Genomic DNA, 266,104 nt, shown 5'->3' on the forward strand with positions numbered 1-266,104 from the left:
ACAGTATCCAGTTCCCCAACCAGGGATCAAACCTGGGCCCCCCTCCATTGGGAGTGTGGAGACCTACTCACTGGACTACCAGGGAAGTCCTTGGGTGACTTTTTAAAAACTGAGTAGTCAGGGAGGCCTTCCTGGAGGAGGTGACATTTATGCTGATATCTTAATGAGCTGGTTGAGCAACCATCTCAAGGAACAGCATTCCGGGCAGAGGGGATTAAGTTTTTGAAATGAGGATGAGCATTTGTGTTTGAGGGACAGAGAAAGCATGCCTGTAACAAGCAGGATGGGGAGCAGGGAGGGAGATAAGAGATGTGGGGCCAAGTCAGCAGAGTCAGATCACTAGAGGCTGAATTCAGGGAAAGGGATTTGATTTTACGCTGTGTGTGGGAGAAAACCTTTGGAAAGTAGTTCCCCCACTCCCAGTGGTTTACTCAAGCAGGGGAGTTACCTAATCTGATATCCACTTTACAAAGATCACTCGGGGGTTGTATAGCTTGTGGGCCGGTGAGGCAGTGGTGGAAACAGAGGGGCCAGTTCACATCCCACTGTGGGGGTCCAGGTGAGGGCTGGTGGAGATGAGGGGAAAAAGGATAGATTCAAAATGTGTTTTAGAGGGGGCAGGATTCGCTGAAGGACTGAGTATGGGAGATGAAGGAAGAAAAAGGCTCATCTGGGTTTTTACTTGAGCGTCTGGTGGATGATGGCGCTTTAATGGTGTGAGAAGACGGAGGAAGGAGGAACTTGGGAGCAGGAACCAAGAATTCCATTTTTAAAAAATGTTTATATTTATTGATTTGGCTGCGTATGGTCTTAGTTGCAGCACCTGGGATCTTTAGTTGCTCCCTGTGGGATCTAGTTCCCTGACCAGGGATCGAGCCTGGGCCCCCTGCATAGGGAACACTCCGCTGCTTGATTGTCCTGACTACTACTTCCGCTAAAATGTTGAGTACAAGAGGGGAGAGCAGACATTCTAGTCTTATTCCTGATCTTGGTGGGAGGGAACATCCAGTCTTTTGTGGTGTCAGTTGTGGATTTTTTTCATAGATGTACTTTTTCAGAATGGGCAAGTTCCTCTCCTCAGTTGGAGTGTTTTAATCAGGAAATGGTGTGGGATTTACTAAACGCTTTTTATTTTGCACTCATTGAGATGATCATGTGAGTTTTGCTTATTGATGGGATACATTACATCAGTGGATTTTTCAGATATTAAACCAATCTCGGATAAATCCTGCTTGGTCATGGTGCATAATCCTTATAATTAAAAATATTATTATTGTTTTAAGCCGCTAAATTTGGGGGTAATTTGCTAAGCAGCAAAAGATAATTAGTTCAGGCTGCCTAGTGTGGGGCCATGGGCTCCTTGGCACCTTAGCTGCCAGGTGACTGAGGTCAGGAGTCGGGCAGTTAGGTTCTCCAGTGTCTTCTCTCTCGGGTAGCTGTGAAGGCCTTGTCTCTCCAATGTCTGGGTGGTGGGGTAGTCTCACGTGGAGCCAAGAGCCAAGGACACGTTCTTCTCTTTGGTGGCACGAGTGTTACCTGGACACAGGATACCTAGAAGCAGAGCTGGAACTAGAACCTAAGCCACAAGCCCCTGCCTCTCCAAATCCTTTCAGTGAAAGGCATGACTCAGCTTGAGTTTCATCTGTGTCCTCCTGTCGCTTTCGGTTACACTTGAATACTTGAGGAAGACAGGTGGTGTCTATTTGCATGAGGGCCCAGGTGGTCCCTGGAAAATACTGGAGTGTGTGGCCATTCCCTTCTCCAGGGGATTTTCCTGCCTCATCGAACTCGGGTCTCTTGCATTGCAGGCAGACTGTTTACCATCTGGGCCACCAAGGAAGAGCCCCACCGCCTGGAAAATAATTTGCCTTGATTAACCAAAGAGTCAGGGCCTCCAGCGTAATTTTTAAAAAATTTTTGACAGTCGTGTGTGGTGTGTGGGATCTTAGTTTCCTGACCTAGGATCGAACCTGTGCCCCTTGCAGTGGAAATGCAGAGCCCTAACCACTGGGCCACCAGGGAAGTCACAGGGCCTCGAGCTTGATGAGGGCAAACCTCCAGTGCTGGAGGGCAGAGTGATGCCACATAGGGCTCCTGCCCACCACTTGGGTTGTGCTGTGCGCCTGACACCCCGGCCACACCCGAGGGGGAGGGAGCTGTGAACACTGCTACAGCGATGTCTTCCCCAGGCCCCAGAGAGGTGCCCTTGTGTGCAGAGAGCTCCTGAGTGCTCTATGTTTGGGAGAAACATTTTACGCACAAGCAAGCCTCCCTCTGTATGATCCCCACAGAAGTGTTTGGGGTCATGTTTTCAAAAAGGAAGAGTTCTAGCTATTTGCTGGTAAAGGCTAGAGCGACAGAAAAGCCGCTGCTGAGAACGATTACTCCCAGGCCGGTGCAGCTGGTAGCCTGAGAAGCAAGTTTCATTCACTCACTCACAATATCCATTTTGTGTTTCCCCTCTGGTCAAGGCCAGGGTCAGACTCTGGAGAAGGCAGGCAGAGGGCCTTTCCTTTGAGGGGCTTGGTGACCCACAGGGAAGACAGAAAATGTCAATAATGAACAGTAAGTTTCATGATAGAGATAAGCCAAGCCTGCAGGCTTCCTGAAGGAGGTGACCTCTGAGTGGAGTTTGGAAACACTGGTAGGAGGTAGGTAGCATCATGAGGCTGATGGGTGGATATTGAAAGCCAGGGATGGGGGAAGTTGAGAAAATTATCTTCGGTTTTTTTATCCGTCTTCTTCCACTTCCTCTTTCCCTTTCTTTCTTTCCTTCTCTTTTCCCATCGTTCCTTCAGTTTGGCAGCCTCCTTCAGCCTCACCCCACCCCCAGTGCAGGCCCACCACTCACCAGGGCTGGGTCCCTATTAATTGCTAGTCCTTGCATTCGTAGACTCTGAGGGAAAGGAGGAATTTTCAAAACTGCTCCCAAATCAAGAGAGCCCTGCTGGTCCAGTGGTTAGGACTTGGGGCTTAGGACTTGGTGCTTTCACTACCAGGGCCCAAGTTTGATCTCTGGTCAGGGAACTAACATCCTGCAAGCCAAGTGGTATGGTCCAAAAAAAAAAAAAATCAGGATAGCCCACATGAAGAGGGGATGTGGGCCTGTGCAGGCACAAAATCCTGACTTTCTGGTGTAGCTGTACCCACGTGACACCAGCAACCCTGACCCCTGCCACACACACCCTCCCATCCCGGCCAGAAGCACAGTTCATGGCCAGCCACGTTTTTCTTGCTTTATTGCGTGCGTTATTTTTTGGTGTGATCATAAAAACTATCCATGCCACTGCTTTTTTTTTTTTTTTTTTTATTACATAAGTGGGATACTGCAGAAAATTTAGTATAAACAAATAAGATAGTAAGATAGTATAAGGATTTCGCTGGCAATCCAGTGTGGTTAGGACTCAGCATTTTCACTGCTGGGGCAGATTCAAACCCTGGTCAGGGAAATTGAGATCCTTCAAGCTCGGCCAAAAAAAAAGAAAAGAAAAGAAAAAGTAAAGCATAAAGGAGAGGAGCACAGAGTTCAGAGCCAGAGGGGCAGTTGTTTAGCCTTTTGGGGGCTGTTTCTGTGTCTAAAAGATAACTATAATTATCATACCCACTTCAGGTAGCTGGCAGGACCCATCACATGGAAAGTACTATGTTAATATTTGTTATTATTACGGGTGGCTAGGAGTCGGACATGACTGAGCGACTTCACTTTCACTTTTCACTTTCATGCATTGGAGAAGGAAATGGCAACCCACTCCAGTGTTCTTGCCTGGAGAATCCCAGGGACGGGGGAGCCTGGTGGGCTGCCATCTCTGGGGTCGCACAGAGTCGGATACGACTGAAGCGACTTAGCAGCAGCAGCAGCCACCATTAGCAAGTAAGGAAAAAAGAAAAGAAAGGAAAGATAGTACCTATGATTTTAGGCGCCTGAGGTAAGTACTGTTAACCCTTTGGGATATATGTGTCTATGCTTTTGCCCTGGGTTCGTGGTCGGTTCCATAATGTGGGATACAATATGATCACAGCTCTTATTTTCCCAGTTGATCACTCACACTTGCACGTGTCTCATTCGCAAGCAATCCAGGATCTTGAGCCCACCCTGAAGTTTCCATAACTAACTTGGTTGCTTACACAATGCCTGAAATAGCTCTGACCGCTGTTGCTTCTTACGGCCACAGGGTGTCGCTATGGGAGCCTGGTCCCAACCGGTCCCTAGGACTTGCTGGTGAAGGATGCCCTTGCTTTTTGAAAATGGGCTGAACTCAGCTAGGGCCTCCTCAGGCTTGACATCTCAAGACTGGCACTCAGTGTGCAGCAGCTCTCTTTCCCGCACACTTTCCTGGAAGAGGGAATGGCTGCCCGCTCCAGTATTCTGGCCTGGAGAATTCCACGGACAGAGGAGCCTGGTGGGCTACAGTTCATGGGGTTGCAAAGAGTCGGGCCCAACAGAGCGACTAACATTTTCACTTTTTTCCCACTAGTTAGGGTGACCACTAGCTTCAGGAGCCCCAGGTTAGGACAGTATTTCCTTTTCTCCTTGGGAGCCCACACCGGAGGCTTGTTTCAACCCTCCAAACGTCAAGGGTTATGTGACACCCCCTTTTCCTGGGAGCACGGTTGCTCAGTCCCTCTTGGAGGGCGCCGAGGTGGTTAGCCATCTGCGAAAGGCGTTGTTGGCTCATCCAACGGCTACTTTCCTTCCTCTTCTTCATGAACAGAGGCAGTCTCACCCCGTGCCCACTTTCCCAGCTTCTCATGCAGCTGGGTCACGGACATTGGCTCAAACCTTGCTGAGGGGTCCAGAGGAGCTGCTGGCTGGGGATTTCTAGGGAAGACTTCTCTCCCTGATAAATACACATGACCATCTTTCAGGAAACATCTCCTCTCTTCTTATATGTGAAAGGCCAAGCCTACAGATGAAGGCTGAGGTCGCCAGCCTCCAAGAGGATCTCCAGGTAGCTTTGCCTCCTGGTTATCCGTGCCCTTGAGGAGTCCTGTCCTGCAATGAATCAGGGCTGGCCTGTGTGACAGATGAGAACGCAGCAGAATGCAGACTCAGAAAGTGAAAGGTTTTGAAGTTTCTGCCCCGGTTCCTATCGGATTGCTTCCTCTGAAGGAAACAAGCCGCCACGTTGTAAGGACACACAAGGGCACATACCCCACTGTGAAGACACTCAGACAGTTCCGCAGAGAGGAGCCAACAGCCAGCACCAAACTGCCGGCCATGCGGGTGAACCTCAGGGGTCCTGGGAGATGGACCCTCCCAGCCCCAGTCTGGCCTTCAAATGAGCGCAGCCCTGGGTGGCATCTCTCTTCACCACACAAGAGACTGACTCAGAACACCTGATAAGCTGCTCTCGAATTCCTGACCCACTGAAACCATGAGGGATAATAAATAACTACAGTTACTTAAGGGCTTCCCTGGTGGCTCAGTGGTAAAGGATCTGCCCACAATGCAGGAGACATGGGTTTGATCCTTGCATTGGCAAGATCCCCTGGAGAAAGAAATGGTAACCCACTCTAGTATTCTTGCCTGGAGAATTCTATGGGCAGAGGAGCTTTGTGGGCTACAGTCTATGGGGTTGCAAAGAGTCGGTCATGTCTTAGTGATTAAACCACCACCAACCATAGTTGCTTAAAGCCATGTTTGTGGGGATGTTATACAGTAAGAGTGTGTGTGTGTGTGTGTGTGTGTGTGTGTGTGTGTTAGTTGCTCAGTCGTGTCCGACTCTTTGTGACCCTATGAACTATAGCTCCTTAGGCTCATCTGTCCATGGGATTTTCCAGGCAAGAATACTGGAGTGGGTTGCCATTCCCTTCTCCAGGGGATCTTCCTGACCCAGGGATTGAACCCGGGTCTCCTGCACTGGGTTTCTCTGGTACCTCAGTCAGTAAAGAATCTGCCTGCAGTGCAGGAGACTTGGGTTCAATTCCTAGGTCAGGAAGATCCCCTGGAGAAGGGAATGGCTAGGGTCTTTTCCAGTGAATGGCCTCTTAGCAAAGAACTGGAGGTTCAGTTTCAGCACCCGTCCTTTCAGTGAATATTCAGGGTTGATTTCTTTTAAGACTGACTGGTTTGATCTCCTTGCTGTCCTAGGGACTCTCAAGAGTCTTTTCTCCAGCACCACAATTCGAAAACATCAGTTCTTCAGTGCTTAGCCTTCTTTATGGTCCTCCTCTCAATCCACAATGACTGAACCATCTTCAGTCCTACCAGCTATGTATGAAGGTTTCAATTTCTCTATATCTTCGCCAACACTTATTTTTGGTTTTTTAATTGATAAAGCTTAAACTTCTAGTCCATACTAGTGGACATGAAGAATAATATATCATTGTGGTTTCTTTAAGACACTTAAAACTTATGTATTTATTTATGGGTGTGCTGGGTCTTCATTGCACCACACAGGCTCTGCTTGTTCACGTGGGCTTCCTTGCTGTGGAGCAAGGCCTCTAGTTAAAAGCCTGTGTGCGTGCTCAGTTGCTCGGTCATGTCCGACTCTTTGTGACCCGGTGGACTGTAACCCGCCAGGCTCTTCTGTTCATGGGATTTCCCAGGCAAGAATACTGGAGTGGTTTGCCATTTCCTGCTCCAGGGGATCTCCCTGACCCAGGGATTGAACCCACAACTCCTGCATTGGCAGCTGGGTTCTTTACCACTAGCACCACCTGGGAAGCCCAGTTAAAAGCTTATGTCCACACAAAAGCTTGCACATGGATGTTTTTTTTTATCACCTTTATTTCTTTATTTAGTCAGCTCAAGTTTTTTAAATTTTTGATTGCGGTATAGTTGATTTACAACGTTGTGTTAGTTTCAGATGGATAGCAAAGTGAATCACTTACACATATATCCACTCTTTTCTTTTTAGATTCTTTTCCCATAAGCCATTATGGAGTACTGAGCCAAGTTCCTGTGCTATGCAACAGGTTCTCATTAGTTGTCTGTTTTGTGTATGTAGTGTGTATATGTCAATCCCAGTCTCCCTATTTAGTCCTCCCTTCCCCATCTCCCCGTAACCATGTTTGTTTTCTGTATCTGTGCATCTGTGACTCTCCTTCTGTTTTGTAAGTAAGTTCATTTGTACCCTTTTTTTTAGGTTCCACATGTAATTGATATCATATGATATTTGTTTTTTTGTGTCTGACTTGCCTCACTCGGTGTGATAATCTCTGGGTCCATCTGTGTTGCTGCAGATAGCATTTTTATTCGTTTTTATGGCTGAGTAATATTCCACTCTATATATGTATGACATCTTTTTTTATCCATTCCTCTGTTGATGGAAATTTAGGTTGTTTCCTTGTCCTGGCTAATGTAAATAGTACTGAAATGAACACGGAAGTGCATGTGTCTTTTCCAGTTATGTTTTTCTCTGGATATATGCCCAGGAGTGGGATTGCTGGGCCATATGACAGTTCTATTTTTAGCTTTTTGAGGAACCTCCAAACTGTTCTCCATGGAGACTGTATGAATTTAAATTCCCACCAAGAGTATAGGATGATTCCCTTTTCTGTACATCTCCAATATTTCTTGTTGTAGATATTTATTTATTTTTAATGGAAGGATAATTGATTTATAGTATTGTATTGATTTCTACCAAACATCAACAGGAATCAGCCACAGGTTTACCCATGTCCCCTCCCACTTGAACATCCTTCCCCCCTCCCTCCCCATTCCCCCCCTCGCAGTTGTTATGGAGCCCCGGTTTAAGTTCCCTGAGTCATACAGCAAACTCCCATTGGCTATCATCTGTTTCACGTATGGTACTGTATGTTTCTATGGCACTTTCTCCATGCCTCCCAGCTTCTCCTCCTCCTGCCCATAAGTCTGCTCTCAGTGTCTGTGTCTTCACTGCCACTCTGCAAATAGTTTATCAGCTTTTTACATTCCATATATATGCGTTAGTATAAGATAATTGTTTTTCTCTTTCTGACTTACTTCACTCTGTATAATAGGCTCTAGGTTCATCCACCTCGTTAGGACTGACTCAAATACTTTCCTTTTTATGGCTGAGTAATACCAGACCATCTGACCTGCCTCTTGAGAAATCTGTATGCAGGTCAGGAAGCAACAGTTAGAACTGGGCATGGAACAACAGACTGGTTCCAAATAGGAAAAGGAGTATGTCAAGGCTGTATATTGTCACCCTGCTTATTTAACTTATATGCAGAGTACATCATGAGAAACGCTGGACTGGAAGAAGCACAAGCTGGAATCAAGATTGCCGGGAGAAATATCAATAACCTCAGATATGCAGATGACACCACCCTTATGGCAGAAAATGAAGAGGAACTAAAAAGCCTCTTGATGAAAGTGAAAGAGGAGAGTGAAAAAGTTGGCTTAAAGCTCAACATTCAGAAAATGAAGATCATAGCAGCCGGTCCCATCACTTCATGGGAAATCGATGGGGAAACAGTGGAAACAGTTTCAGACTTTATTTTTTGGGGTTCCAAAATCACTGCAGATGGTGACTGCAGCCATGAAATTAAAAGACGCTTACTCCTTGGAAGAAAAGTTATGACCAACCTAGATAGTATATTCAAAAGCAGAGACATTACTTTGCCAACTAAGGTCCATCTAGTCAAGGCTATGGTTTTTCCTGTGGTCATGTATGGATGTGAGAGTTGGACTGTGAAGAAGGCTGAGCACTGAAGAATTGATGCTTTTGAACTGTGGTGTTGCAGAAGACTCTTGAGAGTCCCTTGGACTGCAAGGAGATCCAACCAGTCCATTCTGAGGGAGATCAGCCCTGGGATTTCTTTGGAAGGAATGATGCTGAAGCTGAAACTCCAATACTTTGGCCACCTCATGCGAAGAGCTGACTCACTGGAAAAGACTCTGATGCTGGGAGGGATTGGGGGCAGGAGGAAAAGGGGACGACCGAGGATGAGATGGCTGGATGGTATCACGGACTCGATGAACATGAGTCTGAGTGAACTCCGGGAGTTGGTGATGGACAGGGAGGCTTGGCGTGCTGTGATTCATGGGGTCGCAAAGAGTCGGACATGACTGAGCGACTGAACTGAACTGAATATTCCATTGTATATATATACCACAGCTTCTTTATCCATTCATCTGTTAGTGGACATCAAGGTTGCTTCCATGTCCTAGCTATTGTAACTAGAGCTGCAATGAATATTGGGTTACATGTATCTTTTTCAATTTTGGTTTCCTCAGGGTATATGCCTAGTAGTGGGATTGCTGGGTCATATGGTGGTTTTATTTCTAGTTTTTAAGGAATCTGCATAGTGTTCTCCATAGTGGCTGTATCGGTTTGCGTTCCCACCAACAATGCAAGAGGATTCCCTTTTCTCCACACCGTCTCCAGTATTCATTGTTTGTAGATTTTTTTATGATGGCCATTCTGATTGGTGTGAGGTGATACCTCATTAGTTTTGATTTGCATTTCTCTAATAATTAGTGATGTTTAGAATCTTTTCATGTACTTTTTAGCCATCTGTATATCTTCTTTGGAGAAATGTCTGCTTAGATCTTCCTCCCATTTTTTGGTTGGGTTTGCTTGTGTTTTTGTTATTGAGCTGCACAAGCTGTTTATATCTTTTGGAAATTAATGCCTTGCCAATTGCTTTGTTTGCAAATATTTTCTCCCGTTCTGAGGGCTGTCATTTTGTTTTGCTTATGGTTTCCTTTGCTGTGCAAAAGCTTTTTTGGTTTCATAAGGTCCCATTTGTTTATTTTTGTTTTTATTTATAATTGTCCAAACTTGTGAGCCTCCAAGATGCCCTTCAGAGGTGAATGGATAAATTGCAGTCCATCCAGACAGAGGAATACTATTCAGCACTAAGCAAAAATGAAGCTCTCAAGCCATAAAGCAACATGGAAGAAACTTCAATGCAAATGACTAAGAGAAAGAAGCCAGTCCGCAAGGGCTCCATGCTGTACAGTTTCAACTGTATGACATTCCAGAAAAGGAAGACTATGGAGACAGTAAAAATTTCAGTGGTTGCCAGAGGATGAGGGGAGGGAGGGATGATCAGGCAGAGTACAGAGGATTTTAGGGCAATAAAATTGTTCTGTAAGACACTATAATGATGTGTATGCGTGCTTAGTGGCTCAGTCGTGTCCGAATCTCTGCAACCCCATGGACTGATAGCTGGCCAGGCTCCTCTGTCCATAGGGATTCTCCAGTCAAGAATACTGGAGTGGGTAGCCCTTCTCCAGGGGATCCTCCTGACCCAGGGATCGAACCCTTGTCTCTTAGTCTCCTGCAGTGACAGGCGGATTCTCTACCACTAGCACCATGGACTCCAGTTCATAATGATAGGTACAGGTGGTACTCACTTGTCCAAACCCATAAAAGGGACAATACCGAGAGTGAACCCTAACGTGAATGATGGACTCCGAGTGATGAGGACGTTTCAGTGTAAGTCCATCAACTGTGACAAGTGTCCTGCTCTGGGCAGGGGTGTCGATAATGGGGGAGGCCAAGCATGTGTGAGAGCAGAGGGGTAAGTGGGAAATCTAAACATTTTGCTCAATTTTCTGTGAACCTATGACTGCTCTTAAGAAATAAAGTCTATTGAAAAAAAATAGTGTCCCTCGTTTGGGTTTGTCTGAGATTCTGTCGTGATTAGACTGGGGCCATGCAATCCTGGTGGGAATTCTGCCCCTCATTAGTGATGCTATATTTTATTTATTTGACTGTGCTGGGTCTTAGCTGTGGCACGTGGGATCTTTTAGTCGCAGCATGAAGGGGTCTAGTTCCCTGACTAGGGTTTGAACCTGGGTCTCCTGCATTAGGAGCATGGAGTCTTAGCCACTGGACTGCCAGGGAAGTCCCTAGAGAGACACTTTAAGAGCATGCCAATGTTTTGCCCTTCATCAAAAATCTCCCCTTAAATTTCACATCCACTGGTGAACTTTGCCCTCGGGCTGCCTTCCTGTCGGCAGCCCCTCATCGTCTTTGTCTCTCTCCAGGTAGGACTTTACGCAGGAGCAGGGGTTAACCTCCACTTACTGTCTAGTCCGGTGTCGCTCTCCTGGCCAACACCTAGGACCCAGATTCGAATCCCTCGTTCAAGTCCTTCTCGTGTGTGGCAGCCAGACCCTCCCCTAGCACACGGGACTCTAGGAAACTCCTCTCACTTCCTGTCCTGCAAAGCTTCTTTCTCAGGGCAGCTACCGGATCGCAGGCTGGGTCAAAAGGACCAGTTACTCTGGGTGGTGGGCCAGGAGCTCTCTTCCCCCACCTCGAGCCTCAGGGGCTGTGGATGGTGAAATCTCACCAGTGAGGCTGCAGTGGGCTCAGCAGAGACCTGTGATAAGATCCTGAGCGGTTAGGGCAGCTGCTTTGAGGTTGGGCGACTGGGAGCCCACAGGAAGTGACTCTGTGCAGAGCTGATGTGTCTTTCATCCCGGCATCCATCCTGGGACGGGAGCTGTAGGCTGGAGAGGCTGGGGGCATGTCTGTGGAGGTCAGGCAGTCAGAAGGGCTTCACAGTCAGTCCCCGGGGCCAGGTGGACCTTCAAGGGCCGCGGACACAGACTCTCCATCCATGCCCGCGCCGTGGAGCCTGCCCCGTTGGAGAGCTTATGTGGCTGCTGCCGTGCTCTGCTACATCAACCTCCTGAACTACATGAACTGGTTCATCATTGCAGGTGAGGCAGGGGCCGGGCAAGCTGGGCAGCACCTGCCACCAGCTGGTGCTGTGTGTCCACAGTGACCCTCCACCCAGCAAACTTCCTCCTTGTGCGCCGCATCTCTGCTATTCTCACCTCTGCGCCCCCGCCCCCCGCAATGGTTTCAGGCCAGCCTGAATGGGGAGAGGACCAAACGAGTTCCCAATGTATCCCCCGACTGAGTGTGCCTACAGGTGTGGGTGCTTGATGGCAGTGGGTAGGTGAGGACTCCAGGGAGGGCTGGGCCTCGGACAAAGCTCTGGAAGTTCTGGGTGGAACATTGAGGTGAGGTCCTGGCGTAGGACAGGGTGGCCTGGCTCTGCTTCCAAGCAAGGACCAGCTGGCTGCTTGTTTCTGGGGCAGCAGGCGGCGTGCAAACCTTGCACATTCTGCCTTCCTTCCTGTAGGCCCCAGGGCTCAACTCGCTCTGTCTGCATGTCACCACTTCTTTGTTCATTCGTTCAAAGTTCAACCTTCTTTTCTGCCTTGATCATGCGCTCGTTCAAGATGAACTGAGTGCTATGGGCCTTGGGGACCCAGTGGGGGGGGGATTCAACCTTGTAGCTCCTGAACACAGGAATGACCATCTCATGTGGCAGAAAGAGAAACTTGTTAATAGGACTCCTGCAAGACAGAGAGATGCAGCCAGATGAGGAAACATGGGTTGCTGGGAGGGTACCTGGGGAGCTCAGAGGAGGTGTCTGCAGCAGCTGGGCTCCTTGAGGCCAGGATGTGGATTAATCAGTTACCAGCTCGCAAATGCAGAATGAAGGTGACTTGGGGATTGCAGACAGCACCAGACCCTGTGGGTGACTGCCTTTGAAGAGCTCAGAGGGACACAGAACACATGTTTAAGTGTCTCTAATCCAGGACAGAGCTGAGTGACTATTAACTGGACAGCCCCAGGATGAAAAAAAAGGGGGCTTTCCTGGTGGCTCAGATAGTAAAGAATCTGCCTGCAATGCGGGAGACCAAGGTTGGATCCCTGAGTCAGGAAGATCCCCTGGAGGATGAAACAGCAATCCACTCCAGTATTCTTGCCTGGAAAATCCCATGGACAGAGGAGCCTGGTGGGCTACAGTCTGTGGGGTCACAAAGAGTTGGAGACAACTGAGCAAATAACTTTCCCAGGATGAAACACTGAGGGTTCAGATAGAATTCACGGATGAGGGGCAGAAGGTTTGGGTCTTGAAGGCTGAGAAAATCGGTAAGGCAGGGAATGGGGCAAAAGAGCAGGGTCTGATCAGAGGTGGAGAGATATGGAGAAAGCAGGAAATTATTCTGAAAGAGTATTTGGGGCTGTATCATAGGTTTCTTGGGGACCAGGCTGGGAGCTTGCACTTTCTGCTGAAGCAATGGAGAGCCACGGAAAATTTTTAAGTGGGGAGACTGTAACTGGGGTTGAGGCTCTGATGGAGGCCACAGGAGACACAGAGGTCAGTCAGAGGCTACTGCGATAGATCAGGCTGAAGCTGAGGAGCCCTGCATTGGAGTTGGGGTGGAGGGCTTGAAGAGGAGGGGAAGGGGCAACTGGGGGTATGGAGGTCTTTCAGCCCCCGAGGACTGAAAGGACTTCCTCTGGCTGTGTGAGTAGCAGGGCCATGGTTATTGGGTTGAGGGAGGCCTGGGGAAGTGAAACCTTGCCCGGTGCCTGGGGACTGTTGAGGCAGGTGGTTCTCACGCACCAAGAATTCTCTTGCGTGAAGCAGGTCTCTGGGAGGGCAGAGTGATAGCAGAAAGATGAAAACAAGGCTGGACCCACACTTGGTCTCCCGGCTGCCTCCAGAGCAGCATGGGGCTTGGAGGAGCCCAGGAGTGGTCAAAACAAGGGACTGAGTCCCAGCCCCTAAAATGAATGTGATTATAGAGAATTTTTTACTTAGCCATTGACTTAAAATAATTTTATTTATTTATTTAGGTTTGGCTGTGCTGAGTCTTTGCTTTTCTCTAGTTGCGGCAAGCAGGGGCTACTCTCTAGTTGTGATGCACTGGTTTCTCATTGCCGTGGCTTCTCTTGTTGTGGAGCACAGGCTCTAGGGCATGTGGGCTCTAGTAGTTGCCGTTCCCAGGCCCTAGAGCGCAGGCTCAGTAGTTGCGGTGCCCAGGCTTAGTTGCTCTGCGTCATGTGGGATCTTCCTGGACCAGGGATCGAACCCATGTCTCCTGCATTGGCAGGTAGATTCTTTACCACTGAGCTACCAGGGAAGCCCACCATTGACTTTGCTTATCTGTGTTGTCTCTTTCTTGACAATGAATATATCTAATTCATGTAATTAAAAGTATTAAGAGAGAAGGAAAGACATAGAAGCTAGTATCTGGATTTTGTGGCAATTGGGTCCAAAGTAAATATCAGAACAAAAATCTCTTATTTGACTTCTCTGTTTCTTCCATCTTTTTCACCCGCTGGCAGGTCTTCGAGGTGTGAATGGCAGGTTTTCTTCTTCATTGTGGGGGCGTTTCTGCAGAGCCCCATTTGTGACACTGGGCGGGAGGGTAGGCTCCCAACTGTACAGCCATAGGTGCCTGAGACCTCTGTTTCTCAGTCTGTATAATGGGGACAGTGATACTGATGGCCCTCAGCCATCTCATAATTCAAAGTGATGACAGGGTCAGAACCTCACAGCTCAGATAAGTAGGTGCCTTGGACCTTGACTGGCTTTGATATACTACTAGGGACTGATGGGATATTAGGCTAGCAAGATCTTAGAGCAAGAACCTGCAACCTTCAGGGAGGTGGGGCCAAGGTCAGACCTAAATGGGACCTATCTCTGAAGCTCTCACAGGCACTCCATGTCGGTATGTTCATGCCTCTGGAAGAACGTGCTGTGTGTGCACCTGGGCCAGGCCAGGGCACACATATCTTTGCGTGTACATGCTCATGCATGTATATGTGTATCTATGAATATCTGGAGTTTGTATACAAGTAAGGCTGCTGCGCTGCGCAGTTTCAGGGACTTTCATTACACCGTAGTCTAAGTGGATGGCTGCCAGTCATTCCGGGGCTTCCCAGGTGGCGCAGTGGTAAAGAATCCGCCTGTCAGTTCAGGAGACTCAGCTTCGATCCCTGGGTCAGGAAGATCCCCTGGAGAAAGGAATGAAACACTCCAGTATTCTTGCGTGGAGAAGCCCAGGGACAGAAGAGCCTTGTGGGCCACGGTCCATGGGATCGCAAAGAGTCAGACACAACTGAGTGAGCACACCAGTCACTCTGACTATGGTGTGAATGGCAGGCTTGCATATGTGCAAATGCACATGGGCCTGTGGGTGTGTCTTTATGTGTACCTCTCAGTGTACCTGTGTGTGGGTGTACAAGACTGGACTTACACGGCTGTGAGTGCTGGCTCCTGTGTGTGAGTGCCTCTGCTTCTGGGAGTATGTATCTCCGGGTGTGCCTGTTTGTATGTGCCTATGTGGATCTGCATGTCTGTGATGTGTGAGCCTGTGTGTGTAGTCCAGGCATGCAGCCTCGTGCGTGAATTGGTATGTCTGTGCCTTTGGGATATGCTGGATCCTGTGTGTGTGTATGTGTCGTTGTGCGCATGTGTGGGAGAGAGGGATGAGAAGAGTGGGCCCAGGTGCCATGTCTGTGCTGAGCTGGTCAGCTGTGAGCCTGTCCCAAATGCAGAGGCAGCTGCCTTTGGAGGCCTGGCAGGCAACTTCCCGTTTCCTGAGTGCTGTCCATCTGTCCACAGGAGTGCTGCTGGACGTACAGAAGTTTTTCCATATCAGTGACAGCAATGCTGGTTTGCTTCAGACAGGTAAGGAGGGAGTCCCCAGGCTGGGGTCGTCAGCTCACGCTGGGCGGGGGTCTTTTGGCAGGTCCTGTTCTCTGTGCAGCTCCAGCTGCTGGTGAGGGGGCCAGCCTGAGCCCCACTGAGTCCCCTGGCGTAGAGGATGGGTGGTGTTTGGGTGGAAGGGACAGTCTGTGTCAGAGAAGGAGGCAGCAGAGGCTGGGATCTGGTGCCTGAACAGCCTCTTAGGGTTTGAGGGTGAGAGCTGGGGCAAGGAGGCTTCCTTGGTGGCTCAGCGGTAATGAATCTGCCTGCAATGCAGGAGCCACAGGAGACACGGGTTCTGTCCCCAAGCTGGGAAGATACCCTGGAGGAGGTCTTGGCAGCCACTCTAGTATTCTTGCCTGCGCAGAGTTGGACACAACTGAAGCAACTTAGCATGCACACAGGCTGGGGAAAGAAGGGAGGCATCTGGGGATTGAAAAGGCTCCCAGGCTTCAGATCCTGGCTGGGGAGTTGGTCATTCGTCCTTCATGTCTATTAAGCTCAGCTGTGTAGCTGGGGTTAGAATTTCTAATATGTGCTCTCTTCTCAGGGATCTGAAAACCCTGGTCACTAGGACCCAGACAGACAGACAGTGGACTTCCCTTGTGGTCTAGTGGTTAAGATCTGTGCTTCCAATCTGTGCTTCCACTGTAGGTGTGGGTTTGATCCCTGGTCAAGGAACTAAGATCCTGCGCGGTGCAGCCAAAAATAAAAAAATAAAAGTAGATTGACAGACAGCGACACATATCCACAGGGGCTCAGATGGGGTCTGGGCCCACTGGGGCCTACAGTCCAGCAGAGGGGAGCAGCCACAGCTTCCATTTCAAGGTGGGGGCGGTTGGGGTCATGAGGTGCTAACTCTTTCTCTATGGGTTTCTGGATGGTGACACCCAGATGCACACACACGTACCCACATGTGTGCACACACTGTCACAACATAGGATACACTTGTGTGCTCTTTACAGTTTTGAGAATCCCTGTACGGATCCTCAAGCCCATATATTTCTTTCCTAAGATAGATCTGCCTGAGAACAAGCATCTGGGTCTTTTTTCCCACCTCCCCTTTAATACTCACCTGCCCACCATTTTGGGGAGGAAAATACAGCGCTCCTCATTGTGAGTTTTACTAGGTGTGAAAAACCTCCAGGGGAGACTTCCCTGGTGGTCCAGCAGCTAAGACTCTACCCTCCCACTCCAGGGGGCCCAGGTTCAGTCCCTGATCAGGGAACTAGGTTCCACATGCTGCAAGGAGGAGCCTGAGTAGTGAAACTAAGACCTGGTGCACCCATATAAATAAATAGAATATTTAACGCCCCCCCCCCCACCGCCCGCCTCCGTATCAGACAGAGGGACCCTTCATGGCTGCTGGCTTCTGCTGATGAGGCCCTGTGGGCAGGACAGATGTTTGCTCCAGGCCACAAACCCGGGATGGCAAGGCGCCAAGCCTTATCTTGCTGGCCTGTGCGCGTGTGTGACAGTCTTCTCTTTATCTACAGCTGAGAATTCAGAAGTGAGATGGTTGTCTCAGGGATAGGTATCAACACATTCATTTCAATTAAAAAAAAATGAAGCTGTACAGTGGAAACCAAGATAACCATTGTAAATCAACAAAACCCCAGTAAAAATTAATTAAAAAAACTAAGCTGACATTTTCATATCTTTCTCATAATCAGTCTGATTTGCCCTATCGATTTACCAGATGAGGACCGACTTTGCCCATAAGGCTCTGTGATGCGTGTTTTCCATGAACTTGATCTGCAGCCCTAAGGACTGATGACAATCTAGTTTAAAAAATACAATCACGGCTGGAAATCACATCCTTTGCAGCTAGTTAAACTTACGATAAAAAATGCCTTAGATGTTAGCTGAAAACATGCAAAGGGGTACACAGTTCTACAAATGGAGGCACCGAACCAAAGAGTTAGATCATTGCATTAGATGGCCGTCTTTCCCAGCTGCTCTTATCTCAGGGCTAAGGTGGGCAGATGGTGCTCATCTTCCAGTCATACTGTAGCCAGAGGGAGGTTTTCTAGGCTCAATACCCAGAACCTTCTAGATTAAACAGATAATGGAAGTTGAGTCAGTATTTCCCTTCCCTGGTTCTTACCATGGCGACCAGGATTACTACTGCAAGGCCCCTGATAAATGAGTTGTGCGGGGGGAGAAGTCTGTGTGTGAGAGAGACAGGACAGGAGAGAGGGAGAGAGGGAAAGCCTGTGAACACAGAGATGTGCTTGTTAGTGTGTAGTGGGGATGTGCATGTGCATATATGTGTTTGAGACTGGATGAAGGGAAGGGTCTTTTCTGCAGAAGTAGCCCAAACAGGTGTGTGGGAAGGGCAGTGAGCTTGGAGGCCTGACAACCAGGCTTGTCCCCGGTGGCTTCGGTGAGTCTTCTTACTTTTCTGAGTCACCACAGGGGTGCAGACTGGAGGAAACTGATGGCTCAGAGGGCTCAGTGTAGCTGTAAGAATGGGGTGGGAGGTGGGGCGAAGCAGTGGTCAGACACCCCCCACCCCCTCTGCCCCACTGCAATGGGACAGAGAAGCTGCTGGAGTTGGTTAACTGATTTACAATATTTAAAACAAACACTGATGTGGCTTTTACCATGTGCCAGGTGCTGTTCTAAGGGCTTAATAACATGTAGCCATTTAATCTTCACAACAATCCCACAAGGCAGGGGTTATTATTATTATGCCCATTTTACAGATGGCAAACCTGAGGCACAGAAAGCCAATGGGGCTTCTGAAGGCCACACAGCTTGCAAGTGAGAGAGCTGGGATTCAAATCCAGATGGTTGCTTATAGAGTCCTTCTCTGAACCTTGTGCTCCTTAATGACTTCCACCTTGTCACAGGAATGATTTGAATCTGGAGGTGCTGGGAGTGAAGGTGTGCTTGCCTTCCACTTAGGGATGGGCTTCTCCATTCCAGGAGATCTGCTGGTTTAAAGTGTTTACATCCTGCGGGTGGCTCAGTTGTAAAGAATCTGCCTGCCAATGCAGGAGATGCAGGAGACTTGTGTTCCATCTCTGGGTCGGAAAGATTCCCTGGAAAAGGAAATGGCAACCCACACCGGTATTCTTGCCTGGGAAATCCCATGGACAGAGGAGCCTGGTGGGTTGTAGTCCATGGGATAGCAAAGAGTCCAACAGAATTTAGCGACTGAGCATGCACACACACGTACTGTGAGGGATCCCTACCCCTAATCTCATAAAGTATTAGAACATTTGGGGAAATAGAAACTTTAGGTGACAAAGATATGTGTTAACAAGACACAAAACAACCTCCCCAGAGAAAGATTGATACATCTGATTACATCAAAGCTAAATTTTTCTGTATGATGGTGATTGAAACTATAAATGCAATTAGCAATAATAATAGATAACATCTGTTGGGTATTTACAGAAAGCCTATCTTTTATATGCTTTATTTTATTTAATCTTCTTCATAAGCTTAGGGGGGAAGTACTATTACTTTTGTACTCTGATAAAAGGGGAATCAGAGAGTAAAGGATTTTGTCCAAAGTCACACAACCAGGAAGCGGTGGGGTCAGAATGTCAGCCCAGGAATTCAGTTTCAGAATTTGATTTTAAATCCTTAAAACAAATGTAAGGGACTGGAGAAATTATCAACAGAGAGCCAACAGAAAAAAATAGGCTGAGGATGTGAACACAGGGGCTGATACTCAGCCTCACTGGGGAAAAGGATGATGCTGATTAAAACGTCGGGGAGACACCATTTGTGTTTTAACCATTAAATGAACAAAAATAAATCGATTGATCCTATCAAGTGTCAGCAAACAATATGTAATGAACAAAAATAAATCGATTCATCCTATCAAGTGTCAGCAAACAATATGTAATACTTCTATTCCAGCGTAAACTGATAGAGCCTTTTTGGAGGCCAATTTTCGCATTTCATTTTGGCAGTAGTTATTAAATTTTTAAATGCCGTTGACATCAAAGACCATTCTCTGCGGAGTATTAGGTCAAACCACATTCAATTGCCGTTTTTGTAGGTCAAAACTGGCTTAATTTCCGCCAATTGCTTATGGCGTAACCCAATACGAGAACGGGTCAGGGCAAAGTGGGAGGGGCTGGAGCCTGAGTTGGGACGCCTCTGGGCATTCATTGGATTCAGAAAACGTCAATCATCTGTGCTTAGTGAATGAAGACGCAGACGCTGGGCGGGGCCCCGAAGAGCCCAAGGCCCTTGGGTGGGGGGGACCGGGTGGCGAAGGGTTAGACCTTACGCTGGCCACCTGCCGGCTCTCGGAGGCAGCGGACTCCGCGAGAAGGATGGAGGCGATTTTATCTGAGGAACAGAGGCAGTGAAGGTATGCCTATCCACGTGGTGTAGTTAAGCAAAAACGTGGCAATTTCTTTGTCTTCGCAGAATAGTAAACGCATTCATTAATCCAGTCACCAATTCATAAGTGTTAGGTACTTTGGAAAAATGGTATAAATACAAGTGCAGCGTCAGGGGAATGTTTTACTTAGGAAAACCAAGTCTCTTCCAGCCTCCAGGGGCCGCTGGTTTATAATCAGTGTGCTCATTCTTCACCGTGCTCATCTGCTCAAAGCAGGCATCTGGCCCACACCCCGCCCACCTGGCCTTCCACCCGCTACCTCCAGCAGGGGCCTGAGAGCAAAATTTCACCAGGCCCAAAGTCAGGTTCACAGGGGTGGGAGTTCTCCTAAAGACAGGGCCCTGGCATCTCCGTGCCAGACCCTGTGCTCACTCCTGTCTCACCTTTACACAGCCTGGGAGGGGGGAATGTTGACCTCCACTGTTGGGCTGGTGCTCAGAGAGCACTCCTTAGTCACCCAAGGCTGCACAGTGAGCTAGCCGCAGAGCTGAGATTTGAGTCCGGGCCCAGCCCCCCCCACCCTTTCCTCCCACTCCCCCTGACTCTGGGCTGTGGCGGGGATTGGGGGATTCAGCTTAGGTTTTTCTCTCGTCGGTTTCTACTCACTTTAAAGCGAGCTGAGTCAGTTTCCTTTTCTGGGCCTACTGGAGCCTTCTGCTGCATGCTGCCCCTTGTGTGTCTCCTCCAGTCTTCATCAGCTTCCTGCTGCTGTCTGCACCTGTGTTTGGCTACCTGGGCGACCGACACAGCCGCAAGGCCACGCTGAGCTTCGGTATCCTGCTCTGGTCCGGAGCCGGTCTCTCCAGCTCCTTCATCTCCCCCCGGGTAGGTGCCCTCACTCCTTCCCAGGCCCCTGGGGTGAGCCTCCCCCATCTTCTTCCTCTGTGATCCAGCTCCAGCAGAGCTGTTTCTGCTCTGTTCCGGGCTCCAGGCTGGCTGTGGGGGACTGCCTTCCAAGGGCTGAGGGAGGGGTCTCCTCAACAGGCCGTTGGACTTTCTTAACAGGGGCCTTCCTCTTTGGCATCTTCCTCTGGACTGAGCTAGGGGTGGGGGTGGGGGTTGGGGTGAGGGTAGCTACTACTGTCTGCGGAAGTGGCCTGGTGAGCAAAGGCCAGTTTGCTAACCAGGATGCCCAGGAAGAAGGCTCCTCAGGGCAGTGGCTGTGGGCGCCAGCAGGGGGCGCCTGTGCGATTTGGGGGAATAGTGAGGTGTCTGGAGTCCTGGGTTGTGGAGATCCTCTAGAGAACGGAACGGCAACCCACTCCAGTATTCTTGCTTGGAGAATCCCATGGACAGCGGAGCCTGATGGGCTACAGTCTATGGGGTGGCAAAGAGTCGGACACGACTGAGCGACTAACACTTTCACTTTTCACTTAGAGCCCTGATCTCCGAGTCACAAGATGCCCTTGGTCCCTCTGACAGATCTTTAAGTCCCCTTTGCCCCGAGGGTGATTTCTGGAACTCACTGTGGTCTTGTGCCCATTTTCCCAGTACTCCTGGCTCTTCTTCTTGTCCCGGGGGCTGGTGGGGACTGGCACAGCCAGTTACTCCACCATCGCACCCACTGTCCTGGGAGACCTCTTCGTGAGGGACCAGCGGACCCGTGTGCTGGCCATATTCTACATCTTTATTCCTGTTGGAAGGTCGGTATTACCCTGGATCTACTTCTCTGGATGTTAAACTGAGGCCGAGGTGTCAGATCAGGGGCTGGGCTGGATGTAGGAGACATCGAGCAGAAGGGGCTGCATTTGAAACCCAACTCTACCCTTCCTCTCTGTGTCACTTTATCTCTCTGAGCCTCAGTTTTCTCATCCGTAAATGGGGCCAATAACACCTAGCTGCAGGCTACGATGGGGGTTAGAGATATGTAATGGAGATGCTCCCTACATACTAATACACTCCAGGAGGAGGGAGAAAGAGCAGCTCAGCAGTGTGGGCTACACAGGGAGGGGCTGACTCTGGGAGGTGAGGCAGGGAACTGTGTTAGGGTTGGGCCACACACCCCACAATGGGATAGGACAGGGCTTTGCAGTTGGACCCCTGAACTCTGACTTATGTTTCCTGAAATCACCTGACTTGGGCTGGGCTGAGACTTGGAGAGGTGGGGTGAGTGGTCCTTATATAGGGAGACAGTGGGTGGTTGGGATGGGCCTGGAGCCAGAGGTCACTGGTGACTTACCAAGGGCAGGGGACATCTGGGCCTCATGTGGCTCACTTTTCCCAGTTGTGAGCTGCTGAGAGCTGGCTCCCTGGGGTAGGGGCACCCTGGCTCAGTCTGGTCTTGGGGCCGCCTGCCTCCTCTCACAGCCCATTCCCCCCACTTCTCTGTTGCAGTGGTCTGGGCTATGTGCTGGGGTCGGCTGTGACAAAGCTGACTGGGAACTGGCGTTGGGCCCTCCGAGTGAGTCCAGCTTCCTTTTCTTCCCTCTGCTTTCCCCCCTGGGCCAGTGGGGACTTTCCAGTCTCCAGTGGCCTTTGCCCCTTGGCACAGTGTCTGGCGCCATGGCGGGTGTTCAGACATCGGCAGCTTCAGGGCTGCATATGGACCATGGCCTCTGGAAGTTGTGCCCCTGGTTCATATCCCAGCTGTTCAGTTTGCTAGCTGTGTGATCGCAAGGAAGTCACCTCCCTCTTTGGGGCCTCACTTTACCTATCTGTAGAGTGGGGAAGTAAAGCTACCTTATGGAATCTTAAGGATCAGTGAGACAAGGGAGGGGAAGACCCTTGGACAGGGCTGGCGTGGCAGATGGAGGTGTGGGCCAGGAAAAGAAACGCTTACTGGAGCAGTAAGTACTCAACAGTCAGGGTCAGTGTAGTCCAGCCTCCAGTTCTCAGCCGTGTCAGTCTCACTGATTCCAACAGAGTAGTGTCTGTACAGGACAGACAGGTATTAAGTCAAATCCCAAGGGGACCATGCTCCCCAGGGAGCCTGTCCTCTCAGGGGTGAGGGGATGAGAAGCAGTGGTATGTCAAGCTCTGTATAACCAGCTCCCCCAATATGAGCCCATTTCCCCTATCCCCTGGGGCACAGAGCAACCAAAGAACCTGGTCCACAAAGTTCAGTCACAGCTGGGATCTCCTGGCTTCCAGGAATGTGGCCCTGAGCTTCCTGGGCCCTCCTGTCCCCAGATCATGCCCTGCCTGGAAGCTGTGGCCTTGATCCTGCTTATCATGCTGGTTCCAGACCCACCCCGGGGAGCTGCTGAGAAGCAGGGGGTCGCAACCACGGGGGACCCACGGAGCAGCTGGTGTGAGGACGTCCGTTACTTGTGGAGAAAGTGAGTGTCTCTGCTCCTCCCTGCGTGTCATTGAAAACCCCTTTGCCCGCACCAGCATCACCACCCTCCCTCCCTCCGCCTCCAGGGAGCCCTCCCTGCCCGCCCCAGCATCACCGCCCCCCACCTCCGCCTCCAGGGAGCCCTCCCTGCCCGCCCCAGCAGCGTTCACAGCCCTCTTCTTCCTTTGAGTTCTTTGTCACCAGCTGAGATGTCACTCCCCCACTCAGAGGCCTCCCTCTGCCTGCCATGAGACAGAATTTGGGCTGGAAGGGAGGGAGCTCCGGCCTTGGCTCTGCCACTGCCTTATCCTTGAGTGACCTGAGACTTGGAGCCTCACTCCCCTCATTTATTCAGCAGACATGGTTCTGTAGCTTTGCCGGCTTCTCAGGTTGTTGGGAAGATGCCCGAGTGTATAACGCTCACCTCTCTGAGCCTCATGGGAGAGTACCCCTCCTCTGTTCCAGGCATGGCTGGGGAGGTAGGTGGGGGTCACCTACCCAGGTCTCATAATTTACCATAATGTGGGGCATGGACCGGACGCCACTTCTTTGTTACAGAGCCATGAGCCGAGTGGAGGGCAGGGGAGAGGGACAGATTGCTGGAGAATGTGATGTTGGATTTGGGTCGCTCTGGTCGGGGAGACTTGGTCCTCAGAGAAAAGGGAGGAAGGCAGAGCGGGAGCGAAGGTGTGGAGGTGGGACGGGCAGGCAGGCTGCTTAGAGGGTGTTGGTGGAGGATCAGGGATCACCTGAGTGCCCAGGAGATGGAGGAAGGGAGCAGACAGGCTCCGAGAGCCCCAGCCCTCTGCCAGCTCCATCCAGAGCACTTTTCCTTGTTGTTCAGTCGCTCAGTCATGTCCAACTCTGCGACCGCATGGCCTGCAGCATGTCAGGCTGCCCTGTCCTTCACTGTCTCCCCAGAGCTTGCTCAAACTCATGTCCATTGAGTCGGTGATGCCATTCAACCATCTTGTCCTCTGTCTCATCCACTTTCTCTTTCAGCTGGAGTTTTGTGTGGTCGACGCTTGGGGTGACAGCCATGGCCTTTGTGACTGGAGCTCTGGGCTTCTGGGCCCCCAAGTTTCTGTTCGAGGCCCGTGTGGTGCACGGGCTGCTCCTTCCCTGCTTTCGGGAGCCGTGCAACAGCCAGGACAGGTGAGGGACATGTCTGCTCTTTTTTGGCCACACAGCCAGCATGCAGAACCTTAGTTCCCTGACCAGGGATCGAACTCGTGCCCCTTGCAATGGAAGTGTGGAGTCTCGGCCATGGGACTGCCAGGGACGTCCCCAACATCTGGGCTCTTGATGGGGAAGTTCTTGGTGTTCTGAGTCCCAAGACTCAGTCTCTGGGTGGACACCAGCACTTGGGGGCCCACTGGCCTGGTTCTAGCTCAGGCAGAGCTCTTGCTGCTGAGTGGCCACAGGCCGTTCCCTTGTCCTCTCCGGGCCCTACTCCCTGTCTTCTCGCTCTTGGGCCACTGTGAGGGTCCAGAAGGCACTTGGGGGTGAGTGAGTCTTCTGTGGGACCTAGGGAATGGTGGGATTTCTAGGCAGCCTTGCTTCAGAGGGACCTGAAGCATGAGGTTGTCCCATTTTACAGATGGCAAACTGAGGCACCAAAGGAGGTTGTGATTTTTTTTTTGGCTGCACTGTATGGCATGTGGGGATTTAGTTCCCCAACCAGGGAACTGAACCCGTGCCCCTGCAGTGAAAGTGCAGAATTTTAACCACTGGACCGCCTGGGAAGTCCCAGGATATTATGATGTTTATCCTGGCTCTACAGCTAGATTCTTATCTCCCCAGAGGCAAAGACTGAGTCCAAAAGTCACCCCAGCAGCTTGAAAAAGTGGAAAAATAAGCCAGGACTCCATCCCCCTTCGGGCGTTCACTGGCTGTGCACTCCTGGGCCAGTGATTTCCCCTTTCTCTGCTTCAGCCTCTTCCTCTAACTTGGCTCCTTCCCAGAACCTGAGTGAGAAACTGACATGGGAGTTAGTGTTTGGGTCCCAGAGCTGATGGACCAAATGTCTACACACTCAGTAGCTTCGAACAACAGAAATGTTTCCCATAGTCCTGGAGGCCAGAAGTCCAGAATGGTCTCACTGGGTCAAAACCAAGTTCAGCAGGGCCACGCTCCCGCGAGAGGCTCTCGGAAAGCCTCCTCCGGCGCCGCTTCTGGTGCCTGCGGGCGGCCTCTGGTTGAGGCTGCATCACTGCATTCCTGGTCACATTGCCTTGTCCCCTTCAGTCTCATATCTCCCTCTGCTTCCCTCTTATAAGGACATTTGTAGCTGCACTAAGAGACCCACCTAAAAAGTGGAGGAAAATTTCTGTAGCTCAAGAACATTAATATAGTCACATCCACAAAGGTTATTTTGCCCATACAAGGGAACAGTCACAGGTTCCAAAAGTTAGGACATAGATGTCTTGGGTGGGGGCATTGTTTAGTCTACCCCAGGATGGGTAGAAAGCCCTGGTTTTGCATAGATCTTAGCTTTTTTTTTTCTTAAATATTATTTATTTGGCTGTGCCGGGTCTTAGTTGTGGCATATGGGATCTAGTTCCCTGACCAGGGATTGAACTTGGGCCTGCTGCATTGGGAGCGTGGAGTCTTAGCCACAGGACCACTGGGGAAGTCCCCAGAACTTACCTGTTCATACACCCTCCTTAGGCTAAGCCCTCGGGTAACGGTTGGATGGGAGCAGGAAGCCACAGTACGCAGGATTCTAGCTCAGCCAGAGGGAAAACTTCCAACATCCAGAGCCCAGACGGAAGGGGCAGCAAGGGGCTACTGAGTTTCACACCCCTGGGGTCATGTAAGTAGGCATTGGATAGCTGCTTGCCTGGGCCACTGTACAGGGGATCAGCACAGAACTTGCAGGCCTTGAGGACCCTCTTGGCTCTGAGAGTCTGATTCTGGGGCTGCGATGTGGGGGTGGAGACACTTCGTGGTAGGTGTATCCTCTGTCCACCCCTCTGATCAGGGGCTCTGGGGGGCCCCCATATAAATCATTTGTCCGAATAATCAATCCTGAGTCTTGGAAAGGTCTTGAGAACCTGCCAAGTTCGGCTCAGACCAAGACTCAGAGGCAGATAGCATTCGTCTGGATTCGGGGTCACTTGACTGGGCTGAGCTGGAGCCTGGTACAGCTTGGAAGCCTAGGAAGGTTTGGTTAAGCACCTTTAAGCTGCCTAAGGACACACATGCTTTGTTCAGTAGGAAGAGAGCCAGGAGACCCTGGTTTTGCTGGTGTGGGTCTGTGTGGCCTCAGGCAGGTCCCTGTCTTCTCTGGAGATTTTTTTTTGGTGACATTCAGTTTGTCAGTAACCATGGTCTTGCATCTGTTATGTTCTTACACCTTGGTGGGACCCAGGGAGGTCATGGCAGGCAGCTGGCACTTTTGGAGAGGTGTGGCTCTGGGAGAGGACCCTGGCCAGGTGGAGAATGGTTGGTGGGGTGGGGGGGGGGTGGTACTCAACAGTCAGGGTCAGTGTAGTCCAGCCTCCAGTTCTCAACCATGTCCCAGGAAGAGGGAAGAGTGTGGGCCAAGACAGGGAAGCTGGAAAATGTAGGGTAAGTTTAGAGAATTCTCAATCATTTGTGCAGAGGGAGGGAGGGAGAAAAGAAGGGAGGTCACACAGGTCATCAGAGGCCAGTGCTGCAGTGCTGGCCGGGAGCTTTGAGGATAACAGGAAGCCAGTTAAGGGCTGGAAAAGTCTTAGTTACATTTGTTGTTTTCAAGAGTTCATGCTAGTCAGTCTCAGCATCCCTTTGCCCTTCAAAGGAGGCTTGGGTCCATCCTTTGGGCTAAGATGGACCAGCAGGATGAAGATGTATATTCAGATCCTGGTTCTGTCACTTACTAGCTGGGTATTCTTGGCCTTGACCTTTTTTAACCTCACCTTCCTCACCTGTTCACTTGGGAACTTCTGGGAGAGATTAGTGAGCCATTTGCTTAACATATATCGCTTGTTCCAGACTCTACGCTCCCAGCCTAGAGTCAAGAAAGTAAACCAAGCCTGGTTCTGTTCTCCAGGAATTCACAGTCTAGTGAGTGATCTTGATGATAGAGACGCAGAAGGTGCTATAGTAACTGAAAGAGTGAATGAATCAGCAAACGGACAGGAGAAAGCATCCCCAAAGAGGAGACATTTGTGATGGGTCTTGAAGGATATATAGGAGTTTGGTAAATAGAAAAATCAGTGAAGGGTGTTCTGGATGAAGGAATAAAGATATGAAGTGGGGACAGAAACAAGTCTAGGGGTTGAGGAGGATGGAATTGGGGTTTGGGGTTGAGGTCACTGAGGGTCAGATCAGGAAGGGTCATGTACACCACAATGAACTGGAATCAAATCTGTTGGGTATTTAAGAGCTGGTGGAGAATTTTAGACAGGAGCTGGGCAGGTACATGGTCAGATTGGTGTCCTAGAAAGCATCCTCTGGAGACCTGTATGGAGGTTGTCTTGGAATGACGTTTCTACAGAAAGAAGCTGCAAGAGGGACCAAGTGGAGTGGAAGTGGGCCCAAGAGTAGGTGGGAAAGGTAGTGAAGTAAGGAAGGGCTACTTGAGGGATGTTCAGAGACAGAGAGTGAAGGATGGAATCAAGAAGTGTAAAATTCCCAGGTGAGTGCCAGTATCATCAGTTCAGTTCAGTTCAGTCGCTCAGTCGTGTCCGACTCTTTGCAACCCCATGAATCGTAGCACGCCAGGCCTCCCTGTTCATCACCAACTCCCGGAGTTCACTCAGACTCATGTCCATCGAGTCCGTGATGCCATCTAGCCATCTCATCCTCGGTCGTCCCCTTCTCCTCCTGCCCCCAATCCCTCCCAGCATCAGAGTCTTTTCCAATGAGTCAACTCTTCCCATGAGGTGGCCAAAGTACTGGAGTTTCAGCTTCAGCATCATTCCTTCCAAAGAAATCCCAGGGTTGATCTCCTTCAGAATGGACTGGTTGGATCTCCTTGCAGTCCAAGGGACTCTCAAGAGTCTCCTCCAACACCACAGTTCAAAAGCATCAATTCTTCGGCGCTCAGCCTTCTTCACACTCCAACTCTCACATCCAGCCAGTATCATAGGAGCTCTATAAGTAAATGTTCACTTATCTCCATCCCATTAGTATTTGGGGCTGGAAGGCAAGGAGGTTGGGGCTAGAGTGGAGTGGGGCAGTTTTCAGTGCTGAGACAGTGCAGGAGGTTGCTGGTGATGAGACAGGCTGGGTGCTGGAGTGATGAAAATGTCTCCCACACAGCCAGTGAAGTCCCAAGGATGAGGCAGGAAAGGGGATGGGAAGGGTAGGGGAGTACCTGGATCCCTGAGCAGGGTCCCAAGGACCCAGGTTAGGAGGGAGGGGAAGAAGCCCACAGCCACATGCCCTGCAGGTACCAGATCATGTGGCTCAGCTGTAAAAAATCTGCCTGCAATGCAGGAGACGCAGGAGACATGGGTTCAATCCCTGGTTCGGGAAGATCCTCTGGAGGAGGGCATGGCAACCCACTCCAGTATTCTTGCCTGGGGAAATCCATGGACAGAGGAGCCTGGCTACAGTCCATGGGGTCATAAAGAGTTGGACATGACTGAACACACACACATACCAGGTCAGGCACTGGAGGGCAGGTGGCTGGACCCCTATCCTGATCCCACCGCTGACCAAGCCCTCTCTGCTCTTTTCCATCAGCCTGATTTTCGGGGTACTGACTGTTGTGACTGGCATTATTGGGGTCATCCTAGGAGCAGAGACTTCAAGGAGGTACAAGAAAATCAACCCTCAGGCTGAGCCCCTCATCTGTGCTGCCAGCTTGCTTGCTGCAGCCCCCTGCCTCTACCTGGCTCTCATCCTGGCGCCGACCACCCTCCTGGCCTCCTATGTAAGTGAGGGCCCTTTCAGAGGTGGGAGTGGGCTGCGGTGGGTAGGGAACTCCTGTTTCGCATAGGCTGACACTGTGCCAGGTCTTCCCAAATATTATATTTATCACTACTTCCAGGTGAAGCTCTGATATTCCCATTTAACAGATAAGTAAACTAAGGCATACCAAGAGCCTCAGCTAGGAAGGGGTAGAAAACTAGGATTTGAGCCTAAGCTTTTCTGACTCTAAAGTGTGCCCTTTGAGCTCTTGGTTAATGCTTAAAAAAAAATTGTTCACTACACTGGATTTTCACTGTAGCACATGGGATCTCAGTTTTGGCATGCAGGATCTAGTTCCCTGACCAACAATTGAACCCCGGCAGTCTGCAGTGGGAGCGTGGAATCTCAGCCACTGGACCACCAGGGAAGTCCCTCCTAGTTAATGCTTTGATTGGAGATAATGGGACCCCATTTCTTCTAAAAATGATTCTTCTACTGTATTATTCTAGTTTAGAAGTATGCAGGGAAAGTCTCAGTCTTTTATCTTCTTCTCTATTTAAAATTAAATGTAGAATATTTGCCTGGAGGAGTGTCATAAGCTAGACCAAACTGGGTAGATATAATGCCCTGTACTGTCCTTGGTAGGTGGCACCTCCTTTAAGGTATGAGTGTTTCTCACCAGCATCCTCAGCTTTGGTTGGGTTTCCACTGAAATTCCTGGGAAATAGACAAGTTCTGTTAGCATTCCCACCTGCATGTGCTCTTATTTGGTCCTTATCATGCCCTTGTCCCTGGAGAAGGAAATGGCAGCCCACTCCAATATTCTTGCCTGAGAATCCCATGGGCAGAGGAGCCTGGCAGGCTATAGACCATAGTGTCGCAAGAGTCGGACACGATTTAGCAACGAACCCACCACCACCATATGCCCTTGTCGGAAAGGGTTTTTCTTATCCCCACTCAACAGATGGGAAAACTGAGGCCCAGAGACAGCCGCACCAACAATGAGACAGATAAGCCTCTAACTCCGCCCCCGCAGGCTCCAAAGTCTATGTCCTTCATGCCACATTGACCCTTGTCACCCCCGTGGGAGAGAAACAGAGGCTGGCATACACCAAGCCAGCCTAATAAATGCCTTAGTGCTTATTGGCCGAGAGCGTGACTGGGATCATCATCTCCAGCTGGTGGGGACTGAATGAGCCTGACCTTGCAGGGAGGCGGCGGCCCTGGGCAGATGGAGGCCCTGTTGAAGGCCTGTCTCTGCATTGGCTGGGCCCACGGAGCCCCTGCCAGCTCTGCTTCTGCCACTGTCTTGCTTGGCTCTGGGAAGTGGCTCCTTGGCTGTGTTGCGGGGACACAGCTGTCCCCCCTCCGTAGCCTGGCGCATCTCCAGAGCTGGATGGCTCATCTAGAAATGACACTGCATCTTGGCTGACAAAGCCAGCTGGAGAATCTCTTCTCTGGGCCTGCCCTGGGGCGTGAGGGGCTGAGGGGCAGGAAGGTGGGCGGGTCTGGGACATGTCCACCCTCCTGTGTTAGGAACCTGCTCCTCCCTGTGGCTCCTGCAGGGGCTGGACGGGATCCCCAGAACTCTCAGCCTTCCAGAAGTGGTGTGGTTCCCTCTGGACGCCCTGACCAGGCCCCCCTCGGCCGCGTCCATGGCTCTGTGCTCCTGAGGTCCCGAGATTCAGGCTCCAGCTCTCCCCAACGTCCCCACGCCCCACCCCTGCCCACTAATACCAGTCACAAACCCTAACACCTCCAAACCGCCCCTCTTCTCTTTTTTCTTTTTGTAAATTTATCTCCTTAATGGACTTAAAAAATAAATTTCTATTGATTTATCTCTTTGTGGCTGTGCTGGGTCTTCGTTGCTGTGCGGGCTTCTCTCTAGTGGTGAGCGGGGGCTACGCTCTGGTTGCCGTGCGCGGGCTTCTCATCACGGTGGCTTCTCTTGGTGTGGAGCGCAGGCTCAGTAGTTGTGGCCTGTGGGCTGAGTTGCTCCGCGGCACCTGGAATCTTCCTGGATCAGGGACTGAATCCGTGTGTCTCTTGCACTGGCAGGTGGAGTCTTTACCACTGGGGCAGCCTCTGCCCCTGTTCTCTTGGTCCACTCCGTCCCGTCTTGGCTCACATCTTGCTGTCTTTCTCTGGGACTGTCCCAAGAAGCCAGCTTCCTGGTCTCCTTGTCTTCCTGCTCCCCCACCACAACCTGTTCTTCTTGCACTGCCAGAGTGACACCACGGACCTTTCCTGCTCAGAAGCCTTGCATGGCTCCTTGGCGCCTCCGGGAAAACTAAGTCTGACTCCTCATCCTGGCATTCCAGGCTCCTCATGGATGGCCCTGATACCCTTAGTAGCCTTATTCCTATGTGGTCCTGCCATGCAGTTCCCCGCCTGGTTCCCAGGACATGCCCCCTGCTCCCTACATCTGGGCTCTCCATCTGCTCTCTCTACTCCTCCCCTTCTCCGTGTGCCTGAATCATTCTGGGCCCTCACGGATTGGCTGGAGCACCATCTCTCCATGGAGCCATCGCTCACGGCTAGGTCCTGCCCTCTCTCTCCATCCTCACCGCTCTTCAGCACTGTCTTCCTCAGGTTCTGGTTACATATGCTCTGATCGCCCCTCCCAGCTGGGCCCAGGTTGGTTCTGATCTTTCTCAGCCCTCCTAGCTCAAAGCATGGTGTCAGGCGGGTGGGGGGGGGTGGGGGTGGGGGTGATCATTGCTCACGGTGTGAATGGTTGAGTGACCAGCTATTGTTGTCCATTCATTCTTTTTAAACAACTATTTATTGAGTGTCTACCAAGTGGCATGCTGATTTAAATACTGCAGATATATCAGTGAATAAAACAGCCAAAAACAGCTCTGTTCTTAAGGAGTTCACATTCTAGTTGGCGGAGATAGCTAACAGGTAAGATATATAAGTAAAATTCACAATATGGTGAATTATGGGTATTTCGGGAAACAGTGTGCCAGGCAAAGGGAATGGCAACTGTAAGTGCCCTGAGGCAGGAGTGTATCTGGTAGGTTTAGGGACCAGCAAAAAGGGCACCGTGGCTAGTGTGGAGTGAAGAAAGGAGAATAGGACAGAGAGGTGATGGGGACAAAGTTTGTTGGGCCATGTGGGCATTGGGTCGAGGTGGCTTTTACTGAGAGTGAGTTTTGTGTTAAGGAGCAGGTGGTCTGGCTCATGTTTATTGCATCTGTTGAGATGGTCATGTCATTTGTCCTTTATTTTATTAGTATGGTATATTACATTGATTGTGTGTTTAACCAACCTTGCATTCCTGGGATAAATCCTCTCTTGGTTATGGTGTAAAATCATATTTATATGTTGCTGAATTTGGCTTGCTAGTATTTGCTGAGGATTTTTGCATCTCCATTCATAAGAAGTATTGGTTTGTAGTTTTCTTGTGATATCTTTGTTTGGTCTCATAGAATGAGTTGACAAGCGCTTCTTCCCCTTCTATTTTTTGGAAGGGTTTGTGAAGGATTTGTGTTAATTCATCTTTAGACATTTGTTCAGATTCCCCAGTGAAGCCATCTGGTTCTGGGCTTTTGTTTGTGGCACGTTTTTTTGATTACTGACTCAATATTTACTTGTTATTGGTCAATTAAGGCTTTTTATTTCTTTTTAAGCCAGTCTTGGTAGTTTGATCTTTCTAGGAATTTCGTTCATTGTATTCTCTTATAATCTTTTTAATTTCTGTAAGGTTGGTAGTAATGTTCATTTGTGATCTTTGTAGCTTGAGTCTCCTTTCCTTTTTCCTTGGTCAGTGTAACTAAAGGTTGGTCAGTTTGGTGGCCAACAGTGGTTGTATTGACTTTCTTTATTGTTCTTCTGCCATTGACTTCTGTCAGTGAAATCACTCTGACTTCAGTGCTGAGAATGGACTTCCCATGAGGGTGGAGAGTGCAAGAGCAGAAGTGTCAGGGTGGTCAGAAACGGTTGGGTTACAGATACACTTTGAAGGTAGAGCCGTCGTAATTTCCTGATGGATTCAGTATGGGGTGTGAGAGAAAGAAGACTCAAAGGCGAGTGCTAGGATGTTAGCCTGTGTAGCTGGAAGGAGAAAGAGGCCATTAACTGAGATAGGAAAGTAGGCAGGAACAGTGGAATCTAGGGGGAGAGGAGCAGCTTGGTTTGGTACCTTCTGAGTTTGTGGCAGGAGGTTGACATCCAAGTAGAGGTGTTAGTGGAGTTGGATACACAAGTCTGAAGTCCCTGGATATGACACCACCCCTGAAACTTCAGAGGGTGGGAACTGGCTGCAGTTCACCGTGAAGGATTGTTAGTAGGTTTTGGAGACCTATGTGGGTCAGTATCAGAAAGGGTGGCCAAAGGGGGCTGAGGAATTGGCTTCTGTTCAAATTAGCTTCAAAATAGGAAGTCACTTGAGTGTCTTCCATACACCCATCCATCCATCCACCCCGCCATCCATCCTTCACCTTCTCAGACTGAAGGAACCACAGTTCTTCCTGTACTGTCTCTGCCAGTCCTGGGGAAATTGATAGGCTCCAGGGGAAATTGATGGGGCTTCCTGGGGAGGCCCACAGGAATGTGGGCGTGTGTGCCGGTGTGTGCATGCGTCTAAGTGTGACTATGTGCAGGTCTGTGAATATGAATGCAGATATATGTACGTTCACGTGTGTCCATTTCTGTGAACCCGTACAGTCAGGCTCTGTGTATACTGCATGTACATGTATGTTCCATGTATGTATGAACAGTGTGTATGAGTGTGTCTAAGGCTGCTGTTTTGCATACATGTCTGTGTGTGACCGTGCGCATTCATGTGTATCCAGGCAAGCAGATAGTCGTGTGGGATGTGTGTACACATGTGTCTGCAGCTGCATATAGCTTTTCTCCCACTGCTTTTGTGGCTGCATCGCATTGGAAGGAAGGGTTTGGGGAAGCATCGTGGGCGTGCTCGTCCCCAGTTTGCTGAAATAGGGCCAAGTCGTGCTGTATGTTTCACGGTGATGAGGTTTCCTGAGCATCTAAAGTCTGGTCTGGGGCCTTCTGTGGGGGAGCCTGTGCCCTGCGGCCCACCTGCAGGAGCAGAGGGTTCCTTCTCTTCCCTCCTTCCAGTCCCCTTGGCAGGGAAACTTGACTTCTCGGCTGTTAATTGGGATCCAGACGCGCACAGCAGGTCTTGGCTCACACCCTCTTCCTTGGCCTTCTTCCCAGAGCCGCTGCCCTTCAGAGGAGAAGGGGTTTGTATTCAGTGGAGGGACTGAGCTCAGGGTAGGAACTCCATCATCGCTGGTTTGGTAGCTGGTTGAACATTGGCAGTGCCCCCTTAGGTGGGCTTTGTGGTCCAGAGGGAGGAGCTGGAATTGGGGGATGGCAACAAGCATGCATCAAGGCATCTGAAAGACCTGAACCTCTTCCTGCTTCTTCACCACCTAGCTGTGTGAGTTAGGGCAAGATCTCGACCTTGCTGAGCCTCGATTTTCCCGGCTATAAAATGGGAGTGCTAGTACTTTCCCCTTGGCTTAACTGAAGAGATAAATGAACCTTGGGGCCAGTTCTAGTTACTATAGATACGTAATGGAATTTAGTGGTTTAAAAAAATAAGAACGCTTATTTTGCTCTTGACTTTGTAGTTTGGACAAGGTTGGGGCAGAGGGTAACATATCTGTTACCACTTGGGGTTAGCTAGGCTGAAGGGGTGGGAGCTGGATGTCAAAGGCTAAGGGCTGATGCTTGATGCTGGCTGTTGGCTGAGGCCTTAGCTGGAGCTACTGGCTAGAGCAGCTGCCCATGACCTCCCCATGTGGCTGGGGCCTGCTTACAACATGGTGGCTGGCTTCCAAGGACTAGAGTTTTGAGAGAGCCAGGTGAAGCCGTATAGTCTTTGATGACACACCCTGGAAAGTTACAGAGCATCACTTTCATTGCGTTCTGTTCTTCATTGGAGCCGCAACTTCTTGCTCAGATTCAAAGGGAGAGAGAATGGATTTACTCTTTTTGGTGGAGACTAGTAGTGATCTGAGAGAGCGTGTGGAAATACTGCAGTGGCTGTTTTGGGAAAATAGTCTGCTCTGTGGCCCAGAGGCTCATCCTTCACTGAGCCCCGGGTCCCGTTGCTATCCAGCATTATGGTGAGCTATATCTGGGCACGCGCAGCCACGAAGCCCCATGGGTGTACCCCCACCCCTGCCCAGGTCGTCTCTGGTTCTGTGCTGCCCTTCTCGTCTCACAGGTGAGAAGCCTGGGAGTGGGCGGTCTTTACCCTCACATCCTGCTGGGCTTCACGGGCTGAGGGAGCAGAGCTGGGGGCATGGAGAGGTGGCTGCAAGGCAGGTCCTAGCCAGGATGAGCAGAAATGATGCTCACTCACTTACCCAGTGTTTCCCAAGCATATCTTGTGTGCCAGGCACTGTTCTAGGCTCTGAGGGTGCATCATTGAACAAAGCAGGCAAAAATATGTGTGCAACAAAATAGATGTAAAATAGGGGATTCCCTGGTGGTCCAGTGGTTAAGACTCCATGTTTCCAGTGCAGGGGGCGTGAGTTCAATCCCTAGGTGGGGAACTAAGATCTCACATGCTGTGCATGTGGCCAAAAAAAAAATTTAAAAAGATGTAAAATAAATGGTGAGTTAGATGGGGCTGAGTTCTGTGGAAAAGAACAGAGTGCAGAGAGTGGACAAGAAGAGGGACTGGGCTGTGCCAGGAGGTCAGGGAGGCCTCACTGAGATGGTGATGCTTCAGCGGGAACCTGAAGCCAGTGAGGGAAGGAGCCATGTGGATACGGGGGTAGAGGTGGGGAGAGCCCTCCATGCAGAGGGAACAGCAAGTGCAACGGCCCTGGGCGGGGGAAGCATACTGGTGTCTTCTAGGAAACGCAGTTGGAAAGGGTCCAACCAGGGTAGAGCAGAGATGAGGTCAGAGGGAATGGTAGGGGTGCCGAGGGGGAGCTGCTGATTGTATGGAGCCCTGTACATCGAATGACTTTGGCTTCCAATTTAAGTGAAATGGGAAGCCATTAGAAGATTTCTAGCTCAGAGGTGATGCTCTGACTGATGGTTTGTATCAGTTGGCTATTGCCGAGTAACAAATCACCATAACACTTAGTGGCTTCAGTTAATGATTTATTCTCATGATTCTGTGAGTTGGCTGGATGGGTTCATGGCTGGGAACCAGCCCATAGCTCACTCCGTAGTTGCCTCTAACTGGAAGACTGGGTTGAACCTCCAAGCTGATCTCATTCGTGTCTGGTGGTTGGCTGGGGCTCCTCCATTCAGTCTCTCATCCTCCACTGGCCCAAACCCGTTGCTTCCATTGTGGTCTCAGGGCCGCGTTCTCAGAAAGCAGGCACGGAAGCCGTGAAGTCTCTTAAGGCTTATGCCGGGAAGAGCAGAGCATCGCTGCTGCCTTACTGCACTGGTTGAAGCAAAGGGTAAAGCTGGCCCAGTTTTCCCCTTGGGAGAGGACTGTACAAGGATGTGAATACCAAGAAGCATGATTCACTGGGAAGTGTTTTGTTAATTTTTAAAATTTATTTATGGCATGCAGGCTCTGAGTTTCTTGACCAAGGATTGAACTCATGCACCCTGAAGTGGAAGCATGGAGTTTTAACCACTGGACCACCAGGGAAGGCCTAGCTGGGGACTTTTTCTAACTACCTGGGCTTCCCTGGTGGCTCAGACAGTAAAGAATCTGCTTCGATCTCTGGGTTGGGAATATCCCCCCTGGAAAAGGAAATGGCAACCCACCCCAGTATTCTTGCCTGGAGAATTCCTTGGACAGAGAAGCCTGGTAGGCTGAAGCCCATGGGGTCGCAAGGAGTAGGACACGACTGAGCAACCAGCACTTTCATTTTCACTTGTAACTGCCTCGCATGTGGCTTAACAAGGTCTTCCTGGCTGTTGTGATGATAACAAAATGAAACAGATAAGAGATAGGAAAATCCATTATCAGACTTTCCAATAATACAGGCAAGAGATGCCTATGGCTTGGATTGGGCTGGTTGTAGCGGAAGTGTGAAGAAGTGGTCGGATTCGTGGTGTGTTTTGGAAGTAGAATCAACAGAATTTCCTGATGGGTTCGGTGTGGGGTGTGAGAGAAAAGGATGAGAGAAAGGTCGACTCCAGGGTTTTTGGCCTGAGCCGTTGGAAACACAGAGCTGCCATTTACTGAGATGGAGGTGCTGAGTTGTTTTTTTGGTTTTTGCTTTTGAAAAGAGTGGGATTAGGAGTTCAATTTTAGACATTTTGAATTTGAGGTGCCTTTTGGGACATTCACCTGCAGATGTTAAGGGGCAGTTGGAAATATATGAGTCTGGAGTTCGGGAGAGAGGTCTAGGCTGGTTATTTAAAGCCATGAGGCTGAATGAAATCAGCACAGGCCTGAGCTTGAATAGAGAAGAGGAGAGGACTGAGGATGATACTCTGGGGCCCTTGACACGTCAGGGATGTGGCAGCCACATGCTACCACAGTAAACTCAAAACGTTGAGACCAGCAGTTCAATCCAGCACACTCTATCAGTGACCTTTCTATTTTTATTTGGGGGAAAATTTTAAAAAAAGGCAAAACCAGAAAAGCCTGAAGAAGAAAATAACAACTTTCCATTTTCTCATCCTCCAGAATCAGCTACTCTTAACTTCTTGGCCTGTTTGTTTCCACTTTTATGTGACCATCCTTCTATATGTGTCTCTCGGTGTATAAACATAGGTTTATGTTTTTAGAAACACTTTTATTAAACTGGGGTTATATGGCAATTTTTCTCGTTTCTTTTTAAAAAATTGTTTGACTGTGCCTTGTGATACGTGGGATCTTAGTTCCCCAGCCAGGAATCGAACCCTTGCCTCCCACATTGAAAGTCTTTAACCGCTGGACCACTGGGGAAGTCCCTATACAGTAATTTTAAAAACAGATTTATTGAGATGAAATTCATGTGCCATGCAATTCACCCATTTAAAGTGCAAAATTTAATGGTTTTTAGTATATTTGCAGAGTTTTACAATCGTCACCACATCAACTATAGAACATTTCATCACCTCAAAAAGAAACTTCCTAAGGGACAGCAGAGTAAATGCATTTCTTGGACTTTCTATTAAAAAAAGAAATTCCATAGTCCTACAAATCATTCACCATTTCCCCCAGCCATTGTCTATTCCAGCTCTACGTAACTGCTAATCTACTCTCTGTCTTTATAGATTTCCTATTCTGGATATTTCATATAAATAGAATCATGTAATGTTTCATTCATTTGTATGAACTTCCCTGAAGAAATTGAACTGAAATTGAAGGAACTGTTTAACTTCAAATTAATTTGAAAGCTTTGGACTTATTGATGAATCCTGACCAGCTTTTTTCCCTTTTTAAAAAAATATTTATTTATTTATTAATTTGGCTGCACCAGATCTTAGTTGCAGCATGTGGGATCTTCTGTCTGCATTGTAGCATGCAGGATCTTTAGTTGTGGCATGTAGGGTCTAGTTCCCTGACGAGGGATGAAACCCGGGGCCCCTGCGTTGGGAGCACAGAGTCTTAGCCACTGGACCACCAGGGAAGTCCTTTGAGTTCTTTCTTTATTGAATTAATATTCAATATAGTTTGCAAGTGCTTCCCCAGTGGCTCAGTGGTAAAGAATCCACCTGCAATGAGGGAGACCCGGGTTCGATCCTTGGCTTGGGAAGATCTCCTGGAGGAGGGCCTGGCAACGCACTCCATAGAGGAGCCTGGCGTGCTACGGTCCATGGGGTCGCAGAACTGGACACGACTGAAGCGACGGAGCACACAGCTGGCTTGGAACCATTATCAGCGATTTCCTCCTGCTCCTTTTCCTGGCGGTTGTCGTCCAGGTCGGGTTCTTTTTCCTTCCTCTTTCTTCTTCCTTCTCCACCTTTCTGTTCCCTCTCTTTCTCTCTCTCCTTCCTTCTCCTTCCCTCCTCCTTTCTTTCCTCCCCTCCTTTCTCTCCCCCTTCCTTTTGCCTCTCATCCTTTTTTCCTTTATTTTCCCTGCTTTCTCTTTCTTCCCTCCCTCCCTGCTCTCTGCCTTGCTCCCTTCGTTCCTCTTCCCCCTTCCCTCCCCACTTGCCTTCCCCCTTCCCTCCCCCCCTCTCTCTTTTTCTGTGTGTCTGCAGAGTTCACGTGCTGCTTGCTCTCCCCAGCCTGGGTGTGGGCAGCTCTGCTCTGATGTCAAAGTGCTGTGACGTAGTGTGGGGAACTTTCTGTTTTCTTCGACCCTCTTCCTGCCTTCTCTGTGACTCTTCTCTTCCCCAAAGGGGCTGCAGCTTGAGAGTTGAGTGTTAGGTTTTCTGTCACTGGAGGGAATTGCAGGGCTCAGGTAAGGTGGGGGTGGCTTTGTTAGAACACCTGGACGCTGCTCTTTCATTTGGGATTTGGGTAAATGCTCGATCACAGGGTTCATTCTACTTAATGACTGGGTGTATCCCCTCTTCTGGGATGGGAGCTGATTTTGGGCCTCACGTGAAGTCAGTAACTGGTGTCATTCATTCACTTTCTCCACTTCTACCCATTTCTCCCCAGCAGCTTTTGCCACTGGGTCTCAGTTAAGAGTGGAAACAAAGGACCCCTGCTCAGTTTATTTCCCTCCAGATATGGGGGTTTTGGAGAATAGCTTTGGGGAGGGATAGCTAGGAAGGACTATATTTTCTACCCTAGAATCATCTGGGGTTTTTTTTGCCTTGGTTGCCAGTATTTAATACTTATCTCATTAGGCTTTGTTCTTTTCTTTGGTGAAAAACATTTTTTTCCCCTGGTGTTTTTTTTTTTTTTAAATACTTCTGGGGGATGGGAGGTCTATGATGCAATTGCAACCTTTCATTTTTACAAAGGACTTCTCAGCCTTTAGCTAAGATCAAGTGTAGTATAAGATCAAGTGTAGTGTAAGATCAAGTGTAGTGTAAGATCAAGTGTAGTGTGGGGACTTTCCAGGTGGCAGAGTGGTAAAGAATCCGCCTGCCAATGCAGGAGACCCTGGAAACTCAGGTTTGATCCCTGGGTTGGGGAGATCCCTTAGAGTGGGAAATGGCAACCCATTCCAGTATTCTTGCCTGAAAAATTCCATGGACAGAGGAGCCTGGCGGGCTACAGTCCGTGGGATGGCAAAGAGTTGGACACCTGAACGCGCTTTTACCCAGGAGTTGTTCCAGATGAGCTTTAGGCTCCTTCCAGCCCAAACTGGGTTATAACTCTGAGTTCTCTAGTGGCCCAAGGAGAGCTGCAGCTACCACGACAAAGCAGAGTCAGCATGGTGGTCACTGAGGCCTTCACATCCGGGAGGGGATGCTGCCTTCCCCAGCCTTGGAGATTCCTGAGCAAGGACCAGGGATGAAGGCCCCACATCTGCCAGTCTGGTGCCAACAAGGGAACCTTGTGTGGTGCTTGGCAGGGAGCAGCCAGGATGTGTGTCCACCCTGTAGCTGTGGTCAGGGTCAGCTGAGTGTTCCAGAGTTGGTTTTGGGATCTGCTGTCACCCTTGGCGGAGAACCAAGCACAGTTTACTGACTCAGCCTTGCTCACCTCTCTGTGATGCTCCAGGGGTCTGGGATGGGGAAGGCCTGGGAGGGGCTGTGGACGGGATGCCTGGTCTTGGCAGTCTGGTTGGCATGCAGGAGGCGCCTCCTCAGTGTACACGACCAAGACTGGTAGGCTGTGCAGATAGCCCAGGTTGGGCGGGGGACTCTCCTACCACTTGGCCCTTGGGGGCTTCTTGGATAATTTTATTTTGCATCTTGAGCTGGAGTAACTGAGACTTGCCAGGGGCTGCCTCAGAGGGGCTCAGAGAGGCCCATCTACCCTTCTTCTGAGGACCCAGTCCCTGCGGGAAGCTAGCAGGTGTCTCTTCTTGGATGCGCAGCAGAGCCCGCCGTGTCAGCTGAGTTCTCCAGGAGGACTGGAGCCCGTTCCCCACCTGCTTGCCTCCCAGGCTGCTGGCCCCTGGGAGCCGGACGGTACCCTTGTGCCTTGAGCCAGTTCCTGTGGTTACAGGCTGGCAGGCCCAGGGGCAAAGTGTGCCAGCCGGCCCAGCAGCTTGCTGACGACCAGTCTGTGCTGGGGACCTGCATCCTGACTGGCTCAGCCACACTGGGTGAAGAGTTGACCCATGCAAGGGGAGGATCGGCCTTAGCTCTCCCCAAGTCTCCATAAGCCTTTGGGAGACCTTTGCTTTCCCCCTTCCTGGGGGCACCTAGAACCCATTCTTTGCAGTTCAGAGGTCAGTGGCTATCCAGTTGGAAGAGTGAGATGGACCAAGGTGGAGACACTGTCCTTTCTGCCCCACAGGGACTGAGTCTTCTCTGGAGTAGGTGTTCCAGCTCCCCTCCTGCTCCCTGCCCATGCCTACATGTGCCTGCAGGTGTACACAAGGAGGGGTGATGACGTGTGTGAAGGTATGAGTGTGTGCACGTCTATGTGTATATAGGTGCCTGAGTGCAAAACCAAGAGTATATTTATGTATCTGTATATGCGTATGTGGGCTTCCCAGATGGAGTCAATGGTAGAGAACCTGCCTGGCAATGCAGGGGACATTTAGAGACACAAGTTTGATCCCTGGACCAGGAAGATCTCCTGGAGGAGGGCATGGCAACCCACTCCAGTATTCTTGCCTGGAGAATCCTATGGAGAGAGGAGCCTGACGGGCTACAGTCCATAGGGTTGCGAAGAGTCAGACACAACTGAAGTGACTTATCACACACATATGTGTGTGCCTGTGTGATTGTGTGTGCGTGACTTCTTGTCCACATCATGAGACCACAAGCAGGCATGTGTACATGCTAGGCTGTTTTCCAATAGGTTCACCCCAGCAAGCCTGCCTCAATGTTGTCAGCCACTATCTGGTTGGTTGGTAATCTTGCTATACATGTGTTTATACTTGGAACATCATCCCTGTTACCTGCTTATGTGTTTCCTTGTGGTGTGTGAGTTTTGCACGTGCATCTCAGGTTTTGGGTCTAGGTATGTGTGCATGGGTGTTGGAGCTCTTGTGTGTGTGTGTGTGTGTGGTCTTGAGGATGCTTGTGTCTGTGCGTGCTTGTGTGATTTTGTGTGAGTGCATATGTGTGTGTGCGCATGCCTCTCTGGCTGGGGGTGACTCAGGCTAGAAATATTCACCATCACTGCCCCAACTCGAGGGGGAAATCCTCTTGAGCCTGAGATGGAGAAGGCCAGGGACTGCGGGGCCCCATGCTTCTCAGGCTCCCAGCGGCATTCCCAGGCCCTGTGGCCTGGGGGATGGAGTCAGGGTGCAGGGGAAGCATGTGCCGGTCCTAAGGGGACGAGGGCAGAGTCAGATTTCCCTTTCGGAAGTCCCCTCTGGGGCTGCTGTTGTGGGGGGATCCTGGGGCCTGGGAAACCGGTGAGGAGGAGGGACTGGCCCAGGCCAGACAGTGGATGGGAGGAGGGGGCAGAAGGGAGGGACATCTAGGATCAGCATGGACAGGAATCTGTCTGGAGGGGTGTGAGGGCAAGCAAGGCGTGGAGGAGCAACCCCCACCCCTGCCTCCCCCTGTCTGTGTCTGACCAGAATGATGGGAGGACAGGGGCCATCCAGGAGCAAAGCCACCTGGGCAGCTTGCTGGTGATTTGCCTGATTTGCACACAGCCTGTGGAGAACACAAACAGCACCCACTGAGGTTATCTCCTAGGTTATTTCTTATTCTCATTTAAAAAAATTTATTTGGCTGTACTGGTTTTAGTTGCAGCATGTGGGATCTAGTTCCCTGACCAGGAATCGAACCCAGGAGTATGGAGTCTCAGCCACTGGAGCACCAGGGAAGTCTCTCTCCCAGCTTTAGAAGCACAAGCTCTTGGCACTGTGGAGGCACCTGGTGGGGTGTGGGGCTGGAGAAATCAAGGCCCAGTGGGTGGTGATCTCCTCGGAGTGGCCCCGTGTGGCAGGGTGGGGCCGAGCTGTCTACTCTTAGGGGGTCACACTTCTTTGAAGGAGTGACCCTCCCTGAGCCCATGCGGCGCCTCAGGAGGCTCTGTAATTATGGGATGAGGAGGTGGCCTCTCCCTAGCCGGGCCTCTCTTTGCCCCTCAGAGCTGCGGCGTGGAGACAAGGGTTTGGTGGCTTGGGGTGGGTTTCCAGGTGTGTCTGAGGAAACCTGGCCTCCTCTGGCGGTTTGTTCAGCCTGAAAAGCTCCATTGTGGCTGCAGCCTCCCTCTGATCAGCTCTATTTTGGGACAGGATCCACCCTGCTCCAGCTGGAGGAAGGAAAAGGTGTATTTCAGTGTGTCCTGTGGGTGTGGGGGGCAGACAGGGGGTAGAACACAGCCCTAGCAGAGAAAGCAGCTCAGGGTGGCTGGTGCAGGAGGTGTGGAGGGTAGGACCCCGGCCTGTGAGCTAGAGGGGGAGGGGGACAGTGGCCTGGCCGGCCCTGGAGGTGGGAGTCGAGGGGAGGATGGGTGTGAGCGGTCCCCGCTTTCATGTGGCCCCAGGAGGCTGGCTTGGCAGATCCTGTCTAGGTGGAATGCGGGTCTGCGGCCTGCCTGGGCCCCACCTAGGGCTTGCCCACCAGCCACTTCCTGATTCCTAACCCTGTGGATGCCCAGCCCAGGCCCAGAGGAGGCCTGCCCTGCCCTCAAGAGTTCCCCAGTTTGTGGAGGGCCAAGGCCTGGTGAGACTGGGAGAAGACCCCTGCTGCATCCCCTCCGCAGAGGGTCCCGCCCTCTCTCTGCAGCCCTGGCCACACTCCTGCCCGCCCAGCCTGGCAGGTACCTTCTGGCCTCCTCGCCTCTGCTCACCGGGTTCTCTGCCTGGCATGGGCTTGGGACTCTTCTAGACCCATCCCGATCCTGCCCATCCTTCAGGGCTCTGCTCAGTGCCACCTCCACCTGGAAGCCCTCCGCATCCTGAGCTTTCCTCTGACTTCCCTTGTACCAGCCTCGCCCTGCACTGCAACTTCTTGGGCCTTTCAGAGTCTCCCCCAGCCCCCTGACAGCTTCCTGTCCCTCATCTTGTCACTGGGGTGAGGGACTCACCAGAAAGTGATATGTGACCTGGGCCTGATCCTTCTCATATGTCAAGTGGGAGTCATGGTACGGGTCTTACGAGGTGGCTGAGAGTCGGGTAGATGACAAAAGGAGACAGGCCCAGTGTGTTGTCAGTGGGCAGGCAGTAACCCTTCGGTTCCTCTGTCCTGGGTGCTTGTAGGCCTTTGGGTGCCAGAGCCTGGGCTGCCCTGGGCAGAGCCCCGTGACTCCAGGAATGACTAATTCCACTCCAGCAATAAGCTCTCAGGAGCTCTAAGAAATGAGACTTTTCCCCCTCCTTCTTCCTGCCTCATTAAACTCTTCTTGAGTGAGTGGAATGAAGATTGTCCTAATCCTTTGGCACGAGGTGGGGGGTTCAGGGAGCTGGAGGAGACAGGCCCACAGCGGCCTCCAGTCACCCGCAGACAGGCAAACAGGTTTTCCGAGCCCCATAGGTGCCCAGGGCAGGGGTGGGCACCGGACAGGGGCTGGAAGCCTCGTCTTTCAGTCTGGCTTTGTCCTTGGCCAGCTGATGACCTCAGACAAGCCCTGATCCGGGCACAGTTTACTGCTTCAGCCTTGCTCACCTCCCTGTGATGCTCCAGGGAACTGGGAAGGGGAAGGCCTGGGAGGGGCTGTGGATGGGATGCCTGGTTTGGGTGGTGTGGCTGGCATGCTGTAGGTGCCTCCTTAGTGTATATAGGCCTTAGGGGAACAAAGTGGGAGGGGTGGGCAAGGCCAGAGCAGCCTCTGTACCTTTCTCTGTTTCCCCACCTTTAAAAGTGGCCTGGGAGGGACTTTCCTGGTGGTCCGATGGCTAAAACTCTGTGCTCCCAATGCAGGGGTCTGGGTTTGATCCCTGGTCAGGGAGCTAGATCCCACATGCTGCACCTAAGAGTTGGCATGCTGCAACTAAAGATCCCACGTGCTGCAACTAAGACCCAGTGCAGTCAAATGAAAATAAGTAAATAAATAAATATAAAGTGGCCTGGGAGTGAGCTGGGCCTTGGGTCGCGTCCATCAAGGGATGTGCTCTTCCCAGGCCTGGGCCCTAACTCCTCTCTGGGTCATGGCTGCCCATGTGCCCAGATGGGAATGTCTACCCACTCTGGGAGCTTCTCTGGTGGCTCAGTGATAAAGAATCCACCTGTCAGTGCAGGAGATGCAGGTTTGATCCCTGGGTCAGGAAGATCTCCTGCAGAAGGAAATGGCAACCCACTCCAGTATTCTTGCCTGGAAAATCCTATGAACAGAGGAGCCTGGTGGGCTACAGTCTGTGGGGTTGCAGGCGTCTGACATGACTTAGGGACTAAACATGACTGGAGGCTGCTGCCACCGGGATAGCAGTCGCAGACCTCACCCACCCCAGGAAGTCTCGGTGGGGCTTCCTTTGTGCAGACTAGTCTCCCCCTGCACAGATGGGAAGACACCACGGGGAGGGGCTGGTGACTGAAACCCAGGGAGCCTCCTCCTGACCCCCTGTGTCCACAGGTGTTCCTGGCCCTTGGGGAGCTGCTCCTGTCCTGCAACTGGGCGGTGGTTGCCGACATCCTGCTGGTAGGCATGGGGGTCAGGGCAGAGGGCTGGTCCTGGGGCACTGAACGGGGGCAGCTGGGGTCTGTCCTGCTCAGGGCCAGACTTCTGCTGTTGAGTGGCCCAGAGATCAGGTGGGGCTTCAGAGACCATGGGGTCAGGGACTGAGGTCAGCAAGCAGTTACCTTGGATCAGGAGCCTCCCTGACACTCTCAATCGTATCCTCTGACCATCAGTCCTGTGTTGTAGGTAAGCACATGGAGGCTCAGAGAGGGCAGGGGCCTGGACCAAGGTCACACAGCCTACAGAGGCGCTGAGCCAGGGCTGGGACCTAGTCTTTTTGACTCTAGGCCTCTTTCTTTGCCCCTGTTTCTTGACTGCTATCCTTCTCAGCAAGTGGTCTCCTTGGCCTCTACACTGGGTATGCAGTCAGGGATGCTGGACTTCAGGGCCACCAAACCCAGGTGGTTCTGGGCCGCCCCAGCTCCCATATCATGGGCTACAAGGCTCAGGCTACAGTGAGTCCTGATGCTGTCCTGACCACATGCTGCTAGGTCCAGAGTCTAGCACGACCCTCCCTGAGCCTCACACTCTCCATCCAGCCTCCCTGCCTCCTTCTTGGAGACCACAGGGAAGTTGTTAAACACTGAAGGGCTGTGCTCTTGTGGATTACACAGGGTCCCCAACCTAGCAACACCCCGAGAACCCTCTTCCTACCTCCTGGCAGCCCAGCATGGTCCAGCACTGGGCGCGAGGGAACCCAGAACTGTCCTGAGGGTGGTCCAGTGCAGGGGCACGAAGTCGGGCTCACGAACCTGGGTGTCAGCCCTGCTTCTGCCGCTTACTAACTCTGTGCGACCTAGGCAAGTCACTTTGTGTCTCTGAGCCTCAGTTTCCCTGTGTAGAAAATGGGGATGAAAAGACCTCCTGGATTATGGTGAGGGTGAAACAAGATGATCCCTGTGAAGCTTGTGCCCTGTGCCTGGGGTTCTGGTAATAAATCAGCAGTTCCTACTCTCTCATCTTCCATCTCCTAAAGAAACCCTGGCATCCTGGAATCTGAGTTTGACAGGGCTGTGGGGAAGTGTAGTCATGTAATTAGCCAACAAAAGCTGCTTGAATACCGCTGTGGACAGGAGGCTCACTCTCTGTCTAGATGCTCTGGCCCTTCCTTTGACCCAGGCTAGCGGGTGTAGACAGCGCTGTCCTGTCTGTGACTCCCGGGTGAGTGTATCAGCTGCAAGGCTGTCGGCTCTTCTCTTTTCCTCCCTCCAGACAGGAGACTTGGGCTCCAGCCCAGATTCTGCCACAGACCTGCTGAACGGCCTTGGGCCTCGGTTTCCTTGCCTATAAAAAGGGGCAGTCATAACTGCCCTGACGGGATGAGCAAGACGGCCTGAGGGAAAGCCCTCGGTGTATGGGATTATGCTGGCAAAGCTTGCCCCGAGTGCGGCTGCCCACTTGTAGGCACAGGGCGATGACCTGCCCCCACCCCCAACACAGCTTGTCCTCTGAAACCTGGCCCCCCTCAGCTTCCTCTGCCACCCCCTCATCCCTGTTCCCGCTCCACATGACAGCCCCACAGATATGTGAAGACTGCGCCCGCCCATGGTCTGTGTTTGCAGGAATGATTAACCTGGCGGAGCTGGCCTCTTTGTAACGCCACATGTGGGTTGGGGGCAGGGGTCGGGGAGGGGGTGGCGGGGAGAGGAGAGGTGAGGGGCCAGTCAACCATAGTCTGACCCATCTGGCGGTGCTGGGGAGTGGGCGGGTACAGCCCAGGGGGCCAGACTGGACCCAGCCCACCTGGTGCTCCTCCTCCTCCCCTGGCTTAGAGGCGTCTAGCCCCCAAAGCTCAGTGGGGCCTGTCAACCCAGGGAGGCTTCTAGCCCCCCTTCCCCTGCCTCCCCACCTTCCCAAAGCCTCACAGGAGGGACAGCTTTGTGACACGTTATTGGCTGGAGCTGGACCACGTCTCTTGGAGCTCAGTCTCCAGGCAGAGAGAGGGGGAGGGGCTCCAGAGGGGAGGGGTCTCAAGCCAAATGCTGGTGAGGGGACCGCTGTGGGGACCTGAGCTGTGGAGTGGAGGGACAGACTGGAAGCAGGGTGGGGAAGGGTGAGGTGATGAGGCTGGAGTGTAGACCAGTGAGTAGACGGTGCCTGTGAGAAGCTGCACAGGGGAGAGAGGGAAAGAGAGGAAGGTCACTGGAGTTGGGGGGTCATAGGTGGCAAGTGCTGCTTTTCTAGAGATAAGGCCGGAGGGGAGATGGGTAGAGAGAGACTGGCAGGGGTTAGAGTGGGGCTGGGGCAGGAAGTATGGGGACACTGGTGTGGCATGAAGTACAGGGAGGTCCTTGCTGGCTGCCCTTTCTTCTGAGGCCCGGAAGGTGAGAGGACAGCGGAGCCCAGGAGCCAGGATTCTGGAATGGTCCACCTGCTTCCACTCCCAGCTCTGCCCCTCTCTCTGGCTGGCCTTGGGGTGCTCAAATGTGCAATAGGTATTTAACAGAAAGGCTGCTGCTGCTGCTAAGTCACTTCAGTCGTGTCTGACTCTGCGCGACCACATAGATGGCCTCCTAACAGGCTCCTCTGTCCCTGGGATTCTCCAGGCAAGAACACTGGAGTGGGTTGCCATTTCCTTCTCCAGTGCATGAAAGTGAAAATTAAAAGTGAAGTCGCTCAGTCGTGTCCGACTCTTAGCGACCTCATGGACTGCAGTCTACCAGGCTCCTCCATCTATGGGATTTTCCAGGCAAGAGTACTGGAGTGGGGTGCCATTGCCTTCTCCTAACATAAAGGCAGTACCTACCAGTTATACCCGGGCTACAAGGGCTGAGAGAGCTAAGCCTGCATCCCTGAGGGGTCGCTGTGGGCTCCATAGGCCCCACGGTGGTCCTGCCTCAGAGACACAGCTCTCTTTGATCTGCTTATCCGCAGGGAGGAGAATCCAGATTCTCTCTGGGGAAGAGACTTCAGGGACTCTTCAGTGGTTCTCAAACTTCACTGAGCATAAGAATCAGGTTTAGAGGAGCTTATTACAAATTTCACTCCCTGGGTCGGGAAGATTCCCCGGAGAAGGGAATGGCTACTCACTCCAGTATTCTTGCCTGAAGAATTCCATGGACAGAGGAGACTGGTGGGCTACAGTCCATGGGGTCACAAAGAGTCGGACTTGACTGAGTGACTGACACTTTCACTTCACTTTCATTACAAATTCATTTTCCCGGCCCCGTGTCCTCAGAGTCTGATTCAGTTGTGTCTGTGTTGGGGGCCCAGGGATCTGCATTGCTCTTGAACTGTCCTGCATGATCCTGGCGGAGCTGCTTCTCAGAAAGCACTGGAGGACACTATTCTAGTGCAGCCAGCTCTCCAACTCATGAACCTTCTGCAAAATTCTGACCAGTCCCGTCCACCCCCTGTTTACATACCCCTCTGATGGGCAGCTCACTCCTTGCATCCTGGGAAACCCCTGCCTCCTGGTGGCTTGGTTAATAAAAAGGATCTTGGTGCATCACAGCCAAGACCCACTTCAGACTCTCGTCCGCAGCCTCCCCACTAGCCTGGCTGGGCCTCGGATGGCCTTGCTCCCTAGAAGACTGGAGACTGTGTATCCCCAAATGAGCTCCCTATCTCCCCTGGTCCACTGATGGTGTCTCCGGCTCCCTTCCCACCCTCCTCTCTCTGGGGCCCCCTCTAGTTTGCCCATCCCCAGCTGTGGGGAGTCGGGTAGAAGGGGAACTTGCTCCCTCTCCCAGGTCTGTATTCTGGGATGCTGGAATCCTGCCACCGGGATCACCTCCCACCTCTTCAGCAGAGCCCCCTTCCCTGGGGGATCATCACCCTCCACGTCTCCCTTCATCCGCGCGTCTCCATGCTTCCCTGCTCTGCCTTCTGCCCCTGGGTAGCCGTCTGCTCACTTGTCTGTCTCACCCTCCCAGGGGTGTCTGGGTGTGAGGGCTGAGTTGGGGCACGTGAGGCAGGCTGCCAGGAAGTTTGCACCTGGTGACTGCCACTCCAACTTTCTGTGGGCCCTTGATTGGTGCTGGTTATGCCCCGGGCTATAAAGGGAACAGCTCTTCTAAGAAGGGCAAGTCAAAAACAGAGGTGTTTTTGTCTCCGAATAGAGTGAGCCTGGAGTTTTGGGAACCCAAAAGCCTCCAAGCTTCTAAAATTACCTGCCTGGCTCTCCAGCTGCTGGCGAGGCCCAACCTTGGCCCCTGGTTATGTGGAGACCCTGGGGACCCAGAACAGGTAGGGGGAGACCTACCTCCCTGCCACTGGCAGCAGGAGCCGGTCTGGGTCCTGCAGGTCAGAGTTCCTGGGAGGGGAGGAAGGGAACTTTCTCTCTCCAAGCAACCCTGGCCCCTGCATGGACTTTTTTGGACATTCAGAGCCTATGTTCTAGGACTGGGGTCCCCAGCTTCTGGGATCTAATGCCTGATGATCTGAGGTGGAGCTGATGTAATAAAATAGAAATAGAGTGCACAGTAAATATAATGTGCTTGAATCATCCTGAAGCCATCCCGTACCCTATTCGTGGAAAAATTGTCTTCCATGAAACAGGTCCCTGGTGCCAAAAAGGTTGGGGACTGCTGTCTCTGGGAGGCCCTGCCCTTCTGCCCAAAACCACCAGTGAGTAATCACATAATTATGGAGTGAGAAGGAAGCACTTGGGGAAGGTGCAAAGCTGTGGTCAGTTCCTCCTCAGGCCTGTTGGCAGGTCCTGGTGATGGGTGGGAGGCCCAGCTTCTCTCACCACCTGGACAGAGTGGCTAAGTGCCAGTGACTCCAGGACCAGCCGGTCACCCTTAAGAGTGACTCCTGCTGCTCTGCGCTGCCCACCCACAAGCCCCTCTCTCCAGTTCTGAGGCTCCAGCCTTCACACCTTGGCTCACCCTGTCTGGAGTCCCTTTCTCTGCCCTCCTTTGCCAGTTCCCCATTTGCAGAGCTTGAGGTGAGCTTGTCCTCTTGGTTCTTCTCACTGTTTTCCAAACATTCTGTTACAAACGTGTAAATATTGCTAGAAAGGCTCCTTTTTGCTTTTAACAGCAGGATGGTCAAGCATCAGACCCTGAGAAGAAGGCCTGGGGTCAAATCTTAGTCCCACTGTTTGCTGGCTGGGTGACCCTGGGCAAGTTACTCACCCTCTCTGTGGAGAGTTTCATCAATTGTAGTAGTGGATAGGAATTGTGTCTCCCTCATGGGTTGCTTGAGTGGTTATATAAAAAAATATATATATATGAGATATGTAAAATGCATACAGGAAGCACTTAATGAATGTTAGTAATTATTATAATAATAATAATTATTATGTTGTTATTATTCTCTGATGGGCTGAGATTATGGCCAACTAGGCCTTGGGAATAAGGCGTTGGTGTGGGAAGCTCCCCCGTGGATGTCCTGTTGGGACCGTGTGACCTGTGGCTTCTAGTTGAACCTCCTGCCTCCCTCCCTGCCTCCCTCCTATCCTCTTGCTGCAGCTCTGGGTTCTAGCAGGGTTTCTCCTGGGATCAGTCTCCAAGATGATTCTACTTGACTTGTTCAGTTGGCAAGCTGTCAGCTAGTCCCTGCCATGCCTGGTGCCTTGCTGAACTCCCAGGGACTCCAAGAGAAATTAGGCAGGAGCTTTGCTGCCAGACCATGTAAGGGTAAGGGGAGGAGGGCGATGAACCCTTCCAGCTGTGGGGGATGTGCCTTCAATTCGGGGTGCACACAGGGGCTGTGGGAGCTCAAGGCAGGCACCTGAACTCTGGGAAGGCTTCAAGAGGAGGTGACCTTCTTGAAGGTCAGTCCTGAAGGACGAATGGGGATGCTCCAGTTGGACCAGAGAAGGGAAGGCTTGCCAAGCAGGAGGCACAGCAGGTCCAATTTATTTCAGCCTAATGTCCTCAGGTACCGGGTGAGGAATGATCATGAAAGTAACCCTTTATGTAGGTCCCGTGATTATGCCCATATAGGGATGAGGAGGCTAAGGCACAGAAATGTGAAGTGACTTGCCCAGAGTCAGACAGCTAGTGAGTGGGGGGTGTGGGATTGGAACCCAGACAGTCTGACTGCAGAATTCATATCTTTAACCTCCCCACCCCCTTCCAGGTGGGCCTTTTCAGCAAGACTGCCTTTGGTCTCTGCCCAGACGGGCTTCCTGAGAGAGAGACTGAGCCCTCCACACCACCCCACCTGGGTGCCCACATGGGCACCTGGCTGTGCACCCTGTCTTCACTCCCCAGCCCACTGCTGCCTTCCGCGCCCCTGACCTGGGACTTGTCCACCCCTTCACTGTTGTCACAGCCCTGCCTGGGCCCCTTAGTTCAAGAGCAAACCCTTAAGAGGGGTGGCCCTCATTAGGGGCTTGGCAGCTGCATCCTGGGGGACTGGGGAGCCTTCCTGAGACTCTGAGAGGCTAATGTCTCTGTGGTGGGGCTTCAGGCATTGGGGTCAGTGACCCCCTGCCACCCTACTCTCTTGGCCAGCCTGTTGCCCCACCAGGCAGGTCCTTGGCAGCGGGGGGACAGGAGAGGGTCTGAGGGGCCACCTACTCCCTGTCCTCGCTCAGGGACATCCCCTGGTGTTCCTGTGTTTTGCAGTCGGTGGTGGTGCCCAGGTGCCGGGCGACAGCTGAGGCGCTTCAGATCACAGTGGGCCACATCCTGGGAGACGCCGGCAGCCCCTACCTCACGGGACTTGTAAGGCCGGGTGGATGGTGGGGCTCCAGGGAAGGGCTGCACTTGGAGGCCCAGTGGCTTCCTGGTGGGCCTGGCAGACCCCACCTCTCTCCTCTGCAGATCTCCAGCGCCCTGCGGGCGGGGCGCCCCGACACTTACCTGCAGCGCTTCCTCAGCCTCCAACAGAGCTTCCTGTGCTGTGCCTTCGTCGTTGCCCTGGGCGGCGGCTGCTTCCTGCTGACTGCGCTGTACCTAGAGAGAGACCAGGCCCAAGCCCAGAAGCCTGGCACAGGTACCCTGCTCCTTTGCACCCATGCCGGGCTCAGGGCTGACCCTATAGGAGCAAAGAGCACTGGCCACCCCCTGAATTTATTAATTTATCCGTTCATTCATTTGTTGATTCATGCACACGTAATTGTTACGCCCCTGCTATGTGCCGGGCAAGATTGCAGATCCTGGGGAGTGAACATCAAGTCCAAGCCCATGTGAAGAGAAACAAACAAGAAACAAACAGAAGCAGTAAAAGACAGAGTGTGTTTGAGGTCCTAAGTGCTATGAGAGGCATAAGGCAGGAAAGTGGGGAGAGAGGAACGGGGGGGGGGGGGGGGGGGCGGGGCAGGTTGCAGTCTTTGAAAGGGTGGCCAGAGAGGTCCTCACTGCACAGGTGACCTTGGAGCAAAGATTTGGAGGAGGGAATGAGTTGTGCAGCTGTCTGGGGGAAGGTGCTCCTCGTGGAGGGAAGAGCTCGTGCAAAGGCCCTGGGGTGGGAATGTACCAGCTTGTGTTTGAGGACCTGCAAGAAGGCCGCTATGGCTGAAGCAGGAGCAAGGGGGGCCAGCGGCAGAGACGAGAGCAACAGTAAAAGGACCAGAGCATGGGGGGGCTGAAGGCTTTTGTAGGGACTGAGGCCTTAACCCTGAGTGAGATAGGAGCTGCTATGGGGTTCCCAGGGCACAGGCCCCAGGGTGTTTGATTGACATCATAAAAGCACCACTGTGGTGCTGCTGTGTTGAGAGCAGACTGTGGCAGGGTGGGGTTGGGTCAGTGTTGAAGCAGGGAGGCCAAAGGGAGGTTCTGTAGCCATCAGGGGAAAGCAGAGGGGCTGGGACCATGGTGGTAGCATTGAAGGTGGGGAGAACAGGTTGGATCTGGAATTTACTTTGAAAATGGAAGCTGGAGGATTTTGTAGCAGACTGTGCCCAGGCATGGTCCCCAAACACCTCTGCCTCCTTTGGGGCTGGCTGAGTGATTTCCGCCCACAGGGATCCTTGAGAGCGAGAACCAACGCCTGATTTCTGGCAGGGGTGCCTCCCCAGAAGACCCCTGAGGCCCTGCCTGGCAGCAAGGAGGTCCCACCTGCCCTATCCGTACCCCTCTGGGTGATCTCCACTGGATCAGTGCCTCTACCCACCTTTGACTGTGGCTCCAGGACCCTGGCCGAGCTGCACCTGCCGTTTCTTTGCTCCCAGCTGGAGAGCTGGCAGCGCCTGTGGCTGGGCTGGGAATTGAGCTGTCAGCAACCCCCGTGGGAAGCCTGAGCCTATGCCTGCACCCAGCATGAAGCCACTCACTCCAGCCCGGAGTCCTCAGCCTGGCTGCCAGCAGGCCCGATTAAAGTGTGGCCGGTACAAAGCCCATGGATATAGGCCTTTAGACAATCATGTTATTTATAGCCTCAAGGTGTCTCTGCTGGGATCAGGAGCTGGAGAGGGGGAGGTGGGCAGTCTGGGCGGAGGATGCACGGCTGCTCAATGTGGGTCTCTAGGCGTGCCCACCCTAGACTGTCCGCTCTGACCCTGCTTCCCCACTCTGCAGGGTCGGGAGGGCACGGGACACAGCTCTGTGTGCATCAGCCTTTGAACTCAAGCTGGGGGCTGAATCAGTATTCTAGAAGATAGGTCTCTACTCGGGTGCTGGTGTCGGGGTGTGGCCACAAGATCCATGGAGATCCTCTGCCTGCGCTGACCCAGCTGCCTCAGACCCACGCTGGGGGGCTCGCATGGCTGTGCATGAGTGCCTTGCTCTGCATCCCTCCCTCCCTCCCCCATGGGGAGGGCCGGCTCGGTGGGACTCACCGGGTTCACAGCAGCTGGGCGCAGCAGGCCCTGCAGGAGATCAACAGCTTCCAGGCGGGTAGCAGTGAGGAGGCATGTTCTTTCCACCATGAGCATAAGCATCTTGCCCTCTCCCCTGGTGCCTAGCCAGGCAATCACTGTTCACTTTCTGATTGCTGCCGCTGGGTCTGCCTCTCAGCGGCTGTGGGCAGAGTAGTGACCCAGACTCACGCTCACCTCCTGACCCTTGTTTGCTCCGTCCCTGCCCTCTATGGGTGTCCTCCCTGCCCCTTAGGTTGGAGGGGACAAGCTCCAGGAGCTGGACTCTCCAGCTCAACCCGCATCTGCCACTCCCAACTTCCCCAAGTCTCAGCCCTCCCTCTGGAGCAGCCATCATCAGGCTGACTGCCTGCCCCCGCCCCCCCACCGTCTGATGCTTGGAGCTCATGAAATGGGCTGGCTCTGAGGTTACAAGAAAAACGATTCCTGAGGGTCCTCGTTTAGGGTTCTGCTCCCAAGTACAACATGGGCATGGGAGGGAGAGGGTCATTCCCACACCCCTAAGCAATCCTCTCGTCTCAGCTGGGTATCCTGCAATTCAGTTCAACTCTGGCACTGTCTACCCAGTGAGTGAGTGAAAGTCGCTCAGTCATGTCTGACTCTTTGCAACCCCATGGACTATACAGTCCATGGAATTCTCCAGGTCAGAATACTGGAGTGGGTCGCCTTTCCCTTCTCCAGGGGATCTTCCCAACCCAGGGATCAAACCCAGGTCTCCCACATTGCAGGAGGATTGTTTTTACCAGCTGAGCCACGAGGGAAGCCCAAGAATACTGGAGTGGGTAGCCTATCTCTTCTCCAGCAGATCTTCCTGACACAGGAATCGAACCAGGGTCTCCTGCATTGCAGGTGATTCTTTAGCATCTGAGCTATCAGGGAAGCCCTATATACCCAGAGAACATCACATTCCACAGGTTAAGGGTTCAGTCCTACAAGACCCTACCAGGCCCGTCCCACACTACAGATGCCAACCACAAGTCCAGGTGGTAAGTGGCTGTAAACCCAAGGTTCTCACAACCCCTTCCTGGGGTTCCATTAATGTGCTAGAGAACTTAGTAAACCCATTTACTTGCCGGTTTATTACAAAGGATTTATTAAAAGAGATGTGTAGGGCATCTGAGCATCTGGCATCTGCTCCTTCGGTCCCAGCCAGCGTATGGTATGGGAGAAGGGCATGGAGCCTCCATGCTCCCCGGAGGTCCATGTGTTCACCAGCCTGGAAGCTCTCTCGACACCTCCCTTTTGGATTTTTATGGAAGCTTCATTACTCAGGCATGATTGATTATACCATTGGCCATTGGAATGTGATCTTAATTTCTAGCCTCCCTCCCCTCCCTGGAGGTGGTTTTGGGGCAGGGTTGGGACCAAAAGTTCCAACCTTCTAATTGCAGGGTTTGCTGTTAGCCTTGTCTTTAGGTGAGTTCCAAAAGTCACCTAACAGGAGACACTTTTAGGATCTCATCACCTAGCAAACTCCAAGGGTTTTAGGAGCTCAATGCCAGAAACAGGATGAGCAGCCAAACATATATTTCTTGTTATAAATGACAGTATCATACTTGATTTCTCCTGAGAAGGAGGCAGTCAGTGTGGGATTCACTGGCTGTGTGACCCGGGCCACTCTCTGTCCTCTCTCAGCTTCAGACTCTGGCTCTATTTAAGAGGTGTATTGCAAAAAAAAAAAAAAAAAAAAAAAGAGGTGTATTGCATGTGGCTTTTCTAGCCTGTTAATCACTCAGTTGTGTCCGACTCTGTGACCCCATGGACTGTAGCCTGCCAGGCTCCCCTTGTCCATGGGATTCTCCAGGCAAGGATACTAGGGTGGGTAGCCATTCCCTTCTCCAGGGTATCTTCCTGACCCAGAGATATACCTCGTGATTTCTCATGAACTGGGTCCACAGAAGCCTAGCTCCAGGGTCTGAACCTTCTCCCTACAGTCCTGGGGAGGACCCCTGTGAGACTCAGCTCCCAGGAAATGGGCGAAGGCTTCCCGAGGGTCCTCGGCTGCCACCTCCCCAGCTTGAGTCCAGGGGCTGGGGAAAAGATCAGAAATCTCATTTATGCCAGTTCCAGAAACACATTGGTACCAATGGGTGCCCATCTAGGTGGTGGGCAGTGACTCCAACCCTGCCCTTGGACCTCATAGCCCCAGAAGGAACCAGAAAACACTTAGCTGGGCCAAGTGAGGACCACTTACAGGCAGAAGAAGTGGTTCCATCACTCAGAAGTTGTGAGAAGTTGACCTAGAAGCTGGGAAATAGCCAGAGAAGGTACGGGGAAGGGAATCCCTGGTGGAGGAACAGGCAGAGACACAGGGGCTGAGACAGAAGGTATGTGGTGAGTCATGGAGAGGTGTGGTGTGGTCAGAAAGGAGGGGGGTGTGTGTGTTTTGAAGCGGAGGAGAGGAGGCAGGAGAGACTGGCTGGGACCAGAGGGCTCACGTGCCCAGTTAAGGAGCTGGGGCTTAGAGCCTTTAATCAGGGTAGTCCCTTCTGACTCAAGCACTTTCTGGAGTTTAGGTTGCCAGGCAGGGCAGGGTGGTGCTTTCTGGGACTGAGCTAGACAGAATGCCCTGCTAGGAGTTTATAGGATGTTATCATCCTAAGTGTTTTGAGGCAGGGCAGGAGCGCCGGGGTGGTGGACTCTGGGCGGGGGAGACAGTATCTGTTCTGTAAGCAACCCAACCCTAGCAGTATTCAACTCCCAGCCCCTGCCCCAGCGGGGCTGGTTGCTCAGACCTTGCTGTGCTGAGGTCCTAGCTTATAAATCTTTGAGAGCCCAGCCACTCAGGCTCAGCAGGAGGAATGGTCAGTAGAACACACCTTTCTGGCCGAAAGGGCACTTGCTGGGCGACCCTAGTCTCTGATACTCTGGACTCACTCGTTGGGAATGTTGATGGGGGACCTCGCTGCTGAGCAGGATGAGGCCCTCAGACCTGACCTGCTCACGCTATGTGTTACTTGTGCTGCCTGGACACACATCGCATTCCAGCTCCCAGGTGTCTTGCCAGGTATGCAGGTGTGCCTGTCCTTGTGCATGCACCCGAATCTGCTCATTTGTGTGTCTGGGCATGAAAGCAGGTGTTGATAGGGTCTGGATGATTAACCTCTTCTTCCACCTTGACCTCAGGCTTGGAGGGTTGAGCACACATGTTGAGATGATCACCCCAATCCTGGCTTGTTTCCCTGCAACACCAGACATCAGTCTGTTTCATTCTCTGAAGACTCTTATCTCTCCTGCATGCCTAGATGAGCCTGTGAGCTTGTTGGTTTAATGCACTCTCTAACAGAGCTGGCAGGAGGCAGGGAGAGGCTGCTGGAGCCAAGCTTTATCCTGTACAGGGAGGTATGGGACTACATCAGTTAAGGTTGTAGGTTGGTATGCAACAGAAACTGACTGATAGCTTAAGCAAGAAGGGGATTTGTTGAAGCACATCAGGAGCTCACAGCATCTATGTGTAGATTCAGGAGCCAGGGCTCTTGGGCTATCTTACTGGGGGACCTTCACGAGAGCTCCAGACAATTTTTCCCTATCCTTTTCCCACCCTACTCAAGATTTCAAGCCCTGAATGGGAGAGTCCGATTGGATCATTAGCCCATGCCTTGATTTATATATAGCTCCATTAAGACCAGGAAACCAGGATGCATTTAAGAGCATCAAAATAAAACAGCAATGAAAGAAAAAAAAGAGACCATATATATATATGTATACACACACACACACACACACACACACACACACACACACACACAAATACCAATGACTGTGTCCATTACAGTGATCTTGGGCAGACCACTGGCCCTCTCTCAGATGCAACCTCTTGTGGGACAGGGAAGAGGCCAGACTCAGTGTCCTTCAAGGGATTCTTCATTTCTGAGAGTCCGAGTCCATGATCAAAGGAGATGGAAGCTTCTATAATTCAGAAAGTGTTTAAAATGTTCAAATAACAGAACAGGAACTTCTCTGTTAGTGGGGACTCAGAGCCATCTGTTCTGAGCAGGGGAGAGGCAGAGACGAAGCGTTCTGAGCTGGGAGGTGGAGGGGCTCCAAGTCCCCTGCTTGGCAACAGCAGGAGCAGAGAGGAGCTATCCTCTCCCTACCCTTGGGTGGTGACCTGTAGAGAAGGTAGTCAAAGGGTGGATGTAAATGGCACATGGAAGCTGATGGAGGGTGGAGTCAAAGAGGGAGAAAATGCCTTTCTCAGGCCAGGAGAGGAATCTGGCTGGTTTCTGAATCACGAAGAACAACAGATACATGATGCAAATCACCACGCACTTCCTGAGTTGCACCTGCTAAATGTCATTTACTCATTCACTCAACAAACATTCTCTGAGCCACCTCCTCTGCCCTGGACTATGGAGATGAATCAGGTAGTGTTTGAACCCTCAAGGCTCACGATCTGTTGTTGGGCTGGTGAGGGGGAGCGGGGGACTGATGTACAACATAATCAGCACAATGAGTTTGGTGCGATGGAGGGGTACACAGGGTACTCAAGTAGCCTAGAGGAAATGACAATTTCAATAAGTAGGTCAGGGAGGGCTTCCTGGAGGAAGTCATGTCTGTGCTGGGTTTCTGAAGGACAAGGGGGAGGAGTGAGCTAGGCAGAACCAGACCAAAAAGCCAGGGGAGGGGGTTACCTAGGTGGCGCTCTCCGTGGTCCTGAACCATCATTGTGTTACCAGGACAAGACTTCTGTGTTGAGGGTAGGGGGCAACTAGAGATGATTGCTCCCAGTTCCTGCCACTCCTCTGGGCTCCAGAAAGTATCATAACTATGAGTGAGTCTAGGGAGCTCCATTTTCAGTATGGATGAGTGTAATTTTGAGAGATGGGCAGTAGGATCTGAGGCTGGAGATTGGCATGGGTCATGAAGTGTTATTGGAGATCATGTTAAGGAACTTTGATATTTTTTAAAAAATTTATTGAAGTATAGTTGATTTACGGTATCATGTTAATTTCTGCTGTACAGAAAAGTGATTCAGTTATACATACATACATACATACATACATATATATATTCTTTATGTTCTTTTCCATTATGGTTTAGTATAAGATATAGAGTAGGACCTTGTTGTGCATCCATTCTATATATGATAGTTTGCATCTGCTAATCCCAAACTCCCACTCTATCCCTCTCTCACCCCCTCAGCCCCTTGGCAACCACAAGCCTTTTCTCTATATCTGTGCATCTGTTTCTGTTTCATAGATAAGAACTTAGATATTTTTAGTCTTATAGTAGTGGAGAGCCATGGAAAGGTTTTATGCAAGGTAATGATAGGGTTTGTATGTGTGACTTAGAAAATTATGGCAAGAAATATGAAGAAAAGACTGGAGGGGAATGTTGGAACAGGTGTTGTTGAGTTTTAAAAGGGTCCAAGTGAGACATGAAAGGTTAGAGCTAAGTCTGTGAGCAATGAAGACATTTGAAGATATTAAGAAAAAAGGGAACGGGCCCTAGAAGTGGGAGTTGAAGGAGGAGCCCCAAATGGCCTCTAGGTTTCCCACTTGGTAACAATGTGGATGCTGCTGCTATTTGTCAGAGATAAACGATACTGGGTGGGAGCAGGTTGAGGGGAAAGATGACGAGTTCAGTCTTGGATGTGCTGAGTTTAAGGTGCTGAGGGTGTCTTGAGGGGAATGTGCAGGAAACTGTATATAGACCTACTGTTTGGAGATGAGGTCACATCTAAAGATGGAGGATTGGATGTCCTAGGGATGTGGATAATTGTTGAAAACCCAAGCACGAGTGAGAGGCTGCTGAGGGAGGGTGTGCCACATGAGCAGGGAGGAGACTGAGGCTGAGCACTGGAGACATTCCTGTGTAGGGAGACGAGCAGAGACAGGTGAACTGAGCTCCCAGCTAGCAGACGTGGGGGAGCCAGTATTTCTCTGAGTGTGTTCTGCAAAGCCGTGTTCATCTTCCAAGATGTTCTGTGGCCTCATACACATGGGCAGATGGCAGCCTATACCTCCCCATGGGAGACTCCCAATGTACACTCTCAGATTAAAGGCTCTGAAAAGTTCCTCAGTGAGGGAACCTAATGCTCTATGTTTACTTCACCATTTCCCAAATATATTCACCCTTGGGACATGGACCACTAATGTCCTGTGCCCTATTTGTTTTGAAATTATGATCTAAACTTAATGAATGAATATTAGAAGGCCCTTTAGCCATCATTGACTTCAGCCTCCCATTATGATGAGGAAGCTCTGTCCTGGAGAAGCTAAGAGAAGCTACTGCCCCCATTCCCATGGGGCAGTAGAAGAAACACTGGATTAGAGGGTAGACACACCCTACCCTCAAGGTTTAATGCAAGCCTCATCATTTACTGGGCTTCCTTGGTGGCTCAGATAGTAAAAAATCTGCCTGCAATGCAGGAGACCCAGAGTTCACCCCTGGGTTGGGAAGATCCTCTGGAGAAGGGAATGGCTACCACTCCAGTATTATTGCCTGGAGAATCCAATGGACAGAGGAGTCTGGTGGGCTACAGTTCATAGGGTCACAAAGTCAGACACGACTGTGCAACTTAACACTTTTACTTCATCATTTACTAGGTATGTGACCTTAGGTATATTACTTTTCTTCCTTGGGTGTCTCTTTCGGGTTAAGAGCTAAAACTGCTCTCTGGGCAGGGCTGTGGCTGAAAGGATGAGGAATTTGGGGGAGTGGGAAGGGGATGATGGTGTTGGGCTTAGAGCCATGGTTCTGCCTCTGCCGACAGTCCCACAGCTGGCCACATCCTCCGGATGGGCTCTGTCCTCTACCTGGCATCATCACATCATTATGAAGGTCAGTGCCAGGGCTCAGTCCCAACCCCACAGAGCTCCTAGGTCTGTCCTTTCCTGTTTGATCACCTGCCATTCTGGGCCACCCAGTGGAACTTCCCACATCCAGCTTTGCAGGCCTGCACTCAGCAAGCTGGAAAGAGGCAGCACAAGAACTTTCAGAATGAAATGTTTTCCTAACCCTCTAGTCACAGTCATTCATACCCAACACGACGATGCATATTTTTAGTCACTTCGCAGAATTTAAAACACACCTCGAAGGCGCCAAGAAACACCAGCTTGGGGATTAACTCTGCTCACAAGAGACAATGGGGCGGACGTGGGGAGGGCTGCCTCATGCTGCATCACCCGTTGCCTATGCCATGACTCACTGTGGCCGACACCTTCACGAGATGCACCTGCCCATGGATGTGGGATCTGGAGCAGCCTGTGGTGGGAACTGAGCTCCCAGCCCAGGTATTGCACCAACCCCAGGTCAGTGCCAACTCTGGCACCTGCTAGCTGCACGTCCATGTTGGGGTCATCTCTGGGCCCTGGAACCTGTATGTGGAGCACAGGACATAATTCTGGTTCCCCAGGCTCTGTCTCATCCTAGCATTCTGCCCTCAGCCCTTTGTACAGGATTTTCTTTTCAGTCAAAGCTGCAAACTCATGAACGGGGGACGGAGCTTACCAGAACCACAGCACCTCTGAGATGCGTGGCAGTGGAGAATGTAATCCCAAATACAGAAGCTACCCTGCCACTCTCCACAGGGGATGGGGCTCCCTGCTCCCCCAAGAGAGAACCTGGGGGACTTCCAGACCATCTAAAGCCTATCCTCCTATCTACTCCCAGAGAGAGAAACTGACACCAGTTAGGTTTCTTGTCTAGGGTCATGCCACACACCAGGGCAGAACTGAGTTAGGGCCCAGCTTCCTGTCTCCCATTCAGGGCTTTGTCATGCGCTGCTGAAGCCTGATGATTGCGGTTACTGGGCCCTCAGGGGACAAGGCCCCCTTTTAATGCCCTGTTTCCAAGGTGTCCCAGTTGGAGTCCTGTCTCTCCCTGCCAGGGGCTGCCTCTCTGTGGGGCATGGGTAGGGTCTCGGTGTGCACACAGGAATGGGTCCAGGGGGAGGCTGGGGGCTGGATCTGAGTTTCCATGGGGAGGTGGGTGACATAACCTTCTGTGTCTGGTGAAGCCCTGGACCAAAACCCCCACTGATCATGCTTCTCGGTTCTTACAGTAGCCCTCCCTGAACTGATTAAATCATGGCGGGTGCGTAGCTGCTGGAGCGGTCACGGGCTCTCCCACCCGCGCTCCTGACTTAACCATCTGAGACCCTCTCTCCAAGATGTCCACATGCCCTGAGCTCCAGCACCCGCAACTATCGCCCAGACTCTCCCCTGCGGTAGGGGGTGGAGAGGGAGGGCACTGAATGGGTGCCAGGGAGTTCTACTTCCCGCACGCGGCCCCTAGCTCCGTGGTTCCCTACAAACCCCCTCCGGGTCCTTGCCAGCCTCGGCGGCCGCGCGGCTCCGGCGTGACTGCGCCCCCGTCGGGCGGGAGGGGCTCTGCGGCCCTGCCCCCTCTCCGCCCCCCGGGGGCAGCACGTGTGGGGCGGGGCTGTGGTCCGAGCCCGGGGCTGATTGGGCGAGGGCCTGGTGGGCGGGGCCGGGCCGCAGCTGTCAGAGCGGCGGCGGCGGCGACCGCGGCGCATCGGGCTGAAACGGTGGCAGCGCTGCAGCCGGGGCCGGAGCGCAGGAGCCAACGGGGCCCGGCCGGGATGGTGCAGCGGCGGCTCCTTGGCGCACACACGCACTGAGTGGGCCCAAGCTGGGCCCCGCGCCCCCCGCGCCCCCCGCCGCCCCGATCCCGGCCGGCATGATGTGCCTGGAATGCGCCTCGGCGGCGGCGGGCGGCGCGGAGGAGGAGGAGGCGGACGCGGAGCGGCGGCGCCGGCGCCGGGGGGCGCAGCGAGGGGCCGGCGGTGGCGGTTGCTGCGGGGCGGGGGCAGCGGGCGCCGCTGGAGTCGCGACCGCCGACGATGAGGTGCAGACGCTGTCGGGCAGCGTGAGACGGGCCCCTTCCGGACCCCCCAGCACTCCCAGCACTCCCGGCTGCGCAGCGGCTGTCAAGGGCCCGGGCGCACAGCAGCCCAAACCAGCCAGCTTGGGCCGCGGGCGGGGGGCAGCCGCCGCCATCCTCAGCTTGGGCAACGTGCTCAACTACCTGGACAGGTACACCGTAGCAGGTGAGCGAGTGCCCCACCCAGTCCGAGAACCAGGACCCTCTGCCTGGAGGTACCCCGGGGCAGACCCCTATATCCAAGCCTTTCGTGGGGTCCCAAAGGCCTTCGCCTCAGGTACCACTGGGCAAGTGATGCCCCCAAGACCTACTAGTCCAATCCTGGGACCGCCTCCGCACCCCCCGGGCCAGGGGCAGGGTGAGTCCCCACCCCTGGAGTAGCCCGCGCATCCTCGCCAGCCCTTGACGTCCCATCCGTTGTCCTCTTCTCCGAGAGTCTCCTTTGCGTCTCTCTGCGTTCTGGCCTTCGCGACCCCTCCCGCCCCAGCCTCAGATTCCTGGGCCTCTCCTCCCCTTCCCCCAGCCCAGGCTGTCTGTCCGTCGATAGCCGGTCAGTTCCTTCCTTCCTCCGCCGCCTCCACTCCCCTACGTGCGTGCCGCGAGTGCGCGCGCCCCTTGCGGGTGTGCGCCAGAGGAGACCAAGTGTGTGCTCGCGGGCGGCGCGGATGTGTGTGTGAGCGTGTGAGCGCGTGGCTGACAAAGGCTTGGGGCTGCGGGGAGTGGAGGGAGGGGCGGGGCGGGTCCGCGGCGCCTGGGGACCCAGGATGCGGTTTGCAGCTGGCCCTGGCTAGAGGCCTGAAGACTCTTCCCCCTCTTCTCTGTCGCTTGGGGCCTGGGGTAGGGCGCAGGCCACTGGGGCAGGAGAGGGACTGCCTAGTCCTCTGTGAGCGTCTCCGCGAGCCAGCCTCCTCAGGGAGGGGGTAGGGGTCGATAGAACAACTGAGTTCTCGCCGGGAATCTGCTCCTCTGTGCTTGGTGTGTGACCTTGGGCCGGTCTTAGCTGGTGTTTAGGTCTCTTCCCCGTTCTGAGGTGGTTGATCCTCAGACCCTCGGGATGAAACAGCCTTCTGGAAATTCTAGTCTGCTGGCTCCCCTCCCCCAGTTCTCAGGGGTCTGTGAGCAGGGACTTTTCCCTAAATTGAGCTGCTCCTGGGTGGGAATGGTGCAGCCTTAAGAGAAAAGGACTTGGGCCAGACTTGCATGTGGGGGCTCTCTGCCATAGGAGACTAGTGACTGAATCCCTGACATCCTGGCCCACTGGCCCCAGAATCACAGCTTAGTAAAATCTGCAACTACAAAAATGAAAAAAAAAAAAAAAAAAAAAAAAGGGAGAAATTTTGGACAGACTCTACAGAGAACTTTGTGCCCATGACGAGGGGCACTTCCTGGCCTAAACCATTAAGCATGACGCCACCTGGGCCCCCCTTTCCGGGACTCAGTCTCCCTGTCTGTTGAATGGGGTTTTGTGTCAAGTGGAAGGGAGAACTCTGCTGGGAGAGCAGAGGCTTCTGCTTTCCCCGACTCCCACTTTCAAAATCTTTTCTCTCTCTGTTGCTCTCTGGGGGAAGTTGCAAGGGGGTACCCCTGGCACAAGTTTCTGGGGCGAGCTGTCCCCAGGGGACTCTTACTTTGGTCTGGTGAGCTGGAGTAGTCAGCACCATCCAAGCACACCAGCCCATCTCATGCATGTGCCATCCTGTCTGGGACCTGGGAGCTTAGGTGCCACCCAAAAGAGGGGAGAAGTCAGAGAACACGGGTGGGGGGCGGGGGGCGGACCTGCGGGTAGTGCAACATCAACTTCTGTCCACAGATGAGCCAACCAAGGCCTTTGTCCACAATGGCTCAGAGAGGGCACGACAAAACTGGCGTTCTATCTAAATCTATCTACTTGGTTCCCACCCTCTCAGCTGGGCAATGAATGGCCTGCTTCTGGCTCTGTCATACCAACTTGTCTTTTCAGGCCCCAGACCACCTCCCCAACCCCTGGCCCCACCGACCCACACTCTGACATTCTTAGGGAAACCAACTCTGCTTAGTGGCTGAGGTGGGAGGGTGGAATCAAGGAGGGCTGGAACTTATCTTCCCCCACCCCGACGGGGGTCCCAGAGTCAGAATGGGAGAATAAGATAGGAAATTTTTGGTAAATTGGTAACAGGGGGTGGAGCAGTAGGGAGGAAGGTCCTGAAAGCTCTGTGCAAACACTGCCTGAGCTGTGTATTCCCCTTCTGTCCCGCCAGGGAGGGCTGGGAGCTCCTGCTCCACCCCGCCCCCAGCACACAGCACACAGATTTCCTCTCCGGATAAGCCTGGCTCCCTCCCTCTCTCTTTACCGTGGATTCTCCTACCACCAGCCCCTTGTTGCCAAGTTCAGTTTTCAGGAAGATTTACTGTCTCTATGGCAACTACTATGGCTTGATGTGTCTTGGGAGGCAGGGGGCGGTTTGGGGGGATCGCAGGGGAGTGGTCATCTCAGGCTTCAGTCCACCTGTTGCTGACTGTCCAGCGGGGACAGATGAGGCGATGCTGACAGTCCATGGCTCAGTCATCTTGGATATTTGCACTCACCTGATCCCTGAGAACCTCACCATCTGGCCCTGGCTCCCCCATCAAAAAAAAAAAAAAAATGGGGAGAGTTCCCACACTCTTCCTTTCAATCCATCCTGTGCATTTCTGTTTTCATGGTATAGACCATTGGTCCAAAAGAAATATAAGGCAAACCACGAATATAATTTAACATGTTCTAGGAGCCACATTTACAAAAGTAAAAAGAATAGATGAAATGAATGAACAACATTTTATTCCACTCACTGTATCCAACATCATCAACACAGAAGCTCTTGATGGGATGGTTTGCCTACTTTTCATACTGAGTTTCAAAACTCAGTGTATTTTGCATTTATAGCACATGTCAGTTTAGACTAGCTGTATTTCAGGTCCCTAATAGTCATGGTAGCTTGGGGCCACCACGATGGATAATGAGGGTCTAGAGTCTTTGATGCCAGAGTTCATGTCCAGGCTCTTCAAATTCCCAGCTGTGTGACCTTGAGGATGTCGCCTGGGCCTTCCGGGTGATTACTTCCTCCCCTCTACCTCCCAGGGTTCTGGTGTAACTGAGAATGTCTCTTATGCCAGGGACAAGGCCAGACTCCTAGGAGATCTTCCCTTTTCCTTGCTCTGCCCAAGCTGTGGCCCGATCATTGTGCCCTCCTATTTCTCACTTTCTCACAGCTCCTTTTAGGATTCCTTGGCAAATCCCCCCCCCTCTTCTTCACCAGGGCTGTTCTCCATCCTGGGAACTCCGGTAGGTTCTGCCTCCATCCTAGCATTCCCAGCGCCACCGCCACAGGGTGATCTAGCTAATTATGGCTTCTCTTTCTCCTCCTCCCCATGAGAACCCCCTGAGGGCAGCAGGCCTCAGAAGCAGGTGAGAAGGGCCAGGCTCCCACTCTGGCTTTTCTTACTGAGCGTTGCTTCAGCTGGATGGAACTGAAATAGCCCAGAAACCACCTCTTAACCCTGCTTTCCAACTCCCTGGGTGGATGGGGACGCAGATGCTGGGAGAGAGCTGGCATTTATCCAAGGTCACATGGTAGGGCGGAGCAGGATCAGAACCCTCCAGTGTGGTCTTCTCTCCAGGGCAGGACAGAGCATGTCCCCCTGCTTCTGACCTGGAAAACTGGAGATTCTGCTGGCCAGATCGGAAGCCCTCTGGGCAGATGAATTTCAGCTTAGTTTAACAGCAGCAGTTTGAGCTCCCCTAGGGCACACGGCTCCCACTCCCAAGGCCCCTGTCAGCCTAGCAGCCACTCACTCTCCATTCTGAGCCCACCTGTGGCTGCCAGGTCAGGAGAAGGGCTGGAGCCTCTCATTTGAGGGTCCTGAGTCTCACCTTACCAGCGCAGCACCATGGTGCCTGAGAAGCCTGTGCCCCTGGGCTTCCATTCTTCCATCTGTAGAAGAGAAGCAGAGCTGAGGGTGTAGGAGGCACCATTCTTTCCCTGGAATCAGGCCCAGCAAGAAGGAGTTGGCATGGCCCTGTTCATGGTTGCTGAATGACTATTTGAGAGCTGAGATTCTCCCCTAACTTCTCTGGGGGCACCTGTTCCCTTCCTGAGACCCAGTTTCCTTCCCTTTGATCCAGCCCCTTGGCAGACCAGGCACATGAAATCGGGTGGAGCAGCGGCTGGTAAGGAGGAGAGGCAGAGCCCTGCCCTGGGGGAGTCTTTTCTGCCAAAGAAGCTGAGACTGGTATCCATGGCAACTGCTCACTAACAAACCCAGAAGGAGAGAGGAGTACAGGGACCCAGCCTGGAATGCAGGCCTGGCAGGGACTAGGGGCTTCCCCAAACACCTGAGCTGGTGCAGGAAGGGCCGCCAAGCATGGGCTCTTGGCTCTTTTTCTTTTATTTTTGTCTGCTTGGTTGAATCTACCCAGAGCTAACACTTAGGGGAACGGAGGCTCCAGGCCTTCTGCAGTTGTCACCTGAGTGTGTAGAAGCCAGGTCAGCCCCCATGCTCCGTGGCTATCTTTGTGGATAAGGATTATCAACGCCACTCCCGCCCTGCCCCCTCAGGTGGCTTTGTTTGACCCCTTGAGTGGGCCCTGCCTTGATCACCACCAAGTCAGCACTACGTCAGGTCTGCAGGGCGGGGTGTCCCAGGGCCACATTCCAGAATGGCTGTCTAATAGGTCAGTGTCCAGGTGCACTGCTGGGCCGGCCTGGAAGGCCAGCACCCCAGTGACTAACCACTAGCAGCCCATTTTCAAGCTCCTTTTTCCTCCTTAGGCACCTTCCGGTTGGATCTGTTGGCACCTCCTTTGTGCCATTGTCCTGTCCGAGAAGTGCCTTGAAGCTTACTACCTTGGTTTGGAACTCAGGGCCAGTGACCGGCTCAGCCTGTGCCTTTGTTTCCCCTTTGTGAATGGGGCAGGAAGGCTGCAGAGTATAGCCTGGGCTGAGAGGGAGGTTGCAGGGCCAGAGCTGCTCAGAGAGGAGTTTCGTGTCCCTTCCCTGACAGGAAGTGGCTTTTGTTTCTGCCTGGGTGTGAAGTGAAGCTGCTCGGTCATGTTCGACCCTTTGCAATCCCATGGACTGTAGTCTACCAGGCTCCTCTGTCCATGGAATTTTCCAGGCAAGAGTACAGGAGTGGGTTGCCATTTCCTTCTCCAGGGGATCTTCCTGACCCAGGGATTGAACACAAATCTCCTGCATTGCAGGCAGGCACTTTACCGTCTGGGCCACCAGGGAAGCCCTGGGTGTGGGGACCTGAAATCCTGAGGGTGGATGGGGGTTGAGAGCACAGGAGGCAAAGAAGACACTGTCTTGATCCCCAGGCCCGTGGTACTGGGCTCCCCATGGGCCCTGACGATCTCCTGGGCTGCTCCTGGCTTTGTCAGAGTTGCTGTGTGACATGAGGCAGATCCTGACCCTCTCTGAGCCTTGAATCCACAGTAGAAGATTTTGTTCCTCTTTTTCTGTGGTCAGGGTCTTGCTCCCAAGGGTAGTATGGGGCGCGTGACTTGGTCTCAGGGACTCTCGCCTGCTAGACTTCAACTCTGCCTATATCTCCCTTTCCCAAGATAGCCAGGTCTGTTTCCCTGTTGCTGCAGGGGCCAAACATAGTTTTTGCTTATGGGCCTCAGTGGTGCCTCTGCCCTCCTTCCTGGAAGTCTTCCCTATGTCCCCTCCACTCTGTCCCACATCCACCATGGCCCCTACCCCTGTTATAGGCTAGCTGTTTCCCTCCAGCCTCAAGGATTGCTGAGCCTGGTCACCTCTGTGACCCCAGTACATGTGAGGGATGGGCATAGGCTTGGCGCTTGTTGGCCGACTATGTGACAGAATTGAGTTGCCCTAGCCTGGCCTGACCCCAAAGCCCATCCTTCTGGGTTGAAGGGGCACTGGTAGGTTTGGATGACCCTGGACCAGGATAGGCCCCTGTGGCCAAGGCTGGGGCTTCTCTTGTGGTGGCCGGTGCTGCCCTTTTGTGCTGACCAGGGCTCACAATGAGCTACAAGCCTCGTGTCTCCAGGAAGGAAGTGGGGGCAGTGGTCAGTGTGGTCCCTGTCTGCCCCGCCCGCAGACCTGACAATGGGCTCCCTGGCTCCGTGCTGGGCAGAATGGCTCCTGTACATGCAGGAGGGCACTGGGGTGGTCCTGCCTCTTCTGCAGGTGGGGCACTGGCGGTGAAGGGCTGGTCCCAGGTCATACTGCCAGGTGGGATGAAGCAGGACGCTGGTCCTGGCCCTCTCTTGGTGGTTGAGGGGTTGTGGAAGGAGCCCTAGGTGAAGATGTGGCTGAGGGCAGAAGCATTTCTTTTAGAGTGAGAAAGAAGCAAGAATGATGCACTAGCCAGTTCGGAGGTTAGCGGTGCGGGCCCCATCTCCTGCCTTGCCCTCAGTTCTCTGCCTCCATGGTGACCTTGCTGGGGTCTTCTCCTCTCCCCCACCCCTCCGTCGTGGAGTCTTCATGATCCCTTCCCTGCCGAGCATGGACTTGCCAAGTGGGATCTCTGACTGCAAGGAGCACAGTTATGCTTTGTAAACTGTAGAGGGCTGTGCCTGGGGTGGGATGTTGTTACTTAGTCAGTCACTGTTTGAAGCACCCAGGTGAGAGTGGCTGGTGTGGATGTTGAGAGGGGGCTGGCTGCAGCCTCTTTTCTGATGTTTTTGGGGGTGAAATGGGGAGCACAGGCCAGATCGGGGAGCTTGGAGGCCAGCTCAGCCTACCTCCCGCCTGGTCTTCTGTGGTCTGTTTCCTTCATCTTCTGAATCTCAGTTTTCCATCTGAGAAGTGGGAGTGGGTGTCGCCGGTCAACCTTAGCCCACTCGCACAGCATACAGGGAGATGGCTGAGGGTTCGTGGGCTTGAGCCACGCCATTCTGAGGTCTCTTATCTCTCCCCACCCTCTCTCCCCATACCTTCTTGGCCTTATCCTGGGTCTGTGTCCACATAGGCCACACCCTCCATGGGTCACGATAAGGATGTGACCACCTTGTCCCCGGCCCCTGGTGGTCTTGGGAGTCCTTGAGCCAGAACAGGGCTGGAGAGGCTGAGATGGGAAAGGAGTGGCCCTGCAAAGCCCCCAAATTGCTAAGGCTGAGTCCGGTTCCAGGAAAGCCGGCCCCAAATGATAGACCAGAACCACAGGCCAGAGGCCCAGCTGCCTGTCTCCGCCCACTCTGGGCAGAGAGGCTTGGTGGGGAGTAGGGGATGGGGTGGGGTGTTGGGGCAAGGCTCTCTGCTCTCCTCAGGCTGGCAGGGTCTGCAGGCAGGGCTCTGGGTAGGGAGGGGTGCTATGGGTGCTCTTTAAGGGGCCAAGTATGGAGTCTAGGTCTTCTAGGGAGAGGCTGAGACTGTGGGGCTGGGGTCCTATCCTCACGGTCCCTGCAGAGATGACCACTAGGCTGTCCTGACACTGATGATCCAGATTTGTAGGCAGACGTGGGGGGTAGGAGGGAGGGTGTATATAGAACAAATTCAGTTAAGATTTAGGATGGACACAGCAGGGATGTCCAGGGATTCTGGGTCACTCTCAGATGGGCAACCTGGGCCCCAGAATAGAGGCCAGATGCTCCCGGAGGTCACTCAGCTTGTCCCTGGGGGATTGGGGGAGGATCTTGCCCTGTGGACACTCTGGGGCAGGTAGAAGTGAGTGTGCTTGACAGCCCGGGTCCCTGGCTGAGGAACTGCCTTGGTCAGTCCCTTTCGGCTCAGGAAGGAGGGGGTGGGTGCTGGTGGGGCCAGGCTGTGGTTTCTTAGCCTGAGCCATTCAGAGCCAGGTCAGCAGAGCCAGGCCCTCAGGCCCCTATAATTACCGGGGCGGGAGCTACGGCCCAGTATGGTAGCAGGGGTGAGACTTCCAGACTGAGCCAGCTGTGAGGCTTCCAAAGGGGACCAGGGTCCCTCTGAGAGGGACCAGCCAATGGCAAGCAGCACCCGCCATCTGCCCCCATTTTGGAGAAAAGAACACTGAGGTGGGGGTTCCCATTCTCCAGAAACTGATCACAGGGCGGGGCTCTTGCCCCATGAGTTAATGATCTATGATCAGGTTTATAAGGTTTATAACACTTATTGACTACCTACTATGTGCCAGGCACCCTTCCAAGCATTTTACAGGATTAACCCATTTAAACTTTACAACAACTATATAAAGCAGATGTTAAAATTTATTCTTGTTATGGTATATAGATATACATATATATATATGAATATTACTCAGCCACAGAAAAGAACAAAACAATACCATTTGCAGCGACATGGATGGGCCTAAAGATTGTTATGCTGAGTGAAATGCATCAGACAGAGAAAGACAACTATCATATGATTCACTTATATGTGGAATCTAAAAAAAATGGTACAAATGAACTTATTTACAAAATAGAGTTACAGATATAGAAAACAAACTTATGGTTTGTTACCAAGGGGGAAAGGCAAGGGGAGGGAAAAATTTGGAGATTGGGATTGACATGTATACTCTGCTGCTGCTGCTGCTAAGTCACTTCAGTTGTGTCCGACTCTGTGCGACCCCATAGACGGCAGCCCACCAAGCTTCCCCGTCCCTGGGATTCTCCAGGCAAGAACACTGGAGTGGGTTGCCATTTTCTTCTCCAATGCATGAAAGTGAAAAGTGAAAGTGAAGTCGCGCAGTCATGTCCAACCCTCAGCGACCCCATGGACTGCAGCCTTCCAGGCTCCTCCGTCCATGGGATTTTCCAGGCAAGAGTACTGGAGTGGGGTGCCACTGCCTTCTATACTCTGCTGCTGCTGCTGCTAAGTCGCTTCAGTCCTGTCCGACTCTGCGACCCGGTGGACTGCAGCCTACCAGGCTCCTCTGTCCATGGGATTTTAGTATATATAAAATAGGTAACTAAAAAGAACCTACTGTATAGCACAGAAGACTCTATTCAATACTCTATAATGACCTATATGGGAAAATAATCTAAAAATGAGTGGAGGTATATATATATATATATATATATATATATATAACTGATTCACTTTGGTATCACTTAGAACTAACACAATATTGTAAATCAAGTATACTGTAATAAAAATTAATTTAAAAAAATAATCCTTGTTACAGAGGAGGAAACTGGCACAGAGAAGTTAAATTACTTGCCTGAGATCACATAGCAGGGAAGGTGGAGGAGTCAGGATTTGAACCCCGAGCCCATGTGCCTAGGAATTCAGCTATGCTGCCTGCTACTCTGAGAGAGGCAAGGGGGACTGCACTGGATGACGAGGCAGAAAGAGACTTTGGGATCACGTCCCAACCTCGCATCTGAGGCTGGTCTGAACTGGGGGCTCCTGACGTCGGTGTGGATTTCCTCTTACACTGCAGCCTTTTGGAGGACTCAGTGATGTCAGCAGGTTGGGTTCTGGACCTGGCTCCTCTGGGGGTGATTGAGGGGCCAGCAGTGATGAGGAGTCACTGTGAATATCTGTGACCAGCCAGATGGATGAGTCATCCAGCTCTGGGGGTACCTCAAAGTTACAGGCATCTCTTCACTCAGAGCCCCAAAGGAAGGAGCTGGGGTGTGGAAGAACCTTGGTAGACATGAGCTTGGACCTGGGCCCTGGATGAGGTGGAGATTAACAGGTGGAGATGAACAGCCCAGGAAGAGGGCATGGCTGTGTCAAGGCTTTGGAGGCCTGTGGACCATGATGTGCAAGCCACAGGGGTTCAGACCACCCAGGCCAGTGGTTTCCAGTTAGCTGGACCGTGTGTTAATAGATTCCTGGCTCTCGCTTCTAGACAGGGTGATTGTGCAGATCTGGAGCATGGAGGCCTCAAACGTGAGACGAAGTCTGGGCTGAATTTGGGTGGTAATGCAAAGCCACTAAACCCTAGTGCGGCAGCCATGCTCAATGAGCTAATAATTTGCTTCCACTCTCAGAACAGTGTCTGGCATGTAGTGAGCCCTCAGTGCACAGTAACACCCATATTACTGTTGTCATGAGCAGTGGTATTATGCACAAGGGTCCTGGGCCGTGTATTTTGAAGACCCCTAGGTCTCCAGGAGATAGTGAAGGACAGGGAAGCCTGGTGTGCTGCAGTCCATGGAATCGTGAGGAGTTGGACACGACTGAGCAACTGACCAGCAACAACTTAGATGACTCTGAGCCCTGGCCAGAGCTGAAATTGCTGGGCCACAGCCTTTGCTCCTTAAGCCCAGAGACTGTGATCTCTGAAACCCCGGCCCAGGACTTAATAAGAAGCTGATAAGTGCTTGTGTGATCAGGCTGCCTGAGGGGTGCTGGGTGGATGGGAGAGGCTAGAGGCAGGGAGTCCAGGGAGGAGATCGGTTGGAGACGAAGAGAGAGAATCCTTGGGACCCATTCATGGGAGGTGAGGGGGTGTCATGGCCGACTCCCAGTGTCTGGCCTGGGGAGTGGACCAGGTGGTGGAGTCGTGGAGTTGGGGTCAAGGTGACTGTGATGCTGAGGGATGAGAAAGCCTGTGGGACTGAGCCACCAGGAGGTGGTTGGCTTCAACCGAGGATAGAAGTGAGGACATTGAGTTGGGAGGGATGAAAATTCTTCTAAGAACTTTAGCTATGGAAATTCCCTGGCAGTCTAGAGGTTAGGACTCAGCACTTTCACTGATGTGGCCTGAGTTCAGTCCCTGGTTGGGGAGCTAAAAAAAAAAAAAGAAAAAAAGAACTTCATCTGTGAAGTGTTAGTCGCTCAGTTGTGTCCAACTCTTTGCGACCCCATGGACTGTAGCCCACCAGACACCTCTGTCCATAGAATTCTGCAGGCAAGGATACTGGAGTGGATAGCCGTTCCTTTCTCCAGGGGATCTTCCCCACCCAGGGATCGAACCTGGGTATTCTGCATTGCAGGCAGATAGATTGTTTACCATCGGAGGCACCCTGTGAAGGAGGGAGAGAAAAAGACCCACTGGTAGTGGGGATGAGGCAAGACTGTTTTTACCACCAGGATCAGCGAGAGGTGAGTGTGTTTGTGGACTCTGCAGGAGGCAGGAGTGAGGGAGGTGCTGACAGCCCAAGGCAAGCCAGCGGCTAACCCAGGGCCAGCTCCCAGGAGGCAGAATGGGCAGCTGGCCTTGGACAAGAGGCGAGCCCCTTAGAGGCTTGAGAGGTGTAATTAGGGTCAATGGGTAAGAAATTCAGGTGCTCCTGCTTCTCCAGAATGTGTTTTCTTGGCTCAGGGACAAGGACCCTGTGGACAGAGGACAGTCGTGGCTGTGGATTTGGGGGACTGCCTGGAGAAGCCTGGATCGGGAGCTGTGGCCATGGGTGGGGGGAGCTGCATGTGGGATGGAAGCCCCACCTTGCACACCCTGGGCTGGTGGAATGGGCTGGGTCTGAGCTGTAGGAGGCTGCTCCTGGGCGTGAGGCCCGTCCTGTGACCCACTAAACCTCAGCCTCCAGGAAAGAGGCTAAAAATAAGGCTGCGGTGAAGAAGGGAGGGGGGTTGTGTGGGTCCAAGCCAGCCTGGAGCCCAGAGGAAAATCTGAGACGACCGTCCGGGCTGCTGTGACACACGCTTCCCGTGCCAGCAGCCAGTAGGATCTCACCCGCCTGCGGCAGTGGCCCTTTGCAGGCCTGGAAGAGGGAAAACAACCCAGAAAGTCTTGGGCAGGGCCTGACCTGGAGTCTTACAGCCCGCCCGAGGCCCTGTTCCCTGGGGCGGTTTCTCTGACTTTCTGCCTGGAATTCACGCCTTGGGTCCAAGGCTGGATTGCAGGGGGCTGCTGGGACAGGGGCATTCAAAGCTTCCTATGCCTTGGGGTCTAGACTGCTCAGGAGTTCCCGGGGGCCCTGGATGCCCATCTGGATGTGGTGAAATATTCCTCCCCCTTATGAAGCACTCTGCAGTGGAGGAAGTCAAGGAAGCCTTCCAGGAAGCGGAGGCAAATGCTGGACCTTAAAGTCATGGGTAGGGGAGTGCATCCAATCAGATGGCTGGGATGTGCCTTGGGGAGGAAGCAAGAATGTTTTGTTTCTTAAAATAATTTTGTTTGTTTAGGGCTGTGCTAGGTCTTCATTGCTGCGTGAGGGCTTTCTCTAGTTGCCGTGAGTGGGGCTTACTCCCTAGTTGTCGTGCACAGACTTCTCATTGCAGTGGCTTCTCTTGCAGCAGAGCTCTCAGGTGCAAGGGCTTCAGTACTTGTGGCATATGGGCTCAGTAGATGTGGTGCACAGGCTTAGTTGCCCTGAGGTTTGTGGACTCTTCCCAGACGAGGGATCGAACCCGTGTCCCCTGCATTGGCAGGCAGACTCCCAACCACTGGCCCACTAGGGAAGTCCAAGAGTGTTTAGATTTGCTGTGGACATGTGCCGCCTTCATTGTGACCAGTTTGATATGGGCTCCCTACCAGAAAGTGGGCCTGGGGTTACTGCAGAACCACGCCCTCCTCTGGGCTGTGGGTGGGGACCCAGTATAGGACCCTGAGGGAGTGGTACCCTCCTACCATCTCTCTCTTTTTTAAAAATTTTTAATTGGAAGAAAATTGCTTCACGGTGTTGTGTTGGTTTCCGCTGTACATCAGTCATATATATCCCCTTCTTCTTCTCCTACTGTCTCTTGGTTCTCCCCATCCTTCTGTTTGCCCAGTGCCTAGATTGTGACAGTCTCTGTCCTGGGTTCTAGACATGACTTGCTATGGTCCCAGCTCTCAAGGGGCTCATGGTCCATTTGGTGCGGGGGTGGCGGGGAGGCAGGCACCTGTCCATCTGTCTGAGCTTCTCCCCAACAGACAGTCCTGGGGGTTGGCTGTGTGCCCAGCCCTGGGCTGGGGAGGGGGCTGGGCAAGAGCGAACCGTGCAGAAGCCATGGGACAAAAGAATGAGCTTGGGCTTTTGGTAATAGACCTGGTTTCAGACCTTGCCCCTGACAAGGTGTGCTGTCTAACAAGCTATGTGATTTCCCAGCGCCTCGGTTTCCTCATATGTAAGCTGGGGATGATAACCCTGGATAATCATGGGTAGGAGGGCTAGAAATACCCCTTGTAGAATCGCACACAGTGCCTGGAACTCAGCAGGAACCAGCAACTAGGGGCTTTTTGCTCCTGGCCACAGGGATCCAAGGAGTTCATATCCATGTCCCTGTGTCTTCTCTGTAGAATAAGTTGATCCTAGTGTGACAAGCGCTAAAACAAGAATGGACTTGGGAGAGTGGGGGCCATGCACTTTCCCCCTTTTGGGAGGGGGAGAAATCAAGGGAGACTTCCCAGAAGAGGAGGCATCTAAACTAGTTTTGAAGGAATGGCAAGAATTAATTCAGCCAACAAAACTGCACCAGGGTAAGAAGAGGTAGCAGGTTTAGTTAGGGGGGCCATAGGTAGATTGGGGTGGCTAGAGAAAGGGGGTAGGGGTTGATGCCCTGAGAAGTGAGGCTGGAGGGTGATGTTGGCAGGGCTGAAGCTACAGCCCCATGGCCTGATGAAGCCAGGGGAGGCACCAGTGATGGTGATTATGTGAGAGAGGGCTGTGATCAGCTCAAAAAGCTACAGGCCCGGGCTCAGGACTGGGAATGGGCTGTGAGGTGGAGAAGTGAGTGTGGGTGGCTCCCCAAACTCAGCCATGCCACCCATAGCCTCTGATGGAACTTGAGGCCTCTGAGTCTGAGTTAGGGGCACTTCGGAGGTCCCACTTGATGGCTCTGCCATCCACAGACCCAGGATTGGCCCCTGGTTTCCGCCTTCGAGGTAAAGTCGCAGCCCGCCCCGGTTATTAAGTCGTTAGCTGGGTCTCACACAGCCTCTTCATTATGGGTAATTATGGTGAATCCTCTCTGGGTATTAACAAGGAGGAGCCCAGCTGCTCTTGACTGACAGGCTGCTAGAACAGGAAATCGCTGGGCATCCCAGCCCTGGTTTTTGGGTCGGGGGGACGGTGGCATCTTCTGCAGCACCGGCCACTGGACGGGACCTTCATTCTGTGTTTGGAGATTCCACTTTCAACCATTTCCCTGTGACTTTGAACTTGCGGCTTAACCTTCTGTGCCTTTGTTTCCTCATCTATCCGGTGGGATGATAGTACCAACCATCCAGGGTTGTGGGAGGGCTAAATTGATAAAGCACTTAATGCTCAGTAATAGGAACCACTGGAGAAGGAAATGGAAACCCACTCCAGTTTTCTTGCCTGGAGAATCCCATGGACAGAGGAGCCTGTAGGTGGGCTACAGTCTATGGGGTCGCAGTGTCGGACAGAACTGAGACTAAACAACAACAAAACGACAGTATGAACCACCATCATTTTAGATGCTGGCATCAGCGTCATCGTGTTGAATTGTTCTAGGAGTTCCCGGAAGGCAGGCTCTGGTCCCTTCCTCTGTCCCCTGAGTGGGGAGCTCCAGAGAGAGGCCCTGTCTCCCCTCTTCCTTCCCAGTGCAGATGTGCAGTGGGTAGGGGGCTCTGGCCTGTGGTCCGGCCTCCTGTTGTCCTGAGATAAGCTGAGGCAGAGGCCCTGGGGCCTGTCGGGGCAGAGGGTTGTGCTTACCCAGGAGCCCTGGTAGAGGGCTAGGTGAGGTCAGAGGGGGCCAGGACGTTGCTGGCCTCCATACAGCCAAGGCCCTGTCTGTCCACAGCTGTCAATCATTTCTAATTGGCCTAGTTACCAACCCCGTTGACACTCCTAGTGGGAGTGCAGAGGTGGCTGGAAGTTGGGTGAAGGGCAGACATGGCTTCAAGGGCTCCCATTCCCCCAAGAAAGCAGGCCCGGAGCCCCGCCTGGTTCCCTCTGCATCTTGGCTCCTCATTGGAAAATTGGGGGTCCTATTATACTCCCGAGGACAGCTGGGGGGACGTGTTTGTGCACATGGGCAGGTGAGCAAGTGTAAGCATTGCCTGCGTGCTCTCACCACCCTCTCCTTGGTCAGAGGGCTTTCCCTGCAGCTTTCAGAGGCTGCCTATCCACTCTCTGGGTTGTGGGCTTCGGGGTCTCCCCTGAGGGCAGGGTCCACCTCTGGGGTTCCAGCACCTAGTCTGGGGCTGGGCTGCAGGTGGGCAAGAGGCCCAGGCTGGCAGTAGGAGGCTTGGCTGCCCTAGGTGGGCTGAGTGATCATGGAGGAGCCTCGCTTGTCTGCTCCTCGGACCCCCCACTGGCTGAGTGCAGGGTTAAACACCGCAGGATGGACGCTTGGCCTCCATGGCCCCCGGTGGCCTGGCTAAACTGGGCAGGGTGGAGTACTCTAGTTGGGGCCAGGCTGGGCCCGGAGGGGTGGAAAGAGGACTGGGCAGAGGCTGAGGGTCACCTGGCTGGGGCAGAGAAGTGTGGGTGCCCTGGGCTCCGGCGTCTCCAATAACCACCCTCTGTCTTCTCCTCCCAGGTGTTCTTCTGGATATCCAGCAACACTTTGGGGTCAAGGACCGTGGCGCCGGTTTGCTGCAGTCAGGTGAGGCCTGTCTCCCATCCTGGTCCCCCCACCTGGCTTTCTACCCAGTGGGGATTCCCTGCCCATCTCTTCCGCGGTCCTGACTTGCTGGAAAGAATGTGAGCTTCGTGTCCAACGTCCCACCTTGTCACTCACATAAGGCACCACTTCTCCCAGCCTCTGCTTCTATTCTTGTAAAACAAACAGCACCTGCCCTCAGGGCTGTGGGTAAGAATGTAGGCACCTGGGAATCACCTCTCAGATGCCAAAGCAGGAAATTCTAGCTGGTCAGCCTCAGAGCAGTTTGCAGATCTAGGGCAGAAGCCTGAGAAACCTGGGTCCCAGACGAGACCTGGGTCTGAGGTTCTCTGCCCCTCTCGCCTGGGATCCTGGCCTTGGGACTGATGGGGAGGCAGGGCCCATCCTCCCTGGGCCAGGGCAGCCTGGCAGGTGATTATGCAGTTATTCCAGCCTCTCTGCCCCTCCCTCCAGGGTCCATGTCAACCTTGCACCTGCCCAGTGGCCCTGTTGGACCTGAGCTCCTGGCCCTCCCATGGGCTGTGGCCCTGCTGGCCGTGCCCTCAGCAGGACCCCCAGGCCGGGGCAGAGACTCGGAGCAATGTTACATCCTAGGGCTTGTCCTGACCCGGCCCTGACCTTGCTGTGTGGCCGGTTCCCTTGGCCCTGGTTTCCTCGGGCTGTGAGGCCCAGTTAGATGTGGGGGAGAAGGTCTGTGGTCTGCATTCCAGTCTGGGAACCCCGTCCCCTCCCGGGCTCTCTGGGGAGGCAGGGGTGGAGCGAGCTGGCTCCATCCAGGAACCTGCCTGACCTGTCTGGGTGGCATTCCAGCATGCCCAGTGCCAGGCCTCCTTGAGCCATAATGAGCCATAGCCACTCAGCCACGCTCCGTTTCTCACTTCCCAGGTGGGGTCTTCTGGGCTTAGAGAAAAGGCAGATGAATAGCTCCAGGGTTCAGTCCTAATAGGTGAGAATGGACAGAGCTGGGACTGGGGCAAGTCTGTGGGGCCCAGCTTCTCCTAAGGGCATCCAGATGCCCCCTGCCTTTGCAGACATCACCTCCCAAGCCCCTCTGTGGGCTCCTTGCCCCCTCCCTGCCCTTGCTTGGCCTCCTCTGGCTGGGTCAGAGCAAGTCATCCTGCCCTGGGGCCTGGGACAGGTTCCTCCAGCCTCTTGGGCTCCGGGCAATGCACTGACCAGCACTTACAGCCTGGGAGACGGGGGAGACTGAGGTCAAGCCCAATGGGAGTGTGGGAGGGAGCAGGCTGTCAAGCTGGTGAGGGAAGGGCAGGAGGGAGCCTCGTTGCCCATCCTCCTCCCTCCAGAGCCCCTGAGTCACTGGGGACTCAGCCCAAGCCTCATCCCCTTCCAGGTTGCTGACTGATCTTCCCCCGCTCCCGCCTCCTCCATTCAACCCCCCATTGATGGAGGTCAGGGCCAGGGCATCCACCCAGGGAGAGGGTGGGAGGGCTGCAAGGTCGTGGCTTTGCCACAGTTATGCCCTGGGCTGTGCCTTTCTTGGTTAAGAGAGAAGTCACGGCAGCCCCTACTTATCCCTGGTCACCTGGCTGGAGGTGGACAGACCATCCACAGCATCATCTTCTTTGATTCGTCCTCCGCCAAGCTCCCTTTGGTCGGCTTCACTTTCAGGATGGAAGCATAGAGGTCAAGAGAGGGGAAGTGACTTGCTTAAGGTCTCATGGTGAGAGAGTAGCAGGCCTGGCATTGGAACTTCTGCGTATGGGGTTCTCTTGGCTTGGGAGGGGACACAGACACTCACTGGATTGGTGAGGCTTGTCCCAGGCGTCAGAGTGTCTGGCATTTCAACATTCTTGGGGTGAGTGCCTCTAGGCCATGCTGAGCATTTCCAGTACTCTCCAAGACCCTCTAGTTTTCGGCCTGTGGTCCTCATCCCACCCCCCACCCTGGGCACCAGCTGGGAGGGCTCCCCAGAGTGTCCTTGCCCTTCTGGCCAAGAAGCCAGGTGGGCTGGACCAGAAAGTGACTCAGTGGGCTACCAGGCAAATCATCTAATTGGCCTGGGCCCCAGGCACCTGTCTCTTCCCCAAGCACTGATAAGGTCGGAGCCAGGTGGAGGGCGCCAGCCAGGTGTTGGTGCTTGCCCAGATCAAAGGGCCAGGATTGAGGGCTGGGTTGCCTGCTTATTTGTGGGCACCAGGGGCTTCTGGGCCAGGAGACAGGGTTGGGGGGCAGGGGCAGAGAGTTCGGCCTGGGCCTGCCCGTGCTGTTTCCCCTGGGGACCAGAGCATGAAGGCTGGTTTGGGAAGAGCCTACTTTTGGCAGCCCCCTTGCATATTGCTGCCAGCTCTGAGCCGGCCCTTCAGCTGCAGCAGCCATAGCTCAGCCTCTGGGAAAGCCCGCAGCAGAAGTACAGCTCTTGAGTCTTGCTGTCTTGGGAAGTCAAGAGTCCCCATAGCCTATACCTAAAGGGGCAGCTGTTGCTAAACCTACTGCTCAGCAGACCCTGCGCTAGGCTCTGCCTTGGACTCAGTCCTTGCATGCAGGAAGATTCCTTGTATTGATGGGAACAGAAGACGTATTTAGTCCCCACCCAGCGGAGACTGTGGGAGCCTGGGGTGGTGGTGGTTGTAGCAGAGAGCGTGGACCTAGCTGTGTCTGGTGGCAGGTCAAGACTTCCCCAAGGAGAGTACATTTGAGTGAGGCTTTGAAGGATGAATTGGAGTTTGCTCAGGGGAAAGCAGGGCTTCCCAGGTGCCACAGTGGTAAAGAATCTGCCTGCCCATGCAGGAGACGTAGGAGACTTGGGTTTGATCCCTGGGTCAGGAAGATCCCCTGGAGGAGGGATGCAACCCACTCCAGTATTCTTGCCTGGAGAATTCCATGGGCAGAGAAGCCTGGCTGGTTATAGTCTGTGGGGCCTTTAAAGAGCAGGACGTGACTGAGTGCACACACACACAGGGGAAAGGACTTCAGTTAGCTTGGTGATCTGTCAGAGTTTCCCCCTTCCCAGCTGGATAAAATATGTCAGGAAAACATATTTAAATGACATAGCTGAGTTTGAAAGCTAAAGCTAGCAGGGACATTTCCAGGTGATAGAATCAAAGAGTTGAACTCAGAAACAGGAGAGGGAGCTGGTACCAAAGCCAAGCGGGGACCAGCATATGTCTTAGAAGCTTGTTACAGTATTTTTAATGTAAACATTTTTATCACAAAGACTTTCAGATATACACAAATCATAGAATAATGTAACAGGTTTCCATAGATCTATCACCCAGATTCATCAAAGGATGACTAGTCTGGACCAGTTTCCAGACTTGGGGGTATTCTTTACTTTGAAGATTGTGCAGAGCAGATTTGGGTCCCTGAGTTTTTAGTTGATCACCTGGGGTTTCCCTGATTTCAAGCTATATACCCAGGCTGATGGACAGTTTTTCCATCCGTGAAAAGACATCGCTTCCTTGGTTCAGCATTTTAGCAGGGAGCCAAGTCTAGCTCGTGCTTTGTACAGGCCTGGGAATTCCACCCACCTCCACAGACAAGCATCTGTTTTCAGGAATCCCAGCAGAAATAAATTCCAAACTGCTCCTTAGGGAAGCTGTCATGACCCAGGACTTGCACAGGACACAGGTGACAGTTCCCACTGAAGACAAACCCAAATTCAAAATGAAACAGAGCATACAGGGAAACCCACATTTGTGGGAGAGAGTCCACCAGCTCCGAAAATGGGGAAACCCACTCCTAAAGAATTAGAACAGACTCATTTGAAAGGACTTTACGTTAGGTATGTTGAACACTCGAAGCTCTAAAGAAAGAGTAGAATTTATAGGACTGGAATAGCACATTATTTAAAAAAAAAAAAAAAGAGTAAGGAGATGTTTAAAAGCCCTAAATTCAAAATTCTGGAGTGAAGAATATAAGTATTAAAATGAAAAATAATTAGATGAGTTAGCAAGTAGACTAGACCCAGTTGAAGAGAAAATAAGTGAACGAGAAGCTGGATCTGAGGACACTGGCATAAATGCAACTCGGGAGCGGGGAGTGAGAGTGAGGGCTGTGCTGTTGCTGGCTCTGGTGTGAATTTTGTCATGGGGAGAGCTAAGGTGAGGGGCTGGGGACAGCAGGCGGGGTCTTATGGTGTGGAGCATCTGGGTTTTGTCTGGAGGCAGCAGGGAGCCAGAGAAGATAGCAGAGCAGGGCTGGTTTCTGCAGGGTATGTGCATCAGGAGGGTCACGCTGGGGCTGAGTGTGGGAGCGGATGGCGGGGGAAGCTGGGAGGCAACTCAGCACTGGGGTTTGTGGCATCACGTGGAAGGGCTAGGATTCGGGGGCAGGGGTGCAGGGACAGAGGAAGGGCCAGCTCAGACTGAAACCAGACGGTGTCTTTGCTTTGGGACTGAGTCTCCCTCCCCACTTTGCTCCCTCCCCACTTCAGCCAGCCTGGCAATATCCTCCAGCTTTGGCAAAGACTCAGGTTCTGCAGGCAAAGTTGCGCAGCCCCCGTGGCTGTCCCCCCACGGCCCTCCTGTCTGAAGGGATGCTGGAGAACCTCTCTTCCCAAGGCCTCAGTGGCCAGCCTAGGGTCTAAGACTAAGCAAAGTCTAAAAGAGGTGTAGTTCCCCTCCTTCCTTCCTTGAGTGTGGTGGGTGTCCAGGCACCGATGTGGGGTGGTGGGTGCTGATCTGGGTCCTCCTGGTCATCTTAGCCGGCCTGGGCCTCCATCCTCCATATCCCATGGGCAGGCATAGCCTGACTCCCGCAGCTCTGTGCCTGCCCGAGCTCCTTCCCTGCCCACAGGATGTGGAGGATGGCGAGTCTCCTTCCAATAATAAGTTGGTCGGATCCGGATTTTGTAAAAATAACCCCGGTCCAGCCCAGGCTGAGGTGGGGCTGGACACGTGCTCCAAGGCCACGGTGTGGGAGCCCAGGGCTCCCCCAGTGCAGACCTCACCCGCTTCTGCTCCAGGACTACCTTCTCAGCAGCCCCAGGGGGTGGGGTGTGGGGGTGGTGGTGGTAGAGGGGTTCCTGGGGCTGTCTGCCAGGGCTCAGAGCTCTCAGTGGGGGTTGCTCCAAGCTGTGGGTGCTGGCTTCCTCAGCAGGCCCACTGGGAGAAGGCTTTCAGCCAGCACCACAAGAGGTGGAGGGCGCCTTAGGGACGCTCTCAAGCCCTGATGACTTCCTGTTGGCCCTGCGAGGAGGAGGTGGGACTTCCTGGCGGTCCAGTGGTGAAGACTGCACTAACACCGCAGAGGATACAGGTTCTGTCCCCAGGGACCTAGATCCCACAAGCATGCGTGCGTGCGTGCTCAATTGTGTCCGACTCTGTGACCCCATGGACTGTAGCCCGCCAGGCTCATCTGTCCATGGGATTCTCCAGGCAAGAATACTAGAGCGGGTTGCTCTTTCCTCCTCCAGGGGATCTTCCCAATCCAGGAGTAGAACCTGAGTCTCTTGCATTGGCAGGTGGACTCTTTACCACTGTGCTATTCAGGAAGCCAGTGCTGGGAGGCAAAAAAATTAAAAAGTGGGAAGAGGGCTTCGCCCATCTTGCAGAGGAAGCAGCGAGGCTCCGACCCAGCTTCTTCTGGTGAGCCAGGGGCTCCGACTCCTCCCACACCACCCTCCGAGGCCCTGCCCCCTGCCCTGGCTCCCTGCCTGGGGCTCCATTGTCTAGGACCTGTGGGCTCAGCACATGTGAGCTGATGGAGGGCTTCCCCACGCCCTGACCACAGGATGTCCTCGTGCTGGGAAAGCCATCCCTACCGAGACCAGGGGTGGGGCAGCCACTCTGCCCAGAAAGCTCTCCTCGAATAAACAAAGACTAGGGGGTTGGCGGTGGTGGGCCCGGGAAGCTTCTAGCCTCGGCTGGTCTTTATTTTCATCAGAGCTTCCTGCTGGCCAGAGAAGGCTCTGGCCCTTTCCTGGGACATGGGTCACCTGTCCAGGCCTTTGCCCATGCTGTTCCTCCCATCGGGAATTTGTTTTCCTCTGGTCCCTACCTGGTTGTGTTCAGGCCTCTCTGCTGGCCTGTGCCATCCCCGAGGGCCAGGAGAGGTCCTTTCTCTTGTCTGCCCTGAGCAGAAGGGGAGGGCTCTCAAGATGAATTGAGTCTTCCTGCTGACCTTGGACTCCCCTGTCCCCAAGGGGAAGGCCCTGAGGAACAAGGGAGGCCAAGGTCAAGAGGGTTGCTGTGTCATCTTGAGCAATTTCCTCCACCTTCCAGTGGCTCCAGCTATAAAATGGGACTCGGTGCCCTTTGGCAGGATGAGGGTGGGGAAAGGGCGTGGCTGCTCCAACAGGAGTCCACCTGCAGTCCTGGGTGCCTCGGGCCGCCCAGACGAGCATGCACGAAACCAGTGGGGAAAGTGCCAGAGGGGCTGCCTCCCGGTTCTGCTGTGGACAGGAGGGTAGGGTTGGACCAGGACGGCGGGATGTTGGGCTGAGGCCTGACCCACCTCCTTCAGCCTCTGCACCCATCCAGTGGGGGCTTGTCTAGTGCTGCGGATCTCCCACTGCCCACTCACTAACCGCCAGACCCGGTCCTAGGGGTTACGGCCTGGTCCCCGTCCCCATCCCCTGCTGCTCCCTCCATCACCTTCCCAGCCTGCAGCCTCTTGCATCTTCCTGCTGTCCCTGACACACCCTGAACTTTCTCTTACCTTTGGAACATCAGCTGGGATCTTCTGCCTTCCCGGCCTGGCAGTCTGTAGTGTGATTTAGAGCAAGGACTTTGGAGTCAAGTTGGAGTATAAATTCTGGCTCAGCCACACACTAGCTGTGTGATGTCACTCATTTAAGCCTCTATTGTGTCTTCTGTGAGATGAAGATGATAAAATCAGATTGTGCTTATGTCCAGGGTACATCCCTGGGCCTTGCCTAGAATAAATGCTCCATAAATGGTAACTGCAGTTATTATTAATGGTCAGCATTATGGCTCATTAACAGTCATACGATTTGTAACTGATCTAGTATTCTTGATTTTAAGTGTTATCATCACCACAGTAAATTCATATGGAGCCTTCAATGCCCAACTCTGGCATCACTGTCTCCAGGAAGCCTCCCTTCACTGTCTTGGCAGAATTTAGCCCTACTTGCTGGTTCCTTGGCATTTTAACTCTTTAAGCTGGTCAACCCACAGATGAGGTCTACTCCCTGGTTGGACAGCGGGGGCAACTCCTACTCTGATTTTTCTTCTGCCCACTCCCCACCTTGCAGACACAGGCATAGAGGGAACGATTCTTCCTTTTCCCCTAACATGTGGAGTCCTCAGGAGACTGCAGTCTCTTTCCTACCTGTATTCTGCTCTGATCTCAGGCAGATCCTGGGAGACAGGCCCAGCAGGAACAATTCTTTTTCTGGATACAAGGAAATAACTTCTACCTTGACCGATCTAAACAAGGGCCCTTTGTTGACCAAGGTTGACCCACTCTGGGCAGGGCGTGGCACTAAGCACTTTACAAGCACTATCTCAGTAGTGCCCAGAGCAAGCCGGGAGTTGCTATTTTTATCTTCATTTCACAGATGAGGAAGTTGGCACGCCGGAGGTGGCTTAGACTCCTGAGAGTTGATTGTTAAATTTTCAGGAATTGTGTGAGCTAGTTGTTAAGCACAGACCGTTGTTAAAAACTAAATTACATCAACTTACAATTAAACAGCATATTAAAAACAAAGGTAATAAACACTCAAGATTCATCACTTCCTAATTATTTTACTGCCTTGTACTTATTATCTACGTCCTTTAAGTTATTTATGTCTGTTGAATCTGGATGGTAGACTCATATACAGCTCTCCGTGACTGCGTATCTCTTCTCAATTCTGATTAGTGACATCATGTTGGGAGCTTGAAATCAGGCCACACTGGGAGTATTTGCACCCTGCAAACTGGCAACACTACTCATCAGGGCCCGCCTCCCCCTGCCTTTTAGAGAGACAGTTGCTAAACATTTATCGGCATACCACGGAATGAGGAACAGAGAGGTTGTGACCTGCCCAAGGTCACCCCGCTGGCAAGGAACCCAGCTGAATTCGAGCCTGGGCAGTGTGTCTGGAGTCCAGATTCTTGCACCTCTCTGCCGTGCTGATTCTGCAGCAGGCCCCCATCACCCAGTTGGGATTACAAAGTATCCTCACACCCATACACACTCTCTGTCTTCCTCTGGAGGATAAGAGAGAGTCACGCGGCCCCAGCCTGCCCTCCTCCCTCCGTCTGTCTCTTCTCCTAGGGGCGCAGGCCTGTGAGGGACCAGACAGCCCCTGTGAACGTCCAGCGTGGCGGTCAGAGGCCACCCTGTCTGCTCACCCGGGCTTTGTCTGGCCATCTGCCCGTCAGCTGCGGGTCTGCCTTCCAGGAGGAGGAATCAGGGGCTGCCTCTCCGCATGACCTGGTGCCTCCCCTGCCTTGCTGGCCTCTTCATCCCACCTGGGACCCCCAAGGCCCCTCCCATCCCGCTAGAGCCATCCCCATGGGGTCCTCTAAGACTGCTGTGCTCTTGTTCTGGAAGAGCAAAACCAGGTCACCTCACGCCTCTGCTCAGCATCCTCTGGTGTGTTCCTCTCTCACTAGAAGCCACAGTCACCTCAGTGGGCCACAAGGCCTTGCCCCATCTGGCCTTTCCTCCAGGTCCCTCTACATCAGCTACTCTGGTCTCTCTGTTGTTCCACAAATACACTAAGCCCACTTCTGCCCCAGGACCTTTCGGTTTGTTCTCAATCTAATATCTGCATCATTCATCTCCTCATCTCATCTCCTCCAGATCTTTGTTGAAATGTCACCTTCTCTGACCTTTTTAAAATGTTTACGCTTGTATTCTTTCTCTTACACGCTTTTCCTATCTCCCTTTTCTGCCCTTTCCCCCTCCTTAGCACCTGTCACCACCTGACATACTATATTTTTAATTTTATTTTCTGTTTCTCACTAGATTGAAAACTTCAAGAGGCCAGGAAGTTTTGCCTTTGTTGAACGGATGAAAGGATGGATGAATGAGCGAGTTATTGAATGAATGAATGAAATGGCAATGTTCCTAACTGTCAGGAAAGCCTCTGTAGCTCACTGGGAGTTAGGGTGGCTGTGTGGTCAGGCCAGCATGAAACCTGGGTTTCCAGGTTCAGTTCTGCCCTCTTTTGCTGTGTGGCCTTGGGCGCGTTCCTTTCCCTCTCTGAACCTCTTTTTTCAAAAATAATAAGGAGAGTGGTGTGGCAAAGTATAAGGAAGACTGGCTCGAGTCAGGCAGATAGGAGGTCAAATCCCACTGGGACATTTACTGCCAGTGGGGCTCTGGGCAAGTCACTTCTCTCTGAGTGTGTGAGAGAGAGAAGTAAGATGGGACGGGGGTCAGAAGGACACACAAGATGGGATGTGGTGAACCCCTAGAACAGACCCTGGTGCATGAAAGTGTCCAATGAATAAATCTTAACTTTTGAAAAGTGAAAGTCACTCAGTTGTGTCTGACTCTCTGCCACCCCATGGACTATAGTCCATGGAATTCTCCAGGCTAGAATACTGGAGTGGGTAGCTGTTCCCTTCTCCAAGGATTGAACCCAGGTCTCCCGCATTGCAGGCGGATTCTTTACCAGCTGAGCCACCAGGGAAGCCCAAGAACACTGGAGTGGATAGCTTAGCCCTTTTCAAGTACCCGAAGGGCTCACCTTCTGCTGGGCTTTGAAGAGGATATAGTCGTGTGGTCTCCTAACCCAACGGGGCTGTCCTGGCTCCCCTGGGCCCGGGGTCTGGCCGAGGCTGCCCCTCTTGGGTGCGGGCTGCTTCCTCAAAAGGCACTTGGTCTCTTGCTGGGTGATCTGAGCAGGTGGGCTCTGCCATGGGACCCTCCCACACCCTTGCCCCACCCCTGAAACTCTCCTCTCCCGCGCAGTTTTCATCTGCAGCTTCATGGTGGCCGCCCCCATCTTCGGCTACCTGGGTGACCGCTTCAACAGGAAGGTGATCCTCAGCTGCGGGATTTTCTTCTGGTCGGTGGTCACGTTCTCCAGCTCCTTCATCCCCCAGCAGGTGAGGCCTGCCCGGGCTTCCCACCCGGCGTTCCTGTGCATCCTGTCCACGTGTCCTGGTTCCTCCAGGGGGTGGCTAGTCTGATGGACCTCTCCTAGTCTAGACTGGGGTTGCAGCCTGTTGGGTTCAAGTGTACTGTGATGAGGGGTCTTTGGGTGCCTCGATACTCTGGCCTTGCCGACGGGCCTTCCCTGTGCTGGCCTTGAGCTGAAGAGCTTGTAGCCCAGTGGGACATCTTAATTCTCCCTGAGCTGCTTCTGGTTTGCAGAGAATGTGGGAAACGGGGAAGCAAGTCGGGCCAAGGAGTCAGGACCTTGGGTCCTAGTCTTGGCTCTGCTGTCACCTTGCTGCGTGACTCGAGCTATGTCGCTCCCTTTCTCTGGGCCTCGCACAGTTTGCTCTTTGTCCAATGACCAGCCGGTTCCCTGCATCAAAGTCCTCTGGAAATAAACATCAGTTTAACCTAAGGAAGATGTTTCTGACTTGGCCCCCACAGTTCAGGGTTTGAAGATCCCAGTTCTGTGGCCCATTCCGCTTTGTGATCTGGAGAAACTTGCTTTACTTCTCTGAGCCTCAGTTTCTTCATCTGTAATAAGGGGATAACACTTCTCAGCTTGAAGGGCGGTTGTGAGAAAAAACTGCACTGGTGGATGTCCACACCCTGACACATACATGGGAGGTGTTCAACACATTTTTATTTCTGTTCTTTCTTCCAAAGAGGAGATATGGTGCTCTGATAGGTAGTGAGTGTCCCGTCACTAGGGGTGTTCAAGCAGAGAAAGGACAATCACATGATGGCTATTGTAGATGGAGATAGAGGAAGAAGGGGGAAAATCAGGTCTTATCCTCAGGGAGTTTTCAGCCTAGGGGACAAAAGAGGAGACCCTGGCCTTGGGAGCATCCAGGCTGGGGGTGGGAAGATGTGACAGGAGCTCCCACATTCAGACTTTCAAGATATGCAAAGTGCTGAAAGTCCTCACTGAAGACAGACAACACTCTTTGACATCCATATAGTCAGGGAAGACTTCCTGGAGGAGGTGGCACTTGAGCTGGGCAGGCAAGCCAGGCAGGTTTGGCCTTTTGGCGAAGATAGCACGGGCTGAGGGAGCAGCCCTATGGAGGCATAAATGGTGTAGAGTATTGACAGATCAAGGAGGAGAGTGCTTTGACTGGAGAGGAAGGCAGGGACCAGGTCATGGAGAGCCCTGACTGCCAATTTGGGAGGCCTGAACTTCTTTCTGGGATCCTGGGAGAGTCTGAAGAAGGGAAGGGTGAGTCAGATTTACATTTATGGAGAGGAGGTTGGAGGTGAGGGAGAGAGAACTGGTAGATTTGGGGGTTCCAGTTTTGCTTCATGGGGCAACTTCAAGGAGGAGGGTCAGGTCAGCTAAGCTCCAGACCTAGAGCATCAGGCAGAATCTCATGGCCACAGTCAAAAATGGGGACTGGACCAGAAGAAGCTCCTGGGCCCCCTCTGGGCCTTGTCGTGCCCATGAGGCTGCTTCTGGGATTGACCAGTGAGTCTAGGACCATGATGTCCAGTCTGGGCACCGTTCCCAGTGTGTGGAAGGAAAGGAGAGCTGGGGAGAGAAGATGAACAGAGGCAGAAACAGACGGGTCACTCCCAATTCATCTCTAAATTCACTGCTGCCATGTTCTGAGTCCCGTGGGGGGTTTTGGTGGACCTTGGCAATGTGATTCTGGTTAATTTGGCAGAGAAAATGCCCAGGAACAGCCAAGAGCAGTGAAAGTAACAGGGAAAGGGACTTTACCCCATTAGTTATCCCAACATGGCTATTCCAACTAAAACAGCAGAGGGATAAACTAAGAGACTGGGGAAGCAGAGTCCTCCTTTTCATGGGAGGATGAAAGTTGCATCTCAGATAAACGGTGTTGGGAGGACTGGCTGTCCATCTGGATGGAAGATAAAGTATGGTCTGTATTTCTAACCACACTTCAAAATAAATCCCAGATAGATGAAAGTAAAGTTAAAAGCAAACTATAAAAATCAACAAGAAAAAGACAAATAGCTCAGTAAAAAATATATGCAAAGGATAGTGAGAGGCAGTTCCTGAGGAAGATCCCCAAAGGGCAATGTATGTAGGAAGAGATGGTTCTCTTCTTCGAGAGTAATGAAAGCACTGCAAATTAAAACAACAATGAGATGCCATTTCACACCCATCAGATTGGCAGCAATTAAAAAGGCTGACAATACCAAGTGTTATTAAAGCTGCTGGTGGGAGTGTAAATTGGGAGAGCCTCTTTGGAGAGCAAAGTGGCAGGATTTTATAAAATTCTGTGTACACCCCAGAGCCCTGCCTTCTATTTTGAAGTATATGCCGAAGAGAGAAACTCCACCTCATGGACACGAAGTGATGGGTGCATGCAAGGACGTTTGTCGTAGTTTTGTAATAGAAAAAAAAAAGAGACAGGGAGAGAGAAGACAAATAGTCTAAATGATCATGACTAGGGGGATGCCCGGATAGAATGGGGTGTATTCACGCTATGAGATTCTTGGCAGCAAATGAATGAACTAGGTCTACATTAACCAGCGGAAATGGGTTTCCAAAAGATGAAGGGAAAAAAAGCGAGTTGTGGGACAAGATGCATGGAGAAAAACATGGTCATTTGATTTTTTTTTTTTTGAAAGCACACAGGGGACACTAAATGTTGTCGCCTGGTATGTGTACATAGAGGCAAAGGCAGAAGTCATGGCAAATATACAAGATATCCAGTTCCAGGGGCAGGAGTGAGGATCAATGGGATCCTTTGTCAAAGAGGTCTTATCTGCCTGCTATTGGAGCCCAGGAGAACAGGACATCATTCCCATTTTCTTTCTCTTTCTAAAATAAACGCAAAAGATAAGATTTCTGGGATGGACTAGCCCTTCCTGAGCAAGATGTGAAATTCAGAAACCATTAAGGGAAAATCAGCAGCTGGGGCAGCATTGAATTGAATAACACAAAATAAAGCTTCTGTGTGATGAAACTTCCCGTAAAAAAGTGGAAAGAAAGATGATGGTGGAAAATATTTGTGACCCATCTAATAAACATCAATTCCCATGACATATAAGAAGCTAACAGAAACCAATGCAAGACAGACAAAGAATCCAACAGAAAACTAGGCAAAGGCTATGGGCAGCTGATTCCCAGGCAAAGAAGCACAGGCAGGGGCCAGGGGAAGGAAGATGGAGAGTGAGAGGGTGAACGAACTATGGAAACGAGGCGCAGAGAGGGGTGGGCAGGACCAGCGATGAGGAGAGAGGTCTGGGAAACAGATGGAGATGGAGGGCGAGAAACAGGGAGACCCGGAGGAGGGTTGGATGTGGGGGATGCTGGGCCGGATGGGTGGGCAGGGTGAGGCCAGGGGAAAATGACCAGGCTTGGTTCTCAGGCCCTGGGCAGCTGGGGGTATTGAGGGGCTGGGTTCACATCAAAGCGGGTAGGACCACTGGCAGCTGGCAGGGCCCCACCCTTCCCGGCTCAGCTGGGCTCTGCTCTTTGATGTGTGATGGGGGAGGGGTGACAAGCCCACTGGGCTTGCCCTGCCCATTCCCCGTGTACACTGGGTCCTCAGTGCCGCCAGGGTCAGCCCAGCGGCCTTGTCAGGGATGGGACTCAGAGTGGGGCTGGCTTGAGGCTCCCGAGGTGGGGCCAGAACCCAGGGAGGAAGGCTCCTAATCGGTGGGGCTGGCAGTGGAGACACAGGCTGTTGCTCCTGCCACACCTACAACTCTCAGCCCTTGTAAGTCCAGCTCCATCCCAGTCCTGGGCCCAGTCCAACCCACTATTCAGAGGTGGGAACTGAGGCCTGGAGCCGCCCAGGGTGTAGTTGTTGCTCAGGCAGTGGTAGGGCTCCATCCTGGCTCCGAGGCCTCGCAGGGGGTGGGGAGCAAAGCGGGGACCAAGGATGAGCAGGCAGAGGAGCAGGACAGTCTCCCAGCAGCCTGCGCCCCTCCCCCACAGCACTTCTGGCTGCTGGTCCTCTCCCGCGGGCTGGTGGGCATCGGCGAGGCCAGCTACTCCACCATCGCGCCCACCATCATTGGCGACCTCTTCACCAAGAACACGCGCACGCTCATGCTGTCTGTCTTCTACTTCGCCATCCCGCTGGGCAGGTGAGGGATCTGGGCAGGGTCCCCTCAGATTTCTGACCATCCCCTCTCCTTGACGTCCGGCTCTCTGTGACCTAAACATGCGGGTGGTCAGCGTTGAAAGCCGCCAGGACCAGCTCCCTGGCTGGCTGAGGGGGGTGTTGGGGTGGGACAGGGCTGGCGGCCTCCTGGACTGGTGAGCATCCCCTGACCCCCACACCCCTGCCTGTCCTTGCCTGACAACGTTGTGTTCTCTGCAGCGGCCTGGGCTACATCACCGGCTCCAGCGTGAAGCAGGCGGCCGGAGACTGGCACTGGGCCTTGCGGGTAAGGACCCCTCCCCCAGACCAGCTCTTGCCCAGGGTCACCCAGAGGTTCGGGGACAAAGCCGAGGCCTGGCTCCCTAGCTTCCCACCTCACGGACCTGGGCTCTTCTCCATGAGCCCACTTTGAGGTGTTGGGGAGCCAGACTTGCCCCTGCCACCCTCAGGGGCCGCAGTCTGCGAGGACAAAGGAAATTCCAGGTTCATGGTGGCACTTCCTGGTTCAAGCCGGGGGTTGGGGGGCACTGTGCCAGGGTGGGACTGAGACAAGACCTCTGTGTGGGGCCGCTTCCTGTCCTGCAGGAGGATTCAGCACAAGTGTGCCAAGGCCCCAGGACGGTGCAATCAGAGGAAACAGAGATCCCCAGTCTCGCGAAGGAGAGGAAGCTTAAGACAAAGTGTTTTTTCCTCAAAAGCAGGAAGGAAGCAGCCTCCGTGGAATTTTTTGACGGGGGTGGGGGAGACAGCAAATGGACAGGAACTCCCCAGCCCACGGGCTCCCAGGCCCGGTGGGGGTGGGTACAGATTTCCCGGTTCTCATGAGCGGGTGGAGGAGCGGCGGATTGGAATCCAGGCTCCCACGATGTGCTCCTTCCATCCGGAGAGAGGCCTGGGGCCTTGGAGATTCTGTTCTTGACACTGGGCAGGATGCAAGGAAGACCCAAAGGGGCCCCTGCGCCTCTGTTCTCCGGGGACCCCCATGCTGCTGCAGTTGCTTAGTCGCTTCAGTTGTGTCCAACTCTGTGTGACCCCGAGGACTGCAGCCTGCACCTCTGTCCGTGGGATTCTCTAGGCAAGAGTACTAGAGTGGCTTGCCATGCCCTCCTCCAGGGGATCTTCCCAACCTGGGGATCAAATCCGGGCTGCCTGCATTGCAGGCAGATTCTTTACTGCCGAGCCACCCACATGGGCCCCTCCCAAATGATCACCTACTTGATATGTTAGCTGGAAGTTTCATGCCCAACCAGTCCCTTCTCAGTGTCCACCCTCCCCAGGGAGAGGAGCTGGCCTGAGAAACTTTCCCAGACCCAGGGAGGTGGGTAAGAGCTGGTATCTGGCCCCTGACCCCAGGAACTCTCCTTTCCTAGTTCTCATCTGCCCACCTACCTGTCTTCCTTTTGTTCCATCTATCACCCATCCATTTATCCTCCTGTTTCCATGTGTTAATTCATCCACCCAGCAATCCATCCATCCAAGGATTCATCCATCTGTCCGTCTATTTAGCAATCTATCCTCCTTCCTTCCTCCATTCTGACCATCCCTCCCTCCTTCCCTTTCACTTTCAGTCCCCTCTCCTGTCCTACCCCTCATCTGGACAGCCCATTTGGAGCCCACCAGCCCTTTGTGCTGGCATCACCTCTGGTGGCTTTGCCCAGTCTGGAAGGCTGGGAAGATATGAGCCCAGAGGAGGAGCCCGGGGCCCAGAGAAGGCATGGCTGGCCTGGTACCCCTTCCCAGTGCCAAAGAGAGACAAAGACTCTGGGGGCCTGATGTCTTAACTTGGTGCACCCTGCCCCGCCAGGTGTCCCCAATCCTGGGCATGATCACAGGAACGCTCATCCTTGTCCTGGTCCCGGCCACGAAGAGGGGCCATGCTGACCAGCTTGGGGGGCAGCTCAAGGCACGGACGTCATGGCTCCGAGACATGAAGGCCCTGATCCGCAAGTGAGTGCTGCTGGGAGGGGTCCAGTGGGAAGAGGGAGGGGTTCCGAGATGGGAGGACATCCCCCCCTTGCCTGCTTGGCCGGACTACCTGGCATCTCCACTGTCGACAGTGCTGAGACCACTAGTGTTTATAATTCCTGAAGCCAGAGCCCTTGGCCCCGGAGGCCTCAGGGAAGGCATCTGAGGCCTTCTGCCCTTGGGGGGAGGGTGTGAGGGAGGAAAGTCTGCCTCCTGGGCCCTGCCATCCGCAGGGGTGCTAGCCCCCCGCTCAGTGTCGCTACCCCGGCCTCTCTCCAGCCGCAGCTACGTCTTCTCCTCCCTGGCCACGTCGGCCGTGTCCTTCGCCACAGGGGCCCTGGGCATGTGGATTCCGCTCTACCTGCACCGTGCCCAAGTCGTGCAGAAGACGGCGGAAACCTGCAGCAGCCCGCCCTGTGGGGCCAAGGACAGGTGGGGCCGGGCCTGGGGGTCGGGGCCGGGGGCAGGGGGGCGGCGGGGGGGGGAGAGGGATGCAGTCAGCCCCCGTACCCCAGCTCTGCCCCCTAACCCGCACTCCACTGTCCTCTGTCTCTGCAGCCTCATCTTTGGGGCCATTACCTGCTTCACGGGTTTTCTGGGTGTGGTCACGGGGGCAGGAGCCACGCGCTGGTGCCGCCTGAGGACCCAGAGGGCTGACCCGCTGGTGTGTGCTGTGGGCATGCTGGGCTCCGCCATCTTCATCTGCCTCATCTTTGTGGCCGCCAAGAGCAGCATCGTGGGCGCCTATGTGAGTGCAGGGGGTGGGTGCAGGGGCTCTGGAACAGGAAATGTGGGGGTGGGGGTCCCCGCAACTGGAGGCTCCAGGCTTCTGTCCTTGCTCTAACCAGGGCTTGGGTGCCCTTCAGGGCTGTGGGCCTGGCTTGAAGCCTGTAGGTTATCCAAAGATTTCTCAGGAGCCTCACTGCCAGGAGCTGGCGGCGGGGAGGCTTGTGGGGGTCTCCCTGCCAGCAGCCAGGGTGCAGGGAGCAGCCTGGGACCTGTAGTGGGTAGAGCGCCCTCTGATGGTTGTTCTCGTCTTCCCCGACCCCGGACAGATTTGCATCTTCGTAGGGGAGACGCTGCTGTTTTCTAACTGGGCTATCACTGCGGACATCCTCATGGTAAGGCAGGCCATGGCTGACCACTGAGGGCAGCTGGGGAGGGCGGGTGAAGGGGTGAGAGAGCTGGCAGGACTTGTGAAGGGAGACAGCGGGGATTTTGGGAGTCTGCATTGGGCCAGGGCCTGGAATCAGAGGGTTGAGCAGGCAGAAGGGAGGGATGTGGGGACTGGGTGCAGAAGGGTAATGTCTGGAGGCCTAGGTTTGTGGCCGGGAGGCTGGCAGTGCCAGGCTGGCACCGACGTGGTGCTGTCTGCCAGCGCTCCGCCCCCAGGGTCTGAGCTCCTGTGGACTCTGCCCTCTCTGGCTCAGCCTGGGTCCCGGGCGTGCCTGCCTGATGCCTGTGGCTGGGCTGGGTGGACAGAAGCTGTCTTCACAGGGCCAACAATGGGCTCCAGACCAGCCAGCCAGGGACAAAGGGCTGTCTGAGTGGTGGCAGGGGTTTGTGTCCTTGAGCAGGGACAGAAGCAGTCTAGGAGGGACCCGGAGGGGCCTGTAGCCTTGATAACAGGCATCAGTCTGGGGGTGGTGGTTGGAGACAGAGTGACATGTGGTCCTGACCTCAGGGATCCTCCAAGTCGGGGCCAGGAGAGGGTTGAGAGGAGGGTATGTGGGGGACTGACTGGTGGTGGGGCGAGTGTCTGGGAGGTGCTGGGGGTGGGACCCTGGGGGGCAGGGAGGAGGAAGGACTCCTCAGGGGCCACCTTCAGGGCACCTGGTGTTTGCTGTCAGAGTACGGGTCAGCCTAGGAGGTCAGATTCTGCCTGGGTGTCGGGCCCCTGCCATCTCTCCTCCTCCAGGAAGCCTGCCTTGCCTCACCCGAGCTTCCCTGCAAATCTGCTTCACCCAGGGTTGTCTCTCCTGACTAACCCCTGACCGGCCCATGGCTAGAAGGGTGGGAGATCTGATTCAGCTCTGCACCTCAGCATGGTGCCAGGCATGGGTGGCAGGGGTGGGGCGGGGTCACTGCGCACGTGGGAGTGACGGTCAGAGTGAGACTGAATCAAGTGCCCTTGGCGGTAGGCAGGACCCCTGCTCTGCCTCTACCCCCAGGGGCAGCCCCGGCTGCTGGCAGGGTTTGGGTCCCAGGGAAATTGTGTCCCATTTTATTAAGTGTCACAGCTAAGTGACTAATTATTCCTGGAAACGGGGCCATGCAATCGAGGTCTCCCCTCCCCCTGCCCCCAGTAACTGGCTGCCTGGCGGGCATTAGCTGCTGTCATAGTCTGTCCACAAAGGGTGGGCTTCTGGGGCAGGAGGCTGCCCAGGGCACCCGCTGAGGTGGCTGCTGCCCATCCTCTGCGCCTCTGCCACCAGCCCTTCTGTCTGGCCTTGGCCTACCCAGCTTTAGAGCTGCGGCCCCTTGTGGGTCTGGACCTGCTTGGTCTAGGCAGGAGGGTGGGGTTTGGGGGCCCAGGGGCTCTGGCAGTCGGTGCTGGGAGTGAAAATGGAGGTTCTTCCAGGCAGGGTCCTCTTCACCAGCATTGCCCTTCTCAGCCAGCCTGGGCCTCGGCGGGGCAACCAGGATGGGTCTTTCCCCTGCGGAGGAGGTGAGGGCAAGCCTGAGGCTGGGGTTCTGGTCCCAGGGCGGCCATGTGCCATTTCTGTGCCTTTGGGCCTCGGTCTGCCCATGACTGGTGCACTTGGCTCCCTGGCGAGGGCCAAGTGCAGGTGCTAAGGCAGTGTGGACTTAGGAGCTGGAGGAGGGAGTGGGGAAGACAGGAGGACTCTGTGTGAGGCCATGGGAACATCAGAAGTGTCAGGCCCCCTGATGAGGCCAGGCGGGTGCACCTGGCTCCCCTGGGCTCTGACCTGCCACCTCTTGCACAGTATGTGGTCATCCCCACCCGGCGGGCTACTGCCGTGGCCCTGCAGAGCTTCACCTCCCACCTGCTGGGGGATGCTGGAAGCCCCTACCTCATTGGCTTTGTGAGTACCAGGGGCTGCAGGGGAGGGAGTGGGCGGGTGTGGGGGCTTCGGGAGGTGGCCCCGCCCTGACGTCCACCGGCTCCCCCACCCCCCAGATCTCCGACCTGATCCGCCAGAGCACCAAGGACTCCCCGCTCTGGGAGTTCCTGAGCCTGGGCTACGCCCTCATGCTCTGCCCCTTCGTCGTGGTCCTGGGTGGCATGTTCTTCCTGGCCACCGCGCTCTTCTTCCTCAGCGACCGTGCCAAGGCTGAGCAGCAGTGAGTTGGTGGCATGGGTGGGGGTGGGCCTGCTGCGGCTGTGACAGGGTGAGGTGGATGGGTGCACCTGGCTGACGAGGTCCCCGCCTCCAAGAGGTGCGGCCTGCATCACTAGTGGGAGCCCACGGCGGCACCGGGGTTTGTGTGGTGGGTCTAGACAGTTTCTCTGGAATGAATGGTTTTCGGGGCTGGGCTCTGCTCCTTCATTTTCCTCTCATCGTCTGACTTCTTTCTCCTCTCCTCTTTACTCCCCCCCTCTCTCTCCCCTCTCCCCACTCCTGGGCTCTCCCACCTCCCCCTGGGGCTGACGAGGTCCCTGCCCAGCACGTCCGGCCCGCCGGCTCCCGCGATGCGATGCTCCAGAGCAGTGCCCGGGCCCGGCCCCCGCTGATGTGCCACCTTGACCCCCGCCCGTCTCTCCCCCAGGGTGAACCAGCTGGTGATGCCTCCTACATCCATGAAAGCCTGAGGCAGTGAGTGTGGGCTGGGAGGGCGGGTGGGGGGAGCTTCTTGTGGGAGGGAAGGGGTGGGGATCTTGGAACAGGGAGCTGTGCAGAGGGATGTTCTAGACTCCCTGTGAGTCACCTCCTGCCTGAGCACATCCCAGCCCTGGGACTGGTCCTCTTCCTCCAGTAATGTTGCCTGGATTGACCAGTAGACCCACGGGATGGGGGGGTGGACAGGCTCCCTCTTCCAGTAAATCAGCTCCCCCTTCCTTCCTCAGAAGGGCTGGGGGCACAGGTCAGGGTAGGGACTGGCCAGGAACTCCCTGCTGTTTTCTGGGTTCCATCCTCCCAAATCCTCCTGGAGGTGCCAGAGCCCAACTCCTACTTGGACCTTCCTCTGGGCCTGGCCTCTGGGAGCCTCAGCTTCCCAGCAGAGAAAAATCCAAGGTCACTGCCCCCACGCCTTGGCCGTGGCAGATCTGCTCTTTCCCTTCCAGTGGGTCCCAGAGGGAGGATCCCTGGATTGGGTGTTGCACCTGACTTCTGACCCCCTCCCTCCAGGTGCTGCTGGGATAACGAAGGACCCGGACTCCTGCCTAGTCTGGGAGGTGTCCCCCGGCACCCTGGCCCTGCCAGGCTGTCCCGAAGCTTTCCTTGTGACCCACAGCGGGGCTCCCACCAGCTCTGGTCTGGGACTGCTGAGTGGCAGTGGTTCCAAGAAGCTGTGTCCTCAACTAACCTGGAAGGCTGTGTCTGCTGGAGCCATGCCCTGGGACAGGCCACCCCCAGGCCCCGGTCTGGGCCACAGGGGCCCTGGGGTCCTGGAGGAAGACAGCCCCCCATGGGTGTGTGGGGAGAGGCTGGCCTGTCCCCAGCTTATGTGATCCTGGGGCAGTGTCTGCCCTCCCCAGACCCTGGGGCCAGGAGGCTGGACTTTCCCATGCAGCTTGTTGGGCAAGGTGCTGGCTGCAGCTTTGAAGACCCAACAGCCCCTGGACTACACAGAAAGGAGGGGGTCCAGGCCTCAGGGCGGCACTTCTGGCTCCCCAAGGGCCGGGTGGGTGAGGACCTCTGACCTTGAGGACACTGGACTCAACCTGGCAAGAGCTGGGCACCCAAGCTGCTGGCACTTCCCAGCCTGGCTGGCCACTCTGGAGGACACTGGTCTCTGCCTTGGGCTGGCTGTCAGCTTGGCAGTCTCCCAGGTGGGGGACCGTGCCGACGAGCTGGCGTCACCGGGAGCAAAGGCCCTGGTGGCAGTGGCACACCACCTGTGCCCCATGCTTGAGACCTTTGGGGGTTCCCCGTCCCTACAGGGCTCCTCGGATCCACCGAAGCACCCCCACTGTCCATCCCCTGCCTGACCATCCCCACAGATGCCAGGAACTGACTCTTGCCCCCAGGCTGGACCCCTTCCAGGGGCAGCGCCCAGGGGAGTATTCCCAGAATCTGTAGGGCAGGAGCCAGGGCTCTGGCTGCCAGAGGAAACAGCCATCCTCCAAGCTTCCTGTCCCTGGGAAGAGCCTGGTGGAGGCTAAGGTGCACCAGGAGAGGCCAGCACTCGAGTCACCTCCCTGTGCATGTCAGCCACTCAGTTCACACGTTTCCATGTGGCCGAGACCCCCACCCCCGCAGCCACACACCAGGGTACAGCTGCCAACTTCACATCAGACCCCCCACGCCCCCACTGACGCTTGTCCCCTCTGCTCCACACACCCCCTCCCCACCACATCAAGGTGGTTCTGGTCTGGTGGGCCCCGTGGGGCTGGTAGGAGACCCTAAGAGCCAGCCAGCTTAGTGCTCCCTACTCAGTTACTGGTTGGCTTGGCTTCAGGGGTGGGTAAGTTGGTGGAGCACCCACTCCCTACCAAGCTCTGGGGTACCCTAGGAGGGGGGCTTAACCAGGGGGTGGGATTCCCCCGAAGACCAGCCTGGCCTCCACTCCCACCCCAGCCTCAGCCCAGGGCCCCAGCAATGTTTTCTTGTTGTACAAGAACCAGGTCCAAGTGCTGCTTCCTCTTCCTTCCGGAAGCCAAACTGCTCCTTTATTTTTTAGAGCTGCTGATTGTGAATCTCAGAGTCTTAAGAGAGAAGCCAAATATATTCCTCTTGTAAATGAAGAAATAAAGCTATTTAAGTCATGCCCTGGTGGCTCCCGCAGCAAAGCAGCCTGGGGGGTGGGGATGAGGGGCACGAGGTGTGGTCACACTTGTACTCAACCCAGACAGACACCAGAGCCCTGGGCCTGGCCCACAGCATCTGGGAGCCAAGGTCCCAAAGGGTGTTGTGTGCTCGAGAGCAGCAGCAGGGCCCAGCTTAGAGCTGGGGTCTCTCAGGCCATGCCTGCTGCAGCAGACCCACTAACCCCTGCATAGAAGGTAGAACCTTAGACAGTAGCTGGTTTATTAAAATCATGGTGAAAAAAAGTCTCTAGGGTGGTGCAGTGGGTAAAGAATCTGCCTGCAAGGCAGGAGCTGCGGTTCGATCCCTGGGTCTGGAAGATCTCTTGGAGAAGGGAATGACTGCAACCCACTCCAGTATTCTAGCCTGTAAAATCCCATGGATAGAAGCAGCCTGGTAGGCTACAGTCCACGGGGTTGCAAGTCAGGACTGAGCACAACAGGGTGAGGGGGGTCACTCAGAGCTTTTTCGCCTTCCTCAGCTGCACCTTCTTGGCCCCACTCTGGAGGAGGCTGGGGCTCCTGCTGGCCAAGGACAACCTGGCCTTTTTCCGAGGCAGCGCGGACTGTGGCGACTTGCCTGAAACTCCCTTTTGGGGCAGTTTCTTCTGACGCTTTTTGGCAGCCGGCTCCTCCGGGGATTGACGAGGCAGGGGAGTGGCTTCGTTCATCTGGGACAGCTTCTGGCTTTTCTTCTGTGGCTTTGGGGTCTTGGTGGGGGTGCTGGGGCTCACAGCAGGGGGCTCTGGGGTCGGACTCTTGGCAGCAGATGTCCCATTCACCTGGGACTGTGCTGGGGACTTGGTCGTCTTCATCTTCTTCTTCTTCTTCTTCTTGCCGGCGCTGGGGGGCTGGTCCCCACTGGCAGCTTCAGGCTTGGCCGCCGCCACCTCCTGCGTGGTGGCCTCAGGCTTACGTTTCTTGCGCTTCTTGGTCTCTGGCAAGAAGCCCTTTTTCTTCCGCTTCATGCTAACGGGGCTCTGCTGTGTGGCCTGAGGGGCCTCCTTGGTATCCTTCTCTGGCTTGGGGCGCCTGGGGGAAAGTGAGCAGAGAAAGGAAACTTGTGGCCAGGGCAAGGGTGACCTGCGCCTCTGTCATCCTCAAGCTGCCTGAAGCTCCCACACTGGGGACAGAGGACATCAGAACGCACGCAACATGAGGGTCTTTCCAGCGCCCGCCCTCCCTGAAACGTACTGGACTCCGAGGAACTTCATGGCCTGCCAGTAGAGGTCGTGGAGGCGGCTGGACCCTGCCGAGTGCCCGCCCTGCTGTAGCCTCTGCTGCAGCCTCGGCTGCTGGCTCTGCAGCACACCCAGGATGGCGGTCAGGCTCACGGTCAGCTTCTGCAGAGGCGGGCAAGGCTGTGGCTGCAGAGGGGACCAGAGGCACGGCCTCTCCCCAGCTCCTGGTCCCCATCCCTCCCACCCTCACCCACCCCTTTGTGGCCCCTCAGCCAGCCCTTCAGCCTGTGCCTCCCTAGCCTCTCTCACCTTGGGGAGACAATAAGGGCCCCAGGGGCCAAGTTTGCTCTCTCTTCCCAGGGCCCAAAGCCCACCCACCTCAGGGGGCACCATGCAGTGACCTTCGGGTCGCCAAAGGCCCTTTTCTCATCTCTCCGTCCCTGTCACGCACTGAGTGGGGTGTTTTTGAAAGCCACTGGCTTCCAGAATGGCCCCTCTCCTGGCTTTCTGCTATCACTCTGGGTGTGGCTTCTCGGGGTCTGCCTGCCGCTCAGCACCTGCCCCCCGCGGCACCTTCCTGGAAGCTAGAACACTGTGGCTTTGATCAGTGTCTACGCCAAGGACTCCCACACCTTTCCCTCTGGGCCAGACTGGGGGAACCAGAGACTTGCCCACAGCCGCCCCGTGGCCCTCACGCATCTCACACGCCATACCCCTGTTCCGTCTCTGCCAGTCTAGGAGCCTGGGTTCCCACCCAACAGCCGTCTTCCCGCGGTCGCCAGCCCTCCCAGCCCCTTCTCAGCTTTCTCACTGGAGCACAGCAACAGCATACCAGCTCACCCTACCCTGGCCAAGCACAGAATATAGCGCTGCTGCTGCTGCTAAGTCGCTTCAGTCGTGTCCAACTCTGCGGCCCCACAGATGGCAGCCCACCAGGCTCCCCCGTCCCTGGGATTCTCCAGGCAAGAACACTGGAGTGGGTTGCCATTTCCTTCTCCAATGCATGAAAGTGAAAAGTGAAAGTGAAGTCGCTCAGTCGTGTCCGACTCTTTGAGACCCCATGGACTGCAGCCTACCAGGCTCCTCTGTCCATGGGATTTTCCAGGCAGAAGTACCGGAGTGGGTGCCGTTGCCTTCTCCGTATAGCACTAGCCCGCCTCAAATAAATAAAGCCCAGTTTCCTCACCCTGGCATCCAGACCCTTCCCCAGATGGCTTCCCACCTGCCCCCCAGCCTCTGCTCAGACTGTGCTCTGCCCGCCTGGCAACCTCCTGCTGTGCCCAGTGCTCACCTCGTGATAGAAATTCCTGAACAGAGTGTTGAGCAGCTCCAAGGCCGCCAGATCCTTCTGGTGCCCCGACTTGGTCTCAGCCTCGCCCAGCGTCCGCAGGATCTGGGGGAGAAGGCGACTGGGCTGAGCACTCCGGAGAGCTGCTCGCAGCTCATCTCCCACGTGAGAGACTAGGGTCCCCAGGGAAGAAACGTCTCCTGGGGGAACCCCAAACCCACCCCGAGGCACAGGGTCCAGCAACCCTCGCCCCTGGGTTCCTGAGGACCACAACTGGCCGGTAGGGGAGGAGAGCCCAGGGCTGCTACCTCGGTGACCTTCCCCAGGGTCTGGCCCAGCAGCTGCTTCCACTCTGGGTCCTTAAAGCACACGCGTAGCTCCCGTGTGGGCAGGGTCTTCTGGAGCAGCAAGCAGGCCTGGACCTGGGGTGGGGGCAATGTGGTCACCAGGAGCCTTGGCATGCTGGGCGACCCCCGCGAGCTCCAGGAGCCTGAAGAGGGGGTGCAGGTGGGGCTGCCTGCTGTGCCCAGCACAGCCCGCCTGGGCTGTCATCACCGAAGCTCTGGGCTCAGCTGTCACCATCGCCTGCTCCCACCCGCTCTTCTCAGGTAGTGGGGAGACCTGAGGCCAAGGGGGGCAGCAGGGCTGTCAGCTGGACACGGTTCCCGGCCCCCTACTAACTCAGGCCCCCTCTTCCTACCCTGACCCCCAGGCATACCTGTCAGGCCAGGGCGTGACCTCTGAGGAGCCGGAGGACTCAGGCCATGTGGGAAGTGTCCCCCCATCTCCACTTTGGGCCTACAGTGGTGGGGTTGGGGGGGACTGGCCAGATTGGAGGGGCAGACTCACCCCACCCTGTCCCCCAGGGCACCATTCCTGAGTCTCTCAAACAGCCAACAAAGACGTAAGTCAAGCTGGTAATTCACACAAACCTGGGGCTGGGATCTGGGAAGGCCTTACCTGATGGCGGGGCCGCGTGTGGCTTGTCACGTGCTCGACCACGATGGGGAGTAGGTTCTTACAGAGCATCTGTGGAGGAAATGGTGGGCAGTGAGGATGGGGCCCAGCAGGGGCCCGAGGGGGCAGCCTCGCCCGATACTCACCGGGTGCCGGGCGAAGAGGCTGAGGAACATGGGGACCGTGAGGGGGCTGTTGCGCTTGGTCAGGAAGGAGCTCAGCGCTGACGAGTAGATCGGGGTCACAAGGCTCAAGTCCAGGCAGCTGGCAGCCTGTGCCAAGGGAGAAAGCTGCTGTGATGCCGGGGCTGGGGGGGCCTGGCACGGGAGCCCAGCCTGGGCTGCCTTCAGACGGTTGAAGGCTGGGTCCCAAGGAAGGTGTGGCCTCGCCTCCCCGTCTGTGAAACGGGTAAGCTGGCTGCCCCACTGCCTCCCAGGACGCGCTCCCATCTAGCGGTGCTGGGCTTCCAGGCCAAGCCTCCCCGGGCCAGGTCTGCTCACCTCCGGGCCCTGGGACTGGGAGCTGGCATCTTTGCTGGCTTTCTCCTTCTTCTGGGCCTTGTGGGCGGGCTTGTCCACGGTGCTGCCCCTCAGGACGCGGAGCAGGTAGAGGGAGGCGTTGAAGTGGTAGAGGGCGACGGAGGAGTCAGCCTGCTGGCTGGCCTGCTGCACCAGCTGTTCCAGCCGGGCGTACAGAGTCTCCACGCGGTCGCCCGCCGTGCGGCAGTAATGCCGGGAGCGGCACAGGTGATGCCTGCGGGGGGCGGGGGCAGAGCTGGTCGCCACGTCCCCCCACCCCAGCAGACCCGAGCCCCACTTCACAGGCGGAAACAGACCCCTAAAGACAGGGGTCTGACTGAGGCTGCAGGGGGAGGCCCGGGGCCACACACAGATCTACCCAGGCAAAGCCAGAGGGAAACTGGCTCCCTGAGTGACACCCCAACACCCCGATGTGGTCCTCAGCCCCATGAGCACCTGTCCCTTAGGGGACAGTGGCTTCCGGGCCCTTTGTAAAGCAAAACCAGGGTCTATGTGCTCAGCACACTGTGTGTCTGGGCAGAGAACTAGCTGAGAAAGTGTGACCTGGGCCGGTGAGGTGGGGGCACCCCCCATCTCAAGTTCTTATTAGGCCTTTGTCTCCACACTGCTCCCCCTACCCTTGCCCAGGAAGCAGGGCTCTATCTGCTATCTATGTCTCCATTGCTGGGCTCCCTGCTCCAGCAGCGCCCACCCCACCTCACCCCACCTCTGCTGTTGCTGCAAAGGCCTCTGTGGCTCCTCAACACTGAGGTCGGCCAGGCCACAAGCTGCTTATGTTCTGACTGTGTCAGACACGCCTTCCTGTTCTGCCTGTGGCCTCTGGGAGGATAAGCGAGCTCCACAGCTCCCAGCACTGCTGACACCTCTCCCAGGAAGCCTTCCCAGTCCCTCAAGACTGGGTTAGGTGTCCCGTCTCCCGCCCACTCGCTGCCACAGCCCCGGCCAATCGGGCACCGAGTCTGCTTTGCCAACTACAGGGGCCCTGAGGGCGTCGGTGGGACTGGGGGCCCTGCGCTAAGCACTGCAGGAACAGATGGGTGAAGGCTGCTGAGTGACGCGGGCCCTGGCTCCCACCCCTTCCCTCCGCGAGCCCCTGGCCTGGCTGTCCGGGCCCCCCTCCCGCCCTCACGTGAAGATGCGCGCCGTCTTGTGCAGCAGGTCCTGTTCCTGCTTGGCGCTGCTGTTGCTGCGCATGCTCCGCCGGATGACGAGCAGCAGCGGCTCGAGCAGCTCCAGGACCAGGGGGTTCTCGGGCTGCTTGGTCACCAGCACCTCGATCAGGTCTAGGACCTGCAGTGGGAAGGGTGAGCTCAGCCAGGCGCGGGGGCGCGGGCAGGGGCGGGGGCATGGGGGGCGGGGCGTGGTGAGCGGGAGGGCGGGGCGTGGTGAGCGGGAGGGCAGGGCTGGGGCGTGGTGAGCGGGAGGGCAGGGCCGGGCTCACCCGGATCTGGAAGTCCCGCCGCAGCGCCTTCTCCTTCTGCAGCTTGTTCTTCTCGTCCTTCCGGGCCTGGATGCGCAGCTTCTGCTCAGCAAAGAGGCTGGCCAGGCTCTTGTCCAGGGCCATCATGGCCTCGTCCCCTAGCTCCTCGTCGTCGTCATCCTCACTGTCCGCTCCGCCCTGGGGGTTGTGGGCGGGGGGACAGAGGCCTGGTGAGCAGCCCTTCCTCATGCAGAAGGAGCAGAGGGACGAGGGGCGGGGGGCGGCCCCCCGGCCCCCACTCACCAGCGCCTTCCCGGCCTGCAGCACCGCCATCAGCTGCTCCCGGAAGCCCTGGTCCACGTCCCCGTCTCGGTCCTCCTCGTCGCTGTCGTCATCGCTCTCCTCCTCACTCTCTGAGCCTTTGCTGCCCTTGCTGTCCTCGCCGTCTGAGCTCTTGTCCTGTGGGTGGGCCGTGTGTCACGCCTCCCCGTGGCCCACCGGGTGTCTGCCCGCCCCCTGCCCTTTGCTGACAAGTACCTCCGCACCCCCCAGCGGCTGCTCCTCAGAGTCATCTGTCACCACCACGTTGTCGTCCTCGTCCTGGCTCTCCTCCGGGTTCAGCACCTGCGGGGAGTCCCAGGTGGCCGTCGCGTCTGCGGTCCCTGCTCCCTCACCACCCCCTCAGGCCCCGGGACCTTCTCAACTGCCTTCCTTCCCCCTCCCATCCAGTCTTGGCCAAAGGTCCCCATTTCAGGGAGGAAGATGGAGCCCGGGAGAGAAAGCCATTCCCTCCAGTGTCCTTGAGAGACCTGACCCCAAGTCAGGGGTGCACAGCAGGAGACTCTGAAGGAGGCCCCCATCCCCCAACCATGCAGGTCACAGCAGCCCTGGGCTTGGAGAGCCCCATCCTGGGACCCACATCCCCAGAGGCCCCCACTTACATCCAGGATGAGCTGCAGGGCACGTAGGGTCAGATGGGAGCAGACGTGGCCGAACACGCTGCGGGCTACCTGGCGCATCAGGTGGCTGGGCTGGGCCAAGAGGGAGAGCAGGATCTCCACCAGCACCTCCACCCACGGCGGCTCCTGGGGGTCTGCAAGCAGGGAAGGGGTGAGCCTGGGCAGGGGGCCAGTGACCCATGCTGTTTGCCCATCACCCCCCACCAGGGACGACGACCCACTGGTGGCCTTGGAGCAGGTCTGAGCACCCCATGCTGAGTCCTACTGTCTGCCTATCACCCGCCCCCTGCCCCAGGGACGACAACCCACTGGTGGCCTTGGAACGGGTCCGGCGGGTCTTCTCCCCCAGGCTCTTCTTGATGCAGGTCTGGATGTCGCCCAGGAGGTCACAGCTTTCTGCGGGGGACTGTGTGGGACAGGACAGAAATCAGAGGCCAGGACCCATGCTCAGCCTTTGCTCAGCTGGGAGAGGGAGTGACCAAGGGGGCGGAGTTGGTATCAAGGCCCAAAAGACTCCAGACTGTCCTGGCCAGTCCCCCTCACAATCTAGAGCAGAGGGCTACAGCCAGACCCCAGGAGCTGATGACCTAACATCCAGACACACAGTTTATGAGCCTCACAGAAGATGAAGCCCAACCTCCCCACTGATGCCCAGGCTGGATCAGGATCACAGGGCACCAGCAGGTCCCAGACTCCTGATCTGCAGTTCTAGATTCCGCCACGACACCTGGCTCAACATCGTTACAAAAAGAACTGGAAATGACCGATTTCAACAAATTTAAAATTTAATTTCAACTAAGTTGTCTATCTTGGGCTTCCTTTGTGGCTCAGCTGGTAAAGAATCTGCCTGCAATGTGGGAGACCTGGGTTTGATCTCTGGGTTGGACAGCCCTGGAGAAGGGAAAGGCTACCCACTCCAGGATTCTGGCCTGGAGAATTCCATGGACTGTATAGTCCATGGGATCACAAAGAGTCAAACACAACTGAGCAACTTTCACAGTCCTTTCAAGTCTATTTTGCTGAAGGATAAGACCAGAGTCCAGCTACTAGCCAGTGAGTTGAAATTAACCTGTTTGACCGCTGGCACCAAAAAGGCAGACTTCCCCTCCTTAATGTTGCAGGGCAGCTTCAATGTTTGGGGTGGGGGCGGTGGAAGGAAGGCCAGAGCAGGAGCTCAAAAGCCTCGGGCATCTTTGCCTCTAGCGTCCTGGCTGTGGCTGGGTAGCTTTCATCCATGTCAAGCTCAGAGGTCCAGGGTCTGGGTAGCCCCTATTGGATGTCCAGGGCCAAGGACTGGAAGGGGCATGGTGACCAACTGTTCCCCACACTGCTTGTCCATGAGCTGGGCTGAGTGCCCAAGGCATGGAAGCAAAAACCTCAGCCGAGAGGCCAGAAGGGAGTCCTGTCTCCTGAGGCTACTGAAGACCTGGAGCAACCCACAAGAGCCTTGTATAACTTGAGGGGAAAACCTCCAGAGACCTGGGTTCACAGTCAGAAGAAACCACAAGGGTCAAAAGCGCTGTCGGCAGTACGCTCCGCACACGGCCAAAATTTCTTTGTGGAAAGAACAGAAAAGGAGACGGAGTGGGTTTTAGAGAACCGGTTATGAGAAGAGGTACCCATGACATGAGAAATATAGTTGACAGGACACAGGACGCCATGGGAGGGCGGTGCCGGAAAAACACCCACTACCCTCAACTCACCACTCTAGATTCCAAATGTGCAAGAGCGAAACAGAAGAATCGTGGCTCCACTCCGAACGGACCACAGACAGACAGACAGAAGCGTCCCCATGGTTGACGGGTCTGCCCAGAGCCAGGCCCCGCCCTCCTCGACATCCACCACCCCTGGCCAGTAAGGTAGTGTAGGGAGGTCCTATGAGATAGCGGAGTCAGAGCCCCATGTTTGAATCCCAGCCAAAAGCTGTGTGGCCTGGGGTAAGTTACTTGACCTCTATGAGTCTATTATCCCACCTGTCAGAAATGTGCCTGCCTCCAATCTGTGGGTAATACCAACAAGGGACACTGCTCAGAAAGCTCAGGATAGAGCGTGTGTGTTAGCTGCTCAGTTGTGTCTGACTTTGCAACCCCATGGACTGTAGCCTGCCAAACTCCTCTGTCCATGGAATTCTCCAGGCAAGAATACTGGAGTGGGTTGGCATTTCCTTCTCCAGGGGATCTTCCCGACCCAGGGACTGAACGCAGGTCTTTCACACTGAAGGCAGATTCTTTACTGTCTGAGCCACCAGGGAAGCCCAGGGTAGAGCTGGTGTCCAGTAAGTGGATGGAGTGGTTTTTCCCTTGGGCTGTACTTCCAACCAGGAGCAGTCAGCCTAGGAAACCTGTCACGTTCAGCTCCACAGAGCTGTTCCTGGCCCCCGCAGATCCTAGGTCTGTAGCCCCCTCCACTTCAGGCCGCCGTACCTTGAAGAGGTGGATGCCCACCAAGAGTAGCAGGTGCTGGAAGGCAGTGGCCTTGGCCTCTGAAGAGAGGGTGTCCAGTTCCTTCAGCGTCTTCAGCATCCTGGGCGAGATGAGCATGCTCTCAGGCCACCGCAGCCAGCATCAGACCCCAGGGGATCCCACCCATGTGTCCAGTGTCAGACCCCGGGAGGTTCTACCCACAGGTGGCAACCACACCCTCTCACCGGTCCCAGGCTTGGCGCTGCTGCGTGGTGAAGGCTGTCAGTGGAGCCACATTGCGGCTGTGATTCAGCAGCATGTCTGCGAACTGCACCAAGTGGTAGGTCCAGGGCCGCCCGTCTGCCGTCTGCTCTGGCGCCAGCCTGAACTGCGTGCTGAGGGTCTGAAGCAGACTGGTGGTGGTGGGGTAGGCGGGGGCGGTCAAGGTCACGGGCTGGGCTGGTAGACACGGCCACCCTACTCCATCCCCAGGCTTTGAGCCCCTGGAACTCACCGGGCCTCAGATGAAGAGCTGGAGAGAGTGGTGCCCACCCTGCCCGAGGCCACCTCCCCGCCTACTCGCCCACCCTCAGGCTTCTCCTGGGCTTCCCGGTGCCCACCTGAAGAAGGCACTGCACACCACCTCCCGGGTCCGGCCATCCAAGGCGAGGGTGAAGTGCTGCTCGGACTCAGGGATCTGCGACGTGGGCTTCTTTGTCTCGAAGAACGAGTGGAAGAAGCAAAACCTGGGGAGGGTGTGAGGGTACCCGTGTTCCCTCGGTCAGTGCCACCCTCCTCACCAGCCACTCTCGGGTGGCCTCACCGAGGGCCTGGTGCCCGGAGGCGATGACGACAGAGGGGACGTTTCCCAGGCCTGGACCCCCAGCAGAACAGAGCCCAGCCTGAACCGGGAGAGGACCAGCATCCCTCCCTTGGAACCAAAGACGCGAAGCTGCGTGGCCTCGGCCAGGTCACCGCCGCTCCTGCCCCTCTCAGGGCTGCCGTGAGGGTGAGAAGCAGTGGCAGTGTCGTCATTAAGGACCCCCGACACCGTCGACACACAAAGGCAGTGGGGGGAATGCTGAGCCAGCCTGAACCTTGGAGCTCCCCCCTGCCATACCCAGACTCCCTGGGGAATTTCCCCCAATCTCGTCCTGCCCAAGGGGCAAGGATGACTTGACCCTCAGGCTTTTGGCTCCAGGAGGGACCCAAAGCAGGTCAGACACGAGGTCGCTGCATCCGTGGGAAGTCAGGGTTCAGGCACATCTCGGGACCATACCTGGCCACCTCCTCGATCAGCGCCTCCTCCTTCTCCACGTGCAGGTTGTCCACGATGCTGACCAGGCGAAGGATGATCCACTTCCGCAGCCGGAACACAGCTCGCTCGGGCCTGTGGGCAGGAGACAAGTCCCGGAAACTGCTTAGAGGTGGTGAAATGGGTGTCTCCCATCCTTGAGACGGGAAAATCAACCAAGGCTCCCTAATGCCCTGATCCCCAGCACAGGGCCACGTGTGAGGAAACTGAGGCCTTTAAGAGCAAAGGTCTGGCTCCTCTCTGGCCCAAGGAACCAAGGTATTTGGGAGGGAGGGTCCAGGCCTTTGGGCCCCACAGGCCCACTCACCCATGGAACGAAGCATCTTGGGTTTTCTTCTGGTTGTAGGTGCTGAAGTCCACCAAGGAGTCCAGGTCAGGCTGGAGGAACATGTCCCGCAGCCAGGCCACGTAGCCCTTGAGGGCGGTGGGACTCAGGAACTGCACGACCCGCCAGAAGGTGGGCACCACAGGGAGGCCCTGGTTGGTGATGGACGTGAAGGCCACTACCAGGGCCAGCTGCCGCTCGGGGTCGTCCTTGCAGCCTTCCAGGAAGGCCCCCACGTACTCGTTCATCTCCGGGGCAAACTTGAACTGCTTCGGGAGCTGCGAGAGTTGGGCATAGCGCTGGGGTCATCAGCCAGGAGGGGTCCAACACACCCCCAGCCTCTTCCACAACAGGTTCCCTGGGGCCTAGGAAGTCCCCTCCCTTGTACCCAGCTGGGTCGCTCAGGCGCCCCCACATTCAGTCTTTGGGACAACTTTCGTCCTGGCACCTCTAATTGTTTTGCAGATGAAGGAAAATGAAGCATAAGAAAGCCTGGAAGCAACTTCCAAGGATCACAGGACTAAAAGTGGTGGAGCTGGGACTCGGCCCCTGTCCGTCTGGGCCCCCAGTCCGTGGAGCTCTTAACCCCTGCGCTGAACTCTGAGCCTGTCCTTCACTCGGAAGAGGGGAATGGCAGCTCTCCAAAGCTGGCGGTAAAGATGGAATGAGCTAGAAGCAAACCCAGCAGCACTTCCTGCACACCAGGCACTACTTTAAGCACCTGTGGATATTAGCCTGATTATCCTCACAACGACTCTAAGGAAGGTCCTGCTCCTTGGCTCATGGACAGGGGCAGGGGCAGGCACAGAGAAGGGAAGCGACCTGTGGGAGGTCACACAGCTAGCGGCAGCAGAGTCAGGACGGGAACCCAGCAGTCTGGTCCCAGGTTCCCTGCTCTTAACCACTGCTCGAGTCCCCTGTCGAGCACTTAGCTTAGTGTGCGGCATGTGGACAGTACTCAAAATAGCATCGGTGGGTAGCATTCCTGTAACACCAGCTGGGGGTGGAGGGGGGTCTGGACAGATTGCTGGCTGTACAAGCCTGGGCTGAGCGGCCTGGGGGCAGAAGGGCTGACCCTGCCACTCTCGGTTCGTAGGGGAAGATGCAGGGCTGGGGGTCAGCTCTCAGGCAGCTCCCTCTACCCAGAGGTGGGGGACACCCAGGTCCCCAGCCCCTCCTCCCAGGGGCAGCTGTGTTTGCCCATCCCAGGCAGGACCACTGACACCAAGAACCACCCTCTTTTCTGGAAGCTGGCTGATCCCTTCCCTCCTCTGGGCAGGAAGCAGCCCAGTCACCTGGCCCTTTCCAGCAGGGTTGGGCCGCGGGGGCGGTGCTCACCTTAGCGGTGACCATGTGCTCCCCGTAATGTCGGATCAGGTCCCCTTGCATCACCAGCTGCAGCTGCTCCTTGGACAGCAGGGGCAGGGCTGCGCCCAGCAGGCGGAAGCACAGGTAGCTGAGGGGGCGCACGACAGGGCCTGGTCAGAGCCCTCGGTCCCCTGAGCCACCCCTGCTCATCAAATAGGGAGAGGTCAAGCGCCCACGCACCTGGCCGGCCAGAACTGCTTCTTCAGGAGCCCCTGCTCCACAACCTCCTTCCAGAACCATGGGAACTTGTCCTCCTGGAGCGCCAGGCGGAGCAGGTCCAGAGCCATGGTGGGCAGCTTGCGTTCCTTCTTCACAGAGTTGGCCACCGTCTTTAGCACAGTCACCAGCCTGCAGAGGTCGGGGGTGGGTGGGGGTGAAGAAGACTCGGGGCAGTCCCCAGCAAACAAGGGCCAGGCGCCTGGGGCCACATGGACCCCCACCCCCGGGTCACGGTGCAAACCTGTGGATGGAGGGCCCACCTGCCCACCTCCCTCACACCTTGGGATGTTCTCGTCCGAGAACAGGTTGACCGGTCCCATCAGCTTCTCCAGCTTCTTGGGCACCTTCTGCTGGGCCAAGAGGAAGAGCTCCAGGTGCTCAGGGGAGCCGAGAACTGAATTCATGTCAGGCTTGAGGACCTTGGGCAGGATCTCCTGCAGCGTGGTCTCCGGGACCTGGCGGTGGGGGAGACAGGTTGGGGGTGCGGAGGGCGCCCTCACAGCATCCTTTGACTCTCCTGCTGTGAGCTGAGCTTTCTGGGCCCCATTCTACCTCCCAGGCTCCCCCAAGGCCCCGGCACACCAACAGCCTGAGATGGGACAGTCACAATCCACCTTGTCAGGCAACAGAATCACCAGAGAGGGTTTCTTAAAAAGCTCAAATTCCCAAATCCTTGGAAACTGGGTTTAAATAAGCACCCCACTGATGCTAACTAGCCCAGGACCACCCTTTTAATTATTCCTTTTTTGGGTTTTGCAGGACTAGCCTTTTTTTTTTTTTTTTTAATAAGGAGTCCCCAGTGAAGATCTGGGACTTGAATTCAGGTCCTTCCAGCTCTGTGGCCAGGGTTATGCAGAAAGCCTTGGCCTGGGATGTGCCAGTCCCTGGCTTTTTCACCACAGCAAGGATTCTAGGTACTAGCCCACCTCCACTTCCCAAGTAGGGCAGTGGGGACCCCAGCTCTGCCCAAAACAACAATGGCAAACATGTTTAACCCACTGGGCACATGTCAGGCGCTGTTCTACAAATGCATGGTCCAATATGGAAGCCACTGGTCACATGTGGACACTGAGCACGTAAAACGTGCTAATCTGAACAGAGATATGCCGGTGAGTATAAAATACACTGGATTTTGGAGACTTACCACGATAAAGAATGTAAAAACCTCCACAGATTTTCTGATACTGACTGCACATGAAAATACTTTAGATATTAAACTAAACCATGTTATTAAAGCACATCCCTTTTCCTTCTTACTTTTTAAGGGAAGTTACTACAAAACATCATGTTCCACACTTATGCTTCCGTGGGATGGTACTGCATTTCCATGCATTAACCTGTGTCTTCTCCGTGCTCTTCTATGATGGGTGGCGTTAGTTACCCAAGGCTCCACAGCTGGTGAGCCCATACCTGAGAGAGGATGTCCACCAGGGCCTTCTGGGGCTGTTCCTGAAGGTGATTGTAATGCTGGCCCAGGGCCTGCAGCAGCTTCACTGACTTCATCAGTGCTTCTGAGTCCTGGTGGTCCCAGAGGCAGAGAGGGTATGAGTGGGGCGTGCCACTCTCCCCCACCACTCCAAGCCAGTCCACATACCCCCAGAACCCTCAAAGCTCTTACCTTCACTAGCCTGCCTGACTGAAAGAGGGCTAGCACACCAAACAGGTTTCCAAAGAGGGCAGGTCTCATCATCCCCTAGAAAAGGATTCCAGGCACCCATGAGAAGGACCCAAGCATTTCCCACCCTGGGGACTGCTGATATCCCTGGGGCTGCTAACTCTCACCTTCTTAACCTTCTGCAGGTCATGTTTCTCCTGTATTTGCTGCAGGATGCTGCCCAAAGGGATGTCTTCGAAAGACTGTAACAGCTGCCAGGAGGAAGAGAGGGGCTCAGGGGGAGTGGCCCTGCCACATCCCAACAGACATTAATCTCTTCCTACTTCTCCTTCAACTTCTGCCCTTGGGAGCAGGCCTTGGGCCCCTGCTCCTGCCCCAAGGATGCCTCTGAAGCTGCCTACCTGCCTCTGAGCAGTGCTGATGATGGAACATAGCTGTGAATGGAGCTGACCCCTCTCTCCCTGTCCCATGTGTAGCTGGGGTGCTTTGGCCACTAGACTGTGTTTCCCAAACACGCTGTCCCCACAGCCAGCTCTGAGCTCTCCCTAGACTGGTCTTCAAGGACTGGGTCTCTAGAGGCCTTCCATTTGTCCAAGCTCCTTAGATACGGCTTATAATTAGCTGTGTGCCCCTTGGGAGAAGAGGGTCCTAAACCCTGCAGAGGTAAGAGAACTCATCCCAGAGCTTACCACCCCCAGTACATGTACCTCGGAGGCTGGTCAACCAGGTACCCAAAAGCAGCCTCAACCTCCCTCTCTCCACCTTCCTGGGCTTCTCTGCACAAAGGCCTTGCTTACACAATTTTCTCCGCATCCACGTGGGCACACCTCCCATCGGCTCGCCTGAGATGCTACCCCTACTTGTCAGTTCTCACGTCCCTTGCAGCTGGGACATCTGCTCTGCTCACTCACTCCCCCACCTGACCAGCACAGGTGGACCCCTTCCAGGGGCCACCACCTCACCTGTGCCAGGGCCAAACTGTAGCAGGGCCGGGCTGCTTCTCGTCCACCCCCGAGCCCAGTGATTAGGCGCTTCAGGGCGTACTTCATCTCGGAAGATCCCTAAGGAACCAAGCACATCCCCAGGTGGACCAGTGAGAAGGGTCGTCTGGCACCCGCCCATGCCCGCTCCTCGGCGCGCGCTCACTTAGGGCGTCCAGGTTCGCGACCACGTGACCCCAAGCTCGCCGCTACTAGCCAGGATCTCTGGTGCTCCTGCCCCAGACCCCGCCACCATACCTTCGGCTTTGCGCGCAGATATTCCAGCAGCTTCTCTGTAGCCTCAAGCCGCGTCTCCTGCTGCGGCTTCGCAATGTCCCAGAAGAAGTCCAAAAACTCGCGGCTGTGCTTGAGCAGGCCATGACGGTCGGCAGGCCGGGCGCCGCTCTTCTGGGCCTCTCCCGGAGCCAGAGGCTCGATGACTTCCACACTCGCCGGCTCCGCCATGCTCGTCGAACACGTGGGCTCGGAAGACAGCCTCTTCCAGGTCAGGTCGGGGCGCATGCGCAATGAATTGGGTCGGCTGGGGGCGGAGCCGGCTGGCACGGGGGCGGGGCGGACGGGGAGGTGTGGCTCTTCCTCTCTGGGCGCTCAGGAGTCCGGAGTTCATTCCGATTGTGATAGGAAATCACCGGAGGGTTTTATGTAGGCACAAGCCTTGGTCCTATTTAACTGCCTCGACGCCCCCCGCCTTGTCGGATTTTATTTTCCAGACCAGGGATGGGTCACGGATGGAACCTCGGCCCTCCGCAGGGAGAGAGCCGAGTCCTAACCACGGTACCTCTAGTGAAGTGAAGTGTTAGCGACCCCATGGACTGTAGCTCGCCAGGCTCCTCTGTCCACGGGGTTATCCAGGCAAGAATACTGGAGTGGGTTGCCATTTCCTTCTCCAGGGGATCTTCCCGACCTGGGGACTGAACATCGCAGGCAGATGCTTTACCGACTGAACCGTCAGGGAAGCCCCAGGGAATCCCCCCATTTACACATTTAATAGATTATTCTGCTGCTGTGTGGAGGGTGAATTGAAGGAGAGCAGAGGTAGAAGCAGGAATACCAGCTGGATTGAACCAAGTGCTGAGAAAATTCCAGCTAATCTGGAACAGGTGGGAGGTGACAGAAGCGAGAGGGATGCTAGGCTTGCTGCTGCTGCTGCTGCGGCGCTTCAGTCGTGTCCGGCCCTGTGCGACCCCATAGACGGCAGCCCGCCAGGCTCCCCCGTCCCCGGGATTCTCCAGGCAAGAACAGTGGAGTGGGGTGCCATTTCCTTCTCCAGTGAGTGAAAGTGAAGTCGCTCAGTGGTGTCCGACCCTTAGCGACCCCATGGACTGCAGCCTACCAGGCTCCTCCATCCATGGGATTTTCCAGGCAAGAGTACTGGAGTGGGTTGCCATTGCCTTCTCTGATGCTAGGCTTGGGGCTAACATAAGCGGGTAGACTGTGGTACCGTTTGGGCTGGGGAAAGAATTCTTTGTCCGGGAGTTGGGGGGTGAGCAGCGAGAGGGAGGTGGCGGCACTGAGTTCTAGTAAGTCAGAGATACATTCATTTTACAGTGTGGGGCAGGAGTGCTAATGGTCACCCGTTTCTTGGTTTGAGAACTAACCTGTGGAGGATTGTAGTTCAGAGAGAACCCAGCCCTCTTGGAGGTGGAGAGGTGAGGGCCAACCCGGCCTTGAAACCGCACATCTAGCTCCGGCCCCCTTTGTTCCCCCTTGGGATACCTCCTTCTCACCATCTCAAACCCCTTCCTTGCTCTATCAGTTTCAGAAAGTGAGAACTGGTTTACCTTGTATGTGTGCTGTCCCGGGAGGCAGGGGAGTAGAGCAGGGAGGAGCAGAAAGACACTAGCCTGGCTCTGCATCCCTGGGTGGCAGTCTCCTGTGTTCCCTGTGGCCGGAGCCCAGACGCCTCAAAGGCTGATGTGAAATTAACCAAGAAGCGAGAGTAGCACATGGCATCCAGGAGACTTGATCTTTATTTTGTTTCCAGCCTGGTTGAGGGAGATCAGTGGAGTGTGGCCTGGAGGGGAGCACGGAGGTTCCGGCATGCCTCCAGGATCTGCCTGCTCTGCCCAGAGCCTCGGCAGGGGTATGGCTTTCTTCCATCTGTGCTTCCCAGAGCTGGATCTGAACTCAAGGCTGTCCCCAGGTTCCTGGTGTTCTTTCCTCATTATCCTCAGATTCTTTAGCTAAAGAAAGAGCCGAACTCAAGTCCAGACAACAGATCAGGCCAGAAGTGAGCCAGCGTTGGGCACATAATGGACGCACGCTCTTTATGCACACCATTGCTGCTGGGCTCTCTGCCCCTGCCTCCATGGGGCAGACCCCTGAGACCCCCTACTCCTGTCCACCCTTGCCAGACACTGCCCCACCTTAAAACCCCTGGAAGGGGCAGCAGCCACTGGGGACACTGGAGACATGGGCGTGCTCTGTGTGGGCTGCCACCTGGAGCAGGGTCCCCTGGCCACAAGCTCTGGGGCTCTCTGTTGGTCCTTGCTGGTCTGGGGTTTGGGGCCTGGCCAGGTGGCTGAGCAGAGCGTGAGTCATGACTGTGGCAGCTGCAGGGGTCCCTGAAGCCACCAGCCCCAACACATCGACCTCTGTGTCATCTGAGATGCCACGAAAGATGAGGGGACAGGCCCAGGCGCCAGCTGCAGACTCAGCCACCAGGTTGCTGAGTAGAATCCCGGTGCTTGGGGACAGGTGTCCAGAGCCAAAGGAGCTGTTGAGCGAGGAGGTGAGAAGGAGGACGGAGCCGCCGCTGTCCACGGTGGCCAGGACACTGCTCCTGGGGGCTGCAGCAGCTTGCAGGAGTGCTGGGCAGGGTGCAGGGCTGGGCCCTGCGGACTGTAGAGATGCTTCCAGCAGCTCCAGCAGTTCTGGGCCAGCTGAGGGTCTGGGGGTGGTGAACAGGATGCCCTGGGGCACAGGTAGCTGCAGGGCTGGCTCCAAGGTGGGCCTGGGCCCGGCTGAGGGGCCCTCCAACCCCAGGTCTTCGGCCAGCAGACTCAGCAGGGCATCCCCGGAGAGGTCTGGGGTGGGGGCCAGTGAGGCCTTGTGGAGCACAGCTGCCAGCTTGGTGTTGGTGACTCGGGTTCCGGGGCCCAGGGGTGTCCCGTTAGCATGGCAAAGTAGTGGACAGAGGCCCTTGGTATCCTGGGCTGCCAGGGCGCTGGCCAGGGATGTGTCCACCAGAAAGCCCTTTTGAGCCAGTGAGATGGGGCCCACCAGCAGGTGTGGCCAGGGCAGGCGGCCGAAGTGAGCGTGCAGCATGTGCAGGGCGGGCAGAGCCGCGGGCAGCCCCAGGCCGGGGGCCAGGGTCTGGGCTGGGCCCGATGTCAAGGCAGTGGAGTTGCCCGAGGAGCTATTGTGGAAGAGGCCCCAGTACATGGCACCTGGGAGGAGACAAAGGGGTCACACAGGGGTCAGGGGCACTCGGTAGTCCCAGGTGAAGGGTCAATGACTTAGCCTGGGGTTAGTGGTTACTGACCAGGCCTGGAGACGGGGATCAATAACCAGGCCTGGGGTCAAGATCACACTGATCTGGGATCAAAGGTCACAGCCTAGGGGTGGGGCTACTGCCCAAGTCTTAGGTCCTGCTCACCAGCCAGCCCTGAGGTCAGGGCTGCTGACTGCCCGAGTTCCAGGTCACTGCTGAGGCCCAGGGTTGGGGTCACTGTCTGGGGTTGTGGGTTACTGACCTAGCCCTGTGGCGTGAGGATGGACCACTGCCAGACACAAGGCTGCTCCAACTCCAGCATCCACGATGTTGCCCCCGGCAACAAACAGCTCTCGACCCAGGCGGGAGCACTCAGCTGCAGTGAGAGAGGGAACTGTCTTGAGGTGGGGAGCTGGGACCAGTAACCCCGCCCCCTTCTTCCCCTGAGCTACTCCTAGCACTGACCTGCTGGGCTGATGATGGCGCCATGGTGGTACATGCCAGGCCTATGGGAGTGCCCGCTGGCTGGAGGGGCCCCAGAGCCCAAGGCTCCCGGAGAGGCACCACTGCTGCAGAGTTGCCTCACGGCCAGGGAGAAGCTGACGGCCAGCAACAGCAAGGCAGCCACCAGTTGGGCCCAGGCCCCGGGCAGATGGCCAGCCTTGTTCCTGCAGAGAGTGATGTCCTAAGCCAGGGCCAGGCAGGAGGACATCCACGAACCCCTGGAGAACCCAGGGACTAATTCCCAAAAGGTTTGGTCATGCTTGCAGGAGGAGGAGAAGTTTGCCAAGGAGAAAGGGTCTCCTGGCAGAAGACACAGCCTTGTGAATGGAGACGTGGAGACGGGAAGGAGCTTGGGGAGGGTCTCTGGAGAAGAGGGGGTTGCACAGGTAGGGTCCAGCCAGTCCGGAGGGATGCCTAGCGGGGCTTGGCAGGCTCCAGGAGCCGGGCCTGGCCAGGTGTAGCCAGAACCAACCTGCCCAGCAGGTGCCTCCTGCACCAGGGGGTGGGGGCCGGGAGCCTTTGGCAGAGCAGCCGGCGGGGCTGACCTAGTACAAATGTCCCTTCGGTCGCACAGACCTTGGATTGACTGGCACTGGCCAGGCTTGGGGCTGAACCTGGGGGGGGGGGGTCCCTGCCTTCAACCAGAAGGTTCCTGGGGCTGGGAGGGACTTGCCAGCCTCAGGCCTGAGTCACTGGGTGCCCAGACCCCTCCCTGACTCACCCAGAGGAGTCGTGGGGCCTGGAGGCATCCGGAATGAGCTGCTCCGAAATCTCCTCCTCTTCCTCCTCGGACTCCAAGCTCGGCTCCCAGACCTGCAGCTTCTGGTAGAGCACAGGCCCTGCTTCGGGTTCCATGGTTCCACGGTGCCTGCCCTCCTGCCTGCCTGTCTTCCAGGCTGAGTCTCAGGAGGCTCTGCCCGGGCTGGTGGGTGGGAGGTGGAGGAGCCCTGGGGAAGGGTGGTGTGGAATCTAGAACAGGTCTGGGCAGGGCACAGGGCCAGGGAGGCTGTGTGTGAACCCGCCCCATTAAGGCACAGGGCCTGAGGGGCTCTCGTGGCAGAGGACCTGGTTTAGGGGATGCAGGGGAGGAGGAGCCTGGTCCTGGGGCCACAGGCCCTGAGACCCAGGACATCTGTGGGCCCCTCCCTTTAGGAGGAAAGAAAGTGAAAGTCACTCAGTCATGTCCGACTCTGTGACCTCATGGACTATACAGTCCATGGAATTCTCCAGGCCAGAGAATACTGGACTGGGTAGCTGTTCCCTTCTCCAGGGGATCTTCCTGACCCAGGGATTGACCCCAGGCTTCCTGCATTGCAGGTAGATTCTTTACCAGCTGAGCCACTGGGGAAGCCCCCCTTTAGGGGGTATAGCCTCTAAATCTCTCCTGTTCAGGCTCTAATCTGGGGACAGGGGAGAAAGAGGACGGCAGTACATTGACTTGGATCAGGGCTCAGCATGTGACTAGGTTCCGGTATGGGGGGGTGTCTGGTCTCTGTCTGGGGTCAAGGCTCAGCCTGAGGCCACTCCAGGGATCTGGGCTTCCCTATTTGGGGAAGCAACTTGGGTGGTGAAGGTATCAATACCTCTCTGGGCCTGTCATGAACATCTTGTCCAGTAGGTGGCGCCATAGACCCCTTGGGGAGCCCCTGCCTGGAAACCAGGTGTCCCAGACTCCTTCACTCTGGGGTTCACGTTAAGGAGCTGTTTTCTGGCAAAGCTGTAACTCCAGAGAGTGCTACAGTCTCATTCCTTTTCCAGTCATCTCTCTCCTAACCATGCTAGACTATGAGGGCCTCAAACCCCAAACCATCTGCCATACACTCTCAGCAGACTACCTGTCCTTCTTCACATAACAAATCAAAGCTGACACACAAAGACAACCCCCCCCCCCCCATATCAACCCCCAACTACAAACCCACCTTCACATGGCTCCAGTCGAAAAGCCGATCTCTGCCTCTGGTTCTGGCCCCGAGCCCTCCCACTTCCTGCCTCTTGCTTCCCCGGAGAGCTCACTCTCTCCCTGACCCCTTCTCTCCTGTAGTTTCACATCTTCTCTACGGGTTCCTTCTCAGCGTTTAAACAGGGTCCAGTCTCCAGAAATTCCCTTTGCTAGGTATGTGCCCAACAGTCACATAATGTTCATAAGTGCACGAATTGGAACAGTCCCGTATTTGAAAGCTCACACATCCATTATCAGGAGAGTGAGTGGTGTGGTCACATGGGGAGTACTCTGCAGTGGTGAGAATGAGGGCGCTACAGTTGTATGCGATCACATAGATGGATCTTACAGGCACATGAGGACTGGAAGAAGCCAAAGCAGAAAGAGCACATCATGTTTGTTTCTGGTGTGGCGGTTTAAAGACCCTTGGCGGGGGGGTGGGGGGGGGGTGGGAGGTCGCCTGTCCACCTTATCTTTTGGGCTTCCCTGGTGGCTCAGCTGGTAAAGAATCCGCCTGCAATGCAGAAGACCTGGGTTTGATCCCTGGGTTGGGAAGATCCCCTGGAGAAGGGACCAGCTAACCACTCCAGTATTCTGGCCTGGAGAATTCTATGGACTGTAGTCTATGGGGTCGCAAAGAGTTGGACACGACTAAGCAATTTTCACGTGTAAATTACAAGAACAGGTGAAACCAGCCTCTGCCATTACCAGTCAGCAGGAGGAGGCAGAGGGGCGTCTGGAATGCTTGGTGATACTGTTTCTCCGTCTGAGGTTGGTTACCTGGGTTCCTGATGGTGAAAGTGTATCTAGCTGTACATGTGACATGCACTTTTCTGGAGGTATATTGCATTCCAATAAAAAGCTTTGAGAAAGCTTATTTTCTACGCTAGAATCACAGCCACAGAAATCATCTTTTCATCTCATCTGACTCTCCAGCCACTCCTCTTTCCCTCAGACTCTTCACAAGCAGGTGGAGTGGTTCTCTAACTGGTGTGTTCGGAGTTAACGCTTCCCAGGTAGTGCTAGAGGTGAAGAACCTGCCTGCCAATGCAGGAGATGTAAGAGACAAGAGTTCGATCCCCGGGTTGGGAAGATCCCCTGGAGGAGGGCATAGCTACTCACTCCAGGATTCTTGTCTGCAGAATCCCATGGACAGAGGAGCCTGGTGGGCTATAGTCCATGGTGTCGCAAAGAGTCAGACATGACTGAAGAGACTTAGTATGCATGGACAGGGGTTTGTTAAATCCTGATTGCCCGGCTCCATTCCCAGAAGTTCTGATTTTGTAGGTCTGAGGTAGGGACCAGAAATTTGCCTTCTGAACTCCCAGGTGATGCTGCCACCGCCAGTCCTGAAATGAGCACTGATCTACAAAAAATATACACCTGCTGTCACCTCTTCCTTGCCTATCTACCCACCACCACCACCCTGCCACCCACTACAAGCTGGTTTCCACCCTCAACCTGCCAGAGAAACCTTCAGTTTCTAGGTTTTGTGATTTCTTGGACCAATAACCCATCAACCAGCTGGACATACCATCATAGGGTGGCCAACTGTTTATTTTGCCAAGGGTTGAGTGAGGGGGTCATGATTACGATCTGAGCTCGTTTTATAAAATAATTTCACTTCCTGTTAATACAATGTGGGAAGGTTGTAAGGTCAGAATGAAAGTCGGTCCTTCCTTCCTAAGGGAAGGCAGCTGGGAACCCTGTGTATCTACCGCCCCGTCCTCAGCCTGGCCTCTGGGCTGCTGGCACTGGCTCCCTTCACCCAGCCGACACTCTTTGGTGCCTGTCCAGCCAATCTTCCTCTGTCCTTAGACTATGCCCTGGCAAACTCTCTGGGACCAAGACCTCCACTGACTGGGTCTGGGGGACCTTTCCTGGGTGGTCTTTATCACTCCCACAGCTCTGGGCCTGGACAGCACTGCCCACACCCCCAGAGATGCTTATTAGCTAAGCGTCAAGTAGATGCCAGACAGGCTCTGGGGATGAATGGTGGTCAGGCCAATGGGCAAATGGTGCCAATCATTTCCCTGGGAGTTGGGAGTGGAACTAGCTTTTGGAAACCAGGGTTTGGTCCAGTTTCTGCCACTGACTTGCTATGTGACTGCAGGCAAGGTGTCTTGACTCTGTTTCTGTAAATAGGATCCTCTGTGGGTCTGTCCTCCCAGGATTGTCGTGAGGGTTTGACAAGGAAGTACGTTTAAATCATTTAGGCCAGTGCCTGGTACCCAGTAGACTTCAGTTCCTAGGACTTCTCTGGTGATCCAGTGGTTAAGACTTTGCCACCCAATGCAGGGGGCATAGGTCCAACCCCTGGTTGGGGAACTAAGATCCCACATGTGGTGCAGCGAGGCCAGAAAATTAAAACATGAGTCCCTTCCTCTCTGTTCTATGGGCCTCTGTTGGGCTGTAGTCTGCCAATCTGCAAGCCTCATAATTGCCTAGCCATGAGACCAAAGAGAGAACCAAGATGGCAACAGAAACATCAGTGATTTACTGGGTAGGGAATCTTTTAAGTCCAAAGCAAAGTCCTGGAGTGGCACCCCACCGTGGACACCAGATGGGAGGCAGAACACGGCAACAGTCTTTAATACTCAAGCAAGAAGGTGGCTACCATTTATAGGGGGAATTGACGTCAGGTTGGCTCACCAGTTAACCAGGGAAATCAGTGGCTGGGGCAGGGGGCAAGAACGTTATGATTAAGAGGACTGGATAGTCATGTGAGTATGGTGTAGGTGAGGCAGAGACCAGACAAGCAGAGGATGTGTGGAGAGCAAGAGAAGAGTCTTCTTGAGTGGCCTGACCATTGAGGCCACCATCAATCTATAATGCTAAAATGATATGGCTAAGCTTTACTTCTTCAACTATACATACACACATGCAGACACTCACACACATACCGGATGCCTCGAAGTGTGAAGTGTAGGACTATAGATTCCCTCATGCCTTCATCATTTATTTTTTAAAATTAAAGTATAGATGACTTACAATATTGTATCAGTTTCAGGTGTACCACACAGTGATTCAATATTTTTAGTCATACTGCATTTAAAGTTGTTGCAATGACTATATTGACTTTATTCTCTTATCCTAATAGTTCTCAACTTCATCCTAATGGTTCTATGCATTAGAATCACCAGAAAGCTTAAAAATAATACCCAGGCAGGCCAATTAAATAAATCAAAATCTTTAGGTTGGAGATTCATCAGTTTTTAAAAGCTTGCCAGGTGTTTTTAAAAGCTTTCCAGGTGTTTTCAATGTACAGCCAAGGTTGAGAACCTCTGTCTGATCTAGCCTGCTAGTTCAGGGATTTCTGCAACTAGAAAAATGTCCAGTGATTAAAAGAAATATATATACCAATGTGCTAATCCCTTCCCGTCCCCAGTCCCACATCAATGGAGTCAGCATCCCTGGAAGTGAGCTCGTCATCAGGATAGTTTTTCAGGCTCCCCAGGTGGGCTTTCCTGGTGGTCCAGTGGTTGCATGTCCACCTTGCAATGACGGGGACTGCGGTTCCCTTCCTGGTTTGGGAAGATCCCACATGCCGTGGAGCAGCTAGGCCTGAGTGTCAAAACCACTGAAGCCTGCATGCTCTCCGGCCCGCGAGCCGCAACTACTGAAAACCTGAAGCCTGTGCGCCTAGAGCTCTTGCGACAAAAGCCGCCTCAATGAGAAGCCTGAGCACTGCAACCAGAGCATAGCCCCAGCTGGCCGGAACTAGAGAAAGCCTGCACGCGGCAACAAAGACCCAGTGCAGACGGAACCTGGTTAAATGAACGAGAATTTTAAGAGATTCTTCAAAAAAAAAGCTCCCTAGTAGAGTCTAATGGGTGGTCAGATTTGAGAACTGCTTTCTCTACTAGTAGGTGCATTTATCAGGTGCTCACTGGGTGCCTCTTCTGCTGAGGGTGGGCAGTGAGGAGCCTGCAAACAGCCAAAGGTGGGTTGTCCTCCAGCACTCCTGGCTGCTCCTACAAAAGGGGCAATGAAGGATATGGGCCCAAAAGCCAGCTTTTTTCCAGTCCCCTCTAGCTGACTTTCCTGCTCACCGTCTCTGGCTCAGATCTGCCGTGAGTATGCATACTCACCCATGCATGACCTTATAATTGGACCCTGGGACATACTGAGATTCGACTCTAATTATAAACTTGGAGGCAATGAAGTGTGGTAGGGGGGAAAGAATTGGCTTTTCCTTGCAAAATGACTGTGATATAATCAGAGCATTGGTATTTAAAAAATTAAAAAAATCAGCCCAAGTGATTCTAGCTGCAGATAGCACCAGAAAGGGCTTTTGAGCAAGTTGGGAACAGCCTCAATAGACAGTGTGCATGTGCCCCGTCACATCCCACTCTGTGACCCGTGGACTGCAGCCGCCAGGCTCCTCTGTCCATGGGATCCACCGGGCAAGAATACTGGAGTGGGTTGCCATTTCCTACTCCAGGGGATCTTCCCGACCCAGGGATCAAACCTGCGTGTCCTGCGTCTCCTGCATTGTCAGATGGATTCTTTACCACTGGGCCCCCCAGAGGAGGCAATATTAGAATGGGTGAGCCTAGCCCACTTGTGTGCCCCTTTCCATAGAGGAAAAGTTCGTTTTAGAGCCAGAAATCGAATTGGGGAACTTCAGCTCCAGTAAGAAGTCATTACGTGGTCAGTGTCTTTTCTGAATATTTCTAATCAGAAGGCCTGAGTCAGGAAGCACCTCTGTTGTCCCCTTCCTGGCAGCATCTAGTTCTGTAATTAACTAGATTAAACTGCTTTAATCTCTGTAAAGTGTTCCAGTTGCCTGGGGGTGCCAGGCTTCTGCTGCTGAGAGCCTCATTCATCTTTGATGTTACTTCCGGTAGTGGGTCTGTCAAGTGTTAGGCTGCCTTCTCTCTCTACCGCTTCTTCCTAACGGCACCCAGATTTTTTCTACTGGAGAATTATTCCTCCCCACCCCCATGATGTGTGGATGTGTGTTATCGAGGAAAAAACCCAGGACCACTAGATGGTAGTAGCACACAACGAGCTGTATGAGAGTGACTCCAGGACAGGCTTGCAGTCAGGGCAGGCTCCCCACGGTGGGAGCCCTCCTGGGGCCGCCCCCTGGAAAGGAAGAGAGCAAGGGGCTTCCCCAGGGAGAAGGGAATATGAGAGGGCATTTACGTGTCTAGATGAGTCCCTGGATCAGAGAATTCCAGAGAGCAGCGGTGGCGTTGGGGCCTTTTACAGCTCTGGGGTTTGTCTTACCTATGGCCGGTAGATGTTGGGTGCAGTCTTACAGGGTGTGTAAATCAGGCAGGTGCTAAGGGGCTTGAAAATATGATTAGGGTTATAACTAAAGCACCTGAGTGTGTATAAATTTGAGTCTGGCTCCGGGCTGGATGGGAGTGGTAGCTTTCGAGCTAACAGATCCCAGCCTGCTGTGAAGTCAACACCATAGAGGCCAAAACACAACACAAGGGCATCTATAGCATAATCTACCGCAAAGCAGGAGACCCCCTGCAGTGCTGGAGACCCGGGTCCAATCCCTGGCCTGGGAAGATCCCCTGGAGAAGGAAATGGCAACCCCCTCCAGTGTTCTCGCCTGGAGAATCCCATGGGCAGAGGAACCTGGCGGCTACAGTCCATGGGGCCTCAAGAGTCGGTCACAACTTAGTGGCCGAACCGCCGTAGCCCTTTTATATGATAGCCTAATAATATCAAGTGACTGCCTCCCCCGTCTCTCTCTCACTCCAGGAGGGGAGCAAGCAGATCTTTCCTCAACCCACCCTGCTGGTAATATAGTCAAGGCTATATTTTCTGGGGTTAACAGTTGAGAGAGACGCACACAGAGAGAAACTAAAACCCTGTACTAGCTGAAACTGCCTGGAGCCAAGTGTGGGAGCACTGCGGGGAGCCCTCTCTTCTTTCTCTTGGTGCAGCAGCTTCTGTTTTCCCTCTCATTGTAAACTGGCTGTTTCCCATCCATGTGAGAGACAGCAGCTGTCACTCACCCTCCAAAGCCTACGTCGCCTCTGTTTGAGAGAGCAGCCGCATGGAACTGAAATCTCCCAGTGCCAAATGCAAATTCCTCAGGGGAGCGGGGCTCACTCCTGACCCACCCAAATGGGCTGGGCGGTGTAAATATGGTGGTTCCAGATGAACCATATAATCAAAGCCATGGTTTTTCCAGCAGCCATGTATGGATTGTTAGAGTTGGACCATAAAGAGGGCTGAGCACCGAAGAGTTGATGCTTTCGAATTGTGGTGCTAGAGGAGACTCTTGAGAGTCCCTTGGACAGCAAGGAGATCAAACCAGTCAACTCTAAAGGAAATTAACCCAGAATATTCCTTGGAAGGGCTGATGCTGAAGCTCCAATACTTTGGCCACCTGATGAAAAGAGTTGACTCATTGGAAAAGACCCTGACGCTGGGAAAGTTTGAGGGCAGGAGAAGGGGGCAACAAAGGATGAGATGGTTGGATGGTAGTATCATTGACTCAATGGACATGAGTTTGAGCAAGCTCTTGGAGATAGTGAAGGACAGGAAAGCCTGGTGTTCATGGGGTCGCAAAGAGTCACACACGACTTAGCGACGAACAATGACACCACCACCCAGTAGCTAAACCTTTGAGATTTCCCCAGAAGGTTCTGAGAAACATAAGGAAATTTTCAGACAGAGTGATTTACCTCTGCCAAGGACTTAGCTCTCAGAGACCCAGCATGTTTCACCCTACGCTGCTCACAAAATAATAGACCGCAAGACCTCAAATACAGAGGATTTTACTATGGTATCGGTAGACTGAGAGAGGACAGGGTGCGTGCCCTGCTTGAGAAACAAGTGCTGCTTGATTTGGCTTGTAACTGATGGGCTAACCTCTCTGTTGATGTAACGCCATCCTTTCCTTAATTTTAATTCTCTGAATAAATTTGAGAGACACTAACTCCCTCCATTAATGAGGCTTCGTACCTAACTGAGATGGTCCACTTCAGTGCCAATCCTGATTTAAGGAATGCAATGAGAAATAAATAGTTCATAAAGACATCGGCTGCTTCTGGGATTTTCAGAACATGCTGAGGCCACAGTTCAACGAGGCTCAAACGAGGCCAGTATCTGGTGCTCCGTGATAATTACGTAATGATGTAATTTATGTGTAAAGGAAAACACAACCGTAGGTATGGATGGGAGTTCATTATTTGGGTCTAGCACGCTGTCCCTTCCTTCCTGGGCTTCAGCTTTCCTGGATGCACAATGACTGAGTTGGACTAGACACTTTTCAAAGTCTGCATTCGCGGCTGCAGGGTTTATGACTTCCAGGACACGCTGATTTTTCAAGGACATGGGCCAAGATGAGAGAGATTAACATGGCATCTTACGATGTTGACTGTAGGCTCATGTGGAGAGGCTTCCTTATTTCTGTCCCACCTCTCAGCTTCTTGGTCCTTGAGGCAGAATATATACCAGCAGAGAACAGTGGTTAACAGTGATTTAAAAACTTTTTTTTTTCTTTAAAGTTGCACCATTCAGCTCATGGGATCTTAGTTCCCTGATCAGGAATCGAACACATGGCCCCTGCAGGGGAGGCAAGCAGTCCCAACCACTGGATCACCAGGGAAATCCCAATTTTCTTTTCTTAGCACATTCTGAGATAAGCATCTTTGAAAACTCAGCATCTACACTTCTTGACTTCTTTCTCCAATATCCTGTCGAAATTGCCTTTGGCAAAGTGTTATTGGTGGTTGCCTAATTGCCAAATCTGGATGATGCTTTTCCTTTCTTAGCTGACCCTGGAGTGTTTGACCCACTGACCACCTTGAAACATTCTATTTCTCCCACTTTAGCATCTGTGATGCTATGCTTTCCTGGCTTCCTTCAGCCCCTCGGATGTTCTGTAAGAGGTCTCCTTGTTGGCCTGGTTCTTCACTGAACCGGGAAGTGCTGGGGTTTGCTGGGACTCAGGCCCGGACCACTTCTTTGAGCTCTTCCAGCTCTGATGCCTTCCTTGGTATCCACCACCACCGCCTTTCTCCAGGTGTCTCCCAGCTTCCGGCCACAGCTGGACTTTTCTCTTGACCACAAGTTCCTCATTCTCAACGTGTGAACTCATCACCTTCCCTCTCCCACCCCCACCCTCCTCCTCCCACATTCCCTCTCAGCAGAAGGTGCCAGGATTCACCCTGCTACTCATGCCAGAAACCAGAGAGCCATCCTCAGCTCCTTCCCCCCGCCCCCTACCCCGTTCTGTATATCCAAAGCAGCCATCAAGCCCCAGAGCTCCCAGACTACCTGGACTCCACCCCTTCTCTGCCTCCTTCTCCGGGAACAGGCTCTGTATGAAGCCCCTGCCCAAGGATTATTTCACCCAATCTCCCATGGGCCCTGGGAGGCAGGTATACTTGGAGACCTTGAGTTGACATCTGTGTGGCTCCAGAACACAAACCCTTAGCCACTGACTTGAATCTGTGGTAAGAATGTAATTTTTTTCTTTTACTGTTACATGAGCATTAACAATACTACAAATGATTACTAACTAGTCAGAAAACCAACAGCAAACTCACACTCTATTCACATTCATCAGAGAAAATAAAAGCCGGAAACACTTTTCATGTGGCGGTGCTGGGACAGACTGGGACCTGGGATCCTTTGCTTCAGTGCTTGCACCTGGACACGCCTCTTCTGGAGCAACAAGATACAAAGAAACTGTATGGGACTAAAAATAACTGCGTGCATGTGCAGCTGGGACAAATTCTGGACAAAAGATAAAAAGAGACCAGAAAAAGGAAACCCAAACCCAACTGCCACTTTTAAAGAGCCTGGAGCAAAAGCAGGATACTGAACATGTCCACTGCACACATCACCTCCTAAAGGGGTTGGCAAAACGCCTGAGCCACCCCTCCAGCCCACCCTGGGCACACCCCTACCCTCACCCCGCATGAGGAACAGTTTGCTGTCCCCTCCACCTTTGGAAGCGAGCTTGTTTGTCTTTGCTCCCCCTGCTGCAGCAGAGACCCCAGTAAGGCCTTGCCTGAATTTCTTGTTTGGCCTCTGGGGTCAATTTCTATTGATTGCTGTGTATGCGTGCTCAGTCCTATCCAACTCCTTGTGACTCCATGGACTGTGATCCGCTAGGCTCCTCTGTCGATGGGATTTCCCAGGCAAGAAACCTGGAGTGGACTGCCATTTCCTTCTCCAGGGGATCTTCCTTACCCAGGGATTGAACCCATGTCTCTTTGCACCTACTCCTGCATTGGCAGGCGGGTTGTTTACCAGCTGAGCCACTGGGGATTGATTGGGGAAGGTTAAGAACCCTGGTCTTGTTAGGTCAGTTAGGTAACTGTGCGCCTTCAGGAAGGCCTGCTGGAAAAGCTTACCTCTTTACTTCTCTCCCTCCTTCCCAGACTGACAATCTTGAGACTAGTTTCCTGGGATCTGAACACCTGCCTAGCGCCCTCTAGCTGAAACCAGCTCGCCCTTGTTCGAGGAAGGCAAGAGCACCTGGGACTTGTTTTTGCTGCCTTGTGCCACAGCACAAATCCCAATAAGCCTTGCTTGAATTTCTCATCAGATCTTCATCAATTTCTATTGACTAAAGAGCCCAAGGACCCGAGTTGGTAAGACCATGAGCCCAGAAAGCAGCCACCTGGCTCACCCACTCCTCAACCCCTAACTTCCTAAGAGCAGAAGGGCCCCTTGGATCCTAGCCTTCCTCTTCATTTTGTTACTGACACAGGTTCTTGGACTCTTTAACTGATAGAAATCAATGAGGAGCCAGACAAGATATTCAGGCAAGGCTTTACCGGGACTCTGACTCGAACTACAGCAGCAGAGAGTGAAAACAAGCCCCAGGTGTCCTTGCTCCTCCCTGAGGGGGCATGCAGGAGCTAGTTCCTTAAATGGGCTAACAACAGGGGCAGGTCTGTGGGCTGGGTCAGAGGGGTGACTCAGGGGGTCTGCCCAGGCCACTCGGTGGTGCCCCTGTGCAAGGATCACGCTTTTGTTCCCAGCACCTCAGGAATGGCAGTTGGTCTGTGGCCTTCCAGTTTCTTTGTATTCTGTTGCTTGGGGAGATGCTTGTCCAGGTGCAAGCATTCCACTAGAGGGTTTCAGGTCCGAGCCATCAGCTGATCTCAGTTTCAACTGAGCTCGGGCTTAGTTGCCCCTCAGCATATGGGAATCTTAGTTCCTTGACCAGGGATTGAACCCTTGTGTCCTGCATTGGAAGGCAGATTCTTAACCACTGAACCACCTGGAGGGAGGTGGGGGCGGGAGGAAGAGGCCCAGAGAGATGTCCACAGGTGTCAGTAAGTCTGAAGGGGACTCCTCACCCAGGGCCGCGCCACTCCCCTCTCCTCTCAGGTCTGTATGACCTGAACAGGCATCCTGCGGACCAACCAGGGACCTCAGTCAGCAATCACCATCTTATTTTCCAGGGAAAAGGAATCTTGAGAGCCAGGAGGAATATTCACCTTCTCCTGAGTAAGATGGGCATGGTCTGAACAGGCGAGCCAGCCCAGCTCCTCAACTGAAATAAATCAGAACTAAGATGCCTAGGACCCTTCCCCCAGGCCTGAAGTTCTGTGATAGTATAAGAAGAGCCTAAGTCACAGAATTTAACCCTTGAACAACCACAGCACCGCCACCCGCAGCAGAATAGAGCCAGATCTGAGGCCCTGAGCAGGCCTGATACCCAGCTGAGAGTTTTGGGTGGGCTGCATGGAAGTTCTGCCGACCTGGAAGGAGAGTTCTGTGCTCCTGTTTTAGAACATGGTTTAATGAGAAACGGCATAATGAGAATTCTCCATTCAGCAGACAGCCTCGGGATGGGAGCCCCCGGCCCACTCCCCGTGGTCATCCCCGTCCCGAGGCGGGATGGACTTTCTCATGGGCATACACAGCACCTCGTCGATGTAGATGGTGTTCTCCTTGATCTGGATCTCCTCCTGCAGGGCCAGCTGCCTGCGATTCAGGCCTTTCAACTCTGCTTGAGCTTGGGCCAGCGTTTCCTTCAGTCTAGAAGAGGAGGAAGAATGTGAGGGAACAATGAATGGCTTCCTGTCACTGCTTCAGGGGGAAAAGTGTATTCGTCTATTAGGTGCTGGACTCAAATTGATGTGTCTGCTTCCTCTCTCCTCTTTAAGACAGAAATTTCCAATCGGTGGCCCTGGACCAGATTCACAAGCAGACAAACCTGTGAACTTCCAACAGTTAGAACTAGAATTTACCTAGACATCTGAATTTTTAGAAAAATGTCAACGTTGGGTCCGTGCCCTGCATGGCAGCAGTTGGTTGGAGTAGGTTCCTCTAGAAAGGAACCCCTAAACATGATAGATGCAAAGGGCAAAGGTCCTTATGACCAGCTGGCTTCACCCATGATGACATTGCTTAACCCTGCTCACAGTTCAGGGTTTTGTGTGTGTGTGTGTGTGTGTAGAGGGGTCTTCCTTGCTATGTGTGGGCTCTAGAGTGAGAAGGCTTTAGGCTCTAGAATGCTCAGGCTCAGTAGTTGCGGTTCATGGGCTTAGTTTCCCTGTAGCATGTGGGATCTTAGCTCCCCGAACAGGGATCGAACCCTTGTCCCCTGCATTGGAAGGCAGATTTTTAGCCACTGGACCACCAGGGAAGTCCTCACAGTCCAGGTTTAAATGGAGCCCCAGTAGCCCTTTGCCTGAGTGGTTAAGTCGCTTCAGTTGTGTCTGACTCTCTGCGACCCTAGGGACTGTAGTCTGTTAGGCTCCTCTGTCCGTGGGATTCTCCAGGCAAGAATACTGGTGTAGGTTGCCGTGCCCTCCTCTAGGAGCTCTTTGCTTACCTTGCAACATTGTGGGTGATCTCGCCGACCTCCTTGATCAGCCTGTACTGTGCAACATCTCGACACAGCTCCACATTAGGCCGGTGTGTCCTGGTCTCCAGGCGTGTGTGAGCCACCTTGGCAGGCCCTTCTTGGTCGAGGATGGCTTTTTCAAGAACCACAATGTTTTTCTCCTGGGAGGTGATCTCTTCCATGACCTTACAAAAAGGGTTAGAGTAGGTGAGGCCAGGCTGTGTTCCTCAACAGCAGACGCTCTTAGGGAGTTAGGAAGAGGGGACCTCGGATTATCTACCCACGCAGGCCACCTGAATGGGCCTGATCTCTTTTCCCTAGAGCAGTGACTGCTGGGAGGTAAGGTAAGTCACCCAGCCTTAGAATCTCAAGCATGGAATGGATACGGATGGCCATTGTTGCCTCATCTCCTTCTCAAATATGTGGATTTCCTGGCAAAGGCCCCCAGCAAAGGCTGGAGGCTGCCCATGTACCTTGGTGTGTGTGTGCTAAGTTGCTCCAGTTGTGTCTGACTCTTTGCAACCCTATGAACTACAGCCCACCAGGCTCCTCTGTCCATGGGATTCTCCAGGCAAGAATACTGGAGTGGGTTTCTGTGTCCTCTGCCGGGGGCTCTTCCCCACCCAGAGACTGAACCTGTGTCTCTTACATATCCTGTACTTTCGGACCATGAAAGCTGCCTCTGCCTGCTTCCTTACCAATCCACCCACTAGGACCAGTTCTGCCCACTAAAGGAGTAAGTAGTTTAATCTGAGTTTTGTTAATTTCTTTGATGGTGGCTTTGTGCCAACAAAAGATTCCTTCAAGGTACTTGGGTTTTTAGATTAATATTAGCTAGTTTAAGATTTTATTTCTTCCTTGTTTTTTCTTTTTAAACTTTGCATCATGGGAATTTCTAAACGTACATGAAAGTGATAGTAAAACGAACCTCACGGACTCATCATCAATTTAAGTGATGATCGTTCATTGATATATGGCTGCTTTTGAACTATAGCAGCAGAGTTAAGAAGTTGCAACAGATGATATACATTATGCTCTCACTGTTTCGTGCTTCTGTCCAGACTGTGAATCCCAAAGACATGGTAATAACTTGACAGCTTTCCAAATGCTACATGCATCATCATACTGCGGCATCTTATTTTACTTTTTATCGTCCGTGTATGTCCATCATGTTAATACAAGAAAAGTGGGCTTTGTGGGTTGCACTTGTAACGCAGAGTGAAGTGTAGGTTTTGCCCATCCATTGGAGAGCAAAGCACTGTGTTTATTATGCAAGGACACAACAACCGTACTGAAAGAATACACTCAACATCAACGGTACCAGACTAAGCATCCACCACAACATTCCCAACACACAGGAGAGCAATGATCAGAAAAACTGGAAATTTAAAACAGTATCTCATCACTGCAGAATTTCTTCACACAAAGGAAAATGAGGCTTCTATCACAATAAGATTCTAAGCGGTGCATGTGTTAGCCAAGTAAGGAAAGCCATTTACTTGATGGTGAGCTAATTAAATCACGTTTGATTGCAGCAGCTGAGAAAGAGTGTCCAGGGAATATAAATCATTTTTAAGACTGTTAGTCTGCAAGGATAGTTGCTCGAAGAGTTATGGACACAAGGAACAACTATCGTTAATTGAAAGCACGCCAAGCACATGAGTTTGGGAGGTTTTCTTCTGCTCTTCGTGAGTTGGCGGGTGTACTGATCCTGTTCAGTGTCGTTTATTGAAGGAGTCAATGCTGAGTTTGAAGTAACTAAAGAATGAGCCTCTATGAATGACTGCATGAAATAATTATAGGTGAGGATGTTTTCAAAAAGTTAAGAAAACAGGAACTCAGTACAACCTGAAGTGGAGTCTACTAAGTGTTAGAGCTGATGATGCTGTGGATACATGTTTAGCACAAAAAGGCTTAGCTGAGCATTTTTACAGAGCTCGTGGAAATGTAAGCGTTTTAAGGACTGTGGCTGGTTTATTCATTAGAAAGTGCTTTGCAGAAGAGATGTGGATCTATCATGTGTTATCGAACCAATAACGTCAACAGTGAACCATGAAGTTCACTTGGACTGGCTTCCGTGGACTTGACTGTCTTCATTTCTGTGCATTTTTGTCAGAAATAGAAGTTGGTTATCCTCACTTGTCATACTACTCAGCAGTAAAATGGTTTAGCAGTGATGAAATGTTCTTGTGGTTTATTTTAGCTTGGGGCCAAGATTAAAATTTTTCTGAGCAAGAACCACCTCTGTTATCAAACATGGAGTGGCTTTGGAAGTTCACTTTTGCTGCACACTTAAAAATATTTCTAAGTGAGTCAACCTAAAATCGCAAGGCAAGACAGCCCTTTCATATACTGGCTGCGATAAAGTCATTTCAACAACTGACATGATTTGCGTCACAAGTAGAATCAAGTTGCTTTCTTTGCTTCTTGTGCTGCCAAAAGTTAAAACATGAAGTAAGACCTCCATTCCCCCACACATTTGCCAAAGAAGTATTCTTCCAAGTTCTGGAAATTTTTTTTTGGACATCAAAGCAAGTGCAAAGGAAATTTCCATACTTCAAAATTCACTTAACTGTGCAATTAAGAACTTCTAACTACCCTTCGACTGGGAGTGATTAATCTGATATGGAATGAGGTACTAAAAGGCAAATACTGTACCAGGAGAACAATTTAACAGGATTCTATTAAGGTCTTCCAAGCAGTGAGCGTGTTCAATTAAAATCATATGCTTATAGGTGGCTATGTCTATGGCAGTGCCTATCCGAATGAATGGATGCTTTCAAAGATGAAATATACAAAATCTCATTACAGGTCAGCATTAACAGGTGAACCTCTGCAATGGTTTTGGTAGAAAATACTAACTTTGAACCCCACCAAAGCAATTGTTTTCTTCCCCCTAAAAGAATCAATCCCCTTCTTCTCACCAGAAGACCTGTAAAAACAACACCCAGTTATAATTATTTATACTTTTAATTTTACCAATAAAGAATTTGTGGAAATTTGTTTTCTTATATTAATATCTATGTAATATCCTTGATCTTGCATCTTGGTCCACAAAAACAAAAATATTTACCCTCTGACCCTTTATAGAAAAATGTTGCTGACTCATTAAGGTAACTGAAGCCCTGGGTTAGATTAAACATTCTCATACTAAATTCTAAGTATAGCTGGAGTTAAAATACATTTTGTTCAATAAGGAAATAATTGTGTCTCGGAAATAAAAATGGGGGCCACCCTACCCTTTAATTTGAAGGTTGCCTCCTCAGTTTGTCAAGTCTCCTCGTGACCACAGAGGCTTCTGACCAGACGATAAGCAGGTGGAGACTTCTGTCATAGGGCTAGGTCCCTTTCTCCAGATGAGGGCAGGGAACCTCACCTGAGTCGTTCTAGTCCATCATTCCGACCCTTTTTAAAAAAGCTAGTTATTACTTTACATTTTTATTTCATTTTCACTGGGCTGTGCTGGATCTTAGTTGCAGCATGTGGGATCTTTAGTTGTGGCACATGAACTCTTAATTGTGGAAGCATCTAGTTCATTGACCAGGGATGGAACCCAGGCCCTCTGCATTGGGAGTGCAGAGTCTTAGCCACTGGACCACCAGGAAAGTCCCAGTTGCTCATTTTAGATGTGGCTTCCAAGGCCTCAGCCCCACAGCCCCCAGCTCCTGCAGGGATCTCCTCTGGTAGGACAGGGCTTCTCACAGGCCTCTGCAAAGACCAGCCTCTCGCCTTTTTCCTTACAGAGGATCCTTCCAACTTCTGCCTTCCTATCTCGGATCCATCTTTTGAGGCCTGGACTAAGTTCTTACTCCACTCGGAAGCCTCTTGACTCTATTTGGCTATGTTTATCATCGTTACTATTATTATTGTTGTTGTTACTATTATTAGTAGCAGCAGCCAATTTTAAAAAAAAGTTTGTTTTGCTGCACCAGGTCTTAGTTGATACATGTGGGATCTTGGGATCTGGTTTCCGTGACCAGGGATTGAACCTGCATCCCCTACTTTGGGAGCACAGAGTCTCAGCCACTGGATCACCACAGAAGTCCCAGCAGTGTAAAGAACCCAGCTGCCAGTGCAGATGACATTAGAGATGTGGGTTTGATCCTTCGGTCGGGAAGACCACCTGCAGGCGGGCACGGCAGCCCACGCCAGTATTCTTGCCTGGAGAATCCCATGGACAGAGGAGCCTGGTGGGCTATAGTCCGTGGGGTTGCAAAGAGTCGGACATGGCTGAGCAACTTACACACGCGTGCGCGTGCACGCACAGAACTTCAGAGTCATAAAGAATATCTAAGAGCATACAGTGCCTCTCCATGCTCCACAGAGGAGGAACTAAGGCCTGAAGCAGGGAGATGGCCTGTTCTGTGCAACAATCAGTGACGAAGGAGGCCCAGAGCAGTGCCAAGACCCTCTCCAGTCCTCCAAAGTCCAAAGCCTGCTGCTAAGACGGAGGAGGTGAATGACATTTACTCCTTAGCACCCAGGATCACAAGCCCTAAAGGCCATTCTAGGTCTCCAGAGTGGAACCTTCTGAGCGAGTTCGTCCATAGTCCCTCCAGGAAGCTCACCTTGTCCAGATGAAGAGCCAGTTTGTCCCTGGCGTCCTTGGTCTCCTTCAGCCCATTCTTGAAGGCGGTGTCCACCACATCACACTGCCTGCGCAGGTCATTGGCCGTCTGGGACAGGATTCGGTCCACCAGGGCCTTCAGCGTCAGGGAGTTGTTCCTCTGCTTGTCAGCCTTCTCCACGTTGGTGTTGGAGAAGTCTAGCCAGTCTTCCAGACTCACAGAGCTGAAACAGGACCCAGGCACTCATTCATAGCATATCTGGACTTGGCGTGGGGGTGAGGGGAGAGGGACCAGTGACTGGAAACCAGTGGGAAGTTAGGCCTCCCTCCACCAATGGAAGCACCTAGAACATTTCCCCATCTCTAGGCAGAGTGAACACTGGTCTGTCAGTGGCAATAGCTGCCACTCTAGGGAAATCTACTTATTCTCTGCCAGGCACTGGGCTGGCACTTTACAGACACTCTCTCATTTAATCCTCATGCTGGCCTAGTGAAGTGGCTTTCACACCCCCATTTGAAAGATGTGGAAAACAGGTTCATAAAGATGGAGTAACCTGGTCAACATCACACAGGTAGGGACAAGGTAGGTATCAAAATAAATTATAGTCTTCACAGATTATAATGTGAGTGTGTGTTCAGTTGCTAAATTGTGTCCAGCTCTTTGCGACCCCATGGACTGTAGCCTGCCAGGCTCCTCTGTCCATGTGGTTTTTCCCAGGTAAGAATACCGGAGTGGCTTGCCATTTCCTTCTCCAGGGGGCCTTCCCAGACCAGGGATCGAACCCATTATCCTGCACTGGTAGGCAGATTCTTTACCACTGAGCCACCTGGGAAGCCCACAGATTATCATACACCGAAAAAAATAGGATAATCATGAGTGTATCCTGAAATGCTATGAATAAAAGAATTGCTAGTTTGACAAGGAATTGCTTTACATAGCACTGAGGAATCTCAAAATAATGTCAATTGGAAGATTCAACATTATGGAATGTTGTATATTTTGTCATATACTTATATATACTACATATATGACAAAATATACAATATTCAAAATATGATGCTATTTAATAAATGCAGAAGCAGGCAGAACAAACCTATTAGAAGCCGGGAATGTGGTTCTTTTGGGGGGAGGAGAGAGGGGGCATTGATCAAGAGGGGCCGGGGTGGAGGTTTTGGCGTCGGTGGTAACGTTTTACTTCTCGGCCTGGCTGGTGGTTATGTGGAGATGCCCCTGATGACCCCTCATGTCTGCTGGTGTTCACACCTTTGTACAGTGCCTTCCCCCTTGAGTTGTGTGATGAACTCATTTCTCATGAATAGATGTGATGAGAGGCCATGTCTGATATGAGGTTGAAAGAGGAAGACTATGGCTTCTCTCTTGGATGCCTTCTCTGTTTTGCTTCCTCTTAGATCAGCTGCCATGTCTAGCCTTCAGATGAGACCACAGTCCCAGTTGACAGGTTGACTACAACCTGAAGAAAGGTGAGCCAGAGGCACCCAGCTGAGTGATGCCTGGGCTCCTGACCCACAGAAGCTGGGAGATAACACGCTTGTTTTAAAGCTGCTAAGTTTGAGGGTAACTTGGTAACAGCAAAAGATAACTAGAATAATGATAATTCATTAAACAATTGATTATTATTTGTGCGATTTTCTTTCTTTCCTGTTTTTTTTTTTTTGGCTTGTGGGATCCTCTTTCCCAAAAGAGAGGCTGAACCTGGGCCCGGGTAATGAAAGCACTGAATCCCAATCACTGGACCAGGAAATCCCAATGCAGTTTTCTATATGTATGTTTTACTTCAAAAAGAATGTTTTAAAAATTAGAATGAGTTAGGTCTGTGATGTAATATTACTTGAAAAATGTAAATCAGATGTTATAGAAAAGGTAAAGAGTATAATCTCATTTTTGTAACAAAACTGTTTGTGTACATGAGTGTATATGTATGTTTGTATGAACATACAGGAAACACTGGCTATCTCAGGGAAACTACTAACTTGCTCTTTATACATTTTCAAATTCTTCTAGTTGTTAAAAATGCAAATAGGTAAATGAATAAATTTGAGAGGTTTTAAGATTTTATTTCAGGGTCTTCCCTGGTAGTCCAGTGATTAAGACTCCATGTTTCCACTGCAGGGGGCTCGGGTTCCAGCCCTGGCTGGGGAACTAAAATCCTGCACCCCACAAAGTACAGCCAAACAATACATATATTTTTTACATCAGACTTTCTTAAAGTAGAGCCTAGCCTGGAGGACTGGGGCACCACTGGGTACCTATAGGGTACCCTATAGGGTAGTCACTGCTCAGCGCCTGTCTTTTCCTAAAACCTGCCTCTTCCTAGCTCCCAGCCTAAGGTCAGGATGATGTCCTAGGTCCTGCTGGCCTCTCCAAGAAACAATGGGGCATCACACAGTGGGGAGAAGGACAGTGTGGCCAGGCCAGCAGGGACTCACTCACTTTGGTTCAACCCTCACGACGTTCTCAGAATACTTGATGTTTGGTGAGTTGTTGTTGAGTGAGAAGCAGATATCATCAATGGTTATGGCTGTAAACTTGTCCCTCAAATCCTTTTCAAGATTGTACTTGGCAGAGCGGTTTAACCTGAAGGGAGAAGGTAAATTGGGTTTCTTCCTCTTGAATGCCCAAGTGGCAGCTACGTCAGGCTCTTGGGAGACCCTGGGAAACGAAGCTAGTCTAGTGCAACACGGCGGCACTTCCTCCCACCCTCTCATCCACTCAACACACAGACACAGACACAGACAGACACACCCCATTAACGCTTGGTGACCAATTAACGTATCCAGCCCTGGACTTCGAAATCCTCCTTTCAACTGTGGCCTTTTCTGATGTCACCACTGTGGCATCCTGTTTGTGAGAGGTCAGCCCGGGGAGGAAATGGCTCCAGTGTCCTCCAGTTTCTAATCAGGGGTGAAATTCTGCCACATCCCAGCCCACCACCAGAGAACAACTGTCAGGCACGAGAGGCTGTCCAGGTCTCATTCTGAGTGTTCCCTGGCCACTCTGGGGCATGGAGAGTGCTTGTAGGATCTTAAACCCCATTCTTCTGTGCCAGGGAGCATGGTCTTGCTGGGCACAGCTTTTCCTAGATACGCCCAGTGGAGACGTGGGGGCGGTACCTGATTTGCTCGCATGTCTGCTCCAGGGTGCGGGTCAGCAGGGTCATTACTCCCCGGATGATCTCCTCTTCCTTGATCAGCTCCTGTTCCACCTCATCATGGACCAGGTCAATGCCAACCCGCTTCTCCCTGGCCGGGAGAAAAGTGGACAGTCATCCCACGCATGGAGGGAGACAACTCAAAACTTGCTGACTTTTAAAACTATCAAGACAACTGAACCCAATCCACCTGGACAATGTGACAGGGGATGTACATTGAAAGTGAAAGTGTTAGTCACTTAGACATGTCTAACTCTTTGTGACCCCATAGACTGTTGCCCGCCAGACTCCTCTGATCCTGGAATGGATAGCCATTCCCTTCTCCAGGGGAATCTTCCCAACTCAGGGAACCTGGGTTTTCTGCATTGCAGGCGGATTCTTTACCATCTGAGCCACTGGGATATACATTAGTTGGTGTCTATTTGACTTCAAAATATCCAAAACACAAAGAAGAAAAATGAATCAGTGGTTGGTCACTTGGTCTGAAAAATGCCAGCTGGACTTTTTGGCCTTAATTTCGCCATCAATTCAGAAGGCTTTTCCTTCTTACCTATTTATTGGAAAGACTATCTTTTGACTTAGAACTTTAAAGACATATGTTTTCTTCCTTGAGCCCAGTCTTGTTTTTTAACAAGGGTTGAATTGAAAAAGATGCTGTATAATAATAGTAATAATAATAATGTCAAAATTAATAGTACTCCATTACTGAACGCTTACAATGAGACACGCACTGTACTGAGCTTTTCATGTGAAAATTCATTTTCATTTAACCTTTCAATTACAGGTGAGGAAACTGAGTTTCAGAGAGGTTACAGATCCTGTGTCACAGAACTGGGCATTACACATGCTTTTAACCACTTCCTCCCAAAATTGGTCGGTCACCATCTGATAGTTTGTTCTTTTCCACCTGCCTGATAGTGCTTGTCTTCGGGGAAGGCTCCGTCACTCACCAGCTGTGTGGGCTCAGGCACATTGTATAATTTATCTGTGCCTTGGTTTCTTCTTCTGTGAAATGGGTATACTTATCAGTACTTCCTAGGGTTGTGGCAAGGAACAAAAGAGATATGAAAGCAGACAGCATGGGACCTGGCACAGAGTAGCAGGTACTCCACCCACTTAGCAGCATCTGCGTCCTAATCACCCTTAGGTGTGGAATTGAGCCAACGGGATGTTGGCTTCTTTGAGCACCTGCCACTTTCCTTTGCTTTACCACCTCTCTAAATCTGGTTGAGTTGCTTCCTGGTTGCTGCCGAGGGTCCTGGTGAAGCTCACTGAGGCAACAGTGAGGGCTTTCTGAGGAGGAGGAACAGAGTGGACAGAGCCACAGTGCAAGCAGCTCAAAGCGCCAAGTGCATCCCACTGTTGGGGATGAGACGCAGGACCGGATGGAGGGCTCACTGGGGGCCCAACCATCATGGACCTCGTTTTTGAAGCGAAGAAGTTTGAATTTGATTTTGAAGGTGTTAGGGCATAGGGTGGTAATGAAGGGATTTGAAAGCCGGGGAGTGACCTGGAAAGATCTGCATTGGGGAAAGTTCACATAATAGCCAGTGTAGACGGTGCCCTCGATTGGAGGGGGCGATGCTGGCAGCAACAAGACTTGCTAGGGTGCTCTGGAAGATTTATGGGGATCAGCTCTGTGAATCAGAATCACCCCAAAGCAGAGAGGAGCATCCTGCTCATAGTACTTACATGAGGGAAATTATAGTAAAAAGGTACATTAGCACAGTGCTCTCTGGATTGTGAACTGCTCCCATGTGCTCTGTGTATGGGAGCAGGCTTGTCCTCTACCAACTGTATCTGCTTTGTCTGCCCAAAATAAAGACCACCATTTCCCAGTTTCTGTTGGGGTGGCCACGTGACTAAGCTCTGGTCAATGAGACGCAAGTAGAAACGGTGAATGCTGCTGCTGCTGCTGCTGCTGCTAAGTTTAAACCCTAATTATTCCTACTTATTGGAATGCAGACATAATGGCTGGCACTCTAGTTGCCATCTTGAATCATGAGGTAACCTTGGGAGTGAAACCAAGCACAGGGAGCAACCAGATAGTGGAGCAACAAGATTACAAAGGCCTGGAAGCCTGACACTGTGGCATACTATGCCAACCCCAAACTAGCTCCAGATTCCTTAAATGTGAGAGGAAAAAGGTCAATGTTATTTTGTCCCTTTCTGATATCCACAGCCAAACCCAGTCCTAACTTATACTGGTTAATTAAGAGCAGAGTTTAGACATGAACCAAGTCCGGTGCTCCTGCTCCTGCCCAGCACCATGAGTATGCTGAGATAATTTCAGGCTCTAAAAGAACACATGCTTATTGGTTTCATTCTAGCCCACCACCAAGCACAGTCGGTTTTTACTATGCAGCATTTCATTTCCCAGAAGATTCATTAGAGGAACCATCCCTCCTACCTGTATTCCAAGCATTTCTCTGTGATGCGCAAGGGCTCCTTAAAGCTCTCGAGGGCTTTCTCCAGTCTGGTCTGATAGAGGAGTAGGTCTTCAGTTGCGTACACCAGCTGCTCAAGTTTCTCATCTAACTCCTTCTTCCAGAACCTGACTTCCTCAAGTCTCTGCTCTGAAGCACACAGAGGAGTCACTCCAGGATGACTCTGTTCCCAGCGCAGGCAGCTCTTAGATCAGAAACTAGAAGACTATTGGGAAGCTGCCGAGATACTTTCTTTCCTTCTCAGAATGGTGCTACTTGGGGTATCTATACATCTTTGTGTTTATTAGAATGGAAGGAAGGAAAAAGAACATTGTTTCTTCTTATATTCAACATCAAAGTAATCCAAAGATCATTCTACACTTATTGACTCTAATTCCTCAAGGCACCCTGTTTTAAATAAGTTTTAATTTTGTCAAAGACATGAAAGTATATTGTTTGAAAAGTCCCTGGGCACCGCTTTGAAATTGTATTCATAGGAATGGGATTGTCATGACAGCATTACTCTTTCTTTAAGACTCAGCTTAGGACTTCCCTGCTGGTCCAGTGGTAAAGAATCTGCCTGCCAATGCAGGGGACATGAGTTCGATCCCTGGACTGGGAAGATTCCATATGCTTTGGAGCAGCTAAGCCCATGAGCCACAACTACTGAGCCTGCACCCTAAAGCCCGGGCTCCACAACAAGAGAAGCCATCATAATGAGAAGTCTGCACGTCACAACAGAGAGTTGTCCCTACTCACTGCAACTAGAGAAAGCTACAGCATAGCAATGAAGACTCAGCACAGCCAAAAATAAAAATTAATGAATATTAAAAAAAAGATTCAGCACAAATATTCCGGTTTAGGATGTCTTTTCCAACTCTCCAGTGTCTACTCCACCTTTACTTCTGTACCCCTTCCCACAGCACCTATCTAGCTATATTCTGATTAACAATTTTTGTATCTTTCTCCTCCTCAATCTGCTGCTGTGGCTGCTGCTGCTGCTGCTGCTAAGGCGCTTCAGTCGTGTCCAACTCTGTGCGACCCCAGGGATGGCAGCCCACCAGGCGCCCCTGTCCCTGGGATTCTCCAGGCAAGAACACTGGAGTGGGTTGCCATTTCCTTCTCCAATGCATGAAAGTGAAGAGTGAAAGTGAAGTCGATCAGTCGTGTCTGACTCCTAGCGACCCCACGGACTGCAGCCTACCATGCTCCTCCATCCATGGGATTTGCCAGGCAAGAGTACTGGAGTGGGGTGCCATTGCCTTCTCCGTCCTCAACCTGAGAGCCCCTTAAAAACAGAGGCTCTGATATCCCTGTGATATCCATAGTGCTTAGTCCATGGATGCCCTTAGATGCTCAACAGATATATATATCAAATCAATAAAAGAATGACTGATGGATGACTGCAAATCAGACTGGGTTACCATGTTTCTTGCTGTTGTTCAGTCGATGAGTAGTGTCTGACTCTGCAACACCAGGGACTGCAGCACGCCAGGCTTCCCTGTCCTTCACCATCTCCTGGAGCTTGCTCAAACTCATGTCCATTGAGTCAGTGATGCCATCCAACCATCTTGTCCTCTGTCATCCCCTTCTCCTCCTGCCTTCAGTCTTTCCCAGCATCAGGGTCTTTTCTAGTGAGTCAGCTCTCCTCATCAGCTGGCCAAAGTACTAGAGCTTCAGCTTCAGCATCAGCCCTTCCAATGAATAGTCATGGTTGATTTCTTTAGGGATTGACTGGTTTGATCTTGCAGTCCAAGGGACTCTCAAGAGTCTTCTCTAACACCACAGTTCAAAAGCATCAAAAGCTTGTCTCTCAAGGCAATGAACTTAAAGACATAATCTGGAGAATACATGTTTCTCTCTAATATTTCAAGATAATACACTGCCACTCCTGAATAAGAAATGCTAAGTGACAATACAATATCATGCAAACATGTTTACAAACATAGCAAGTGTGTTATCTTACCTAGTTTCTTATTCACATCGCTTTGAGATTTTCTTGTGGTCTTTTCAATTTCATCCACAAGTCTCTGGCTTTCTGCTACCAGGCGTTCAGACCGGGACCTTTGGGCTTCTGCTCTGTGGTACTGGTTTTTGTTAGCAATTTGCCACTCTGTGCGCAAGAACTTGGGTGGCTGCTGTAGTAGTTTGGCCATTTGAACTTTCCAAAGTCCTGCTCAAAAGTAGATTTTTTTTTTTTTAGATTCACTGAAAGCAAGTTGTCTTGTTTTTAATGTCAGTTTTTATTAAAGTGTGACATTCATACTAAAGAGTGCACAAACCATAATCTGTACACAAAATATATCCAGCACCCAGACCAAGAAATAAACATTACTAGCACCTCGTGCCTTGTTCTGGCCACTATTCTTCACCCCAGCCCCACACAGCCCCAATTTTTACACTATACATTAGTTTTGATATTTTTGAACTTAACATAGAATCCCTAAGTACTCTTTTTTCCTATACACTCTTTTATCTGACTTCTTAATAAACAGGATTATGTTTGTAAGATTTATCAGGATTGTTCATATAGTTGTAGTTTGTTCATTCTCATTGCTGTGTAGTATATCATTATACCACAATTTCTCTCTCTCTCTCTCTTTTTTTTTACTGTTTATGGATATTTGAGTTTTCGGTTTGGGGTTATTATGAGAATGCTATGAATATTCGCATTTAGAGAGAATGCGTATATTGGTGAACACATAAATGCATTTTTAGAACTCATTTGAATTGCTAGCTCATAGGGCAGTGTTCTATTTTAGTAGATATTGCTTAACAGATGAATCCAGGTGTGTTTTCTAAAAACAAATAGAGCAAATGTGACATCTGTAAACTGACAACTAGGTACTGAGCCTGTTCAGCAGATAACAGAAACAAAAGTTTCCCAAGACAGAGAACAGGAGAGAGCAAGAAGAGGAACCCATGAAGAGGCAGCAGGCAGAGGCCAGCAGCAACAGAAAGGCCAGCAGCAACAGAAAGACGAGCATGTCTCTTCCTCCTCTGCACACAGCGGGCTTCCCTGACGGCTCAGGTGATAAAAGAATCCACCCGCAAAGCAGGACACCTCGGTTCGATTCCTGGGTTGGGAAGATCCCCTGGAGAAGGGCATGGCAACCCATTCCAGTATTCTTGCCTGGAGAATCCCATGGACAGAGGAGCCTGGTGGGCTGCAGTCCATGGGATCGCAAGGAGTCGGACACGACTGAGCAACTAACACACACACGCATCTGCACACAGCTCTGACTGTGAGCCCTGTCTTCCTCAGACGGGGCTGAAATCTGCCCCACGCACGTGCATGTGTGCTAAACTGCGACTCCATGGACTGTAGCCCACCAGGCTCCTCTATCCATGGCATTCTCCAGGCAAGAATACTGGAGTGGGTTGCATGCTGTTCTCTAGGGGATCTTCCCAATCCAGGGATTGAACCCGAACCCGCGATCTATGTCTTCTCCATTGGCAAGTGGGTTCTTCATCACTAGTGCCACCTGGGAAGCCCCATCCTCATCCAAAACATACGAGTGCCTGCCTTTAAAGACTTCTGAATCTCTGAAGGTTGGAACTGAAGTCAGATCTTGACCAGGCTGAGTCTCAGGCCTCGGGCCCTCTCTGACAACATGGGTCTCCTAATCCAGTCCATCCAATGGCCTCTGCCAATTTTGTCTGAGTGTGGGGCTCAACATTTAACCCCAGATTTCTGGATAAGTCTGAGCAGCTCCCAGAGAAATCGAAATTAGGGCTAAATGAGGTTGAAATTAAACCTAAATTTTGGCTGATTCCAGTGGGCACAAGGCATTGGATAGGTCTATGGACTTCAGTTAAGAGTTGGTGGGGTGGGGCCGAGGCTTACTTACCTCAGCGCCACAAAGAACTACTTCACAGCTTGGGGATGGGAGCCTCCTTACTCCAGCGGGAGCTCTGGGCCTTTGCAGAAATGGGACGTAAACAGCTCAGGCTCTATGGCAACCGGTAACGCGTTACCAGGGCAGAGGGGGGTGGGGTCTGCTGCGAAGGGGCGTTTACTCCGGAAGGCTTTGCGCAGGCGCGAGTGTTGTCTTTTCGCCTGCGCTAGTGACTTGGCGATGTGGCTTGGGAGGGCTCTGGCCAGATAGATAGCTCAATCTACAGCGAAGATGCGGGACACCAAGCTGGGGTTCAGGAGGCCTGCTTCTGGTCCTGCTGCCGGCTGGGCCACCTCGGGCCGCACAGCACTCACTGGGTCTCCGACTCCCCAGATGTACCGCGAAATTGGGCTGGACGATGCCTCTAGGTCCTCGCATCCGCAGGCCGGCCTGGGGCCGTTTAAACCGCACACCTGACGCTGCATGGAGAGATTCCTGGGGTTGCCGAGGCCGCGGGGGTGGAGGGTGGGGGGTTAAGAGGAGGAGGGATGAGGAGGGGCACCCCGGGCCGGTCCCTCAGCCTCCAGTCAGTGGCAGTGGCCAGACCGAGGGCTAGGAGTCAGGAGTGGTTTCTCTATCTAGAAAATGAGTGGCTTGGAACTCCCAAACAGCGTTCGGAATATGTTCTTTATGATTGTAGTGCTGGTAAAGCACTCCAAGGGTTGGAGGAGGGGATTAAAAAAGAAACCCCTGAGACCCTCGCGGAAGAACTGATCATTGTAGTTGAGGCCAGCCAGCTGGACTCTGCTCTGCTGGTTTTGCCCTCTGAAAGGCCTAAACTCGGATGCTGTTGCTTCTGTTGATGTATTAACAAAAATAGAAGAAGAAGAAAAAAAGAGCTCTCCAACTATTTATTCTGGAGTTTAAGTAAAATATTTTCAAAAGAAAAACCTTGTTTTGCACCCACACAGGCCAGCAAAGGCATGAGTCCAATAGAGAAAGTATGGAACAGCTTATTATCAATACTTACTCAGTGTGTATCTGGCATCAGTATATGGGTAGGGAGGAGAATATATGGGTAGGGAAGAGAATATAAAGCAGATATGCAGCTCAAGGCTTAGAATTTGCTAAATTAAGTGTACAACCAACGCTTATATTCAAAGTAGGAATACTCAGGCAAAGCACACTGAAGTTTTAAGTGATTTTGAGATTTTTGTTAGTTGGAATAAAACCATGTTTCCCAAATACAGTGAGTTTCCTCTGGAGTTGGCGTAGCTCTGTTTCTGCAACCAGGCTCTTCTCGTGTGAGAGGCCTGAATAGGCAGCTCTGAGTGCAGGTATGGGGAGGATGCCTTTGGCAAACCAACCCAGGTCACTGTGTCCACTGGGAGATGGAAAATACAGGGGAAAAGTGAAGTCTGAGAGGATAGACTCAGGAGGTTTAATATTTGTCAAGTGGACGTCCAGAAGGGGAAAAATAGAGAACAGATGAAGGAAAGAGAGAGAAAATGTCCTGCGCTAAAGACGCAAGTCTTTATTTCTCTTAATTAATTAAAATTTTACACAATTTTGAAAGGTTACTTTCTATTTACATTTTGTTATTGCAAAATGGTGGCTCTATTCTCCATGTTGTATTAATGCAATGCATCCTTGAGCCTGTCTTACACCCAGTAGTTTTTGCCTCTGACACCTATATTGTTTCTCCAGCTGGTAACCACAAGTTGTGTCTCTGTGAGTCTGCTTTGTTGTTGTTGTTGTTATCCTCACTAGTTTGTTGTATTTTTAAAAAAAATTCCACATGTAAGTGATATATGGAATTTAAGACTCAAGTCTTTAGATTGAAAGACCCACCTGAAATAATTATCTCCACACACATACATAGTCACACATACATACACATTGTATATGCACCTATTCTCTCTCTATATACATCCTATTCTAGTGAAATTTCTTTTTCTTTTTTTTTTGCCTTACTGTGTGGTCTTAGTTCCCTGACCAGGAATTGAACCCACACGCCTTGTAGTGGAAGTGTAGAGTCTTAACCACTGGACCACTGGGGAAACGTCATTATTCAAAGAGTAAAGGAAGAAAGAAATGAATATGTATACAGCTTTTTGTCTATAACATAGATTCCTAGAAATGATGCTAGAATAATGTCTTCAAAATTCTAGAGGAAATGATTTCAAATCTCAAATTCTATAACCAGCCAAAACACCTCACAGAGCAAAATAAAGATATTTTTGGACAGCTCTGAAACTTGAACGTATACTCTTTTGGAAAAAAAGTTACTGGAATAAAAGTGAAAAATCGAGAAAGAGGAAGATATTGACCATAACAAATAGAGGAACCATAAAGAAAAGATATGATAGCTGTATCAGTTCTGGAAAGCTATCAGTTCAAATTATAACTGAAAGTCAGAAGAGTTCTTGAAGAATTTAAGGAGAGTTACACAAATTATATGATTCATAACCCAGAAGTATAACTTCATGCTCTTGGTGAGCCGAAATTATATGTCAAACAAGAAAGACAAACAAATGGGGACAGCATCAAACTGTCATTTTGAAACTAAAAGAATTCTGCAGGAAGCTTATGGAGGCCGCATGGTGTAGTGGAAAACACGCTTAGCCATGAGCCTGCAGTCTGGCTTCCAGCCTGGTTCCTACCTACTGCTTAGCTGTCTCAGTGTCCGCATTAATAATACCTGTCCTGGAAAACAGCATGGAGGTTTCTCCAAAAGAGGAACTACCATGAGATCCAGCAATCCCATTTCTGGGCATATATCCAAGAAAACACCCAAAACCCTAATTTGAGAAGATACACACACCCCAATGTCCATAGCAGCATTATTTAAAACAGCCAAGATATGAAAGCAACCTAAGTTTCTATCACCAGATGAATGGATAAAGAAAATGTGGCATACATATGTGTATACATATATACACACACATATATGAGAAGATATCAGTTATAAAAAAGAATAAAATTTTGCCATCTGCAGCAACACGCATGGATGTGGAGGGCATTATGCTAAGTGAAATAACTCACACAGAGAAAGAGAAATTCTATATAATATCACTCATATGTGGAATCTTAAAAAACACAAAAAACTAAATAAAACAGAAACAGACTCACAGATACAGAGAATAAGCTAGTGGTTCTCAGTGGGGAGATATCTGTGGGAAGATGGGATGGGCAATATGGGGGAAGGGAATTAGGAGGTACACACTACTAGATATAAAATAAGCTATAGGGATATATTGTACAACATGGGAAATATAGCCAATATTTTATAATAAATTATAAACAGACTATACCCTTTAAAAATCATGAATTGCTGTAATAGAGTGTAACATATAATATTGTATAGCAACTGTATTTCAATTAAAAAATAGTTATTTTTGTTCTGCTTGGCTTATGACAGCCATAGGAGAGTTTTATGGATGCAAAAATGCTACCAAAACGTCAGATGTTATTAACTTCTTGTTTAATTTCCTACAGTGCTTCCATGACCCTGGAACTCTGTTTTCGTAGCATTGCCAGTGGTGTTCAGATCCGTGTTGGTTTCTCTATCCAGCTGCACCTGGATGAGGAAAAAAATCTCTTCCTCCATACAAGGGTATTGTTAAGATATGAATTGTTTTCTATCTTAGGCATCACTGTGGAACAGTGAGTTCATTGAGAAGAAATCAGTTTTTTATTCTCAGCATTCTTAAACTGTCTCAATGTCATAGGCCATTGTGTTGAAGCTGATTCTTCAAGACCCCAGTGTCCTGGGTCTGTATCAGGACCTTACTCCTGTGTTGCACAGTTCTATTGGAAAATCAGCAGTCAAGAAACGTGATCATTTAAAAGCTTCTTATTGGCATTTTAAACTTGACTAACTACCAGATGACTTCTGTGTGTTTCTAAGAGGTCCTTCCGAGATAAGGAGGATGTCAAGTGTACGTTTCTCTATCGAAATAGCCTATTTCCACTGCCAGTAGGCCTGGGAGATGTTCTCAGCCTCACACCGGCAACTCCAGTAGTCTTTTCGCCGTGTCTACAGTGCATAGTCACCTCCACCAGTTCTGGCTGTGATTCATAGCAGCGTCTGTAAGGTGGCTGGCCGTGAAGCTAACTGGACTTCCCGGGGATTGAACCCAGGACCTAGCAGATTCTCTGCACTAAAGTGTGTGTTCCTGGAGGACTAGGGTACATTTGTTGTGCCCAATAAATGTCTTTTAAAATGCAAAAATATGTGTACTATTTATTTGTTTATCCGCATTTGGCTGTGCTGGGTCTTGCTGCACCCAGGCTTTCTCTAGTTGCGGTGAGCAGGGGCTGCTCTCTAGGTTGGCTGCGGGGGCTTCTCATTGCAGTGGCTTCTCTCGCTGTGGCTCCTCGGCTACAGAGCGCAGGCTCAGTGGTTGTGGTGCATGGGCTTAGTTGCTCCACGTGGTATCTTCCAGGACCAGGGATCAAACCCATGTCCCCTGTATTGGCAGGCAGATTCTTAACCACTGGACCACCAGGGAAGTCCTAAAATATTTTATTTTTAATTATTTATTTGGCTGTGCTGGGTCTTGGTTGTGGCACAAGGGATCCTTGATCTTCGTTCTGGCATGCAAACTCTTAGTTGTAGGCATATGGGATCTAGTTCCCTGACCAGGGATCAAACCTGCCCCCTTGCATTGAGAGCGAAGTCCTAGCTATTGGACCACCAGGGAAGTCCCCCAATAAATGTGTATCGAACGGGTGTGCTCTAATCAATTGAGCTGTCCAGGCTTTATGAAAGTGAGCAGCATTGACAGAATGCAATTCTGTTAAGTGGGAAGGGGATGTCTGAGAATGCATTATTGCCTAAATTAATGTTAGGAAACAAACTGCTCAGTAAAGAAATCAATGTGCTTAGCTCTTTCTTATTTATGTTACCCAATCACGATTTACTTACTTTTTGTTGAGTACCATTTTATTCCATCCAGGAAAAGCTATGGAAAATAGATTCTCTTTTATGCTTGCTTTTGTTCTCCCACCAAGAGTCAATTTAATTATAAAGGTTTTAAAAACGATTATTATACATTCATGAACACAATCAAAAAACTAAAATACTTCAAGACCTTAGAAAGCATGAAATTTGAGTGTGATTTTAAAAAATTGCCCCTTGGATTACCTATTTGGGGCTTGTGAAAATCAGCAAAGGATGCTATTGAATGTGCTTCACGCCAGTACTCCTCTTATTTTGACGGACATTTCAGAGAACTCAGGTACATCTTGGAGTTCTAGTCCTTCAAACTTTCAAAGCATTCAGTGTACATGGTACTAGAGTTTCTGCTTATCTTGATTTCCCTGTGTCTGAAAGAACATTAGGAAGAAATTTTGGTGGTTTTTAAACCTATAGGTTTACTTTTGAACTTTTGAGGTATTCTTTAAGAGAATCTGACTCTTAGAATTGCAAGGAACTTGAAAGGTTATCTAATCCAATCTGATGCCGAAATGCTATAGTCTCTACAGCATTCCTGCCAAATGGTTGCCCAGTGCTTGAACTCTCCTAGTGATGGGGAACTCATCACCTCTCAGTCAGTCCTTCTTTGGGATATTCTGCAGGGAAGGCCTTCCGATGGTTTCCATCCGTGAGTACTAGTTTCTATCTTGGGCCATACAGAATAAAGAGAAGTTTATATATATATATATATCACATTTTCTCTATCCATTCATCCATTCATCAGTGGACACTTAGGTTGCTCCCATGTCTTAACTATTGTAAACAATGCTGCAATGAATATAGGGGGTGATATATCTTTTTGAATTAGTGTTTTTGTTTTCTTTGGATAAATAACCAGAAATAAAATTGTTGGATCATATAGGAGGTCTATTTTCTGTTGTTGTTTAGTTGCTAAGTTGTGTCTGATTCTTTGAGACTCCGTGGACTGTTTGTAGCCCAGTAGGCTCCTCTGTCCAGGGGATTTCTCAGGTAAGAATCCTGGAGTGGGTTGCCATTTCCTTCTATTTTTATTTATCTATTTTTATTATTTATTTTTATTGGAGTATAATTGCTTTACAATGTTATATTGGTCTCTGCTGTACAGAAGCATTCTCTTTTAATATTCTTTTCCATTATGGTTTATCATAGGATATTAAATACAGTTCTCTGTGATATGCAGTAGGACCTCGTTGTTCATTCTACATATAAAAGTTTATATCTGCTAACTCCAACCTCCCGCTCCATCCCTCCCCCAACCCCCTCCCCCTTAGCAATCACTAGTCTGTTTTCTACGTGTGACAGTTTCTTAATGTTCTATTTAAAAGTCTAGTTCAGGATGCTAAACATATGCTTATTGTTTATGAATATCTATCTACTAGCATTTATGAGGGCCAAGCAAGGGCTGACTGAGCCAAACCCTGGAAAATGTAATTATTCTTTTACTATGCTGGCATGGCCTTGTGCTCCTGAGAGCTTTGATGATATCTGCTATTGAATCTTGGCAGACACCACTGAGTATTTCTTAGAATGTGGGCAACCCTCCAATAATCTGCATCAGAACCCCCTGGGGTGCTTGTTAAAGTGTGGATTCTCAGGCCCCACCACAAATATGCTGGATCAGAACTTAGGTCTAAGATAACGCTGCACCTTCGTGGGACCTGCTCTGTCCTACCAGTGGTCTTCCCTTGGGTTTCACTTTTCCACAGGAAACAGAATATAAACGTCAAATTGTCTTTGTACTTGGCCCTGTTCCCTTTGTTGATCTGATACAAGAATAGCTTTTTGTGGTGCAACAGTGAGTTTGTTGAATAGACCCCTTGTATTTTTAGGAGAAGAAATTTAGTGCTTCATTGCTCACCATCTCTACTGGCCCTGGTAGCTCTAAGGATAAACCAGCTTGGGTTTCACCCTGGAGGATTAACATTTCAGAGAGCACACAAAACCCCTTGAAAGTCAAGATGAGACAGGGAAGAGAGTGTGCTGGGTTCTTTGTGTGGTTTGTTTCTTGTCTTTAGCCATTTGTCAGGCACGGCAGCTGAAGGTGCTGAATTGGATGAGGTAGCAACATTCGAGACTCAAACCAGGTGCCAGGTGCTCCCTGGAGGGTGGAGCAAAGGCTACTAACTCACCTCCTGTCCTTCTTGCAATGATCTCCACACCTGGGAGATAACTGTAGGAAAGAAAAAATGTTTCCCCTCTTTTATGTTCAGTATATAGGGATACGCAAATTAAACTGGCAAAGCTTAGCAGAAGGAAAGGTATATGATTTTTATTTATGTTAGTATTTTTGTGTGCATGGGATTGTCACACACACAAAAAAAGAAGTGAAAACTCTTAAGAAGCAGCTAGAGGGACTTCTCTGGCATCCCAGTGGTTAGGGCTCTGCACTTCCAATTCAGGGGCCACGGGTTCAATCCCTGGTTGGGGAACTGACATCCCATAGGCCATGTGGTACGACCAAACACAACAAAGCAAAACAAAAAGCCCAAATAAACAGTTTAAAAAAATCCAATTAAAAATTTTTTTGATGGAGAAGGAAATGGCAACCCACTCCAGTTTTCTTGCCTGGAGAATCCCAGGGACGGGGGAGCCTGGTGGGCTGTCTGTGGGGTCGCACAGAGTCATACGTGACTGAAGTGACTTAGCAGTAGCAGCAGCAGCTTTTGTTCTGTCTTGTACAGAAAACAGTAATGGCATCATTGAATGTTTTTTTTCAGAACCATATAAATATGTCTGTAACATTAATACTTCCTTTTAAGATATAAATTCAAAAGAGATTTTATTTAGAGAAACTGTTCTAATTAAAACTGTTTTCTTTCACGCTGTTTATATTTAGATTCATAATTGTTGAGAGAAAAGAATTCACTGTAAAATAATGCCAACCTATATAATACTGTAATAAATTATTTTGTACTTAAAAAAAAAATTTTTTTTGAAAGAGCAGCTAGACTTGGGGCTTTTATACCATTTTAACAAAGGGCAGTAAATTGTGGAGAGTTGGCTAGAAAAAGGAAAGAAGATTTGGGTTTCTGGGGTGATAAATTCTAGGAAAGTGACTAGGGAATATATGGGAAACCAATGAAAGATAAAGGTTATTTTTATAAGGTCTGTTTATGCAGATTCATCTCAGTGTGACTCCAGTCTCTGGTGATCAGAGTTTGTCTCTTTTTCCTGGTACAGACCTTCCTCCAAGGAACATCTATAGCCTAGATTTAGGCAGATAAGGGAGGACAGAGAACTTTTCCTGCATCTCTCACTTTTCAGTTACCTTCAGCTCAAAAATAACCCTTATGCCAACGTGGCACATTTTGGGATGGCATACCCTGGCCCCCTTCAGGATCATTAGCACACCCAGCTGGGGAGAGGCTGGACAGGAGCTGGCACAGAAGGCTGACTTCAGGCAGCTTTGAGTTCTAGCTGCATCCCCTGTGCAGAACAATCGGCCTGGGTCCTGCGAGGCCTGCCCTCTCACTCTATCAGATTTGCTATGTCCTAGTTTGAGAGCGGCCCTCTAAACCCAGAGGGGCCATAGGCGTGGGATTGAGGCGCACACCAGGCAGAACCACTGTGCGGAAAGGTAGATTCTTAGACAGTGAAAACCAAGCCTCATAGTTCAATGGATTGAAAAGTAAATCACAAGTTAATTTTTTAAAGTTTTCTAAAGTATGTGGATAAGCCATATCTTCATATGAGCCTAATACTATGAATAATAATAAATGGGATACATACTACTACGTATAAAGTAGATAAACCACAAGGACCTTCTGGGACTTTCCTGGTGGCACAGTCAATAAGAATCTGCCTGCCAATGCAGGGGACATGGGTTTGATCCCTGCTCCAGGAAGATGCCACATGCCGCACAGGAACTAAGCCCGTCCGTCCACCACGGCTACTGAACCTGCTGCACTCAACTACTGAGCCCCTGCGCCACAACTACTGAAGCCCACGAGCCTAGAGCCTGTGCTCGGCAACAGGAGGGGTGACCGCAATGAGAAGCCCATGCGTCGCAACTGGAGAACAGCCCCCACTTGCTGCAAGTAGAGAAGGCCTGTGCACAGCAACAAAGAGCCAGTGCAACGAAAAATAGGTAAATATTAAAACAACAACAAAACACAGGGATCTACTCTACGGCACAGGGAACTATATGCAATATCTTGTAAACACCTATAACGGAAAATGATCTGAAAAAGAATACATATATATGTATAACTGAATTACTTTACTGTGCAGTTGAAACACTGTGAATTCAATAAAAAAAGAAAAAAAAAATCGAAGCCACCTATATCAAGGAAATCATTATGTTCCACCAGAGGGCACTGTGGTAGCAATCTAGTAAAACATTCATAAAATAGGCTTGTAAGAACAGAGGGAGTTCGTGATTGGTTTGTAGATTTGTGACAACAGCTTTGAGCAGAAACAAAATCCAAGTACCACTTTCACCACAGGGGGTGGCTCGAAAACTACTCACGTGGTTGTTTTTTCTTTTTAAGTCGGGACCACAGGAAAAGAAAAGGCAAGTTGACTGAACTGCTTTCTTCAGTTGCTATGTTGTTCTGTTGCTATGTGGTCTAATAGAACCTACAAACATAATCAAGGCGATCACATTTCCTCTGCCTCAGCCATCTGAAAAGCTTCATACCCCTAAGAGTCTTCATCCCCAGTTGTGCCCGAAGCAACAAAGTTTGCCCGAGGGTTTAAATTGGGAACGATAGTAAGAGTGATAGCTAGCTTGTTTTGAACGCTGAGTGCTAGGCTGGGCGATTTGCGTGGCTCATCTGTTTAATCCCCACAGCAGCGTTGAGTTAGGTTCTATTATTATCAGCTCCATCAGACAGATGAGGAGACTAAGCCCATGGAAGACTGAGCGCTGGGCCATGGGACACTGCAAACCAGCGGCAGAGCTGCGATCCAAATCCAGGCAGGTTGAATCTAGATCCCTCATCCGAGCTGTTTCCATCTCCTAGTCTATTAGGGGCAAAGACAGAACTAGAATGCAGGTCTCTTTGTTACAAATTAAAGAGTGACTTTAGTGTTGAAAAAGACATGTATGGGCAGGAATAGGTAGAAGAAAACTTGAGAAGAGGGCTGACTCACGTGTCAGCAGGATGATTCTGCCTGATGCGTTGACAATAAACCGTAGCGGGAAGAAAGGCAGAAGCAAGATGCGATTGCAATTAGAAGGCTATTGCTATGATGCAGGTGAAAGATGATCACGGTGCCCAAGAGGATGATGGTGGCTTGGAGCCAGGTGTGAGCATTGGAGGTGGTAAGAAGCGAGTGGACTCTGGGCAAACATTGAGGGCAGAGCCGGAGTATTTCTTGACATAATAGATGTGAGGTGTGAAAGAGAAAAGACAAAAGTAGCTCCAAGATTTTGGGTCTGAGCGACTGGGAAGATGAAGCTGCCGTCAAGTGAGATGGGGAGACAGAAGCTGGAGCAATGACCCTGTTATCCACTGCTGACCTAAACCAGACTTTGGTGGCATAAAACAACAACCATCACTTATTATTGTTTTAAATGTATTTTTATTTGGATGCATCAGATCTTAGTTGCAGTTCTTCTGTAACTGTGGGGCACGGGCTTAACTGACCCACGCCGTGGGGGCATCTCAGTTCCCAGAGGGGAGGTCAGATCCGCATCTGCTGCATTGGAAAGTGGATTCTTAACCAGTGGACCGCCAAGGAGCTGCCCATCATTTATTAGTATTAGCTGGGCTCAGCTGGGCGTGTCTCACTTGCTGGTTAGGACCAGGGTTACTACAAGATAGAATAGCTAGAGGATGGACCAGCTGCGGCTCCTCAGACATCCATCTCTGTCTCTCTCTCATGGCCTCACCCCAAAATCTCTCCAGCATGTGGCTTCAGGAGAACCAGACTTCTTACACGGTCACCAGAACTCCACAGGGTGTGTCCCAAGACGGAGCGGGACACACCCTGGGCCACCAGGGAAGGCCCCTGTTTGACTTTCTAACCTATGTACTTGTGTTACTCTGATCAGAGAATTTTTAAGAGGCTGTATATTTTTTCACTAAAATAATTTTTTTTTAATGTATAGGAAAAATACCCAATCCACAGGGCAAGGACAAATTTTAGAAAATACCCCAACCCAGCCACCTCTCCACTCTGAACCTTCTCCTTCATGTCTCTGGCCTGAAAGAGGACTGAGACCAACCCATTCACGCTTGTGCTGTCCCAGTGAGGACCACTGCAGCTTCCCAGGTATTGGATCATCTCACTAACACCCTCTCCCTACCCCTTTCAAAGGCTTCCCTGGTAGCCCAGATGGTAAAGAATCTGCCTGCAAGGCAGGAGACCGGGTTTGATCCCTAGGTCGGGAAGATCCCCTGGAGAAGGGAATGGCAACACACTCCAGTATTTGTGCCTGGAGAATTCCATGGACAGAGGAGCCTGGTGGGCTGCAGTCCATGGGGTTGCAGAGAGTCGGACATGACTGAGTGATTCACACATTCACTTTCACCCCTTCCAAGCCTGTAGAGACGGGCTGACGCCCATTTGAAAGAAGAGAGAAGCATGGCTTGGTGAGCTCACCCCATTAAAAGTCACTAAAAGACAAGACTTGAAGTCAGGTGTTGTGGCTCATGCTGCAATGGTCTCTCCAGGCTTAAATGTCGTGGTTGCCATCGCTGTGGGTTCTCCTGGCAGCGTGGGTGCGGGTAGGGGAGAGAGAGAGGGAACAGTTCTTGGAAGGAAAGTTCATCCCTCTAAATTAAGTGCATTATTTCTCCTGAATAAAAACACACCTGTCGTGAAATTCACTGCCCCCAAAAGATACTTGATACAGTGACTGTGATGGCCCCTGGCTGAAAATACTCCATTTCCCCTTAGTCACCCTCCTTGGGTCAGCGTAAGCTTGCTGGATAAAGTAACAGAAAGAAACAGAGCTCCTTTGGGATGAAATTCCTAGGCAGAAGAAGACTGCGGGGGTGGGGGGGGCGCATAGTTTGGGGCAGAACCCTGGGTTTTCCCTTGGGGAATCTGTCCCTCTCAGAGGGTGGGTCTGGTGTGCCAGAGCCCAGCCCTGCCCTGGGGGGCAGAGGGAAAGTCACCAGTGGGAGACCAGACCCTTGTAAATCAGCTGCTCCATCGCAGACCAGGGACCACCAGAAGGGCTCACTCACCCCTGATCTGTGCTTAGCTGTGCGCTGAACCCGCTCTGTTCAGTTACATCAAAGCCTTTATCAGAGGCACAAAGCGGCTGGGTGTGGGTGTGCCCCAAACTTGCCAACGTGCAATGCGATTTTTGCCATGACAGTGGAGCGGTGTCAGCAGGTGGGCAGCTGGCGTGTCCCAGTCGGGTCAGCAGGGCCCACGGAACACCTACCGTGTCCAGACTCTGTCTGGGGCCAGGATGATGGTGGGAATGGATGAGCACACAGCTCCGCCTCTGTCCCCGGAGGCTCAGTGGACCAACTCTGAGATTCTGCCACGTGACATGTGGTTACTGCCATTAATTTAACGACACTGATTACACTGTGTAATTACACAGTTAATTACCCTGTGGGCTTCCCTGAGAGCTCGTTTGGTAAAGAATCCACCTGCAATGCGGGAGACCCTGGTTTGATTCCTGGGTCGAGAGGATCCGCTGGAGAAGGGATAGGCTACCCACATCAGTATTGGACTTCCCTTGTGGCCCAGCTGGTAAAGAATCCGCCTGCAATGTGGGAGACTTGGGTTCAATCCCTGGGTTGGGAAGATCCCCTGAAGAAGGGAAAGGTTACCCACTCCAGTATTCTGGCCTGGAGAATTCCTTAGATTGTATAGTCCATGGAGTTGCAAATAGACACAACTGAATGACTTTCACTAACTACTCTAGGACTTAGCAATTTCTGTACTCTGCTGTGTGCAGGGTTTTAGTCATTGGAAGGTGCCAGACTGTGGGTCCTGTATTGGGGGGGAGCTCCCAGAACCAGGGGAGGGGCTGTGGCCTGCTTTCCCCTCCCTGGCTTTGCTTTCTGACCGAGCACAGCACAGGCTCTGCAGTGTTCTCAGCATGTCTCTGTTGTAATCGAATTTGATTTTCTTTCTTTCCTGTCTCATGATGAGGACTGAAGGGCAGGAGGCCTTTGGTGGACACCCCGTGACACTAATCACCAAGTGTCACTACCCTCATCCAAGGCGGTGACGATGCACTCTGGGCACTGAAACCTGAACCTTTTCACTGATGGTGGTTCTAGCTGAGTCTGGAGGAGCTCAGTTACCACTTGTCACCTTTGGCTTCATTTATCAACATCTGTTCAATAAACAAACACCTAACTCTGCTCTTCCTACTGGCCTCCCAGAGGCTCTGGCGATTGGAACTGAAGCACTGTTGGATTAGAATGTCCTGCTGGAAGGAGAGAGAGCGGCACCTGATTAATTCTGAAAGGAGGCTCTTAACCTTCAGAAACTTGGGCTGGGTCCTGGGGGCCCAGAACAACTGATTCATTTGGCCCATTCCTCCCGTGCTTGTCTGGCAAAGAACGACCTGCCCGCGTGGCAGCACTGCCCATCTGTTCAGGGAATACTCATGGAGTACCTACTGTGCACCAGGCTGTTGTTAGGCCATGGGCGCCCAGTAGGAAGCCAGGCCGGCCCTCTGCCCTCCCGGCATTTATGGTCTAGTGATAAAACAAGAGTTCTGGGTGAGAGGACAAAGTGAGTTTCTGGTGCTCTGTGGCCAGAACTGTCAATGAGGGCCTCCCGGAGGAAGTGAGGTTTAGACAGCTCTGAGCAAGTAGTAGGAGAGAGTCAGGTGAACAGGCTGAAGGGACAAGTTGGGGACAAGGGTAAAGATGAGTGCTGGAGCCAGGCTGGTGGTCTTCAATGCCCTGGTAGTTCAGTTCAGTTCAGTTCATTTCAGTCGCGTCCGACTCTTTGCAACCCCATGAATCGCAGCACGCCAGGCCTCCCTGTTCATCACCATCTCCCGGAGTTCACTCAGACTCATGTCCATCGAGTCCGTGATGCCATCCAGCCATCTCATGCTCTGTCGTTCCCTTTTCTTCCTGCCCCCAATCCCTCCCAGCATCAGAGTCTTTTCCAATGAGTCAACTCTTCGCATGAGGTGGCCAAAGTACTGGAGTTTCAGCTTTAGCATCATTGCTTCCAAAGAAATCCCAGGGTTGATCTCCTTCAGAATGGACTGGTTGGATCTCCTTGCAGTCCAAGGGACTCTCAAGAGTCTTCTCCAGCACCACAGTTCAAAAGCGTCAATTCTTCGGTGCTCAGCCTTCTTCACAGTCCAACTCTCACATCCATACATGACCACAGGAAAAACTATAGCCTTGACTAGATGGACCTTAGTCGGCAAAGTAATGTTTCTGCTTTTGAATATACTATCTAGGTTGGGCATAACTTTTCTTCCAAGGAGTAAGCGTCTTTTAATTTCATGGCTGCAGTCACCATCTACAGTGATTTTGGAGCCCCCCAAAATAAAGTCTGACACTGTTTCCACTGTTTCCCCATCTATTTCCCATGAAGTGATGGGACCAGATGCCATGATCTTCGTTTTCTGAATGTTGAGCTTTAAGCCAACTTTTTCACTCTCCTCTTTCACTTTCATCAAGAGGCTTTTTAGTTCCTCTTTACTTTCTGCCATAAGGGTGGTGTTATCTGCATATCTGAGGTGATTGATATTTCTCCCAGCAATCTTGATTCCAGCTTGTGTTTCTTCCAGCCAAGCATTTCTCATGATGTACTCTGGATAGAAGTTAAATAAGCAGGGTCACAATATACAGCCTTGACGTACTCCTTTTCCTATTTGGAACCAGTCTGTTGCTTCATGTCTAGTTCTAACTGTTGCTTCCTGACCTGCATATAGGTTTCTCAAGAGGCAGGTCAGGTGGTCTGGTATTTCCATCTCTTTCAGAATTTTCCACAGTTTATTGTGATCCACACAGTCATAGGCTTTGGCATAGTCAATAAAGCAGAGATAGATGTTTTTCTGGAACTCTCTTGATTTTTCCATGATCCAGCGGATGTTGGCAATTTGATCTCTGGTTGCTCTGCCTTTTCTAAAACCAGCTTGGACATCAGGGAGTTCACGGTTCACACATTGCTGAAGCCTGGCTTGGAGAATTTTGAGCATTACTTTACTAGCATGTGAGATGAGTGCAACTGTGTGGTAGTTTGAGCATTCTTTTGCATTTCCTTTCTTTGGAATTGGAATGAAAACGGACCTTTTCCAGTCCTGTGGCCACTGCTGAGTTCTCCAAATTTGCTGGCATATTGAGTGCAGCACTTTCACAGCATCATCTTTCAGGATTTGAAACAGCTCAACTGGAATTCCATCACCTCCACTAGCTTTGTTTGTAGTAATGCTTTCTAAGGCCCACTTGACTTCACATTCCAGGATGTCTGGCTCTAGATTAGTCATCACATCATCATGATTGTCTAGGTCGTGAAGATCTTTTTTGTACAGTTCTTCTGTGTATTCTTGCCACCTCTTCGTAATATCTTCTGCTTCTGTTAGGTCCATACCACTTCTGTCCTTTATCAAGCCCATCTTTGCATGAAATGTTCCCTTGGTATCTCTAATTTTCTTGAAGAAATCTCTAGTCTTTCCCATTCTGTTGTTTTCCTCTATTTCTTTGCATTGATTGCTGAAGAAGGCTTTCTTATCTCTTCTTGCTATTCTTTGGAACTCTGCATTCAGATGCTTATATCTTTCCTTTTCTCCTTTGCTTTTCACTTCTCTTCTTTTCACAGCTATTTGTAAGGCCTCCCCAGACAGCCATTTTGCTTTTTTGCATTTCTTTTCCATGGGGATGGTCTTGATCCCTGTCTCCTGTACAATGTCACGAACCTCATTCCATAGTTCATCAGGCACTCTATCAGATCTAGGCCCTTAAATCTATTTCTCACTTCCACTGTATAATCATAAGGGATTTGATTTAGGTCATACCTGAATGGTCTAGCGGTTTTCCCTGCTTTCCTCAATTTCAGTCTGAATTTGGTAATAAGGAGTTCATGATCTGAGCCACAGTCAGCTCCTGGTCTTGTTTTTGTTGACTGTATAGAGCTTCTTCATCTTTAGCTGCATAGAATATAATCAATCTGATTTTGGTGTTGGCCATCTGGTGATGTCCATGTGTAGAGTCTTCTCTTGTGTTGTTGGAAAAGGGTGTTCGCTATGACCAGTGCACTAAGCACTCTAAGCGCAGGCGGCCGCGAGAGCCGGCGCACTAAGCGCGCGGCCGAGAGGAGCTACCCCGCGTCCGAGATCAGTGGCGGCGGGGAGGAGCTACCCTGAATGCCCTGGTAAGGAACACAGAAGTTGTTTAAAATTGTTTAGTCGCTAAGTTGTATCCTACTCTTTTGTGACCCCAGGGACTGTAGCCTGCCAGGCTCCTCTGCCTATGGGATTTCCTTGGCAAGAATACTAGAGCGGGTTGCCATTTCCTTTTCCAGGGGAACGTCCCGACCCAGGGACCAAACCCACATCTCCTGCTTGGCAAGCGGGTTCTTTACCACTGAACCATCAGGGAAGCCCCCGTTCATAGCAGCACTATTTATAATAGCCAAGATAGGGAAGCAACCTAAATGTCCATCAACAGATGAATGGATCAAGAATATGCGGTCTCCATGTACAATGGAATACCACTCAGCCATAAAAAGAACAAAGTTTTGCCATCTGCTGTAACATGGAAGGATTTGGAGGGTGTTATGCTAAATAAGCCAGAAAGAGAGAAATACTGTATGATATCACTTACATGTGGAATCTAAAAGACACAACCAACTAGCGAATATAACAAAAAAGCAGCAGACTCACAGATATGGAGAACAAACTAGTGGTTACCAGTGGGGAGAGGGAGGGGAGGAGGGGAAATACAGCGGTAGGGGAGTAAGAGCACAAATTATTAGGCACAGAATAAGTGGTATTGTATAATACAGGGAATATAATAACTGTAAATGGAAAGTAACCTTTCAAAATTGTATTAAAAACATAACATTTAAACTGTTTTAAAATAAAATACAAATTTAAAGAAAAAGATACAGAACCTTCGTCATATGAAAGTGTTAGTCACTCAGTTGTGTCAGCTATGAATTTGCTTATTGTTGTTCAGTCACTAAGTTGTGTCCAACTCTTTGCAACCCCATGGACTGTAGCCAGCCAGGCTCTTCCGTCTATGGAATTCTCCAGCAAGAATACTGGAGTGTGTAGCTATTCCCTTCTCCAGGGGATCTTCCCAACCCAGGGATCAAACCTCGGTCTCCTGCATTGCAGGTGGTTTCTTTACCACTGTGCCATCAGGGAAGCCCAAATCAACTATAACTGAAAAAAAAAATACACGCTTTTCAGCTCCCAGTATAATCGTAGAGTCAGGCAAAGATCATCAGTTGATAATCTCAACAGACAATCTCAAGATTCTCAAGGCATTGCAAAGCAGGATACTCACATGACCTCAAAAGCATCACCCACAGACTTCTAACTAGTTTTAGAGGGAGAGAGGACAGTGGAAAGGTCTGGTGAATGCCCTTCCCCACAGCATCAACCTTCCCATAGCCAAGAGCAGACAAACCACAGCATGTGCTTCTGACATGGGGCTATAGAAATATCCACCACCTGGGCTGTATTTGTGCCAAACATGCTTCACCTGAATCTACTTGGGAGAAAACAAACACCAGCAGAGTGGGGAACAAGGCAACGGGCCTGGGCTCTTCAAAAGAATTAGAAGGGTGGGATGGTGTGCGTGCCTGCGTAGTCATGTCTGACTCTTTGAGACCCCATGGACTGCAGCCCGCCAGGCTCCTTGGTCCATGGAATGTTCCAGGCAAGAATACTGGAGTGGGTTGTCATTTCTTCCTCCAGGGGATCTTCCCGACTCAGGGATTGAACTCGCATCTCTTGCGTCTCCTGCATTGTCGGGCAGGTTCTTTACCACTGAACCACCTGAGAAGCCCTAGGGCAGAGGTGGTTTGGCAGAGAGGCTCAAGAGGGAGAGGATATATGTATGTGGATAGCTGACTCACTTTGTTGTGCCGCAGAACTAACACAACATTGTAAAGCAATTATACTCCAATAAAAAAAGAATTGAGTGAAAAATTGACAGTAAACAAAAAGTGGAGGGACTGTTTTAGATGAAAAGCAATTAAAGAGACATAACCACCGAATACAGTGTGTGAACTTTCACTGGATCCTGGATTTTCAAGAATTTTTAACAGCCATAAAAGGCATGTGGAAACAATTAGGGAAATTTGAATGTCGAGTGTAGATTAGATGAGTAAATGTTCCATTTTTCAGGTGTGCTAACATTATCGTGCTCATGTAGGAGAATGCCCTTACTCTAGGGAGACATTCGCTAAAGCATTTAGGGCTGAGTGTCATGATGTCTGTATCTTACTTCCAAATGGCTCAGAAAAATGGAGACAGACCACAAACAGGGCAGCATGTTTACAAAGCAAAGGAAAACAATGTTCACTGAACTCTTCTTTCAAGTTTTTTGTAAATTTGAGGATTAGCAAAATAAACCCTTAGGGAAAACTAATAGCTCTGATGCTTCAAGACACTTGGGTAGGAATCATGGGGCTCCACTAGTAAGAGTTTTGCAAACGCCTGGTTTACAATATGTGAAAGGAAGTAGGAGAGTCGCTTGGGCAGTTGGTCCACGATGCTCAGGGACAAGGTGGCTTTCAGTTCCCTGGCATGGACAGTGGGGAGTGATCATGCTGCTGTTCACTATATTTGAATAAATACAGGAGAAGGAGCCTGTTTTAGAGGAAAAAAGAAGGGAAAACATTCAATTTGGACATCTAGACTCCCAAAGCCCATGCCGGTCCTGGGTTATGAGCCCTTGATGTAGAACATGGGGCGCAGGGTATAAGACACAGCACAGGGGAGTAGTGGACAGAGGGAAAGGAGGTCATGGTGGAGACTGGGAAGAAACAGCTAGCGCAGTGGGGGGGACCTGTGAGTATGGGTAAGGCCATGGATGCCAGGAAGAGGGGTCCAATAACACACATGCCAAACTGAGAGACAAAACACACGAAAGACACTTGTAACTGAGAGTGATGAAAAATTTGGCTTGTGAAAAATATAGATTTTGCCCCTTGTCTATGTGACACCATTAGATCAACTCAAGGGACCCAGGTAGAGAGTCAAGTTGGACCCAAACATTGTTTGGCATCTCTGGGGTGTCACCATCCATATCGAGGCCCCTGCTAATTCCAGGCCTCCATCAGTTCTTTATTGCATCAGGTTGCACCGTCTCCCTCTCACTGGGGCTGCCTGGGTACCCCAGGGAGCACAGCGTTCTTGGCCCCATCCTTCCCAGGTGTGTTTTTTTGTTGTTGTTTGGTGCTTTCTAGGGAAGGGGCAGGCCCAGGCACGTTTAATGTGCTCTGACTAAGGACAGTGAGGGCTGCTTGATGTCAAATCAAGTCCAAGAACCAAGTGATAAGAGATCAAAGGCTCTAAAAGCAAGCCCAAACCAAATCTTAAAAGAGAGAGAGATAAGATGGGTAATAACCCTCCTGAGAACATTCATCATTCAGCTGACGGGGATGACGTGTGGGTGTGAAAGCATGGCTCAGGGAGCGGAGCAAAGGGGAAACACGTCCATCTCAACTGGTGTGATCCGTTCATCAGAATGAGCTGGTCACCAGTCATCAGTTGGAGAAACCCAGTCCAGAGCTGGTTCTGCTGGGTGGCTCAATGTTCTGCCTAAAACTGACCAACTCACTCAGCACAGTTAGTCTGCCATCCCACTGTCTGGGGCTTCCCTGGTAGCTTGCTTGGTAAAGCATCTGCTTGCAATGCAGGAGACCCAGTTCAACACCTGGGTCAGGAAGATCCCTTGGAGAAGGAAGTGGCAACTCACTCCAGTATTCTTGCCCGGGAGGAGAATCCCACGGACAGAGGAGTCTGGCGGGCTACAGTCCATGAGGTCGCAAGGGTCCGGACATGACTGAGCGACTAAACCATCATCCCATTGTCTGGAGTCACACAGGCCTGGGATTGCAGAAAGCAGCCTCTATGTGCGTGTTTCCTTCAGTGACAGAGTGCTGGCCAGTGCAGTCAGGAAAGCTGAGAACTTAGTCACTGAACACATTTGCGAAATTCACTGGCCTTCACAGACTGTTCCCCTGAACACCTGGCCTGAACGTTCTCCTCTAACCAGCCTGTGTAGGATCATGTTCAGAAAGTGCTTATAAAGCTCTCACTTGCCTTGGGGAAAAAAAAACCTCCATCAGCTGTCAGAAAAGCTAAAACCCGTCTTGGCTCTGGTGACACATCCCCTTCAGGGAAATGCACACAAGCCAATTTGGTTCAGACTTCATAAGTTTCAACAAAATCCAGGTGAAGGGATCTATCTGGGAAAGCTGAAGAATCTCACAGGCAGCTCTGAGAAATGATTCTCTCAGGAGAGATAGGGGGAAAAACATGTGAAACCATTCGTATCATGGCAGAAGGTGATTTGAAATCCAATTGCACAAATGGGAATTTTCCGTGTAACCCTGATGCAAAACGATGGTTTCCAAATGTCTTGAGATTGTGTGGCCTGCTTGCATGCCCCTTCATCCCCGCCCCCCCACCCCACCCCCGCCAGCCACCATCCCCTTCTGTCCTCCCTGGGAATCCTCAGGCTTTGTCTTGGAGGTAATCAAGTTTAAAACCTGTTAAAGCTTATGAGCCCTCATTTGCCCCTCTCTGCAAACCACAAAGAACATCACAGAACCCACTTTAAAAACACCTAGTCTCTGTGACTGAATGTGAGACGTGAGAAACACCATTGCTCAGTTTAAGAGGCGTTCTTCCTTTCTCCAGCAGGATCTGCTCTGTTTTATGTGCAGAGGTGCAAGGCCACGTCTGCAAATCAGGAGAGTTCCATTTAACATGTGCAAGGACTCAGTATGGTATAGGCATGCTTTTTATAGAGCCCCTGTGATCCCAGATTGGCTTTAGGTTTGAAACCCTAAGCTTCGGTATGAAAAAAGACCAGGCACAGTGTCTTTGCTAATAATAGGGCTCACCTTTTGGAGCTGGACAGGGGGTGGTTCCCACTGACAGAGAACTCAGAGGATGGAATAAGCCTTCAGCCTGAACAAACAAACAGGGGCTTCCCTGGCTGCTCAGATGGTAAAGAATCCACCTGCAATGCAGGAGACCCAGGTTTGATCCCTGGGTTGGGAAGATCCCCTGGAGAAAGCAATGGCTACCCACTCCAGTGTTCTTGCCTGGAAAATCCATCCTATGGACAGAAGAGCGTGCTAGGCTACAGTCCATGGGGTTGCAGAGTCGGACACAACTGAGTGATTGAGTGGGGCAGCTCTGAACAAACAAATCTGCTGAGACTATTTATCACTCAGCTGGCAAGCTCGATCATGTTCCTCTTGACACCCTCAGAGAGCTCTGACCCCCAACACAGGGGACCACAGGTGACTCTGAGAAGGTACCCAGATACTGGTGGTTTGAACCCTCTGTATAAGCGGGAGACACATACTAGCTCTTTACAGGGAAATTCTCCAAGTTCATGGCTAAAATCCAACCCAGTTAGAAAATGCTTCTTGAATAAGAATAAGCTAATGTCTGTGGCTTTATAGAATCTAAAGATGTCTTACTAAAAACCTAACAGTTTTTTTTTTTTTTACAAACAGCTGTGAAAATAAACCAGTGCCCTTCAGTGGACTCCCCCATGTGTGGGACCACCCCACCGCTGATCATGGATCTGTCAGTCAACTTCCAGGACACAGAACTGCAAGGGGGGGGGTACCTTCTGTCCACGCTCCTTCGATGATATGGAGACGAGTGACCAACAGGCAAATGCAAAAAAAGCAAATGTGATTTTCAACTTTCTGGGTGGTGATTTTGGTACAGAAACAATTAAGCGGGGGTGGGGGGTGCAGATTTAAGTAGATTTTCTTTTGGCATGTATGTGAAAGTTCTTATTCCCAGATGAAATAAAAAATCCCAAGCAAGGTGAGACACATCATTTTATGTACAAACAGTCAGTGGTACAGATGGAGTTACTTTTTATAAATATCTGCAGCAAATCCCCTAAAAAAAAAAAAGCTGTGAATAAAAACCACCTCACAGCACCAAGGGCCTGTCCTTCCCTAAAAGTGTTAACTTCCCAAGAGCCTATTCTTAGCCAAACACTTGTGGGGCCCTCCTGGGAAGGACAGGACCAGGCGAGAGCCTTCCCCTCTCCCCAGAGAGCCGAGGTGACGTGTAGGTCATCTGCTGGCCAGGACCCCGGAGTGATTAACCGTTTCTTCCCAAGACTTCAGTCATCCTTGTCAAGCTGCTGATTATACGTCTCTCTGTTTCCTGACAGGGGCCCAGAGCAAGGGAGGAAAGGAACCTACAATGTGGGGGGAAGTAGAAAACTCTGGCTATTCTGATAAAAAAAAAAACAAAAACAAACAACACTTTGTAATCAAGGCAACGTTGTAAAGCCAATGGATCCAGTTCAGTAGAAGGAACACTGTGATTCAGGCTTCCGGAATCTACAGACAAGCATTTTTTTTTTAAGGAAGAGAATTACTTAGCACCAATTTCTCTCTCTCTCTCCAGTAATATTTCCTTTTCCTCGGAGCCCTTGGCTGTAATGAGTCGGAGCGCAGTTCAATGGTACTTTCCATCAGTAATGAAGCCGGGCAGGTGGGGGGCACGGTCACTTGGCACAAACAGTGCTCTCACACCAGTATGCAGCTCTGCTCAAGGGGGCCGCCTGACCCGGGGACACCGGCGGCCTCACCGTCTTCTCTGGGGGCTGGCTTTCCAGCCCCAAGGGGCTTCACTCAAAGCGACGCAGGTGGTTGTACAGAGACTGGACGTAGGTGAAGACGCACATGGGGTCTGGCTTGCGGCCCATCACCATCATGTCCTCCACCTCAATGAGGCGCTCACAGTTGGCCAGGTTCCTGAAACACAGAAGCCCCATCAGAATGTCAGCCCCAGCCACCAGCCAGCATCACTGCTGGGGAACACAGCTCAGCCCAGAGCTGGAGGCTCCTGAGTGCCCCCCAGTAGGGAATTCACATTACCCCATAAGAGTTGGTGGAGTTACTCTCTCTAATGCAGTGTTTCCGGAACTCCCACGTGGAGGAAGCACCCTTCCAGCTCATGTTCTGACTTGACTGTTGTCTTTCAGTCTCTCAGTCCTGTCCAGCTCTGTGACCCCATGGACTGTGGCCGACCAGGCTCCTGAGTCCATGGGATTCTCCAGGCAAGAACACTGGAGTGGCTTGCCATTTCCTTCTCCAGGGCATCTTCCCGAACCAGGGATTGGACCCGCATCTCCTGCACTGGCAGGTGGGTTCTTTACCACGGAGCCACCAGAGAAGCCCTTTAGTTAACTATTGAGCGAGTGAAAGTCGCTCAGTCGTGTCCGACTCTTTTCGACCCCACAGACTGCAGCCCACCAGGCTCCTCTGTCCATGGGATTCTCCTGGCAAGAATATTGGAGGGGGTTGCCACTCCTTTCTCCAGGGGATCTTCCCAACCCAGGGACTGAACTGGGATCTCCTGCATTGCAGGCAGATTCTTTACCATCTGAGCCACCGGGGAAACCCAACTAGACTTACTTTAAATTTTCAATGAAATTCAATTTCCCTTTCAGGTTTCACTAAATATTAAGTTCTGCTAAAAACAATTTCAGTTTTTATTAATTAAGTCAAATTTATATGAATCAAAATGGTTAGCTTTGTTGATAAACATCTAGCTCTGAAATTAAATTTCACTAAAAAAATCCAATGTGTATCAGCAGTGTAAGGAGAATCAGCACAGACTATGAAAATAAATGTAAAATGAATCAGGTAAAAAATAAATCTACCCATATGCCTCCTAAAACAGTCTTTAACCTTTTTTTTAAACCATAACCCATAGTTAGAGATCTTTCATGATTCAGCATACACATACCTGTTTGCGGAAATAAAGTTTCACAAAAATATTGACCCTTTCTACTATTCATATTTTCTCTAGATTTCATCTTTATTTCACTCCCCACTTCTTTTTTCAATTTTTTAAATGCTGGTCATGAGCCACTAAGGGGCTTCCCAGGTGGCTCAGTGGTAAAGAATCCACCTGCCAATGCAGGAGATGCAGGTCCCTGAGTCTGGAAGATCCCCTGGAGGAGGAAGTGGCAACCCACTCAAGTATTCTTGCCTGGAAAATCCCATGGACCAGAGGAGCCTGGTGGGCTACAGTCCATGGGGTTGCAAAGAGTCAGACACAACTAAGCATGCATACAACACAAGGGTCACAACAACTCAAAGGTTTAAAAATTGCTTAAAATCATCTTGAGAGCCTCCCTCAACTCTGCCCTAGGCCTCATGCTCTGGGAAATACTGATTTAACTTCTGGCCCACTGGGGTAGAAGAATGTGGAAACTGGGGCCTTTCACTGGGCTGGAAAAAAAGCTGTTCACTCCACTGTTCCCAGCTAGAGTGGGAACCAAAGGTACGGGCTTCAGGGTCTCCTGGGGATGAGCATGCACCCAGGAGTAATGGCAAGGGTCCTCTGTGATGCCCAGCACAGCCCCTTTCCCACCCTGCACCAGATGTGGCCAGAGCCAGAAGGCCCAAAAGCAACTGCACTTGGCCCAGTCAGCAGTGCCCTTCCTTCAACAACTGTGTGCCCTCTTGTTCCAGGGTCCCTGGTCTTTTTGCCCCCATATACAAGGGGCTGGATGAAACACAAGCTGGAATCAAGACTGCTGGGAGAACTATTAATAACCTCAGATATGCTGATGACACCACCCATATGGCAGAAAGCGAAGAACTAAAGAGCCTCTTGATGAAAGTGAGAGGAGGGTGAAAAAGTTGGCTTAAAACTCAACATTCAGAAAACTAAGATCACGGCATCTGGTCCCATCACTTCATGACAAATAGATGGGGAAAGTGACAGACTATTTTTCGGGGCTCCAAAATCACTGCAGATGGTGACTGCAGCCATGAAACTAAAAGATTCTTGTCCCCTGGAAGAAAAGCTATGGCCAACCGAGACAGCATGTTAAAAAGCAGAGACATTACTTTGCCAAAAAGGTCTGTCTAGTCAAAGCTATGGTTTTTCCAGTAGTTATGTATGGATGTGAGAGTTAGACCATAAAGGAAGCTGAGCACTGAAGAATTGATGCTTTTGAACTGTGGAGTTGGAGAAGACTCTTGAGAGTCTCTTGGACTGCAAGGAGATCCAACCAGTCAATCCTAGAGGAAATCAGTCCTGAATATTCATTGGAAAGACTGTTGCTGAAGCTGAAACTCCAATACTTTGGCCACCTGATTTGAAGAACTGATTCAATAGAAAAGACCCTGATGCTGGGAAAGATTGAAGGCGGGAGGAGAAGGGGATGACAAAGGATGAGATGGTTGGATGGCAGCACGGACTTGATGGGCAAGAGTTTGTGCAAGCTCTGGGAGTTGGTGAAGGACAGGGAAGCCTGGCGTGCTGCAGTCCATGGGGGTCCCTAAGAGTCAGACACAATGGAGTGACTGAACTGAACTGATATGAGTGTCAGCATTCACACTCCAGCTGCACCCTTCCTAGCTACATGATTTGAGCAGAACACAACTTCTTGGGGCCTCAGTTTCCCCATCTGGAATAACAGCCACTTCACAGGGCGGTGGGAGGGATTAATGAACAAATCACGCAAAGCAGTTCGAGTGGTGTCTGGCATGGAGAGTTCAGTAACTGTGAGTGGTGATCACCGTTGCTGTTTGTATCATCATGGTTCTCTCTAACATCAGAGCGGGTCATCAGGGGAAAGTGGCCCGAACTGGAACTCTAAAGAGCTGGGTTCAGCTCTGCTCATTGCTCCACCCTTCCGTGCCAATTCCTGGGGGCAGGGTAGAAATCAGCTTCCCACTGCTGCTCCCCTTCCAGGCGGGCTTGTTCATGCCCAGTACCCCAAGAGCTTTCTACCAGTCCCTACCGGCTCCCCGGCTTGCTTGCTCCAAGACAAGCTGTGCAATATCAGCACGGGCCATTCTTTGGTGCTGGCCTGATACCAGGCCTCAGATCAGAAACCAAATGTTAGGGTGAAACAGAGATACCTGTTCTGGATCCCACTGCTACCTCCCCCTGGGTTTGGGGTGAGCAGCTAGTAAAGAAATCTGATGGGTTCATGGGGTGGCGAGTGCTTCTGGACCGATGAGCAGGCACCCTTGCTCTCCAGGATGGGCCAGGGTGGGGCTCAGTGTCAAGGGGGTTGGCGCTCTGACAAGAGCGTACATGCAAAGGTGCTTTGTTGAAAATCTGAGTCCCTGGGGAGGCCTTCAACCTGAGTCCACCTCCCTGAACTATCAGGTAGCATCTGAAGCCTCTTCCTCACCTGCAGCACAAGGAGAGATTCTCTGTCTCCCCCTCCCTCCCACGGCTGCAGTCAGAGGATGCCAAGTGTGTGCCCAGGTCACCACCTCTGACAGCAGTGACCTCAGTAGTCAGTCCCTCCAGGGAATGCGGGTACCATTCAAACCCTAAACCTCAACCTTGGAAGAGAACTGAAATCCCATCCTCCAAACACCAACCCCCTGGTGGAGGCCCTGCCTCGGCTGTGCTCACCTCCAGGTCCAGGGAAGGGGCCCTAACTTCCTTCAAGGATGGTTCCAATCGCCCTGCTCTGACCATGGCAGGCTCTGACCACGAGGAAGTTCCTCCCAGCATTTCTTATGCTATTTTGCCTCTAAGTCCTTTCTGCCTATTGTCCCTATAAGGCTATTCTCAGTCTAACTTTCTTCCCCACAGAAGAGCCTTTCGCATGTTGGAGGAAAATCTCTTTTCTTTTTTTTGGTTGCTCTGGGTCTTCATTGCAGCTCATGGGCTTTCTCCAGTTGCAGTGCCACCTTACTCGCCCTGTGGCACATGGGATTCCAGTTCCCCGAACAGGGGTCAAAACCATGTCCCCATGTTGGAAGACGGGCTCTTAGCCACTGGATCACCAGCAAAGTCCCAGGAGAAAATCTTAATATCCACATCTTTCCCTACAACTAAACATGTCTGCTTCCTTCACTGTGCCCACAGTGGGTACCTGGGACCTCTGCCCTGAGCTGGTGGTTCTGGTTTCTCTCTAGCCCTCTTCATGGAAGAGCACCCAGAATCGCTGGCACGTTCTGAGTTTTGTCCAACCTGTGCTTCATTCTAGAGGCTGCGCTGGGCCTCCCAGTAAGGACATCCCTGCCCCTGCCCAGGGTGGCCCTCAGGATGGGCACTAAGGTCTGAACCTGGCATCACCCTCTACCCCCCCAGACAGGAAGCCATGGGCAAGATGCTGGCTTCCCCAGCAAAGAACCAGGGGACTGAGCCACATCCATCTTGTCCCCACCCCACCACCCATGACAGTAACGACAAGATTCCTATTCTAGCTGTGGCCATAGCTCCGTGGGACGGGATGTGAGCAAAGGAAAACGATGATGCGCACTGACTTTTATAAAAACATTACAGTCTCAAAATATTAGGGGCCCTGATTGCTTTTTAAGTGAAAACATGACTGCTTTTGTGAAAATAATACAAGCTTGTTTTAAACAGTTGGAGCAGCATGGAATAATAGTCCCAAGGAGAAAGTACAGATCATTTCAAATGTCACTGCACAGCAAGAACCAGAGTTACCCTCTGCCTTCTACCAATTTTAGATGGATTTACTCAGCCCCACCTTGTTTGGGGTTAAGAAAGGGTCAGAGGGTTTTCTCCTATTACTTTCTATTGTGATCTTCAGTACCTACAAGGCTCTCAGGGAAATGGAGGAGGTGTGTGAGGGGCTATTTTTATTTGTTTAAGCCTTTTCTAAATGCAGCCTGGGATGCCAGGGCTTGACTACAGCCCCTATCTGGTTTTTCAGACACATGGGCACTACAAATAGCCTGGAAGCTCCTCAGCTGGGCCGTAACCTGAGAGCAGGACACATTCTCCGCAGGGCAAGGGGGAGCCTCAGGCACAGGGCCCGGGCCGGGCTTGCACAATGCCTGGAGATACGGGGAGAAGAGCGTGGAGGGTCACACACCCATACTATGGGCCAGTGCTCCCGCTTTCCAAGCCGTGAGCACCTGTCCAATAAGGGGAGTTCACTGAGCTGTCAGCACCGCATCACTCACACAGATTAGGCCCCCGGAATCTCTGGGGAGGCAAATTATTGGGAGGGGGCACACAAACCCCTCTCACTCCCCAGGTTCTAGAGGTGTATGCTTTTAAGACCCCTTGCCCACTGAAGGGTCTGGAAACATCTCCTTCCTGATGTCAGGGAGCCCTGACCCTGCTGCCTTCCCTCCTCCGGTCGCTCCCCAGTGCCCGCCGCAGACTGCCTGCCCCAGGTCCGTCCTGCCGCCCCAGGTCTGTCCTGCTGCCCCTGTGGTCTCTGATGGCTTCTCATAGCCCTGTGGGTCTGCCTGGCTTTTGCTGTCTAACCCCAGTGCCTGTTAAGATGCTGATAATCAGTATTCTCCTGGAGGTCTCCCTGTGTTTTCTTTTCAGCTTTTTTCTTTTGTATCATTATTATTTTTTTAGTTTATTTTTCTCAGCTTAAAAAAATATTTATTTATGGCTGTGCTGGGTCTTCATGGCTGTGCGGGCTTTCTCGGGCTGCGGCGAGAGGGGGCTACTCTCTAGCTGTGGTGCACGGGCTTCCCACTGTGTGGCTTCTCTTGCTGCGGAGCACAGGCTCTAGGCGCCCGAGCTTCGGTTGTTTCAGCCCGCGGGCTTCAGTAGTTGTGGCTTGTGGGCTCTAGAGTGCAGGCTCAGTAGTTCTGGCCCACAGGCTTAGCTGCTCCACAGAATGTGGAATCTTCCCCGACCAGGGATTGAACCCCCGTTCCCGACACTGGCGGGCAGATTTCTTAACCTCTGGACCACCAGGGAAGTCCCCCTTTCCAGCTTGTCTAACCAACTTATTGTCCAGGAGACTATGTGAGCCAAGCCAGGAGGCCTCGGGCGGGCAGGCCCACCCCCCAGCTTGCTCCCCCAGGTACCTGGGAGGTGATATACCAGATGACTCACAGGGGGAGGCACCTTCCTCCCGCTCAGGCCTGCTGTAGTCGCCCCTCCCATACCTCTCGAGTCAGCAGAAAAGCAAGAACTCGTCTCAGGGGCCCACAGACCATCCTCCCCTCCCCAGCCAGCCGGGAGCAGGCTCAGGCCACAGGGAGGCAAGGCCAATTTTTACCTCCTTGTTTGCTCTGGGTAGGAGAGAGGCAAAACCTGGAGCAGGCTACCCCCACTCCCGCCCCTGATTTGGGAATAGAAGAAACATCTGGTTGGAGTCTGCAGGCGCTGTGAGCTCAAACCTCGTGCTGAGCCACGAATCTCTCTGGCTCCGGCTGCCAAGGGAAGCTGTGCTCCCTGCAAGCTGGGGTGCAGGGCCACCATCCCAGCCCCACCCCACCCCCTTTCCTGCACAAGCCCAGCCTGGTCCAGGGCTTAGGGTGACCAAGGCAGCCAGGGCCTGAGCTGGCATGGCCTGGCCCCCTGAACTCGACGGGTCAGCCAAGGGTAGCCTCACTCTGCGTGGGTGGGACTTGGGGTACCCACATCAGAGCTCCAGGCCCTGCACCCTCTGACCGTGTGCTGTTTTGACAGCCACCCTTTCTAGGCTTGCAAACAGCTGGATCTCCTCCTGGGGAGACGCCCCCTTCCCAACATGGAGCTGTTACACTTGGCTTTCCTTCAGCATCGTCTGGGCTCAGTTGTGTAACACACTCCGTCCAGAGCTGTTTCTGCAATTAGGATGACAGCAAATCCCAAGCAGCCAAGAAAGGAATGACTTTCAAAGTATACAAGGGGTTCTTGTGACCCCAAGGGGACCGAGGAGCCATGCACGTCGTCTGGGGCAACACAACGGGGCAACACTGGGGGCCGAGCGATCAGACTCAGGTCCTCCGATCTGTCCCCCAGGGCGAGACCCTCAGAACCGGGCTCCGGGATGTAACCTGTGAGCTGCAGCTCCTTCTCCAGCCAGGCTCAGGGCCAGGGCGTGGGGGCTGGAACAGACTGAGGGGGGCAGGCAAGGCAGTAGGGAGGGCACCTCCTGGACACAGGCACCAGGGCTGCAGACAAGACACGGAAGGGGCCAGGCGCACCCGGATGGCAGAGGCTCACCCCACCAGGCACAAAGGAGGGCGGGTAGGAGGGAATGATAAATGTTCCCTCCAGGAAACTCGGGCTCTGGGGAGGCCTTACTGCTCTCCAACCCTCCTCCCCTTAATGCCCAGCATCAGGCAGCCCTCAATACCCTCATCTCTACCCCGGTGCCTGCCCTGGATCGGGGTGGGGGACTCGATGAACTGCGGCAGCAGCTCCCCCGCCCTCTGCCTCTGTGTTCAACTCACAGGAGGCCCTGGGGTGAGGGCAGGAGGAGGGGGAAGGCAGGGTATTTATTCCCTAACCCTTCCTGCCCAGTCATTGTGAGCTGGTCGCACCCACCCACTGCCCCAAAGCACGGCTCTGCTAGCCAGCCCTCTGCGTAGAGCTGCTCTCCCCAGGCCGAGGGTATCGCAGGACACCTGGCTCCTTCCCTCACTCCAGCCCACTCATTTACAAGGAATCCCTTTGTTAAACTCTCTTGCCTACTCAATTTGAACGCACCCCCGCCCACCCCCCACCAGAGCCCTGACTGGTACACCCTCTTTGCCACTCTCCTGATGCCCTGAGGTAGCCTTCAACCTATAACCAAATCCCAAGCTCCCCAGCACCTCCCGACACCAGAATCACCCCTCACTCCCTCCTCTCCCTATGTGAAAGTCCCTCAGTCGTATCCAACTCTTTTGCAACCCCATGGGCTGTAGCCTACCACGCTCCTCTGTCCATGGAATTCTCCAGGCAAGAATACTGAAGTGGGTTGCCATTCTCTTCTCCAGGGGATCCTCCCGACCCAGGGATCAAGCCCAGGTCTCCTACACTACAGCCAGATTCTTTACCGTCTCAGCCACCAGGGAAGCCCCTCCTCTCTCTATGAGCATGTCTTAAGAAGGTAGGCAATTTTATAATCAACGCCTTTGATCACATTTAGGGGAGCAAAATGGACCCACTGGAGAAGTCTGAAATGTCCCCCAGGCAGATATTACTCAATTTCCCGCTGTTCCGCAGCTGGGGCTTCCAAAGCAACCGCGCCTTCCGACCCCCCAGACTCACTCAGCCATGGTGAAGGCCAGCTCGAAGTTCTGCCGCCGCTGTGTGGGGCTCAGCGCGTTGTAGTCAAAGGCGCCAGGGAAGAAGGAGTGCACCAGGGCGCAGAAGGCCATCCCATCGCTCCAGCTGGAGGAGAAGTTCTGCAGGTCCACGTGCTGAGGCCAAGGCACGGGGATGAGGTGGAGAGGGGGTACGGTGCCGGCCTCAGCTCCCCCACCCGACCCGACTCTGAGGCCCTCCCAGCCACCAGGCAACCATCCTCCCAGCTCAGTAACAAGTGCCCGTGCTTGCTGGACTCCCAGCTGGGGACCCATCGGAAGGGCGTGGTTTCTCCAGCTCCTACCCCTCCGTCCCAGCCTGGGGTTCCTGGAACGACAGCCGGGGGCGATGCCCACTCCAGCCTCTGGTCGGGGTCCCAGTGGCCCAGCCGGGCTCACCTGGTAGCCGAGCGTTTTGCTGCGGCACCACTCGAGCAGGATCTGCTTGATGCTGCTGGCGCTGGCCACGCCGAAGCTCTGCGAGCGCTTCAGCTTCGCCCGGGTCTCGCCCTTCCCCCTGCGGACAGAGGGCAGGCGGGCTGGGTCGGGGGCTGCCCCTCAGTTGCCATCTCCTCGGAGACCATGCTCCACCTGCTCACTCAGGTAGCACGCACCCTCCCGACCCCATACCCTCGTCCAGGCAGGAGCCATGGATCCCAGAGCACAGCCGGCCTCGATGGGGTCTGACGGACCAGCTTTTACTCGCCACACTGGTGGTCTGGGGGCAGAGAGCCTGAGCCCACCGGCCTGTGCTCCTCCCCTCTGCCTGGAGCATCCGCTCCACTTCCCTTCATCCCACCCTCCTCTGAGGCTCCCTCTTGGGCTGCCCTCCTGGACGGCCCTTTCCTAGCCCAGAGGGATAGTTTTCTCCTCTGGGTCCTATGGACACTCCTTGATGGCCAAGATCAGGTTGTCAGGGTCAGTGGGACACTTCCTGGGTCTGTCCCCTTCACTAGAGACAGAGCCTTGAGAGCTGGGACTCGGGGTGCGGTTATCATCACACAGGCCTGGGCCTACCATTCAAGCAGTAGGCGATAGTATCACCAGAGGAAGGCAGGCTGGATAAATTTGCAAAGTTGGACTCGATCTCTAAGGGGGTGGCGTTGGGGTGTGAGGAGGGGCTGGTGGGCCCTTGGGTCTCGCTGTGTCACCTCCCAGTTCCTACCAGGAACCCCAGGGACTGCCCTCTGGTCTCCCCTGTCACGCCCTGAAACCAACTGCTCCAGTTGGGTGAGGAATGTGGGTGTGAGGGTGGCCAGGGGCCCCTCTGGAATGCAGGGAGAGGGGCTGGGCTCTCACCAGGCCTTGCCTGGCCCGTCTGCCCCCTCCTCTCCTCCCTCCATTGGGGCTGCCTACCCCTCAGCCCACCCCACCCCGTCGTCGGCCCTGACCTTGTGTTTTGCCCAAGAGGTCACATATTGGGGAACAGAAAGGGCCAGCTTTGCTGTGCTGTGCCTGCCTGACCCTGGTCTGAGTCCTGGCCTCCTCTGGGGCCTGACTGATCTGGAGAGCATCCGTACTTGCCGGCTGTATCCTGCTCCCATTTCTCAAACAACGCCTTCCGGGCCTGTGCTCCTGAGGTGCGGGGCAGAGTCTGTGACCTCACCAACTCCCGGCGACGCTCCCCCGGCCGATGGGCCTGAGTCGTGGCTGGCGGGTGTGGGGATGGCGGTGACTGGGGTGGCGTCACCAGCGGAGGGCTGAGTCAGGGAGGGAGAGAACCACTGAGTCAGGAACACAGACCCGCCCATTGCTAGCTCACCAGAGGCCCCCGGTCTCCCACCCCAGGTCCCCTGCCCCACTGAGTGTGAAATGAGGCAGCAACCGGGCTCCAGGGAGAAAGGAAACATCACCGGCTCTAGTCCCCAACCGGTTCTGCAGGTTTTCTGAGCTGAACTGTTCTCTGAGGCAGGCCAGACAGGCCGTGGGCCCCCTCTCTGGGAGTAATCACCCCTTGGCAGGTGTCAGTGCCTGGGGTTGGGGGGCATCCTCCTTGCAGGAGGTGAACCCAGAGCCACTCCCAGGGCCAGGCCCCCTCTATGCCACCACTGAAAAGCTCCCCTTTGTCTCCCCCAGAACAGTTCACCAGAAAGTCACAATCCTCCTTTTATTAGTAAAAGGAGGTGGGGGTTGGGGAGGTCAAGCCAGCCCCGCCCCCAGCTCTGATCACAATCCAGTGGGCCTGGGGAAGCCTGGGGACCACTGTAGGCCAGGAGGCGGCAGACCTGCCCCAGCCTGGGGGTCAGTCCCTCCAGGGACCTCCTTGGCCAGGGACAGGAAGCACCAGGCTGGAGAGGAGGGGCCCAGCCAGGATGGATGAAGAGAAAGCAGGAGATGGTCCCACGCTCCATCTTCCTGGGTGGACTGAGACACCCCTCCAGTCTGTACACGGACTTGCTTTCAAGGATCCTAAGTGAAACCAGTCTGCGGCCATAAAACCCTCTACCTCCTAGCCTCACTGCATTATTTCCCTGGAGGTCAGCACAGGGAGCTCCCTGCAGGGGCCCAGGCAGCCTGGGTCCAAGGCAAAGCCCAGACGCTTCCTGGGGAGGTACGACCCCTCCCCACCGGGGACTGGGGCCCTGACTCAGACTCACCTGTCGTTGCTCCTGCTGGCCGTCATTGCCCCGAAGCCAGAGCTGGACAGAGACCGTGGGACGGAAGAATTCTTCTCTGAGGGACAAGGCAAGAGAGATAAATAACAAACCCTGGCCTCAGGGTGTGGGGGGTACCACTGCCTGCCTCCCTTCCGCTGACCTGGCCCTGTGCCCTTAACCCAGCGTCACTCCAGGGCATGGGCGGGATCCCTGGGCTAAGCTGGCCCTGCCTCGGCCAGCAGTTGAGGACAAACGATGCTGGGGACATAGAGCAGTAACATAAAAGAGGCCTTTTACAGTGTTCCCTCCTGCTTTTGAGAGTACAGAGCCCAGGGCCTCTTGGGCTGCGGCCCATAAACACTTTGATCCCGAGTCTTCATTCTGGAAACCTACACAGCCCAACCCCAGGACTTGCCACTGAGGCCTGACCCCAGGCCCCAGGGGCCACACCAGAGTGTGCAGGGTGAGAGGCCGCCTTCCAGTCACAGCCTTGACCTGTAGGAAAAACCACGGTGGTGTCCTACAGGGTTGATGCTACTTCACAGCATCTCTAGCGGAGGAGTCAGGAAGGAGGGGCCCCATATGATGGAGCTGACGAACTAGGGAAAGGGGTCACGGCGACAGGCTGGGGAGGAGGCTAGGGCTTGGCCAACACCCCCCCACCCCCACCCCAGCCCCTGCCCTCCCTCCCACGCTGAGGCCATGCATCCCCTCCTGCTCCTACCACTGGGACTGGGAGTCCAGGGGGTGGTAGCCTCGCTGGGGCTCGAGCCGAGACCCCCCAGGATGGCGGCAGATGTGGGAGACAGAGCTGTGGCTGAGGTCTCCCCAGAGAATCTCTCGGAGACTCGCGTGATGGCTGTGACTGGCTGGTGAGGCAGCCGCAAGGACAGGCTCACAGGGCGAGGCTTGGGGGGCTCTGGTCCTGGGATGGTTTGAGTGGTCTCGGGGGGTCCATCACCTGGATCTGGAACATGTGACCAGCAGGGGCGGAGCCGTCAGCTGTGCCATCCACAGGGGTTTCAGACCCTCCCCAGAGGACTTTAGTCTCTGAACCCTCTTCCCACCTCCTCCAGGAAGGTCTCCCCGATCACTCCAGTCTCCCTGACCTCTCCCTGCCGCTCCAACCAAAGCTGGCATCTGCTGCAACTTTCAATAAACTGCCTGTTTACTAAACAGACAGTTCAATAAATAGTTGCCTCTCTTTCTACCCAGTTCAGCAGTTGGATCATTCCTCAGCCCCTGCTTGCTTTCCTCCAGAAGTGAGGAAGCTCACCACCTTTCAAGAGCTCTCATTTTTTTTCCTGTGTTTACAAAGCTCTACTTCACCCTGAATGAGGCTGCTCTCCTGTCAGCCTCTCTACCCACCGGGGTTTAGATGCAAGTCCTCTGTCCCAGGCAAAAGCTGGCCTGGCACAGAGGCACGGCCGAAGCCCTGACCCTGAAGCTACCCAGCTCGCCCTCCTTTGCCGTCAGCCCCTACCTGCCCCGGGCTGGTGCCCGTTCTCGATGATGCATGAGTTTGAGGTCCTTCTCATCTCCAGCTCACTGGCCTCGTCATGGTGGTCCACGCTCTATAGAGAGACAAACCCCGCCAAGACCCAGTCAGCTGGGGCCAGCTGCCCCTCCCCCAAATCATTGCCAGAGACCCTCCCTGATTCTGGCAGGACAAACATTTTGAGAGAGACAGTTCTGGGGTAGGGAGGGTGTTCGGTGATGGGCCCCTATCATATAAGAAGCTGACATGGACTCAGCGTCACCAACTGAGCCCCCAGGATCCTGGAGGCAAAAGCCTCCACTGGGCTCATCCTAGACCACGAAAATGCTCAAGTAAAGGTCCTGACTGGGAGTTCCAGGGCTTCCTTGGTGGCTCAGTGGTAAAGAATCCACCTGCCAATGCAGGACACAGGTTCAATCCCTGGTCAGGGGAGATCCCACGAGCCACGGAGCAGCTAAACCCATTACACCACAAGTATTCAGCCCGTGCTCCGGAGCCCATGAGCAGTAACTGCTGAAGCCCCCAGAGCCTGCTGCAACAAGAGAAACCACTGCAATGAGAAGCCCACACATAGCAACTAGAGAGTAGCCCCTGCTCGCACAACCGGAGAAAGCCTGTGCGTAGCAACCAAGACCCAGCACAGCCAAAAATAAATACATCTTAAGGGAAAAAAAAAGAGGCTGGGAGTCCGAAGGAATACGCAAGGCACCCAACCCCTTTGCTCAGGCTGGACCAGATGACTGGGGTCAGGAGAACCTGGCCTGGGGCCATGTCGGGAGCCCAAACCCAGTGACCTAAGTAAGGTCCTTCTGGGCCAACAATCGGCCCTGAAGCCCTCATGCTGAGGTCTTTTCATTGGCTGCAGGGTCACAAGATTTGCCTGGATGTCCAGAGTACAGAGGCCTTATTGGTTCCATCGACCCCTCCATTCTCTCTGGCCTGCAGCAGTTGGGGGTGTCATGCGGAGAGAGAGAGCCAAGACCAAGGGCCAGGTGACCCAGGTCAGATGGTTGTGGCCCCTCTGGGTCAGTCTCCCTGCTGGAGATGGGGGGTAGGCTATGCAAACTTCCTTCATTTTGGCGCCTGCCAGGCCATCAGGCCCTTTGCCCATGCATGCCACTTATACCACTTTGCTTCTGTTGTCCCAGGTCGATGCTAGCACACCCACTTTACAGATGGGACCCAAGGGCTCAGAAAAAGAACATGCACTGTGCAAGGTTACCCAGTAAGAAACAACTAAGATTCGTGGTCAGGACAGATGTTCTCTTCAGCCTTGGCCCTGCCCTTCCTACATGGAGGGAGGTTGGAGAGTACAGAGTCTCTGTGAGCCTGATGGGGTCTGCCTGGCAAGAGAGGGACACAGAGGCAGACCCTGATCAGGGGCTCTACTCAGAGCCCACGATGAGGGGCTTGAGAGGTTGGCCGTAACTCTTCTTAGACACCGCCAGACTGGCCCTCTTGTCTACCAGGTTCCCAGATGACAACGGCCCATCCCTGGGCCCCAGTGGCTCAGCTATGACTGTAACGAGTACAAGAGATATCCACCCTGCCATGAGGGGATCAGCGTGGTGTGGGAGCCAGGACTGTGAGCAGATGACGTCAATCCAGCCTGAAGGTGTGTGCCTAGGACAGACTTCATCCAGCCCAGCGGGTCAGGGAAGCAGGGGTGGCTGAGCCTGGCGAGAGTAAGCCAGGTGGACCAGGAGTGGAAGCCATTCCCAGTAGAGCAACTGATAGCTGCCAACGCACATAGACATCAAGGCACAAAGTGTTCTGATCTGGTGGGTGGGGAGGCACTAAGCAGCTCAAAGTGCCATCCTGGAGAGCTTGGACTTGACTCCTTGGACAAGAAGGAACCCAAGGCCGTCAGCTCTGTTTTAGAAACATCCTTCAGAGACCAATGAGACAGTGGCATGGAAATGGGTGACCAGATGGCCAGTCACCTCCCTAGTCTCCGGTGGGGATCTGGGAAGCAGAGATGGGGCAGCGAAACAGTGGAGGACAAAAAGGACTCAGCGGTTTGGGGAGAGTAAGTGGATGTGGAGGTTGGGGGGAGTCACAGGTCTTCCAAGCCTGGGCTTTGGGCCTGGGGAATGTGACTACGGAGAGAGAAGGGGGTACTGGTGGGAAAATAAGGACTTCAATTTGGGACGTGAGTGTAAGGAGCCCCTGAGGCATCAGGGAGTTGAGGTCAGGAAGTAGCTGGATATTTGAGTCTGAAGTTTCAGAGGGAGGATGGACAAACAATAGAGAAGCAGGGTCTCACGTCCAGAGCCCAGCAGAAGAGCTGGCTCGGGGCTGAAGAGGCCTGGGATGGGCACCATGTTCGGGGGCAGAGGAGGCATCTGCAGAGGAGAATAAGGAGCAGCAGCCAGAGGGAGGAGGGAGAAAACCGAAAGAACACTAAGAGAGGCAGGTGGAAGTATAACAAGAAGGCTGGCGCGTCAGCGGCTCCCAAGGTGGCCTCAGGTCAAGGAAAAGAAGGTCAAGGCAAGATCTAAAAGGGTCCATTGGGGTTAACCCAAAAAGAGGTGCTGGGTGACAGTTTAGGAGCTGAATCAGAGGTGGAGGTGAAGGCAGGAGACAGCCTCGGGTTGAGATGGAGACACAGGAACTGCAACCGTGGCGGGGTGGAGGCCGGGAAAGGGGTTGGAAGGGCTCACCCAGGCGGAAGAGGGGGACGATGCTTAGAGGCTGAGAGAAAGACTCTAGCAGGGTGATGGGGCCCTCTGTGGGGTGGGGACCCTGGGGAAGTGGAAGAGCACAGGATCAAGCCAGGGTTTGGAAAAGAGGTGGCCCCCTCCAACTTCCAATTCAGAAGGATGGAGAGAGAGGTTCCCCAACCACTCAGGGACACAGTGGAGAAAAGGGGGCCTCTCCTGGCCTCCCAGGGTGGGGGGCACCCCTAGCGCCTAACCTGAAGCCAACTCAGCAGATGGAGGGAGACAGCCAGTCCCTCCTGGACTCCAGCCTCGCCTGCCAGCAGGGTGCGCAGCTCTGGGGGCTCCCTGACCCCCACACACACCCTACCCTGGTCCCACAGGTTCTGCAGGTCTCGGCAGGAGCCTGGAGGGCCCAGCTGATGGTGAAACCATCTTCTCAGGAATGTGGGTCTCTCTGCGGGGCCCCACAGACACCTGCTCCTGCATGATGCAGGCCCTGTGCTCCCCGGGATGGCCCAGGAGACCAGACACCACCATCAGACAGGAGGCAGGTTCCGAATTCCCATCAAGGGGTCTCCAGCAAAGCAAGAGGAAAGGGGCTGGACTGACTCACGCTGGGAGGCCAGACTCCCAGGTTCCCCCTGCCCCTCATTCCCCCATGCGTGAGACAGAAACCACTGCTCATGCAAGGAAAGGGCTCAACCCACACCTCAGACCAAGGGGCTCCTCAGAGGCCACCCTCCAACTCATCATCACAGAAGCCTGGGGGTCGGGCTCACCCCTAACCTCACCCCATGACTAAAGGCAGCAGCAGAGTCAAGGCTGGGGTCTCCTTCCCCAACCCCGGGCTCTGTCCACAAAGCGCTCGTGATTTCCAGGAGCAGGAAGGACCACTTGAGACAAATTTGTACAATCAGGCCCCAGCTGTCTCACTGATGAGGGGAAGGGTGGGGTAACTGCCCCAGTGGGATCTGAGTCCCCAAGCCCAGCCACAGGCCCCCAGCACACCCCTGCAGTGGTCTTCCTTTGGTGGGGGCAGCCTGCTTCAGCCACAGAGAATGGACTGGGGAGGGGGCCCTCTGCATGCTGGGGCCAGAGTAGAAGTCAAGTCACCGGAGAGCCCTGGGGACCAAACGGGTCCTGGGGAGCCAACTGTCACAGCCCCAAGACCTGGGCTTTGTCTGAAGAAGGGGGAGGCTCCTGGTCAGGGAGTCCAGGCCCAGGAATGTTAGGGAGAGAGGCAGAAAGCGGGGAGGCTGGGGGGAGGGGAGGTAAGTCAGAGACACTCTTCCTGGGGAAGTTTTTAAACACTGTTGGGAGGGCAGGAATAATAGTTCAGGCATCCTTGGGGCTGCCTGACTCCACGCGGGCTTGTGCGTGTGGACGGGGCACATGCCAGCACGCCCAGCACAACACCCATCCTGAGCCCCTACCAAGGCTGCCCCAGCCTCCTCCTCCTCCTCACTCACTCACACCACCGGTTTTAAAGACTCAATTCAAACTTCTCCCCCAAGCATTTAACTCTCTTATCACACAGTGTGTCTGGGAAAGGAAGGCAGATAAGGCAAGTCTGGTTTCTTTCACGTCCGATCTCTGCTCCTGGCAGCCACTCGGGAGGGGCTCCACTGCCTCTGACATGGGGACCCAGTGGCTCCAGCTCAGCTGAGGACATTTCCAGGGACCAACTCTGGCGCAGCCTCCTGAGCTGGGCCTGGTCTGGCCTCAGGCTGCCCCCAGCCAGCTCCCTCCACTGGCCAGATCACAACTGTGGCTCCGTGGACACTCTTATGAACCCACTGGGCGGATGTCACTGTCGTAACTACTCAGCTGGCTCGGCTCAGGGCCCATACAGGGCTGGGCCGGTCCTCCTGAGATACAAGGGACCTGAGGTTCAGCTAAGAGATGTCCCCACAGCCTCACAGCAAATGAGCCCTAAGCAGCTCCTGTTTGCTGCAGGGTCTCAGGCCTCCTACAGGGAGTCCTCCCTGATTACTCCCACCCTACTGCCCTGCCCTCTCCCTCCTCCCTGAGCCTCCCTGGCTGCTCACTACCTAGCAAGGTCAAGGTTTGTGCACTCACAAGTGGATTACTAAATCAACTCTGCATCGAGTTCAGAGCATATGTACATGCTGAATTCAACCCTCCTCCAACCCTGGTGGTTCCCACTTTGAAAGAGCAGGAAGTGAAAGGGTCTCAACTGAGGGTCTCTAAATCTCATTGCTTATCACAGAGGGGCAGTGGACAGCCCAGCCTCCACACTGCCTGACCACTGCCACCACTGGCTCTCATGTGTGGATAAGATCCTCACACCTAGACTCCCCATCCAGCAACACACACTCACACACAAGTTTGAGAGGCCAGACAGCCCTGGCACCCAGCTATGACTCTTTCCACTCTCGCTCTAGAGACCCGATTCCCTGTTCATGACCAAGCGCCTGATCACAAGCTGCTGGTCACAGCTGGAGAGTGACAACGTGTGGATGACTCCACATAGCGCCCCTCCCTGCCCGAAACTGGCTCGGAGTCTGGGTGGGTGCTCCTGAGAGGCGGGCCGCAAGAGAAGTGGAGGCCAGTGCCTTGGGGCAGGGGGAAGCTGCCTGGGACCCAGAGAGCCTCTGACCCAATGGGAGACCTCGACCATCCTCCACCCACAGTGCTGAACTCTGCCCACTGCCCCAGCCACTCCAGGCTTTTCTGAAGCCCAGAACCTACTCCCCAACTGTGTCTCCATCCTAATCCCCCAAGAGGCTCCAAGAGGCTACGGCATCCCTGATGACCCCAACCCCTTCTTTCAGAAGGCCCCCCCCTTCTCTCCATGTCTAAGAATGGGCTTTTTGGGACCTCCGTACTCCCTGGCAGCTCCTTGACCTCTGCGGAGGGCTCCAGCCTCACCTTCTCCCTCTGCTCCCCTGAAGACCCCACCCATTCTAGGGCTTCACCCACCAGCTCTGCCCTGCTGTCTTCCTCACCGCTGGTCTCGACCAGATCTGTGACTCCACCTGCTCTGGATCAGCTTCACCAGGATGTCCCTCACCCTCAGGACAACCCAAAGGGAACTGGCCTCTCCACACATCTGTGACCCAGGAGTCCCCCGGCAGGGCTGTGCTCCCTGCCTCCCTGCTCACATCCAAAGACCGTCTCACCCTGATGACTGCACCTCCAAGACAGCACTGCAAGGCAGTCCCGATGCTCCCTCCACCTACCCTTGGCTGTCCTCTCCTTGGACCATCGAATTTAAGTTACCCTGCCTGCAACTGCCCTCCAACCCCCATCCATCCATGAGGGAGCTTGCTGGATACAAGGAGGAGCCTATTCCTTCCCTGGCCAGTGCCCCTCACCACCACCCAACAGCCAAGAGGACCAGCTCACCCCACATGAAAGTGAAAGTGTTAGCTGCTCTTTGCCACCCATGGGCTGCAGCCCGCCAGGCTCCTTTGTTTATAGGATTCTCCAGGCAAGAATATTGGAGTGGGTTACCATTCCGTTCTCCAGGGGATTTTCCTGACCCAGGGACTGAACCCGGGTCTCCTCACGTTGTAGGTAGATTCTTTACCATTTGAGACACCAGGGAAACCCCATGTGACTGAAGGCCAATTCCCACTTAAAATAGAAGACTGGAGACACTTCTACATATATGTGTGATTTCATGTACATATGCATACATGACTCAGAGTATTTTGTTAAACCTTAGACAGCTGCTTCTGTGAGTAGACAAGTAGCAAATGTATGTTAAAATAAAAGCTCAGAAACAGTCGATGACACAGTTTATTAGGTGCGTGTGATCTCACAGTGATGATATTATATCTTGGCCAAGTAGTGGTCATGCTCAAAGGACAGAATTAAGCGTATCCATATTTCTAGACGGGCTTCCCAAGTGGCGCTAGGGGGAAAGAGCCTGCCCGCCAATGCAGGAGATTTAAGAGACAGGTTTCATCCCTGGATCAGGAAGATCCCCTGGAGGAGGTCATGGCAACCGTCTCCAGTATTCTTGCCAGGAGAATCCCATGGACAGAGGAGCCTGGCAGGCTATGGTCCCCAGGGTTGCAAAGAGCTGGACACGACTGAAGTGACTTAGCACGCACGCACGCACATATTCCTTGACACTGGGACACTCCGGGGCTCTGACACCAGCACGTTTAAGAACCTCTCACCCCACCCCCCAAGACAAAGCCCAACTCCCTGGTCCATCATCTGGGGGCCTTCTCAACTCACCCCTCTCCTCTCACACCCCACCAGGCTCCCCTCTGGCCACTGAGTCCTCTGAGCCTCTCTGAGGTGGTCGGTACAGCCTCACACACACTCCCCGCAGCAGCAGGTCCTAGGCCCCCAGCACAAAACCCGCTAGGATGAGACAATCCTAAGATGAGAACGCCGGCTCTGGCTGCCAGCGCTGCTGGGACTGCTCCATGTGGGGCCATCTCCCATCCAGGCTGGGACCTCTGGGGGCAAAGGTTAACCTGATAACCTCCCCCCTTCGCTTCCAGCCCCTTGAGGTGCAGCGCAGCCCGCACAAGAGATCTGAATGAGTGATGGACTGAACTGAGGGGGACGGCAGGTGCAGACTACCCAGACCCTGGAAACCTAGCCCTGGAGCACGTTCCGGGGGCAGGGCGGAGAGTCCCACCTGAGGGCCGCTGTGCGCACAGGAGAGCATTCGGACGAGCCGTTCCAGGAGGCCCGCAGTGACTGGTCCACACCGGCCTCCGCCCCGCCTCCCCCGCAGTGTAGGTCGCTGGCCAGTCACTGACCCCAGAAATCTAGACTACTCAGGACTGGTTCCCCTGGCCTCTACCCCAACCTCGTCTCTCCCATCACGGGAAGGATTCCCCGCCTCCGGTGAGTTCCCAAAGGCTGTGCCCGGCTGCGCCCCAACAGACTGCGTCCTGCCCCCAACACTCACACCGCGCTGGAGTTCTCCACCTGGGTTAATCAATAACCCGAGCCGTCAGGCCTCAGTGAAGTGGCATCACAGGGGCGAGTCAACGGAGGTGGGGAAGTAGGGGGTGGGGGGTGTTGCTGACCATTCCAATACTTCGGCCAGGCCAGGGTTGGTGTTATAGCGCCCGAGTGCCAAGGAGAGTGGAGACAGCGGGACAGAGCTCGGGGAAAATGGGACCTGGCTGCAAAGAAGGGACGGGGTCCGAGACAGGTGCGGCGGGCAGCCTAAGCCGGTGGTTTCCCCGACCGTAGCCGGACCCCCACGACCGGGTCGCAGCGGCAGGCGCACGCACTCGGGACCTAGGGGCGGCAGGGGTCGCGGAGCCCCTCTCCCGGCGCACGCGAACAGGCGCCCGCGCTCCCCTCGGCTCACCTGGCTGCGGCCGGACAGCGAGAAGGTGGCGTGGCTGGCGAACCGCGCGGTGCCCAGACGCGGCGCGCGGTTCGGGACGCCGGGCGCGGGCGGAGGGCTGGGCGTGTCGGGAGCGGGCGCCAGCCCGGTCGTCAAGCCCAGCGACTCCACCTGGCGCGTCAAGCGTTCGAGCTGCGTCTGCAGCCGCTGGTTGTCGCGCTGCAAATCGGCCACGGTGCGCGCCAGCGGCCCCGCCAGGCGCAGCGCCTCGGCCACGCGCTGCTCCACACCGCGCTGCAACCCCTGCATGTCCTCGTGAAGCGCGCGCACCGCGCCCTCCAGCGCCGCCTCGTAGCGGCCCAGCGCCTCGCGCACTGTGCGCGCCTCCTCGGCGTCGGGGGCCGGCTCCATGGCCCGGCCTGGCGCTTGTTTGTCGGGGAGATCGGGCCTGACCCGGAGAGAATAGTCGAGCTCCGCAGCTCTGGATCGCAACTGGCCACCCTCGGCTGGGTTCATCCGGAGGGGCGGTGGGAGGGGCGGGCGGAAGGCGGGGCGGGCCCAGTGAGCCCCGGGACTGGGCGCCACGCGAGGGCGGGCCCTCAGGGGCGTGGTCAGCGGCTCCGGAGACCGCCCCCGCCCCGGTGTCCCGCGGGATGCCTTGAGGTGAGGGAGGTCCTGGGGGCAAGTCCTACTGGGAGTGGAGACATCCCCACCCGACCCCACTCCCTGAGCCACACACACACACACACACACACACACACACACACACACACACACACACACACACACACACACACACACACACACGCCCACACTCTGCTCAAAGAGACCTGAAAACCTCAGCAATAATTTCCAGACCCCCAACCCTCACCCTGGGCCTGTCACTGTCCTCTCCATGCCAGGCACATGGCCCTCACAAGCACATACTCACCTATGGAGTCGTTGTCTAGAATTTCTTGCACCTGTTATAAGACCTAAGGGAGAAGGAGACAGGTGGTGAGGTCCCTCCCTGACTCTACCATTGTGCCTTCTCCCCTCCCAACCCACTCTGGATAGTAAGGTCTTTTCATCCTACTGCCAATGGTCACAGGGCCTGGGGGTTCACAGAGAGGTCCCTGCTAGGGAATCCATGAGTGGCTGAGGTCAGACAGAGAGAAGAGGGTGTGCTTAGGGCTGAGTCTCCAAATCCTAGGATCAGCGGCCCTAGGACTAAGAACCCCCCTCCCTCCATCAGAGCCTCAGTCCCTGGCTTCTAGCCACAGCCCAGGGCTCCCACCTCGACATCCTCTCAACACTCCTTTCGTGCCTGAACTCAGATATTCCTTCCTTCCATTCCCCACCCCCTAACCATCCCAAGAAAGCAAGGAGTAAAAACAGCTGTTGCTTCAGAATGATGCTGAAAGATGCTGTATGTTCTCAAGTATATGGCAAAATTAGGTTAAAATAAAAATGGGAACATCCCATCCTTCTTTGTGCAAAAAAAAAGATCTTTCCTGACTAGCCTTCTCCTTCCTCGGCCTAACCCTGGTGCCTAAGAATGAGAGGTCTGTAAGGCTTGTTCCCATCACACTTCCAAAGTTGTTTGCGGCCACAGACCTCCTGAATTGGCCTGCTCTGCCCCAAAGGAGCTGGATCAGCCCAACAGATACTAAATGCTGACTCCCCCCACCCCTACCATGGGGACAGGAAGAAACGCTGGGTTACCTAATCCAAGGAGCCTTCCAGCAATTATTTCATGAGAAAGTCAAGTGCCAAAAGGCATGCATGGTGTGTATATGTGTGTGTTCCAAGTAGCTGTGTGGGACAGGGTGAGCCAAATTGCTCCCTGCATTCTTCTTGGGGTAGAATCTTTGATAGACACTAGGAGAGAGGCAACTGCTACAGCTTGTCTCTAGTAGCACTCAGAGCCCCTCTGGATCTGAGCACAGAGCCTGGAGTGCAGGGACCCCAGTCTCAGCCAGAAAAGCCCAGCCTCTTCCTTTGCAGGACCCAAGGAAGAACCAGGTAGGAAAGTCTGGGAGGGGCTGGACAGCTGGGTCCCTGGTCCTATAGCTGATGTACAGCAGAGTCTGTGCCTGGATGGACAACATAAATGAGGGTGGGGGTGGGTGGGGGTCCAGCCTTCTCTCGCAGCATCCAGGAGAAGGAAGGCTGGCCAGGTCTCTAGGGTGGGACCCCAATGTGAGATAGATAAGATTCTAGAGACTCGCTGCCCAGGATCCAGCCTCGCTCTCCCACCTTAGGTGGGTTATATGGTCTGTCCCGATCCACCATGACAACATCTGGGAGCGGCTGCTTGGGGCCTGGGGAGGGCTCTATCTGCCAAGGGCAGAGATGGGGCTCACGGTAGGTTCTGGGCAGACAGTATAAGAATCAGACCATCCCCCTTGGTTCCTCTCCCTCGGCAGTCAGACCACTGAGTCAATAGCTGGAGATGAGCCAAGGAGAGGAGAGATGAACCAGGAGGGGAGGAAGAGGGGCAGAGCATGGGGGGGGAGGGAGGAGGGGGTGATTCTGGAGTAGGGAGGGAGGCACTGAAGACCAATGCCATCCAACAGCTGGCTCCTTGCCAGTTTAGGGGAGGCTGCTGCTCACCCCAGGCCCCACGGGCTCCTCCTGACCGCCCCCTCAAGGCCCCTCCTCCCACCCTCCCAGGGCTCAGCTCCTGCCCAGTACCAGACTGTGGGGGAGGTGAGGGTGATGGACCCTGCTGAACTCCCTGCACATTCACCAGCCCTGATGTCAGCGGGCTAGCGAGGCCGACCTCCCACTGAGTCCCAGGGGCTCTGGCACTTGCCCTCCCAGCTCTCCCTCCCCTGGCTCCGACCCTGCTTCCTGGCCCCTTGGTCTGTTCTGGTGCTGGGCTGGGGGCAGGATGTGGGACAAGCCTTCCTGTACCCCCTGCCAATCACCTCATGAAATCAAATCCTGGCCAAGCCCAAACCCCAAAGTCAGGCAACTGAGGTGGGGGAAGTGAGGTCTGGGGAGGGACAGGGACAGGCTCCAGGTCACAGAGCAAGATATGCAGAGACAGGGCTGGAACCCAGGGTCTTGGCTGTGGTCCCAGGGCCCCTTGGGGGCAACAGTCAAATCCAGCCAAGTCTGGGCAGGTCCCCCTGCTTCCAGATCACCCAGAGGCTCCAATCCCCCGGAATTGTGCTTTGAGCTCTCCAGACCATCCCTGTGGCCCTCCAGCAGGAGCCCCTGATGACCATCCCTCCTCCCAGCCCTCTTGACTCCCCTTCTTCTCCCCAGTGACCTTCCTGAGTGGCTCTGTTTTCAGTCATCCCTTAACCATGGTCCCCAGGGCTCTGAGCTGGGAAGGTCCCCCTTTTATTAACAGACCCTTTCTGCATGGTGTCATCCACCCCCACCCCCGCACTGGTGACTCCCACTCCTCCACCTCCAGCCCAGTCCCTCTCCTTATACCCACCTGCCTCCAGCTCCTGCCCTGAAGCTCCCACCCAGTCCCCAGACTCCTGAGGTTCAGCGCTTAAGGGGTGGGTCAGTCCTCTGCAGTCCTGGGCCCACCTGCCTGGGACTGGCCCTTACCCTCTGCACCTGGGTCCCCGCGCATGGGCGTGGGGCCCTCACACATTTGCGTACATGTGTTGGAGCCCATCCTCGGAGAGCAGAGAGCTGTTTCAGCTGTTCATCTATTCCTACAGCTGAAGAGGCAGCTGGCTTTAGAAAGTGCTCTGTGAAAATGTGGGAGTGAATGCCAGGAAAAGGGGGCTCATTGGAGAGGGAGTGGAACCAATAGAATGAGTGGATGGATGGACCCCATGAGCGGGGTCAGAGAGGATACGTTAGAAGGCGTGGTGAACCATGAGGCTCATAGGTGCCACACGGGGGCTGACTCCAAGGTCACATCAGCCTTTGCACTGAGGCAAAGACAGCTGCCGGCCTCACTGGTCACCTCAGCCCTTCAAGCCCCTCTGCCAGGAATGCTCAGGTCAGAAGATCATGGGTCAGGCCAGACCTGTTATCTGCCAGGCAGGCCCCAGTCGGCCCTGCCAAGCCCTCTATGAAGCCTTCAGGTCACTGGGATGGCTAACAGGCCCGGCAGTCCAGCTTTGTAACTGGGGAAGGTGTGGAAAGGGAGCCACACCCCACGCCTCAGGGTCCCCAGATGCAGACACTAACGGGGAGCAGGCTAATAAGGACTCAATGGAGAAATACACTCTAGGACTGGACCCTCCTGGCAAACAAACCATCCCCAGCTCCTCCCCCTTGAATCCTGAAATCCAGCCTCTGCCCTGGAAACCATTGCCTTGTTATGAGATCCACAGGGGCGTGGACGCAGAACTTGCGTTTATCTTTTCCTGCCAGGTTGCTGGGTTTAGGAGCCAAAAGGGGTGCTGAGCGGGGAGGCAGGGGCATGTGGAAGCTGCACAGGAGCCTGGAGTGGGCCAGTCTCGGAGCTCCTAGGCCTCATCTCTAACTAGGACCCCAGAGAAGGGCACCAGGAGCTCTGGGCTCTGCCCCACGGCTCTGCCTGCCTGAAGCGGAGCCACCGGGGCGGAACCTGGAATCCTGAGGCCCCCGGGAGGGAGGACAGAAGAGACTCCTGCCCCCTGGGTCACTCCAACTCCCTCTACCAAACCCTCCTTTAAACTCCATCCCAGGGACACATGTGTATATTTGGGATGTTCCTCTTTCTCTGGTGTATCTGGGGACATGTCTGTGCATGTATCATGCTTGCATATACCTGTGTACTGTGTTGGTGTAGAGGGAAGATGTGGACGGACAGAGTCTATAGTACTTGCACACACAGCTGTACACGTATGCACATATATGGGCACATGTTCAAGCCCTTGTGGTTGGAAGGGGGATTTTTATGCCTTCGCTCATAAATGGTGAATGTGTTTCTAGACACACAAGGGTGCATGCCTGCAGAACGTGTGTCAACAGAGGACGTGCGCATGACTGTGTGTGTATGTGCGTTGCCTACACATGCTCACGTATATCAGATATTTGTGTGTGTCTCGTTGTGTGAGTTTGATCACACATCACATGCCACATTTTCCGCTGTCTCTTTCACCAGACCTGGAAGTGTGTCTCTAGAAGGTACGAATCCTGAGTGCTCTGCAGAGACTCGCATATACAATTCTAAGGGTGGCCCTGACCTGGGGAGGGGGTAAGAGAGTGGAGCTTGCTGTCCACCTGGACCAGCACCGGGCCCTTTTGGTCCCAGCGGAGGAGGAATTTCCCACGAGCCTCTGCTGAGAGACTGGCTGCCCAGAGAACAAACAGCAATCATCCCCGTGTGGAGGGGCTGCCTACTCCTCCCAGCCAAGGCAGGGGCTGTGGAGGGTGTGGAATGGAGACAGCTGCTTCCAGCCCAGATAAGGCCGTGGGGCTCACATTTTCCATTTCCAGGAGCCTCCCCGGCAGGTCCCATCCCCTAAGCTCTGGCCCCATGGCCTGGAGAGGTCTCTGGCTGACCCAGTGCCTTCCCCACCCCCACCACTCTGGGAGCTGCCGTGCCAAGAGGGGAAACTGAGGTGCTGGAAGAGTCAGCACCCCACCAGAGCTTGTCCCAGGCCCCTGGGGACTTGGGGAGGTGGTGTCTGTGGCAGGACTGGCCCAGCCTGGGACCCTCACAGCTAATATCCTGACACTTTTGCCTCTGAAAACCACCCAGTAAGGAGGAGGGGTCTCCTGTCCCTTTAGAACAGCAGTTCCCGTCTGTCTGCTCCATCAGCCTGGCCACCCGCTGCCCAGGGAAACCCCGAGATCCGGAGGAGTGAGCAGTCCTGGTCAGGGATAGAACTGGCCTCGAACTCTGGACTTCTTCTCCTTCTCCCCACCTCTCCACAACATCCTACCCAGAGCCTGTCCCCTCTAACCCTGCCTCGTCGGCCTCTCCTCCCCCTTCCCGGGCTATTTATAGGGCCTGGCTCAATGGCCTCCAGGACTTGAGGAGCCAGAGCTGCAGGGCTGGAGAGCTCACGGGCCTTCCCCAGGGGCCCCAGAGGCTGGGCAGTGTCCGCTTTCAGCCCAGCAAAAGGCCGTGTCACTCAGAGCGAGCAGTGGGGGTGGGGAGGCCAGGCTGAGGCAAGGGCCTGGGCTAGGGTCTGGGCAAGGGGCTCTCTGGAGCCTCTTGCAGTCTGTAGACAAGCCAGGCTCCCCCAGAAGCATTCCTGAGGCTCCTTGGGGCTGGGGTAGGCATGGGGTGTCTCCGAGGGCATGAGACCATCCTTGGGAAGGCCTGGAGAGCCGAGGCCAGCATCCGGACCCACCAGGCGGCCACCTCCCTTGCAAGCCCCCAGAGTCTCCTTTCTGCTCCAGCAGCAGGCGAATAGCTGAGGCTGCCATTCAAGGCCCGTCCAGCACAAGGCACAGACTCTCACATTTCTGCCATTGTGGCTGCTCTGGTCGCCCTGCCCAAAGCATCCTTTCCACTTGCCATCCTGTCTGACAAACTCCTGCTCCTTTTTCAGATCTTCAGAGCCCAGTGTTTTGAGGAAGTTGTTTAATTTTTTTTGGCCATGCAGCCTGGCATGTGGAATCTTAGTTCCCTGACCAGGGATCAAACCCATGCCCCCTACATGGGAAGTGTGGAGTCTTAACCACTGGCTCACCAAGGAAGTCCAGAGCCCGGTTTAAATGCCACCTTCTCTGAGAAGTCATCCTTGGTGAAGCCTGTCAGCCCGCCTGGCTTCCACTCTCTGCCCCACTGTGTCCACTGCGAGGTCCACTCCTGTCCTGGTTCCCTGCTCCAGTGCGGGATTTGTGCTTCTCTGGAGCAGTGATCTCAGTGATCTCAGTTTGGAGCTCCCGAGAGGGCAGAGTCCAGAGCCGCGCAGACCTCAACTCCATCCATCGCCCAGTCCCAGGCCCTGGATGAATGAGGGCAGAACTGGTGATTGAACAGCAAATGGAGATGGAGAGAACCAGCGGGGAAGGAAAGCAGGAAAGACCCCGTCTGTGTCTCCTGAGCCCTGGAGGGACTGCCCGGTGTGCCAGTGGGCAGGAAGGTGGCAGGGGCAGCCCAGGCCAGGTTTTAGGGATGCTGTGCTGCCCTGGGCCGCAGTCAGCTCGGTCACTCTCATTCTTTCCAGATCAAAGTTCCCCCAGGGAACAGCCTGGAACCTGACGCTGGCCCAGCGTGGAGGGGACTGGCTGGTGCTATTCAGGAGGAGGGCACAGGCAGGTAGGGCACCTGTCCCCAGCTCCGGGGTCACCAGGCCAACAGCCCAGGAAGGGGGCTGGACACTTTCACACACCGACTCCAGCTGCAGCCCCGCCCTCAGATGAAGGGCCACATCAGTAGGATGGGAACCCCTGGCTTAGGCCCTTGTCCAGACTCTCCAAGGACACCAAGCCCCTCAGGGCCTTAGTGGCTCCCTGCACTGTCCTCCTATCAGTTCTGTCTCACCCCCATCCCATCCTCCAGCAACTTCCATCTCAGACGTGCTCCAGGTGTATGGTCTGTGTCCCAGCATCTGTGTCTGTTTCTGTACCTTTCTGTCTAGACTCATCATAATTCTCTGTATTTTTTAAAAATATGTATTTATTTGGCTGTGCTGGGTCTCAGTTGTAGCATATGGGATCTAGTTCCCTGACCAGGGTTCAAACCCGGCCCCCTGCATTGGGAGCACAGTCTTAGCCACTGGACAACCAGGGAAGTCCCTCTCTGTATATTTTGTTCTTCCTTCAGTCCTAATTCCTGTCTCTTTTTCCATCTCTGTCTCCCTGGACATGAAGAATGACTATGGAGTGGTGTGTTAGCCCTTCAGTCTGCAGTAAGTAGGTTTTTCCTGCCGCTGGGTCTGGGCTGGGAGAGGATGAGAGAGGACCGAACCCAGTGCCCCTGCTGCAGCCAGCCCTCACTGGTACCCTCGGCTGCTGCGTCTGAGCCAGACCGAACTCAGCCCCACTGCCACGTGAGCAGACAGACAGGAAGTGGGCAGAGCTGGTCTGCGGCAGGAGGCCCATGTCAGTGCGCCAGATCCCTGAGTCTGCCTCTCCTCTGGCCTTCCTCCTCATTCCACTCCTAGCTGTGGGAAGTCACACCACAGCCAGAGGTTGACTTCATGGCCCCCACTCCCATGTGCAAACTGGAGTCACAGGTCTCACACACACACACACACACACACAGCATAGGGGAGTGGCTCAGAGCTTAGGACTCTGTGTCTCAGTAATGTCATGGCTCACTCATCTTTGGACCTCAGTTTCCTTATCTGTAAATGAGGATTTTAATAACAATATTATGGTATCTGTGTCCTAGAATTGTTGTGCATGTGTGCGAAGTTGCCTGGGTCATGTCCGGCTCATTGTGACCCTATGGACTGTAGCCCGCCAGGCTCCTCTAAAGGATTTCCCATGGAAAATCTGACCCAGGGTCAAACGTGCATCTCCTGCACTGCAGGCAGATCCGTTACCGCTAAGCCACCAGGGCGGCCCCCCTAGAATTGTTATGCTCAGTCACTCAGTCCTGTCCAACTCTTTGTGACCCTGTGGACTGTAGTCCGTCAAGCTTCTCTGTCTATGGGCTTTTCCAGGCAAGAATACTGGAGTGGGTTGCCATTTCCTACTCCAGGCGGAATTGTTAATACACATTAAATTTATTCATGTTTGCAAGGTCCTTAAAAACAAAGACCTTATGTCTGGCTCATAGTAAGCACTCTATTTATCTATTTATTAGTTAAATAAAATTAACAAATATGCATGATTGCATGCTTCACACTTGACTCTCAATAAAAATTACAAGTTGCTTTCACCTTTATCCTGTTGCCCTGGGTTGAGCCAGACCCTGGTCACCAGCAGGTCCAAACAAGCCTGATGTGAGTAGTTGTAATTCAGGTCTAGGAAGAACATACAGCTCTGGGCGTGTGCATTTCTCCAGATCTGCTTGTGGAACCACATGTCATTAACAGGATCACACGTGGAGAAGTCACTTCGCTTCTGGTTAAAGACAACTGAAACCATCTCCCTCTGCTCCATACACGTAGACATGAGGACGTGTTTGTAGACAAGAAACGGAGACTACCCCATAAAAGAAAAGACAGGAGCCTGCAGGGAAAGAAGGGGTCGAGGCTGTTCCCAGGGGCTGGGAAGAGAGCAGGGCTGAAGGTGGATGGTGTGGGCCACGGTGTAAATGCTAAGCCAGGCTGGGATCTCAGCCTGGCTGGTGTCAGGAACTGGGTTGCCAGTTGTGATGGTAAAGCAGAGCAGCTCTGTCCATCCTTCAAGGTGGCGGCAAAAACTGAAGTGGCATGCCTATGGTTCGGCCTGCAGCAGAGCCACTAGGCTCAAAGGGATTGTCCTAGAAATGTGTCATCCTCATGAGGTTGAGGGCCCACAAGTGGACACTTCTGAGAAAACCCTGGTGTGGAGCCCAGCCAGACCCAGACCAAGCTGAGGCCACTAGCATATGGCCTTGGGTTTTTGAGAATCTCCAGATAACCTCAGAAGGTTCCCCTGGAACTGAGCCCGAACTGCCCACAGCAGAGACCTCAACATCACACCCATCGTGGTTTGGTCTTCATCCCTCACTCTCCCTGGTGTCTCTCTCCAGCTTCCTGCCAGGATTTCCCAGACTGACCTTCTAAAACAAGAGTCCTTATATCAAGCTTTGCTTTTAAGAGGATTCTACGTCTATGGGGTCGCACAGAGTCGGACATGACTGAAGCGACTTAGCAGTAGCAGCAGCAGCTATGACACTGAGTTTCTTGTCTTCTTCAGAAGGATCATAGAGATGTAGATGGGTTTTTTTAATTGAGAAAAATTTTATATTCATTAAATACATTCTGCAGATGTAAAATCAGTGGTTTTAATACAACACAATGGTGTGCAACCACCACCACTATCTAATTCCAGAACATTTTCATCACTTCAAGCAGAAATCCTATATCCATTAGCAGCCATTCCCCAATTTTATCACTAATCTACTTTCTGTCTCTATGAATTTTTCCATTCTGTACATTTAATATATTTGTTGTTTTTCAATTGCTCAGTCATGTCCAACTCTTTGCGACCCCATGGACTGAAGCGTGCCGGGCTTCCCTGTCCTTCACCATTAATATATTCGGTTGGCCAAAAAGTTCATTTACGTTTTTCTGTCCCGTACATAGAATGATACAACACGTGCTCTTATGTGACTGGTTTCTTCCATCGGCATGTTTCCAAGGTTCCTCCACGCAACATGCATTGTGGCCCTTCACTCCTTTTTATGGCTGAATGATATTCCGTCATATGGCAGAGCAAAATAAGAAGAGCAGGTCTGAGCTGCAAGATAGTTTGATAATCAGTGGTAACAAAAACATGTCAGTTAGAAATACGGGAGTAAATATTTTAAAAATCAGCTTCGGAGTAAGTAAGAAAGTGATTGTCCACAGAGAAGAGGAAACAGAAAAAAAGGGACAACATACAGATCTTTTTCTAAACAAGACTCGAAGGGAACTATCTCATTCTTTATGTGCATGTATAGCAAATGGAAATAAAAACTAAAATAAGGAAAAAAGCATGATAAGTAGAAAATACAAAATAAGATATAAAAATAAGTCCAGATACACAGTTCATTTAAATGGCTTTAAATTACCTGTTAAGAAAACCAAGCCCTTCAGAATGGATAAAATCCAATTCTTATTCTATTAACAAAATCCAATCGTCTTCCATGAACACACCTAAGAAACAACTGGGGCTTCCCCAAAGTCGCCGAGGGTAAAGAATCCACCTACAATGCAGGAAGTACAGGAGGTGGGTTCAATCCTTGGGTCAGGAAGATCCCCTGGAGGAGAATATGGCAACCCACTCTAGGATGCTTGCATGAAAAATCCTATGGACAGAAGAGCCTGGCAGGCTACAGTCCAAAGGGTTGCAAAGGGGACAGACACGACTGAGTGACTGAGCATGAGCCCGAAGAAGCAACTACGACATGGAATTGCTGACATAGGAAGGCTGGGGAAAAAAAAAACATCCTTCCCAAGCAAGAACAAAAGAAACAGGAAAGCTGGTGGGGCAGTGGCGGCGTCAGGAGATACAGGCAGGCCTTGCGGTTCACAGTGACTGTGGTGTGGTGGGGTTACTTTATGCAGCAAGGTCGAGAAGGCCTGTCCAAAGGTGAAATTCGTGTTGAGACCTATAAAGTAAGACGGTAGCTAAGAGCCGTGTGGGAAAGAACATTCCAGGCAGCAGGAGCAGCACGAGCAAAACAGCGTGAGCCTGGATCCAGTCTGGAGTGTTGAAGAGCTGAGAGGCCGGTGAGGCTGGAGAAGAGCGCAGAGATGGGCGCAGCCTTGAGCAGTCAGACCAAGAGGGCGGTGAGGGGGCGGGGCCAACGAGGGGCGGGGCCAGGTGAAGCGTGGCTCCGGGTGCAGTGGTGCAGGTGTGAGAGCTCTGGGAGGTTTCAAGCAGGGGGAGGACCGGGTTTACTTTACTGCCACGTGGAAGGTGGATTTTAACAGGGCCAGCGTGGAGGTGGGGATTGCAGTTAGGTGTGTACCTAATTCAACCCTGAAGCGGGGAACGCCAAAACTGGAAGAACTACAAGGAGAAATTAAGAAATCTATTAATCACGGCCGGCGGTTTTAAACTCGGAGTGAAGGAGCGTCTCTCAGCCCTGCCCGTGTTGCTCCGTGGCTCCCACTTTCTCCCCAGCCCTCCGCGGCCATCCCTCACACGCCTTACGCCACGTCTTCATGTCACCTCCCTTTCTTCCCAATCCTCCAGCCCCTCTGTGTCCCCGAATGTCCTTGCTGGTTCTCTCAGGTCCTAACATCCGTCCAATGACTCCCGCCCCCCTCCAGCTTTCCTGGCCTCTCCAGGGCCCTCCTAATTCACCTCTTTCCTCCTACATTCCCCCACCCCCGTTTGGAATCTCAGCCCCTCCCATCCCCCTGGTTTCTTCCACTTCCTGTCTCTCTCTGGCAACTCAAATCCCCAAACCATCCCCAGTTCTGCTTCATAGCTCGCCGAGTCCCTGCCTCACCTCCCAGACTCTCAGTTGTTTTAGCCCCGGCCCAGAGCCCCACCAACTTCCTCCCATTTCCCGAGTCCCTCTGGGTCTCCTGCTTTGGTCCAGTCTGGTTGGAGACTCATTGTCTAGTTCCTTGTGTGGGGCTAGGTGCATCTTTATTTATTTCCCATTATTTCCCACTTCCTAGAGGGGCCCTCAAGCCCCCTGCTTATTTAACTTATTTGCAGAGTACATCATGAGAAACGCTGGGCTAGATGAAGCACAAGCTGGAATCAAGATTGCCAGGAGAAATGTCAGTAACCTCAGATACGCAGTGACACCATCTTTATGGCAGAAAGCAAAGAAGAACTAAAGAGCCTCTTGATGAAAGTGAAAGAGGAGAGTGAAGCAAAGAACTAAAGAGCCTCTTGATGAAAGTGAAAGAGGAGAGTGAAAAAGTTGACTTAAAACTAAACATTCAGAAAACTAAGATCATGGCATCTGGTCCCATCACTTCATGGCAAACAGATGGGGAAACAGTGACAGACTTTTTTTGAGGGGCTCCAAAATCACTGCAGATGGTGACTGCAGCCATGAAATTAAAAGACACTTAGTCCTTGGAAGTATGCTATCTAGGTAGACAGCATATCAAAAAGCAGAGACATTACTTTGCCAACAAAGGTCCATCTAGTCAAAGCTATGGTTTTTCCAGTAGTCATGTTTGGATGTGAGAGTTGGACTGTAAAGAGGCTGAGCACCGAAGCACTGATGCTTTAGAACTGTGGTGTTGGAGAAGACTCTTGAGAGTCCATTGGACTGCAAGGAGATCCAACCAGTTCACCCTAAAGGAAATCAATCCTGCATGGATGAATGAATATTGCAAGGACTGATGCTGAAGCAGAAACTCCAATACTTTGGCCACCTGATTTGAAGAACTGACTCATTTGAAAAGACCCTGGTGCTGGGAAAGATTGAAGGCAGGAGGAGTAGGGGACAACAGAGGATGAGATGGCTGGATGGCATCAGTGACTCAAACTCCGGGAGTTGGTGATGGACAGGGAGGCCTGGCCTGCTGCAGTCCATGGGGTGGCAAAGAGTCGGACATGACTGAGTGACTGAACTGAACTGAGAGGGGCCCTTGGGGCTTCCTAGGTGGTGCAGTAGTAAACAATCAGCCTGCAATGTAGGAGATGCAGGAGGTGCTGTTTCGATCCCTGGGTCGGGAATATCCCCCCCTTGGAGGAGGAAATGGCAACCCACTCCAGTATTCTTGTCCTGGGAAATCCCATGGACTGAGGAACCTGGCACACTGCAATCCATGGGATCGCAAAGAATCAGACACAACTGAGTGTGCACAGTCACACACAAACACACACACAGAGGCCTTTTCATGGAGACTCAGTTGACCCGATATTAGTAAACCACCCACATCTTTTCATGCCACCTTCAGCGACCCCTGGACCCAGAGAGGAGGAAATGCAAGATCCCCCAGGTTACCTTTCATTTCCCATCACAAGCAGGATGAGAGCCTGCTGACCACAGGGTGGGGGCAGGGCCCACCCTGGCAGTCAGGGAGCTCCTAGTCCAGCCAGGGGTGGGTCCCAGCAGCTGTCAGGGCACGGACCCAGCCAGAGCTTGGGGCCTGCTGCAGCAGGTGGTTATGGAGGGAGTCCAGCGGGATCTGGTTTTGGTAGGGCTATGATTTGTGAAGAGGACCAGCCCTGGCCACGCCCCTTTCCCATGTCTCCTATCTCCCACCTCCTGGGAACTCCTCCCAGCACATCCATCTCTTCTCAGACCTCCAGGCCTTCTCAGCCCCACCCATCCTCTCTGTTTACCGCCTCCTGAGAAACCTGTGTGCAGGTCAAGAAGCAACAGTTAGACCTGTGGAACAACAGACTGGTTGCAAATCGGGAAAGGAGTACATCAAGGCTGTATATTGTCACCCTGCTTATTTAACTTATTTGCAGAGTACGTCATATGAAATGCTGGGCTGGATGAAGCACAAACTGGAGTCAAGATTGCCAGGAGAAATATCAATAACCTCAGATATGCAGATAACACCACCCTTATGGCAGAAAGTGAAGAGGAACTAAAAAGCCTCTTGATGAAAGTGAAAGAGGAGAGTGAAAAAGTTGGCTTAAAACTCAACATTCAGAAAACGAAGATCATGGCATCTGGTCCCATCACTTCATGGGAAATAGATGGGGAAACAGTGGAAACAGTGTCAGACTTTATTTTGGGGGGCTCCAAAATCACTGCAGATGGTGACTGCAGCCATGAAATTAAAAGACACTTGCTTCTTGGAGGAAAAACTATGATCAACCTAGACAGCATATTCAAAAGCAGAGACATTACTTTGCCAACAAAGGTCCATCTAGTCAAAGCTATGGTTTTTCCAGTAGTCATGTTTGGATGGGAGAGTTGGACCATAAAGAAAGCTGAGCAGTGAAGAACTGATGCTTTTGAACTATGGTGTTAGAGAAGACTCTTGAGAGTCCCTTGGACTGCAAGGAGATCCAACCAGTCCATCCTAAAGGAAATGAGTCCTGAATATTCATTGGAAGGACTGATGCTGAAGCAGAAACTCCAATACTTTGGCCACCTGATTTGAAGAACTGACTCATTTGAAAAGACCCTGGTGCTGGGAAAGATTGAAGGTGGGAGGAAAAGGGGACAACAGAGGATAAGATGGTTGGATGGCATCACCAACTCGATGGACAAGAGATTGAATAAGCTCTGGGAGTTGGTGATGGACAGGGAGGCCTGGTGTGCTGCAGTCCATGGGGTCACAGAGAGTTGGACACAACTGAGTGACTGAACTGAACCGATCCTCCCAGTCCCTCCAATCTTCCACAGGGTTTCCTAGTCTCTGCTCCACCCGCATTTCCCCTCGCATCCCTGCCATTTCCCCCAATGCTCCACACTTGCCTTCTGTAAGGCCAGGGGACTGGGATCCCAGAGGACTTCGTTAAGAACTGATGTGCTCATGTGTAACAGGAAGCTACTCAAGGCGAGGGAAAGGACCACCACACAGGAGCCAAATGTTTCTGAGGCTCACGCAGGAGTAGGAATAGCCCCTGTTTCCACCTGTCAAAATGGAGAGAACTCCTAATACACCAAGCATTGGGTAGAGTCTTCAGATGGGTCACGCGTGTATTGCAACAAAATGAAACGCGACCCATAGAATAGGAGAAAATATTTGCAAACCATGTATCTGATAAGGAGTTAATATCCAAAAAAAGATAAGGGATGTATGCAACTCAGTAGCAAAAAACCCAAATAACCCAACTGTAAAATGGGCAAAGGACCTGAATAGAATTTTTTCCAAGGAAGACATACAAATGGCCAACATGAAAAGATGCTTGAGATCACTAATTATTAGAGAAATGCAGGTCAAAACCACAGTAAGATACCATCTCACACCTGTTACGATGTCTGTTATCAAAACGACTTGAGACAACCAGTGCTGATGAGGATGCTGAAAAAAGTGAATTCTAGCACTCTGTTGGTGGGAATGTAAACTGGAACAGTCACTATGGAAAACAGTACGGAGGTTCCTTTAAAAATTAAAAATAGAACTATACTATGACCCAGCAATCTCACTTCTGGGAGATTCATATGCAAAGAAATGAAAGCACTATCTTTAAGAAATAACTGTACTCCTGTGTCATCGCAGCACTATTCATGGTCGCTGAGACATAGAAAGAAAGTAGGTCTCTGTTGACAGATGAATGGATAAAGAAAATTTCACACACACACACGCACACCATGAAATATTATTCAGTCTTAACAAAGAACGAAGTCCTGCCGTTTACAGATTCATGGATGAACCTGAAGGGCATTATGCTAAATGGAATAAGCCAGACAGATATAGACAAGAACTGTATGATATCACTTATGCATTAAGAAAAAAAAAAAAAGAAGACAGAATAGAATGGGCTTCCCTGGTGGCTCAGTTGACAAAGAATCCGCCTGCAATGCAGGAGACCTGGGTTTGATTCCTGGGTTGGGAAGATCCCTGGAGAAGGGCATGGCCACCCATTCCAGTATTCTGGCCTGGAAAATTCCATGGACAGAGGAGCCTGGCAGGCTACAGTCCATGGGGTGGCAGAGAGTCGGACACGACTGAGTGACTTTCACTTTCACAGAATAGAATGGTGGTTGCTAGTGGCTGGAGAGAGGGGGAAATGGGGAGAGGCTGGTAAAAGGGTACAAACTTTCAGTTGTAAGATAGTTAAGTTTTGAGGATCTAATGTACAGCATGGTGACTATAGTAGATCACACAGTTTCTATATTTAGTCTCATAGCAAATCTTAAGCTTTCTCACATACACACCAAAAAGATAATTATGTGAGGTGATGAAAGTGAAAGTGAAGCTTGCTCAGTCGTGTCCGATTCTTTGTGATCCCATGGATTGTACAGTCCGTGGAATTCTCCAGGCCAGAATACTGGAGTGAGTAGCCTTTCCCTTCTCTGGGGGATCTTCCCAAGCCAGGGATCGAACCCAGGTCTCCTGCATTGCAGATGCATTCTTTACCAGCTGAGCCAGAAGGGAAGCCTATTTGAGGTGACCGTATGTTGATCAACTTGACTGGGAGAATCGTTTCACAGTTTCCATGTATATCAAATAATGTACCCTTCAGTTCAGTTCAGTTGCTCAGTCGTGTCCGACTCTTTGCAACCCCATGAATTGCAGCACGCCAGGCATCCCTGTCCATCACCATCTCCCAGAGTTCACTCAGACTTGCATCCATTGAGTCCGTGATGCCATCCAGCCATCTCATCCTTGGTCGTCTCCTTCTTCTCCTGCCCCCAATCCCTCCCAGCATCAGAGTCTTTTCCAATGAGTCAACTCTTCTCATGAGGTGGCCAAAGTACTGGAGCTTCAGCTTTAGCATCATTCCTTCCAAAGAAATCCTAGGGTTGATCTCCTTCAGAATGGACTGGTTGGATCTCCTTGCAGTCCAAGGGATACTCAAGAGTCTTCTCCAACACCACAGTTCAAAAGCATCAATTCTTTGGCGCTCAGCCTTCTTCACAGTCCAACTCTCACATCCATACATGACCACAGGAAAAACCATAGCTTTGACTAGACGGACCTTATTCGGCAAAGTAATGTCTCTGCTTTTGAATATACTATCTAGGTTGGTCATAACTTTTCTTCCAAGGAGTAATATTTCAGCTTAGTTTGTCAATTACACCTCTGTGAAGCTGGTGAGGAAGGGAATAGAGGCAGAGCTAATTCATCATAGAGTAAAGTCTGCCTATCCTAACAAAGCATAAAAAAAATCTCTGAAAGGATAAACAGAGTCACAAATTAGTTAACTGCATGCCAGAACAAAATCCAACACTTTTTCAAGAAATACAATACAACGCAGCAAATAAAATTCAACAACGTAAAATTCACCAGATTTAGCACCCATTGGAGAAGGCAATGGCAGTCCACTCCAGTACTCTTGCCTGGAAAATCCCATGGACGGAGGAGCCTGGTAGGCTGCAGTCCATGGGGTCACTAAGAGTCGGACACGACTGAGCGACTTCACTTTCACTTTTCACTTTCCTGCATTGGAGAAGGAAATGGCAACCCACTCCAGTGTTCTTGCCTGGAGAATCCCAGGGATGGGGGAGCCTGGTGGGCTGCCATCTCTGGGGTCACACAGAGTCGGACACGACTGAAGTGGCTTAGCAGCAGCAGCAGCAGCACCCATTAGAAAATCACAGGACATGTAACAAAACACAAAAATCGGACACATACTTAGAACAACCAAGCCACAAACAGACCCAGAAATGACAGAGATGATGGGATTAGTAGTTAAGGACTTTAAAACCATTATTTTAAATGTTAAGACTATAATCAAGGAAATTTTGGGCCCGATGAACTATGGACGGAAGTTCGTGACATTGTACAGGAGACAGGGATCAAGACCATCCCCATGGAAAAGAAATGCAAAAAAGCAAAATGGCTGTCTGGGGAGGCCTTATAAAGAGCTGTGAAAAGAAGAGAAGTGAAAAGCAAAGGATAAAAGGAAAGATATAAGCATCTGAATGCAGAGTTCCAAAGAATAGCAAGAAGAGATAAGAAAGCCTTCCTCAGCAATCAATGCAAAGAAACAGAGGAAAACAACAGAATGGGAAAGACTAGAGATTTCTTCAAGAAAATTAGAGATACTAAGGGAACATTTCATGGAAAGATGGGCTCAATAAAGGACAGAAATTGTATGGACCTAACAGAAACAGAAGATATTAAGAAGAGGTGGCAAGAATACACAGAAGAACTGTACAAAAAAGATCTTCACGACCGAGATAATCATGATGGTGTTATCACTCACCTAGAGCCAGACATCCTGGAATGTGAAGTCAAGTGGGCCTTAGAAAGCATCACTACGAACAAAGCTAGTGGAGGTGATGGAATTCCAGTTGAGCTGTTTGAAATCCTGAAAGATGATGCTATGAAAGTGCTGCACTCAATATGCCAGCAAATTTGGAAAACTCAGCAGTGGCCACAGGACTGGAAAAGTTCAGTTTTCATTCCAATCCCAAAGAAAGGCAATGCCAAAGAATGCTCAAACTACCGCACAACTGTACTCATCTCACACTACTAAAGTAATGCTCAAAATTCTCCAAGCCAGGCTTCAGCAATACGTGAACTGTGAACTTCCAGATGTTCAAGCTAGTTTTAGAAAAGGCAGGGGAACCAGAGATCAAATTGCCAACATCCGCTGGACCATGGAAAAAGCAAGAGAGTTCCAGAAAAACATCTATTTCTGCTTTATTGACTATGGCAAAGCCTTTGACTGTGTGGATCACAATAAACTGTGGAAAATTCTGAAAGAGATGGGAATACCAGACCACCTGACCTGCCTCTTGAGAAATCTGTATGCAAGTCAGGAAGCAACAGTTAGAACTGGACATGGAACAACAGACTGGTTCCAAATAGGAAAAGGAGTACATCAAGCCTGTATATTGTCACCCTCCTTATTTAACTTATATGCAGAGTACAACATGAAAAACACTGGACTGGAAGAAACACAAATTGGAATCAAGATTGCTGGGAGAAATATCAATAACCTCAGATATGCAGATGACACCACCCTTATGGCAGAAAGTGAAGAGGAGCTAAAAAGCTTCTTGATGAAAGTGAAAGAGGAGAGTGAAAAAGTTGGCTTAAAGCTCAACATTCAGAAAATGAAGATCATGGCATCCGGTCCCATCACTTCATGGGAAATAGATGGGGAAACAGTGGAAACAGTGTCACACTTTATTTTTTGGGGCTCCAAAATCACTGCAGATGATGATTGCAGCCATGAAATTAAAAGACGCTTACTCCTTGGAAGGAAAGTTATGACCAACCTAGATAGCATATTCAAAAGCAGAGACATTACTTTGCCAACAAAGGTCCATCTAGTCAAGGCTATGGTTTTTCCTGTGGTCATGTATGGATGTGAGAGTTGGACTGTGAAGAAAGCTGAGCACCGAAGAATTGATGCTTTTGAACAGTGGTGTTGGAGAAGACTCTTGAGTATCCCTTGGACTGCAAGGAGATCCAACCAATCCATTCTAAAGGAGATCAGTGCTGGGTGTTCTTTGGAAGGAATGATGCTAAAGCTGAAGCTCCAGTGCTTTGGCCACCTCATGAGAAGAGCTGACTCATTGGAAAAGACTCTGATGCTGGGAAGGATTGGGGGCAGGAGGAGAAGGGGACGACAGAGGATGAGATGGCTGGATGGCATCACCAACTCGATGGACATGAGTTTGGATAAACTTCGGGGGTTGGTGATGGACAGGGAGGCCTGGCGTGCTGCAATTCATGGGGTTGCAGAGTCGGACACGACTGAGCGACTGAACTGAACTGAACTGAACTGAAGGAGGAAAAGAAAAGATATACAAAAGAGACCAAAATGGAACTTCTAAAGTTGAAATACATAGTATCCAAAATGAAACATACACTGGATGGGCTTAAGAGCAGATGGGATACTACAGAAGAAACGATCATTTGACTGTGATCGTTTGAAGAAATTGCAATTATAAGCTACCCAAGATAAAGCATTACAGGAAAAGACAATGAAAAAGAAGTGAGCAGAGTCATGGTGGGCTGTAGGACAATATCAAGCAATATAACATATTCCAATTACAAACTGGAATCCCAGAAGAGGCAAAAATTAAACAGAAAAAATATTTGAATAAATCGTGGCTTAAAGTTTTCCAAATTAGATGGAGACTGTAAAAGCTTAGACTATAAATGCATAGAATCTCAACAAAACCCAAGCAAAGAAACAAAGAAAACCACACTAAGGCTGATCACAGTCAGATTTGTCAATATCAATAATAAAAAGAAAATCTTCAATGTTGCCGAAGAAATTAAACTTCTAATCAAGATAGAATAATAAGGATTGGATTTACTCTTACTGAAATAAGGATGACTCTCTTGGCACGGACTATTTAGATGGCAAAAAGCAAAATGATAAATGGAATTTTGTGAAAAGTAAAAAATTCTGATCTACAAAAGATGTCATTAAGAAAAACGAAAAGGCAAGTCATATTTGCAAAACATATTATCCAGTAAAGGACTTATGTGTAGAATGTACAAGGAATTCTTAAAGCTCAATAAAAGCAGCTTACTTTTTTTCATAGACAAAAGGTTTGAACAGACACTAGACCAATGAAGATACATGAATGGATAATAAGCAAATAAAATGACATGTCAGCGAAGAAGATACATGAGTGGATAATAAGCAAATAAAATGATGCTCAACAATATTAGACCTTAGGGAAATACAAATTAAAACCACACGGAATAGAAGTGAGTGGTGGGGCCAGCTGACAATAAAGGTGCTGAGAGGCTGTGTGCAGAGCAAGTTGGACTTGGATCTCAGCTAAAGGACAATATTCCAGTTACTGAATTTTCAGTAAATGGACCTTCTTCAAAAAAAGGTTTTTCCCTTGTGTGAGAAATGAACTTTTGCCTAGTCATTCTCTTGAATTACCAGAAAAAAACCTTCCAGTTCAACCAAGATAAAATGAATTTTTCCACACCGAGAAACATCTGGGGTCTATTTGCTCCACTAAAATTGCACATGGAATTCAAAGCAATGCAGCAGGTTCTGCACCTTCCATTTCTTCCAAGCTCAAACCTTTCAGTGGATATTTGAGGAATAATGATGAGGCTATTGGATTTGAAAATATTTTTAATGACATATCACAAAGGGAACTAATGGGAAAACTACCCTTGATGATGGAATATAAACTTGATTTCCTGTGATACAGTGTGTGCTGTTCATGAGAACAGAGGAGCTGCATTTTACTTACAGTAGCTGTCTATTTAGTATAAGTTGATGTGTGCAACATTGAAAGTACTGACACATGGGGAAAACCCCACATACACATACCCCAGAGTGGATAAAATCTTAATAACTGACAATACTAAGAGTTGTCAAAAAAGCAGAGCAACTGGAACTTGCATTCATTGCTGTTGGGAATGCAAAATGGTGCAGTCACTCTGGAACATGATTTGGTAGTATGTTTATATGTGTATATATGTATCAAGTTAACTGTATACTTATCACGAGACCCAGAAATCCCACCTTAGATATTAACAGGAACAAAAGCATGTATCCACACAAAGACTTGTACATAAATGTTTACAGCTGCTATATTCATAATGATAAAAATTTGAAAACAAGCCAATTCCATCAATGAATAAATAAATTGTAGTATATGGATACAACGGACACTGCTCAACTATAGAAAGAAATAACTAGCAATACAGGCAACAATATGAGTGCTTGTCCCAAGTTTTATGCTACGTGAAAGCAAATATGAGTGATTACTTGTGTGATTCCGTTTATAATCTGTAAATACTCAAAACATGATTCCTTTGGTGGAGGCAAACGTCCAGGGATAGAAATCAGACTGGTAGCTGCTAAGGGCCAGAAGTAAGGGGTGAGGCAAGGGCACAACAAACCTTTTCAGTCGACGGAAATGTTCTTTATCCTGATCATGGTGTCGCTAGATGATGATATATAGTAAAACTGGTGAACTTTACTTTGTGTAAATTTCACCCCCAATGAATCTGATTTTTCGAATAGAATGCATGACAAATTTGTCGGCCACCACTGATTTTGATGGTGAAGGGAAGACAGTTTGCTGCACTAGAAACTGGCTCTCCTAAGACCTGCTGAGAGAAAAGGATATGAGACTTTCCTGTGGATTAGACGTGAGCCATGGGAGAGGAATTGATGTTTTTCAACTGCGGTGTTGGAGAAGACTCTTGAAAGACCCTTGGACAGCATGAAGATCAAACCAGTCAATCCTAAAGGAAATCAGTCCTGAATATTCATTGGAAGGACTGTTGCTGAAGCTGAAGCTCCAATACTTTGACTACCTATTGAAAAGAACTAACTCATTGGGCAAGACCCTGATGCTGGGAAAGATTGAAGGCAGGAGGAGAAGGGGACGACAGAGGACGAGATCCAAATGGCATCACCGACTGGATGGATAGGAGTTTGAGCACGCTCCCGGAGTTGGTGATGGACAGGGAAACCTGGCGTGTTGCAGTCCATGGGGTCGCAAAGATTCCGACACGACTGAGCGACTGAACTGAATGGGGAGAGCGGCTGGAGGAGCGCACGGCGACCCACTCCAGTATTCTTGCCTGGAGAATCCCATGGACAGAGCAGCCTGGTGGGCTGCAGTCCAGTGGGTAGTAAAGAGTCAGACATGACTGAAGCGACTTAGCACGCACACGCAGAGGGCACCTCTACGCAGAGGGAAAGCTTGCATAGAGCGGTAATATTAATAAAAACCTGTCCAGGAGCGCCACCTGGAGGGGAGCTGAGACTTAGCAGCAAGAAGCTGAAGCCTAAGGCTACCTGTGGGCCTAGGGTAAGGGGTCCCTACAGACCAAGGGTGAGACTTGTGGGTGAGAGACCCCGGTAATGATGTGGGCTGCAGGGTTGGGAAGAACTTTCAAGAGTCACTAGATGAAGAGTCAGCTTTCTACACATAGCAAGCCTGGGGAGATGTGTGGCAGGTCACCCAGAACTAGTTAGAATTTGATTTTTAAAAAATTTTATTAGTATTCTTTTTGGCTGTACCACAGGGCATACGGCATGACCAGGCATGGATTCCGAGCCAGGGATAGAACCCCACCAGAGTTCCAGAGTTCCCTGACCAGGGATAAAAACGGAGCCCCCGGCCCTGGGAATCTTAACCACTGGTCTGCCAGGGAGGTCCCCAAAGCTGATTTTTAGAGTAGAACGCGTGACAGGCTTGCTCCTCTCTCCCCTATTTCAACCCCGGAGGAAGCAAAAGCAGCCCAGTGAGTGAGTAAGGAAGAGGATCTTAGGATGTGTGAGCAGAGGGGGAGGGGAAGCAACATTCATCCCCCACACAGAGTCCCTCCCACATACAGAGGCACAGACTCACAAACCCCCCCCACCCCCGCCCTCCCCTGCACATCCCACCCCCACCCCCCGCTGTGTGCTGTCTATCCAAAATAGATGGCGGAGATGTTTTTAACCTTAAATAAACTTTTCTTTTTTGTTGTTGGTTTTTTGGCTTGTACTCTTTGTACATCTTTTTAAAAAATTAATTTATTTTTTATTGAAGGATAATTGCTGTACAGAATTTTGTTGTTTTCTGTCAAATCTCATCATGAATCAGCCACAGGTATACATATATCCCCTCCCTTTTGAACCTCCCTCCCATCTCCCTCCCCATCTTACCCCTCTAGGTTGATACAGAGCCCCTGTTTGAGTTTCCTTAGCCATACAGCAAATTCCCATTGGCTATCTATTTTACATATGATAGTGTAAGTTTCCATGTTACTCTTTCCATACATCTCACCCTCTCCTCCCCTTTGTACATCTTTTATTGTGGTAAAATACACATAACATCCAATTTCTCATTTAACCATTAAAAAATGTAGGATTCAGCAGGACCGAATTGTTGTGTACCCAGTTGGGTATTGGCGTTTACTCATCTCCAGAACCCTTTCATCAAGCCCAACTGAAACCCCATGTCTGCTAAACAAGAACGCCCCCTATCCCTACCCCCTGCCCCTGCCCCCAGGAAGCACCATTCTACCCTCCGTCTCTGTGAATCTGACCACTCTGTATGGGTCTCAAAACTGCGATTACTGAAATGAGACTTTGATAACTTGAAGTGACCCTGGAAATTTTGCCAGTGCAGTGTCCAGAAAAGACATGGGCCTTCCCACTATTCGATTCAAAGGGGTGATGATGAACCAGCCCCAGAGAACAAGTCCAAATGGGGATTGGCTGTTCTCTGATTTCCTTGACCACCATGAAAGGAAACTCTGGTCTTCAGCATCTGGGACCCTGAAGGAAGCAGGCAGATACTGGCTCCTGCCTGCTGGGGTCGCTTATCCGGGTGGCTGGTCTTGGATGGGGCTTGGGGTCAGGATGGTGGCCAGGAGGCCACTAGGGGGCGCAGCAGGGAGGTTGATGAGCCCCAGAATCAGAGGGGCCTCAGGGGCCCAAGTCAGAAGCCTGTCTGCAAGGAGAGCCCTGCAGCTTGCTTTTTTTCACTTAGCACGTCTTGAAGGGTGTCCATGTCAAGACATGAAGACCCACCTCTGTCTTTAAATTGCTGCATGATGCAGAATTACCAGCACTTAGGTTTCCCAGGTGGCTCACATGGTAAAGAATCTGCTCGTAACGTAGGAGACCTGGGTTCGATACCCGGGTGAGGCAGATGGAGAAGGGCATGGCTACCCACTCCAGTTGCTTTGCCTGGAGAATCCCATGGATGGAGGAGCCTGCTGGGCTACAGTCCACGGGTCACAAAGAGGCCGACACGACTGAGCAAGCATCACTTCCACTTTCAGGTCACCGATTCCCAAGCTGGTGGAATTTATGGTTGATTATACTTTTCTGCTTGGAGAAGGCAATGGCACCCCACTCCAGTACTCTTGCCTGGAAAATCCCATGGACGGAGGAGCATGGTAGGCTGCAGTTCATTGGGTCGCAAAGAGTCGGACACGACCGAGCGACTTCTCTTTCACTTTTCACTTTCATGCATTGGAGAAAGAAATGGCAACCCACTCCAGTGTTCTTGCCTGGAGAGTCCCAGGGATGGGGGATCCTGGTGGGCTGCCGTCTCTGGGGTCACACAGAGTCGGACATGAATGAAGCGACTTAGCAGCATACTTTTCTGCTATTAGCTGTTACTTCATATAAACATATGTCATTCTTCTTGGACCTGGGTTTCTCTAAAGTTGCTTAATTATTCAGTCACAGGCAGGTCATCCTATCACTCATTATGTCACTCATTACATGGGTGAGTGACAAGGTTAGATTGTGACTTAGAAGGGTTTAAAATGTCATACAAGAGAAATATCTTTTGGAAATGACCTTTTGAAATGGAACAGTTAGACCACCTCTAGAGCTGTCATCACGGGTGGCCCAGGTCACATTCGTTCAGTGGGCTGGACAACATGGAGTGGAAGAACTTGGGGAGGAAGAAAAGCAGCTTCTATGCTGGACGATATGGTCACCCTTAGATTATAATAACGTGCATATTGTTACTATAACCACTGTTCTGTGTGTCTGTTTATTCCTCACCACTGTATTTTATTCCTCACTGCTGTCTAATTAGTTGACAATGCTATTTACTTAAAAAAAAAAAAATCCAGGTGGCACAGTGGTAAAGAATCCACCTTCCAATGTAGGGAATGTGGGTTTGATCTCTGGTTGGGGAACTAAGATCACACAGGCCACCGAGTAACTAAGCCTGTGCGCCACAACTGCTGAATCAGTGCCTCAACTCAAGAGCCCGTTAGCTGCAAACTACAGAGCTCGTGTACCACAACTAGAGAGAAGTCTGTGTGCCATAACAAAAGACCCCCATGCTGCAACTAAGACCCTATGCAGGCAAAAATAAATAAAGTTTTCTTTTAAAAATAATGAGGCTGATCAAAACACAGCAAGATGAATCTCAAAACAATTGTCTGAGTTGATTGTGCTGTTCTGCATGTGGCCCCTCACCTGCCTGTGCACCCCTAAAACTCCTCTTTAAAAGCTCTTGATCCCTGATCACCAATGGTGAGTTGGCTCTTTGGGACATGAGTCTACCTTCTTCTCAGAATTGCTGGCTTCCTCAAGAAAGCTATCTTTCCTTTTACCCAACACTTGTCTCTCAATATTGATTTCTTGAGCAACAAACAGTTGAACCTGAGTCTGATAACCAGATAGGGACCCTGCACCTCTTGCCAGTGCTGATTTTCTTCTGAATGTTCATGAAACAGGAACCATAGGCACCCAACAGCATTGCAGGGACATTCAGATCAGACAGTGATTGTGGAAATGCTGTGAAAATTGAAAAGCACTAGAAAGAATGAGCTTTAATAAAGACCTGAAAAGCTAAGCATAAATATGGATACAACATACAAAAGATGAGATAAAATCTGAAGTGAGACACTTGTCAAAAGTCCTGAGATTCTATTAATTTATGGCAGAAAGTGAAGGAGAACTAAAGAGACTCCTGATGAAAGTGAAAGAGAAGAGTGAAAAAGTTGGCTTAAAGCTCAACATTCAGAAAACTAAGATCATGGCATCTGGTCCCATCACTTCATGGCAAATAGATGGGGACACAGTGGAAACAGTGGCTGGCTGACTTTATTTTTCTGGGCTCAAAAAATCACTGCAGATGGTGGTTGCAGCCATGAAATTAAAAGACGCTTACTCCTTGGAAAGAAAGTTATGACCAACCTGCTAAGTCGCTTCAGTCGTGTCCGACTCTGTGCCACCCCACAGACGGCAGCCCACCAGGCTTCCCCGTCCCTGGGATTCTCTAGGCAAGAACACTGGAGTGGGTTGCCATTTCCTTCTCCAATGCAGGAAAGTGAAAAGTGAAAGTGAAGTCGCTCAGTCGTGGCCAACCCTCAGCGACCCCATGGACTGCAGCCTACCATGCTCCTCCGTCCATGGGATTTTCCAGGCAAGAGTACTGGAGTGGGTTGCCATTGCCTTCTCCAATGACCAACCTAGACAGCATATTAAAAAGCAGAGACATTACTTTGCCAACAAAGGTCCATCTAGTCAAGGCTATGGTTTTTCAGTGGTCATGTATGGATGTGAGAGGTGGACTATAAAGAAAACTGAGTGCTGAAGAATTGATGCTTTTGAACTGTGGTGTTGGAGAAGACTTTTGAGAGTCCTTTGGACTGCAAGGAGATCCAGCCAGTCCATTCTAAAGGAGATCCGTCCTGGGTGTTCATTGGAAGGACTGATGTTGAAACTGAAACTCCAATAGTCTGGCCACCTGATTTGAAGAACTGACTCATGTGAAAAGATCCTGATGCTGGGAAAGATTAAGGGCAGGAGGAGAAGGGGACGACAGAAGATGAGATGGTTAGATGGCATCACCAACTCAATGAACATGGGTTTGGGTGGACTCCGGGAGTTGGTGATGGACAGGGAGGCCGGGTGTGTTGCTGTTCATGGGGTTGCAAAGAGTGGGACATGACTGAACGACTGAACTGAACTGAACCGATTGGGGAAAAAACCCTAGGTAGAACTATATGCACAAAATCTCAAAAGATCAGAAGAAATCCATGTCAACAGCATGGGCTCAGGAGTTTATCCATACTCCCCGTTTAAAACACATCATGTTTCCCTGTGACTATAAAAATAGCACATGGTCTTTGTAGAAAATCTGAGAAATAGGGGACAGCATAAAAAGGAAAATAAAAATCACCCATAATCCCACCACTCAGAGATCACTATTAACATTTTGGTATATCTCTCCTATGCTTAAAAAAAACCTGTACTTGTATTTTATTGTGATTGGTATTAACACTAAACACAGTTTTGTGTCATGCCTTTTTCACTTAGCATTGTGTCAGGGACATTTCTCCAGGACATTACAGATGCTTTGGGTGAAGGTCATGGTCACTTCTGGTTCAGCCCCACATGAGAACCGAGCTTTCGTAGCAGGCTGAGCACCATGCTGTCTGGATGGGGAAAACAAAGGGGAACCAGAAAAGCAGATATGGGAGATCTGAGTCCATAACACCAACAGATTAGGAGCTGAGCTCCTGTGGGAAGGAGTTCTGGCTCTGAGCGGCTCTGTCTACACGTGGGAATCTCCCTGCTTCGCTGGAGGACCTGCTGGCTGATTTCATTCATCTGAGATCAGGCCTGGCCAGCTTCAGTGGCAGGAGGCTCTGACATGAAGGTCAGCCAGGATAGAAAGCGTTTCTGGGGGACCTCCCTGGTGGTCCAATGGTTAAGACTCTGCCTTCTAATGCAAGGAGTATGGGTTTGATGCCTGGTCAGAGAAATAAGATCTCACATGCTGCAGGGTGTGACCAAAGATTAAAAATAAATGAACAAATCTTGTTTAACAACAACAACAACAAAAGCCTTTCTGAGCTGACACTGATAGTCGATGGAAATCTTGGCTCTGTTTCTTCCCTGGCACCTTTTCGGGAGCAAGGTCAGCAAAAGCCAGGGTCCCTGAGTAAGAACCTGCTCTGAGTGGCTTTGGGCTTTCAGCTCCATGGCTGACTGAGACTCAAAAAGCAAAACCAAACCACAAAAAAGAGAAATCACCCCTGGATAGCTGGCAAAGATAGCACTTTAAAGTCACCTGGGGTCTTCGCATGACGTCCTAGGCATTGCTGGGGTGTCACGTTGGTGTGAAGCCAGCAAACAAGGAGGGAGAGGAGGAAAAGGGGTGGAGTAGGGGATGCCCCAAGTGTCATTCTATGAGGACCGGATTGTCAGGTTCAAAGTGCTCCTGGTTTTCTTTCTCTGGAGAGCGCTGGTTACATCATGGGGTAAGCGATGACAAAATAGTTAAGCTCTGAATCGATCAGCTTTCTGTACTTCCTGTAAATTTCCCGCAGTGTCCTGTCCTCTTCATTCGTCTCATATCTGTTTGTATAAATTCTCACCTGTGCCGACAGAGAAGCATATCTGCACACACGCACCCTGTGATCACATCACCCAGGCCCCAAAGACCATCCAAATGAGGAACCCATACAATTATTGGCAGAATCAGGAAAAGCCCAACCCCAACTATCAATGCTGAGGATGATTACTACTAATTATTAATCCTAAGCTCCAGATTCCCTTGGAAATGAGCAATTTCACAGAAGGGACAGACTTGTGAGACATCCAACCCCCATGCCCTGCCTCACCCCTGACCTTCATCCCAGGACTGGACACCTGCCCCCCAGAAGCCCCTGTGCCCCTGCCCTCGGTGGAACCCACCCCGGGGTGCTCTTACCTTGAGTGTGCGCAGGGCACACTGCCCTTCCTCCCGGCTCTTTAGGATCCTCTCCACAAACTTAACATCCAGGAAAGCCCAGATTTTGAAATAAAACAACTTCCTGCAGGATAAGATGAGGAGGTGCAGCTCTTCATCCAGAGACTCATGGTTGTTGTTGAATTCAAAAGTTAGTTTCTGGAAAAGCACCAATGGGGCAGACGATGTGAACAGAGATGCTGGGACTTAGCTGGATCATTTCACAGCACTTTCATGATCCAGCACTGGCCTGGTGGCCGTGGTAGTCCAAGTGTGTTATTTATTTATTGTCCATGCCATGCGGCACACGGGAGCCTAGTTTCCCTGATCAGGACCAGGGCTGGAACCCATGCTTCCTGCAGTGGAAGCGGAGTCTCAGCCACTGGCCCACTGGGGAAGTCCCCTCCAGTGCCTTACATAAGGGACACTGGACACGCAGTTGTCAGAGGAAGGGATTTGGGAATGCAAGTGATCTCATCCAAGTTTCCAAAACTTGGAGTTTTGAGGAAATGTACCTAGAATCTGGGGACCAAAGTGGTCTTCCTGGCCCTGCAGTGGACTGGCCAGGTGACTATGGGCAACACCAAAAGGTAGTATGATGTCTGCCTGCCCACTTCAGGGCTGTGTGAGCATAAATGACCTCTTCATACTTTGTCATCCCTCACTGTAAGTATTGGTGTTTCTTAATTTATAAGTTTATAAATAAGCTTATTAATTTATCATTTATTTGTTATATAATTATAAGTTTATTAAGTGGTATAAATTAATTAATTTACCTGACTGCACTGGGTCTTAGTTGTGGCATGCAAACCCTTAGTTGCATCATATGGGACCTAGTTCCCTGACCATGGATCGAAGCTGCGTTCTCTGCACTGGGATTGTGGAGGCTTAGCGACAGGACCACCAGGAAAGTCCCAGTGGTGGTATATATACCCCTGTATATCCATGCTCACAGCCTTGTGTGAGGTCCTTGTTATTCAGTCGCTCAGTTGTGTTTGACTCTTTGTGATCCCCTGGACTGTAGCCCTCCAGGCTCCTCTGTCCGTGGGATTCTCCAGACAAGAATACCAGAGTGGGTTGTCACGCCCTTCTGCAGGGGATCTTCCCAACCCAGGAATCGAACGTGCATCTCCTCCATTGGCAGTCATGGATTCTTTACCGCTGAGCCACTTGAGAAGACTGTGAGGTCCCTGCTAAGGGGACAAAATGATGCTGATTTTATAGATGGGGAGCTGCCAGATTAGAGAATAGCCCACGCCTCTGAGCTCCTCGGTATCTTGGGTCAAGTCTGTTTTTTTGTCTGGTTTGGAGTCTCACTGTGTCCTGTGTGCTGCTGTGTCAGGTGGATGAGTGGAAGGGGCTGCCGACCTTCTGGTCACCAGGGGAGGCACCTGCATGCTCGGACTTCAGAGTTCTGAGCCAGGGATATAGGCGCTTTCCCTGGTGGACAGTCACCCAAGAGTGGGTTTCATGTACCAGAAGCGAGCAGTAGCTTTTGTCCTCTGCTGTGGTCTTGGGGACCAGGAGAGGTGTAGTTTGGTGACCTTTCTCAGAATCTCAACTTAAGGCTTCCCTGGTGGCTCAGATGGTAAAGAAGCTGCTTGCATTGCAGGAGACCCGGGTTCGATCCCTGGGTGGGGAAGATCCCCCGGAGAAGGAAATGGCAACTCACTCTAGTATTCTTGCCCGGAGAATCCCATGGACAGAGGAGCGTGGGAGGCTACAGTCCACAGGGTCTTTCACCTTTTGAGAGCAGGCAGGAGGAACCAGAGGGGCGGCCACTCCTGCCAGGCCTCCTGGCCCTCGGGTCGTACCTACCTGCAGAGTGTGCCGAAAGGTGGGCAGGAGGTCCGTCAGGGTGGGTCTCATGGACCAGTCGGGGTCGCTGAAATAGCAGCTTCTCAGACTGATGCTCCTGATGGGGATCTCCTGCAAGAGGATCCGGGCCAAGTGCTCGTACTTCATGACCCGCTCAAAGAAGAAGTTGACCTTCAGGCTGGTGGCGTGCCTCGCCAGCTTGGCCCAAGACATGCCCCAGATGACCTGCCCATGGGGGTCGTGAATGTGGCACTTGATGTTCATGGTCCGGAGGGTGCCGGGGTTGTTGTCGCACAGGTTTTCCAGCAGCTCGTCAGAGATGCAGTTGTAGTTGAGGGTCAGGGACACCAGGCTGCGGAACGTGGCCATGGTCTTGTTGAACTGGGGACTGCTGTAGACGGCGAGGTGGTGGCTGAAGTAGTCCTCGATGTTGAGCTCCGTCACCGTGCTCCCGTTCCTTAAGTAGCTCAGGGCATTGAGGATGTGGCAGCCTTGTTCCGTGGTGAGCCTGGCCCCCTTTAGGCTGAGGTAGTTCAGGTGTTTGCCCATCTTCTTCAAGAAGAAGCTCAAGCTTTTCATGAATGAGCTCCTGATGCTGTTCCTCCAGACCAGGCGGTCCAACTCGAGATGCTGGATGGAGAAAGATTTCAGACGGTTGTTACTCTTGCCCAGACATGAGAGGAGGCCTCGCATGGTGACCTGGAACTTCTTGGTCAGGACAGCGTTGTAAGGATTCAGGAATTTGATCTCCAGGTGCTCCAGGTAACGACCAAATTTCTTAACATACCAAAGGGCTGACTCGAATTCGGATGCATGTACCCTGGAAGGTCTCCCACTGAACGTGATGGTCCTGTATCGCCAGAGGTCAGCTGAATACATCGTCTGGTTCCACTTTCTGCAGACAAGGGCCGCTCTGGACCTGTCCCTGTCTCCCAGCCACCAGAAGACACGACGCAGGCACACATCGGGCAGGGTGGCCCAGCAGCTCTGGTCTTGAGGCTGGATCAGTTGGTCTTCTTCGTCCATCGGGGAATCAGGATGTCCACTGCAGCTGCGTGGTGGGCAGGGCTTCCAAAAATGAGGAAAGAAAAGCAATCACTTGTTTTCTGTGGGGAGTAAAAAGGAAGACCATTACCTGCCAAACACATATTAAACCTAATGCAATGAACTTGCTCTGCGGCCTCATGTGTCAGTACTGGGCTGGTGCGTGGGGGACAAAGATAAATAAACTGTACAGTGTACACCCACAAGGATTCACAGCCCAGCAGGGGTCTAGTGGGGACACAGACCAGGACTCAGTTACAACACTGTGGGAGACGAGAAAAGGCTCAGGTATATTCGTGGTGCCTCTGCCTCTGCTCAGTCGTGTCCGACTCTTTGCGATGCCATGGACTGTAGCCCACCAGGCTCCTCTGTCCATGGGATTCTCCAGGCAAGAAAACTGGGGTGGATCGCCACTTCCTCCTCCAGGGGATCTTCCTGACCCAGGAATCGAATCTGCACCTCTTGCATCTCCTGCATTGGCAGAAGGATTCTTCACCCACTGAGCCACCTGGGAAGCCCATTCACGGGGCAGGGTAGCACAAACAAAGCATGATTAATTCTTTCTGGGTGAGAAGTAGTAGAGAGGGCCGCTTGGAGGAGGTGGCATCTGAGCTGAGGTTTGCAGGGTGGATATGTGTGTGCAAAGCAGATAGGTTGGTGGTGGAGGATCTGGTATACTCCAAAAAGAGGGAACAAGATGGGCGAAGCCACAGGATGCGAGCATATGTGATGTGTTCATATTCAGGAAAATAACAGTTGTTTGAAGCTTAATTTGTGACAGGCAAGGAGTGATGAACCTGGATCTGGGGCAGTGGGAGGTGCAGGCTCAAGGGCATCATTCTAGATGTTCTGAATGATGTGATAAAGACTGTGTCCTAGAGGAATTCTGACATCTTCTCTGGATGAATCACTGTGTTGAGTGACACTGCTGATGGCTGTGTCTCTATTCAGGGCTTCCCAGGTGATGCCAGTGGTAAAGAACTCTCCTGCCATTGCAGGGACATAAGAGACATGGGTTCGATCCCTGGGTCAGGAAGATCCCCTGGAGGAAAGCATGGCAACCCACTCCAGTACTCTTGCCTGGAGAATCCCATGGACAGAGGAGCCTGGCAGGCTACTGTCCATGGGGTCGCAAAGAGTCGGACACGACTGAAGCAACTAGTCGTGCACACATATGTCTCTATTCAAAAGGCACAGCCACAGAACAAAGGTGGAGAACCTCGCTGACATCAGGGCAGGTCTAAGGATCGCATGCCCAGAAGTGCTGTGGGCAGTCTTGAGGTAAAGAAAGAATACTCTGGGGGAGTGGAGGAAGGATGTTCTAGAGCGGAGTCCAGGCTTGAAGCCTGGGACTAGGGCAGCATGATAGTGGGAATCGGGGTGAATTGTCAGTTTTTTAGTGGACATGATTTGGCAACTGGTGAACAGAGAAATGGGAAGACTGGAAGGTCTCTGACTTGATTGAATTGCAGGTGGTACCCCCGTCAAGCTAGGGAGCCCCAGGGAAGAACTGGGCCAAGGCCCTACCAGATACACTGAGCCCTCGGTCAGGCTTTTCAGTCACGTGCTGTAATCTTCATGGCTTTGCTTTCAAAGTTTCCCCTGCCTGAAAACTACCCTCCTTTTCTCTGCTTCTCCCCAACTCTCCGTTTTTAAGGTTTAAGCCCCATGGCTCCACAAAGCTTCTATTGACTTTTTTATTCCTTGTGGCTCATAAAAACTCAGAGCTGGAAGAGGCCTGAGAATTGAATTTTTTTTTTTTTTTAACAGATGGAAACTAGGAACAGAGAGGTGAAGGGGCCTGCCTGTGGTCACAGGCAAGTTAGTAATAGGCCCCAGGCTAGACCTGGGCTTTCTTACTTTCTCTTGTACTTTTTTCCTGCCTCTACTTTTCAGGCCTTGGATGCAGAGGGACAAGTTAATCATAATTTTCAGTTCAGGACAGACATTTGTCTGTGCAAGAACTCTCTTTGATTTTATGACTCTGTGTGACCCCCATGGACTATAGCCCGCCAAGCTCCTCTGTCCATGGGATTCTCCAGGCAAGAATGCTGGAGTGAGTAGCCATTCCCTTCTCCAGGGGATCTTCCTCACCTAGGGATCGAACCTGCATCTCCTGCATTGCAGGCAGATTCTTTACTGTCTGCACCACGAGGAAGGCCCGTTTATTCCCTTTTAACTCAGTGTCCCACTTCACCGTTCCCCACCAGAGGCAGCCATTCCAGTGTATCTGATGTGCTTCGTTTCGTTTGTGCGTGTGCTTGCCAAATGCGTGTTCCATGTCTGTAAGCACCACTCACGTTGCCCTGTGTACGTCTCACACTGCGCCTGTCACCTGAGTAGACCCAGTGGTTGATCGTCTCCTATTCATTCTCGCAGGAGGGGCCCCCGGGCCTCTTCCAGCTCTCCCCAACACCACAGTGGTGAAGAGCATCCTCAAATGAGATCCTGTAGGTTTCCTCCATGCCTTTATCCTCACTACCCCATCATCACGTACTGAACAATTTGGCCCCTTCCTCCAGCTGGCCCTCCCATCTCCCACCCAGATAGGCCTCTGCATGGAAACTGGTAGCAGCCTATCCCCACCCAGGATACAGGGCTCTGGTGGGTTCAGCCCGCCCCCTTCTTTTTCCCCTTTCAGTGTCAAAGCCTTTCTTTTCTATGAAGCCCACACACTCTTTGGAATGAGGAACAGCCTCATTCTTCTTTTGAGGAAGTATTTTAACTAATGAAGAAAAAAGAGTGTGTCTTTCTTCACCTATAAACTGTCTGGTGCTAGGGAACCCCACAGCACTTAGCATAGAGCAAGGAACCTATAACCCAGGGATCGAACCTAGGTTTCCTGCATCGCAGGCAGATTCTTTACCATCTGAGCCATCAGGGAAGCCCAAGAATACTGGAGTGGGTAGCCTACCCCTTCTCCAGTGGATCTTCCCAACCCAGGAATCGGACTGGGGTCTCCTGTATTGGAGATAATTCTTTATCAGCTGAGCCACCAGGGAAGCCCTAAGAGGTGAACAAGAATAGCTGCTGCTGCTGCTAAGTCACTTCAGTCGTGTCCAACTCTGTGCGACCCCATAGACGGCAGCCCACCAGGCTCCCCCGTCCCTGGGATTCTCCAGGCAAGAACACTGGAGTGGGTTGCCATTTCCTTCTCCAATGCATGAAAGTGAATGGGGTCAGAATAGTTATCAGACACTTTAAACCATAGGGTGGGCCTGGAAGAACTTTGGTGAGTTGGGAATGATGTTGCAAGCCTTCCAAAAGTCATGTCATTACCTGGAACCTATGCTACCCCTCAAGAGGCAGTGTAGATTAGTGGGTTAAATTCTGGTTGTTACCTGCACTATGTAACTTTGTGTGTGTGTTCTCTGTTGAGTCCAGACTCTCTGTGGCGCCATGGACTGTAGCCCATCAGGCTTCTCTGTCCATGGGATATTCCAGGCAAGAATACTGGAGTGGGTTGCCATTTCCTGCCTAGGGATCTTCCCCGCTGAGGGATCGAATCTGTGTCTTTTGTGTCTCCTGTACGGGCAGGTGGATTCTTTACTACTAGCATCACCTGGGAATCCCCTCCACATCTGTTGATATGGATAACAGTTCCTTTCTCCCAGTGTTGGGGGGATTAAATGGACTGAGATGGAAAACACTAGAACAGTGGCTGGCATATAGTAAATGTTACTCAAGTGTTTGCTGCCGTCAGAAAGTTGGTGCCAACGTGCTTCTAAATAACATCCCTATAAGGAAGATATTTAGGAATGGGGAAACAGGTGTTGGAAGGTTAGGAAAATGAGATGGGTAAGTGGGGAGCAGGATTCGAACCCAGACGCGGGAGCGTAGGCTGGGTTCACAACGTCACACAGCTGCCAAGCCTGGGAGGACACTTGGGTGTTCCATCACCCGGGGTGCGGAGAGGGCCCAGGAGCCTCCCGGGGGCGGCGGGTGAGGAGGGGCGCCCACCCCGTCGCGCGCGTTACCGTTCGCGGGCCCCGCTTCTCCGGCTGCAGGGTCCGCGAGCGCCAGGCCTGCTCCGCCCGCGCCGCCTCCGCTCCGACACCAACTCCGCCGCCCGCGGCCGGGCCGAAGCTAGAGGCCCAGAGGCCTGCCGCCTCTGTGACGCGCCGCCGCCTGCGGGGGTCTGCTCATGCCCACGGCCGCGGGGCCCAAACCCGGGGTGATTGCGCAGGTCGAGGGGCCAGACTAGGTGCCCCCACCCCGTAGACGGCCCTACAGCCCCTGACCCCTGCCCGGCCCCTCTGCACGCCGGTAAGTGGTTCTGCCCAGGACTTGGGTTGTGCAGGCCCGATCGTTCGCCAGCTTTCCTGTCCGGATCCAGCCCCGATTCCTGTCCATTGTCGGGGACCCTCTCTGGGAAGCCCAAGCCACTGCCAACCCAGCCTTAGTGTTAGTCTCTCAGTCGCTTCTGACTCTTTGCGACTGTGGACTGTAGCCCGCCAGGCTCCTCTGTCCATGGGATTCTCGAGGCAAGAATCCTGGAGTGGGTTGCCATGGCCGTCTCCAGGGCATCTTCCCAACCCAGGGATGGAACCTCAGTCTCCTGCCCTGCAGGCGGATTCGTTACCTTCTGAGCCGCCAGGACCCAAAGAAGGCCTTAAGCAAACCTGACTCAGCCAACCCGACAAAGCTTGAGAAAGGTCACCCTTCTGCAGTTTTGGGTGGGGGGGTGTGCACCCAAGCACCCACTGTCCTGGGCTTTGTCCTCCCTAGTGGGAGCTGGTACCCTAACCAGTCTCCCCACAGGCCAGGCAGACAGTTAGGGCTGTGCTACTTGCGGGGAGGGGGCTGCTTCTCTGGGTGTCTCCCAGCTGCTCCCCCTGCCAGCAGCCTCCACTGGCACCTCTTCGTGCATTACCTGGCTGCCCCCATCACCCAACCTCATTTTTCTCTTCCTTTCTCTCTCATTTTCTGCCACTCCCTTTCCCATGTCGTCCTAGCTGCTGCTTCCCCACCCACTCACCCCTGGCCCTGGAAAACCTGTCAAAAATCTAAAGAAAGGTGGAGGACAGGCTTTTGGGAAGATCTTTTTTATTCTTCAGAGATAAAGCTGGATTTTCCAAGGTGTCCAGGCTGGGTTGGGCCTAGATGCTTGATCAGAATTTTCAGGCAGAAGAGTTGGCATTCTCTTTTCCTCCTGGTTTAGCTGTAGCTCTTGGGCAGACCAACCATCTCTGTTCAAAAGGAGGAAAATAGTTAAGATCCAAACCTTTTCTTTGACAAGAAAGAAACCCAGTGAATAAAACCTCTAGCACAGAAAGCAAGCAGAAAAAACGGTGTAAAAACAAAATCTTCAAAATCTGTTGTACCTTTCCCAAAGCTAGCTGGAACTTCTCACTTGTTTTCCTTTTGATGAAGCTAACCGCCGGCATTTCTCCTAAAGAAACGGATATTTTAAAAGTTCAAGGTGTATAAAGTGAGAAGTGTTAGTTCCTGGGATATCGCTGGTTAAACCTATCCCCAGTTCCTGGAGCAGGGACCCTGAGCTGTAGATGGCATAGAAAAGTCATAGGTAGAGATGAATGTATTTGCAAAGCAAAAATAGAGACCCAGATGTAGAGAAGAAATTTATGGATACCAAATGGGGTTGAGGTGTGGGGAGAGGAGGGTAGGATGAACTGAGAGACTGGGATTGACATATGTACACTACTATGGGTAAAAGAGGGCTTCCCAGGTGGTTCAGTGGTAAAGATTCTGCCTGCAATGCACGAGATATGGGTTCAATCCTGGGTGGGGAAGATCCCCTGGAGAAGGAGATAGCAACCCACTCCAGTATTCTTGCCTGGAGAATCCCATGGACAGAGGAGCCTGGTGGGCTACAGTCCATGGGGTCTCAAAGAGTTGGACACAACTGAGTGACTAACACTTCCACATTTCTTTTAGTGACTAAAAAACAACAACAATGTATAAAAGAGACGACTAATGATAACTTACTGTATAGCACAGAGAACTCTACTCAGTACTCTGTAATGACCTATATGGGAAAAGAACCTAAAAAAGAGTAAACATGTATACGCATAACTAATTCACTTTGCTGTACAGCAGAAATTAACACAATGTTGTAAGGCAACTGTACTCCAATAAGAACTTAAAAAAAGAAAAGAAAAAAGAGAAGAAAAGGGAGGCCAGTGAACTGGGAGGGGTCTATGGGAGGTTTGGGACAATGTTTAATAGAGGACTGTCATCATCAGGAGGGTGAACGAACAGATTAGAGGGTACCCACGCTGTGGCTTCCCTGGGGCCTCAGATGGTAAAGAATCCTCCTCTAATGTGGGAGACCTGGGTTCAGTCCCTGGATTGGGAAGATCCCCTGGAGAAGAGAACGGCAACCCATTCCAGTATTCTTGCCTGGAGAATCTCCATGGACAGAGGAACCTGGTGGGCTACGATCCATGGGGTTGCAGAGTCGGACTCGACTGAGCCGCTAAGCACAACACAGCACACCATGGACTCGTGTGTGTGACTGAGAGTTGCTCAGTTGTGTCCAGCCCTTTGCAACCCCATGGACGGTAGCCTGCCAGGCTCCTCTGTCCACGGGATTTTCCAGGCAAGAATACTGGAGTGGGTTGCCATTCCATTCTCCAGGGGATCTTCCCAACCCAGGGATTAAAACCAACTCTCCCACATTGCAGGCAGACTCTACCATCTGAGCCACTAGGAGGTCCTCATGGACTCTTACAACATTAAAAAAGAAAAAGGAGGGGCAACATCATTTGACTTGGAGGGATGCCCTTCTTATTATTGGTTATTGATGAATCCTATACAAGCAGTGTGTACAATTGGACTCCAAATGTGTGTGTGTGTGTGTGTGTATGCGGTTATATAACAGAGTTGCCAGATAAAATACAGGCTGTCCAGTTAGATTTTAACTTCAGAGAGACAAAGAATTTTTCTTAGTATGAGTATGTCCCATGAAATTATTTTGTAGTTATTTTTGTCCCAAGTAATGAATTTTTCTTTGCTAAATTCAGCAAGCCCATCATTAAGGATAGAGAGAAGTATGAAAGGAAATCTCAGTTGTAGGAGGCCAGGGAATATGGCACTAATAACACCCTCAGCAAGTATGAAATTCACTCAGCTTGGTAAAATTGTGTGCTTGTGTGCATATAGAGATGCTTAAAGAAGTTAGAAGGAACAAGATTTAGGTCTACTTCTTTGTAAGGAGTGTGCGTCATATATTCAGCAAAAAAAGGCAAATGGTGGAGTCATGAGTCTAGGAAGATGATATATGGGGGAAGAAAACCAATTCAAACCCCATGGAGGCTTGTCAGGTTTTTGTGAACAGAGGTGAAGTTTTGGAAGGACACCCACCTGGAGGCTGAAACTAGTACTTCATGGCATGGGACTTGGGAGGTGGCGTGGGTGTGGGGGAGGATTAGCTTTATCTTTATGTTTGTTTGTATGGTATCATGTCAAATGGTTACAACAAAATCTAGTATCTAGTACTAGCAAATTCTGGGAGATAGTGAAGGACAGGGGAGCCTGGTGTGCTGCCTTTCAAGGGGCTGCAACGAGTTGGACACGACTTAGCTACTGAACAACAACAATAACTTTTGTATTTTGAAAAACATCAAATAATGAAAATATTTTAAAGTGAGACATCCTTTATGGGGCTTGAGAGCATAAGCTTTGGAACTATATCCACATGTATACCTGGCTGGATTCTGCCACTCTCTAATTGTGAAATCCTGGGGAAGACACTCGACCTTTCTGTTCAGTTTCCTTATCTATAAGGTAGGGGTAAAATACTTTCCTGATGTTTATAATGATTAACCATTTGTAAAGAGCTTTGCCACCCCCTGGACTGTAGCCCCTCAGGCTCCCCGGTCCATGGAATTTTCCAGGCAAGAATACTGGAGCGGGTGACCATTTCCTTCTCCAGGGGATCTTCCTGACTGAGGGATCAAACCCACGGCTCTTGCATCTCCTGCGTTGGCAGGCAGGTTCTTTACCAGCTGAGCCACTGGGGAAGCCTTGCTTTGCCTTGTAACTGGTGCATAATGGTTAACTACCTCTAATACTAATTCTTCTTTATTGGAAAATAATCTAGGATGTGAAAAATCAGGTTATTGAGGCTGCAAATCCTGAGCTACTAGAGGTAAACCTTAATCTGCTAGAGACAAGATACCAACTGACTTAGGATCTTGACCAAGGCTCTGATCTCTGGACTGCAGTTGCCGTATCTACGCCATGAGAGAGCTAGACTGGATGCCTCTATTCATTTGTTTGTTCCATGGTTTGGGAGCATTTGCTGTGGTCAGTAACTGGGCTGGGAACTGGAGATAGAGATGAGAGATTGGCTCTGCCATCAGAAATGGGAGGTGATGAACATATATAAACAGGCGATAAGTGCTGGGAGTAGATCCGGACACACAGAGAAAGGGGAGATAGTGTTGTCTGAGGACATCTCGCAGGACTTGCATTCCTTTAAACACTGTCCCAGTGGCTCACAGCCAGGTTATGGAGAGAACAGAGGCTGGGTACCTGGTGGTGGTTTAGGGTTGGCAGGGGAAGTAGGATACCACACTGAGAACATCTCTTCAGAATGTCATAGGCTGTCTCATCTTCTACAGGAGAGGAGGCTCTGAGCTTGCCATTGGACTTCAAAGACAGATTCGTGGTTTTGTTTGTGCCTCCTGGCGCTTGCCTTGTTGACTTTTCAGAAAGAAAGGGAGCTCTGTGTCTATTTTTCAGCTTTGGACGGACATCTTTCTCTGCCTTGGAAGTCTGGTCTTCAGCAGCCCGACTCGAAGGGGATGAAGGAGGAATTTCTGATTTCCCCACTGGAGAAGGTGTCACAGCACCTGAGACTCGACGGCATCTATCCTGCAAGGGTGAGTCAAGCATCAGATTTAAAAATGACCTCAGCTTTAATGGTGGACAATACAGTAGGCGAGCTAACTTGAAAATTTCCCACTCCAAACACTTTAGAAATGCTGGATATAATATGACAAACGGTCATTGAGCTGACTTTGCAAGGAAGCAAGCAAACTCATGTTCCAGGAAAGAAGGCCTACCTGTTAAGCACATGAGGTAAGCCTTCAGGAGGAGACTGTGGGGTCAATCTCATGACTAAGAGCTTGGATGAGAGAAAAGTCCCATCCACACATTTCATGATGTGTGAAATTGGAAGAGTCCTCTTTCCTTGCACGAAGCTAGGAACCTTGAAGTCTGAACTATGGTGGCTAAGAGACAAAAATTGAGTAACTGGAAAAGGGAAATGACAAGAAAGCTTGTCTACCTTGGACTAGAAATTGAGCACGAGGTGATAAATTCTGAAGAATAGAGACAGAGGGAAAAAAAAGCAAACACATATGAGCCTATTGCCTTAAGGGGCTCCCCTGGTAGCTCAGCTGGTAAAGAATCCACCTGCAGTGCAGGAGACCCATGTTCCACTGCTGGGTTGGGAAGATCCACTGGAGAAGGGATAGGCTATCCACTCCAGTATTCTTGGGCTTCCCTTGTGTCTCAGCTGGTAAAGAATTTGCCTGCAATGTGGGAGACCTGAGTTTGATCCCTGGGTTGGGAAGATCCCCTGGAGAAGGGAATGGCTACCCACTCCAGTATTCTGGCCTGGAAGATTCCATGGACAGTATAGTCCATGGGGTCACAAAAAAATGACAAAGCTTGTCTACCTTGGACTAGAAATTGATCATGAGGTGATAAATTCTGAAGAAGAGAGAGAGGAAACAAACAAAAAACACATCTGAGCCTATTGTCCAAAGCGGGATGAATAAAGATAAATATTCTCTTGGATACATTGCAGTGAAACCACAGAAGATCCAAAGCAAAAAGGATCTTGAAATCCAGCAAAGAAAATGGCTATTGGCGAAGGACCAGCAGCTACACTGAGAGCAGACTTATCAACAGCAATCACAGAGGTGGGAAGATGGTGGAAATGCTTCAAAATGCTAGGAGAAAATAAAGGTTAATGTAGAATTTGAAATCCAATTAAACTAGCATTCAAGGATGCAGAATAAAGGAAGGAAGTGTGCAGACAGCTAAAGATACCCAGACATGTATTTCAGGATGATGGAAATCTTGCCCAGAAGGAGAGCTTGGGATTCAAGAAAGCTTGGGATTCATGACTTCCCTGGTGGTACAGTGTAAGAATCTGCCTTGCAATGCAGGGGACTCGAGTTTGATCCCTGATTAGGGAGCTAAGATCCCACATGCCACAATGCACTTCAGCTACTGACCTCGCATGCTCTGGAGCCCACTAGAGAGAAGCCCTCACACTGCAATAAAGATTCCACATGCCGCAACTAAGACCCAGTGCAGCCAAAATAAATCCGTAAAACATTTTAAAAAGAAAGAACGTCAGCAAAGAGAAAGGTAAACGTGTGAGTATATCCAAGCAGGCATGAATTGAATAAAGTGACAGTAATAATAATGACTAAAGAGGATAGTACAAAAACCAGGTGAAACTAAATTCCACAGCATTTATTAATACATAAAAGGTGGAAATAGAGAATCACTCAACATGTTTTCAAATCCATATATTGTTTTTGTGGAGGGTAGGGACTGTGATTTAGATTTTAAGTCAAGTATTCATATTAAAATGCAGTAAATGTCACCAACAGTACATTTTATATGTATGGTCCACAATAAACAAAAAGACCTAGATCATCTCTAGGATTTCTTTAGTTCTCATATTCATTGTTCTGTGGATTGAAGGGCAAAGAAAGGACAAACAGTTTGCCATCCATGAAGAAGGAAGTGAGTTCTTTGGAGAGATGCTTTGGGGAGATTTCCCCAAAGAAAATGCCCCATCCTGTAGAAGAGGGGAGCAGCTTGGCCTGACTAATGCACTAAAAGATGCTTAGAGTGATGGAGGGAGGAGCCTGTGAATTTTCCCAGGCAAAAGCAATCAATCAATCCATCACATCATTACATCCGTTCAGAGTCCTCCTTTTGGTACCCAGCCCTGATATCAGCTTCACTGTGGGAAGATGGAGAAAGTTATTAACTTCTTTGTGGAAGCTCACAGCCTAATAGAGAAGACTTCCATATGGGATGTGCTGTGCTGTGCTTAGTTGCTCAGTTGTGTCTGACTCTTTGCAACTCTATACAACCAGGCTCCTCTGTCCATGGGGATTCTCCAGGCAAAAATACTGGAGTGAGTCGCCGTACCCTCCTCCAGGAGATCTTCCCAACCCAGGGATCAAACCGAGGTCTCTGGCATTGCAGGTGGATTCTTTACCATCTGAGCCACCAGGGACATGGGATAGAGAATAACAAAGCAGAGCCTATTTAGGCCTAAGTTGCAATTTCCAGGCCCTCAGAAGTGATCAGTGATAGCTGGATTGGTCAGGGAGGCTCCCTGAAGGGCTGGCATGATTGGAATCCAATTACGTGTGCTAAATGAGCCTAAAGCAGTTCACGATGTCCTTTTTTGAACAAAGCAAAATGAAATATGGGAACCTCTTAATATTCATGCTGTGTAAAACTGGACCCAGAATCTACCATTCGAGTCTTCCCAGGTGGTCCAGTGGTTAAGAATCCACCTGCCAATGCAGAGGACACAGGTTCAATCCCTAGTCCAGGAAGACCCCACATGCCAGGGAGCAATTAAGCCTGGGTGCCACAGCTACCGAAGCTCACGCATCTAGAGCCCGTGTTTGGCAACAAGAGATATCACAGCAATGAGAAGCCTGGGATGGAGGCTACGATGAAGATCCAGTGCACCCAATAAGTAAATAAATAAAATGAATGAATTTCAGAAAGAATCCACAGTTCATATCATACTTTTTGGAATATGGACTGGCTATTGGCATCATTAGACAATGACAAATTTCTACTCACCAGATGGTGGAAATACTTATTTCCTGGAATCATTTGGTTGCAATAATGACAGCAGATGTTGCTTTCAGGAGCTGGAATGCTCTTCCCTGAAAAAGCACAGAAGCAACAGCACAAATGATTGCCCTTGACGATGGCCAGCCCGGCTGCCCCGCAACTGCCCCGAGTCTGCCTTGAGTGTCCTGCACTGCCAGGGTCCTTGGCCACATGGACCACCCACAACAGGAATCGCCCACATTATTTCCATTAAATCGTAAAAGTGCCCTTGGGGCAGCACACAGCACTGATGAAGAGATGTTTTCCTGGAGCAGGACTGGTTTCCAAGGAGATGGAAGGAGCTGTTACCACAGATGCCAGTCCTGTTCAACCTGACTGCTCTTTCAGTTTAGCCATTTCCGAGCTCTGTGATCAGATGAGGAGTTAATTGCACACATCTTTGTTGATTGTGTTGAAGCTGTGTTGTGCTGTCTTGTTGAAGTCGTGTTGTGTTGATAAACTTGCATTGTCTTGTTGAAGTTGTGCTGTTGTTGAAGCTGTGCAGTCTTGTTGAAGTTGTATTGTCTTGTTGCAGTAGTGCTGTCTTTTTGAAGTTGTGTTGATGAAGTTGTGTTGTGTTGTTGAAGCTGTGCAGTCTTGTTGAAGTTGTGTAGTCTTGTTGAAGTTGTGCAGTCTTGTTGAAGTTGTGTTGTCAAAGTTGTGTTGATGAAGTTGTCTTGTGTTGATGAAGTTGTATTGTCTTGTTGCAGTAGTGCTATCTTGTTGAAGTTGTGTTGTGTTGACAAAGTTGTGCTGAAGAGTTGTTTGTTGGCTATGTTGAAACCCACGCCTGCTGGAAATGTACTTGAATCTTAAGCACCCCAGTTTTTCATTTGCCAATTTTGATAAAATTGCTTACCCAGAGAGACTTACCATCCAGGGGATTTTTGGCTCTGTCCCCATGCTACTGTTGTTACTAAAACAACCAGTGAGAAGATGTGTTTGGCTCGTGTTCTCTGTAAACACACTTCCTGAAGAGGTAACTGGGTAAAGAGAGCACGCTATGGCACCAGGTGGCCAACACATAGGCCCAAAGGGAAAGTTTCTGATTTTGTGTCAGGGAACTTGGGGATCCTGTCTGGTTTCTGCCACTAGCAAGCCCCTGTTTCACTCTGCATAGGTTTCTCATCTCTACAAGGATTCAGGTAGGTCTCTGCCAGGCTGGAGCCATGCTGGAGGAGTTCAAAGGAAGCCTCCCATCTGGTAGGGCCCCATTGCCTCTGAACTCATCTGTGTAGCTCCCAGCTCCCCAACCCCTGGCTTCTTGGCTCCCTGGATCAGTCATTTATTTTTATAAATTAAAAAAAATTCTTTTTATTGGAAGAAAATTGCTTTACAATATTGTGTTGGCCTCTGCCACACAACATCTCAAATCAGTCATAATTATATGTTCATCCTCTCCTTCTTGAACCTCCCTCCACACCCCATTCCAACCCTCTAGGTTGTCACAGAGCACTAGGCTGGGCCCCCTGCATAATACAGTAGCTTCCGTATAGTTATCTATTTTATACTTGGTAGTGTGTATATGAGGGTGTTAAGGTGGCTCAGATGGTAAAAGCGTCTGCCTGCAATGCGGAAGACCCAGATTCGATCCCTGGGTCAGGAAGATCCCCTGGAGAAGGAAATGGCAACCCACTCCAGTACTCTTGCCTGGAAAATTCCATGGATGGAGGAGCCTGGTAGGCTCTAGCCTATGGGGTCGCAAAGAGTCGGACATGACTGAACGATTTCCCTTAGCGTATATATGGGGCTTCCCAGGTGGCCCTTGGGGTAAAGAACCTGCCTGCCAAGGCAGGAGACATAAGAGACGTGGGTTCGATTCCCTGGGTTGGGAAGATCCCCTAGAACAGAGGGCATGGCAACCCACTCCAGTATTCTTGCCTGGAGAATCCCATGGACAGAGGAGCCTGGTGAGCTACAGTCCATGGGGTTGCAAAGAGTTGGACATGACTGAGGCGACTTAGCATGCATGCACACAGTGTATATATGTTGATGCTACTTTCTCAGTTTGTCCTACGCTCTCCTTCCTCTGCTGTGTCCGCCAGTCCGACTCTATGCCGGAGTCTCCCTTCTCTGTAAATAGGTTCATTAGTACTATTTTTTAGATTCCATATTTATGCATTAATATATGATATTTGCTTTTCTCTGGACCAGTCATTTCAAGACACAGCAGGTGCGCAAGAAGGCCACTCTGGAACTAGACTAGCCAGGTGACTTAGAGACATGCGCATCTGTCATCCTTCGTCACCCGTCCCGCTGAGAGCTCACGATCCTCACCTTTCTGGAGCCGGGGCTGCTCACGCTGACACACTTCTCTGTGCTGAGCCAGCATGCAGAGCATGACGTGCTGGCCGCAGTCTGGGCAGAGCTCCGTCTGCCGGCCGCAGTGGTGCTCGTGGAGGTCCACCTTGTTCAGGCGCACGGCCAGCTGGCAGAACTGGCACTCAACCGGGCGCTCCTGGCATTCCTTGGCCTGTGGGGAGGCCGGCGGGATGGGCATAGTCACTGGCCTGCAGTGACTGCAGTTGCCTTGGGGCTAGGAGCTTATTTCCCTTGGGGGGGACTGAAGCCAGTAAGAGAAAGCAGGTGGGAAAGACTGAGGGGTGGGGGGTGGGAGAGAGTTGTGGGAGGGGGGGCCTCTCCTCACGAGGGGAACATGAGCTCTCTTGGACCCTGGCAAGAGGGGCCGGGGCAGGAGGCCCTGTGTCACTGGGATAAGCTAGTTCCAGGCCTGCTTGGGAGAGAAGAGAGAGCTGGGGGTGGGAGGGGAGAGCTTTATGACCGGCCCCCTCCCCTCCTCCTGGGCTTGGTAGAAGAAATCACACCTGCCCCTTACCTCGTGACTCTCCAGCGAGTGCTTCGGCAGGCTCTGCTGACACATGGCACATCCCACCTAAATGCGGAGGGAGGTGCTCGAGTCCCACCCTGGCCTGTGTGTCAGGGGTGGGTCTGTGAGCACCTGGGGGCAGGAATCAGGCACCCTCATCTGCCTGCAGCACCAACCTTGAGCTCAGGGACGCATCTGTGGGACCCTCTGAGCTGAGATGGATGGCTGAGATGGATGCCTGAGCTTGAGGAGCTCCAGAAACAGCTGGAGAGAAAGGTTGGCCTGACCAACCTTGGCCGTGACTGCCTTCCAAGCTCCCCTTTCCTGTCTCTCCTCTTGACACATCTCAAAAGAACATTTTACTTTTCCCAAAACAGGGACCCCTAGGCTTGGCCAACCTCATACACCTTTAGGGAAAGGATTGGGAATGGGAAACCAGGGTCTACTCAATGCAGTACAGGAAAGAAGTGTTAGTAGCTCAGTCGTGTCCGACTCTTTGTGACCCCATGGACTGTAATCCACCAGGCTCCTCTGTCCATGGGATTCTCCAGGCCAGAATACTGGAGTGAGTTGCCATTCCCTTGAATCTTCCTGACCCAGGGATGGAACCCAGGTCTCCTGCATTGCAGGTAGTTTCTTTACCATCTGGGCCACCAGGGAAGCCCAGGTGGCAATGCAGGAAGGGCAGGATTATCTACCCTTTCCACTTTGCATAGGGGGCTGGGCGCTGGGGCTGAGGGACTTGCCCACGGCAGACAGCCATGAGACGGGCTGCAGAGAGGACCCTGCCCCTCCACCTCCATCCCCCAATCTGCCTCCCCACCTGCTGGTGCCCGCCTTGGCGGTGTTCTTCCATCTCATGCTGCAAGACGGGTTCCTTGCACTCCGGGCAGAGGACCAGAAACATCAGACAGTGGGCCTCATGGAGGGCCAGGTGGTTGGAGGCCACCTTTCTTTTGCTGCAGGATCAAGAAGGAGGAAAAGCAGGTTTATTTCATGGTATAAAGCATGGAGCCATATTTTATGCCCGGGGCTCCTGGATGAAGATCTTCCAAGGCCGCAAGCACTGAAAATATGACGATGAGACCATCTGCCTCGCCTTCCCCATGTTGATCTCAAATCAGAACAATGCTGAATCATGACGTAATGGTAAGGATGCTCTGCAAAGCTCTTATGTTGCCCAGGGTGAGCACGGTGGGTAAGAAGGAGCAGGAGGGAGCAATTACAAAGGGACAAGAGAGACCTTTGGGAGGTAATGAATAGTTTCATTGTCTTGATTGTGACTGATGAAATAAAATTTATATTTTAAGGCAGGACAAGAACAATTTAAAGATAAAACTCTCGGTGTGTTTGGGGCTCCTCCCTTGCTCATGTGCATTGTGCATTTGTCCTACACATTAACCAGAGCCCCTCATCGATGGAAGAGCTTGCTCAACCGTTTCTTTTTCTCTTTCTTCTGATGCCAGGAATATAAATGAAAAGAATAGTGTTTTTTCTCAGCTCTGTGCTCAGTCACAGTGACCCACTGCTTGCTCAGTACTCTGCGTGCTCACCTGGACTAGGCAGGTATCCTTGGTGAACTTTTTGTAAAACGCCAGTATGTCATTCTGATTTATGATCCTTTGTGTCAAAAGCATATGACTGTGTTTTTGACTTCTAACCTGGGCTTCCCTGGTGGCTCAGATGGTAAAGAATCTGCCTGCAATGTGGAAGACTGAGGTTTAGTTGCTCAGTTGTGTCCGACTCTTTGCGACCCCATGGACAGTAGCCCCCCAGGTTCCTCTGCCCATGGGATTTCTCAGGCAAGAATATTGGAGTGGGTTGCCATTCCCTTCTCCAGGGGATCTTCCCGACTCAGGGATCAAACCCGTGTCTTTTGCATGGCCAGGCAGATTCTTTACTGTCTGAGACACCAGGGAAATCCAATATATATATTATTTTCAGATTATTTTCCATTATAGGTTATTACAAGATATTGACTATAGTTCCCTGTGCTATACAGTAAATCTTTGTTGCTTATCTGTTTTTTAAAATTAGAAATAGCATTCTATTTATACTAAGTCAAGCAAGTGGAATCAAAATGTCACATTTTAGTCAGGCAAAAACTTGTAAGTTTTCTAATACATATATACCCTATATACAATACATACATATATATACTATATTATACTAATACATATATTATACATATCTAATGCATATAAATTATACTTAATATTATATAATAAATATAAATACATTATATATTTCTTTATAAATACATAATAAATATAATTATATAAATAATACATAATATATATTATATTACTTATATATATGTATACAAAACTTTTCTGCTCTGGGAAGCATGGACTCTTAATCACTGGACCACCAGGAAAGTCTCCCTTCCTCTCTTCGTACTCCTCTGCCTGGCCTGGCACCTCAGCTTTTTTCCTGAGCTGGTGCAAACACCAGACAGCTAGGAGGGTTTGGCTGGAGAAAGGCCTTGGGGAAGGATCCCCCTGGTTCCTGTCACAGGTAGGGAGCTTCGAGAGTGAGGTGCCTCAAGGGGTTGGGTCCCCACGATTTGGAGGTGTGGTCTGGGACCTCTGCTCTAGCCCCTCACCCTGCTCCACAGCTCCCTCTAAAGGTGGGAGTGGGAATGATCCCAGACAATCTGCCTGAGCCTCTTTCTTTCAAAGACTGGTATGAAGAGCATACAAATTAGGACCCAAGGTCTGAAAAATAGGAGTAGCCCAGCAGGGATGGTTAGCCTGGCTGTTTGGCTGTAGAACTGCCCCAGAAAGTCTTCAGTACCTGGAGGTGGGGCGGGGTTCAGGGATGTCTGCCAACCCTGAGCCTCCCTCACTGGCATCTCCTCAGTTTACCCCTTCCTACCGCAGGGGCCCACCCTGGCCTTCCTGGGCACACAGACCCTTTCCTCTTCACTTTAGAAACAGACTTATCCTCTCTGCCCCTCTCACCAGCCAGCCTCAGGTCGGCCACCAGGGAAAGCGACTTCTTACCAGTTCCTGCACACCTGGAAGGCTCCCTCCATGTTCTGGTCTCCGGAGTCTGTCGGTTTCAAGTTTCAGTTCTTGCAGGCAGAGAAACGAAACTGAAAGTGTTCTGGCAACGGGGCCCACAGCCTAGGAAGGGAGGCGTTTTCAGATTCCTCAGCCCGGGGCTGCTGCCCAGTACCTGTGCCTGGACATCCAGGAAGCCCGGCCCCTGCCTCCTCCCTCAGCCTGCGCTGCTGCCGCCGGCTCTTTCTGCGACCCCTTGGGTGGGAGCCAGAGGCCAGGCCGCCCTGGCAGCAGCCCCTCCCCTCCCCCAGGCTGGCCTCACTGCATCTGGGTCACTCCATCCTCTTCCACAAAACACTGACCTCCTTGTCCCTCCTGGTCCTCTCACTGATCCTTCCTCTGTAGGAGAGAGCTGGTTGGCTGTGTTGAACTTGAACTTGAAGGCTGCTCCTCCTTGAGACTGGCTCCTGACTTCCTGTAGTCTACTCTGGTACGGGTCAGGAGCAGGAGGAACTGGGGATGCAGGGTGGGGACTACAGGCTTTGGAGCCACATCCCGTAGCAGCCTGGTGACCTAGGGCACTCACCTATCCCCCCTGTTCATCCCTGTCCTCACTTGTAAATAATCACATTAAACATGGCTGTAATGCTAACAAGGGGGCAAGCGAATGAGGAAGTCTTCAGACCCAGAAACTGCTGCAGTGAGGGCTGATGTAACTTGCACACATTGCCAGCCAACAGGAAGCAGAATCAGGCTTTGAACCCCAGGCCAAGAGGCCCAGGGCTTGTCTTTCCTAGAATGGCCAGAGGGTCAAGAGATGGGAATTTGAATCTTGGTAGTGGACCCAACTGACAACAAGAGTCACTTTAGCTTCTGGGCTTGTTTCCTCATTTCCACTGCCCCTGCCCCTGGACTCTACAGGGGACCTAGGGAACTTGGGGAGTCCAGGTGCTCCCAGAAACTGTGTGAAAAATTGCTTTCATTTGAGTACATGGACTTGAAAGGAGTCTGGGACCCAGACTGTTATAAATGACTGGATGAATTGACCCCAGTATTTGAGATTCAAAGAAATCAAGTTCTGCTAAAGGCAACATGTGTCCAAAATTATATATGCATAATTGGATCAAATAAATATGGAACAGTTGTTTGTGTTCTTTTCACAGAGCAGGATGTAATTAATTAGATAAAAATGACAGAACAGTGTGTCTAATTGCTCAGTAGAAATTGAAAAATTTGCAGGTAATTGCAATTCCATCAGAAATGTTTGGATATTATATACTTTATGTTGACATTTTTAAGGGGGTTTAATGTGTATTTCTATTTCCCAGAATCTTATTTGTAAAAAAAAAAAAACCCATGCCTGTCTTTAATTAGCTTCAACATTTACCTTCATTATTCATAAACACAACTAAGACATTAACGTGTTATTGGAATGATCGTGGCTTTGCACATTTGTCTAAGCATGTTAATTTATTTAAACTTTAGTGAGCACGTCATCTACGTAACCTTACTATACTTGATCAATATGTGACAGCTTTTCAGTATTACGTGAGTAAGTCCCTCCTGATGGGCAAGTCAGAAATTGAAAAGGGACCACTGAGGCATGATGGGTACGCCACACTTAGGCACTTAGCCTGACGTGTGGCCATTTATTGGGATTCCTGGGGCAGCAAGGATGGTGGATTCCAAACTTGCCCACACTTGGGAACCTCTTGGGAAACTAACCAAAAGCCACAGATGCCTGCCCAACCCCAGAAAGCGTGATTTCCCTGGTCCAGCAAGTGGCTGTGACTTTGGAGTTTTTGAAACTCCAAAGGTGATTCTAACGTGGAAACAATTTAGTGTTGGAGGAAAGGGCTGGTTCTGAATGCCAGAAACTTTCCCACCTGAACAATAAAAGAATGGGGCAGATGAGCATCACTCAAGATTCCACAAGTGTGGGGGTCAACTCTTGGTGCTCATGGAAGAAAGACGAGGGTGGGTTACTGCAGAAGGAGAGCTGGGCTTTGTGGGTGGAAGTCCTGGGTGGCCCCGAGCTTCCTCCTGGTCACCACCCTGTCCCTGGATGAACCTGTCAGGGATGGAGGGGACCTGGCCCCAGGAGCAGGGCAGGGAAGGTCTAGGATGCAGTGAGCACGCTGCTCTCATGTCCCACGTGGGTGAGCTCGCGAGAAAGCCCACCTAAGCCAAGGTGCAGACAGGCTCTTTATCTGGAGTTCTTTGTCCTACACACAGGAAGAGAAGGGGGAACAGGGTATGGAAGCTGCTTACGTAACCCCCACCTCCACCGCTCGATAGACCCTCTCTAATGTGTATCTGCACGCCCCCACCCCTACAAGTGAGGGTCCTCAGAGCTTTCCCAGACCCCAGTCACAGCTGAGCTAATAGAAGAATTCCAAGCATTGAGCAGAAGGCACAAGGTTGCTGAGAGAATTCTTGTGACACCTGCAAATGGAGTGAGAGCAGCTTTTCTAAGGAGGAGAATAGGATTAAGGAAGAGGTTCAGACGTGGTCTCCAGCCAACTGGCTGCTGCTAAGTCACTTCAGTCGTGTTCGACTCTGTGCGACCACATAGACGGCAGCCCACCAGGCTCCCCTGTCCCTGGGATTCTCCAGGCAAGAACACTGGAGTGGGTTGCCATTTCCTTCTCCAATGCATGAAAGTGGAAAGTGAAAGTGAAGTCGCTCAGTCGTGTCCGACTCAGTGACCCCATGGACTGCAGGCTCCTCCATCCATGGGATTTTCCAGGCAAGAGTACTGGAGTGGGGTGCCATTGCCTTCTCTGTCAGCCAACTGGCAGACTCTAAAATTCAGATACTGAATGAGACATGTGCCTGCATGCTCAGTCACTAAGTCTTGTCTGACTCTTTGCAACCCCACAGACTGTAGCCCTCCATCCGTGGGATTCTCCAGGCAAGAATACTAGAGTGGGTCACCAGTCCCTTCTCCAAGGGTCTTTCTGACCCAGGGCTCAAACCTAGGTCTCCTGCATTGTAGGTGGATTCTTTACCAGCTGAGCTCTCAGGGAGACTCATGAAAGACAGTGGATGGTAACAGTAATGATCAGTCATAGGAGTGATCAGTAATGATCAGTAACAGCAAAAATTACTGCTTATACATTTCCTCTGCTGCAGGCATTATATGAAGCACCTTACAGGCAAGATCTTTTTAAATCTGCCCAACAGCTCTGATGTATGTATGTTAGCTCCACTTACATCTGTGGAAATGGGGGCACAGAGAGGTTAAGTTCTTTGCTCACCACGGTCACACAGTGGGGGGTGTGGGGGAAGGACGGTCACACAGTGAATATCAGAACTGGGATTTGAACCAGGCTGATCTCACTCAGGGGTCTATGAACATAAGTCAGATACCAGCCACCTTATTTGACAGCTGGAGGGGATGGGGGAGGCCCAGGTTAATGTCCCGATTCCCTTCCTCCTCTCCTGGGAAAATAGTTTAATTCCTCTGACCTTTGCTTCCCACTGCTGTCTATCTCCAGGCAGTTTTACACATAGCAAAAATAATGGGGAAAAAACCATGAGATTTCACACACGTTGTCTCCTGCTGAGATCCCCCAGAACAGAGGGGGTGGTGAGATGTCAAAGAGAGTGCAAAGATGAGGCTCCCGGGGGACAGGGATCGGTGATGGCGGCCGTGGTGGTGGAACTGGAAATGACCTTGAGCTTTTTAAAATCTACATCCTGTCTTCCAAGATGTTTCCTCTTTCCAGACCAGCACACCCCTGCACCACCCCTTCCTTACCTTATCAAAATTCCACCAATTCTTCAAAACTAACTCTGATAGCACCACTGATACAGGACCTACTTGCTCTGTCTCTGGGTCTGGTTGGCTGCTTATCTGTCTGTAGCCCCAGCTTGTGCTCATCCAACCACAGAGGTAGGCTATTGGAGATTCATCACCAAATTTTTTTTTTTTTTTTTTCAATTTTGTCTACACTGGATCTTTGTTGCTACACAGGCTTCCTCTAGTTGCAGGGGCTACTCTCTAGTTGCTTCTCATTGTGGTGGTTTCTCTTGTTGCAGAGCACAGGCTCTAGACGCGTGGGCTCAGTTGTTGTGGCACATGGGCTTAGCTGCCCTTTGGCATGTAGAATCTTCCCAGACCAGGGATCGAACCGGTGTCCCCTGCATTGGCAGGTGGATTCTTAACCCCCTGGACCATGCAGGAGGTCCTCACCACTTCTTTCTTCAAGCTGTTTCTAATTCATCAGCTTCTGCCAGAGGACCCTCTGTGCTTGTGCCCAGTAGACTGTGAAGCCTTGGGCTGTGTGTAGTGGGCAGGCAAAGGCTGGCTGAGCTGAATGGGTGTGAACAATGCAGGTCTGAGATAATTAGGGTAGAAGTTAGAAATCTCCCTCCACTCCCATCTCCACCCCATCCCACCCCAGAACCTGAGGTTCTCAAAGCAACGGTGGATGCCATTTCCTTCTGAATTTATTTTTAGTTGGAAGGTAATTGCTTTGCTATATTGTGTTGGTTTCTGCCATACGTCAACATGAATCAGCCGCAAGCATACATATGTCCCCTTCCTCCTGAATCTCCCTCCCCATCCTCCCCCCAACCCGCCCCCCCCAGGTTGTCACAGAGCACTAGGTTGAGATCCTTGTGTCATATAGTAAATTCCCACTGGCAAGCTATTTTACATATGGTAATATATATGTTTCCATGTTATTCTCTTAATTCATCCCACATTCTCCTTCTCTTCTGAATTTTAAAGAGAACCTATAATTCTATAACGAATCCATAAATAAGTTTTCTTTCATATTTTTTTTTAAGTTGGAGCAAAATTGCTTTATGTTTTGCCTGAAGTCCGAGTCCCCAAAACAGAGAATAAGAGGTCTGCAGCAATGCAAAAACATAAAGGGGTTTTATTGCTAGCTCGAGCTAGGGCTTCCGTCTCATCCAGCGCAGTGGAGTCTTGAGGAGAGCCCCGAGCTCTGAATCACAGCTGCTTTTATACAGGCAGTTCTTAGTACAGCTGGCGGGTAATGATTGGCTGAGCTGTAGGCACGCGCGCGCGAGCGATTTTCAAATCCCACATCCCTATCCGGATTGGCTCAGGTTTGGCGCCATCAGGGACTTTCCCAGGGTGTGGTTTCCTGGAATCATGACTCAGGTTTTACAAGAATCTGAATCTTAGGCCTAGTATAGCTTGTTGAGCCTGTCATGGCTCAGGTCTGGTCCCTTAACATTCCCCCCTGTCTTTAGTTATACTGAGGAATCTTCCTCAGCATTTTGGGGCAGGGCCTGATATTGCTGCCTAAGTACTAGTACCTGGACTGTACTGATGCGCTCCTCAACAAATGTGATAAGTCTATTTAGGATGCAGGAGCCAAGAGTGAGCATCAGTGTAGCACTATGAGAGGGCCCACCAGGGTGGAAATCAGCGTTGTTAACCATGGGGACTGTTGGAACCAGGACTCAAACCATCCCTGTTGGGCTTCTCGCTCTCTTTTTCGCTGGGCTAGCCCTTCCCTTACTTTGGCCATAGATTCTTTTACTACTCCAGTGTGGTCTGCGTAAAAACAACATTCTTCCCTCAGAGCCGCGCAGAGTTCCCCTTGTTGCAGGAACATCAGATCTAACCCTCTTCGGTTTTGTAAGACCACCTAGGATAGGGAAGTTAGTGATTTCTCTAGGTGACTAACTGATTCCTCTATGCAGGCAATATCTTCATCTATAGCTGCCCACAAGGAAGTGAACTCTTGGCCTTGGAGGGACAAGGCAGCTATCCTGGTTCCTGATCTGGCGATCCCAAGACTAAACATGGTTGCTAATGTGATGGCCGTGATGGGCTCTCTCTTATTTCTAGGCATTTCCCTTGGCTGGCTCGCTATTTCCCGATCCCAGTGAGTGTACATAACCTCCTCAGAGTGGTATAGGATCCTTGGTATTACAGCCACCAAAAGACAAAATTCTCTACTCTGATTAAAAACTGATGCATGTAAACAAGGAGTCAGCCCAGTATGGGAACAGACCCACCAACCTCCTGCCTCAGGCACAATCCATTTCGTTTCATCTAGTCCTGTAAGAATAGCAGTTCAGGCGCACAAGGGGGTCTTTTCAGGTGGAACTGTACCTAGGCAAAGTCCCCTTCCCCAAACTTCTCTCATTGTGAGACCGACCCTGCGTTCTCCCCAGTGACATTGAGGTGGATTTGGGTTGGTGGTCAGGTTGTAAGAAACATTTAAGCCTATTGCTTCATAAAAGGGAGGGTAAAGAGTATAACAGAGCCAACAGGATTGGGTTGCATTTGGGTTGGAATGATTTAGGGCTGCAAAGGCTGCCTTAACTAGATCCCATAATGGGTCTGACGTTTTTGAGTCGGGGATGGGGGTCAAGGGGCCGAGGGCCTCTGTTTCATTGAGCTGGTTCCACGGCTGAAAAACGAAGGGCATAGGGCTCAGCGTTGTAGCCCCCTGGGTCGGGTTTGCCTTCATTACTTTTTGTGAGCCTGGATTCTCGATGTGATTGGGGCCCACACCTTGGGTCCGGATGGGTTCTATTATATGGCTAATAACTAGAATTCCTCCAGGGTATGGGCCGGGCCACCTGACCTAGAGCTGGAAACCCCAAGATAGCCCGGAAACCCAAGACCTCTCCTGCTTAGCCGACTCCTGATTGAACATTACTTTCACCTGATCAAACTTGTGGCTGGGTGTGTTCCCGACTCCGACTCCGGGTAGGGGATAGACAAACGAAAAGTTGACCAAGTCCCGGTTCCCTACCCCCCATTTCCTCACCCCGTCATTGGAGGTCACACAGCTACAGTCCCAACAGAAATAATGTTGTAGGCCCCCGCAAGTCCCCCTGTTGTTCTTTATGTGTCCAGGGCATGCCCAGAATCCATAGTTCCTCAGCCGTGGTCCCTCCCAACCACTGTTGATCAGTTTCCCCAGGTTAAAGTACAGGTCCAGCCACCAAGTATTGGGGGGGTGAATTCTGGTGGTCGAATTGAGTATCTCCCAAGTCAGTCCGTTCCGAAGCTTCCAGGTGGTTTTGGTGGGTTGGTGCGGGTTAGTGCTGGCTGTCCCAGGGTCGAGGAAGATGGCCACCAACAGGAGAGTCCGAGTGATTCGTCTGGGACCTACCGGTGGATGAGCTTCATTCTTAAAGGATGGGAGGGATGTGGTGTCACCTTGCATTTTTCCTGGGCCTTCTCTTGTTTCTCTGGAGTGGCACGGTGCACGTGGTTACAGTGCACCCAAGGTCCAATGCCATCAACCTTCAGCATGCTTGAAATCCCAGTGGGGTCGCATTAGAGGGAATCTGCCGGGAGCCAGCGTGAGGAACTCCGCCCATGGCAAAGGTCATGAGGAAGGAGGCTTGGCATACGCAAAGGCGTGATCAAGCCTCAGGAAACCCCCTGTTTCTGAGCATCTAACCCCCAAACCAGAGTCTGTTTTATGCTCTCCTCCATAACCGTTTTTCTTGGAGAAGGAGTAAACGTGCAGCTCCAAGGCAATAAAAATTCTTGGGCGTGACAAGAGTGTTTCAGCTTACGGACTCCTCTGAAGGTTATCTAGCCCACCTGTATAGGTTCGTCTGGCCGCATGTGATTGTTTACAGCCTCCCAACCTGAGAGGCATGAGATGTTTTAGACTTACTAAAGGCAAATTCTTTTGGGGAGTTGGAAATTATTAGTATAGTGGGTTGGTTAGGAATTATATTGGTGAAGGGTTCTTCATTTGTTGTGTCAATAATTGCTGCTAATTCCCTGCTCTGGGTGGGACAAGGATGTCTCAGGTCAAACCTCTCTGCTGACAGACTAGCTTGTGTGACAGGATTATCCATACTCCTGCCACATGATTGTTTACTACCTCTTAACCATAAACAGCACAAAGAGTTTTGGAGTATTTTGAGAGTCTTAATTAGCATAGGGCTTTTTCTTCTTGTTGAGTCAGTGATTGCCGCCAGGCCTCCATATCCTTAGGCACCTGGGAATATATTAATCAATGTATTTGGAATATAGCAAAGGAAATATACTAGTTTGATGTTAGCAATACTAGACTTTTTGAGTTAATGGATTTTCTCTTTTGTAATAGATCACTGTGCTTTGTTATAAATCACTGTGTCCTTGCTATGTAAAAATGTAACTTTATCATATCTTAAGACTAAATAGATCTTAAGGGGAGCATTGGTGAAAGGATTTTCATTTGTTGGGCTGATGTTTGCTGTGAAATCTCCATGTTCCCTACCCTTATAATGAATATAACTAGCATATAGGAAGAAATAAGTATTAACCTTTAAGCATATAGGAGAAATAAGTATTAACCTTTAAGACTAATCATGTTAACCTTGGGTTAAATAAATTCCTTTCTTGATTGTAACTCACTACACCCTCACCCTATAGGAATGTAACTTTATTTGGAGGGTGGTGCCTGGTTTAAGAAAAAACACCCTTGGAAGAAATAAGTTTTTTGGTTATCAGAAAGAAAGGATCATAAAATGTCAGCAGGTCTCACTCATGGCCAGAAGATGATGTAATGTCCCTAAGACCTTTTTTTTATACATTTATGTGAAGCACCTGATTTTGATAAAGGTCAGGACTGCTGACCCCCACGTGACTCTGTATTCATCCCTATGTGTAACAAAAGGTATATAAGCAAACCTAAAAATAAAGAAAATGGATCAGTTTCCGGAAAGACTGATTCCCCCATATCGCTTCTTTCTTGCTCCCATTTTTCTGGCTGAATTCCCATCTGGAGCATGGATGCTATTCCACGTAATCCAAGTTATTCAGCCCCTTTTTCTCCACTAATCTTCCTACTACACTATCCATTTCTAATCTCTCTATATCTGTGATTAAATATGTATTTTTTCAAAGACGCCGACTCCGTCCCCACCTTTGAATTCCCTGGATCCACTGGGGCTGGACCCCGGCAGGAATCCCTCGTCAATTGGATTAGGCTGCATGGTAGGTCTTCTGTCCACCCCTGGAATGTTTTTCCGTGCCTCCGACAAAATCCGCTCATGTTTCTCTGTGGTGAAGACAGTCATCCTAAGTGGGATCATGGGCGAAAAAGGATAGACTCTAGAAGGTCACTGAGGACAAAATTATACAGATTTTACCGCTCGAATGGCGGACCGGTTGATGGTCCCTGCCGGCGCCTATTTAGCAGTAAAAGTAGCTTATTCAGACTAGCAAAATGTTACTAATTTGTTCTTCACCAGCACCGATAGATTCTGTGCTCTAGACTTAAAATCAGACAAATGGTCAGTCATAAGGGACAACGGAGTGGGGGTCTCTTGCCCCATGATTACAGAATAGAACACAGGAGGCAAGACGAACACACAGAGAGCAGTGACGATGCCGGCACACACAAAGATGCGACGAACAGAGGAGAGACAAGCCTCGGCCGAGAGCACAGTACTAGGTCTTCCTGGGCCCCCTGAACCCTCCTATCCCTTAGGTTACCTTTCCGAAGGGCGTCCACTGCCCACCAGATTCGGGATCGAGAGAGAAGTTCTTTTCCCTGCAGAGCCAGCTGCCTTCCAGCGCGTATGCTGGGCCTCGGGCTTACACTGGCTAGGACGACTAATTCGCCCCTGATTAGGCCTGACAAGCGCTCTCTTCTCACCACAGCCAGCTGCCTTCCAGCGCGTATGCTGGGCCTCGGTCTTATACTGGCTGACCAAACTTAACACCGGTGTTCAGATATCTTTTCTCCAAGTGAAGAAACCCCTTCTACCGGGGGAGTGTTATTCTTCCCAGTTAAAGGGATCCTGGACGAGCCCCCAGATGTTATGCCCGAAGTCCGAGTCCCCAAAACTGAGACAACAGACGTCCACAGCAATGCAAAAACATAAAGGGGTTTTATTGCTAGCTCGAGCTAGGGCTCCCGTCTCATCCAGCGCAGTGGAGTCTTGAGGAGAACCCCGAGCTCTGAATCACAGCTGCATTTATACAGGCGGTTCTTAGTACAGCTGGCGGGTAATGATTGGCTGAGCTGTAGGCGCGTGTGCACACGATTTTCAAATCCCGCATCCCTATCCGGATTGGCTCAGGTTTGGCGCCATCGGGGACTTTCCCAGGGTGTGGTTCCCCGGAATTATGACTCAGGTTTTACAAGAATCTGAATCTTAGGCCTCCTATAGCTTGTTGAGCCTGTCATGGCTCAGGTCTGGTCCCTTAGCACTTTACAATGCTGTGTTAGTTTCTGCTGTACACCACCATGAATCCGCTATGTGTATACATATTTCCCTCCCCACCCCCATCTTGAGCCTCCCTCCCACCTAGAAATAAGTTCTCTTTAAAAATAATTGGAATATTATAAACGAAGGAAAATTTCTTCCTGACCACCATGCCCGCTCTGGAGCCATCACTATTTTTAACCATCATGTGTAACCAGGCACATTCTGGCTGGCACAAAAGCCTGTCCCCATTCCCACCATGACATGAATCAGTATTGTGGGCTCTCATGATTTCATCATTCTGCCACTCGTTTTTGGCCAGTCACCAACCCCTCCCCAATCCCAAACCCATAAAAAAACTAGATGAGAAATGCTCTGTTGTGAGCTTAGAATTCCTCTCCAGGACACTCTGGCTACCGGCTTGGCAACAGTCAGGAGTTTCCGGTAGCCTCCTTTGTGTCAGGCCAGGGGGGGTCTGGGTTGTCACAGGGAACCAATCCCTCAGCCGTGACTTGGCTGGGCTGCCCAGTGTTGCCCTTCACTGGGTGGGGTGGGGCTTGGGGGAGACTCTAGGCTGGCCCAGGAAGCAGGAATAATACTCCATACCTCAACGTGTTGTCTTGAGGATAAACTGAGAAATTGTATGTGAAAGCTGCACAAGCTCATGAAGACAGGAGAGAATATTAAAGGTCATTTCCACGGTTGACTTTAAGAAGGGATCTTGGTCAGGCTTTCTTCTTTTAAGGGATTGCTACCCTAAGGAAGGGCTTTCCCTGTGGCTCAGCAGTGCAGAACCTGCCTGCCAATGCAGGAGATGCAATAGACTCGGATTCGATTCCTCGGTCGGGAAGATCCCCGGGAGTAGGAAATGGCAACCCACTCCAGTATTCTTGCCTGGAAAATTCCACGGACAGAGGACGGGCTACAGTCCATGGAGTCGCAAAACGTCAAATACAGCTGAGTGACTGAGCACAGAGGGCAGGCTAAGGAAAATGATGTAACAACAGAAGTATGTTACTTGCCAGACAAAAATTACACGGTGCAGTTGTGCACACTTTTGTCGGTCATGCCTTTAGAAAGATCCTGCGGTCAGAGGGCCTGAGTCCTGGGAGACATGATGGTCGAGATTGCAGTCTCCCCAAGTACAGTGTGTTTGGGTGGGAGTTTGTTTTTCAGACCACAGGCAATTGCATCAAATGACTAGTCTCTCTGGATGAAATTCAAGCCTGGGAATATCTGTGATTGTGTTTGGGGCAGACTCCAAGTCAGCCTGGGCAGCAAAGTCAGGGGATGCCCTGCCAGCTCCTGCTTAGTTGGCATCCAGAGGGGAGGAACCTTGTCATTAAACGGATGGGCAAGAAACAGCAGCTCCACGACTTCTGTCTGCAATTGTGGTCTCGAGTACTCTTCCCTTCCCTTCCTTTGGAGGTCAGTTTCCACACATTCTCAGCTCTGTTCTTGATCAAGGCACCCCCCCCCCCACCCTCTCCCCCTGTTCTTCCCCATCCAACCAGCAATCTCAGCTCCCCTCTTTGTCGCTCGCTGATCACTGCTCCACTTCCCCAAAGGGACATCTCCGAGTCAGTGTTCTGGGGACTTCTACCTCTCTCTGGTGATTTTCTAGGTCTCAATCATGAAATGGGTCACCTTAGTTACTGCCAAATCTCATGTGACTCAGGACAAATGGCCATGAACATTAAATCTTTCATTATCACTTTTTTTGGAGGAGGGAGGGGAGCAGGGAGAAAAAATTTAGACCCTGAGCATCTTTCTACTATCAGAAAAAGCTTGCTGTGTATACGTCATGCCGATACACAGCCACTCATTTTAGAGAATAATTAGTGTTTTTTCATTTTTAAAAATGGGCCCCACTCTATGACATCAATTTTTTTTTTTTTTGGCCAAGCTGCATGGCTTACTGGATCTTTGTACCCCAACTAAGGATGGAATCTGCGCCCCTTGCAGTAGAAGCATGGAGTCTTAACCCTAGACCACCAGGCAAGTCCCTGCATATTGTTAAACCTTGTATCAGTTCAGTTCAGTTGCTCAGTCCTGTCCGACTCTTTGGGACCCCATGAATTGCAGCACGCCAGGCCTCCCTGTTCATCACCATCTCCCAGAGTTCACTCAGACTCATGTCCATCGAGTCCGTGATGCCATCCAGCCATCTCATCCTCGGTCGTCCCCTTCTTCTGCTGCCCCCAATCCCTCCCAGCATCAGAGTCTTCTCCAATTAGTCAACTCTTCTCATGAGGTGGCCAAAGTACTGGAGTTTCAGCTTTAGCATCATTCCTTCCAAAGAAATCCCAGGGTTGATCTCCTTCAGAATGGACTGGTTGGATCTCCTTGCAGTCCAAGGGACTCTCAAGAGTCTTCTCCAACACCACAGTTCAAAAGCATCAATTCTTCGGCACTCAGCCTTCTTCACAGTCCAACTCTCACATCCATTCATGACCACAGGAAAAACCATAGCCTTGACTAGACGGACCTTATTCGGCAAAGTAATGTCTCTGCTTTTGAATATACTATCTAGGTTGGTCATAACTTTTCTTCCAAGGAGTAAGCGTCTTTTAATTTCATGGCTGCAGTCACCATCTACAGTGATTTTGGAGCCCCCAAAAATAAAGTGTGACACTGTTTCCACTGTTTCCCCATCGATTTCCCATGAAGTGATGGGACCGGATGCCATGATCTTAGTTTTCTGAATGTTGAGCTTTAAGCCAACTTTTCACTCTCCTCTTTCACTTTCATGAAGAGGCTTTTGAGTTCCTCTTCACTTTCTGCCATAAGGGTGGTGTCATCTGCATATCTGAGGTTATTGATATTTCTTCCGGCAATCTTGATTCCAACTTGTGTTTCTTCCAGTCCAGCGTTTCTCATGAGGTACTCTGCATAGAAGTTAAATAAGCAGGGTGACAATATACAGCCTTGACGTACTCCTTTTCCTCTTTGGAACCGGTCTGTTGTTCCATGTCCAGTTCTCACTGTTGCTTCCTGACCTGCATACAGATTTCTCAAGAGGCAGGTCAGGTGGTCTGGTATTCCCATCTCTTTTAGAATTTTCCACAGTTTATTGTGATCCACACAGTCAAAGGCTTTGCCATAGTCAATAAAGCAGAAATAGATGTTTTTCTGGAACTCTCTTGCTTTTTCCATGATCCAGCGGATGCTGGCAATTTGATCTCTGGTTCCTCTGCCTTTTCTAAAACCAGCTTGAACATCAGGGAGTTCACGGTTCACATATTGCTGAAGCCTGGCTTGGAGAATTTTGAGGATTACTTTACTAGCATGTGAGATGAGTGCAATTGTGCGGTAGTTTGAGCATTCTTTTGCATTTCCTTTCTTTGGGATTGGGATGAAAACTGACCTTTTCCAGTCCTGCGGCCACTGCTGAGTCTTCCAGATTTGCTGGCATATTGAGTGCAGCACTTTCACAGCATCATCTTTCAGGATTTGAAACAGCTCAACTGGAATTCCATCACCTCCACTAGCTTTGTTCTTGGTGATGCTTTCTAAGGCCCACTTGACTTCACATTCCAGGATGTCTGGCTCTACATTAGTGATCACATCATTATGATTATCTGGGTCATGAAGATCTTTTTTGTACAGTTCTTCTGTGTATTCTTGCCACCTCTTCTTAATATCTTCTGCTTCTGTTAGGTCCATACCATTTCTGTCCTTTATCGAGCCCATCTTTGCATGAAATGTTCCCTTGGTATCTCTAATTTTCTTGAAGAAATCTCTAGTCTTTCCCATTCTGTTGTTTTCCTCTATTTCTTTGCACTGATCGCTGAAGAAGGCTTTCTTATGCCTTCTTGCTGTTCTTTGGAACTCTGCAGTCAGATGCTTATATCTTTCCTTTTCTCCTTTGCTTTTCACCTCTCTTCTTTTCACAGCTATTTGTAAGGCCTCCCCAGACAGCCATTTTGCTTTTTTGCATTTCTTTTCCATGGGGATGGTCTTGATCCCTGTCTCCTGTACAATGTCACGAATAAATGGAGTTAAAACTTATATAATAGAGACTTCCCTGGGGGTCCAGTGGGTAAGACATTGAGCTCCCAATGCAGGGGACCTGGGCTCGATCTCTGGTCAAGGAACTAGATCCTACATGCTGCAAAGAAGACCCGGTGCAGTTAAATGAATACAAAGAAAAATGTATATAATAATACAAATAAACAAATTAAGAACTCCTTTGATCCTCTGGCCTTTTCCAGTATACCTCTTTTTTTTCTCTATCACAACTGAACTTCTGTAAAGAGAAGTCTCATCTTGCTTGTTTCCACGAGTCAGCTCTCATTCTCTCTTCCTTACTTCAGCCTGGCTTCTGCCTCCGCTGAACCCCACCCCATCTACAAAGACTGTGTTGTCCAGTCCTCAGCCACCAGGCAATTTGCACTGTAGGGATTCTGAACAACTTTATTTAAAAAAAATTATATAACTTGGCAGACCTCGCTTTTCCTCGCCTGGGTTCAGATTCCAAGTCCGCACTGTAGCGGATGCTGCGGTCCGGAACGATAGCGGTTGTTGTCTGAGTGGTTTATTGTGGCCCTCGAGGCTACAAGCCCAAGTATCTTTAGCTCAGGAAGAAGTTAGGAGAAGAGTGCCCTGGCTGCCTGGACATCTGCCGCGAGGGGACTCCCCAGGTCACTGGTTTCTTTGAAGTGTTCATAGCAGGAAAGCTGATTGACTCCAAGAAGGGAGGCGATGGCTACGTGGACACAGAGAGCAAGTTTCTGAAGCTGGTGGCCACCATCAAAGCTGCTTTGGCTTGATGTGCCCTAAAGACGGAGACCAGGGACCTTGGCCCAGCCCCTCTCAGCAGACGCTTCATGACAGGAAGGACTGAAACGTCTTAGACGCCTGGTCCTTCCCTGATGTTCCCATGGCCGCCAGTTGAAGCAGGATGGACACCCTGGTCTTTGCCTGTGTGTGTGTGGGAGTGTGTGTGTGTCCCCAGAAGCCTAATGTTGCTCACTGGTCCTGCTCCCCTCCCCTATCCCTCATCTCCCTGCATCTCCCTGCCGCCATGTCTTCCTTCTACCCTCTGGTGTTTGGGGTGGTCCTGCTCCAGGCTTCGTTTTCAAGGGGAAGCAGAGAGCAGGATCAGGATGAGTGAGTCTCAGATTTCAGCAGTGATAGCAACAGTTCACAGCTCAATAAATGGTGATGAGGTTAACAACAACAACAAATTATATAACTTAATTCGGATAGCTTCCTTTGTGGCTCAGCTGGTAAAGAATCCGCCTGCAACGTGAGATACCTGGGTTCGATCTCTGGGTTGGGAAAACCCCCTGCAGAAGGGAAAGGCTACCCACTCCAGTATTCTGGCCTGGAGAATTCCATGGACTGTATAGTCCATGGGGTCGTGAAGAGTCGGACACGACTGAATGACTTGCACTTTCTTCATTTTAATTCAGAGGGATAGAACTCTGTCTGGCGTCTTTAACAACAAAATGCAACGTGCTATAAAATGTACACATTTTGGGCGTCCCTGGTGGTCCAGTGGTTATTCTTAATCCCCCTGACAATGCAGGGGATATGAGTTTGATCTCTGGTCTGGGAAGATCCACCTACCTCGGAGCAACCAAACCTGAGAGTCACAACAACTGAGGCCACAAGCCATAGAGCCCATGCTCCACAACAAGAGAAGCCACCACAATGAGAAGCCCAAGCACAGCGACTACAGAGTAGCTCCCGCTCACCACCGCAACTTGAGAAAGCCCGCGGGCAGCAATGAAATCCCAGCGGAGCCTAAAATAAATAAATAAATCTAAAAAAAAAAAAAAAAAAGTACATGTTTTACTAAAGGGAAGGCCCTCCCCCAGCAAACATTTTTGTCTTTTCTATTGATAGACATATCTGAAAGAGAGGCTGTGCTTTCATGTTTATCAGTCAAGGCCACAATTACTATTTCAGGGCACAAAAACTTTGGACCCAGCATCAATTTGGGGAGAAGGGAGCAAAGTTCACATTTTCATCCAGATGTCACTTGAGAAGGGATCAAAGTTCACATTTTCATTCAGATGTCATTTATAAACATAGTGATAAAAAGATCCTTAACCTAAAAACCCCGTCTTTTTTCATCCCTGTGCTCCTCTCTTCCCTCCATCCCCCACCAAAGATGACCTACCTTTGGAAACTAAATTTTCAGCAAGTGGGACATTAGCTGTTCTTATTTTGTCTGAAATATTTTTTCCCCCTTTATCTTATACCTGGAACCTAATGAATATTTTTCTAGTGTCAAATATATGCACTGCTGCTGCTGCTAAGTCGCTTCAGTCGAGTCCGACTCTGTGTGACCCCATAGACGGCAGCCCACCAGGCTCCCCCGTCCCTGGGATTTTCCAGGCAAGAACACTGGAGTGGGTTGCCATTTCCTTCTCCAATGCATGAAAGTGAAAAGTGAAAGTGAAGTCGCTCAGTCGTATCCGACTTTTAGCAACCCCATGAACTGCAGCCCACCAGGCTCCTCCATCCATGGGATTTTCCAGGCAAGAGTATTGGAGTGGGGTGCCACTGCCTTCTCCAAACAGACCCCTTTAAAAATGTTAGAAGCATTTATTTTATGACATTTAAAATATGTTTTTAATCTATTTTGTTTTATGAAGGAAAAAATGATAAACATATCTGTATTTATTCATTTATTTATCTGTATTTATCATTTGTTCAGATGATGAAACATTTCAGTTATGGTTAGAGCTCTCCTACCTAATCACAGGCCTCCTCCCCATCAGCTTAAAACCAGACAGAATATGATGTTTATTTATGCCTCTATTCTTTATACTTTTGCTGTTTGTTTGTATCCTTAAGCAAAATATAGTCTTATATTGCATATTTAAAATTTTATAAGCGTTATCATCCCGTAAGTGTTCTTCTGTAACTTAATTCTTTCACCAAATATTATAAAGCTTTCACCAAATCTTTGTAAGCTTCATTCATATTTATGTACATATCTCTAATTCCTTCATTTTTCCTGCTATATAAAAATCTAGCATGAAAATGCCTCAATTTATTTATTCATTCGCTCGCTATTGGATTTTTCAAATTTTTTCCTTCTTGCAAGCACTGCTACCTCATCTTTCCAGTATGTGTCTCCTGTACACACATGCGGGAGTTTTTCCCTAGGACAATGGTCTTTGAACTTGGCTCATGTTCTCCCCAAGATAATTTTGAAATTATTATGTATCTCTTTCCAAATTTTAAGTTGTCATATAAATTTTTAAATCATAAGTTTGTATTTATTTAAAAATTTATGTTGGAGTATAGTTAATTAACAATGTTGCATTAGCTTCGGATGTACAGCAAAGTGACTCAGTTATATAGATATGCGTGTATCTATCCTTTTTCAAGTTTTTTTCCATTTAAGCTATTATGTCATGAGTTTAAATACTAGTGTGAGCCATGTGAATCTGCTATATTTGTTTGTTGAAAGTGATTGAATATTAATTTCATTTAGTTCAGACTGATAGCTGCAAAGAATGTCATGCCTTATTAATATACATATCATTTAAAACTAAAATTGTTACTCCACTTTTCAACATGTATCTAATGAAATCTAAACATCACAGTAATCTGATACTTGCTATTATCCACTTTAAAAATACTCAAACTCTTCCTTGGCAGTCCAAAATTTTACATAGCTTTTTTTTCTCATTTATCTTATATTTCCATTCCATTTAGTTAATAAAATTTCTCTTAACATATATTTGAAGTCTTCTAATGCTCTCCTAATGATATTTTTCCACAATAAAAATATGTATATAGATTGAAATACTCATGCTTTAAAATTTCTTATGAAAGTAAGGCTCTAAGAGTTCAAATTTTCTTCTGCTTTGAGTTACAGCAACAATTATTAGTATACACTTAAGCAAAGCAACATAATTATAACAGATTTTAAAATAAATTATTATTAAATTTGAAAAGTGAAATTTGATTGTAAAGGCAGCTGCATAAGGTTGATGGGGCTTAATTTGTTATCCATTTGCCATGGATGAATGTTACATGTTACTTGGCAGAGGCAAGATTCAGCATCAACTCTGTCCTTATTTTCTGTTATAGATGTGGGCTCTGAGCAACTTTAATAAAGGATTTTTAAGAGCAGAGTTTCTTAATTCTGTGAACTTTCCCAAGTTTCACCAAATTCACCAAAAATTGCACAAAGAGCCATCCTAGGAAACTGTTTTGAATGTCGTATCAGTTGGCAGCCTGATTTGATTCTCACTCAATTTTGCTGATGGTAAAAGAACTGGAAATTACCTGGCTCAGAAACACATTTGTTGCTCAAGCCTGCAGTGCCATTTTCTCGTTCACCTTTCAAGAATTACACCAAAAATTCTGTATTAGAATTTTCAAATGATAACATAACTAAATATCTTTCATGTAGAAGCATCTTTTAAGACTCATATACTCAGAAAGACATGGGAAAATGAAAATATTATTGATTTCAGTACATTTGACAATTTATTTTTTCAATTTCTTATGTTTCTATTTTATTTATTTTAAAATGTTTATGTTGCTTTACTATATAAATACACCTTTTAGAAAGGAAAGTTATTTTCTGTTATGTGATTTACCTATAGGTGTGTCAAAATATTGATACTACAAAGTTAGCTCAGTTGACTTATGGGAGACATCTCTGTATAACCTCATTGGCAAAATCAGTATTTATTGTCAAAGTAATCATTCAAATTAGGCTTCCCTGGTGTTCCGCCTGCCAATGCAGGAGACTTGGGTTCGATCCCTGGGTCGGGAAGATCCCCTGGAGGAGGGCATGGCAACCCACTCCAATATTCTTGCCCAGAAAAATCCCATAGACAGAGGAGTCTTGCATGCTACAGTCCTTGGGGTCACCAAGAGTTGGATGCGACTGAGCGTCTAAGCACACACAATCATACAAATTAGACTTACTTTCTGAGGAAAAAAAAGGCAGGATTTTTTTCACTTTCCAATCTGAATAGCTATGTTAATTTATATCCCGTAACAACCGTCTCACTTCTGAATTCTTGTAACTCAAGGGCCTTGCTAAGGCATTTCCATCGTGTCCAACTCTTTGCGATCCTCCGGACTGTAGCTCATCAGACTCCTTGGTCTATGGGGTTCTCCAGGCCAGAATGCTGGAGTGGGTTGCCATGCCCTCCTCCAGGGAATCTTCCTGACCCAGGGATCAAACCCAAATCTCTTACATCTCCTGCATTGGCAGGTGGGTTCTTTACCACTAGCACCACCTGGGAAGCCCAAGTAACTGAGCTCATATAACTCATATAAGTTGATTTTGTTTCCACATACACCACTTATAAAAAATGTAAGTGTAATGCCCTGAACTTAATAATATGTATCCTGTGTGGCAGGTCATATTATTTGTGCACAGTTATTCATTCCCTTCCCATCTTTGCAATCCTGCCCCGCAGACAGTACAGTTCCCCACCTCATTGACTTTGGACTTGGCTGTGGGACTTGCTTGGCTGGCGGAAGGGGAGAGATGAAGTCTGCCATATCTAAGCAGAGACTCTAGAGGTGCCGCAAGCTTCCCACCAGCCCTCTTGCTCCTGCTCTCCACCTGGAGAACAGTGCTGTCCTGAGAGTGCCCGCTGCCTCGGTCTAGGTCTCGGAATGAGAAAGCAAGTCGAGCAGACCCACAGTTCAGAATGAGGAGAGCATAGAGCTGCCCACAACCTACCCACAGAGGGGAGCAGAGTTGGAAAACTGCAGACTCCCAGCTGATTTGCGGCTCTGGAGTAAATATTTGTTGTTGCAAGTCGAACCTAGCGAAAGCTGACCAGTGCTTTCTTTTAATGGCAGCATCCTATATTCTGAGCAAATAAAGCTCTGAATTTTTAGCAACCAAAACTTGTTTACAAATAAAACACTGCTCCTAAGTTAAAGCCTGGAAATAAACCATGGCTGCTTTTAGTTACAGTGACCGGTTCTTGCAGCAACCCTAATCCGTAGAAATACTTACACACCCTGCCCAAATACAAGCAAATAGTCTCAAATAAAAGTATCTAAAGTAAAGTATCTTAAGTAAAACTATTCACCAGCCGCATTCCTAGGTGTGTCTTATGCCTGTCATCATCTCATCAGTAATGCCATTTTCTTAGCTACAGTATCAGCCATATAAATATAAAAGGGGCGATTGGATTCATTAGTCAATGCACTGCAATTTAAAAAGAGTTTTTAAACTTCAACATAATTTGACTTATGAGCTGCAAAAATAGTAGAGATCATTCCTATATACCATTCTCCAGATTGCCCCCACACAGCATTCCACATGGCCGTGCTAGTAAAAGCAGAAAATTGACATTCGTACAAAGACATTACTTTGCTGACAAAGATCCATATATTCAAAGATCTGGTTTTCCCAGTAGTCATGTATGAATTGAGAATTGGACCATAAGGAAAGCTGAACACTGAAGAATAGATGCTTTTGAACTGGGGCTGGAGAAGACTCTTGAGAGTCCCTTGGACAGCAAGGAGATCAAACCAGTCAATCCTAAAGGAAATCAATGCTGAATATTTATTGGAAGGACTGTTGCTGAAGCTCCAATACTTTGGCCACCCGATGGGAAGAGCTGACTCTTTGGAAAAGACACTGATGCTGTGAAAGATTGAAGAGTAAAGGAGTAAGGGGTGGCAGAGGCTAAGGTGGTTAGATAGCATCACTGATTCAACAGACACAAATCTGATCAAACTCTGGGAGGTAGTAGAGGACAGAGGAGCTTGACAGTTCAAGGCGTCACAGAGTCAGACACGACTTAGTGACTGAACAACAACATGCCCAGTTGTGTGTGTGTGTAGTTCTACATTGTTATGTCTATCGCTACGGTAGTGATACAGTGTTACAGTCGCATTCTCCCCCAATCCTAACCACTGGCAGCTCCTGGTCTTTTCCACTCCCCTCTAATTTTTCACTTGCAGAATGTTATATAAATGGAATCATACCCCCTGAAACCTTTTGTGACTGGCTTTTTACACTCAGCGTAATGCCCTTAAGGTCCATCCAGGTATGTTCTTTCTGTTTTTTTAACCACTAAGTTGCATTTTACTGGGCTTCCCAGGAAAGTGGTAAAAGAATGTGCCTGCCAGTGTGGAAGACCCAAGTTTGATCCCAGGGTTGGGACGATCCCCTGGAGAAGAAAATGGAAATCCACTCCAGTATGCTTGCCTGTATCCTCTATGCCATGGATAGAGGAGCCTGGCAGACTATAGCCTATGGGGTCACAAAAGAGTCAGACATGACTTAGTGACTGAACAACAACAGAATTTTACTGCTTGGGTAGAGCAGCACAGCCTCTTGACCACGAATGAACTTGTTGGCCAAACCAAATATCTTCATGTCAATAGCTAATGCTTGCATCAATCACTATCACTTCATCAGTCTTGAATTCTGATAGGCAATTTCCCTCCTCTTCTCCAGAACTGTTTTAACTATTCTTGGCTTCTTGTGTCAATCACAAATTGGCACTGGCCACAGGGTCTCGCCATCTAGCTCTGCAAGCATTAAATCTGTGCTGATGCAGTTGCTGATTTCTAACACTTTCTGAAAGGAGTTCAGGGTGGAGGGCAAACATGAGGCCCTCTGTGCTCAGGAAAAAACTGGCAAGACAGGTTTTCAGATAGTTAGATATTTTCAGAAGCTTATTTTATGAGCCCAATTCTTGTATCTCCTCATATCTAGAAAAGCACTAAAATCCGTCATGGTGTCGACTGTTTCTCATGACTTGTGGAAAGTTTCATGAGACTAGCAGAGATTTTCTGGAAAGAATAATGTGCTTGATTGTGTGTACGCCCCCTCCACCAAAATCACATGTATATTTATCTTCCGCTCTGCCCTTTGGCACAGTTTCTCAGAGCTATCTCAGGTGCTGTCTCCTGGTCTGCAGTTCTTATTTTGCCCCCAATAAAACTTAACTTGCAACTTTCATGCAGTGCAATTTTTTTTTTAATTGACTCTTGCAAAAATTAGAACTTTAGATGTAACTTGTCAAATAAAAATTCAATTGGGATTTTGATTGGCATTGAAATGAATTTATAGATTAATTTGAGAGGCATGACTATCTTTACGATGTTTAGTCTTCCTATCCATGAACTTGGTATAATCTTTCCATTTATTAGCTTTGTTGTTGTTGTTGTAGTTGCACTTTGTTGCTGTTTAGTTGCTAAGTCACGTCTGGCTCTTGGGGCTCCATGGACTGTAGCCTGCCAGGCTCCTCTGTCCATGGGATTTTCCAGGCAAGAATTCTGGAGTGGGTTGCCATTTTCTTCCCCAGGGAATCTTCCCTACCAAGGAATGGAACCCGAGTCTCCAGCATTGCAGGCAGATTCCTTACCACTGAGCCCCAACCACATATACCCTCTTTAAAGTAAAATCTAATCTCCCTAAAACCAAGTTCCCTTGCTGAGTTTGTGATTAACCTCTCTATCGTTAACTTTGTTCTCTTTCTTGTCCTGCTCCTATCCCCTTTCGTTGTTTCATTGCCAATAATGTCCAACTCTTTGTGACCCTATGGACTGCAGCATGCTAAGCTTCCCTGTGCTTAACCATCTCCCAGAGTTTGCTCAAGCTCATGTCCATTGAATCAGTGATGCCATACAACCATGTCATCCTCTGTCATCTTTTCCTCCTGCCTTCAATTTTTCCCAGCATCAAGGTCTTTTCCAGTGAGTTGGCTGTTCACCTTAGGTGGCCAAAATATTGGAGCTTCAGCTTCAGCATCAGTCCTTCCAATGAATATTTAGGGTGGATTTCCTTTAGGATTGACTGGTTTGATCTCCTTGCTGTCCAGGGACTCTCAAGAGTCTTCTCCACACCACAGTTGGAAAGCATCAATTCTTTGGTGCTCAGCCAACTCTCACATCCTACATGACTACTGAAAAAACCACAGCTTTGAATATATGGACCTTTGTCAGCAAAGTGATGTCTCTGCTTTTTAATGCGCTGTCTAGGTTTGTCATAGCCTATCTTCCAAAGAGCAAGTGTTTTTTAATTTTATGGCTGCAGTCAGTGTCCACAGTGATTTTGGAGCCCAAGGGAAAAAAAAAAATCTGTCACTGTTTCCGTTTTTTCCTGATCTGTTTGCCATGAAGTGATGGGACTGGATGCCAAGATCTCAGTATTTTGAAAGCTGAGTTTTAAACCAACTTTTTCACTCTCTTCTTTCACCTTCATCAAGAGGCTCTTTAGGTCATCTTTGTTTTCTGCCATTAGGATGGCATCATCTGTGGTACCCTGTGGCCTAGGGTGGCATATCTGTGGTTATTAATATTTCTCCCAGCAATCTTGATTCCAGTTTGTGAGTCATCCAGCCAGGCATTTAGCATGATATATGAGGAGAATCAAAGAAAAGGGGAATTGAAACCAAACAAGATCCAGTGGGGCCCTCCTGGGTTAAAAACACACACACACACGCACACACCCCTTGTGTCCATTTCTTATTTGTAGAAAAAGGCTTTGGCCTCCTAGATCTTCCCTGAATTCCACAGAGCAGACTCGAGCAGACACTAATGAGGAAAGTGAGGGAACATGAAACAAAAGAAAAGCAGTCAAGAAACAATAGCTCAGCAGCAAAACAGAGTGCTGCTGCTGCTGCTAAGTCGCTTCAATCATGTCCGACTCTGTGCGACCACATAGACAGCAGCCCACCAGGCTCCCCCGCCCCTGGGATGCTCCAGGCAAGAACACTGGAGTACTAGTACCTCTTCAAGGGATATACATACAGTCCGACACAAACCTTCGAATTGATCTGCAAGAAATAAGACCCCTCTTACCAGGTGAAGGATGGGCATACATGTTGACCACAAGCATAGACCCCAGTCTAGTTTGTGTCAACTACAAGTTGGCACTTGCCGTCTACCTATCTACCACTACAAGGATTAAGTCGTATGCTGCTGGAGCTGCTGGCCGTCAGTACTCCCTGAAAGGAGTTGAGGGTGGAGACCAGAATGAGGCACTCTGTGCTTGGGGGCAAAACTGGCAAGATAGATTTTCAGATAGTCAGATATTTTCAGGAACTGATTTTATGAGCCCAATTCTTGTATCTTCCCATATCTAGAAAAGCACTAAAATCCTTCATGGTGACAACTGTTCCTTGTGACTAGCAAAGGTTTCATGAGCCTAGTAGAAACTCTCTGGAAAAATATGTGCTTGACTGCATGTATTTCCCCTTCACCAAAAACCACATATACACTCACCTTGCCCCCTTGGCTCTTTGGAGCAGTTTCTCAGAGCTATTTGAGGTTCTGTCTCCCCAGGCTGCAGTCTTCATTTTGCCCCCAATAAAACTTAACCTGCAACTCTCACAATGTGCATTTTTTAAAAACTGACAGCTAGAACAGAAAGTTGATGATTAAGAGTCCCAAACACCACCCTGCTGCCTCACTATTACCGACCAATGAGAAGAAAGTCATGCCCCCTGCAGCTCTCACCCCGAATGTTGCCCTGAAAAGCTCTTCCCTGAAAGTCATTGGAGAGTTTGAATTTTTTTGAGCATGAGCTGCCTGATCACCTTGCTTGGCACCTGCAATAAACATCACAATTCCCCACAACCTAATGTCAGTAGATTGGCTTTGGTGAAAGTGAAAAGTGAAGGTCGCTCAGTCATGTCTGACTCTTTGCAGCCCCATGGACTAGAGAGCCCATGGAATTCTCCAGGCCAGAATAGAGTTGGCCAAACGGACTCAAGTTCAGCTGGGTAACAAAAGCAGTTGCATCACTGTAAGGAAGTGGTTTACTTGGATGAAATAAAATTATTTTTAAGGCAGGAAAAAATTTAAACATTAAATTCTCTGCCCATTTGAACAACTACTTTCTTCCCAGTAGTGTGCATTGTACACCTGCGTTATACGTTAACTGTTTTTGTTTCGCCATCCCATGGACTGTAGCTCACGAGACTCCTCAGTCCATGGGATTTCCCAGGCAAGAATACTGGAGTGAGTTGCCATTTCCTCCTTCAGAGGATCTTCCCAACCCAGGAATCAAATCTGCCTCTCCTCCAGTGCAGGTGGATTCTTTACCACTGAGCCACTGGGGAAGCCTGTTATACATTAACTAGATCCCCTAGAAGACAGAGGAAGGCCTACTTTCAAAAAAATAAAAAAAGAAGGAGGGAGATTTTCTCCTGGCGCCAGCAAGATAATTCCTTAAGAGATAACATTTCTCTTTCAATCCTGGAAGGGGTCACAGTAACCAGCTTACTTTGTTGGACTATGTAAACCATCAACATGTTACTTTGATGTAACATGTACTTTGATGTACACTTTGTCTCAAAAACTCAAGTGACTTGACCTCTAATGGAGCAGTGCTCAGAGTTTTCTGAATGACTTTCTTGAATCATAATCCTCCAGCTGGCTGGAATAAAAATTTCATTGTTTTCTTAGGTTGACTATTGACATTTTTTGTTGACAACTTAGATTCATTCACACATCCCAGAGAAAAAGTTTTGCGAACACACATTGGATCAGGTACTGTGAAAGGTGCTGGTTGGACATATGTGGACGAATAAAATAGACGTCAAATAAAAAATCACACCAATAAATAAATAGGTACAAATAGTGCTAAGTGCCTTGGGATGGGGCAGGGGGTGGGATGGGAGGAAAGCCAGGGTTAGATGAATGAGAGTTACAAAGCAGAAGGTATATGAGAAGCAGATAGATGCAGGAAGGACCTTAGGTGGAGGTCACAGCAGGAGATCTGAGAACCTGAATTAAGATGTGATGAGTTTAGGGGCTTGAGACACATCCAGACTGGAAGACATTGGGAATATGGAGAATCTGGGACTCTGGCATCAGAGCTAGGTGGAAGACCGAGGACTGTTGTTCTTCAGTGGATCAGTGTGTCCAGGTCTTTGCGACCCCTTTGACTGCAGCACGCTAGACTTCCCTGTTCTTCACTGTCTCCCAGAGTTTGATCAAACTTATGTCCATTGAGTCGGTGATGCCATCCAACCATCTCATTCTCTGTCCTCCTCTTCAGACATCTTATCCTCTAAAGACAGAGGATAGTAATCTCTATGGAGCAGGCTATGGTTAAACCACAAACAGGGGTAGGACTCCTCCAAAGAAAACTGAAGAATGAGAAGACAGGGAGGCAGAGAAGGAAGAAGAGTGCTAGCTGGGGGTGGCGGCAGCGTCTGCATCCTTGTACCTCCAGCACACAAAACAGGGCTCAGAACATAATAGCTGCTCAGTACCGTGCAGGCGGCGGCGGCTGAGGGAATGAACGACCTTCTCGTTGCAGCCTTGGTTAAGTCACTTCCTCTCTGGACCCTCTTTTCCCAGTAGGACGGTAGCTGCTCGGTCAGGCGGGCTCAGTCGGCTTTCCGCGGACGCAGAGCCAGCTGGGCGGCGGACCCGCTGAGCGGGTATCCGCTGGAGGGCGAAAGCCGCTGGGACAGCAGAGGACAGTGGCTTCACCTCTCAATCTCAATCGCTGGAGAGTGCCCGGGATGCGCTGGGTGGGAGAGGGCGTGGGCGCGGGGGACGGGTCCTGTGCTCA

At 51.2% G+C, this 266,104-nt stretch overlaps 8 protein-coding genes and 2 pseudogenes across 12 annotated transcripts; 4 read left to right on the forward strand and 6 right to left on the reverse strand.

Annotated features, from left to right (window-relative positions):
• SPNS3 (sphingolipid transporter 3 (putative)) lies at positions 11,359-53,682 on the forward strand. Of its 2 annotated transcripts, none has more exons than XM_018064441.1 (12): positions 11,359-11,608; positions 15,322-15,387; positions 20,463-20,599; positions 21,266-21,417; positions 22,109-22,175; positions 22,865-23,052; positions 24,054-24,206; positions 28,728-28,917; positions 45,331-45,396; positions 51,957-52,055; positions 52,155-52,326; positions 53,297-53,682. In XM_018064441.1, the coding sequence occupies exons 1-12, from the start codon at positions 11,413-11,415 to the stop codon at positions 53,359-53,361; spliced, it is 1,551 nt and encodes a 516-aa protein (XP_017919930.1). In that variant the 5' UTR covers positions 11,359-11,412; the 3' UTR covers positions 53,362-53,682. The 2 variants fall into 2 exon arrangements, with proteins under 2 accessions (XP_017919930.1, XP_013827737.2); XM_013972283.2 differs by having other exon boundaries at positions 22,904-23,052.
• Positions 62,581-100,341, forward strand: SPNS2 (sphingolipid transporter 2). 2 transcript variants are annotated; one of them, XM_018064443.1, is made up of 13 exons: positions 62,581-63,164; positions 78,301-78,366; positions 88,213-88,349; positions 92,315-92,466; positions 92,703-92,769; positions 94,288-94,430; positions 94,728-94,880; positions 95,007-95,196; positions 95,504-95,569; positions 97,397-97,495; positions 97,591-97,754; positions 98,181-98,227; positions 98,762-100,341. In XM_018064443.1, the coding sequence occupies exons 1-12, from the start codon at positions 62,795-62,797 to the stop codon at positions 98,221-98,223; spliced, it is 1,650 nt and encodes a 549-aa protein (XP_017919932.1). In that variant the 5' UTR covers positions 62,581-62,794; the 3' UTR covers positions 98,224-98,227; positions 98,762-100,341. The 2 variants fall into 2 exon arrangements, 1 of the variants encoding a protein (XP_017919932.1); XR_001919689.1 differs by having other exon boundaries at positions 62,613-63,164; positions 98,067-98,227.
• Positions 100,573-115,646, reverse strand: MYBBP1A (MYB binding protein 1a). The gene is made up of 26 exons (XM_018064442.1): positions 115,207-115,646; positions 114,931-115,029; positions 114,136-114,219; positions 113,972-114,046; positions 113,764-113,871; positions 112,633-112,808; positions 112,315-112,482; positions 112,105-112,222; positions 110,749-111,044; positions 110,406-110,516; positions 109,747-109,872; positions 109,372-109,539; positions 109,148-109,247; positions 107,034-107,130; positions 106,707-106,858; positions 106,303-106,389; positions 106,069-106,224; positions 105,787-105,963; positions 105,475-105,635; positions 104,307-104,559; positions 103,953-104,078; positions 103,810-103,878; positions 103,158-103,271; positions 102,853-102,954; positions 101,575-101,723; positions 100,573-101,412 (listed from the first exon to the last, which is right to left on the reverse strand). Exons 1-26 carry the CDS (start codon positions 115,468-115,470, stop codon positions 100,839-100,841), a joined length of 4,110 nt encoding a protein of 1,369 aa, XP_017919931.1. The 5' UTR covers positions 115,471-115,646; the 3' UTR covers positions 100,573-100,838.
• Positions 116,917-119,991, reverse strand: GGT6 (gamma-glutamyltransferase 6). 2 transcript variants are annotated; one of them, XM_005693420.3, is made up of 4 exons: positions 119,628-119,966; positions 118,868-119,070; positions 118,665-118,778; positions 116,917-118,358 (listed from the first exon to the last, which is right to left on the reverse strand). In XM_005693420.3, exons 1-4 carry the CDS (start codon positions 119,759-119,761, stop codon positions 117,337-117,339), a joined length of 1,473 nt encoding a protein of 490 aa, XP_005693477.2. In that variant the 5' UTR covers positions 119,762-119,966; the 3' UTR covers positions 116,917-117,336. The 2 variants fall into 2 exon arrangements, with proteins under 2 accessions (XP_005693477.2, XP_017919933.1); XM_018064444.1 differs by having other exon boundaries at positions 117,623-117,767; positions 118,661-118,778; positions 119,628-119,991.
• On the reverse strand, positions 131,563-146,754 carry TEKT1 (tektin 1). The gene is made up of 8 exons (XM_005693421.3): positions 146,648-146,754; positions 144,763-144,969; positions 142,781-142,946; positions 140,333-140,461; positions 139,653-139,796; positions 137,202-137,424; positions 132,622-132,818; positions 131,563-131,822 (listed from the first exon to the last, which is right to left on the reverse strand). Exons 2-8 carry the CDS (start codon positions 144,950-144,952, stop codon positions 131,615-131,617), a joined length of 1,257 nt encoding a protein of 418 aa, XP_005693478.2. The 5' UTR covers positions 144,953-144,969; positions 146,648-146,754; the 3' UTR covers positions 131,563-131,614.
• On the reverse strand, positions 168,510-190,239 carry SMTNL2 (smoothelin like 2). The gene is made up of 8 exons (XM_018064445.1): positions 189,756-190,239; positions 181,767-181,857; positions 181,008-181,250; positions 180,284-180,359; positions 179,207-179,386; positions 178,086-178,203; positions 177,652-177,803; positions 168,510-169,460 (listed from the first exon to the last, which is right to left on the reverse strand). Exons 1-8 carry the CDS (start codon positions 190,143-190,145, stop codon positions 169,334-169,336), a joined length of 1,377 nt encoding a protein of 458 aa, XP_017919934.1. The 5' UTR covers positions 190,146-190,239; the 3' UTR covers positions 168,510-169,333.
• Positions 200,969-210,901, forward strand: LOC102181991 (annotated as a pseudogene).
• On the reverse strand, positions 218,432-225,839 carry FBXO39 (F-box protein 39). Its single transcript, XM_018064067.1, has 4 exons — positions 225,801-225,839; positions 220,732-221,837; positions 218,896-219,072; positions 218,432-218,560 (listed from the first exon to the last, which is right to left on the reverse strand). The coding sequence occupies exons 2-4, from the start codon at positions 221,755-221,757 to the stop codon at positions 218,432-218,434; spliced, it is 1,332 nt and encodes a 443-aa protein (XP_017919556.1). The 5' UTR covers positions 221,758-221,837; positions 225,801-225,839.
• Positions 226,805-240,131, reverse strand: XAF1 (XIAP associated factor 1). Of its 2 annotated transcripts, XM_005693425.3 has the most exons (9): positions 239,823-240,131; positions 239,461-239,583; positions 237,279-237,414; positions 236,465-236,521; positions 235,906-236,101; positions 233,596-233,681; positions 230,275-230,616; positions 227,100-227,167; positions 226,805-226,964 (listed from the first exon to the last, which is right to left on the reverse strand). In XM_005693425.3, the coding sequence occupies exons 2-8, from the start codon at positions 239,490-239,492 to the stop codon at positions 227,111-227,113; spliced, it is 906 nt and encodes a 301-aa protein (XP_005693482.2). In that variant the 5' UTR covers positions 239,493-239,583; positions 239,823-240,131; the 3' UTR covers positions 226,805-226,964; positions 227,100-227,110. The 2 variants fall into 2 exon arrangements, with proteins under 2 accessions (XP_005693482.2, XP_005693481.2); XM_005693424.3 differs by lacking the exon at positions 227,100-227,167.
• On the forward strand, positions 254,112-254,387 carry LOC102182255 (annotated as a pseudogene).

This window comes from Capra hircus, chromosome 19 (assembly GCF_001704415.2).
Source record: "Capra hircus breed San Clemente chromosome 19, ASM170441v1, whole genome shotgun sequence".
Lineage (NCBI taxonomy): Eukaryota > Metazoa > Chordata > Mammalia > Artiodactyla > Bovidae > Capra > Capra hircus.

Excerpts from the sequence above, each read along its gene's own strand:
- SPNS3 (XM_018064441.1), top strand. The coding sequence starts at position 11,413 with ATGTCTGTGGAGGTCAGGCAGTCAGAAGGGCTTCACAGTCAGTCCCCG. Across the intron at positions 15,388-20,462 it reads TGCTGGTTTGCTTCAGACAG|TCTTCATCAGCTTCCTGCTG; the intron begins GTAAGGAGGGAG and ends TGTCTCCTCCAG. Across the intron at positions 23,053-24,053 it reads GTCCGTTACTTGTGGAGAAA|CTGGAGTTTTGTGTGGTCGA; the intron begins GTGAGTGTCTCT and ends TTTCTCTTTCAG.
- SPNS2 (XM_018064443.1), top strand. The coding sequence starts at position 62,795 with ATGATGTGCCTGGAATGCGCCTCGGCGGCGGCGGGCGGCGCGGAGGAG. Across the intron at positions 63,165-78,300 it reads GGACAGGTACACCGTAGCAG|GTGTTCTTCTGGATATCCAG; the intron begins GTGAGCGAGTGC and ends TTCTCCTCCCAG. Across the intron at positions 95,570-97,396 it reads TCACTGCGGACATCCTCATG|TATGTGGTCATCCCCACCCG; the intron begins GTAAGGCAGGCC and ends CCTCTTGCACAG.
- MYBBP1A (XM_018064442.1), bottom strand. The coding sequence starts at position 115,470 with ATGCGCCCCGACCTGACCTGGAAGAGGCTGTCTTCCGAGCCCACGTGT. Across the intron at positions 114,047-114,135 it reads ACCTGCAGAAGGTTAAGAAG|GGGATGATGAGACCTGCCCT; the intron begins GTGAGAGTTAGC and ends ATCCTTTTCTAG. Across the intron at positions 109,873-110,405 it reads CTGATCGAGGAGGTGGCCAG|GTTTTGCTTCTTCCACTCGT; the intron begins GTATGGTCCCGA and ends CACCCTCCCCAG.
- GGT6 (XM_005693420.3), bottom strand. The coding sequence starts at position 119,761 with ATGGAACCCGAAGCAGGGCCTGTGCTCTACCAGAAGCTGCAGGTCTGG. Across the intron at positions 119,071-119,627 it reads AGGCCCCACGACTCCTCTGG|GAACAAGGCTGGCCATCTGC; the intron begins GTGAGTCAGGGA and ends CACTCTCTGCAG. Across the intron at positions 118,359-118,664 it reads TCCTCACGCCACAGGGCTAG|GTGCCATGTACTGGGGCCTC; the intron begins GTCAGTAACCCA and ends GTCTCCTCCCAG.
- TEKT1 (XM_005693421.3), bottom strand. The coding sequence starts at position 144,952 with ATGGCCAAACTACTACAGCAGCCACCCAAGTTCTTGCGCACAGAGTGG. Across the intron at positions 137,425-139,652 it reads GTCGTGAGGGTTGAACCAAA|CTCTGTGAGTCTGGAAGACT; the intron begins GTGAGTGAGTCC and ends GTCCTGTTTCAG. Across the intron at positions 132,819-137,201 it reads TGGCTCTTCATCTGGACAAG|GTCATGGAAGAGATCACCTC; the intron begins GTGAGCTTCCTG and ends CCTTTTTGTAAG.
- SMTNL2 (XM_018064445.1), bottom strand. The coding sequence starts at position 190,145 with ATGGAGCCGGCCCCCGACGCCGAGGAGGCGCGCACAGTGCGCGAGGCG. Across the intron at positions 181,858-189,755 it reads CGCTGTCCGGCCGCAGCCAG|AGCGTGGACCACCATGACGA; the intron begins GTGAGCCGAGGG and ends GTCTCTCTATAG. Across the intron at positions 180,360-181,007 it reads CTGGACTCCCAGTCCCAGTG|AGAAGAATTCTTCCGTCCCA; the intron begins GTAGGAGCAGGA and ends CTTGTCCCTCAG.
- FBXO39 (XM_018064067.1), bottom strand. The coding sequence starts at position 221,757 with ATGGACGAAGAAGACCAACTGATCCAGCCTCAAGACCAGAGCTGCTGG. Across the intron at positions 219,073-220,731 it reads CCTTTCGGCACACTCTGCAG|AAACTAACTTTTGAATTCAA; the intron begins GTAGGTACGACC and ends GTGCTTTTCCAG. Across the intron at positions 218,561-218,895 it reads GTGCCCTGCGCACACTCAAG|GTGAGAATTTATACAAACAG; the intron begins GTAAGAGCACCC and ends CTGTCGGCACAG.
- XAF1 (XM_005693424.3), bottom strand. The coding sequence starts at position 239,492 with ATGGAGGGAGCCTTCCAGGTGTGCAGGAACTG. Across the intron at positions 236,522-237,278 it reads GCCAAGGCGGGCACCAGCAG|GTGGGATGTGCCATGTGTCA; the intron begins GTGGGGAGGCAG and ends CTCCGCATTTAG. Across the intron at positions 236,102-236,464 it reads ACTCGCTGGAGAGTCACGAG|GCCAAGGAATGCCAGGAGCG; the intron begins GTAAGGGGCAGG and ends GCCTCCCCACAG.